The following is a 243,793-nucleotide window of genomic DNA, read 5'->3' on the forward strand; positions in this document are numbered from 1 at the left end:
ATCATCTTCTGGCTAAAGGTGGTTTCTGGATCTAGCTTCTCAGAACCCTCACTTGACAGCCTTAGTGCTCCTGCAGAAGTGTTAAGACCAACAAAGAAAATCTGGCCAACAAGCTCAAGCAAGCAGAACACTCACCCCTCTGTCATAGCTGTCTGCTCGCTCCACCTTCCATGAGAGATTTTCAATTTCAGCTTCCAACTGGGCCTGCTGGTATTCAAACTGCAAAGAGCAAAATAAGAGACATCAACACAAAACTAGTTTAGTGGAGCAGTTTCTTTACACTTGAGGAGCAGACAAATGTGTCCCGATGACAGCAGTGCTGGCAGAGCAGGTTTGTGTCTCCTCCTTATCCACCTTCACCTAGATGGGATCACCCCTTCTGGGCATTTCTTGTGGAAGCTCTCCCCAACCTGCATCACTCAAAATTAACCCAGTCAGCCTAAAAACACTGCATGTGACAAATATCTCCTAACTCAGCTTATTTTGCCATAAGCAGGTCACAAGATGCTCTCATAAGTAGCTCTGCAGGCAGAGTGAAGGGACTGTTAACCACTGCTGGGAGCAGCAATGTGTTCCACAGGCACAGTCAGATCCAGAAGAGAACATCTATCCACAGCCTTAGAGAACACCTGATGCCATGAAGAAAGATTCTGTAACAGGTTTTACAGGACAGCTGAGTCAAAGAAAAAACTCTTCCCTGAATTCAAGGTTATTTTTGTACTTTTTCAGCCCATGAGACGCACCAAGCCAGCAAGGAACTTAGAGCAGGAATAAAAAGCAAAGCTACACCCTGATCCAAGGAAAAGCTCTCCTCCAGCAGCTCTTCACAGGAAATATGGCCCACAGCATTGTGATAAATCTTACCAAGAAATAAATGCACACTTCCAGCCTCAAAACATTCTGGATAAATGGCTTGTTAGTGAAAGTGCAGTGAAGTCCCCTGGGAAAATAATGTAATGTATAAGAGGACAGAGCTGCTGGTCGACTTGAAGTGAAGAAGAAAGGTGCAATCCCACCTATTTATCCTGTCCTTACCTCAAATTCAGGACACAAATTTCAGACACTGCCCAGCTCTGGAATTCAATCCAGCATGCTGCCAGGTACACCCTGAAAAGTTATGAGCAAAAAAAGAGCAGAGCATCTTACCAGCTTCTTTCTGGGACCAGACTCCATGTAGTAGGCATATGGATATGTGTACTGCAGGGTGTAACGACACTGTCCAAGAGTGGGAGGAAGAGAGAGAAAAAGACAGGAGTCTCAGTCTTGGAAGTCAGCACAGTCATATTTATGCAATCACTACAGGCTAAGAAGCTACACCTGACAACTGGAGACTTCCTGGTAGAATTTCTTACACCTTCCTTGGAAGAACTTGTGCAGGACTGTGTATTGTAGAGTGTGACTTCACAGAGGTCACTTCTAGATGATATTTGGTTTGTTCATGTCCTACACCAGAAGTACTGTCCCACAAAACCACAACTCTTAAATTTCCTTCCTTACTTGGTGTTATGAATTTAGCATTCTGGCATGTGTTCTCTTCACTGTGCCAAACAAGAGACAATTACTCACCTTTGCAAGTAGTTTTGCAGCATTCTGTAGATATTGCCAATCTATCCATGTTCCCAAATTGTTCATAACTCTTTCTTGTATTTTTTCCTGGATTCGTTGGTATGTCTGTGCCTCCAGCTGTAGGCTTTTATTGTGATTCTCCCACTGCAAGATGTGGGAAGACAGGGAAAGGAAAAAAACAGCATGAGAACAGAGTACTACTGCTGTAAAAGCACAAGCTCTAGCAAGCAGAAATTGGAGTGGGGCAGGAGTCCAGCAAGGCAAGACATGCTGTGGGAAAGAATGGCAAGGCAGCACCTCCAGTAGCAAGTGGCAGAGGCTGCAGACAACAGACTGACAGCAGCAAGACCAGGGAGCAAACCCAGCTCCTCCGAGTGGGAATGCCCTCTGGTCACACAGTGACCTCATGTCTAACAAGGGGGAAAGTCACGGGGATTCCTCTACTCAAAGGATTTCTATAGGAAGGTCAAGAGATTAAATTAACATTTGACATGGGCTCAGTGAACTCCAGTATCCATGTGCACATTGTAAACATGGCTATTTCCCAAAGCCTGTTGGTCTGGAGAGCCAGGAATGAAGACATTTATTTTATGACAGGACTTGGCTCATGCTCTGGAGAATAAACTCATTTTAATGGGGAAGCTGAAACGCAGCAGTATTTAACCTCTACCACATTCTCTTCTAGAGATACTGCTGTAGAGTTGCTCTGCATGGCCAGGTGCATGGAGCCTGCTGTGTGGACAGACATGCTTTTAAAAATGTGATTACATGAAATTTTAGTAAAAACTTTGCTACAGCCAATGGAGCTTTGAACGTGGTAAATTTATTCAGTTTTTATCTGTATAAAGATGTACTGCAAGGAACAGAAGTTCCCCAGTCCTGAAAGGAAATGATTGGAGCAATATCTATCTACTGCAGCAGCACTCAGCCTACAGGTACATAGTACAGTGGCACACAGGTAATACTGATTTTCTCCAGCACAAGCGAATATAGGAGTGAATACAAATTGCTTTGGATATGACATCACTGGTTTGCATGGGACTTTCAGGGCAGGATTTTGAGTGATAAACAACAGGGCCTGAAAATTCTGCACAGATTCTCTTTGGGCAGTTTCTTGCACGGATATTGCTGGCAATGACCTTTGCACCAGGCAGGGAGCATTAAAAGGCTACAGCAGCTCTGGCCAAGGAGATGTCTCCTACCCTCTCAAAATAGAACAAGTACTTCTTAAGGGCCTCCCTGGCCTGTGCTTGCTGACTCTGGTTTACAATATCAGGATTCTCTTTGTACCGACTGCATTCGTAGTACTCGCTGCCATGAGTCTTCCAGTCTCCCAGACACATCCAGCAGAAGTCTGCAGAAAACAGCAAAAAACCCACTGTGATGCACAGAAAAAAACCTCTAAGAAAGAAAAGCTTCAGGAGACAGAGCCCATCTGTGTTCAGATGTTTCTGCTAAGCCAAGAAACACACACGTTTTGTATCATCTTGCAAAACAGAACTCAACAGTGAGCCAAAAATACCAGCCTGTCTTGAAGATTTTAATTGCACAGCCTCTCATTCAACTATGGAAAGTAAATCTTGAAGTTCTGCATCCTGTACACCAAAACCACTGTGCAGAACTGCACTTGCACCCTGCACATACTGTCATTCTGGGTTAGAGAAGAGGCTGCCTGTCTCTTTTGTGAGTTGCACCCTCCCCACCATGGGCACGCTGCCCCATGCAAACCTCAGTCTGAATAAAACACGAACAATTGGATCCAAAAGTGAACTAAGCAATGCAAAAGAAAGCCTGCCCTCAGTTCTCTCCAGGAGGGAACAACCCAGGTAACATCAGATGTCAGTGGCTTATGACACTTCGAGTTAGAAGCAGCTGAAATAGGAAGAAGGCAGAGTAAAGACAGCAATAGTAAAAACAGCAAAACATGGCAATTTTCTGATTTCAGAGCGAAGCTGTGAGTGTTCTGCTTCAAAGGAAAAAAGATGGAGATTAAGCTGCTACAATTAAGTTGCTTCTGTGTTACTTATGATAATGAGACTGAAAACTGTAATTCCCAAGTTCATCAGCCTTCTCGAGTGCTAAGTCACCATGGTATCTTGGCACTTGCCTGCTCCCCCTTGTCACAGAGCTCCATCAAAGCACATCCAGTGCTGCAAGAACCCCAAAGTGAAGGAAATGAGAGGACAGTCACCTTTAATCACCTTCCCAATCAGGTTCTGATATTACAATAGTTTCCAGTGGTACACTTAACTCAGAGCTATCTCACTCCAAGGCAACAGAAATTAATTCTGCCATGAAAAGGGAAGTGCAAGAACAGGCTGCTGTTTTGTAGGGCCACAAAATGGGCCAAAGACACTCAGGCTGCTAATTGCACAGGAGTGGACTGAGAAGTTCAACATCTGCTGCTCCATATAACAATTAATATAACATATTTTTTAATTAAAACATAAAAACTGCTCCTGCAGTTTCATCTGAGCTGAAGCTCATTATTTCCATCACTAAGCAGAAGGACTTAAGCTGATCTGAGTAAATGGCTACGTTTGACAATATTTTTAGCTGATTACAAATACATTTATATGGAAAGCTCTCCTGTGAGATGAATTCCACTGTTAATATTCTGGAGACTTCTCTATCCAATAGACATGTCAGGGGCAAAAGCCAAACCAGCACTGCAGAACTCAGCTGACATCACAGCCAGTGGGGAAAAAAAAGCTATCACACAGAAATCTGTAATTAATATCCTGTTCAGGTTTTACTAGCGAGAAAATATTTCAGCCTGTGTTCACAATTTGTCTTAATATCATAAAAAAAGGAGAATGGATCATCATCACTGACAAACATTGCAGAGAAAACAGCTTCCAAACCCAACTTACCATGCTTGCATTTGGAACATTGCTGAAAAAGAAGAGACAAGAGGCACTTGGTTAGCACAAAGTGTGGGAAAAAAATTCCACTTAGAACAAGGGAGGTTTGACGTGTTCAGGGAATTACTCACCATGTGATTGCAGCCTCCGTTCTTTTCAATACAGATATTGCACTTGGGACACTGAGGAAACAGACACAATTGTTAGATCCAACTCTAGCAGCCTTCTGAAGAATGACAGCACTTGTGTGATTATTCCTCTCTGCCTTTTTTCCTTAAAAATATGCATTCATGTATGAGAAATATTCTCATATGAGAATATTAGCATTTATACCCTGCTTCCCACCAGTTCCTGACAGCTCCACTTAGAAGATGGCAGAAAGGCAAAGTCAGGAAGTTGCACTGCAGCACTGGACTGTTTGCACAAGCAAACATATTTGCTGTTGTTACTCCATGTAAAACTGAAGGTCTTGCTGAGTTACCACTCTGCAGTTACTCAGGCACAGGGACACAATTAGTTCATGCATGACAGTGTATCACAGCTACTTGGCTACAGATAATTGTCATTATACTCCTCCTTCAGCAGCTATTAACAAATGACATCCCAGCTACCTGCAGAGATTCTGCCTAACCACAGGAGAGCTGCACACAGCCCCACTCCACAGATACCCAGATATATATTTTTGGGCTGCATAGGTAAAAAGGAGAAAGTGAGTTTTGCTACTTTGTATAAATTTTCATGTCAGGCAAAATGTATGCCAGGACAATGCTCAATAAAATAAAATTTCTACAAATAAGCATAGCAGAAACAATACCATCACGTGCTGACACCTTCTCCAGAGAAAGAAGAGAACTTGAAATCTCTGATCCATTTAAGTATCCCCTTTCCTAACATAACTGAAGCTTGCAGCTAATCACCACTGTCACAATTGCCACTGGCCATGGTAGCACAAATGTAGCCAAAAACTGTTTTGAAGTCAGGTCACAAAATGCCCAAAAGACATTAGAAGTTCCAATCTCAGACAGGTAATTTAGAAGTTAAAGATAGTGTATTTATACAACAATTCTATAGTAGGTAGGCTAACATGCACAGTATGTAATACTGTTTCTTTGTCTTGGGTCTAAACCTACTAGAAGTACTCCAATGTCTAATTTACAGACTTCAGCTACCCCATTTTGCAGTCTTTGCCAAAACAAGACTTTTTCCCTCACCCTCCAGTTCACAGTTCTGCACAAAGATTTTCAGGATTAAACACCACTGGTTCCTTATTTGCTACTGCCTTTGCATTTATGACACCCTCTCCTTCCATTTTAAATACATCTCCACTGATCATTTCAAAGTACCCACAGTTCTTTTGCCTGTGGGAGGACAGCACACTTGGCAGTCAAAGACATTCACACCAGGTCTGGAATAAGGACCACCAGGTCCTTACTGCAGGAGGGCAGCTGAGCCTCCCACACAAAGCTTTCCCAAGGCATTCAGTTGAGTTATGTCAGTGCCATAGGGATGTAATTAGCTCACATATGACAGCAGCTTCTGACAGAAGCTTCCTGGCAGTCCCTAGGGAGCTGTGAGGATTTGTAGTCTGCAGAGAAGAAGAACACAATGCTCTGTGTGTATAGAATTCTATCCTGGTTTCCAGGCAGGGCTAGAGGACAAGAAATAACAGGCAGGTGCCCGTCCTTACATCTTTAGTGTGAGCACTGATGTAGTTGGCTGTTTCAGAGTCATCTGCACACTTGGTGAGCCATTTGCGAATGGTCGCGCAGTCTGTGGGTGCGTGGTACATCTGCCGACACTTAAAGCTAAAAAGGGGGAGAAGAGAAGAAAACAACATATCAATTTCTATGGAAATGACTCAAGGACTGAGGTTTTCCTGACCAAAATCTGGGGGCCCAGTAAGGGATGGAAATGCTCTTGTGTATTAGTAGAGTGTGAAGACCAAAACTGAACTCCAGTTCCCCCTTCTTGTGTAAAAGCCAGAGTGAGGATGGAAGTGAACCCAGGCCTGACAAAACACATGTCTGAGGGCTGACTTGGCCCTTCCTAGAGCCCACCTATGGCTCCTCTAACATGACTGCAGAGATCTGCAGTCACTTACCAGTCACTTACAAGTAGCCTGACTCCAGTGGCAGATATCAAGCACCTGTATTAGCATGACTTGACAATTCCAGGTGAGTAAGGGCCATTGGAATGGAGATACCAGAAAGCTGGGTCTCTAAACTGGGAGTCAAATGTTTTAAATAAACTTAAAAACTCAATACCAGCAGGTAGCAAGAGGGACTTCATATTTACTATCAGAATCTATATTAACCACTGTGTCTATAGGAAAAAATTTAACTAGCCAAAATGTGAGAATGGTAGATTTATAACCCCTTGGTTACTCAAGCTGGTTCCCTGGTTGTCAGAACACCCAAGTTCCCAGAGCTTAGGAAGCAAGGGGACATCTGACCACCTGCAGAAGTCAGATCACAAGTGTCCAATTACTCAGGCCAACTCAAGTTACAAACAACTCTAGCAAAGCATTTCAGACACTTCTACACACCAAAACTGTTGGCAAGCAAAAGGATTGCTCTGAGGACAGCACACACTTTCCCTGTGGTCTGTAACCTTCTCTGTTTCTTACCAGAAGACCTCATTGCAACGATTGCACTGCACTCGCCGGGCTTTTGGCTCTTGTACCTGTATGACCATAGGGCAATCTGCACCAGGACACAGCTGCAGCTGGTAATGGCTCTGTGGACACAACAAGGGACTAAGATCAGCAGTGGGTGCAGGAGACCATTACCTGTTCAACTTTAACCATTCCTATCCTCAAAAACATACAAAGCAGTTATTTCGTATTAAAAATGAGTGGAAAGTGTCACCAGGTCTTGGCTATCAGAGCAGATCCTGCATTTCCTAGTATGGAAGAGGTTTGTTAGTTACTCACAGCTTCTCTAGAACAGGGAATTCAAGTGGATTCTTACAAACTAAGTCAGCACAACAAACAAAACCCCACAAAGACACTAAGCAAACTATTTTGCTCCATTTGAGCTCTTTCCCCATCTTCTTCTTATCTATTCAACTGCTCTCCTATAGTGGCCATTTGTTCCCAAAGGGTCTCTTATTGAGAAGAGGTGACATCATGCTTTCATATTGCTTTGCTGCTTTTTTAGTGTTCCCTGTCTGTTCCCAGTTATCAGAATACCCCTGCATATTTAACCTTAACAATTGCTGCTTTAATTTCAAGAAAGCTCACATAAAATGTAATTGAGCAAGCCAATTCAGCTGGACTACCCTAAGTTGAAGGACCTATTTTTCTGAACCTAAAAGTATTTATGTAAGAACAAGAAGGACTAGAATAATCAGATTGAGGTTTTGAAATTCTCAGCTGCAACACTCTGAGAATTCTGAAGCCTCCGCCAAGGAGTGAGTGGATGACCTTACAGCAGAATTTACTTTGGCAACCTCCTAGAGCATTTTGTCAGTGAGGCTGTCCTACAGAAGCAGCCACATCATGTCTATCTATTGAGGACAATTTTGCTGCAGCTACTGCAGTTCTAATCAAAAATGCCAGACACTTCAAACAAAATTTCTGCAAGTCATTGGTGATTTGACCCAGGGTATCTTAAAACTGAAAAAAATCTACTACCTCCACATAGTCCCTGAAGAGGTAGCGCCTGTATTTGTCTTTCAGCTCTTCACTAGGCAGCAATGGAAACACAAAGTCTTCTGGTGTCCGGAGTAGACAGTCCTGAGCCATGCAGGACACCCCTGAGAAGAGAAAGCAACATCTCAGTGCAGCTTATACTAAGGGGTGGATGCACAGAGAGTACTCAGCACAGTTTCCTCAGTGCCATCTGTTGTTGTGGCAAGAGGAATACAACTGTGAAACAAATCAGGGCTGCTGAAAAGCTGAAGCCCAACTGTCTTCACCAAAAGATGACAGGGCACATGTGCATCCAGGACCAGTGAGTGCTTCAACCAGTATTCACAAGGTCAGATACTTAAATTAGAAAATTACATGTTAGTGCCATGCCAACATGAAAGACAGGCTTGGAAAAGCCCAAAGCAACTCTGGCAACTACTGGCTTCTCCCCAGCACAAAGGGAACAGATGTTTGCATCCACAAGCACTCCAGGGGCATTGCAACAGTACATCATCACAGATGCAAATTCTATTCAACAGATTTGCAGTTTTTAACTTGTTACAGTCATGCTCTTGACTCATCAGAAGGGCCAGTGGGGCAAATACAGGCCCAGCACCACTTCCACCCTGAACTCACCCACTCCAACACCATCCTTGACGAGCACTGTGCAGTGCTGCTCCCAGCAGCTGCGGCAGAACTGGTGCTGACAAGCCAGGGAGAGCAAGTTCTCCTTCCGGACAAACTGCATGCACACGGCGCAGTGGTGGGAGGAATGTACCATTGCCTGCGGAGAGACAAATCAGCAGGGCAGTGAAAGCATCAACACCTCCCAGAGCATTTTCAGCTCCTCCACACACACCTGCATCACCCTCACTGTGACAATGGTCTCCATGGAGGTCCGGGCCAGAACAGGTTCATGAGCAGCTGCTGTGCTAAGGTGCTGCACTGCCCCAAACAGTCAGTCCTTCTCAAGAACTTCTCATCTCACAGAGCACAAGCTGACAGTCACTGAAGAGTTTCTGCCTCTCCTCTAGTGCTGCCCAGAACCCCCCTTTACTTTTCTGGTTCTTTCTCTCGCCTTGTTTGAAATATGTCATTGTGTTAGTCCTTCCCTGGATTTACTGATATTCTTTGTTAGCTGGGCCAGACCATCTCCACAGGCTCTGGAGAGCAGCTGTCACTGCAAACAGACTTAGCAATGCCCTTTTACCAGACAGTAATTTAGGGTAATGGAAGATGCAATTGTAGAGTGTTTATATGGAGAGGAGAGGGAATTCACAAACTATCACCTCCCATCTCTTATCTTCTGCCTATGCTACATTTGGCAAAACAGGCATCGTCCCTTCAGCTGAAAAGGATTAAGAGGGTTTATTTCAAATCAGGCACAACTGCTATTGCTTCACCAAATCACTGAAAGTACCCTGGTTTCCTCCTATGTAGTGCAGAGCTGATCCCTAGACAACAGATCCAGCCTTCAACACATCTCCACTCACCCCTGGGACCTGCAGAACTAGGCCTAGCCCTAGCCCAGCATCATCAAAACCAAGGCCCTACAAAGCTGTCAGCTGCAGTTTATATTCCAGTTTTTCCTTTCACAGAGAAGTCATATAATCACTTTTCATCCACTCTGCTGCTCGTGGAGAAGCTGGTGGTGGAGAAGCCTGCCCTCAGCTTCCAGGCCGAGCTCTGCGTGCTGGACATGCACAGCAGCAGCACCATGACACTGACAGAGCTTGATTCATGGCATGGCCACATCAAAGAGAAGTAATGCAAATTTGTTCTAAGTGGCCTCACTTACAGACCAGAACAGGATTCACTGAGTCTGTAATTGCACTGATCAGCTGCTCAGCCTGAAGAGCACACTGACAGAGCTTGATTCGTGGCATGGCCACATCAAAGAGAAGTAATGCAAATTTGTTCTAAGTGGCCTCACTTACAGACCAGAACAGGATTCACTGAGTCTGTAATTGCACTGATTGCCAGGATCAGCTGCTCAGCCTGAAGAGCACGTGTGCTACCCCAAACCCTTGCCTCTCCCAGCTCACCACTATAGCTTCTCCCAACAGGGTCAGTCCCTCTGCAGACACTCACTATGAGCATCTGTCCCCAGAATCATTCTGCATTACAAGCTGAATTGCCTAGCAAATCAAGTTTAAGTTAACCTTTTAACCAGATTATCTTTCTTCCTAAAATAAAATCACTGTAGGAGACTAGAGAAATTATGAATATCTCAAAACAACTAGAGTGTGTGTCTGGGCAGGGGCAGGACAAGTTCTGTGAAGGTGGGGTGGTCACTGCTCCATTTCCCACCTACTGGAACCTGGAGCCTCTGGTCCAGGCCCAAAGTGGACCAAGCCACTGGACACTGAAAGCCCCACCTGTGGGGAGGGACCAGAACAGATAAAAGGCCATAACAACAGGGTGCAGACTCAGTGAGTCCCACTGCCTTGGGCCTTACAGCAGCTAAGATTGACTGGATCCAAGGTGGTGACTATTATCTCTCTCTCTCTCTTTTTTCATTTCTTTCTTCTCCCAACTTCCTTTTCTTGAAATCTGGATGGATTAGAGTTTGCTAACTCAGTGCCTTGCATTACTTTAACTAGATATTGCTTTAATATTTGCCAAGTCATTTATGGTCAAAAGTTTCTAAGTAAAAGTTTGCTATTCAACCTCCTGAGAAATTTGTTGCCTTCTCCTGCACTCTGTCGAGGGGTATCACAGCATCTAAGCCCCTTTCAAACACTCATTGAGAGAGCTCAGGGTGTGACAATTTTTCAGGTGCAGTGAGCAGGGAGTCCTTAAGGGTGGTGAGGAGCTACTTTCTACTGGGACAAACACAGAGTGTTGGACAACGGAGAATTGTTATTCAGTCAAAGCCAAATTTTCCAGCAGAGAGATCATGGTAACCTGGGAAAAGTGCAACCTCAACTGCTACCTTTAGCTAGACTTGCTGAATGATTATAAAGCTTGTCCAGCTTTGAATGGACAGAGCTGGGATAAGGAAAACTGGCATTCTCTGGCTGGTCTTGTGGAAAAAAATATAGTATTTAGCAAAAAAGAAGAAAAAAATTAGTAAGGGCAAATCCATAGTCTGCACACTTTTAGGAGCTGCTTTAATAGCTGCTCAAAGAGATAAGCACAGAGCTGAGCAATGAGATAAGGTGGTGAAGGGTCTTTGACTGAACTGGATAGAATACTGCAGGTGACCTTGGTGGCAGAACATAGTGCCCAGCAGAAAACACATAATGAGTTAAATGCTGAAAAGAGACTATAACAGAAAACTTCCATACTTAACTAATTAATCCCTTGTAAGAGAAAGAGAACTACATTTGCAGATTGCCTGCTTGAAGGGGGAGGATTTAGAGAATGAGGTGAGGCTTTCCAGACTCACTTAAGAGGTGGACCTTACTGACAATGATGTCACTTGCCTTTATCCTTGGGAGGAGCTTGATACAGCTAAGCCAGACCCCCCGCCTCTCCCTAAACTCTGCCAACTTATAAAGACTGATGCTGTTTATGAGATGGAGTGTGAGGAGGCAGCACCCACTGCAACAACTAAACAAATGCCTTATTCTGCAACTGAGCTGGCTCAGCTGCAAGAAAAATACAGCAGGCATGCAAAGGAAACTGAAACAGTATGTGTGGAGGATTTCAGTTATGGGGGGAGACAGCAGAAAGCTGTTGGAGGATGAAACACAAGGACCCTGGGGTCCCAGAGTGTCCTTCACAATGCATAATGGCAGAGAGCCCTGGTCTCTGACCCAAAGGACAGCCCACTGGGCAGGAGGTTTAGACCCCTTGGAGAGGGGAGAACCCATCTCTATTCCCACTCCAGCACTGGGTAATCTGACCAAGAGTGTGCAACAGGCTGCCTGCCTCCAAATGATACACAACAGGGGTCTTGCAGCCTCTCAGTCTTCTCCTTGCTTTTGTTTGCTGAGCCAGAGAATAAACCCCCCTAATTAAAGCACTACCTCACTGAACTTTAGGCAACTCAGTTGCTTAGAGCTTAGAGCTGCTTGTGGGGGTGGGCTGCAGGCAGGACCTGGTCTCACATGGGGGCAGCTGGTAACCTATGGCACACAGGTAGGATTTGTTGCAAATGAAGAGTCAGATGCTGCACAAAGGGCAAAGCTCAGGGATCCCATGGGTAGCCACAGATGCCCATGGCAGAACAAAATTAACACCAGATGGAGAGTTCTTTTTTTTTAAAACCAGTCCAAGCAGGACTGGGTTTTCTTTTCTCTCTCCTCTTACAGATATTTCGTGAGAAGATGAAGTGGCAACAGGACTGAAGAGTTACACTGTTCTTCACTGCATTGATTATTTGCATGCATTTTGTCTCAGTAGTTTTGTCATGTTTATATTTGTAAAGTTTTGTTTCAGTTTAGCAGTATGTATAGAAGTTTGCCTCAAGCATTGTTCTGGGTTGCCACATTGGGCAAAACAGATTCCTCTACCACCACTCCTATACTTTATATTTTCTTACCTCCTCAGAGTAAAATATTAAGCTATTGTAAATTAAAGCTGGGAAAGTGTTTGGTCCAAACCCAGGACCCTGACTGAAATGATGTGCCAGTGGTTCACCTTGCCTGCCAAGGAGGTTGGAATGGCCCATTGCAGGGGGAATACTCAAGTGACAGCTGATACAAGACTTGGATAAATCTTGAACTACACAGACTAATTTGCAGGTATGTCAAATTAGAAAGATTTTTTTTCTGGACTTTAAGCAGATAATTTGAGCCCATGAAGTTTACACTTCTGCCAGCTTAGCTTTTTCACTATACTAGTTATAGGAGAGCTCAGATGCCAAATCAGACTTTTAAGATCTCCTCTCCCCCACAACCCTGAGTGCTTCCCAGATGTAGTATTTTATCACTCATAATCTGACACATGGCAGTGTGTTCCTAGGGTAATTCTGCATTGTCCCAAGACACCCACTGTGAATGAAATCTATAAGCATGCAACAGGAAGTTTCTATTTAAAGGGGGGGCGGGGGGGAAGTATCTGAAGATCTGTGTAGCCCTGGCTACGAACAACAAGTTGTTGGTTCAAATATCAGCACTGACTGACTCAGCAGCAACACAATTCACTGGGAGATTTAGCTTAAGCATCCCTGAGCTGAGCAGTGCAAATAGATAAAAAAGATAAAAATGCTAAAAGAAAAGACAAAAAAATCTAAAAATCTGTTCCAGACACAGACAAGCTCTGCTCACTCTGTGCAGCCAGAACTTCCTTTCAGTGTCTTTTGACACAGAACAGAGTTAGAAGAGGCAGCCAAGCCCATGCACTCTGCTCCTTCCATTGTCTGCCATCACTTGTGCCAAAAAATCATCCTAATTTCCTTGAAGTCATTCTTGAACACCACCTGCAAGCCAACAGCAAAGCTGCTATTTAAATATTAGAGACCTCTTGAATGCATTCTCATTTCAGAAATAAACCCAGCAGTGAATCTGGGTGTCAGACCAGAGTTTGCAAAGGGTTAACACTGGACAGAGGATGCCATTAGTAATGCAATCCCCCAAGAGGGGGGTCAGAGGTGTCTGCCAAGGGAACAGACGGGATAGTTCACATACTTACATGTTTGGATGAGGTGGGCTGGACTCGAGCTTCTACTAGCAACTGGGCAGCATTAGCCTTGTGCCTGAAAAGGCAATTGAAGAATGATCAAATCAGGTTCTGAATACATTTTGCATAAATTGATCCTTCTTGATCTGAACTATCTGAACTGAATAAACAGCTGTCTCTGTGCAAATAGTAGGGGAGGTTTCAACAGGAAAGTGGAAATGTCTCCTGTGTGAGGCTCCTTCATATAGAGAGCTGAGCTCCCCTCAACAAAATCTTATGAGAGTTTATTCAGAACTAGAAATACTACTTCTCCTGGGAATGGATTAACATTTCCCTTACACATCTTGATGAATACGTTTCTATAACTATCTCTCTCCCCTGAAAAATTATTTTTAAGCTAAGATTTTCCACCCACACTCCTAGAGCAGTCCAAATCCCCTGTCCACAATAACACACACCAGTGGGGCTCTGCACTGCCTCCTATTCCTCTGTAAAATTAAGCTGTCCTGGTTAAGTCTCACTTTAACTCCAGACTATTGTCCATTTAAGTAATTACTCTGTGACAGATTATCACTCTTTAGGCATATGAAGCTGTCTATCAGCAGCCATATAATTAAACATATTTTGCTGTTTGTGATTTCATTTGCAGATGAATGTTTGTATCTCACTGAATTCAGAAACAGCAGCATCACTGTTGTGGCCTTGCTGTAAATCCTCCCTCCTCACCAGCACTTCTTAGTTATACTAGTGAGCTTTCTTTTGACAATTTCATTTTTTACCAAGAGAGAAGTTTGAGGACTAGATCAACAGGAGAACAATTTGCAAATTCATCACTTCAGGAGTAAACCCTTCCCCAAATTTCCTCTTGTTTAAGCCTCATCATTTAACCTGCAGGATCACCCAGAGCTGCTATGCAGGAATCTCACTCTCCTTGAATCCCAGGGAAAAGCTTTCACAGGATACAGGGTGATCAAGGAGGCAACAACATCCATAGACAGGATGCATTTTCCATACATTCTCTGGATAAAGTTGCTGGCTACAGGGCCAAAAATGTCTGGGCAGAATGAGTCAAGCTGATATGCTCTCTATTTTCAGCCAATGTTCAGTTCTGAGCCAGTATTCTGTGGGGGGGCTGCCAGCAGCAATGCCTCCCAATGCACTTCCTGCATATGCCAGGGCAGAGTCCAAACCCTCTTTCTGAAATCAGCTGGAGGGGTTTGTTAATAACAGTGACACTGACCCAACAAAGGAGCTGCAGTGCTCACTTCTCTCACACTATCTTTTCCTGCTCTCCAAATGCTGGCCAGCTTGGGAAAAAAACATCACTTAATGTCAAAAGGAACAAAAACTACAGTGTGAATGTACTACTGAAGACTACATCAGAACAGGGTCAGTGGTCCTTTATGATTTATGGCTCCTTTGTTCAAAGCAGAACATATGTTATCTTTACATCTTATTAAATAAATATAGATGCAGCACTCTCAAGATGCTATCTCAAAATTTAGGATAAATCTATCTAGAGGGTTAGGGTTCCTAGCACAACAATAATTCCTAAACTGAAAGACATTTACTACTACTACCTTCTCCCTGCTTAAAAATTTCTTACAGCCAGTGAAACGTCAACAAATCAGTAGCTTTCCTCTGCTCCCTAAAATGGACTGTGTGTCCTGCTTCCAGGTCCAAAGACACTTGCCAAAAATACCTATGGAGCACCTTGAGCATTTCTGCAAAGCCAGGGGAGAAAGCACTAAGCACAGAGAAGATAAGGCTATTTACACTTACCTTTCCAAAATCTCTGAGATTTGCCAGTGGAAACTAACTAATACTAGCTTTGCAACAGCATGTGATACCTAGGTGGAAAATAAAAAAAAGAAAAAAAAAGGTCAAAGTTTGCACATTTTGAAGCCACACCTCTCTGCTTAGGAGTATGATTTTCATATAAAAACTGTATAATCTCAGTACAATATCCCAGTGATAATCAATTCACATTAAATTGCTAGACATGATGCTCACAGCCAGTTCATCTGCAATACAAAAGCTGGAATGAAGAATGGGTGTACCAAAAACTAACTCACTTTGTTACAATATCACAGAGAGGAAGGAATCAAGAATGCACTGGATTAGCTTGACTGCTCATGGAAGCCCCACATCCAGGCCTGACTGCCATCACCACTCCAGAGGGCCACACCAGACTGCAATGAGGGTCCTGACCCAAATGCAGAGTAGGAACCCCAGGGCAGACAGACACCCCTTACTGAGGTGGAGAAGCAGCAACAGGCTGCAAATGCAGGCAAACTGTAACAGCAAAGGGTATGGGCAAAGTACAAAACATTTTGCCAGCCCTTCACTGTAGAGAAGAAAGTTACAGGCTGCAGTGGAGAGGAAGACAGAAAACTACAGTGCCAGGGCCTGTTTCCATGCAGAGCTGCTTGCATTACGTGGACTCTTGGCAAACACAATCCGTGCTAGCCTGAGCACCACCAGAGTACTGCAACATGACATTTAAAGTCATGCTACAAGGGTACAAGCAAACAAGTTCTCCTTCATTTTATGTATTAGTTTATTTCAGAAGAAAACAGACTTCTCTGCTTGCACAAAACGATTCCTACCCACCAAGAGGACAGACGTCTGCTGAGCTGATAGACCTTCACCCTGCTTCTCAACCCCTTCAGGGCCTAGAGTTCAAATAAAGCATGTTCCTCCAAACAGACCTTTTCCAGGGGAATTCAGAGGGCTGACAATGCCTGTCTCCTCACTGCTGTTTGTGCTAGGAAGCACCTGGGCAAGTTTGGTGTCTGCACATTCTGCATTCAAACACCCTCTGACACCAAAGGGCTCTGCTCCCACACTCCAAGATGAGCTATCACCAAGGCATCCTCTACTTTGCTCACAGAAAACAACTCCTTCTGTTCTAGCTGCAGGAAAAGTTGCTTTTTTTTTTTCTCCTAGAGAAGCTGTCAGTCCCAATCACGGGCTGAAATGCCACAGGCCTTCTTGAACCCTGCTACAGGTGAATCACAGCATGTGGTGCAGTACAGACAGCAAACCAACATAATCCTGGAAGGAAAAACAAGCAGTGGTCACTCCTACAAAAACAGTCAGGCTCTGCACACCCAGAAGCAGCATATTTATTACTCTCCTAAGTCAACCCTGCTGGAGAGGTGCAGTTTCACAACACAAATGACCTATTGCTGCCACATGATACTGCCCTGAGCCTGCACTGGCATTTCTCAGTGCTGGACAGTTGGGTGAGTGAATTAAACCTGGGCAACACCAACACACAAAGCAGATGTGGTGTTTAATTGACTCTTATCCATCTCTACAATCTGATGTGCCCACTTTGCTGACCACTAAGAAATCCCACTAACAGAAGAGCAATTTTCAATATACAAATAAGCCCTTTTCTAGGAGAACCAAAGCATTAGCTCATGCTGTGCAAGATCTGGCATGTCACCTTCCTCAACTTTAGCAGCAATGTGATGTGAGCCTCTGAAAACAAAGGCTGCCAGGCAGCACTGCCCTCCCTCCCTCCCAGCACAGAAGCCTGTGATTAGATGGAGCGTGGCACACAGGGCTGCTGCTGCCAACACACACAGCCTGCATGGATGAAGTGACACTGCCAGCCTGGGATGGGTTGTTATCTTAAGCCCCCAGCCTGGCAGACACAGACAGACACCTCTGACTTGTCTGTACAAGGAAAACATCTGCATTTGAGTCTGTAAAACAAACAAGCACCAGGAATGTGGTCTCTACAAGACTGGCTTCCTACAAATGCAAACCACATGCTAATGAATCATTCTTTAGCAGTAATGAAACTATTTCTCAGTAGCAGTAAGGAAGAACTGACAGAAGAAAACAAACTGCTGGACATAAATGGGAAGCTGATGTGTAACAGGAAAATGAGTATTTTTCAGTTGGATTTTCACAGCCTAAGGTATAGCATTTGTTGCAGCATCACAATACCAGGGACTTACTTGTTCCCTGAGGGGAGTCAAGTACATTCAAGACTCAAGATGTACAGAAAGAGAAAGACAAATACCAGCAGACATTTCTGAAATCTAACAAAATATCCTAACACAATCACATGCTTTTGAGCCAAATTATATGTCAGGCAAAATGTGGAATTAATGCTCCAGAAGGATGTTAGACTAACAGATCTAGAAGAGTAACAAAGCTTCTGTGACTATTCCTATTTAATTCGAACTACAAGCACGGTAGTGCTAATTTTAGTACTTTCATCATAAAAGCACACAAGAATACAAAGCAGACAAGAATATTTAAAAAAATTCAATTCATAAAGTCTGATCCATGACATTAGACCACTTTCATAAAAACCCTGAAGCAGAAAAATTTTTGTTACTACCTGATCGGAGCAATTGCAATCTTGCAAAACAGAAGTCCCAGAGTCAGACAGCTGCAGCAACAAATGCACAGTCTCCTTGGCACAGAAGTACCAGTTCTTACAGATTAAAGATAGGTAACATTCAAACTGTGAGGAAGAGGGATGGGAGAGCAGCAAACAACTGATGATGCTGGGGCTGTGCCTGCCGAGGGGAGTCTCACCACAGGCTATGTCCTGCTCACCCACAGCAAGGCTGGGAATTCAGAATTTACAAATGTAAATACAATCAGGGGCAAACACTACTGAGGAGATTCCAGAAAACAAGCATGAGAAGAAAAACAAATGTTTAACAAAAGCCTGCTTCTATTGATTAGCAGCACTCCCCAGCCTCTCTTCAATGACTGTATACTCACAATGACTGAATGATTGTACCAAGTCAGCCAGTTCTTCCACAATAACACCCCAGAACAGCTGAAGTATTTCTTTGTAAGCAGGGGCAAAAACATGCTGAACACAGAAAAACACCATTACAATCAGAAGTTTGGTCCATGTGCACATATTCATTACCTTACAGAAGTAGTGAAGAAGCAATGTACAGAAGCTGATAGTGCTGGCACACTGTCCAGTGAAGCATTTCCTTGACAGTCAGAAGTTTCACCCAATGAAGTACCTCAAACTTACAAAACACTTCAGAAAGAGCACTGATTCAGTCCCCTATCAGTCACTGGGTGTCACAAGATCTCAGGAACAGTAATGTTTTGTTTCAGCCACAAACACATTGAAAAAAATTATGCCTCTGATAAATTGTCTGCTTTGTTTAAACTTTCCTATTCTAATTTCAGAATCCTAAGAACCAAAAAAGGCAATAACACAGCCCACTTGGTGTCTTGCTGGCAGCAGCTTCTTTCAATTAAATACTTCTACAGACCCCAGTGCAAAGGGGAATGAATATTCTATATGTTGCACTATTTCAGTATTTGCCTGCAACCCATCAATTATGGCAGTGCTTCTATATAGCCTGACTTCTCCCAGACTCCTCTATCTGGAATTAAATTTATTCAAGTTTAGGATCTGAAAGCAACAGTAATGCTAATTTTTTTTCTTGTCCTCATTCTCATTTCTCCACTACCAGCTTAAAAGTTTAATATCAAAGATAAGCCCAGACCAAATCTGAACTTGGAAAATTTCTGACTGAAGACCAGACTTCCTTCTCCATGATGTGGCAGCAAAGCTGAGCAGACAGAATCTCATCCAATTTGCCATTTCCAGCTTTATTTTAAAACAGGAACTTTATAATCTCCAAAGCCTCTTCCAAACCTCCACCAGTTAAACTCTGACTTATGGAGAGCTGCTGATTGCCAGGAATGGCACCAAATGTTGATCAGAGCACTGGAGAAGGGAAGCAACACCTATGTGCAAAGAAAGGGTGCCAAGAGGAATCTGCTCTGCATAAGGAAAAGACTCTACAGGAGTTGTAAAAATAGTCTGAAGATTTTACATAGTGCTAAACAAAATCAGATTCTGAAAGTGGAATAAAATCATAATGCCACTGCATCAAACACAAATGTATCCATTTTATGGAAGAGTGCACAATATTTTTTTCGTTATTATTTCCATCTCCATTTATCTTCTAGGTTCTTTAGTCTCTAAGATAAGCAAAATTCTCACACTTCTGAAGTGTGAAAGACAGTCTGGCACTCTTTAGGATACGACAATATCAAAAGAGTTTGCAAAGAATTTCTGCAGGTCCCTTGCTGTGTTCAGAGGGCTCTAAAACAATTGTCTCAACTTGCTTCCTTAGATAAGCCAAGGTGTTTGGAGAGCTGATGTTTCATCTCTTTACAGCAGAAAATCTTTTTAACCATGCCACCTTGACAATTGCTAATTGAGACAGAAATGTTTCCTAAAAGCTAAAAAACCACCATCTTTTGTAGAGCTTGTATTTTACAGGAATTGCTCAAGCATATTTCTATCACATGCATATCCCATGAGTTCATTTCACTTCTATCAAAGGAAAGGTCTATTTTTTGCAGGTGCATTTCAATCCTCATTTTTGCAGAGCTATGCTATCAAACAAGGATTTAAAACAAGGATATTTAAAACAAGGATCATCACACAATTCTTAAAGAGATTCAATTCAGAACGAGTTGGAGATGATAGGGTCTGGCTGGAGCTGACATCCCACAGCTTTGCACCAAGCTGACAACTCCTGTTAGATCAGGATTGCACTGAAATGTCTGCCCAAGAAGAACACAAATCTGGCATAAAGAAATGTAGCTTCCATTTCTTTCATTTTCCTCAATCAAAGGTTTTTATACAAATAGATTTAAACAAATAGGATTAATCTTGAGAAGCATTTGCTTTAATCCACAAGTAGTTTTTGTTAGTTCTACAATGAAAGGATGAACTTGAAAAGATACTAGTTTTGTGTGCTGCATCCAAACCTCTAAAAACACACTAAAATTCTTTACAACAGGAAAGGCACATGGAGCAAAAGCCTCTGAAATAGTTTCTGTTGGTAAGAAACTATGGCAAAATAGAGACTGAGCTGAGCTGGCAATAGAGTAACACCTTATAAAGAAACCATAATTTGTATTGAGTAATTTCACTGAAGCAAAAATCCCTTTAGACATGCTTTACTTCAGTATGCTGAGGTAAGGAAAGTAATCCACAAATGGAAAAAAATTCATTTTATACTTGTTTTTCTTGTGGAAAGTAGATCTGACTCTCTCCATGCCCCATTGGAAAAAGTATGTGACAGCCCTGTTTTTACTGGAGGGTTTCTCAGAAAACTGCAGCAGTATCGAGAAATAAGCAAGGGCAACCCAAAGCTTTTTTTTGGACCACACGTTGTCCTTTGATCTACCTCTTGTAAGCAGACTTCCAACATGTAATCCTAGTAGAAAACACATGAGGTTGCAGGGGCTTGACAGGATTCACATCACCTGCCATAAACACCCCAAGTGTTCAAAGCCTTATAGTAAAATCTTTCGTATCTATTACAGGTTTCTGAGTATAAGAAGATTGTTTTCAAAATTGAACTCAATTTCATTTAACAGGAAAACCAGACAATCTTACAACAAAAACACATATACTGTATTTCTTTTTTTCTTGTGTTCAGTCAAATTTTTTTCAAAATGTGAGAAAAAGCCCTCCACTTTTACATTTCACACAGAGGACAGATTATGATTTGTCTGGTATTTCAGGCCCTCTCCTGATTACAGACTGCAGCAGGTAAGAAATGCCACTTAAGAGACTGTAGCTGCACTCTCTATACTACAGAAAGGTTTTGTCAAACAGCACTTCATAAGCTCTGCTTCATCACAGGGTTTTAATCTGTACCCTGTCACTCACCTTCTGGCATGCAGAGACCTGGTGGTGCCAGTCTGCAAGATTAGAAGCACATTTAGGAGGCAGACTACAGTTTGGGGATGACAAACATTCCCAAATGTTTGCTGGTGTTACACCACTGTTGTGAAGCTGTCAGTGCATAACCTAGTTGGCCACATACTGAAGAAAGGGGATCTGGGGTTAAATTCTAGCTCTTTCCCCACATTTACACATGGCTTTAATCCATCTGCTCTCCTACACAAGGACAGCAACAATTTCAGCTGCAGCTGCCAACAAACAGGATCAGTAGGACTCAGCTAGGAAATCTCAACATACGTATTTCTCAAGCTGTTAGGCTATTCTTCCTGAGGAAATTCAGAAATAAATATTAAAAGAACAGAAACATTTAAGCAAGCTGCTATGCCAGAAGGCATTATTACAAAACAGCTATGAGATCCCTTCTTTGAAAGATTTAGAGCGAAAGAAATGCAGCAAGAGAGCTGTAAGACAGCACACAGATATAAGATTGACACGAGACTCCCCAGCTGTCCTCCCTGCAGTTATTCTTCCCAAAGCAACACAGTGTGAGAACACCAGTGCCCAGCACATGCTGCACTGGGCTCCCTGTGATACCCAGCCTCACACCCCACTGCACTGCCCCTGCCAAGGTGCTCTCCCAGCAAAGCACAGCCAGAGTGGACAATTCCTTCTGCTTGACAGACAGGATGATTCAGAAGGTGCACAGGGAAGAAGCAAAGGTCTGGTAATAACCTGAACCCACATAATTGTGACCCGTGGCTCAGAACACTGTGCAGCCAGCTCCAAACTGGGAGCACTGGTGTGTGCACGCAGCCACAGTGGAGCAGGGCTTAGGTAACTCTGCAGTGAGTAATCCCTGCTCAGCCCCAAATAACACAGTCCTTCACTCAACAGCACCAGCTCTAAGGGCATTTTACTTTTGTCAGACAAAGATGAAGAGGAGGAACATCTGCTTTGCACAACAATGTTTTACAGTGCACAACACAGCTTGTTTCTGCTGCACCATCCTTAATAGGCACAGCACAAATTTGGCAAAGTGCTCAGCTGCTTCATGCTGCTCCTGTAATCATGATGTCCAGCTGTAAGCTTGCAACATGAAACAGTTACTGAAAGCTTGTTTTGGCATTTTTATTGACTTGTGTCTTGCCTCTACCTCCCACCAAGATCACACTCATCAACAGCTGTGAACAGATTATTTTGCTCACTACAGAGTCATACTGGCTGTAAGATACATTTAAGGTGTGAATCACAAAGAAATGTGTGGGCTATAATCACCCTCCACATTTGTGGCTCATTTTTTCACTCAAGTTAGAATTTCTGTAGTCTTGGGCAATAAGTAACAAAATTGTTTTCTCTCCTCAAATGACACCAGGAAAGTGTCACAAGGTTGCAAGGTCTGGGCTCCCCAGCCAGTTGTCTTATTCTGCTGACCAGAAGTTTACAAAAATCTAATACATTTTTAAAAAACGAAAATATTTTTATGAGCCAAAACAAAACACACTGAAGACAGTTACACTGAAGTTAGACATGCTCATGTCCTCTTGGTACTACTGAAGTACTGGCATTGTGAATGTGTAGGCAAAACCACAACTTCTGTATTGCAGAACTTCCAGAATCTTTCTGTCCAGGAACAAAAAACAGGTAAAGGACAAAGGTATGTCTCAAACACGAGTGCTCCTAAGAGTTACAGCTTCAGACTGAATGTTCCACATAATGTTGGCTTGGTGTTAAAATACAGAACACAGTATAGATATAAACCTGACTGATCTGGGGGTTTATTGGTACTTTGAAACAGTGTGTTATCTTTACCAAACAGCACCACAGGGGTTCTGTGAAAAAGTCAAATTTGCCTATCAGGTTCTGCCATTTATGAAAAAAATTATATTTAAATATTTACTGCTTACTAATGCTTACTAATGTTGGTGCTTACAGACTTAAACTTTGAACACAAATTTTTGAAACACTGCTTTTATGTACCTGCATTTTAATACTTCAAGGGGCTTTAATTCCTCTCCTGCACCTGAAGTACCCAGTGAGGCTTCAAAAGTGACATTTTACATTGCAGAAAGTTCCATGAAGCCATGATGGCATTGAAAGGATGGCACTGCAGGTTGGTTCAGATAAGCAGCACCCACAGCACACTCTGGGCCATGGTTTGAGCAGCAGCACAGCAGGGCACACACACACCAGGGTCCTGAGACATGGCTCTTGACAGACCTTTTGTGACTGCAGACCAGGCTCCTTCAGGGAGGGCTGCAGTGCACACACATGACCCTGGCTCTGCTGGAGATGGTATTTCCAAAGGAGCACTGCCAGCTCTCAGCAAGCAGCTCTACAAACTGCTCTGTGTCAGCATGATTGGAGTGTGTGGAGCATTCTCAGAGGGCTGGGTTTTCATAAGTAAAAACGAGTCTGGTTCTATGAAAAGATGCAACATCAGTATGGTGAGCTAGAATATATGAAAAACTGGCTTATGTCTGAAAGATCAGTGGAGATAACATAGATTAACAGCATTATATCATGATATCAAATACTTTTCGCATCTACCAACATTTACTCTTCAAGGGACAGAGCTAAAAAAACCCCTCATCACAACCTGTAATTTCAGGAAGCACAGGAAATAAGCTTTTTGCTCTCTGAGAAATATTAGCAGATTACTCAAATTAGTGAAGTGAAAAGTATAAGTTCTTCAGTCTAACAATTCCTTTGGTTTTAGTGGAAAGACATGAGTTCCAATTGCCTGTAGAACTACCTGACTTCCTTCCCTTGCTAGCTTGCATATGCAGAAAGATCACAGCTTCCTCATGCCTGACAGCCAACAACTAAAGTCAAAGTAAATTTTTTTTCATAAATTCTAATTGCAATTGTTTTATCTAGTGGTTTATTAAAAAAATAACACTAGAAAAATCCACCTCATCACTGAAACAGAGACACCATTGCTAGTTTTTTGAAACATTACAGATAACTCCAGGCACGTATGGAGACCCTCAGCAGAGCCAAGAACCATTATTTACAAACAAAACCAATATGACATCATCATACACTTTACTGCTTGCCAGTGACAGGCTCAGCTTTGTTTGTACAACTGCTCAGTATCACACTGTTTGCATGCACTGATAAGCCACTCCAGGACTCACAATCAGTCAATGACAACTGACAGAGTTATCTCAAAAGCATAGTTACTACTACACCATTTTAATTCATTATTTCTGAAAGATACTGTATCCTATAATTATATTTCTTTCTTAGAAAGAGCTGTTGTGAATTCATCTGCTGGTCTGCAGGCAATACAGGCCGCTCTGCTTTTGAGAGCATTGTCCTTTGCAAGTGTTGACTGTGGGCAAGTGACCTTTTGAGGAATTAAAAGTGACCTGCTTCAATTCACAGGTCTTTTGGTCAGAGAAGCACAGTTTTGGGTATTCATTTGAGATTTTCTTCTGGTGTGTTTCAACAGAGATAGCCTGTCCTAATTTTAGTCAGGGTATTAACAGAACCTTCCTCAGATCTTCATAGTAACAGCACCAACCAAGGAGCAAAGATTTCCTCTTCTTTTCCTTGAAAACCCATGAACTCACAGTTCTTACTAAAACCAAAATTAAGGAGAAACTTTCACAGTAATACTTATTAAATCTCTCCAGCTTCTGTATGATTCTGGAATAACCACTAATGTAGCTGCAGGCCTGTCACACAGCACAGCTCGTTTATTCCCCTGCTGCCTTGTTTGCACCAAGGCTTCTATTCAGATTTCCCCACCTGACAAAAAGCAAGTCTAAAGATTTTGAGGCAAAAGCTTCCTACAACAGTAAGAGATACAAGGACATACATTTACCTACATGCAGGGTGATATGCTTTTATCTGACTCCAGATTTTAACTGAGTGTTGTTTCTAATTGAGGTAAACAAAACACAAGCATTTTGTTTAAGAGAGTTTCTCTTTCAATGTTGCATGAAAACTTTTAAATGTGCAGGGTGTTCACACCTGACCTGACATTAACCAGCCAGTGCAAGGTCTGCTCAGTTCAGTGCCTTCAGCAAGAATGAGAACGAGGTCAGCTATAACTCATGGGGAATTCAAAGAGCCAACAAGGTTTCCAAAGACCACCCTTCACTACAATGCTTTAAAATAAAATAGGAATTTCACAATCACTCTGAAATAGTTGAGCAAAACAGTTTGAAAAATAAATGTTGAGGTTAATGAGCAGAGGAAATTAAATACTATCTATTTAAACTGTTATTAGCCACTAACAGCACAGAGAGCAAATATGAAGATGTAAAGCCCTGAAGTTCTGTTTCTGGTCTTTAAAGTGTGTAGACAATATGGCACAAAGAAAAAAGCCACTCAATACACATGCATGTGTCCTGGAGTTTAACCTTCAGAAAGTGAATCACCTCATGAGAACAGACAGTGGTAGAACATTCCAACCCAGTTTTAAGCCCATTCATTGCATTTATTTTATACTTGCTTTAGGGAATTGTGTTAATCTATTAATCTGTGACAGTAAATCACTCTAACACCAAGTCATCCATTGGCTTCAACACTGTACCTCCTGAAGATAATCTTTAATTTACCTTCAGCCTTCCCTGTTGGGGCAACCACTCCACCTTAAATACAGGCTAATGCTGAAAAAGCACCAGGTAATCAGTACCTATCATAAAGGAGTAAAGGAGATGAAATCAAAATTAACTAGATGCTCCAGAAGAACAATCATCACTACCCAAGGAAACCTGAGACATTGTGAAAGGCAGTTTTAAAAAGAAAAAGCAGTTTTTACAGCTCAAGCAAATTAATAAAGAATAAGTTAATACAATTCTTTAAAAAGTCTACCCCTGTTTACTCATATCCATTAAGTCCACTGAAAATAATTATGACAGAAATGGAATGGAGCATGCTGAACTATTTTTCTCCTCTGAAATCACAAGTTTCCTTGGAGGGGGAGAGAGGGGAAGGAAGACAGAGTTGTTGAAGAATTGTAAGCAAGCATGCCAGGAAGCAAAAAGCAAATCCTGCAGATACACAAGAGATATCCAATAAAAGTGCAACTGTGGGACTATTGTTGTGGAGAAAAGAGAGTTAATGTGGCACTTCAAACCACACTTCACAGCCTGAGTGTGTGGCTTACAAGATCACATAATTCCAAACTGCTACCCAAATTCAATTTCATCTTCTTATGCACAAACCAAAGCATGTAGCACTTAATTTTAGCAGTAAATATGCAGGCATATTTTTGATATATAAAAAAAAAATCTAGATTTTCTCTCCTTGGGTACTATGTGGGATGAGATTTGAGCTAGCAGGTTGGTATAATCTGGGCAACTACAACATATGCTCAATGAGACCTTCAAAACTCCTGAAAATTTTATTTTAACACTGGAAGCCTGATATTAAGGACTAAAAGTATTGCTTTCTGCAATTTAATTCAAGAGAACAATATGGCAGGGGTCACCTTTTAGGAGGGTGTTCCATTTGAAGGCAGAAAATAAGGCACAGAAAAGCTGTTCTATACCTTAATTGCTAAGAACCAAAAGCAACTGGCAGCTGGATCAGAAGTGCTGACCAACTTTTCTCATTTGTACTTTCCTGTTGCCTCCAGTTTCTGACAATCTGTAGAGAACTGCAGGCATTCAGAGTTCAGAATACACATTTTGAAGTAATTACAGAGACAAGTTTAAGAGCAAGAAAAAGTACAATTTCATTTTCTGAGGTGGTAAATGGTTGAAACCAGCACAACAGATGGCAAAATCACCAAATTATGGGTGCCTTTTAAAACCTGTTGTTTATGGTTCACAGTCCTCAGGCTTTATGGTTGTACTTTTTCTACAGGACGTTGACGTGCAAATAAAGATCAAGAGATCCCTCATTTTTAAAATTAGATTTGATTAATTTTTAAAATTAGCTTTGATTCAAAACCTACCCAACACATTTTTTCACATGCTGCAGCCATCACCTGTCCTGTTTTCAGGGGCTGTTCCAGACAAGAGCAAGCACTAGAAGACCTGGTTTGTTACAGAGTGGATGCAGCAGCAATTTCAACCCTGTGTCCACATCTAGAGTTTAGAAAACTCTGCTTTCCTCTGGCCTGCCTCCTCTTTTGACTGACACTACAGTATTGGTTACAAAAAGAGAAAGAAGACATCACAAAAGTCTTATTGAGCATACTGCCATGGAGCTGGCTAAGTGTGATTTTTCTGGGATGAATTAAGTCACACTTGCCCCAAGAGGTGGCAAGTTCACTGTACTTGAATTGCTGTCACTGCAGCAGCAGGGTTAATAACTGGCATGACAGCTGATCTGCCTTTGAAAGTCCGTGATTATTCTCTCAGAACCAACCAAGAAAAGTGTTTTTGTTAGAATTACAGAGTTTTAGCATGTCTTTCTATCTGTCAGTTATCTTTGCAAACACAGGTGTACCAAACTGCACCACTTATGGTTTGATTTGTTTCTTTTCTATATACCCTCTTTGCACTGTGTTAATGCAGAGTTATAACTCGGGCATTTTGGTCATGAAGCTCAGCTCTGTAAAAAAAAAAGAATCAACATTCAGTAAGGAAGATTTTTCAGGCCCCAGTATGTAACAATTGCAAACCTTTGAGTCAGTTTTGAACAAGGGACCTTCAATGATGCTCCTCCAACCCCCCACAACAGCAATGTTGCCACAGCTTGCATCAGAACTGTATTCTCAGCGTTTGCCTGTTGAACCACAGACTTGTGTTGCACCTGTGTGAATGCAGAAACCTTTCCTCACCTTTAACGTGGCAGCCAAGCTGGCCATGTGTTCATTGAGAGTGCTCTCCGACTCCTTGTAAGTCAAGCAGGTGAACTGATATTCCTCTGGATCAAAGGCATCTGCTCCCTGCTGCTCCACGTCGTTAGCTACCCCATCATAATAATCCTCAATATCCCCAGGATCCTCATCCTCTTCCTCCTCCTCGCAATTAGGGTCATAATCCTCTTCATTGCTGTCAGAGCCCTGGCTGTTCATGTCCACGGACATCTTAATGCCCTGCCAAACTGCAGACCAGGAAAGCAAGTGCAGCTTCTTTTTTTTCCTCCAAACTTTATCGTTCTTTTGATTTCATCTGAGCTTTGTCTCCTAAGGGAGGAAAAACAGTTTTTTCTGTGCCTAAGAAATTGTAAGAGGTGCCACGTCAACAACAAAAAGGTGATCAAGCAGCTAGGAACAGACCAACCCAACGGCCCAGGAAAGAGGATTCTGCTGTGCATGTCCCTGCTTTGGATCCACTGTGACTCTTGCACCTCCAAAGCCAAGGCTGCTCCTACAGGACAGGTCCAGATCCTTGGAGATTGGGTTATTACTGCATCCCAGTCCCCAGTGCAGGCCCCCTGACTTCTGACATTTGAAACTGGCTGCATAACCTTCACTACAGATCTTCTCAGAGAAAAAACTGAATTTTATGACAAAGTTCTTTAGCAACAGCCTGAAATGCTGAAACATCCTAACCATTTAATTAACATGAAAAACACAAACCTCTTACCTATGGCCATAGGAGCTAGAGAGTCAACCTGTACAACCTGTGATATTCTGTACAAATCCATATTGCTTCAAAACCACAGACATAAAGTGAGACTTGGGAAAATACGACCAGTAAACAGATCTCTCACATGCACACAATTTAACAGTCTCAAATATCATCTCAAAAGAAACTGTGAAGCTAGCTCATCCCTTTAAATTGGTTCTACTGGATGTGATGTGGCTTGGACCTTATATCTGAAGGGGGAAATAAAATTATTTATACTTCTTACCTTTTGAATGTACAAATTTATGCTCAGGTGTTGAGAGCTGTTATTGAAGAAGAATCAGAGCAGCTAACTTTTTTTTTTTAAGCTTCTCACTTGTTTTGGAAAATTCACACATCTGATACTTATCTGAACTACAAATCTTCTGCTTGTGTAACTGAACCATGGGAATTTGAGCTCTAAAAGATTCAGCAGTAAAGCATGAATCAACCTTGAATTATGGTCATCTCATATTTAGTTGTAAATTTCCATTTAACCAAATTATTTTGTTTAGAGAGAATATATTAAATACAGAAGAATTAAAACAATGCTGTAACCGTATTTTACATATAAAAACATATATTAAAATCAAAGCTCTATTTTCCACAAGCAGCATGTATTTGGTTCCTTAAATACATTCTCATTCTGTATTACTAGAATTAGTACTATGTTGCCAGCTCTGCCACTCAAATATATTCCCTCACTATTGCAATTTGTAGCTGCTGGGGGAACCATAATCAAGCTTTGATAATCCTGACTTTAGAGTACAGAAAACCTCAACCACAAATTTTCATTATTTTTCCTCAACTCTTTTTTTTTTTTTCTGTTTCCAGTCACTTGACCAGGCAGCAGAGAATAACCAGGAAGAGATGTGATGTACAATTAATTTGAGGGGCTTCAGTGATTTCAGGAGATACAAACCTCCAGAGAGGCTGAAGACTAGTACCTAATTAAATTACCTCCTGAATTCTGGTCTTCATTCCTTTAATTTGCCTCTTGATTCCTTGCTATCCACAGCACATTGCAGCACACAGACAATTTATAGCACTGCTTTCCACAGGACTTCAGAGGAACAGGCACATTCTCTCCACACTGGAGGGAGACAGATGTGAAATCTGATTTGGCAGACACAAGGCAAACCCTCGTCCCTCCCTCTACCCTGCTCAGAGTCTGGCCTTAGTCTGCACTGACACTGAGCTCTTGCATAAAAGAGGTAATGGATCTTTACCTGCTAAAACTTATGTTAAATGAATTACTTATTTGAGCCCCTAACCCCAGTGAGAACCATCAGCAGCCCAGATGCAACAACTTTGTTCAGCCACCGCAAAGCCTGAGCAAGTTCACAGGCCAGGGAACTTCTCAAACTCACTCAGATCATTCCACACTCCAGAGAGAGAAAAAACCCCACGAAAACACTGGATCCTCTGCTGTTCCAACACGTGGCAAGTCACATCCAAGCACTGAGATGTTTGCAGGTATCCAGGTAGAACAGGGGGCCTGCCCAGTGCCTCCCAGTCACACTCCAGTCCCTGGGGAGGGGCTCAGAGGAGAGCAGAGACGTCTCTCAGTGCCACTAGCACAGTTCTGTGAGCCAACAGAGCACAGGAAATGGACACATGGATTTAGCAAGCAGAAAGCAGGACTGGGTGACTTCTGTGTCCCAACACTGTAGGAAAGAGCTCACTCCCAGCACAGCTGGACACCACACCGACACAAGGGAAGGGAAAGGAAGCACAAGGCACATGCTCTGTGGACAAAGCAAAGGAGCCACTCCAAACCAGGAACAAAACTCACCTGACCTATGCTCAGCCCAACGCCCAAATCAAACTCTCTGAACACAAAGACAAGACAGAGCTACTACTTGATAGCACTAATTTTTAACACAACAAAGATGTTAAGCTCAAAAGACAGGGTCAAAAAGCCAGGTTTATTTAGATTAAATAATGACCATAACTCCCAAGACCAAATTAAAAATTTTTAAACCATACTTAGATCACTTTCCAATCCAAAGGAGGATGATCTCCTCCTTCACCACCTTAATCCAGGATACTCCTGTATCTCCACTAACACTGATACAATTTAATCACCTCTCTCGCCCCAGTCTCCCACAGGAACTCCTAAACACACCCACCCCTACCCTGTGCTGCCTATCAGTGCCCTTTCCCTGACTCCTGCTTTGCAACACAATTCTTCACAAGGTCTTTTGAAACAAAATGCCTTCCACCGTGCTACCTCATGATGTGATCCCACCTCATTCCTTGTCCAACTACATCACTTTTCTTATCCCTACCCTTGTGGGATTCCTCTAATAACTCTTTTGGTGGAGATTTCTCCAATTGGAGAATGCTCCTCCACTTTTTCATATGATTTTTCTTCTTTCACCTCTTTATTTATCTCAAATGGAGAAAGTGCAACTTAAGTCTGCCTCCTGGACTCCTTATCCATGTAACCTTTAGACAGGCTAGCACTCTCCCTTTTCCCTGAAACCATCCACAGCCTCAGCTCCATGCTGGCTGTCAGTGCTGACTGCATCTTCATCTGTGTCACCCAAACCCATAATTCATGGGTCATCCCCAAGTGCCTCCTCACGTATGCACTGCACACCTCGCTGTTCCTTCTCCAGTTTTTTAGGTGGGAATTTTTTCATCCAAGACTGAGAAAGCAGAAGATGCCCGATCCTTTTCATCACAGATGACTCCACAGGGACCTCCTTGAGCCGTATCTCACTTCCCCAGGAACATCCCCGCTTTCCTTCCTCTTCCCACTCTTGGTTCACGCTATCACGGCTGCCTTGTCTTTGCCAACTTATCCATTCCTCTCCTGCCCTTTCTACCCTACCGCCACTTCTCACAAGTTCTTTTGCGGACACCTTCGTACCCCACGGCACCCCGGGCTCGGGCAGCGCGGTGCCCGGCGCGTTTAAACCGCCCGGGCTCCATTCCTTGGCAATGCCGGCGCGGCCAGCCCCCGGAGCGCCGCAACCCGTGCGAGGGCAGCGCAGGAGCCCGGCGGGAGAGAGCCCGTGCGGGGCGAGGAGGGGCCCCAGAGCTCCGGGCTGCGGCTGCTGCCGGGGCGGAGCGCCGAGCTCAGCACCGGGCAGGGATAAGCGGCCCCGCACCCCTCCCTCCCGCCGGGCCCGCCGCAGCCCGGCGCGGCCGGGCCCCGCACTTACCGGGCAGGCGGCGAGAGCGGCGCCCCGGGCTCCTTNGGGAGCGGCCCCTCGCTCCGCCGCGTCCCGGCCCGCCCCGCGCCCGCTTCCCGGCGTGCCCCGCACTGGGCTAAAGGTCGCGGCGCGGAGGGGGCGGCATTGGCTCGGCAGGGACGCAGCGCCCCGGTCCCGCTCCCGGTCCCGCTCCTCACCCTCCGCCGCCGCCATGGCCAAGCAGCCGCAGCCCATCAGCCCCTTGAAGAACTTCTTCGCTGGCGGTTTCGGGGGCGTCTGCCTGGTGTTCGTGGGGCACCCGCTGGACACCATCAAGGTAAGGTGGTGCGGAGCGCCCGGGAACCAGGGGGCTGCCGGTGCTCGGTGCGGTCGGGGCACCGGAGGGTGGACTACAGCTCCCGGCAGAAACTGCGCGGGAGCGGCGCGGGTCCCGGTGGGCGCTGTGGCAGAACTACAGCTCCCGGCAGGCACTGCGCCGCGGGGAGGCTGCGCTGGCCTCTGTGGTGCCGTACGGCGCCCCCTGGCGGCGCGGCGGTCTCGCAGTCCCGGTTTTAGTGAAAAACCGGGAAAAGAGCGTCGGTGTTCCCGGTGCTGGAAGGAGCTGAGAAGTGGGGTGCACCCGTCAGCCTCGTCCCGCGGCGGGAACCCGCGCCAGGGCGAGGCCAGGAGTGGCCCTGTGGGGTGCAGGGAGCTGGGGTCCTCATCTGGACGTCATCCCAGCAATTAATTAGTTAAATACATTAACTACTTATTACATTAAAATTCAGTCTCTTCTCTTCTGCAAAGGGCTAAAATAATGTCAATGTTTCTATCCTTATCTTCAGGTCCGGTCACAAAACATACTCCATAATAGCCAGAGGTGTTCTGTCAATTAAAGTTTAGATTGTAATATTTAATAAAATAATGTTTTCCTCTCCCTCTTACTAGGTCAGACTGCAAACCCAGCCTAAGCCACAGCCTGGCCAGCCCCCACTCTATTCTGGAACCTTTGACTGCTTCAGAAAGACTCTTGTTGGAGAGGTACTGTGACACCTACCAGATATATCAGTTGTTTCTGTACATTGTAGGAACAGAATCCTACAGAGAAGCCCTACAATTCCTGGGTTGTCAGTTAAATTGATTCTAATTAACATTTTAAAGTAGATTACAAAGTCTGGGGAGTACTTAGCATACACGTGCTCCTGGTACATGTATCTTTGTTTTGCTGAGAAAGGTTTTGGGTTCAAAATAGCATGATTTAATGTCTGAAGTTAAACTGGAGTGAATGTTGGCAGTTGTTTCTTGGCCTTGGGATTTTGCAGGTATTTGGAGTCATCTCTGGAAATCTAAAATGGGTAATGACTTTTCTTCATGCACACAGTACTTTTACTTCCTTCTATAAGGTGTTATGCCACCTATGAGAAGGCAGAGGATCTTTAATTAATAGATTTTTTTTGAGAGCAGAGTGTCAATTATAGTGGTTATTCAACCTTCTCTAGAAGGTGGACAGTGGTTTTTACTCCTGAATCATCATGATCATGTTGTTGAGCCAGTCTGTTTTGTTTTTAGAAAGGCACACAGCTTTGATTTAAAGTCTTTAGTTGACAGAGAGCCCAATTTTCTGCTTTTTGAGTTTTCTCAGCAGCTATTTACCATTTGGAAATAATGGCTGTGAAGCCCAGCTGTTTATCTGCTTGCCTGAATCTCATTTCTAACTGCTGGATCTCGTTAGGTAACTCCCTGTTGAATGAAAGATCTGCCTCAAAATCTGAAATCTCCTTCCATTGTGGTATTAACAGGTTGTTATATAACCAAAGCAAATCTTGTTTCCCTGGTCTCTCCCACAAAGGAGTGGAGTGCTGTGCCAGCTCTGAATCCCTGGCAGTTTTTAACACCCCTGCTGCAGCACGGACGTCAGAGCTGAGCCATAATAACAGCCTTGTGATGGGGAGTTCAAAAGCACTGCTGCTTCTCTACTCCTACTCCGTACTCATCCATTTCTGCGAGGAGAACTACCAAACCTCTCTGCCCAAGGGGAGCTTCAGCAGCAGTGGCTGATCTCTCAGCCAGGTGCAATTTCGTGGCAGAGCCAGTTGTGCCTGTAAGACTTCAGCATGTACTGGATGCACTGGTTTATTGGGACAGGGGGAAAAAGGGGTGCAGAGACCAGCAAATATTTAATTTATGTGTATAGCCCTTTGTCTAGGAAGATAACTCTCCTTTTTATTGGGCAAAGTTCAATTTAAAGGCAAGAGAAGTGAAATAAATACAGCTGCTGGGGTCTGCATTAGAACTTTTTCATGTGTGTAATCTATGAAAGGAAACATCAGGAATGTGTGAGGAAAAAGTTTGGATTTAGGGTAGGAAACAAAAAATAATTTGCTCTTGACTCTGTTCCAAAGTGAATTCATGTGGAGAGTGAAGGAATTCCAGTTGCTCTCCCTGGCTCTTCCTTTAGTTCAAGAGTGAATTCATTTCAGTGTTCTCAGGTTCAGTGTCAGGACTTTACACCACTGCATTTGACAAGTTACCAATAAAACACAGGTGCATTTCTGTGTGCAGCTGAGAGTGTTCTCTCTTGACATAATCTATTGAGGCTCTTATTCAGGGGCTTTTAACTTCCTCATTCTTGAGATGTGTGTGCAGGCGATGAGCACTGCTCTAGAAGGGTGTCAGTGCTGCCAGTGTTTCCCAGGAGGGATAGCTTTCCTCTGCAGCAGTCCCTGAGCCTCAGCTAAACGTGTATAACTGCAAATGAGCAATAAACCCCTGTGTTCTTCTGATCAGTTAGACTGTTAGGTGGATCCTGTCCTGGATTGTTGCCTTTCTCTTCTCAACAAGTCGAAATGTGTGCAAAGTTTATGCCAAACCAAGTAATGCCTGTGATAATGTTTCTTGCAGGGAGTCCAAGGCTTGTATAGAGGAATGGCAGCTCCTATCATCGGGGTGACACCCATGTTTGCTGTGTGCTTCTTTGGATTTGGCTTGGGAAAAAGGCTCCAGCAGAGAAAACCTGATGATGTTTTGACGTGAGTTCCTGGTTAATCAGGCGCTCGGGAAAGGCGTCCTGAGGCTCTTGCTGCATTGTCACACGTTGAGTTGTGGTGTAGATTTGTGTCTTCTCCTAGGTGATAAATATAGTTCTGAAAAATAAACCACTCATGTTTTAATGCTTCTGGAAGCGTGGGACTGATAGCAGAGGCTAAAAACAGGCATTGTGTGGGCAGGTGGGATGCAATTCCCTTTCTACGCAGGAAGGAGCCACTGAGGAACAATTCCGGTGTAGATGAGTACAGTGAGAGTTATATAATGATTGCCTGCCAACAGTCTTGCTATTAGCAGAAACTATGGCAGCAATAAATTTTCATGGTCAAGGGAGAATTGATAGCATTCACAGCCCTGATTCTCTTTTGCCTGTTAGTTATGATTCTTCTTGTGGCCCTTCATTAGGATATGAAAACAGCCATAAAAATGTTTTATTATTATTTCTGAAAAGAGGTGTTTATAAGCAGCCCTCCTCTCAGGCATGTCTGACCTTCAGAAACAGCAATAGGAAGCTCAGAAAACTTGGTGGGGCTTTCTACAAGCCAACCTGTGCATGAAGAAAGCCCCCCAGCCATAAAATCCTCCTGTAGTGGGTTTGCCTAGCTGTGATTTACAGCTCCACAGGGACTGAGCTGTAGCTTAGCAACATTTTATCCCATTGTTTGTGTGCCAGGTAGGAGCTCTGTCAGGAAGCAGGAGCCCATCGTGTGGAGCCACCTGTGGTGGGGTGTTTTGGTTTCTGTTGGAGCCTTGTCTGCACAGGGCTGGTGTGAGCACACCTGGCCCTGCAACACGAGCTGCTGCCAACAGAGCTGCCACTGCTCAGGGGGAAGCAGTGCTGAGGTGCTGGGGAACTGCTCACTCACATCTCTTACACCATGGCAGTGTCCTCATGCAGGCAAGACTGAAGGAAAGGCCAGGGGAACAGTAGGGAATGAACAAGTGCACCATGAACTTATTCCCAGCAGCCCAATCACCTCAGTGCCTTGTGTTTCATACACATGGTGCCAACAGGAAGTTTTAAGGAGCAAGCTGGAGAAGGACAGTGTAGTTTTTTGAGTCTTTACATAGAATTCCTCTCAAGCAGAGCAGTGGAAAAGAACAAATAGCATATGTGCTGTCACTGTGCTCAGCTGTGCTGTTCTGTGGGTGCAGACCTGACACAGTGAAGGTACAGTGAGCTTGGACATGAGACCCAAAAATAAAGGTCAGACTCATGGTGCTGTGGTTATGGGTCTAGAGGCAGGCTGGATGGTTGCATTTCCCATGCTGATTTTGAAGGGAAGTTGTGGAAGGAAGAAGATGGAGAGAAACCTGAGGAGCCTATCCTGCCTTTTCTGGGGCTGAATAATCCCAAGGTGAGCTAAAAACCTCTAAACTTAGTTTGAGTAGGAGGTGCATGTGGAGTGGTAAGGGAGGTCTGAATGGTCTGGAAGATATCATGGGAATTAGAGCAGAGAAAGGTGTAAGAATTGGAATAGAATGCCATCTCTTGGGCAAGTGGAGAGAAGTGGAAGGTGTGGATTTGATTAAATTGAGATGTTACGTCTTACTGGGGGAGGGAGTAGAAAGCTGGTTGTAAAAATAGTTTTGTGATGGAGAAACTCAGCTTAAGGGATTTTTGTCATGGAGACTTTGCCAGGTGAAAGCAGGGGCAGAGTGTTTGGGACAATGACAGGTTGGTAGGACAGACTGGACTTTGGCAGAGACTGAGGGAGTGAGAGGTTCTGGAGAGGAGACTTCTGGCTGCATAAGCAGGAACATCTGTGGAATTTGGGGTCACTGAGAAGAGTATGGGGGACTGGAGGAGGAAGAGACTGAAGTGAAAAGGACTGAAAATGAATGGGAAATGCTGTAGCAAAAAACTGAAGTAGAAGGAGTATTAGCAAATAGAATGGATATGAAGAGCTGAGTTGTGGTTGCTGTAGGAACCAGTGCTTTGAGTCCTAGAGATCTTAAATGTTTAGCTCTGCATTGACAAAGCACTTCTCCACTGATAAAAGCAGTGGATGCATTTCCAGCTCCACTGCCATGTTCATGTGGAACAGCATCACCTGGGGATGGAGGGGTCTTTCTGCCCTTCATTTCCTGTGTGCTGTGTTGTGTTAGGGTCTTTTCTGTTTCCTTGGGGCAGATATCCTCAGCTGTTTGCTGCTGGCATGTTGTCAGGAGTGTTCACAACAGTAATCATGGCTCCAGGAGAGAGAATCAAGTGCCTTTTACAGGTAAGGCATTGGATGGTGGTGATGGGAATTTAATTTTAGGGGTCTTGTCTTTCCATAGCAGGAATTTCTTTGGTTAGTGCATTTACTCTGTTCTGTTTTTTGACAGGACTGAGACAACTGTCATTTAATGCAGCTGTGTCATGAAGAAGCATTAAACAAACTCACCATGACAGTATAAGTACACACAGCATTAATTGCTCTGTTCATTTTGCACAGCTCAAGCCTTATGCTGTGGGACACTATATGAGGTATCCATGGATGCCTCAGTCCACTTCAAAGTATGGAAAAGTCAATTTTTTCTGAATGAAACTTTTCCTTAAAAAAAAAAGCTGTAAACTTGCTATATCATGAGACTCTTTCTGGTGTAAAGAAGTTCTGTTACCTTGACAGTTCCCCATGCAGAGCTAAGGAATGCATTTCCAAACAGTGTTCTGACATTTGGGTGGCTGTTAGCTCTGCACCTCCTGCGGGGGTTTTAAAGTATTGTTGGAAAATGTAAACCTGAACAAATGAAATGCCATTTTTAGCACGTGTGGGAAGCTCTGCTTGTTTCAGACTGTTGAACTCTGTTAATACAGTGATGGGTGGTCACATGTTAGTTCTGACAGACAGGATATTATCATGGGAGATTTCATACACATACAAATGGTTTGAATTTCACTATTTGAAGACTACTTTTTGTCGGTGTGGAATTACCTAAGTGACTTGAGTTATTTGAAGCTTATACTGTGGAAAATAAAGGAGAATCTGTTCTCTGCATGGAACAGTAACCACAGCCTCAGCTTCAATGTGAGATCCACTGGAGGAAGTGAGGCAGGGGCTCCCTGGGCAGGAGTGTGTCCTCCTTCCTCTCTGGAAACACATTTCTAACCCTTGGCTGAATGATTCTGCATGGACCAGAAACCTTCAGTGTCAGAAACTCTCACTTTAACCCTGCAGATCCAGGCAGCTACAGGTGAAACCAAGTACAGTGGCTCCCTGGACTGTGCCAAGCAGCTGTACCGCGAGGCTGGCATCCGCGGCGTGTACAAGGGCACCGTGCTGACCCTCATGAGAGGTGAGGGCAGGGCTGGCCCCTCCCTGCTGGGGACACTGCAGCATGACAAGCCTGACACAGTATGGGAGATCTCACTGTCCCTTTAGGCCACTGGAGGGGCTGTGTCACCCATTTTCTTTTTTTTTTCTTTTTTTTTTTTTCTTTTCAGTCTGCAGAGCTACTCCAGTGCCTCAAAGGGCCTGAGAAATAAACATGAGATTCTCAGTGGGTGAGGAAGAGATTAGATGACAAGGATCAGAGGGATATAGGAAGTAATTAAGATCTGAGAAGCCAAGAGGAATGAGAGACTTCAGGAGAGGAGCAGAGAGAACAAAGAGAAGAGAAAAATACAGAAGTGGGCTTTTTTAAAAAATTATTTCCTTCTTTTTTTCTTTTATTTCTCCTTGAGAGAAGGATTGTGCCTGTCTGTGGCTGTTGCTGTATAATACTGACTGCTTTAAAATCTGTGGTGGCAGCAGTTATACTTTCTACCCTTTTCAGTCTGGGTTATTTTGAACTGGGATGTCATGACCCCTCTCTAAAATACAACAACAACTAAGTAATTGTGCCAGACCCAGAACCCTTTACGTATTTTAGTAATTCCCCTTTGAAAAACTGAAATTTCTGTATTTTGTTACTTCAGTATAGGAGTTAGTTCTATCCTCTGCTTCTCACACAAGTGTAGCAGTCTGCAGTGTAACTCTGGCAGTGTCCCTAGATAGGGGCTGGTTCTCCAGTTTAGGTATGGGATAAGAATAGGCTGTGGCAGTAGCTTAAAAAAAACCAAAACAAGACCCATCAACTGCAGAAAATCATTGCCAAACAGAATCAATAGAACTAATAGTGTGCAAAATTCATGAAGTTCCTACACTGCTGTGATGTGCTGTGCAGAAATGTGGACAGTTTAGAGCTGTCTCATCATTAGTGTAATGCAACCAGTTACAGTCTGGTTTGAAAGGCTGCTGACAGAAAAGTTATTTTCCAGTTCTTGCCGTTAGCACCTGCTCTCCATGGGAAAGTTCAGACTCCTCTGTCTAAGGCAGCAGAAAATTTTTATTTTGTTTGTAGAAGAGGTTGAGAAAAGGAATCTGTATGTACTTAGTGGTGTTGCTGGGCTGGCATGGGGCTGGTGTGCCTCTGGGCTCCCTTTGGTTTCCCACTCCTCACAGCCTTTGTTGTTTACCCACCAGACGTCCCGGCCAGCGGAATGTACTTCATGACGTACGAGTGGCTGAAGAACATTCTGACCCCTGAGGGAAAGAGGTCAGTGAAATCTCACAGGCATCACTCTCTGAGCTTCCCAGACACTGCTGATTAATCTCCCCAGCTATGAAGAGATTTACAGCAGTATCATCAAAACAAATTTTAAAAAGAGAAAAATGGTTGCTCATCTAGTGAGTTGAACTGTTTTGGTCAGGGGTTAACTGACAATTAAAATAATATTCTGAGTTTCTCTCAGATTGCAGTTTGGATCTTATTAGCCAAGTAAGGAACACTTAAAGTAGTTTCAACTCTCTATGGACACTACATGCTGGGGGGCTTTGGTGGATTTTTTGTGGGGGGTTGGTTGGTTGGGTTGGTTTTTGGTTTGTTTTTTTTTTTTCCCCAGAGCATGTGTGTGTGTGCTGCTGAATAAAAAGATTTGAATCTTTAGCGTGGAGTTGGTTCATCTTGGAAGGGTTGCTCAGATACTGCACTCTGTCTGCAGCATTGTGCTGCCTTCTGGCTGCCAGCCAGGCTGTCTTTTTGATTGTCATCTTAGTCAAACAATGACTTTGACATTTTTGTCCTTTTTAAATCTTTTTTTTTTCACTTTTTCCTCCCACCCCACTCTGATCCTGCCGCAGTGTGAGTGACCTCAGTGTGCCTAGGATCCTCTTTGCTGGGGGCCTGGCTGGGATCTTCAACTGGGCAGTTGCCATTCCACCAGACGTGCTGAAATCACGTTTCCAGACTGGTGAGTTGCATTCCAGTGTCACGGCCACACTCGCTGTGGTGCTCCTGGGAGTGGGCTGGGCAGGGATGGAAGATGCCTTCTGGGAGGCAGCAGGTCTTGAGTGCTGCTTGAAACAAGTGTATGAAAAACCCAAGGGTGTTCCTAGCATTCTAGCTGGTTTCCTTACAAATTTTTGGTTGCACTGCTCTATTTCTGAATCCTTGATGATTTAATGACCTTGATTTGGGGTACCTGATTTGAAACCTAAGCATAGAACTCATAATTGAATTGTCATAGCTGTTTTATAACAAATGCAATTTTTTGAGAGTTTTTATTATTTCACTTCAGACATAATTGTATAAATTGTAGCCTGTACTATCTGCAGTTTATAGTAACAGGGTGTGACATGCTGAGAACATTGCTTTTGGACTGGCAGCTCTGCTCTTTAATGTCTGTGGCCTAATTACAGTTAGTATAACCCCAGACCTTGTGCTTCAGCAGAGTTTGACAGATTTTTTGTTGGTTTCTCTGCCAGTCCTGTCAATGAATATTTTTGTTAAGGCTCCCCATGGTCTCTGTGGACTCAGCTCTCCACTGGACAGTGACCATTTCTCTTGAGTCACAGCTCATGATGGTCAGTGCAGGAAACCTCGTTTCTTTTTCTCTGAGCAGTGGCTGCTGTGGTTGTTTGTGCCATAACAAGAGCTGAGAGAAACCCATTGCAGCTTTGATCCTGTTCCACTGAGCCAGTCCCCAGTGCTGCTATGTGGATGACATGGGTCATGGTGGTTCAGTTTGACTGATCTGTGGATTATCTCTTCAGAGGGCTGGCAGAGGCAGCATTTCCCAGGGCAGTGTCAGGAGAAGGAAGAAATTGGTTTTTGAGTAGAGTACCTTTTGAAAAACACCTCAGCATATCCATGTAACATCAGCATTAGAACATCCTGTGCTTTTCATTTGAAGTCTGTTGGTGTTCTTGGCTGGGGCATGTGATAGGATCATTTTCTTATTAACCAGCTTCATCAGTTTTTCTATCTGACATTCCTATCACCCAAGTGCAGCTCTTGGGAGAGCTGTGATCAGCAGTGCAAGTAACAGCTCAGACTTCCAACCCTGACAAAAATAATTTTTCTTTCTTCCCTGCCTGCAATGACTTGATTCTTTGGTTATGGTGAGCACCTAACTTCTGTTCACTGAGCCTTTACTGAGCTCTCTTGTCTGTTTGCAATAGCAGTGTGAACCTGTTGAAAATCCTGGGCTGTTACCTATGGCACATCCTTCAGCCTTTGTCACTGCCACACATCTGGGCTAATGTGCTGTGCATCCCTTTCAGCTCCTGCAGGAAAATACCCAAATGGCTTTAGAGATGTGCTGAGGGAGCTCATCAGAGAGGAAGGAGTTGCATCTCTGTACAAGGGGTTCACAGCTGTGATGATCAGGGCCTTTCCTGCCAACGCGGTGAGTACACTGTAGTTCTGGCTGGGGTTGGGGACATGGTGCTCACAGTGAGTGCTGGCAGTCTGGAGAGGACACAAACACACACTGCCTGTTCACTCTTGTGCCATTCCAGACATGTTCTTGTACACCTGTCACAGGTACTTTTGATTGTTGGTGTTCAGATTCTAAAACTGTGCTTTAATCTAGGAGCAACAAGTAAATCTTTCTTCAAAGCTTTGCATGAAAGCTCTTTGTTGAATTTCTCTGATAGTTTTTAGCTACTGGTTGTACATCCAACTGTAGAAGATGGAATAAGTTTGGACTCACTTCCCCTTCAATAAATAATGAGCCTAACAGAGCCAAAGCTCAGCCTTTGTGTGGAGGGATACAGTAGAATTCTTGCTTCTGGGTCAAGACTTTTTTTGTCCTCTTCCATATAAACACATTAGGTGTTCATAGTGCAACAGTTCAAAAGCCTTATTTGAAAGAGATTTTTAGAATCCTTATTTGTTCTTTGTTCTCTTTTCCAGGCATGTTTTCTTGGTTTTGAAGTCGCTATGAAGTTTCTTAACTGGATTGCACCTGGTCTATGAAGACTAGGAAGTCTGGAGAAGAGAGAGAAGGAAGAGAGTGCAAATCTGCCTCAGAGGAATAAATTAATGATCACTTAATATTTCAGGAATAATTGTTTGCCTAATACCTTTTTGCCTTTCTCACAATCTTTAGGTGGTGCTATGTGCCAGTCAGAAATGCAAGCTGTGACTCTGACAGAGTTGGTGAGGAGCTAGGGGTGACAAATCTTCTGAGCCAGCCACAGCAGTGACACTGCTAACACACAGCTGTCACTGTCACACGTGCTACTTTAAGTACTTCCTCATGGAAGAAGAGGACACATCTTAAAATGTAATTCTTTATTTACTGAAGAAACATGTAGCTATTAATGCTGAAAAACCTCCTTAAAATAATTTTTGTGCAGCATGTACTTAACTCTCAGGGCATAAGTTAGCAGCTGCACATGGTCGTGCCTGCAAGCAATGTCAGACAATGTTCTCATCTCCTGTACTTTTTCAGTTGTGGCTGTTTCTGTGTTAACACTGGCTTTAATCTCCTGTGCATGTACAGCAGCAAACACAGCTCAGCAGGGGAGGCCAGAGCTATGTCCCAGTGGGTTGAGGGTGTTGCAGGTACCATATCAGGTCTTGCACGCTGATCTTTTCTGTGGAACTAGGACACAAAATGCATTATGTTTAACATTTGTACTAAGCTTTACTGAGGGAGCCAGTGGGGAGATGTGTTTGATTAACCTGAACTTTTCTCTCAAATCCTTTCTGTCCCATTGAAGAGAGCCCGAATGTGATTTCAAAAGTGCAGCATAGCTCATAGCAATCTGTGATATATTTGATTCATCAAATACTGTGTCCTGGGATTCAATCCCTGACATTGATGTGAGAAAATGTAACAGCATTTCCAAGAACTGAATTTCTCTGACACGAGGGGGACACATGAAGAGGACACTGGCTCTGCATTTTTGTCTAACTTTATTCTTCCTCCTGTTCCTTGGTTTTCTCTTACTCTTATTAAACATGATCACATTTTCATTTGAGAAGTGACTAATACTGAGAAGCAAAAAGCAAATTTTAATTTATTTTGGTTGTGATGCAGTGTTATTTGAACTCAATAAAACTAGGTGCTGCTTGGCTAGAATGTGTGCTTTGGTTCATTTACTTTTTGCATGGTCATGCATGCTAAGTTTTGCAAAAAATTTCCAATTCTTAATTCTCAGATTGATTGGTAAATAAGCTGTGCTGTGCTGTCTTTGATTGCTAACCCCTTGCCTTTTAGCTTTTCAATTTCTGACATGAACAATGGAAAGGAATATTCTGCACTTGGCATGTTTGTCATACAAGTCCTTTTAGGTGCTGCATTGTGGATGCAAATTTTTAACTGTAAAGCAACACACTAAATAGCACATCTTGGAACAAATTACACATACTTTGTAGAAAGTACCTGGCGTGGTCTGTGGCCTGTACCATGAGGACACAGCCTTCATCTTGGCTTTCCACAGGCAGGGGCAGCCCTAAGAACTTCATGCTGTGGAGAAGCCTTGAATTCTACTTTCCTTCCCAGTTATTTTTGGGAAGACCAGAAGGGAACCTGCCTTCCTCAGAGTCCACCTCTTGTGTTTTACAGGGCAGGAGGGGTAGCCCCTGACGTAGGAAAACCTCAGTCACATGGAGCTGCTTCTGCATTTCACTGCCACTGTACCACCAAGGGCCTTCCCCACTCCTCAGTGCTCAGCAGTGGCTGCTGTTCCTCCTCTGATGAATGCAATACTTGGTGTGAACACTGAGTTAGTACTGGTTTGGGGAAGTGATTACAGGATATAAACCTCTCAAATGGTTTTAAACACAGTTCTGGGTTTACTGAGGCCAAATCCCAGCTAGTTTCAAGCTGACCAGGTCTGCTCTGATGGCTCTGTGCTGCCTCACCACAAAATGCTGCTCTGTGCTGCTTTGGTGGCTGCTCTGGCTTCTTTCTGATTTCCAGGCTGAGGCTGTGGTACCTAGGAGCAACTTCCAGCTTTAAGAAGTGTTATAAAGCTGAAATTTATTTTCAATTCTATTTATGTGCTCAGAAATACTGACACTTCTTGGGGGGGACAGAAGTGTATATTCTTTCATAAAATTTCAGACAGTGATGCTTAAAGCTGCCCATTCCAGCTGCCCTGTCAACTGCATCCTGTTGACCTCCTAAGCTCCCAGAAAGCTGGGAAGAGCTGGAGCAGAGGAAGGCTAGATCCCCAAAGCTCGGTCATGAGCTGTGCACTATGGTTAGTGCTCTCATCCACCCCATTCCTATCAATCCCAAGTGTTGCAGACTGTGAAAAACATAAAATTCTTGGAGACTAAATCAGGGACACATAATGCCTTGGATTGAGCTGCTGGGTTGGAGAGCACAGCTCCTGCATTTCAGCAGCAAGGAGCCCACTCTCAGTCTGTGTCCTGGCCTCTGGCTTGGTGCTCAACAATTTTACCTTGGCTGTGCTGTCACCAGCTGAGCCTCTTCAGCCTGTGGCCTTAAGCAGTACTGGCCCTAGAAGACTGAAATATTCCCTTCACTCTCTACTGCTTCAGTTGTTACCAGTAACTGTAGACTCTTTTCCTTCTGCCAAACTATCCCTTTTAACATTTTTCTTAAACATTTCAGATCCTGACTTATCCTAATTATATTTTATATTCTTCCCACTCTAAGGTTTTTGCAGAGCTTTGTATTTTGTGTGATAACATTCTGTTGTTTACCATGGTTGATTTCATTTGGTGCTTTTAGCTAAGTAAAATATGGCAGAAGACAATCAGGGATGAGGGGCTGCTTTCCAACAGCAATGGCAGGAGAAGAGCTTTGCAAAGGCTCATCAGACACATCTGCTTGCTTATTCAAAAACTGAAACCCAGGCACCCTGGAAATGTTTAAAAAGCTGCTCATATCTCTAAAGACTCTGCCATACAAAATTTGCCAATTCCTTGCCTCTAATGTGTGCAGCCTCAGAAACAGAGAAGGATTTTAACACAAGCATGATTTTCTATACCCTGAGGACTCTTTTGCTTTCAGAGGCCTAGATTTGCATTCAAATGTTATTTTCTAATTGCCCAGGTTCTTGTGGGAATTCAGGCAGTGTATCTGCAGTTTAAGGGCACACAGCAGCAGCTGGTACACTGGTGCCAGCCAGTGATACCAATGATAATTTTCTTTATGCTCCTTGTGCTGATAACATCTGGGTTTGCTGTATCAGTGCCCTGAGGCTCTTGTGCTGTACTTCCTCCTGGCCCCTTCTGCTTTGATACAAGTGATTTTTGCAGTGGTGATTCAAGGTGTCTGGGAGTATTCCAGAAGTAACCCATGATAGATAAATCTCCTGTGCTTGCATTTCTCTGCCCATTGTGGGCGAGTGCCTTTTGTGCACACTCAGCATTGCTATAGTCACAGAAAGGTCCTTGGAACACCCCTGACAAGTCAGTCTTGATCAAATTTGTCTAATTAAATGAAGCTACCTGTGGGAGGCACATTCAGTACAGACTCTCCAGTTTGGAAAAGAACATTGCAAGGTAGATCTTACGAATGGTGTGCCATGTCAAGGGGGTGCATTTACTCATATTTCTCACAGGACAAGATATACAATGAGGAGATTAAGCAATATTTAGAGAGAATGCAAAAAAAAAATCACAGAAGAACAGTTCATCAGCATCTACTGAAAACTGATAGGGCTGCAAAGCCTTGGCACAGGGTGTTCCTGAATTGCTGGTTGATGGGATTTGGAGGGTGTGCTAGGGAAGGCACAACTAGTGTTTTATTTATTGTGTTATTTCTGTAAGCATCTGCTGCTGGACATTGCTGGGCAGAGGAAGAGACAGGCTTAAAATCTTCATCAGTTTGGCTGGTGTTTTTACAATATTATGGGCAAACAATGACTAGTTCTGTGGGGTCTGCACAGAGGAGCTTGGGCTGGCTATGTACCTTCAAATAACAACATACACTAGGACACAGCACCACCTATAGCTTTGCATGTGCCCAATTGGCTCTAATGGTTCAGTTTTCCATTTCTACATTGTGCTTTTTATCTGCTGCCTCTTGGATAAGAGGACTGCTATGTCAATATCCTGTTTGTGCCAGTGAGAGACCAGCCTTGTGCACAGCCTGAACAAAGTGGTTTTCACCACCACACAGTTCACAGGATGACAGAGCAGTTGAGGCTGGAAGGCATCTCTGGACACAGCCCAGTGCAGCCCTCCTGCTCAGAGCAGGGCCCACGAGTGCAGGTTGCCCAGGTTCAGTTGGGTTCTTAAAATCCCCAGGGATGGAAACTTTACAGCTTCTTGGGGAAACCAGTTCCAGCTTCACAAAAAACCAAGTTCTCTTATGTCTAAGAGGAACTTGATGTATTTCAATGTCACTAGATATCACTGAGAATAGTCTGGCTCCACCTTCTAAACTTTCTCTGGTCAGGGACCCATACACATCAGTAGGATCCTCATGAAGCCTCCTCCATGCTGAAAAATTCCATTTCTCCTGGTCTCCTCATATTGCAAATGCTCCAGTTCCTTCACCTTCTCTGCAGTGCTCACTGGACTGTCCAGTGCATCAATGCCTCTCCTGTGCTGGGGAGCCCAGAACTGGGCTGCAGCTGTGGCCTCAGCAGTGCTGAGAGCAGGGAAGGTTCATCTCCCCAGGCCTGGTGGCAATGCTTCCCTACAGCAGCCCAGCAGGCTGCTGGCCTTCTTTGCCGCAAGGGCATACTGGTGTCCTGTGTTCTCCTCCTCATGACATCCTGCTTCCAGCTGTAACGTGTGACTGCACTGCTGGTCCAGGCTTGTCCAGCCACAGGCTAAAATGCCTGCTGAGTCAGTGGCACGAAGCCATGCATGCTGTGGCACTGTGACAGTGGCACTGAGTGTGCTCTGCACCGAAGGCTTTCGGTGGTGCTGGCTGAAAATAGACCCGGCTGCCCTGGCAGCTGCATCCTGGGGATTTTTGCTCCTGACTCAGATGATGGCAGGGAGATGCCTGCCTTGGAGCTGGGGGCTTCCCAGGAGGGTGGGTGGGGAGGGATTGCTGGGATTTCTGCCTCTTCTCTGATCTCCAGGATGCCTTCTGGGTGATGGGATCAAGGGCTGCTGTGCTCATTCATCGTGTTGGGCTCTGGACTTGGCTCTGTCTGACCCCATTTTACCACACTTTGTCTTTCTGCCCAGCAAACCCTGCCCTGAGAAAACTGTCCAGTGAAGGGGCGAAACAGGCTGCCTGGTGCTGGATGCTTGAAACAGAAAACCATTTCTAATTTAGGGAGATTTGTGTATAAAACCAAGGACATTTTCCGTTACCTCAATGTATTAGAATAGTTCTGCAAGTGTATCTCAAACCTGGTAAAAATGTAAACATTAAGGAGACATTGGACTGGATTTTTACTCTGTGTCTGAATTCAGACACCAGATTAAGTTCAGACAGTTCAGTTTAAGCTCAGACAGATCCTTTTCAGCTATTAATGATGCACAGGTTGTCCCTAGGCTTACTAGAAACATGGCTGTAAAGATCAGTATCAAAGTTTTAGCAATAGGCCACAGATAAGCTCCACTTCCCTTTGCAGGTGACAGTTGGAGTGTTGATTTGCTGAAGGACACGGTGCTGTTGCTAACCCTTGGCACGGAGGGTGGAAGCCTGAGATGTTTGTCCGTGCAATGAGCTGACTTCCCTTCTTCACTGGAGACCTGAGCTCAGGCTGCTCCCTCAGCGCTGCTGCTGCTGCTCTGGGCCGGGGAGAAGTTGCACACAGGCTCTGGATACTAAAGTAAATGTTGAGCTGCCTGGATATGGATTCCCCAAGGCTGAAAGCGTATCCCAGCAGACACATTTCTCCTTGGTACTATTTCCTAATACTGTTTCCTAATAGTTATTTATTACTGTCAGCTGCTGGCTCCTTCCTCTCTCCACTCATGGCATCAAAATATTCTAAACTGTGATTTAGCTTTGAATGTTTGTCCCAGAGACCAAAGGCAAGAAAATCAATTCTCTGTCCCTTCCCATCTTTAATCCCTACACAGATTTCAGCAAAATCAGCTGAAATGCTGAAAAGGTGTAAAATTACAGTGAGTCCTCCTTCTCCTGGGGCTAAGCCCATGTGATTCAGAAAAGCTCCTGAATGCCTGCATAGACAAATCCTAAAAAAATACTTCCCTCTGAAACATAATCCTCCCGCTCATCCCCCACCCCTCCCTGCCTGCTCACCCTTGACTCCCTATCACTCACTGCCAAGCAATTATCTGCTTCGTTTGCTGCCTCCTGGCCGGAGCCAAAGTTCAGGATCTGGCAGTGGATGGCAGGAGATCACTCTGCGGAGGGAACTCGCTGTTCTCCCAGCCCCAGCACCCATTTCCCATGGGAGCAGGCGTGCCCAGCTGTGAGGCACGGCCAGCCTCTGGCTCCTGCTGCAGAGCTTCTCCTGGGCAGGAGCCTGGAGTGGAGGGCAGGAGGCCAGAGCAGGGTCTCCTCTTGCTCTGCATCCCGGGGAACGGGCAGGGGCAGCAGGCACGGGGCCTGCAGTGCTCCATGGTGGTCAGAAATGCTGAGTCATGATGACTGCACCTAAGAAACCCCTCTCTTCTGCCCTCAGACCTTTGTTATCTCTCTGTAAGACCACAGGTCACTTTTGCTTCGACCCTTACTACTGGACTGTTTCTAAAACTCCTGTACCCTATATAAACCCCTCAGAAGAAGAGCTGTCACTGGGGCCTTGGCAGAGGCTGCCAATAAAGGACATCTCTGTGGAACCTCACACAGTGCTTCTCTCTCTCTCTGCCTCTGCTGCTGCTGCAGCCTTAGCAAAGCAAAAGAGCTGAAATCACCAAAGAGCTAGAAATCACCTAAGAGCTGAAATCACCAAGAGCTGAACTGCTTGCTAAGGTTGCCTGAGGCTGGGAGCTGCCGGGGAGCCCGGCCAGGCTGTGCTGAGCAGGCCTGCGCTAGCCGGGCCCACACAGCCAGCCGGGACACCCCGAACCCGGCCTAGCCCCGCATGGGGATGGGGAACGTCTGTGGGCACAGCCCTGGTACCCCGGGCATCTCTGTGCTTGCCCACCACCCACCTGCTGCAGGAGGAAAGAGCTGGCCCAGATCCCCCACCCAAATTCCATCAGACAGGGAAGTTCAGCTTCCCCGGGCTGGGGAGGCACCTGCGGTGGAAGATGGATGAGGCATGGTGACATGGCACTGGTGTTAATTGTCTGTCTCTCCCAACATGAGCAATTCCTTGTGCTGTGGATGAATCTCTTAGCTGCTGATGACAAATTGTTGGGGGTTTCCCCGTTTTCTTCCCTATGGGTGCAGCTCAGAGGATGAAGCATCCACACGGTTTGCCCCAAAAGCACAGACTGTTCTTGGCATTTCTCTCATTAATGCTCACAAAATGCAGCTTGCAGCTGTCCTGCTCTCCAGTGTGGGCATGTCCAGAGATGCCAGAGCTGCCTGCTGCTTTGGGAGAGCAGACCTTCCCAGAAAAGCAGCCCTTCCCGAGGACAGCTCTGTGCTGACCTCTCCCCCTGCTTCATTCCATGCTCCTCCGGGCACAGGGGTGGGTGAGAGTGTCTGCAGAGACCTGTCCCAAAGGGAGCTGGGCTGTGAAGCACGGCTCCTCCACCTCCCTCAGCAAACAGAATTTAATTCAGCTCAGGGCAGTCTTTCTGGGAAAGATAAAAGCAGGCTGTGTCATTAACAATGGGTTTGGGTCTCAGACCGAGGGTCTCTCAGCCCAAAGCTCTGCCTGCAGTGAGAAGAGCAGGGGGCACAAAAAGCACCCAGCTGCACCTCCCCAGGGTGCTGCCATCAGCTCTGCCTTCCACAGCCACCAGCTGGGATTTACAGCCTGTATCCACACCCAGGGCTCTGGGCTTGTTTTAAATACAATTACCTTCCAGACACCTTCCTGGGTTTGGCCTCTCCAGTGTCTGATGGCTGTGAGCAGCACTGTTTAATTATGTGCTGCTTTGTTTCAGATTGGCTGAACGGTTTCACTGACGTTACTTAAATCTTGTCTTGTGAGAAATAATGACATATTGTTCCCCTTCATCTTTCCTGCAATAGTTTTTAACTTTCTGGGCCTTTCTCCTTTGGGTTCTTTTCCAAGTTGATGTCTTATTTAGCCTATACTTATATAATGTCTTTCCCCCTATTTTGTATTTCTTCTACATACCATTTTTTAATAAAAAAATATTTTTTACCAGCCATATTGATATTTTTATTCTATTCTCTATTAGTTTCCTCTTGCACTGGCACATCTGGTTAACAAAATGGGTATTGATCTCTAAATATGCTTAAAAGTTTCTTTATTGAGTAGCTGGCTGATAATCTGTCCTCTATAGGTTCCTCTATAATTAAATTTGACTGGAATAACCCCCCAACTTTTACTATATTCACAGAGCATTCTTTGCTGAAGGTGGTGTACACATTGGGAAAGGATGAGGGGTTTAATTTAATCCATATTGCTTAGCAACATTTACACAATCAATAAACAAGCACTGTTCTTCTGAACAAAAGACTGCCCAGCCTTTCTCCATCTGACTTTTGTTGGTGATGGCAAAGCTGACAGTGTCCAGCCTGCTGCATTTAGGGTGTTTCCTTCTTGTTTTGTGTCCCTTTTATTCACACTTCAGGTCACCTGCTAAAGCTTTGCTCAGAATAATGGCAAGATCTTGAAGTGAGGTGTCCATGGAAGAGGCTCATCTTGATTCTCATGTCTTGTTTTACTTGCTGACAGCTGCTGATCACATTAGTCACATGGCTGTTTACCCTCCCTGAAACATGATTGCTAGGAGCCTCGAAAACTGTTAAATGTTTGCCCACAAGTATTTTCCCAAGTAAGATCTTTGGCAATTGGGTGTCACTTCTGAAATTCCCTACAATTTAGCTTCTAAGGGAAAGATCTTTCCAAAGTCACCGGTATCCTGGGATGCATGTGCTCAGGAATGTGAGGGTCAACTGCAGTGCCAGCCCCACCTGGGTGACCTGGTGATGAAAACAGGAATTTCAGCTTTGTTATGAACACAGATGATTTCAATGGGACACGAAAAATAACTCTGAAATTCATAAACCCTTAGATGCACAGAACATTTGGCTGAAGCCTTGTCAGCCAGTGACCCACTTTGTCTGCAACATTTAATGATGGAGAGGATGAGGAGGAAATTCCCTGGAGAGGACTCTGCCCAGGGGCTCTGTCCCAGCCCTTCAGAGCCTTTTCTGTGCCAAATGTCAGAACCATCTCTTGGAGACGTGGCTGCAGGTTCCCTGCCCAGCTCAAACCCAGAGCACAGAGTGCAGCTGCTGCAGGGGACACGTCACCCCCTCGAGGTTCTGCAGCAACATTTGCCTCTGGCAGGACACGGCACTTTCTCACACTCCATAAAGGGCTACAGGTGAATTAGGACGTGGCATATTTTGAGGAGGAAAAGGCTCATTTTCACGTGTAAGCTTGTTGCACACAGGATGTCAACTCAAGTACCCCTTAAAATTTAAAATGCTTGGTAGAATCCAGCTGGGAAGGCATAATCCATAACCTCCTGTGTTCTTACAGCATTCTAATTTTTTTTTTCTTATTTTCCTCTGATATTTTTTATTCTTTGCACATTTAACTAATGTAACAGTTGACAAACTGTTACACCTTTTTTGTTTATGTAAAAATATCTCAAATATAAACTTTTTTTTGAGTAAGAAATCAACACCAGTACATGTTTTGCTACAATACATAACTATCTTACAGAAAATACTGGTGCTCTTCTGAGTTGACAATAATGATCCTTATCACTTGATTTCCATTTTCATAAGAGATCAGATTTTCTTGTCATATGCCATGAAGTTCAAATTAAATGAATTCTAAATATACTTCCAAAAAAATCTGATTTTAAGAGTTTATTTACTATTAAATTTTTTACTTATTCTTGATTACTCTAATTTTTTCCTCTAAAATAAAAAAGGACCTTCTTTACCCTAAATATTGCTTAAGCAATTTGTTTTCATAAAAATGAGTAAATAAGTAGGTTTCCATTTACTGAAAGCATGAAGCAGTCATTCTTAATCCCTCTAACTTCTTCCAGGGACTGCAGTATTCATTTCCAAAAGAGTGTTCGCTGAGACTTCATCTGGCAAACAAATACTGCTTCTAAGGCTTGGACATGATTTTCCTCCTGTTCCAGTAGCTCTTGCCTAATCAGTTTGAATATGAATTTAGAGATGAATGACAAATCTGTTATTCCATATATGTCAGAGGTGAAGTATAATCTCATTTCCCTGAGGGCAGCTCATCTCAGCAGTCTGGGAGCCTGAGCTGCTGATACAGTGAGTGCCTGCTGCCTCCTCTATTTTTCCTTCTTTATTGGGTCTTTTCCTGGAAAAATATGCACTGCTCAGAATTCCAAAAAGAACTTGACCTTTCCCAAAGTACTGGCCTAGTTTAAAGTGTATTTTAAACTATTTGCTTTTGACTGTGAGCAGAATCTGAATCCTGTGATAGGGATAACTGGGAAAGATACTGTGTCCTTTAAGCTGAGATACCATCACTTCCTACTCTTACACACAGCCTCAGTCTGAAGGCCGCCAGGACAGTGCAAGCCTTTCCTTTGCTCAAGCTGCAGAAAACAGCAGCTGGAGCAGACCTTCCATGGCTGATACTTGATCAAATACTTTCCTGAAGCAGGGTAACAGTTTTTCAGTTTTGTCATTTTTGCCTTTGTTGCTTTAATATTCTAATATCCCAGTTTAAAGGTAACTAACAATTATGTTGGGTTTTTTTAAAGCTTCAGATGTGCTGTTTTGGCTAGAGAAAACCCCTGTGAGGAAAGGGGCTGCCCCATGCCCGTGGTGGGGTCCAAGCAGGTTTGATCAGACAAAGAGGACTGTGACAGTGGCAGGATGCTGAGCAGCAGAGCCTAGACCAGCTCCCTGTGCACCCCTGCAGTGCTGGGCAGAGACCCTGCCCCAGGCAGACCCCAGTCATGGCCATGCTCTCTGCCTGAGCTTGGCTGCAGCAGGACACACTGCAGGCACCCAGCACTGGCCCCTACTTCCATTCCAGTTTATCCTTTCCATTTTATTTAACTCATCTTTCCTGGACTCATCGTGTCTGTATTCCTGCACCATGGGAACAGCCTCTTCCCTGTTCAACCAACCTTCTTACAGCTTTCCTTCTAAGCACCAACACTGCCACTGTGCAACCTTCAGACTCTTACTCCCAAGAAATCCTCCCATACAACTATTTGTTTCTTCCCCTCTTGTTTTAGCTGCACTTCTGCTACTGCAAGAACATTTTTCTATTATTTTTTTCTTTTTTTCCCCTTCACTTTACATGCCCATTGAGTCCCTCATTTGCCATGAATGTTTTCAGCAGCTTCTCCCTCTGGACTAGTCTTGTGTTTCTGAGACTTGGATTTTGAACCCAAGCAACTGGAATATACTTTCCCTCTTTTTAAAGCCTCTCTGTAGGTAAAAACAGTTTTGCAAATTGAAGCAAGATTTAAATCAGCATTTTTTCTGTAGCAGATTTCTCCCTTTTGAGCGCTGCTTTGATTTCCACAGTATTTCTTCTAAAGTTCAGCAGCAAAGTCTTGAGAGAATAGCAGCTTATTGTTTCTGTGATAAACTCTTATCTTTTTTATAATTTAATAACCCTGCCACTAAGTGGAAAACTTCTCTGTCAGTCTCTGTGCCTGTTACATAGCCTGGGAAGCAGCAATAACAGTTACCCTGTCAGTTCTTAGGAAAGCTCAGAATAAACATTGCAATTAAAGTGTTTACGTATTAGAGCCTCCTCCCTCCTTCCTCATTTCAGGCAATTTCATCAATCAACAGTCTTCTCACTGGCTGTTTTCCTGTAGCTCTCTGGCAGGGTTCACTCAGGCTTGGGATGTTTCTCCTTGGTCTGGTGGAACACCATCCCTCCCCATCAGGATCCTGGAGACCTCCCCCTGCTGCCTGCCCAACGCCTCAGCCTGGGGTCAGGTCACTCATCCTTCTCTGCCCCTTCCAGTCATTTCTTTGCTGATATGGTTTCATTTCAGCCCAAGGCAAACCAAAATTGCAAGCTTGAAACACTATTTTCAATGAGACATTTTCAATTTTCAGGATTCTTCAGCAGTAAATATTTCGTAGCCCTGTGCTGGGCTCTAAAGCACTTGGTAGATTTAGAGCACAAATGAAGTGAGTTTAACTTGAGATACAAAGCAAAGCAGACAATAAACAGCTAAAATAGCTAAATAGAAAAAAAGTCTATTTCTGAGCCAAGACCCCTTTTGATGCTGTATCCTGAAATCTAGTAACTGCCTGAGGGGGTTTTCAGCTAAAGAGAAATCAGTCAGCTATTGAGGGGGACAGTGAAGCAAGCTGGGCTGTCAAAGGTGCAAAGAAAGCCATGAGCAAACACTGTGCTTCCAGCTTTGATCACATTTTGGTACTTGCAATGCTGTTTCTAATGGCTGTGCTCCTTAGCATAGGAAACTGCTCAGAGGGAAAACGTTGTCGAATGGAAACTGTGAAGTGATGGGGACAGAATCACTCCTGATATGCTCTGGGCTGCACTTTGCTGTCAGAAAAAGCTCCATTTCCTTTATCTCAAAGGGTTGAAATGCTCTGAGGCAGGGAGGAGATTGAGGGAGACAGGCCTTAATTACTTTCTTCTTTCTTGTATGATTAAATATGAACAAAAGAAGTACTGCACTGCATATCCCCTGCACTGAGATCGTACTGCAAATGCAGAGACAGAGCCAAACTTTGCCAGCAATCTTCTCATTTCAGCAGCAAGCCGTGTTCTGCACGTCAAAGTCTGCTCAGGATGACAAGAGAAATAAACTCTACAAAATCCAAAGAAGGCCTGACAGAGCTCAGCCAGACAGGGAGCTTGATTAATAATTAAAAATAATACTTTGAACACTAAATGGTCTTTCATGTCCTCTGAGCCGTAGTATAAATCTAGACTGAATCTTTTCCAACAGGTTTGAATTAGCTGTGACTCAGAAAAACCAGTCTCCTTTAAAGAGGTGTGAAGACAGAGAGGAAACAGGTTTTTTCTGTGCAGGTTGCCTACAGCTTCTTGCTGACTGCAGGTCAGCCTCAAGGACCTGACACTGCTTATGTGTGTTTGAAAGGGAACCCCCACACACAACTGCAGAGAACGTGGAACAGCAGTGTGGGGACCGAGTGGCTCTGAGGTGACATCAGAACCCGAAATGTGTGGGTTTGAGGTGCACCCCTGGCTGCCACTTTTCACTTCCTCAGTGTGCTGAAGCAAAAAAAAAGCCTTTCTCAAGGCAGGTGGATTTTAAACATAAGTGAAACACAGCAGATGAATCCCCTCAGCAGGAGGGAGCATGTGGGACCATGCTGGTCTTTGTGCCCCAAACCCTCTTTGCAGATGTTTTTGGAGAGCTCTGCCTAGCTGTGGTGGGAAGGTGTGGAAAAAACACTGACACATCTGTTTGATGTGGTGTCAACGTGCTGTCAGAATTTTGGGGACAATGATGTCAGAACAAATGCTGACAGACCTGACTGAAGACTGGTTGTAAAGGAAGTCGATGGAAAAGATAAGAAATGTGTTTGTTGCAGGAGAGGAGAAGAAAGACGGAGAATTTCATAGAAAAGTAGAGTGGTGGAAACGATGACCCAGGAAAGTGGCAGAGTTTATTTGGGACAAGGGTGAAACAAGAAGTCAGAAAAAGAGCTGGTGTAGTTGAGCCACAGAAAACAGGAGCGACTGGACATGTGATTCCACTGAGAAAGGGTAAGGAAAGGTTGGATCTTTCCTAGATGTGAAAGGAAACTGTGACTCCCAAGGCTACTGATGTAATTACCAGAGTCATTGAGAAAAAAACTAACAAGAGGTCAGGGGAAGCAGCATCCTTTCAAGGCTAAATGATGCAAAACCGCACATTCTGAGGAATATTTCCCACAGTTCAGGAATCCTTTGTAAACACAATTAACCATAGCTCTGATTGTGAGAAGAAAGAGAGCTAATGTTCTGTGGAAAATGCACACAGAATGGCTCAGAGAGAGTAAGAAATACAGAAATACAAGGATAGAGCAAGTAGTAGGGTGTAGCTGCAAGTGCAGACGATATCTACTTAAAGCCAGGTATGTTAACACCACTGAGCACAGTTCTGCAGCATATGGGAATATTTCCACAGGCAAAAAGTAACACCAGACTCCCTGGAGCAGGCTCTGCTCTTCTGCAATAATTAGTGTAAGGTTTTTAAAAAAAGCAAAACACTGCTAACTCACAAAATCAGGACAAGAGGCTTGTGTTGCAGACATGGTGTTTATTCAAGGGCTAATTACAGTAGGCAAGAGGCTTCTTAATGAAACAGTGTGAAGGGAGAAGAGATTCCTGTAGGGACAGACAAATTACAAGGAATTTACCTGTCTTGTGCAATTTTGTCTGTCCTTTATCATCCTCCTGCTTCTCAAATAGCTCTCCAAGAGCTATGGATGACTGGTGTCCATAACTGGAGTCCATGAGCTTTGAACCCCCTCTTCTTACTGGCAGCTACACAGAGGGCTCCAGTGAAGTCCAGAGAAGGTTTGGTGCTGATATCCAAAACCTCTCTTGTGACAAAGGGTCTGGGGGCTCTTGAGATCCTGTCCCTGCTTTCCTGTGGGCTGGGGCTGGTCGCTGGAGTGCCTGCAGGCACACAGGAGGGAGGCTCACAGCAGTAACACAGGCATTTGCCTATGTAAATTGATCATTAATCCGCTGCTTACGGGGTGCTGGGTACTGGATGTGACACAGTAAAAAGCAGCACTGGGCTACCCTGAAATCAAAGTACAAGTTCACCTCCATTCACAGATGGATTGTGCAACAGTGACTGCTGATGCTGTGTTATGTTTGCAGGTCCTGATCACACGAACCAGACAGTGGCCCCGAGCATTTGCTGCCTTCAGCAGAACCCCTCCCTCTGACACTGGCTTTCCTGCCGCCCATCTTATTTTAACACACCAGGTGATGCTGGGGAGCTCCTTGTGGCTGTAGCCTCGTCTCAGTACCTGACGGACCGCAGAGACGGGTCAGCCTCCCCTGCCCGGAGCCTGCAGTGAGTGCAGGGTCCAGCAGCCCATGAACCTCGGGCTCCCGTGCTCCCGGAGCCCTCCTGCTTTCCAGGGGCAGCTGCTCCGAGCCCATTTGATCCGCGGCATTGCCCGCCCGGTGTCGCCGAGGCAACATCATCCCCAGGGAAGTGGGATGCGTTGCCATAGCAACACGATGCTCTTGGCTCCTGCCTCCTTCCGTTGACGCCACGGAGGGAAAATCTGGGGCTGCTGGAAGCACCGAGTCCTATCGGGGACGAAAAGTTGGGCTGGCCAAACGATCATGGCAAAACCAGACATAAACACCTAATTGAAACCCCAGTTATAAGCAGTTGCAATTAAAGGCTCCAGCTGCTGTTGCAGCAGCTTTGCCAGTGCCTGCATTAATGCACTGCTCTGAATGAAGTAATTTATGTCACATTCCTTTATTACTCATGATCACATGTTTTGCTTTATAGTTAAATTATGAATAATCCAAGCAGGATACATCTTAATGATGCTGTCATTCTTATTCTGGATGCATTGATTCAGCAGGTTCTTTCAACACAGGCTCTCTGACAGTTAATGTAATGAGCATTTTTAAATAACAGAACACTGAAAGGAGAAAGAGGGAAAATATGGAACTGTCCATAGAAACTGATGACTGCTCCTTTTCCAGAAATGGTGGAAAATACTGTTTCACTCTCCTCTGACTTTCACAGGAGAATTTCAAGGCTGCTCCAGCTCTTTTCCAGCAGGTTTCCTGCTGTTCCAAGGCAAAGTTCTATTATTTTCACACTAGTAACTTCCACCAGCTGGCAAGGACAGGACCCTACTATGTCAGGTATCACCAATTCAAGAGAGAGCTCATCTAGGGCTTATGAGACATTGAGGAAAGGCTGGAAAAGGATGAATCACAAAAACATTGCCAAGAAATGATGGAGCCCATGAGCCTCCTGGATACACAGAGTCCATCATGGCCAGAAGCTGTGTCTGGTGTGATCCTTGAACCACTTGTCTTTTCCTGAAGCTGCAACACACATACTAGGACAACATATCTTGTTAAGCTTTCATAATATAATTTATTTGGAATAACTGCCTTTGTGAGCAGATAACAATGGAAATGATCCAAGTATGAATGCACAGGGTGTTTTCCGAGTAGGGAAGGACTTCACATCAGTCTAGGACCAGGCACGGTGTGGCTGTGACTCTGGCACAGCCCCTGTGTGCACAACCCAACAGAAGCACTTCAGGCTGACTGAAGGAGCAGGAGGAAGTACTGCAAAGGAAGAGCTGCTCACAGAGCAAAGTGTACAGTAATGACATGATTAATTGCTCACTGCCGTTGTTCAAGATTTTGCAAAAGGAAAACAAATGGTTTTGAAAAAACTTGGGATTTCTACAGTAGAAAGAAATAAATATGAAAATAACTCTCACCATTTCAAGAATGAAGCCACTCCTTTATTAAGTACCTTTCAGTGATAAAATAGAGTGTATAGAAGAGATTTCTATAATTGAAAAGACTCTTCTTTAATTAAATATAATTAGAATAATGCCTGAATACAAAATAGAATACTTCTTAAGACCTGTATTGAATATTAATTTGTTCACAATCGCTTGTATGCTCTGAGGAAAGAGATACAGATTTAAAATATTTTGCAGGCGTTTACAGAAAAAATAAAAAAGGGATAATATTTTTGCACTGCAAAGCACTGAAAAGGGTTCCTGGAGCCATTCAGAACCCAGACATATATGGATGTCTCTGATGTCACTGTTAGGAGAGATTGCTGCGTTTGCACCATCAGTCTCACCTACTGGCTGACCTGGTATGATCAATAAGAGCTCTTAATAACTACACAAGGAAAAAATCTTTAAAAATTTATAGATAAATATTGCCAGCACGGCTGTGAGGAATCTAAAGATCTTCCTGCACGGACACTAGATGTCAATGGAGAGACACTTCAAAGCAACTGCAACAAAAGGCAGTGCTGCTGCATTCTCTAAAACAAGATTATTCTTTTCCTCTTTTCCTAATGCAACTCTTCTGGGCTGATAGCCTTGGAATTAAAGTTAAAACCCCCCTCAGGAACAGCACTCTACACGGAACACCCATTCAATTAGTTTCCTATGCAGACATGATTTAAATCATAGTTGAAGGCAGCAAGCATTTCTCAGCTCTACAAACCAATCATTTTTTGCTGAGACTGACAAAGAGGGATCTGGACATGGTGAGGTGGCCTTATAATCCTCTGCCTTGGATGATAAGACCACCTGTTTCCTTGAATGGAGACATCCAAGCTCCAGTCAAACATCAAATACTTCTATAAAACTTAAGAACCTAAACTGAATTGGAAAACCAGCCTAGAAGTGAGAAGTTCCATATCTTCATTATCCTCCCCTGAGATACAGAATTCTCTACCAGCATTTTCATAATGTACACCAAAGCACAGGATGTGAAGAATGACAGTGAAATAGAATAGGAACTGCTTACTGATTTTCTCTGAAAACTGGTTAACTCATCTTCATACTGTGCTGTGAGTTTAATTAAAACAAGTGCTAACAGCTGTAATGAAGCCAACAAAAGGGTTTTCAGAGGCAAATACAAAAATTTGGGGATTTGCTGGATGAAGCTAATTTTTGCTGTTGAAATTTACATTTAATACTGCAATTCCAGCACTTGGAATTACTTAACACACCATGCTGACCTGTAAAATGAGCCCTTCATCACAGTATTGCCCAATGTTCATGTACAGCACTTCTGTGTCTGGGATGGATCTGTGTACACCGAAGGGCAGGACACAAACACTGAGAACAGTGAAATGTGTCAGTGGCTTCTGGTGACACCAACAAACATGGCCAGAGAGCAAAGGAGCTGTGGCTTCTGTCTCAGAGAGAGATCAGATGCTGCAAGAGCAGAGAGAGATCTGGAAGGAGGCTCAAGGTGCTCCCCCAGAGGAGATAAACAAGATGGGGTGAGGGACAGATTGTGGATATAGGGTAAACTTTGGAGGTGAAGGGAAGGGCAATTGTTATTTTACAAGCATCTAGTGAAGATACATGACAAATGGGCAAATGCCAAGTGTGATAAATGGTTAATAACATTCAGTCTACAAAGGGGAAAGCAGAAGATGTGAAAACAGGAGTGTAGCAACAGTGACAAAGCTATAAATGTCTGGGTAGCGGCAGGTTGGGACCCAGTACAGAAATGCTCATAACCTGGACTGTGTCAGGTGGAAATGTCAGGAGAAGATGGGGAGGGGACAAGTTTGTACATACAGCAAAAGACAATTCCAGATTTTAAGGCAAAGGCTCAAGGAAGAAATAAATTTCAGAGCTCTTTGTATGACAAACCCCTCAACATCAACAAACTTGTGTTTGAACAGGTTCTGCTGGAAAACACAGACAGCAATTGATAGTTTGGATTCAGATTAGTCTTTGAACAAGTTACAGGGAGATTAATTTTCTTTCTTCTCTTAAAACAAAGCAAAACCTTCTATCTTTATTTAGTAGTGATGTCTGTGTACTCTAAGGCCAACATAGCCCTACCCAGTGAGTGACTGGCTACAATGGGACTCACATAAAAGTCTGTTCCCACCAGTTCTCTCGGCCCAGAATTCATACCAACCTCTGTGGAGAAGGTCTTAATGTAATGTTTTCAGTGCTGGGGCCAGAAATGAAAGTACAACCAAAATGGGTACAGCTACCACTTTGTATGCTAGAGAACCAAGGGTTTAGCTAAGTCCTTATTTGAATATTCCCTGTTTACACAGCAGGGCTGTTGCTCAGGGCTCCTCTGACGTGGCAACCATAAACTCTACATCTGCTATACAGTGTTACTCAGGGTAGCTAAAACAACGTGGTCATCCCACACGTCTTATGTCACAGATACTACTTTTATCTAGATTCAAACACGTGCCATTTTACATCACAAGTATGACATGTCAGAGGTATTTCTTTTTACATCTAGGTAACACCTAGGTCAGATGACTTACAAAATCAGGTATTTTAAGCTTGGTGTTTTCTACTGCCTGAAAACTTGTAATTGTTACAAACAGAATCAGTGCTTTCTGTGTTCATAAACTAAATGACACCAATGAAAATCTGGACATTTATACAGATGTTTCTCCCAACTTCATACTTTGACATTTATCAACAAATGCAGCGAAAATCTTTCTAAGAATTATCCAAAATATTTTTGATGGACTAAAGGTAGTGTCAAGGTAACAAATTTCAAGCTGACACATTTATTTATATGTATTTATTTTAAAAAAGGTTGATTTTTTTTCTCCTGTCTTTGTACTATTGATAGACAGTCCCACATGATTTACTGAAGTATACAGTACTCAAGCTATTCACTCTAAAGGCTAACAAAAATACATACTAAATCTTGCTTACTGTCACAAGCAAACCTAAGTTTGGTTTCTGAGATTTAGCACTTTCCTCAGAAGGAACCACAGAGAGGCAGGAGAAGCAGTTTCATGTAGCACATGGTGTTCAAGGATCTCTACACCCTGGTTTTGAAGCCCAGGACCACTTGTTTGTTACTATTACTCCTGGTAAAATCCAAACTCAGATGGTTTGTGGACATTATGCACAAAGTTATATGATGTTTATGCACATTTGCAGCAATTGGAGCAAGCAGTGGGTAGAAAAACATTTGAATGTTAAACATAGAAAAGTTAAAATGCAAAACTCAGCATGTTTTTTACAATGAGGGTGGTCAGCCATGGGAGAACAGAGCAAGGGAAGTGGGATTTTTTTCATCTCTTTATGTCTTAAAATGAAGACTGGACACATTCAGTTCATAATGATGTGGCAGCCAAAAAATCTAAGGAATAGTGTTGGAGAACAAAACAGACAGAACAATTTTTCTGCTGTGTGAAACCAGGGTGAGCCCACATTTTGGGCTGTGGAGACCAGAACTGCACACAGTGCTCATGAAAGGCACAGAGAAGCTGAGCAGCTACAGAAAGCAGCATTTCATGTCATCCTGGGGAAGCAGCTGCTTTTGGAGGAGAGACCAGTAGGACTGTCAGACCTTAATTTTGAGAGGGCTGAGGTAAGATCAAGGTTTACAAATCACATAATTTGCCAAATCCTGCACAACCAGGAGCAGGAGTAATTTGGTAAATCTGGGAGGAGTGCTCCAGATCTTAGAAAAAGAAGTGCTGCTTTATCTAACAGGTATTTAACTTCTGGAACTTGCTGCTGTGACAAACCTTGGTCACTGGCTTCAGCACCAGGGGGATGTGGAAAACGTGAGGCTGTGTTCACTAATAGCTGTCATCAGAATATTTAGTGTTTTCTTGCATGATCCTTGTATGGAATTTGAAGGCAAGTGTAATTAATCCAAGATGTACATATGTTTATATAGTGTCTGAGCTCTGGCTTGTGCTGACAGGTTTATGAGAAGTGAATTATTATGCGTTATAAAGGGATTTATTTTACTTTTTAAGGAGCCAGTCGGGAAGTTTAATCTGATTATTTTTCCCCAGTGCAAGACTACACAGACTATTTTGCTTTTTCTGCTGGCAACATTGCAGCTCCTGCCTGAGCAGGACAAGCACTGAAGCTCCATAACAGTTTCACTAATGACACATCAAAGTCACACAGGTCTGGGTAGAAGAGGCAGAGTAAAGGGAAGAGACTTCACCATTTGGGAGCACAGACACGTGGTGTATTTGGGAATAGCTTTCAGCCACTAAGAAATGATTAGGAGAACTATATACTGAAATATATATATATATTGATAGGAATGCTGTGGGGACCAGCTTCATCAGCTACACAAGACTTATCTAACTCCATACTGGCTGCTGAACGTGCCATGAAGCCAGAGAAAAGAAATTGCATTGGTCATGGTGCCTGAATTAAAAATGTTATTATAAAGGGGAGCAAATTAAGGCTGCAAGTGCATTTTCTAATTTATTTTCTAACATTCTTTTAATGTGAATGCTTATTATAGTAATAATTTTAAAAATTATGCAAATTTAGGGAGAAAGAAAGTGTATGATGTGCTCTCTGTATGCACAGCAGGCACTGTAACAATTAACTTGATCTCCAACAAGCTTCTCTCATATTTGTGTCTTCAGTTCTGCTGTTTACCCAAAAAAAAGGTATATAAAAAACAGGATAAACCGTGGCGTAAATCAACTTGAAAATGCACTTTGTGTGACCTTGGATGCTTTTGATTTTGTCCGTTGACCTTCAGGAAGAGAATAAACAGAGCTCTGCTCTTTACTTTCCCCTGAAGCTGATTAGTTGTGTGCGGACATATAAATATCAGAAGGCCAATACAATGTAGCCCTTCAGAGAATTAACAATATTTACTGGTAACACATTTTTTTCAAATAAATAACTAGATTAATATTCACAGACACAAATGACACAAAATTATCAACAAACATTAAAAGTTAATACAAGAGCTGACTAATGCCAAAAGCAGGCAACTGTAAGGTGGCTGGCTGTTGTGCAAAAGAGTGGGAAAGAGAAATAAGTGTACTCCCTTGGAATTAGACTTTCCCTTTCTTCCTTTGAACGTTCTTGCTTTTTATTGGTATTTTGTTTCACCATTTCTACAGAATTTTTAAAATTTACTCCCTTGGAATTAGACTTTCCCTTTCTTCCTTTGAACGTTCTTGCCAGTGCTTTTTATTGGTATTTTGTTTCACTATTTTTACAGAATTTTTAAATTTTCATTTTAACCTCTTCATCACCAGCAATATCTTCAGCACCCAATCAGCAAAGTTAAGATCTTGTCAGAAATCTTAATTTTGTGGGGGGATTAACCATAGTTTTCTCATTGATCAGAATCTTTCTCTGTACCAGTACTGTCAACAGCTAAAGTACATATATTGAGCAGTGAAATATGCTCTCATAATGTTTGAGACCATCAGACAGACAATAATGGTAGGAAAGGCAAACGAAAAATCAGTATCAATTATCTTTTGAAAAAGGCAATAGAGCAACTGTTGTCCTTGCTGTAGAAAAGAATAGAAATTAAGAGAAACAGCTTCATGCAAAATCTTTGGATAAACTGCTGAGATGTGGCAAATCTACCTCCTGTGCTTTTAAAAAATTTTTTTCAACTTTGTATGGATGTACAATGTAATCTTACTCCATATGAAAATATGGGAGCTGCATTTCAAAGAACACCTTTATGTGCCATGAGCTTTACAACTGGCCTCCCTCGGTGAGAGGCTTCAGGAAAAGCCCTGGATGTGGTGCTGTGGCAGTGCCCTCGGTGCAGAGCCATGAACAGGCTCCTTTACCTGGGAGTGCAGTGAGAACCATCTGGATCAGCGAGGGGGCTCTCTGGCACACGAGCAAACAAAACCAAAACACACAGTAACGCTGCCTCAGCCAGTTCTGGGCTTCTAAGTGAAATTTCATATTTTGAGAACGAGTTGGTTTTTGCTGTTTTATTATTGAAACAAAAGAAGAATGAAATGAAAATATGTACACTGACTACACGCAGCGGTGTCACTAAGCCAACATCCGTATTCTCCTTGAGTCATGTTTGCACAGGTCTGTTTTGTCCCAGGATGAGCTTCCCAGCAACGTCAAACCTTAAGGGCTCATGGCTCCACTCCACGCAGCCCCTGGGCATCTGCCAAACCTCCCTTGTACACACAGATAACAGGTTTTGTACAGCAAGCACCAGCAGAAATCTGAATAAAGCGCATTTAAGGGCATTTGAACGGGTATCTCCAAGGCTCACACGTATCAGCAGTGATGTGGGTGACGAGGCACTGGCACAGGTCCTGCAGAGTTGTGGATGCCCCATGCCTGGAGGCGTTCAAGGCCAGATTGGATGGGGCTTGGAGCAACCTGGTCTAGTGGGAGGTGTTCCTGGCCATGGCAGAGGGTTTGGAACTAGGTGACCTTTAGGGTTCCTTCCAAACCAAACCATTCTATGATTCTGCGTTTAATTTTTCTGAAATTCTTATCTGTAACACTTTATTATTATCAGATCAATACTACTGCCACCCTTTCAGACGATATCATGGCTCTATTCAGTGTTTACCAAAAGGTGTGAAAACCTTGCACTGACTAAAGAATTGTTCTCTAATAACATAATTCTGACGAGAATCCAAGGGTCATAGGTCCTAAATATAACTCCAACCAAGAACTGGATGGAAGTTCAATTGGATCTGACCAAGGTCAAAACCCCCTCGTTCTCCTGTTCCTGGGGGAGCTTTGAAACACCCTCACGTGCTCCGTGGGGAAGGAGAACCTCTGTCCTTGGCATGGCCGCACCTTGACTGCTGTGTCTGGGTCTGGGCCCCGCAGCTCAGGAAGGACACTGAGGTGCTGGAGGGAGCCCAGAGAAGGGAACGGAGCTGAGGAAGGGTCTGGAGCACAAATCCGATGAGGAGAAGCTGGGGAGCTGCGGGTGTTCAGCGTGGAGAAAAGGAAGCTCGGGGTGATCTTGCTGCTCTCCACACGCACACGGAAGGAGAGTGTACCCAGGTGGGGATGTCTCTTCTCCCATGACACCGACAAAAGGACAAGAGGCAATGGCCTCAAACTGTGCCACGGAGGTTTAGGTTGGACATTAAGTGGAATTCTTCCACAGAAAGGGTGACCAGATATCGGAACAGGCTGCTCAGGGAGGTGGCGGAGTCACCGCCGCCGGACGCGGCCTCAGTGTCACGGTCTAGACAAGACGGTGTTTGGTCAAAGCTGCACTCTCTGATCCCAGAGGTCTTTTCCAACCTAATTGTTCTGTGATTCTGACAAGGAATGAGTGTACGGGGCCACTGATGTGAAAGCACAGTAAAATAAAACCGCAGCAACGACGGCGAGGAGGCGCCCGCCCGACCTCCGCCGCTCCCCACAGCCGCCAGCTGCGGCCCAGAGGTTTCTCAACACCGGCCCAACCCGCCGGGACCGGGGTTTAACGACTCCGGCGGGCGCAGAACGGCGGGCACCTCTCAGTTTTCCAGCGAGCAGAGCCACCCAGGTACGCTCGCAGGGACCCATGCCGTCTCCAGCCCAGCCTTCCCCGCTCCCGGTGCCGTGACCGGAGCGGCGGGAGTCGGTCCGCGCCCGTCTGGGAGGCCCTGAGCCCGCACCGCCACCGCCTCCGGCACCGCCGGCCGCGCACGCGGGGAGGGACGGACGGAGGGAGGGTGGGAGGAAGGGAGGCGAGGCGGCCTCCCGGGTGTCCGGCACCATGAGCATCGAGATCCCGCCGGGCCTGACCGAGCTGCTGCAGGGCTACACGGTGGAGGTGCTGCGGCACCGGCCGTCCGACCTGCTGGGCTTCGCCGCCGAGTACTTCGCCCGCCTGCGGGATGCCCGCGACCAGGAGGCGGGCGGCGGCCGCAGGGTGGTCAGCTTCGACGGGGAGCCCATGCAGACCGAGTCCAACGGCGACGAGGAGCCCGACCGCGGCGACGACGAGTCCGACTCCGACTTCGAGCGTAAGTGCCGGCGGAGAGGGCGCCGGGCGTGCAGCCGGGCGCTGCCCGCCGTGCCCGGTGCGGGATTGAATGGGAGAGGCTCCGCGGCTCCCGCAGCCCCGCGCTGCGCTGCCCGCGGGCCGCCCGCCCCCGTGGCCCCGTGCCGGGGAGCCCGGAGTGCCCCGGGGTCTGACCGGGTATCGCCGGGCAGCGAGCGCGCTGCCAAGCATGTGATAGGGAAGATCATGTGTTATTGTGCAACCTCCCCTGTGCTTATCTTTACGTTTCTGTCTTTAAATCGTTGCGGACGGGAGTGTGGTTGGGATTTTTTTCGCTGAGAGTGGGGTGGTTTAGTGCCGCTGTTGTGTATTTAAAGTGGCTGTTGTAAAGCACTGAAATAACTTTCGCTATTTAGCAACATATTAAAATTCAAAGCCACTTGTATATTGCTGTTTATACTGCCAGTCTCAAAGGTGGAAAAGATACTTAACCTGAGCAGGACAATGAAATGTCACTTGTGATACTGAAATTTTTATTCTGTCAGAATTGTGCTGTGTGTTTTAGGCTGTACAGAGTGTTTGTAATTGAGCCTCAGTGTGAGAAGTTATTTAAAATGCCTGTGGATGGTGGTACTTGGCACACCCAGAATTTTTTGGACTGAACCCTTTCTCATTATTAGAAAGTAGCTTAAAGGGGAGGGAATGGTGAGAAAAGGCGTGCTTTCCCTGAACTCTCAGTGCCCTCGTTTGAAGGTCTTGTGCCCTTGACCTATAACGTAAAGGTTTCTGACTTTTATTGGTAGAGGATCCTCTTCTAGACCAATTACTGGATGTCACCTTGTGGATGCAGTGTGCTCTTAACATCCACTCCCTGGTTAACAGTTTTAGAGAAGCAGGAAGGAATTAAGCTATGGAACAAATAATTGTTTTTATTAAGGAAGCATTGAGACACCAGCTATTTTTGCAGCGCTTTTAGGCTGGGAACACAAAGTGAAACATATCTTAAGCTCTTGGAAATAGACAAACAGGATGTGGAATGTGCGAGGGGACAAGAGTGAAATGTGCAGTCAGAATGAATTGAAAACCATTTTGCAGTCAGTGTCTGGGTTTGGATGTTTTTTCTCATGAGAGAGAAGCTCTGTTTAGGGCTTGAAGAAGAATAGATGAAAGGAGAAGGGCAAAGGTGTGGGCACTGGTGGTGGCTGAATTGAATTTAAGGGAGTGTTCAAATATGAGCACAGATTTATGGAAATTACAAGTGATTTTTTGCCCTGCAACCAAGTCAGCAGTATTTTCAAATATCTTTAAATATGAAAGAAATTAGAGTTTCTTGCAGATTGTATTTTAAAATTAAACTCCGTGTTAGAAAGATTTCAGTAGATAGTTTGATGTAATTTTTAAGAATGTGCAATGTCTTTGTATTTAATATTTTTCTTAAAAAAAAAAAAAAGAAACCAAACCACAAGAGTTTCTTGCAGATTGTATTTTAAAATTAAACTCCGTGTTAGAAAGATTTCAGTAGATAGTTTGATGTAATTTTTAAGAATGTGCAATGTCTTTGTATTTAATATTTTTCTTAAAAAAAAAAAAAAGAACCCAAACCACAAAAAAAATCCCCAAGTGACAAAACCAAACAAAAAACCCATTCCACCAGAAAGTCTGATGTCTTTGGGTGCAATTTTGCTATTTTGTGATCAGTGTATGTATATTTGGGGTTTGAAATACTGTCTTCAGGGAAGTAAGTGTAAGATTTTCTTTCTGAATGTTGCAGCTGCAGCTGGAGGTATCCTCTAAAGTTAAATGTTTTCGGATAAAAATGTAAAAATGTAATGGTGGCATACAGCTTTTCAAATGCAGCTTTACATAGCGAGGCTGTCCAAAGCAGAAGGGTGGTTCCTTTGCTTCATGTTTCTGCTTATCATCTTTCTATCTTAGTCAGAGAGAAAATTAAATTAACCAGGCTGGGCACTGTCACTTCTTGTAGTAGAGCCCTTTGTGCAAGTGCCACTGTCAGTAATGCTGTTTTGCTTCCTGTCTGAAAGGCCAGGCTGTTCCCCCCTTGTGGCTTCCCAGGAGCAGTGCCATGTTCTCTGTGCCAGCAGGTGAGGATCCCTCCGGAGGCTCAGGGAAGGGATTCCTGCTTGCATTGTTCAGCAGTGACAGTCAGCCATGGCTTTGTGTTCATTAGGTCTGTCAATGAAAAATGTCAATTTAGAGGTTCTGGTTCCTGATCACTGTCAGGTAGGACAGTTTTGGGCCTTGTGGAAACAAGATCGTGGGTGTTTATATCTGCTTAGTATTTAAAGAAGATATGGAGATAGGGAAGGCATACGCAATGAGAGTCAGATAATCTCATTGGATGCACCAGAATAGTGTTTGTAAAGACTGCAGTTTTTGATCTTAGGCAATTTAAGAAAGAAAAAATTGGTGACTTTCACTGTGCTTTCCTAGGTTATGCTTTGTTACCTTTGAATTGCTGTGACAGGTCAAATGGATCTTTTAAACATGTTTCCCTGTCTGTTTATAAATAAAAAGATTAAATTGAGCAGTTGTTTTTGTAAATTATTATGTTAAGGAAATTTAAAGCTAGTTTAAATAATTCCCCTTACGGTGTATTTTGGGAGTAGGAAAGATCTTTGGAAATAATGTGCTTGTCTTTGTGTGTGTTTCTGGCCCAGTATTAAATCTGTGTATGTCACTAGGCTGCGTCTGCACACTCAGACTGAGATAACATTTCAGATAAGTTATGTGGGGTTTTTTTGTATGCTGAGTGCATTTGGTAATAGAAACAAGTCAGAAGGAGGTCCTGGCCTTTGGTGTAAGCCTTGTGGCAAATGTCTTCAAGTAGCCATAGTGATGCCATAGTGGAACTCCATCCATGTGGTAAAAGTCACTGAAACTAGCTAGGCTACTAAAAACACCACCCAAACTTTTATTCTCTTAGGATGATCACTCTTAGGTGATGCTTAGGAAATTATTTCCAGGTTTATGTTTCCTGTCTGACCCCCCTGGAGTTTCATCCCTCATGTTAACTGTTTTTGTACATGTGATCAAAGGGCATCAGGATGTGGCTGTTCAGCAGAGTGCGTTGTAAGGCTTGTGTGAAAATAAAGTGATGGTAGTTGTGGGGGAGCCCACAGAAACATTTATCCACTGGGCTGTGGCAGAGAATTGAAGAGACACAATGCTTTCTTCAGAGTGTTTATTTGTTTGGTATAACTGCAGAATTGAGACGTTGGGAGGGTTGGGAAAGGTGCAAAGCAAGACCTTCAAAAATCAGCCTGAGAATGTAACCAAGGACAGATAGGTATTAAAGTGTGTCCTTGACCGTGGCACTTGTACTTTTAACAAGCAGGCTCTGAGTGGATGTGTTAAGACTGAAATTAATGCCGCAGAAGTGGTCTGTTCACTGCTTGAGTTACTGCTTTGGGAAACCTCCTGTTGAGGAGCACACCTGAAGGAAGACAGAGGCTCTGCTTCCCTGTCCCTTGAGGCAGTTGCACAAAGGTTCAAGTGCTTCATGATTAACTTGCTTTCTTGTCTTCTTTTTTATAAGAATAAAACTATATGTGTTCTTGGGGGTATTAAGTATAGTTAATAGTGGGGCTGAAATATTTTTAGGATTATACTAATTTGAGCGACTCAGATGTTTCAACTAATTGCAAATATTTTATTGCAAATAAAATTTTTCCTTGTCAGGATTTTGCCTTGATATTGAAGGAAAGATGATGTGCTTTTTAGCTGCTCCCTGAGCAAAAGAGAGCCCTTCTTAGTATTTTGCTTTTGAAATAATCCTGTTCAGTATGCTCTCTTGTTGTGATGGGAAATGGTGCATGTGAATCTGGATGGACAGGTGAAAAGATGCTTTAGCTCTGCACTGAGCTTCTCAATTAAAATTCGAGGATTTGCTAAATGTCATCTTTAAAGCATCAGTAGAATATCTGAGCAGAAGGGAGTAGAGAACTGCTCGTTTACATCGTTAGATCTTGAATGTGGTACAGAATAAGAGTTCAGTGCATCTTTGAAACACTTAACTTTTTGATTGTTAATGGAAACACTTGGAATTAAATTAACCTGTTTTGGATTGCTTATCTTCTTATTTCTAAATATAATTTGCTTATGCTTTCTTATTCTGAACTGATGTCCTGTGGAATTCCTCAGAAATCACTGTGTTATATCAATCACAAAGCATTTATGCTCTGCCTACATCAATTCACAGGTTAGACATAACTCCTTGCTGTTTCCCTGAAATAATTCAATGAAACTTATTGAATTACAGGAATTGGAGGATGTTAAAACTTTTGCAGTATAGCATAAGAAGAACAGCAGTCCTTTGAAAAATACCTTTCAAGTTTTCAGGTGTAAATCAGATTCATGGGGTATTGTACGTGTTGCTGTTAGATACCATCTTTAAAATTAAAGTACTTTGAACTTTTTACTAGTGCTTTCACCTACCTACTTTGTCCTTAACTGTTAATTAACTGGTAATAAAGCACGGTAGCTCTCTCTTCAAATGTGAAATACGAATTTAGTCCAAAGAGTAGCTACTGTATTTAAAATCTAGGTAGCACAGTGAGCACTCTCATAATCTGCTAATTACTTGTTCTGCATACCTTTTTTTATATAGTGGTTATAACAAAGGTGTTTTGTACTCTCCTTAAGTAGTCTCTAGATTTTTAGGGAGGTAGAGGAAAAAGCTGGGTTAATGGTTGGCTTCAGTGATCATAAAGGTCTTCTCCACCTTAAACAATTCTATGGTCTGACTGCATTAAACCTTTGAATTTGGTATGAAAAGAGAAGAAATGCACATTCTTGCTTTGTGTTCTAAAAGGTATGTTCAAACAAGCCTAGTGACCAGAAGGTATAGAAGAAGCTTTAGAGTTTTATCTATTCATTGATCTCCTTCAATGACATTAAATCAATTATAAACCAAACTGTTAGTGATGCATCTGTGTTTTAAGAGGAATATATCTCTGCTTTTAATTTTCTAATTATATTAATTTTTGGCAGCACAATATCTTGAATGTGTTCAACATAAATATGAAGAGAAGGACTACTGTTGTGCAGCTGCTATACTTGCACATGTCTTTGCTTTTACAGAGGCAGTTCTCCATTACTTAAATCTGAAGGATTAAGTAGAGTAGCTGATGTTAGTAGTAATGGAACTTCACTCCCTCTATTTATCTTGTTCTCATGGGGGAATTTTGAAGATAAACCAAGTATTAAGGAAGACTGATTTTATTTCTTTTTAGTTGTTTGGACAGAGCATGTAAATACTTCTTTTTTTTTCCTGGAGGTCTTTTTGTTTCTGTATTTGTTTATCACAATGAAATTGCTTTTCAGCATTTGTTCTTAAGGTTGCAATTACTGTATTACAAGGTTAGACTAGGAATTTTTTGAACTAAGTAATGTAGTTCTAAGGAAGCTCCACCCATTGTAGCTCAGTGGGGCTTGAAGGAATATTTCATCAGTAGTCCTCTGTACAAAGAAAATTTAATGAGAATGTGTCTGTAATCCTTCTTTGCTTCATACTTCTAGTTCTTTTACTGTCTCAGGTAAAGTGATAAAAGGTGCTGCCTGGCTGAGAAACAGAGAATTATAATGGGTTGACTGAAATTCAGATATCCCTGGATGTTGCTAAATGTATATTGGTTTACATCAGGAAAGATGAGCTTCTATATTAGTTATCAAATCTAAGTTTCTTGCAATTTTGACATAGTACACTTAGAGTTATTGGTAATGTCTTGCCCTCAGCACTGTTAATATTCCTGTGACATCTATTAGATATTCCTTACAATCTCTTGAAAAAGATACCCTCTTAACTTCAGTTTGCAGTTAGTGGCTTGACATAATTGTTCTTCTTGAAGTGATCAGTATGTCCTAAAATGTGAGGAAGCATGCAGTATTTTCATTGTTTAAAATTTCATTTAAATATGTATTTGTAGTCTGTTGCATGTCAGTAACTTTTCACATAACTCTTGAGCTTGTTACTTTCTGAAAGAGCTTTAGATGGTTGCTATAACTGTACAAATAAATTCTTGACTGTTTCTGCTCTCTTGGTATCCTGCAGTTACTCTGTGTACTGGCTTCTAAAAGAGCATAACTAACTATGAAGTGAGTAACTAGCTATTATAAATAATTGCTGAATTCTTAAAAGCCTGTGTTTCCATGTTGAAGAAGTTTATTGAAGAAAAGTTGTATGAAACTTCTGAAATTGTTTTTTTCTAGTTGGTTCTAAAATTAAGCTGAAGGAAGATATGGTATGTCAGTACTAGATAGTGTACTGAACATTAGCTTCTATTTAACTTTGCTATTTTTTGTTCATTTCATAAACTAATATTAGAATTCTGAGACAATTCTGTCAGTGTTCCCCTCATGGTAATACTGAAGTTTTCTTGTACCCTCTTACCTAAAATAGAACAATGGAGATCTCGGGGAAGAGGAGGAGACAGCAGAGAACAAGCTCGCTTCGAGCTATTCACCAGTCAGTCATTAAAAACCTTAATGTCTGACAGAGCAGTTGCTCATTATTCAAATGAAGACTGGAAATGTAGCCAAGATGAGCTATGAATGTTTCCCACTGGCTTCAGTAACGTTTTCAGCTTCATGAATGATCATTCATATTTTCTTGTGAAAGAAGAGGGAGACAGTAACAAATATAACTCAACAACCGTGCTGCTTCCTCTTTTAGAGGGATGTTATTCCTTCCTCTGTAATGGTCCTTTAGATTCCTTTAGTTATGGTTCTCTGTGTTCCATGCCTGTCTTTGCATCAGTACTTCTTTGGTATGTAACAATTGTTTGATGGTTTTTGATTCATCAAGATTCTTTGATTCAGGTAGGTTTAATTTTTTTCTGAGGTAGTGTCAGTTCCACAGCAAATGCTGTGTACTCTTCTCCAGTCTGCAGTTTTCATGTCATTATACCTCACTGTATATGAAACAGACAAGGGAGATAGTAAATCAAACAAACATTGGTTAGAAAAGCACCTGGGGGGAAATTTGGGAAATCTGAGTTTGGACAAAATGCTCTTGCATGAAAGACTTGCATAGTCTTACTATGATAGTAGTACTAATAAAGGTTGTGTGCTTATGAGATCCTTTAATGCAAAAGCTTTTTTCCCTTTTAAAATTGTGGATCTGAAAGAGGGGTCATTGGATAGAAACTCCAGAAATCCACTGTGCAGAACAAGCAGCTGTTTTGTGGTCGTGGTGTTTTGCCTCTGAGATGATGGCAGTGTTCACTGCTGTAGTGGGAAGGATACTTAGAAGAGAGGAGATTTAGAGGAAAGCACCCTGTGTTACAGTTTTCACACTGCTAGGATTTGGGCTCTGTTTCATAAATACACAATAAATCATGGATAATAAAGGCCAGCAGTTTATTAGTAGCAGTTTTGCTGCGAGGTCTTTCCATGCATTTCTTTTCTGTGTAGAAATGGTAAATGATAGAGAGTGGCAGTTCTCTGTGCATAGATGTGGAAATTCCCTTTAGGGGAGAAAACGTCTTTATAGGAACAGCTCTTCAAGGCATGAGGTAGGGACTTGCAGGTATTCCTTCTGTAGCATTGCTTTTATTGTCATTTAAATCCAACAACCACCTTGGGGTGTACTTTGTAAGAAATGTTAAGGCACTCTCTGTTCTCTCCTTGTATTTCCTGGTGGCTTGCAGAACAGCTTTGCTTCTGTTCAGAAATGGTCTCTAGCCTGCAGGGGCTGGCATGATGTCAGCTTTTGGTGTGAGGTCATCTTACAGAAGTCTGGAACCCTGCATTCCTTTTTGGGTATTAGTGAAGTCCAGACCAGGATGGTCGGATCAGGGGCCTGACCAGCAGAACTGAGCAAATTGTCACAAAATCCCCCTCTGAGCTGTTGTGTGAAGAAGGGTTAGGATTGCAGATTGGAGAGAAATTGCATGTTCTCCCACCAGCCACTGTTCTGTCCTTCTGGATCTGAGTGTTGTCATTGCAGAACATTGTAAAAACATGTGGGGAGTTTGTGTGGGGAATGAAATGTGGTTTTTGGATGAAGCTTGAGAAACTGCTTTGTAGTTTTCCTCTGTATTTTTGAATCAACTGTGGTGCCAATTTCCTCATTCTTGGTGATTGCATATTGACAAACTGCTATAAAGCAGGATGTCACAATGGCTCTTCATTTCCATTTTGGTTCTTCCTCCCTTGGGACAGCATATTGTTTTCTGCTTCCTATTGAGAAAACTGTGTTCCATAGAAGAAATTAAAAAAAAAAAACAACAAAACCAAAAAACAAACCCACAAATATTTTTGTGTTATTTTTCCTGGTGAGGCTCCAGTAAACACTTATTTTTGTGGCAACACTTGTGCTAATTATGATCGTTCAGGAAGAATTGCTTCCTCAAGGACATCTGTAGTGAAGGAGCTGGTCACTCTCTGGTTGTCATGGGGGAGTATGGGAGTACCCCTCTTTGAAAGATTTATCTTGTACAGACCTGGAATGAAAGTTCTAAGATTGAGTTACCCCTTCTTAAATTTTTTTCCCCCAGAAAAAAAGTAATTGTTCAGAAACTGTTTTCAAACATTTGATGTTATCAGTGTTTATGATTAAAATTTGTAAGTATTTGTAAGACTCACAGGGTTCTCAGGTTCATAAAATATGAAAAATGGCTTATCAGAAGAGATTAACGTTTAGTCTTCTTTCACATCTTTGGGGAGAGGTGGGGGAAAGATTCCATGTGTGGTTTTGTTATATGCTAAAAATTAATCCTGTTCAGAGTGGGGATATTCAGAGACCAATTTCTGTGGTGTTAAATATCACTGGATACAATGTTTTTAATTCTAATCTTGAGATCATGTAACTTTATGATAGAAAGCCATAAACATGATTAGTATTTTTTATGAGCATCTCTTAAATCCCTGTGAATTAATTTTACTTTCTTACTGCTGGAAACATGTAATAATAATTATTGTTCTAGCAGTTTTTTCATAGCACTATGAAATAGTATAACTTTACATTATGTGTACTGATTTTGCTAGTGGTTTTGGCTTTTCTTAGCTTTTCAAAGCTGGAAGATCTGCAGTGTGTACATTTGTTGTGAAGCACTGTGTGACTCAGGGGAGTTGTATCCTAGAAGTTCTGCTCCTAAAAATCAGTTCATGTGAAAGCAGAACCATGCAGCACTTGTGCCTCAGTTTGGTCAAGGAATTTCTTATCCTTGCATCCAAAATTGTCAGAATGAATATTATTTGTCTAAGCCTCTTTGGACATCCATGAGCAGATCTGGCACCATGCTCAGGGAGCTGGCTCAGTGGTAGATGTAGCCATCAGAGTTGGGTTTGTGGTTGGACTCAATCAATTATCTTAAAGGTCTTTTCCAATCTAAATGCCTCTATAAAGAGGATTTTCCTGGTCAGGGTAGTACACACTGATTTTTTTTACTATTATCCCTGCTTAGGATACAGAACATATGTCTGCCTTCACCCTTCCTCTTTCCCAAAAATCCTCTTCCTGTGAAAGTGCACAGGATGCAATTACTGGAAGTGTGTGTGGGGGGCTGTCTTGTCAAAATACATTTTCACATGGAGATGATTCTTTTTAAGCTATATGTTGTAAGTAACTGTTGAATGTTGATATAACGTTGTTAGAAGTGTAAATCTGAAGGAAGAAAAGCTATGAAACACTTTATTTTGAGATGCAGTACATCTCAAAATTGTTCTTGCTCATTAATTTGGTTGTGTACTGTAACCTAAAGATTGACCAGATTAGGAGATTAAACAGTTTTAAATTTTAAAACATACATATTTATAATCCATTCAAATTTATTTATGCTTGATTTACAAAAGGAGCTGTAACTAAATTATATCTCAATGAAACAAGTTTCACTTGTGAATTATTGATGAATATATTGTACTGGCAGTGAAGTAGTACTTCATGTTCTCTGCTCATAATATCACAAAATTGCCAGAAATGTTAATGATGCTTCTGTAGAATCCCTCATGCTCTTGTGTACGTCCTGCCTGATCAGTTTGTGTCACCCCTCAGTCCTCTGGCTGCCACCCTCCTGCAGAGCTCAGCCTGTGCTGGCTGCTGGAGAGGCGTGGAAGCACTGGGGGCAATTCACATTTTGTCGCTAGAAAAGCACCAGACAAGGAAATGATCATGAATTGTAGAGTCAGTTGTGCTCACATGGAGGATCCTGCACCTCAGAGATGAGGGAAAGCAAGGCAGAGAACCTGGTGTCCAGTGTTGTCACTCTGGTGCTCTCATTACAGCGTAAAATCCTGTAAATCCAGTGTACCTCTTCTATCACTACTGTAGATAAATCTGTCTACAACAAGGACACAAATTTTGAGTTGGTGTGGGGATTTTGGGGTGTTGGTTTTTGTTTTGCTTTTTTCTTTTTTAAACTGGAAAGCAAATGAGTTCCAAGTATATGTAGAACTTCTTACAAGCAACTGACCAATGGTTTCAGGTTTGGGTTATTAAAAATGTGGTGTCATATATTATACAATTTTTTTCTGCAATTTTTTAAACATATCATCATATGGGAACACCAGCTTTTTGAATAAATTTTTTATAATTTCACAGATCAACAACACATCATCAGTCTTTTTTAAGCACTTAATATAAATCCACCAAAACTGTAAAAATCAGATTACCAGGAGAATTGAGCCAGCTTTTTAAACTGCTGCTCTTTTGAGAAAGACTCGTTTGAGAAAGGTAATTTAGAAATTGTTCATGCAAGAATGAGTCTCCAGAGGTGATTACTTGTGCAGGATAGAGTGCTAAATCCTAGAAAGGTCGTAGCTGATCAGCTGATAATAGATGCCTTTTGTGACACTGGCTAAGCTGGCTGATACTCCTGCTGAGGTTTGTCCAGGATGTGGATGTTCCTTGATTTTTATGTGGCATTATTAGAATAAGAAATACTTTGGTATATTGCAGTAGTGTCAATACTGAGCATTTTTTAAAATGTTAAAAGAAGTGCTCAGTTTGCAGTTACGAAGAATGTGCCCATGGTAAGAACCTGTAGAAGCCCAGGCTATTTCTCAGACTTGCTCTTCCTACCTTTCTTCCCTTAAAAAAACTCAGCCAAACAAATTAAACTCCAACAGCCCAAAATCTGTGCAGTGGCTCTGTCAGAATTTGTAGTTACCTACCTGGAAAAAGGATGCCTGAAACTGGATGCATCTACCTGCAGATGAATTTTACTTCTGCTTGCACTGGAAGTTAAACTGGAAGCAAAGAATGAATTTTAATAAGCCGTTGAGGATCTTTGTGGAATTACAGAATGGTTGAGTTTGGAAGGTGCCTCTGGAGGTCATCTTGCCTGGCCCCTTTTGTGAAGCTGGACTGCCTGTGGTGGTTGCCCAGGACCATGTCCAGTGGCTTCTCAGTATCTCAGGATGGAGGCTCCAGAACCTCTCTGGGCAGTTTATGCCAGTGTGTGCTCCCTCTGACAGTAAAAAAGTGCTTCATGATGTTCAGGTAGACCCTTTCTGGGTTTGACTTTGTGGCCACTGGCTCTTGTCCTGTCACTGAGTGCCTGAGTGCCGGTGAAAGAAACTATGTAGACCCTTTGTGGGTTTGACTGTGTGGCCACTGGCTCTTGTCCTGTCACTGAGTGCCAGTGAAAGAAACTGCCTCCATTGTCCTTCAGTGCCCTTCAGGTATTGATAAGAACTCCTCTGAGCCTTATCTTCTCTAGACTCACAGTCCAGCCTTTTCATTCTGTCCTCACACCAGAGATGCTCCACGTCCCCTCATTGTCTTTATGGCCCTTTGCTGGACTCTGTCCAGTGTGTCCACGAGTCTTTTGTTCTGGGGAGCCTGGAGCTGGACCGGGAACTCCAGGTGTGACCTTAGCAGGGCTGGGTAGGAGGGAAGGACCAGCCACCTCCCTGACACAGCAGCATTGCATCAGAAGCTGTCCAGAGTACCCTGGAACCAGCCTGCCTTGCCTGGCACATACAAGTGTGCTTATGCCTTGAGTTAAATGTGGATGTGTGAGATTAAGCTCTGAATCAGCTTGAAGTGACACTTGATTGAAATTCCTTGTGCTCTTTTATTCAGATCAAATCAGATGACAGCACAACCTATTGCAGTTTTGTCTTATGTAAAAACACAGTATGTTTCATCATTCAAATGTCAGCAGGAATTGGTAATGAAATACCAATACTTCATTGCTAATGAAGTGACCCAGGCAAAGAGCTGTGGACTTTTATGTGCCTATTTTACCTGTAGGATGCTATTCTTAAATTTTACCTAGATGCCTATAATTAATCAGTTCTGAACTCTGGTTGACCTGGCAGATACAACATGCCTGCTGAGTGTAGAACACAGCAGGCTCTCTCCATGCTGCTGGTTGTTTCTGCTGAGCTTCAAATCTCCTCTTCCATATTTTTCTTATAAATTGCTCTTTTGTAAAAGTAGTTCAGTTGTATCATACATCACATGAGATACACCTGACTGTGAGAGTGACTCCAGCCTGCTTTGTCTGAGACTAAACAGCTCAGAGGTGAAAGGAAAAGCTCCTTAGGCTGCATCTCATCCGTAACTGCCCATGGTAATTTTTCTTTTCTGTCGTATTCCAAACTTAAGCAGACCAGCTGCACATCACTGATGGAGCCCAACCCTTTTTTTCCTTGGCATTGACACAGATTGGAAGTGCTGTTACAATCAGTGGTCAACGATAGGTTTGTTTGCTCTCAGGCTGGGACTGAAACCCAGCTCTGCCTTCTCAGTTTCTATACCTTTCTACCCTTCCATCAAATGGTGGCAGATCTGCAAGTGCAGGTTTGAGACTGAGTGTGTATGCATGCCCTGAACACAAACAATTGTGTCTTCCCCTCCTGTGTCACTCCCTTGTCTGTGTTGGGAGCTGCTCTGAAGCTGAGAGGATCCAGTAATCCAATTAGTCTGTCAGAGGAGGGCACTGGATCCTGATGACTCTGTTCTGATGTTGCCTCTACTTACGTAATTATTTTTGTGGTGGCATCACTGTGTACCTTAATGGCTTGTGGTCTTGAATTTTGGCTTTGTGTTTGTTACAGTACAGTGGCAAAGGTGATGGAATATAAATTCCCCAAGGAAATGTGCATTTCATTAAAAGTGTTGCCATTTTTAGAGTTCCTTTGTCATTCTTACATACTGATAGACTGAAATTTCTTGCAATGTATCTGAGATCAGTTTGTCAGTGTAAGAACCAGTTGCTTGTATTGGGCAGAGCTCTGGTTTGTGTGTATATACCTGCACACACACACACGCAATTCTCTCTCTGTAGATTACTGCTCGCTGCCCCATTTGTCAGAAACTTGGAGCAGAGTAGAAGCAGAAAATATGCAGGTGACTGGGAAAATGTAATTTTGTGTTACCATGGTTTGGCAAGAATTTGAAGCAAATGATAATGCTGTTGACTCAGGGTTGGGTGGTTTTTTTTTAATTCCAAGAAAAGGTAACTATATTGTTCATTCTCGAATAATTAGTCTGACATTGTAGGAGAGTATTTTAATTCACTGAGTGCACCTGTTATTTGAATTTTTATTCAGGTGCTCTTATGTCCTTAGCAATGCTTGAGTTTTAGATTTTTATAAATGCTTTGAGCTTTCTTACACCATTTTGGTTGCACCAAAGTTCAGTTGTCATTGTCCCCTTTTGTGTACAAATTAAATTTGCTTAAGTTATCTATCATAGTGAAAGATGTGAGTGCTCAGTTGTATCAATTTGTTGTTTCTCTTTGAAAATTATGGCTGAATATGAACCATATTTTGCTTATAAGTAGTTTAGGGTGCTAGTAAATTATATTAGTTATGGATATGATAGTCAATATTTGATTTCTCAAGATAGCTTTTATATCCTGATACTGCAATATTTAAAGACACTATCAGTCTCAGTAGGACTTTATGCTGAGCCTGCCAAGCAGCTGCCAAGTGCAGATAGCCAACATTTACATTCTGTGTTGTGTGATGGTAGCTGTGACATGATTCCAATTAAAAGCTTGGTCTGCACACTGCAGATGTCTTCTGAATATTAATGTGCACTACAGACACAGCAGATGGAATCTCTTTAAAATACAATACTAAGGTTGTGTTTCTGGTGAAAACTAATAGGCAGTCAAAAATTTTATTTTTATTATCTTTTTCTTGCTAATCCACAAGAATATCTGTGCATCATTATCGTATTTCATTACATATAGGAGGAAATCAACTCTTCATTATGCATTCAAATAAAAATGCAGCATTATGCCATATTGAAGTTTTCTCAAATGCCAGATGTACCTAGAAAAATATTGGGTATACATGCAACATTTACTGTGCCTTAAAATATCCTTCTGCCTAGTGGACAGATTATAGTTGAAATATAGGATGTCTGTGAGTTATGTGAGAAGTCGCTCATTGGAAAAGGCTTTGTAAAAGTGTATATACAGGTGTATGTGTATTTAACTGGGATTTGGAGGTGTATCAGGAAAAGTCCATCCTGCACAGGTAGGGTATAACAAAACTGGGGAATGTAAGAATGACAAGAACATCAGTGGTGCACTGTGAGCCCAAAGATCAGTGTCAGGAGAGAGCAGCAATCCAGCTGGGAAAGTGTGTGTTGGTTGCTGAAGTATTTATCATGCTTCTGTGGCAGTGCATGAGACACAAAGTAAAGCCTTGGTTGTAGGAATACGTCAAAGGCCTTAAAAGCAAACAGGGTAAGTTTGATATGGAAACTGAAAGTGGAAGAGTTTCTGTGGGAGTGGGAATTGTAACTCTCCTCTTTGCAGCTGCATTTGTCTCCTCTGGGGCAGAATGGAGGTGTGTGAGGGGAGGGTGCAGGGGGAGCAGGTTGTAGAACAGGCAGTGACTGGAGGTGTGAAATACTTGCAGCCAGTGCACTGCTTCACTTGTGCCATCACCATAGCTGTCACATGCTTGTCTTCCACTCTTTTCAGACTTAATTTTACAGCTGCTTATACCTGAGGCTGTATAAACACTAAAGCCAGTGCCAGTGATAGCATTTTCCACTTCCTATCCCTATTACCTTAGGAAGATTTCCTCCCAGATCTGCATTTGGGTTATATTTGTCTATTATAGTTATATTGCCTGGTTTTTTGCAGCATCCTTCTTTCTCTAAGTTATTGGCCAGACTGCTAAGAAAAACAGATCTGCATTTGGGTTATATTTGTCTATTATAGTTATATTGCCTGGCTAATACTTCTCTCTAAGTTACTGACCAGACTGCTAAGAAAAGGTTCCTGGCTTCATTGATGGTATTTATTTGATACATGCCTACTTTCAGAGAAGTTGGCTCTGTGCTATTCCTGAGGATAATATTATTTTGGTTAGAGTGTTTTTAAAATCTAGACCACATTGGGACTGAGAACAGAGTTTTGCACGAGGTTTGGGAGAGGACAGCTCTGTCAGGGTGAGACAGAGCTGTCTGGTCCTCGCTGGAGCTGGGTGTGATGGTGGTGTCCCATCACTGATGATGTGGGGACCATCTCAAGTAGGGAGGAGATTTGGAATTGCCTGGTGAGTCCAGCCTCCTGTTGTGAGAGGCCTCCAGTGGGTTGTTGCTCTTATTAGTTTTTACAATGATGACTGCATTCAGATATTCAGAGTAATGGTGGGACTTTTAATTAGGCTTCTGAAAATGGAAAACCAGGTCCTCTTGAGTGATTCCAGTGGCAGATCAGGATTGACCGTTATCTTTGGAGCTGACTGTCTATTATCTTTGGACAATGACTTATCCACCTTAGACTTGTACTTAGCAGTGGCTCTATGCTGTGACAGAATGCAAATTTAGTAATAGTAAAATGTATAAAAAATTGACTCATGTTTATTGTGGTGTTTTTGGTTTTTTGGTTTGTTTTTTTTTTTGCTTGTTCACAGAGCTTACTCAGATTGCATTCACCTGTATACAGTTCGTTATTTTCTAGAAAGAGATTTATGCAAGAGGCGCAGTTGGAAATAATAAAAATAGACTGATGTGCTAGATATAGTTAAATGACGTTTTTTTATGACTCATTTAGGAATTATCTCCAGGACTTCCAAGTATGTTAGGTGGAACTCAGCTTTCCAAATAACCCGAGAGAGGTTTAAGTTTTCTTAGTTTGTAACATAGAACAACGATTGCACCTTACAACTAGGCACAGGATAAAAAATGGACCAAAAACCTTTGGGGTTTGATGTTTCAAAAGGTATGAGGATGTGGAGTTAAGCCTTACAAATCAAAACCATAGTAAAAAACCGATTGAAATACAGAAAGTGTTGCTTTAAAAGAACTGTGTTTGTCAGAGTCGAATGTTGCTTTAAACAGCAGTTCTGAAATTTCTAATGAAAAGATTTCAGACAAAATTTGTATTCATGATGCTTCAGAAATCCTAAGTACCCTGAGGTATTAATCCTCCTGCCTCATCCATCTCTGATCTCTGGTGGATCAGGACACTGGTAAATAAAGAGGTGAGGTTTGAAAGCAGAACTGGTAGAATAGGAAGGATTAGTCGTGAGCCTTGGAAAAGGAGGAGGCTTTCTCTTCTCTGCCGCTGCATCTGGTCATGGAGGTGATTTCCAAGTGTTTCTTACTGATTGGGAAATGCCCTGTGGTTCCCTAGATAGGATGCCAATATCTTTTTCTGTATGAAGCATTTATTTCAAGGAAACTTGCAGTTACTTATTCTTGATGTGATGTTTCTGTTTCTCCACAGTCTCATTCTCATCTTTGACCCTTTCTGGCTTTTCCATTGTCTCACAATCCCAGTGAAAGTCACATTCAAATACGTTTAGGATCTTTTCTTTTTATCATCTACTTAAAGTTTGGTTTGTAAGCTTAACTTTTCTGGTATTACTAATGTGGCTCCTTAGCTTCCCTCTCTCTGAAATGCCTTCTTCTCTAAGCCTACTCCTAAAGCCTGAGCAAATTTCCATTTTTCACTTGCTTTGTTGTACCTTCCAGTGTCTTGCCTCTTCTGACAATGCTTTGAAGATTTGTCAGCTGCTTCTTGACTTTCCTGGTTTTTTGCAGCATCCTTCTTTCTCTGTGCAGTGCGTAGATTTGTCTTTCTAATACTTGAAAACATTCCCAAGTCTTTCATTTCAGTCCCTGACAATCTCTGTTGTAGTATCAGCATATGGTTATATCTTTAATCACTGTGAAATGTGTCCTTTTAGCTGAGATTGTACCTCAGCACAGGGAGTTTTTCTAATTTCATGTCTGTAAAGCAAGTGCATGCCTTGTTGCTATCTCTTTGATCTTCATAATACAGATTACACTCATAAAAAAATCAGCACCAAAAAAAAAAGTGCTGTGTTTGGCTTGATCTGAGACTTGTCAGCAAGAAATAGGAGAGGGCTGTGTGGGTCATGCCATTGCAATGTCAGATAATGTGGAGTGCTGCTTGATAGGTGTTTGTTCTCCTGTGCTCAGGCTTCAGTCAGGCTGTACAAGCTCCTGAATTCTGGGAGCAGGCTTATGGTCCTTTTTTTGTGAGAATGAATTTCTGCTGAGAAATGTAATGAACGTAGTAGTACCATGCATGACTGCTCAGGTTCAGTTGTGGAAAGGGAATGTTGAAATAGTGATACATTGGAAAAAAGGATCTTTGATTTAAAAACAAACCACACTCTGAAGGCAAGAAGTGCCATCATAACCAGAGACTTACCCAAATTCCTTTCAGTCAGTCAAGCAATGATTTCTTTATTGAATTGATCAGCCTTTTAAAGTCTGTCCATTCCAGAGTGCATATTCATTTTTCTACTGTACTTGAAAACCAAAAAAAGAGCCAACTCAAAATAGCACAACAGTTTTAACTTGATAAACATCTTTCTTTCACTGACATAAATGCTTTGCTTGTTGACTCAACTTTTCCCTTCAGAAGTTACTACATTCTTTCTATCAGAGGAATTCTAAAAAACTTGGAAAGCAAGGGTCAGAGACTCTTCTAAAATGAGGCTTTCAGACAGTGTTTCTCCATTTTGTCAGTAATTTTCAAATACAAATTAAAAGAAAATCAATTAAATTGGAGACCAGGATGTGTTGTGACTTGATTTTTGTTTTGTTCTCTTGCTGTTGATGACAGCTGTTTTTCAATACTGAGAAATAACAAGGTGTCTGTGTCTCTGTTATTTTACAGCAGCAGACAGGAAAGCAATGATTAATAACAATGTAATTTTAAAAATTGTTTTCCAGCTTAATAGATTAAGTCTCTTACAGAAAAGCAAAGCCTGTGTGTATCCAATTGTGGATCATGTTTTCCGCTTTGTAATTTTTTAACGTTCTGTGTTCTTTTTATTTTTTTATGTTCTAGGCTCCTCACTTCTTCCCTAGTGTTCCCTGACCTTTTGTCTTCCTCCACATGTCTGGCATGCTTCAGCTGACACCATCAGGGTCTCTCCTGCCTGTCTAACCGGGTTCTGAGTTTCCATCCTCCTCTGTGGGGGTGGGTAGGCAGAGGAATAGAAGGAAAAATAAAAGGGTGTCTGCAAAACTCTGATCTGTTTCTGTCTGTTCTGCTATTCTGAGAGAAGCCTTGAGGAGAGCTCCTGGGTTCCAGAGCTGCATCTGAAAATATCTGAGTAGTTTGTAGCCCTACCCGTGGTCCCCACCTTATAAAGCAGGGGTGTGGAAGGGGCAAGTGAGAATTTGCCACTATCCAGCAAGGACATCCTGAAGGAAATCATGGATATGCAACTATTATATTGGTAACAGTCACAGGGAACTCTGTTTTTTTACTTACCTGTTGAAAGAAAAGGTTCAGATTGGTATTTGTTCAAGTACAGTTGCGTATCTGATGATGAAAGTTCTTTCTACTCTAGTATTACTTTTTAATTGCCAGGAATCCTAAAAAAGCTGGTACTTGAACCGATGAGTTTTCTCAGAGTTGTGATGGTTCCTATTTATGTAAGTCCATTAACATCTTGGTGTGTAGAAAAACAGTTTGACAGCTGTAGTCTGGCACTTCCTTATCGTAACTTGATACAACATTCCAGAGAGACAGTCACGCCTCAGATTTATACTCCACTCTGCTTCTGGTATTTCAGCTTTAATGGTTTGTGGTGTCAACTCATGTGTTGTTTGGATAAACTTAATTGACTTGTTAAATTAGAAACGTTTACATTCTGATTCTCTTTTTGTCTCTCTTCACACAGGATAATTTTGTGCCATGTTTCCAGTGGGAAAGTACTTTGTCAGTCACTGATTTGTGCCTCTTGGTTGTAATAAAGGGGCTATTTTGTGCTTATGCTCTTTGAACTCTGAGTACTATATTACGTTTATGCCACCTACTATGAGCTTTGTTCTATCTTTCATCAGGAAACCTTCAAAAATTGTTTATTAGATTACACAGAAGATCTGTATTAAATATTTGTGTGCACAATAGTTTAACTTAGTATGCTGCTATAGATCATATTCAGAATCACAAACAGTGTGATTTTTTTTTGCCCTAGTTGAAATTAGGAAATGTTCACAGATCACAGTGAAAAGCAAAGTGCTTGTGGAGAAAGAGGAGTAAGTTTTCAAGGTACATCCAGTACAGAGCAGTAACACCTTGTACTCTGCTGCCATGCCTGGAATGCCAGTCCTTTGTTTGCCCCTGAATTTTTTTTTTCCTGTGACCCTGAATTGATCTTTTGAATTTTGTCTTTTTCTATAAAAAATTACATAAGGATGTGTAGTAAGTGGGTAGCAGTAGCTGGGAGAATGATGGTTGTGCTTCTGTTCGTTTCAGGCTTGTGAGTAGTGTAGAGAAGCAGCTTTCCCTGTTATGGTAGTAGTGTACATCTGAAAAAGCCTGATGGGTTTTTTTTTACCAGTCACTTTCAAAGTCAAAGACAGAGAAGGGAGCCCACGCACTGCAGGAAAAGTGTGCTTTTAGGTCTGGTTGTAAAGAGTGGTTTTACTGTCACTTGCTTGCCTTAAATACTGTAATTGTTGGTTTGGTTTAAAAACAGTAAAAAGAGTAATATCTGTGTCCATTTTTCACCTGTGGGACTGTTTTATACCTGCTTATAACCATAGTCAGAACTCTTGTAAGTTAAACATTGTGAGCCACAATTGAGCATCAGATATTTCAAAGTAAATCTCAGTGCCAAAGCAAACTGAAGGTTATTGGAGAAATTCCTGTTTTGTTACTTATGGAAGGTATTTTAAAAAAAAATTAAAAATCCCTAATTTTTCAAGTGATAAAACCCAATGAAATGGAGCCAGTAGCATGTGGCAGCATAGTTAGTATTAGCCACTAACTGTGTGGCACTGTTGCTGTTTGATGTAAAGTACATGTTTGAATTTAAGTTCTGGAATGTACAGTATTGATCTATTTATGCAATTTATTAAAATATTTTTATTAAATCAATGTAGTGACATACCTTTACTTTGAAGAAGAAAAGTTTTTCAGTCTGAAGCAGCCTGTTAAGTGTTCCTGTCCAGTGCTTGCCTCAGTCTGTGCCTCATCACAGCAGGGAGAACACGTTCATGTTCAGCAGACATTCCTGATTTTTCTTGAACAGTGGAGTAGGATCATTGTCCTGAGTCAGTTCTGGCAGAACTGTGGAATGCACAGCTTGATCTGCCTTTCCACTGCCAGAATCGCTTGCCTTTGGCTGCCAGGGAGGAAATTGGGCCGTTTTGCTCTCTTCTGGTACAATGGTTTAATTTACCTCAGTTTTTGTTGTGTTTACCCAATTACTGTGTCTTGGTTCCCATGAGCCAAGTAAAAGCAGGAGCTGTGCCAAAGGTATGAGACATTTTGAACTCAAATATTGCTGCACCTGAGGTTTAGCCATAATGGGGAGTTTACAATGCAATCATCTTACAACAAAATCTTTTAATCTCATTATAGTTTTTGCAATTAAAGTATAATAACATTCATATCATTACCAGAGACATGGGCCATTGTTCAAACTGAACATGGCCCATGGCTGTGCAGCAGGGGGGAGTTCTAACTGGAGATTAAAAAAAAATAAATTATTTCTTCTTTCAAAGCAGCGGTTTAATCTTGTTTCTGTAGATCCCAGATCTCTGAGTGGTACCAGCTCTGGTGCTGGATTCACTGGATTCTTGTCACAGTGTAGGCAGGGTTGTGCTCTGAGGGCTCCTATGAGTTTGTTATTGTGTGTGCATCACCATTGTTTTCAATTAGGTGCCCTTTGGTGCTCAGCCTAGGAGGTAGGCTGTGTTAACAGCAAATGTATTATTCCCTTCCAGCCCATCTGATTTTTTGGAATCTGTCCACAGCCCACTGTAGGTGTATGTGGGACCTTCAGCAGCTGTTTCTCTTAGCAGTGCTCAATTCCAGGCTTTTCCTTCGTGTACTTCTGATGGCAAAACACAAGGGTGCCACAGGAGTGGCAGTATGACTGTGCAATACTGAAAATAGTCATGAGCAAAGAGAGCTTTTCATTGGAAAGCCAGAAGGGAAAAAACTCCACTAATCTTCTCTACTAGGAAATGTCAGATTTTTATCTCTTTAGCATAAAAATAGTCATCTGACAACACATAAAAGTGAATTTTATACATGTTAGAACTGTCAGTGGTGTAAGAGATGCAAACTATCATTTTAATCTTAAAAGCTTTGTGGAGGCAGAATAATAGTCTCTTAACTGCCCTTAAAAGGTTATATGTTTTTCTCATTTTTAACACTGGAAAACTTGATGCAGTTTTGATGACACTGAACCCTGCTATGGGATAAAATAATCAAGATTCTAAAAGAAGCCATTGTTATTGGATTTCTTCAGTGTTACCCAAAGTACCCCGGGATGTTCTGAAATATATTAATTCTGTTCAAAGACGTGAAAATGTTTTTCTTAAATATGAGCAAGAAATGGATGTAGAAGTCATAAGGTGGAGAAGAAATTCTGTACCTGCAAGATAGAACCTGAAATAATGTATTTACTCACTAATGGTGTTGATTAAAAGTATCTGAATCTGTACAAGAGACTGGTTAAACATTTACTGAAAACTCTGATGACCTTGGTGAGGTGCTTGTACAGCAAACATATAAAATTACGTTTTGAATTTAGTATTTTCTTTTGTAATAAATGACTTTGTAGTGGGAACTGAACTGATTTGTTTTGGTCCTCTCATTCTTCAAAACGTTAGAGAACTGATTGGTATTTGACTGGGTGTCTGGACAAAAGTAGTGAATTTTCCTGTTTCTTCAGGTCCAAATTGGCCAATTTTGAGTAGTTCCTCAGTTAGATGTGAGTGTACTGTTGCTGAGCAAATTACTGTCCAGAGCAGTTTTGTGTTACCACCAAAAGTTAAGAACGGGGCAAAATGTATGAATGCTTTCAGATCAGGAACTGGCACGAGTTTGTTTCACAAACCTGCATGGATCTGTATTCCCAGTGCCTGTTTCCCCTAAAGTGGGGTTAATTTCTCCCATCCATGGTGTCTTTTGGCAAGTGAGATAAATCCTGCCCTTATTTGCAGGAAGGGTTCCTGCTGTTGTAAATTGCTTAAAGGTTTGATGAGAAAGTTACTTGAATTCTCAGGTTTGTTATTCAGTGTTTTTGAACCTCTTCAAGCTTGATACATTAAACACTGTGTCAGTGTTATTTTTATAAGGATGGTGTCATATTGTAGAAGCTTAGATCTAAATTGTAAAATTCATAATAATCTTGCTTTTAATCCTGAGCTTCTTTTGAGGCTGAGCATTGTCTCCTGTTAATAGATTTAGCTGAAAGCTATGGAATTAGCCTGGTTATTCCTTTCCCTTCCAACCTCTTCTGATTTCCTTTATTTTTTAAAAAATACACAATAATAATTTTGATCTCCTTTTTGTGGTATTATTCGCGATTCTGTGTTTTCATGTAGTGTCAGAGTGGTTGTAAGTGCTCCGAAGAAGCTGAGCTCTTCTGTCTGCTAAGTAATACTTTTTCTCTGTATTCTGGTGGTGCTGAGAATCTCAAAAGTTTCTTCAAAAGTTTCTCTCTCTTCAAAAGTTTCTCTTTCTTCAAAAGAAATGATGGGGTCATTAAGATTTTCATGCTGGGTGTTTAATAAATCTGGGTCTGTGATGCATGTGTTTTGATGGGGTGTAAATGCTCCTCTAATTCTTAAATATTGAAAGAATGGAATAGAAAAGTTACAGGTTGTATCAGGAAAAATAGAATTACCTGTTGAAGGGAGGAAAAGTGGGAAAACATGAAACAGTTGGAATAAAATGTTGTTGGTTGTTAGAGGTGAAGGAGAACAGAGTGCTTTGGTTTTGTTCTGGGTGAAACTTTACAGGCTGATTTTTTTGTTTTGTTTTGTGACTGAAGCAACTCTCAGAGGTGGTGCCTTGGTTACTGTAAAAGGGGGAAAGGTAATGTCAAAATGCATGTGCATAGTGGAACTTGGGCAGTTCATCCCAGCCCAAGTGCCCTGGATAGCTTTGCACGAGCACGGAAGCGATGGATGCTGCAGCTGAGCCTTTTCCAGTTCCAGTGAGGCAGCCTTGGGTGGCTGCAGTGGCCGTGGCACGGGCGCAGCCCAGCCTGTGCTCTGTGGGCACAGAATGGCTTGGCCAGGAGTTCTTTGGCTTTTGATCCACGTTAGGGAGGTACAGCTGACCTAAAGGGCTGCAATGCCTGGCAGTAATACCAAGTAAATGAGGCTGCTAACTGATGGTAGGTTAGGACTGGATAATCCGGGTAGAGATATGTTTTTTCAGAATTAGGTAAAAAAAACCAAACAAATCCCAAAACTACTTACCATTCATCTTAGCCTGTAATGGCCTTCAAGAATATGAAGTTTAATTTTGAATAAAAACTTATTGGCTGGCAAGTAAATGGATGAAAGCTTTATACTGAATGATTTTTAAGAGAGATTTGTATGGGGTTTGTGTACTAAAAGTATATAATTATTCAATTAATTCATTATACTTTGTATTTTTAAGAGAGATTTGTATGGGGTTTGTGTACTAAAAGTATATAATGATTATTCAATTAATTCATTATACTTTGGAATAATAAATGCAAATGTGTAATTTTGATTTATTTTTCTTTTTTTCCAGCTCCAGTTGTTAACCGATACAACAGAAGAGTATCAGGTATGGTTGGTTTCTTCTTAAGAGTTTAAACTATCTGAAATAGTTTTGAAATGTGTATCTGGCTAAAGGAAATATATTAAAAATTAGCTTTCTCTTATTGCCTTATGTCTCATAATTCTTGCATTATTTTTTTTGAAATAATGAGAATTGTTTCTTAACTCACTGTAGATGCCAATTTAGAGTAGCTAGAAAACAGAAATATGGGGGTGCTCCTTTTTTGTATTATGCAACTGATACTTAAAGTTGTTGAATTAGTGGCTGTTCACTTTTTCTAGAGACACAGATTATACTTATTTGTTTGTTTTCTATCTCAACCAATATGAAATGCTTTGATGAGAAAATGTTATTCCCAAAAAATTCCTTTATAAGTTGATTTTGAAGAGTATCACAGGAACAAAATATTACATGTTGATGAGAAGGTATTGCATTGTTTTTTCATTTGAGGTGCAGTGTGAGTTGCTGTGCATGTGGTACTTTTTTTGTCTTCAAATATTATACTAACATTTAGCCAGTCTAGAAAACTGTAATTCTGATTTAACAATTATCTTTATGAAAATGCCAATGTATTCAATGTTTTCTCTCCAGTTTTGAGTTCAAGTCTACTCAATTTGTAATTGATGTGGATAATCTGACATATTCTTGGGTATGTTAGTTATGGTGGGGTATTGTTGATGATACATTTATTTATATACCACGTATAGATAAGATAAATACAGGTTTATGTGCAAAATGCCCTTATACTCATGCAGGTCATTTGCTTTCCTACTGGTTGCTTGGATGTGATTAAAGATGATTGTTTATGCCACTACAAACAAATAACTGGGTATAATGAGAATTTCATAACTCTTAAAAATTGACAGTGCTGTAGTTTTGAGATTTGATTACATGAGAAATCTAGGCAGGGCAAAATTGTATCTTGGATGGTGGAGCTTGATTCTCTGATAGTAAATATTGGGACTCATATATTGTAGAGTATTCGGAGAGGCCCAAGACACTTTCTCTGCTAATTAAACTAATCCATCCTGGAACCTACTGATGGAGAAAAGTCTTAGAAATGAGGAATGAATACATCTCAGATTTAAATTTAAATAAAGGCTGAGTTTTTCCCAAAGTTAAAAAATTAAGCCATAATCAGAAAGCGTTTGTAATCTTTTTGACTTTGCAGTACTGAAATGCAGAGCCAACACTGCTCACACAGTGCTGAGCTGCTCTTAGTTCAAAAACAGGTTCTGTCATTTAGGGGGTCTAAAGGTTAATGTGAACAACTAAAAAGCAAATGTAAAATTGAATTGCTAAGTTGTGCAATTAGATTAAGGAGGAATTTAGTTGCTTAATAGTGCTTCTGCTTCAGGAAGAGCTAGAAATATTCAGAGTTTACAGTTCATATTAGAATTGTCATGGAGACAAACAATAACAGAGTATGTGTACATTACTACTGCATTTAAATACTTTCCACAATAAAAAAAAAATCAGTTTTCTCTCAGTATACACTGTATAGGTCGTGATCAGTGTGGGATTTGTTAAAATGCAAAGGCGATGCAAACACCATCCATGTGCACACACAGAGGTGCAGTTTTCCTTCTCTTGGCAGGAAAAGCAGAGAAACTGCTGGTTTGGGGTGGGGGGTTGTTTGCTGGGGTGGTTTATTCCACTCCATACCTGCTGCTTCTGTCAAGATCTGCACAGGAATGAGGCTGGGTGCTGAGCTCAGCCCCCTGCCATCACAGACAACCACATTTTACAATCCCTTGCAGAAAATCAGTGACTGATTTGCTGGGTTTGGTGCTCTGAATTTGGTTTGAGTTGTGTTTGATGTGTTAGCTTTTAAGCAAATTTTCATTCTGCAATTTTTGTAAGATAGGTTTTGTCTTAAAAACCAAAAAATAACAGCAAACACCAAACCAGTGTTGCCTTACAGATTACTCAGCATAGTAGCTACATGTTTCTGGATTTAACTAATAAAGTAAAACAGAACAAACCATGGAGAAGAAAAGCTGGCACATAATTCTTCTTTGTAATTGCATTTCGTGGTCTTCTCTTCAGAAGAGCTTTCTGCTAGTCCATGTTGAACCTTGTCAATCCAACCAATATTTCTGTGTTTGCAGTGTGTGTTTGTAAGGGGAGTGAGGAGCAGAGCTCAGCTACTTGCTGCTATCAACATTTACATGCACAACTCATAGATTTATAGAGAATTTAAAAGCTAACATGGGATGTATTTAAGAAAAATTCAAGCAAGAATTGTTCTTTTTAAGTATTTGGCTGCCTAGGGAATTACAGCATAGTCCTTGTTCCCTAGGTCAAAAATAAAAGAAAAATAGGATTTTAATTAGAGGAAAAGTCGATAAAGTGATTGTCTACCTTACATACTGTTTATGGCAGGCTAATAATTGCTCTGGTAAACAGTTCAACTACAGATGTGTTCTTGGAGGCTAACAAGTTGTTATTATGCTCTTACACACAGCAGTTAGTGAATCTCTTTTTAGTTGCTTTATTAATTTTTTAATATTAAACTTGGAGTGTTTTCTACTGGTTGGTTCTGATTAGTTGCCTACAGGTGACAGGATGATCATGATTCCCCGTGTGCACTGTTGAAAATTCTAGAGATACATAAACCCATAGAATAAATCTGTTCTAATGATTACTAAATTTTCATTTAGGTGTTTATTTCTGGTTTTGAAGCACCTAAACTGTTTTGGCAAATACTGCCAATGTGGTAAATATTTATCTGTCATTCTTTAAGACTTACTCAAAATGGACTGTGCAGGAGGGTCATCCTGGAAGGGGGGGATTTATCTAATCATGTTCATGTAATTATTTATAGAAGTGCAGAGTGGCAGTGCTCTCATGAAGAGAAACAGCCTTTTCCACAGAATGCTAGGAGGGAGAAAGAGAAATGAGAGCTTGATGTTCCTCTAGAAGTTAATCTAGTGAATAGCTGGCTTGTGTGTGGCATCTTTGGCCATGTAATGTGTTGAGATCCATGGTGTGCACACAAATGGTCAGCTCTAATTTGTATCTGAGCTTGTGGCTGACTTCATTAAAATAATCCTGTTTCTAAAATCTTAAGCTATTTCAGAGGTAGAGACTAAATTAGGAAAAACCAGCTCACTAAAACCTGCTAGCTGTAGGGTGCCATGGGCTGTGATGCAATTTCAGTGCTAATTACCCAGCAGAGCAGGTTTCCTACTGCTGCTCTGAGTCTGTTTCCTACTTGCAGTTTCCTACTGCAAAGTCTGAGCCTTCTGCCATGGATTCCTGACTGGCTCCCTTTGCTCAGGCTTGGGTGGAATGGCCTGAAACCCTTATAAATTCCTTCCTCCCAAGAACGGGACTGGATTGAAATTCATACTTGTTTCATTACATTCCTCCAAGTATTGGGGGTCCTGATAAAATTAATTATGTTGGTGAATTCATTTTCTGTAATGCTGCAAAGCATGCCAGTGTCTGTCCTTGGCTGGGGACTGACTTACACAGTGCAGGGAGGTGGCAGAAATCAGTGATACCTCCTTTCTCAATTATATCAAAGCTGTTTCAAAACTAGAGGAAGAGAGCATTGCTATTTGTCCCACTATAAGAACTGGTACATAATACTCAGGAGAATTTTGCTCCTGGCAGGATATGAATGAAAAGTTAATTGTGTTTATGGAAGGAAGAGTGTGACGCCCACTAGAGTCTCTCTTGTGCATAGTTCCTCCTCTTTTAGTTTTAGCATATTTCAGAAAAGTCAAGTTTTTCGATAGATTTCTCTATTGCCATTTCTAGACACTTTTGATTCATTCCACAGAACACCCACTCTCCAGCAGACTTGCTGATTTCTCCTTGGGATAGGAAAATCTGACGAAATGACACCCGTACCATACACGTGTCACAAAAATTATTATTTCTACAATTATTTCTGTTTATCTCAGTGACCTGGTATAATATCTCTCCTTTGGAAGTGCCTGTACTCTCTCATGAGCTTCCTTTGGCCTCAGTGGATGAAATTATAGTTTTCACATTCAACTGTAAGCAGAATAATTCACCTATATGATGTAGTGAAGCAATATATAATAGTTGTTTCCTTAATAGTAACATGACTGTCAGGATCCATGCCTGTTTTCATATTAATATAAAAAATAATCAAATGAACATGACTTGCCTCAGTTGGTCCCTTTGGTGGGGCAGCTTTCAGCAGAGACTGAGGGATTCTCTGTGCAATCAGAGAATTGATCTTTCTCAGAAGGATCAAATCTCTGGAGCTGGGTGCTAAACCCAGCTAAGATGGGGTTGCTGAATAAAGGTTTTGTGTGTAGAGGTTAATTTTGTTGAAATGTCACTGAATCCTGTTTTCCTGTGTATAACAAGCTTTAGCATTGTGTGGGACCCTGACAGTTGCCAATTGTCATTGTCCCCAGCAGGTGCTGGGCTCAGAATCAGTACTTTGGATGTTTCTCTTGTCTCTGGCAGTCTGATGTGACACTATGGCATGGTGTTGTGGAGTTTTTTTTATTTGTGTTGGGTTTTTTTGGTTTTGATTTTTTGTTGGTTTTTGTTTGTTTGTTTGTTTTGGTTTTTTATTGTTGTTTTTCTTGGTTGGGTTTTTTTTTAATACTGTGTAAATCAATATTCCCTGACAGTTTCTGTCTTTTTCTTTCCTCATTAATAAGCTTCCATAAGAGGCCTTGACTATTGGCTCTTCCAACTCACTGATTCTTTATTTTGGTGGTGGTGGGGACTCTTTACCTTGAACTCTTCATTAGTCTGGCTCCTGCCAAAGATGAGCAGTCATCTCATAATGTGCATATGTTGCTAAAGTCTGATATTCCTCTGTGTTTTCTAGTGCAATACAGCATTTTCTTCACACCCTGACAAGTTGAGATGTCAGGATATGATAATATTACACGTAGTAAATTCCTTTTAGTAGCTCCTAGTGTTTTAAAATTACAGCTTTAACAAAAATAATTTTCTAATGAAGCGTTTCTGTAAATTATTACCACACAGCATGTTAGTATTTGGTAAAAAATACTGTTTTGGGACCCTATTAAATTAGGACATCTAAATGGTAGCACTGAAGCAAGAGGCAGTGCTTCTCTTGGGGGGTTGTTTTGAGTGTTTTCTCTTGCAGAATACTATCTACTACTTCAGTGATAAAAATCTCAGCACTTGAAATCATCGAGGGAGGAAGACTGAGTGATGACTGACTTTCTCTGTGCTGTTCTGTTTGCTGTGTGTTTATCTGATTATCAGAGGTTGACTTGAAAATCATGATCTGTTTTTTTCTCTTGAAGCTATTTAATTAATTTCTATATTGATTATTCACCACCTTACAACACTTGATAGCATAATAACTTCTGCTGAAAGATTTTCAGGCAGGTGATAAATGATAAGAGACTTCCGACTTCAAAAATCCACATTTTTACAAAAGGCACAGTTTTCTGTATCAACAGCCTGAAGCTTCTGTGGATTTTTGCTGGCCCTAATGATTGCAAAACTGGTATCATAACTACAGTGAAAAGAATTGGTTTTAAAAAATGTTGATATGAGCAAAAGCCAAGCATGTGGGATGACAGATGAAAGTGGTGATAAATTGTGTGGGTGCTCTCATGTAAGAAAGTGTCTGAATCATTATTCGTTTAACAAAAAAAGCTTGTTTTCTCTGTTTGCAATATTGGGACTTATTTAAATATTCCTGGCATGTGATTGATGTTCAGTGAATAATAAAAAGCTTATTTTTGGAAATTAATAGTCATGACTTCACAATTACTTGGATTTCACAGTGTTGTGAACAATTCTGCAGGATTTTTTTTAATGACATAAAGAGAAATACATCACTCTGAGCATCTGTACTTAAATTTTAAATCAGTGCAATACCTGGTCAGAAGAAATCTGATCCAGTCTGCTTAATGCACATAGGTGCTACAGTGGAGTAGAATTAATTAATCCTTCATTTTTAAAATTTATTCTTTCTTAATAATAGTTCATGGCTAGAGTGTTAGATAAAAATTAGAAGTTGTTTGTCCAAAGTCAAATGTTTTAATTGAAATTAGCCCTTAGGAGTTGGGAGCATAAGTTTAGCTATGCACATTTTTAAGCAAGTAATGCAGTATGGATCAATTTTCCAAAAGTATTCAAGTAGCAAAAGGTGCGAGTGATTAACTTACATTAATTGTTTTACATTAAAGATCTTTAAAAAGCCTACATAAATGTTGGTCCATATCTTTGTATACATAAATACTTTAGAAAATATCAGCTTTCATGTGATGGTTGAAAAGAAATTTAATTCTGCCTTTGATAGGCTGGAATTTAATTTTTTTGTGTGATGGAGAATTGGTGTGGCTTGAACTCAAGATGCTTTTTAACACAGGAATTAAAGCCCAAATGAAAATATTTCAACCTGTTTGTTGGTCAAACACACAAATCTCAAAATGCCTGTCACAATACAGGCTAAAAAAGGCAGTTTTGTACTTGGTGCAAAACCTGATGCTATGATGTATCTTTGGAGTGTCCTCAGAGTCAGATGTGATTTGCATTTTTCTTGTGAATATATAAGGCTGCACTTCATCCCTGTTTTAATATAAGGTTCACAAATGTTGTTATGCTCCTGTATTGATTAATACACTCAATCAAGTTCAGGTTGCTGTAACTTCAGCTTAAATGTGAAATACATCAAATGGTCCATCCATGGAGAACATAAAAGTTTAAAGAGACTTGATTTAAATTTGAAAGGGTGTACTTTTAGGAACTTTGCTTGGTAATTTTTAACACCAAAACACTTTGCTGAGTCTGTGTGTAGCCCAAAATAACAGAAAACTTTATAGGAATACTAAAAAATTCACTATAAGATATATAATGGCAATATGAAAGCTCACTACAGGAAATATTAAAGCTATCTAAGGAGCTGCTGTGAGCACTCATTTGTAGGGAGATTTGAGTCTGGGCTTGACTTTGGGAGGACACGTGTGTGGCTACTTGGCTGCCTGAAGCACTTGCCTGATTTGGTGTTTTTTTTCCCATGTCTCCAAAATTTGGAAAAGACCTTAATTTTCTTAAGCTCGCTAATCTTCTCTCATAGAAAAACTGAAAAGTGATCAGAAATAAGGCACACAAATTCCAGCTGATTAATTTCTATCCAGTATTAATCTTTTGTTGGACCACTTCAAGTGTGTATTTCCTGCTGAAACAATTCATTTATTCAGGGAGATACTGAAGTCCAGAGTTGGCTGATCCTGGCAGTGAAGGAGTGAAGGAGTCACACCTTTGCCATGGCTGGTGCTCACCAGGGCTTTGGAATTGCTCTGTAACCACACAGGAATGGGGGGAGCTGCCAGGCTTGTCTTCAAGGGGTCCAACAGTGACTTCCCACATTTCCTGCTTTTCCAGTGTGCCAGGAAAGGAAGCAGCAGTTTCCAAGCACAGGGACTTGGGAGCTTCCACGTCATTCCTCTGCACACAATCCTTTTGTGTCAAGCCATGCTAATTTTTTATTGCTCCTGGTTGCTACAGGTACATAGGTGTTAGTTGTTCTATTCAGGGTGATGTGGTTCTTAATGTATTTGGACATTCTGTAGAAATCTGTGAAAATCATATCATATAATTGATTTCAGAAGTGCCTTTTAACACTTTGGCATGCTTTGGTTCTCTGTCATGACAGATGTCAGAAAGATGTCAGTAATCTTCATTGCTAAATGAAATTTTTAGGCAAAAAGTGCTTTACTGCACTTTTCTCAAGATGATTTAAAAATATTATTTGCCTTATTGCAGGTTTAGCAGTTCATATGGCAGAATTACACGTATAAAACAAAAAAAAAAAGCCTTGGTCTGTAAACTGAAAGAAAGAAAATTTCTTATTTCTATACTAGAAAGCCACTTTTCCTGTTTTACTCCTCAGCTAAATTCTCTTCTCTAGCTACAGTTTGCAGCTAAAAGCCTGTAAGCTACATGCCTTCTTTTGGGGGGAAGGTATTTGAGCCATTTCTTGGAACTTGTGGTGTTCTGATGTAAACTGAATGGAAAGTGAACAGTCTCTGTGCTGTTTTTAACTCCAAATATCACTGTTTCAGGCACATAAGCATTATTGGTGCTGAATTTCTGGTTCTGTCTGCCTTGCTTACGTAGCACATTTGGAAATGTGTTAAGATTTATGTGATGGGCTAAACCAGAATCATTAAAGCAGAAGGCTTTCTTCTACAATTGTGAATCTGTGTGCTCTGAAATAGTAGTAGCATCATGTTTTCCAGGAGACCTTTTTTATGGCTGACTATCTCATCAGTAAGGCTCTCTTAGAAGGCTTGAACAAGGTCAGCAGCATGTTTATCCATTTCACTCTTCTGATTTCTTGACTTGCAAGAATAAACCTTGCTCCTTTGAATTTCCCAGGCTTCACCACATGGAATAATGTGCAACTCCAAAATACCCTTCTTCCATTTTACATTTCTATTTAAATGTAGTAAGGGGAATTGGAAACAGAAGTAGCAAATTGTAAATTACTGTTTTCAGATTGAAAGGGCAGTATTTTGCTTTTGGTAGTTACTGTCAGTGTCAGAGCTGTTTACTCCAATGAGCAGCCACATGCAAAACTTTCTTATTTTTGTTAGTCTTCTACATGGTGGAAGTATTTTTGTTGTTTTAATTTTCATGCAGACTTGCCTCTTACTGCAAGTCCCAGAGCACACCAGTGTCTGATGGGATGCTGGGCTCTCTCCTTGTGAGCTGAGACATGGAAGCCCAAAGTGCAGGAGTCCCAGGAGTGGCTTAGTTTGGAGATGGTTCTGTGAAATCAGGCAGTATTGTCCCTTGGCTCCTCCAGCTCTACAGGAGAGACTTGCAGAGTGTTTATTTTATCACCAGAGTGCTTTCATCATAGGTCCTCTGGAAACTGTAAATTTTAAAATTATCAAAAATTATAGTCTAGGAATTATAGCCTCATGAGTTTGTCATTATTCTCCTGCAGCATGTGGCTTCAGTGAGGTGAGAGAGTGTAACTCTCCAGTGTGTGAGCGTGCAGAGTGGAAGATAAAACATTTGGCCTAATAAAACATTTGGCATAACTCATACATAAGGGCATTAAATAAAAGTTGTGCCTTGATATAATTAAATAGGCAACTATATGAAGCAAATACAATGACAAACAGCTGTTGGTTTAGTTGGAAAAAAAAAAGGCAAATGTCATGTTCATTTGGTTATGCCAGAGAGGTAGGAGAAGTGCTTAGGAGAATTCTGTCTCTAGTCCTACATTGGCACAAGTTTTTCATTTTAATTGCTCCTGAGTAGGAGGAGGATTTAAATAAAGATATACCAGTTGAGGATTGTCTTCTGAAGTTTTGTTGCAGTTCAGTAAGACCCCCAGCAAGTTGCCTCCTAGTATGACAGGAAAGTCTTTTCCAGCCAGATGCCTGGAGCAGAGGGTGCTGTGGAGCCTTTGGTCCAGGGTTTGTGTGGTGCTCTGTCCCTGAGTCACTTGAGCTGGGGGTGGTGTCCAGGCCAGATCCTGCAGGCTGCAGAAGGAGTAAAACAAAACAAAAAACCAGCCCTGAACAAAGCCTCCCTAGGAATCATAATTAAGTAGGAACACATTGTATCTTGTTAAAAGTGCTCTATGCTTGTCTTTAAAATCTAGTTGAAGCAGTATTGTCTGCTTGTAATGCTTTCATTATGTGTGTGTAAAGATATGAATCTAAAAGAGACTGTGATTATTTACTTTCCGTTTATTATTCTGTCTCTTTCATCATGAAAGTTCTCGTTTGCCCCTAGGGAAATGTAATTTTAAATACTTTGCCAAATCTTGCTGTAGTAGAAGAAAAAAAATAATTTAATGGCTATTCTGCTGTAAGGCATTGTCTCAGTTGTTTTACTGTACATATGATGATAAAGCCTTTTAAAGAACCACTTAAATCAGATCTTTATTAATCTGTATGAATGTAATAAGAATATGTGAAAACTGCATTATTCAGAATACATAAAGCAAATGCACTTATGGAAATAGTTGTCAGCCAATTGTCATAATTCTAAAGGGCTTATTATGTTGCCTGTACTTATGCATCTTGGGAGAAAAGGTGTCTGTGCATGTAAAGTTGGATTTCCTGCGAAGAAAAAACCCCATTATCATAAAAGGTGGCATTTATAATTGATTGTGCAGTCTGTTCTGAACTTGTTACTGAAAAGCAGCATGAAGTAGGAGTGTGTGACAATGTCACAAGCCATTGTCGCCGGAAGTGTTGCATTTCTCTTTTGATGGAAAGAGAACAAGCTGGAGAAGTCTGATTTAGATAATGCTTTTGGAAAGTACATAATCATGGTGAGGAAATGGTTATCAGAGATTTCTAAAAGCAAGGTTAGCAAGCACTGTAACAAATCATGCGCTTCTCTTGGTAAAAGTGTTTATCCAACTTTGAACTAGAGTGGGGTCTCTCCAAGCTCTACCTTGGACCTCAGTTTTGCTGCTCTGTCAAAGTAATGTCCACATCAGAGCTGGGCATTTTCAGGTGGACTCTGGGCTGTAAGCAAGGCTTTGTGTAGAGCCAGGTGAACAACCTTTTGTGCAAGTGTGGTTTTCTGCAGAGCTAGGTGAAGCAGTGCAGGATTTTAGGGCCTTTCAGGCTCCATCAGTGTCTCATAGGCAGAGTGATCTGTGCAGCTTCTCAGCCTGAGCAGGCTTTGGAACCAAGTGCGGAGTGTGCCTGACCTGTAATCCTGACTGGACAGAGCTGGTTTGGCACAGCTGTGCTGAGCCTGAGTGCCTCTGTAGTTAATCTGTAACACAGAAGAACTCTGCCTGTGAAGAACCTACTTCATTTATTTTCCTTTTTACATTAAGTGACATTTGAAGCTGTTTCAAGAGATGAAAATCCATTCTTTTCCTTTCCCCCTGAAATGAATCATTTCTAAATATTTCTTCACTGAAAAAAATCTGACACTTGATTTGACATATATGGTCATGCAAGTTGTTCCATATTTGAATATTCTGCTTTGGTATTTGACAAAGGTTTGATGGGGTGGTTTTTGCTTGCGTCCTGATTAATTGTAAATCATGTCTCAATTATGCCTCTATGAGAATGAAGAGTGAAGTCAGGAGGTGGTGCTCTTGTGGGCTGTCCTGCATCTGGAGATTGCCATGTGGCACATAAAGTGAAAGACCAGTCTTTTAAGACCCAAGATCTGAGTTTTGGGCTGATGCAACAACGTTGGTTTTAGCAAAAAATTTACCCTTGATTTCAGTCAGTTCTCACTAGTGAATTGAAGTGTCTGATTTTCTTGAACATATTAACTGTTCTTTGGGTTTCAGTGTTGCTTTTCTTTCCAACTGTCATAAATGTGAAAATGGTTCAGGTGGTGCAAATGGTTGCAGGTTCTGTTTCCCACTTGCTGGATCGAGGTACGAATCTGTCGTCTGCTCTGACATGGTGAGATCTTTCACTTGAGAAACAAAGTGCAATTTCTGAACCAAAAAGTTCTGAGCTAACCAGCAACAGAAGTGAGAGGAAACTTGAAGTTGTTTTCCAAGTGTGGAAAATCACATTTAGCTGTGCCAGCAAAGACCTGTGTGTAAGTGCTGTTCAAGCTTCCTAATTCATCTGACTGCATGGGTTTGAAGTGCAGCTCAGCTGTCACAGGGAATGACAAGCCACTGGCAGTGGTCATCTTTCCAGCTGGCATAGTGCTCCCAGAAGAGTCTGTGCATCTGTCCTTGAGAGACAGATTAAAAAATGCTTGAAGCTTTGACAAACTCAAATGCAAAGAACACTGCCTTAAACATAGTTTAAAATTACTCATCTGAATAAATAACTGGAAAAGTGGTTCTACATGTACTCCTCTGAGTGGATTTTTAGTAATGGGTCTGATAGGATCAATTGGAGGGGATGCATCCTCATCAGTAAAGAAGAGTGAATAGGATTTCACTCTGCAGGTGGGATCGAAAATTGAAAAGAGAGTATGACAGGGTATCTACTTGCTACTTGTTTCAGTAGCAACAGAAATATTAATAATGCATTCACCTTCCATAAAACATAGAACTTAAATTTCCTTCTTTTGTATGTGTTTGAAGGTGTTCAGGCATCAGCCTCTTGGCTGTTATTTTGAAAAAAAGCAGTGATCTCTCAGGGGCAGGGATGGTGTGCATTTCTCTTGGAGGCTGTATTAACTTGCCAGAGCTAAAAGCTCAACTCTTATTTGCATACAGATTTCTACAGAGCGCAAGGACTTTGATCTTGACAAAAGACATATTTTGCAGAACAATATTATCTTGAGAGTGATTAAAACTTGCATAAACAAAGGTGGTGTTTGTACTGGCAAACTTGTCTTGCTACTTCTCCCTCTGTCCCCACCCCTTGCTTCCCCCTCACCCATCCACTGCTGATGTCATTGCTGCAGCTACAGAGATCTCGGTTGCTTTCAGATGCTGTCACCTGCATCACAAAGCAGCCATGGAGCTGTATCATTTCTGAGCCTTCAGAAGTGTTAACAGATGTTCTTGAAAGCCAAAGAAGGTGCAGCATGAGAGCTGCAAAAGCTAAGAGAGACTAAATGTAGATGGTAGGATAAAAGCCTGAATTTCTTTTTATCTCAAAGCTTCATAAAATTGAAAACTGTTTTTTATGTTCCAAAGCTATTTGAACTATGTATGGGTGGATTTGGAAGGAAGCTTGGTCTGCATGGTGTGAGCTGATAGAGCTGTAGATGTGTCACACTGCTGTGTAACTTCCACTGATGGATTCTTGCTTAGCACTTGCTCAAGGGCAGAGTTGTGCTGAAAATCTCAGCTAGGCAAGGTGTGATTTCAGAAGTCACTTCAAATTACATGAAGATGCTGGTGAGCTTTAGGTTGCACATTCAGAAAACCTCTTCCCCTGTGGGTGCTGGAGCAGGTTAGCAGAGATGTGCCATCTTTGGCCCGGGAGGTTTCCAGGTCAGCCCCAAAGTAGCCCACAATTCCAAACAGCTCCTCTTGGAGGGGTAGGTGGGACTGGATGATCTTCAGAGAGAGATCCCTTCCAACTGCCTTTTCAACAGCACTTTTCAGGAGAATCTTACGAGAAAAAGCTTGCCTCAGAGTGTCTGTTTTGTTGGGACACTTAAATAGTTAATATGTGAATTCAGTCACGTATCAAACAATGGGTCAAGGGTGTTTGCACTCTGTCATGATGAAAGATCAGATGTTTTTTCATTAGGACTGGCTGTACTGTAATGCACAAATGAATAACCTTCAGGAGTCCTGAAATTCCCTGGATTTCTGACAGGGGCTGGCAGAGTTTAGGGTAGTTATGGGGGTTCTTTACAGCCAGGAGAATAGCAAAGCAGCACAGATAACATGAAATATTTTGAAGGTAAGACTGACACATGGGGCTGATGTTCAACAGTACAGACTTCCCCAAGTGATTTACCAATTAACAGTAGTGGAAAGAAAAATTGGACATACTGCACCATAAAACATGGGATGGGTTTGATGTAATGCTGCTTTTTCTTTTCATTAGTCACTTTTAAAAGTTTTAGGAAAATACTGTTGGTTGTTATGAGTTGGCTGAAAAGCTTTCTGTTGGCTTTCCAGCGTATCACAGTGTTCATTAAGCTTGAGAATTTTGTGTCTCTCCCCTTTTTTAAGCATATCACAACAGACATGTTGCATTAAGTGTTACAGCTTTGCCTGCAAGTAAATAGAGTTCTGTCAGCCAGAGCTGTCCAAGGTTGAAGTCAAAACATCTGGCCTACTCTTCTACATGGAAAAAGAAATCCCAGCAGGGAGTTGAAGAATGGAAAGTACAATGGGAAAGCATTCTATGCAGCATGGGGAGAAGTGGTGTTTTGCCATGTTTTTATTGTATCTCTGTGGTGCCCATTCATGGGCATTTCAGAAGTGATTTCCATATGTAAGGGGAGGGCACTGAGTCCTAGAGTGTGTCCTTGGTGGGCTTTGGGAGCTGTTTTCACCCTTGCTGGGGAAGGTGAAATAGGGGAAGGCTACATTTACAAACCTTGACCAAAGCCATTTCATACTGAAATTACAGACCACCGTGTTGCTTTGATAAGGTTTTAAGATAAGGTTTTGTTCTGATGCTCTGGTTTTAGCTGTGGTAATAAAACTTGTTTTCCCAAAGAAATCCTGAAGAAAATTTCCTGAATTCTGAAGCATTTTTAGCAATAGCTTCCCTGCAGCTGAGGTGGGAACAAAATTAAACTTGCAGCTCAATATTAAAATTTGAATGATAGAATGGTCTAGTGGTACAGAGATCTCTGAATTCATAGATGTGTGACCATTTATTGTGTGTAATATTGTGCTTAATAGAGACTTGGACTCCAGTTTGGAGTCTCAGGATACACTGGTTGTAAAAAATGAAGAAAGTTAATTATCTCCAGTTTCACCATACTGTTTAAACCATGGAGCCTGTCTTCTTAGTAACTGTTCCTTATTTGAAAATCCAAAGCTTTCACAATAGACTTTGATCTTTACTGTAAAATGGAAGGAGGAGGAAAGCTTTCACACCAAAATGCTAATAATGTTCCCTTTGTTAGTGCCTTTGTATTGCATATTAAGTGGATCAGCCTATCAGTCCAGGTTCTGTAGCTTTGCAGGCATCCACCTTCCCATAAACCAGTCATCTTTGGACTCTGCCATGGACTGTACTTTTTTCCAGCTGGGGAAGAATGCTGTTTATCCTTTGTCGAGTGTCTGCCCTGAGTGTGGGTGGTTCTGTTAAACTAAAAGCATGTGTGTGGTAGGTGCACTGTCAATAAACTGTTTCTGTATTGTTAAACGGGTTTATTGTATGAGCAATACTTACTCTCTGAATGCCTGATGCCTAATGATTCTATGATTGCATTTTTACATTGTGGTTTGGTAAGTGGAATGCTTGTTGTTGTATTTGAGTCTCCTCGTTCTCTCCAGGAAAAAAATGAATTAAAATCCAGTTGTTAAACGGGTTTATTGTATGAGCAATACTTACTCTCTGAATGCCTGATGCCTATTCTATGATTGAATTTTTACATTGTGGTTTGGTAAGCGGAATGCTTGTTGTTGTATTTGAGCCTCCTCGTTCTCTCCAGGAAAAAAAATGAATTAAAATCCAATTTCCTAGGAAAGACTTGTATCTTTTAGGTAGGGAGGAAAAAAATACTAAATAAAAAAACCAAGACACCGAAAGACTTGTATCTTTTAGGTAGGGAGGAAAAAAATACTAATTAAAAAATCAAGACACACAAAACCAAACAAATCTTTCCTAGTAAATTGTGCTAGGGTCTTGCATTTTTATTGTCCTGTTGAGTGCACAATGACAGGGTCAATAGATGTGTGCATTTTCAAATTATTTACAAGTTGCTGAATTCTAGACATTCTGGATTTTTATTTATACTTTCTCACTCCATTCAGCAGTTAGATGTCGTTGCAGTGAGCTTCTGGGCATTCTGCCAAGTCTTCACTATTGTCAGGATGCTGGATAAAGTACAAAGGAAAATGCTTGTCTATGTTTCCTTGTAAAATTTTATAAGTAATGTATAACCTCAGAAGTGAGACCACCCTTATGAAAGTAAGAGCACAGCCAGATGAAAACAGGACTGACTCTCACCTTCCCTGACTGTCAGTACAGGTGGTTGGAATGTGCAGATCACTTTGACATGCAAGAACTGTAAATATCCATCAATTAATAAGAAAATCTGAGCTAGAACTGTGGGTTTTTGGTGGCCAGTGTCTGTGTTTAGTATTGTAAGACTGTGTGTAAATGCTAAGATAACTGAAGACAAGCCTTTTCTGAAGAATTAAAACTGCACAAAAAGGGTTTGAAATTTCAGCAGCTCTGCAGTATTGCCTCTTTCAGTTGATCCTGTAGGTATAATGACATGTTTGGCAGAGCCTTGTCCCAGTGCTCTATAGTGTGTAGTTTTCCACAACTGTTCTCATCCTTTTTTAAAAAATCACTGTGTAAATTTTAGAGTTGTTTTTGTATCATCAGTTAACATTAATTTGGTTAAAATGTAGTAAGATAGAGGAACATGTGGGGGATGGGACTAAATACTATTTTTTCCTAGACTGTACTATGGTGAAGCTGATGGTTAATTTCCCAGGTTAATTTCTGTGAAAACATGATTTCTCTGTATCAAAAAACCTCCCAAAATATACATAGTCACTTGCAAATTAGAGTTGAGGTGGAGTGAGTGCCTCATCCTTCTTAGTGCTCCTTTTTTTAGTGTTTTGCTCTGTACATGGCACTGCAAAGAACAAAGCAGTGGAGCACCCCTGCCTTTTAGAGAAGGTGCTTTTAAATGAATCTGAATGGAGATTGTTATGCTTTGATACCAGCTGAAATAAATCTGTGTCCATGCTTGAGTACTTGCTAGGCAAGATTATTTAGTAAGTCAGAGTTTTTACATGGGAGTCTGAGAACAGCCATGCTGTGCCTACCCAAAGAACAGACAGGATTTGAGCCTCTGACACTATAATGACAAAATGAAAAGTGATTTTGTTTTTCCTGTAGGAAAATAGAAGAAACGTATTTAAACTGATTTGTTTGCTGTTCTCCTGTAATTGCATCTTTTTACTTATCTCCTCTCTCTTTTTCTTCCAAGTTTGTGCTGAAGCTTTCAATCCAGATGAAGAGGAAGAAGATACAGAACAAAGGGTAAGAGTGAGGGAATCCCTCCATGCATGGGTCTCTCTAGACTGACAGGCAGATGTCCATTGCCTTTCCTTACCACTTGTGCTTTTCGTGCTGAGCATGCTGTGGTGCCCTGGCAAAGTGACATTGCTTTGAAATTTAGAGCCACTTTATCTCATGGACTTTTTTAGTCACTACAGCTTTAATACAATTTTACTTCAAAGGACTCAAGAGCTGTACTTAAGTCTAAGATCTTTAAAGTTTTTGCTGTTTTCCTTTCTTAATTCTCTTAAAGGCTTGTTGAGGCAATTCCTAGATCATCAATGCTGTTGAGAAGAATTAGTTCAGCTTTACCACAGCTGTTTCTTCATGGGTGCTTAAAATTCCTCACATGCTTTTTACTGTCTTTCTTGTCAGAGCAGTTCTGCCTGGGTAGGAGAAATGCTTGGCTGAAATATTTTAAGTCTGTGGACACCTGTTTTTTCGTTTTTTCTTTTTTTCTTGAAAGTCAGGAATTTCTAGGAATTGCAAATCCAGATACTGTAATTGTATTTCTTCAAATCTTGTAGCCTGGTTGGTGAGAGTCAGTGTTTTCTCCCTGGACTTCTGGTGTTCCTTTCCAGATACCATTGCAAGGATGCTTACACTTCTGCAATGATAATCTAAGTCTAATATAATTTCTCTTAAGAAAGAAGAGATACTTCATAAATATACTTAGTAAATAATTTTTATGTGCTATGAAAAGAAAAAACTACTGTGAGTGTGTCAGGTTATTCAAATATTTGTAAACTTGGACACATTTATTCCATCAAAAGTCTTAGTTTTCTTGGCTGATGATTCAATATTCTGTTTTCTTTTAAAACAAGGATCTGAGACCTGTTTAACTTTGGAAAAGAACTTGATAGAAATGCCTACTGATATAACTGGTTTTTTGAATACTTGTTATTCCAGAAATAAGAAATGTTCATGTGGTGCCTGTCGGGTAATTAATTTTTTAATATGTTTTCATGATTAGCCCCTAACAAGCACATATATAAACATTTTCATGATACAGTGAGTATTGATTCCTTTAACCTGATGTTTATAAATTGAATGAAGTAACAAAACATCTCAAACAACAAAACTTTCATTTAAGTAATTTTGTTAGGAAAAACCATGCTTATTCAATAACTTCTTTTTGGATGGGCTGAGATTCATATGGATCACATGGGATATAAACTGCCTGTGTGCCAGCAGTAATTATACTGGGACTAATAAAGCCAGAGTTCAGGAAGAAAAGTGTTCACTTCTTGCCCTGTTTGATATGTTCAAGCTTTGGCTGTGGCTGTGGCTGTGTTAGAAGGGAAGGGAATGGAATGGAAAAGGCATCCTCTTCTTTCTTGTCTTTCTTCACTGTTATTTTTTATGTGTTAATTGTCAGCATAGTATTTTTCTTATGTGTCTTTCATTCTGTCTTGCATTGTATGTTTATATATAAATACTGTTTATGCAAACAAAAAAGGACTGCATACTTTTGTATTGTATACAATGCAATACAATTGTGCTCTGCTTTTTCATGCTGAAGTGAAGGTTTAGAAATATGAAATCATATTTCTGTGTGGTCATGACTGTTCTGTTCTGCTTTGTTTTAAAGGTAGTTCATCCAAAAACTGATGAACAGCGATGCAGACTGCAGGAAGCATGCAAAGATATCCTGCTCTTCAAAAACCTAGATCAGGTAATAGCATTTTAAGGAAATCTTAAATGGAGTTAATTTTTTGTAATGTACTGTTAATATTATCTAAAAGTCCAGACACAGTTTTTAAAGACAAGAAAATGGGATTCTGTTTTAAAGATAAGGAATATTTTCAGTGTAGTGGTGCCAAGAGATGCTGCAGTGATAATTCCCAACTTCAGGAGTGCAGTAAATATTTCAAGTGTATCAGCAGCATGAAGACTGGCTTGCGTGTTGATGCAGTGTATTTTTAGAAACTCAGCTGTGATCTACATCTTCAACTTTGAACATCTGGTCATTGAAAATGCAGCAAAAATATATTGTTAATGGGCTTGGGGATAGCAAGATGGTGAAGCAGGTCAGCAACAAGGCAAGGCATTTATATGGTGTCATGTTTCTTGGCTTTCACAGTTTCCCTGGCTGTGCTGCTTGCAAAAATAAGGGAATTTTGTCGTGGCTGAACAGGGAAATCCAGCTGGAGCCTGCTGTGCAGACCAGCATTATCCCATTTTCTGTGTGGGCTCCACATCTGTACCTGTCCTGTCTCATCTGGGGCTGGAATTGCAGCTGCTCTAAGACAACAGCCTGTCCAGGGAAATGAGTCTGTGGAGAGTCTTGTTCAGTATAGTCCTGATCATGAGTGGGGCTCTCAGATGATGGCAGTACAGATAATTTACTAATTAATGGATCTAGGTGAATAGAATACATCATGGTGCCAGTTCTGGACATCCATACAATGAAATTCATATACTGTTGGTGTGAATTGATGTGTGTCCATTGCAGTGAAGCTGTGGCAGATTATACCAAAGGTATGTGTGTGCTTTGGCACTGAAATGGTATGGGAAAATTGAGCCATTTGAACATAAATTTGAGATAATGGCTCTTCTGTGCCTGTGTTGGGTTGTCTGCATTATTGAACTTATATTAATAAGCTGGAAAGGAGTGAGCTGCTAGTGGAAATCAACATGCAATATCAGTATTACTTGTGTTTTTGTTCAGTAAAGTGTAGAAAAGTGGTGCATGTTCCAGTTCACTATCCAGACCGAATGAAATGAACTCACCCTTGTCCAGCAGTAACACTTAGGTCTGTTTTCTGATAGTTGATTTTTCCCCCCACTCCTGCTTGTTTTCTAGGAGCAGCTGTCTCAGGTCCTTGATGCCATGTTTGAGAGGAAGGTGAAACCTCAGGAACATGTGATTGACCAAGGTGATGATGGAGATAACTTCTATGTCGTTGAGCGGTAAGCAGCTGTGCCTGTGAAATGTAGAGGATGTTTCTTTTCAGCTTCTTAGAAATAGCAGGGAGTGTTTACTACAGGACAGCTTCTGAAAGAAAATTATTTGTTCAGTTTAGGTTTTGTGCCTATCAGCATAGGCACAGCTTAAACCCAGCCATATTACATGTTGTCTCTAGACCAGGTTATATTATTTCCTGAAGGAAGGAGGGGGAAAAGCAGCAAAAGTAGCTCTGTGGTAAGGGGAAGGGGTAGGACATAATTTTCAGGAAGGAGATTATAGGAAATAAAAATCCATGGTAGTGGCTACCATGAAAAAACCTGGACTTTATTCAATTAATTTTGATGACTGATTTCAGAGAGAGTTGGGGTTGTTCTGCCTCTCTTGGTTGAGATTTGTATTTGCAGAGTTTAAGGTGCCATTTTGGAATTTCTTCCATCAAGCAAATTCACATCGTAATTTTCAGGGGTCACATGTATGTGTAACAGGCATATAATACATACTTGTGTGCATGGACATGTTAAATATCTTTTACTCTTTTGGAAAAAAATCTGGCTAATGTTACTTTGAATAACCATATCCAAAGAGTAATTAAGAAGATGGATTTATTTCCTTTTGCAAAACTGTGATATTAAACAGAATATTACTGAGTGATTTAGAAATGTCTGTTGGAACATGATCTTAGCAAACTGCTTTTTTGGTGCACTGTTATCTTGTTTATCACTGAAATAATGGCACCATTAATATTGTATGAAATGCTTTCAAAGCAGTTCTTCAAGACAGGTTGTTGCCTTTTGAATTGCAAAAGAATTTCTAGGCTAGAAATTGTTGGTTTGAAATGATTCTTGTTCATTTTAGGGACATTCCCCTTTCTGGTTAGTGAAATTACAAAAGATAAGGCTGCATCAAATACATTCCAGCCATATGCCCACTCCCTGTGCTCTGCTATACCAGCCCATTATTTAAACCAGTGCCCCATTTCTGCACTCCGTTGTCTTCCTCTGCTGCTCTCCCTCCATCCAGTCCCATGTCTTGGGCTAGGCAGGCCGAGTTCCTTCTCTTGCCACATTCACCAGAAACATCAGGCTGTCACAGATAAGAGTAAGGTACTGCAGATCAGAGCTTGTGGGAGCCAGAGCCACCAGCTCTGCAGAGATGAGATCTGTGCAGAGCAGTGGTTCCTGATTTTGAGGAACCTTAAACTCTGTTTGGGAGCTTCTCAGAAATGTTAGATACCATCAGCCTATCTTGATTTGTTTCTGTGCAAGGCTCTTACCCTATTGGTTGTTAAAAACTCTCTGCTATGAGTTTGAACCTAAAATGAAGAAGTGAAATGGAACCTTAACTTAGATATTCAGGTAAATGCTTTTATGGGCTCTGTTCTACCGTTGCAGTGTTACTCCACAACAGGTTTTTTCTGTCAATAGACAGTTTTATTAGAAGTTTTCAGGCTTTTAGGTTTTTAGGGTTTTGTTTTGTTTTGTTCCCAAGTTAAAAGTATGTGACAGAAAGGTTGTACAGTGAAGGAAATTAAACTTGATGTTGTCTAGTGACATCATGGCAGCCTTTGCTGTGGGCAGTAACTTGGCTGCAACTCTTTTGTTGGCTATTTGGTTATTAGGAATAACTGCTGCAGTTAGGAATTTTCTGTCCTTTCTCTCTTTCCAGTCTTCCTCCACCTCCTACACACTTAATTTTTCATGCAGAAGAATAGCAGAGTACTGGTCCTTATGGAAAACCACAATGTTTCCACTTGTGTGCAAGTGCAAGTTTGGAGGAGTCCAGCTCTTCCATGAGTAGTCATGTCTTGTTAGTCCCAAGTAATTAATGCCTAAATATTCTTGAAGATTAGTTTTTCTGTCTAAATGAACAGTGGCTTTGTGTTCTGGCACAGGCCTTTTATTCCTAAAGCCTTCTGCTAGCTGTATTTCCTCCCCAGGTGACTCGTGTCCGAGTGCCTTTCACCACGCACAGAGGGGCAGCAGGCAGGGGAGGCACAGCCTGAGGATGCAGCAGGAGTTCAGTGCCCTGTGCATGGAGGAGAGAGCTCAGAGAGATTTATTTATTGCAGGCCTGAATATGAGACACTCATTGCTGCTGAGGAGGCACCTGCAGGGTCTGTGCTGGTTGAGCAGTCATCACTCAGGAGGGGCAGCATTGGCCTCTGCTGCCTCTTGGCACAGGCTGATCCACAATCTTGCTGAGCTGCCCTCTTCTGCTTTCTTGCCTTTTTTTTTTTTTTTTTTTTGCCTGAGGGTTTTATATTTTTTCATGTCAGTACTTTTCACTTGAGTCCTTGGGCTCGCAACGATTACCATCTCAACAATTACACTTCGGTCTGTTTTTATTCTTCTTATCTTGCAGGGCTTTAGTTCATGGACTCTCTCACAGCTCAGCAACAGTTTTCTCAATAAAGCTGAGCCAAGGTCACCCAGTGTTGCATCACCAGATTAGTCCTTGGGCCAAAGACAGCTGAATGCTTGACTGAAGGTTGTTACGTGGCTGTAGTTATTTGGAAATAAGTGGCACTAGTAAGTGACTTTTAGGCTGAAGGATGGGAAGAAGTTGTTGTTGCTTTTGCTTAAGGTGTTCACATCTGGCTCTTCCAGACCAAAAAAACAACTCTGAAAGTTGTTGCCTCTGGTGCCTCTCAGAGAATCATTAAATAGATATCAGACATTACAAGAATTAGTGACACTTTCCATCAACACTAATCCTTTTCTAGTTTACTTTTAGTGTGCTGTTGGTTTCTCACTCTCCTAGGTGCGAGTAAGCAGTAGAGTATAAGGTGTTAGGTAGGATTGTTGTGCAGTCCCATGTGCCTTCCTTCCTCACTTAGTACCATTTCTAGTCATTAATTTTCTTTTTTACTTATGTGCCTAGTGGTGTTGTGGGATATAATAGCATTTGTGGTATTTTATAATACCATTTACCATTTTCTCTTCAGAGATCTGGGTTAGATATCAGTGGGTTTAGAGCATCTTGGGGTTATGATATACACATGAAACTGGAGTTGAGACAACGAACCCATAGTAGCAGGTGAGCAGTTGGATTCAGTGTGTCCCAAAGGTCCTGCAGCAATGCTGGCACTGAGAAAATGGGTAGAGATGGATCTGAGTCAGTCTAGAGGCCTCGCTGGGTAACACACATGCTGTGAAATGTCACTGTTAAAGATGATGAAAATGCATCTCACCCTGGCCAGAACAGCAATGTCAAAACACTGTGTAGAGGAAACCAAGTAGATCCTGCCCATATCTATCAGGAGTGAAATGCTTTTGTAAGAGACAAATATTGTGAAAACAGTATAGCTAGAAATGCTTTAGAAAGGGACAATTATTGTGAAAATAGGATAGCTAGAAGCAGCTGAGAATCGGGCAGCTGGAAAGCTCAAAAAGTTCCATCTCACACAGCAATAAAAGCACTATTTGTTTAACAGCAAAAACCTGTTTTCAGGGTTTGTACTGGGATGCTGTCTAATAAAAAGTGTTTATTCCATTGTTTTCCAGAGGATTGTATGATATTGTTGTAGCAAAAGACAACCAGTCTCGCTGTGTGGGCCGCTACGACAACCACGGCAGTTTTGGGGAGCTGGCATTGATGTACAACACTCCTAGAGCTGCCACCATTGTTGCCACAACAGAAGGAGCCCTTTGGGGACTGGTAAGGAAAGGAAGTTGCTCTCATATGCATAATATTTGAAGCAGTACCTCACCATGTCCAGAGCTTCTCTTGATATGGCTCCTCTGCTCATAGGGATTTTATCAGGATCTGCTATCTCATCTCCTGGCATGGCAGATCCATTGTGCAGATCTTTTTGGCTGACTTTCTGGAACAACTTGTCTGTAAAAACTATATCACTAGTTCTATCTGTCCCTTTATAGTTTTGCTTTTACTGTAATTGTGGCTTTTGTTAGTGGGGAAGAAAAAACTCCTGGTTTTGTTTTCATCCTGCAAAGGACAGTGGAGACATGAAAGCACTTTTTTTTTTTTGGGAGGGGAAACAATATCTAAATTACGTTCTTTATTTTCAACTCACTTTCCTATCATTTTGTCTCTTAAGGGAATGGGAGTGTGTTAAATATCTTCTTGAGGATGTTAGTAATTTAAAGAGGTCAGAAAACTGCCCCAAGCTTTGTTTTCCTTCACAATAAACTGTGGTTCTGTTACCTTGGAAGAGGTTCTCAGGTCGGCATGACCTGTGAGATGCCGAGCTAAATGATGGTGTTGCTTTTGTCTCTAGCCCAGCAGTGCTGAATGTGAAGCTGTAGCCATTAGTTTCCTTTTTTAGTTCTTTTCTCTGCACTATTTGGATGGGGTTATTTTCCCAGTGCTCTCTTACTCATCTGTGAGGGTTGGCATAAGAAGTGGATTGTGGATCAGCGGGGCTTTGAAGCCACAAGTGTTGTGTGCAGTCCCTGTGCCCCGGGCCCCTGGGCAGCTCTGGCTGTGTGTTGTGACCTTGATTGTAGGACTGATAAGCTGCTGCACATGGCTGTTCCTGCAGTCTCAGCGCTTGCTGGGAGATCTCACTTCCCTTTTATTTGTGACGTGAAAGAAAAAGAGTTTGGTAAATCAACCAGGGAGTAATGTCAGAATCTCATTTCTGGAGGAAGACAGAACAAAGCAGCTAGCTACAAACTGAGCTCATTCATAAAAGGAAGAAAATGAGAAGATGATTCTTTGTTCCAGTTTGCCTTTGAGAAGAACTGCACAAATTGGGTTAATTTTGGATTTAGTTTTTCTGTGATTATATTCAATTACTTAGCAAGGTGTAGAGGAACAGGGACTTCTTGCTAATCATCTGTCCTGTAAACATTTTATTAACTAAGGCTGCATTTTCCTCTCAAAACTTCAGTTATTTCTTCCTGTTGCTCTGTTGCTGTATTTTATTGTACTGTTTTGTCCCTGATGTAATTTAAACATATTTTTATTAGTATGCAGTAGTCATTGCTTAAGCTCTTTGTTATCTGCCGTTTGGGAAGTGTGGATTACTCCTGCTGCATTGCAGGCTTAGGCCAACAGAAATCTGGAAGGCTCAGGCACAGAGCAGTTGTCACAGTGGGTCCCTTCTGGAGCAGGGAAATGTCCTCAGCCTGTGCTGCTGAATGTGTCTGGGGGACACCTCACGGTCACACACGCTGCCTTCACAGCTCTGCTTTGTTTTGTTCAAACACTGCTGCTTCTCCTCCCTCACTGATACCCTCAAGCAAGTAAATTCTGAATTTTTATGCTTTTACAACCCCCCCACAGTTTCTGTGTCATTCTGCTTCTCCAAATACAAACATTTGAAGACACTTTTACCACTGAAGAATTCCTTTAGAAACAGAAAAATCCCTTATGCTTTATCATCTCTTTTTCTCCTTTGGATAACAATAATACCATCCTGCTTTTTATCTTCCTCATCCTTCAGCTTTAGTGTTCCATTGATATCACTTCTGTTAGTCCTTTTTATACGTATTTGCAGCCTGCATCCCTTAAAGATGTCCGCTTATTGAAAATACCTCTTCACCTCAAAATGCTGCTGCTTAGGTACCTGCTGATGGTTTTGGGAACCAGAGGAATGGCTCTCAGGATGTTTCTGGGTTTTTTTTTCTTTTTTTTTTCTTTTTTTTTTTGTTTTGTTTTGGTTTTTGGGGTTTTTTTGTTTGGTTTTTTTTTTTGGTTTTTTTTTTTGGTTTTTTTTTCCTTTGGCTTTTGGGGTTTTTTTTGGGTTTTGGGGTTTTTTTTGTTTTGTTTTGGGGTTTTTGTTTTGTTGGTTTTTTTTGGTTGGTTGTTTGGCGTTTTTTTGGTGTGTTGTTGTTTCTGTATCATTTTCCTGACCAAATTTCTGCTCCTGCCCTCTGACTTTTTTTTTGTTTTTACACTTACGGCCCCAGCTGTGCACAGCGATCCGCAGCTGTGTCTCGGTTGCTGGATCCCAGCGGGGCAGACACTGAGAAGAGCGCAGTGCCCGGTGCCGGTGCCCTTTGCTGTGCGGTGCCCGGTGCCCTTTGCCGTGCGGTGCCCGGTGCCCATGCGGTGCAGTGCCGGTGCCCATGCCGTGCGGTGCCGGTGCCCGGTGCCCTTTGCCGTGCGGTGCCGCTCGGTTCCGCTCGGTGCCGGCCCCGCAGCGCCGCCCGGTGTCCGCGGTGCGCAGCGCGGGCGGTCCTGCCCGCTCGGCGTTCGGCTCCCCAGCGCACGCCGCAGTTTCCCTGCGGAACGCGCACAGCCGGGAATTGGTCCTTCCGCAAGCTGGCTCTTGCCTCTGAGAAGGTGGAGCGGACAAGCCTGCTGCTGTTTGGTACTCTGTTCTTGACCTGAGAGCAGTGTAAATCTTCAACGTTTGAAATCTGTGGCTCAAGTAGAGAGGAATCCAATCAGACTTAGTTCTGCAGCTGCCTTAACAAGTGCTGGAACTGCCAATTTTCACTGGCTTCAGCAGGAAGAGCAAACTTCTTCATTTGATGCAGAAGCATGAAACATATATTACCAAACAGGCAAACAAAACCCCAAAACTCAACCCAGAAAAACTGTATAAGATAGAATAAAAATGGAATCCCTAAGTGGTTGTCTGAGAAGGATCAGGTCTTACAGCTCCCTGTTTTTTCATTTGTTCTTGCCATCAGTACTGTTAACAGGAGCTGTTGCAGTCAGCGTTGTGGTGGATGTGGTATCACTTCAGCAGCTGCTTTCTCAGCCCTGGCGTTTGCTGTAAATACTGGTTCATGTTTGTCAGCTCTTTAAACAGGGGTATTTCAGTGGAGAGGAATAATGTATTTCTCTGTGCTGCTTCTTGCAGGATCGAGTGACGTTCAGAAGAATTATACTGAAAAACAACGCAAAGAAGAGGAAGACGTATGAATTATTTATTGAGTCTGTGCCCCTTCTTAAATCCTTGGAGGTAAAACCTCTCAGAGACATCTGCATCAAATTCTTGCTTTAGCAGCAGCTCCAGTCAGTGTTCCTGCTATATCAGAAATCTGTTGTTTTTGCTTAGGACAAAATACTAAGTGCTGCTTTGGTATCACATATACTACACAAATTAATTTCCATTGCTGAAATAGTTATAGGGCTTTTTTTCTCCAGATCCTTTATTCACAGTAGCGATTTGCTGATTTTATCTCAGTGTGATTTTTTAAAAAGTTATTTACACAAAAAAAAACCAAAACCACAAAACAAAAAACTACCTATATATATTCCAGGAAACAGGTATCAAAATGCAGTTTGATAGTCAGGGCTGTGGCTGCCTGTGAGGGTGTGATATTGAAGTAAGGATACAGTCACTGGGAATTTGGCCTTTATCAGCCAGGAATAGTTTTAAATTTAAGACAAAGGTGTGGCCTGTAAAGTCTTGTTTTAAACTTAATATATAGGAGTTAAACTGCTAAAGGGAAGCACTGTGACTTTGGAATGCAGTCACACTGTCCTGTTGGGATGTGTGGTGCCTGAATTTAGGAACAATGTGGAAATTGTCACTTCCATTGATTCACCCTGTATTGTCAGGGCTTTTGGAACTGACCAGCCTCCTTTTGCATTAGTCTGTTTTTGCCTTAAACCATAATTTAACTTTCCTTATCATTAATACTGGAAAGTATTTTTTTTTTAATCTTTCAAACCATAATTTAACTTTCCTTATCATAAAAAAAAAAAATACTTTCCAGTATTAATCTTTAGTATTTGAGCTCTTAATCCCTTTGGGAGAAGATGACAAAATTGCAAATATCATTAGGTGTGAACAAGAGCCTCTACTGTATATTATTTTGGACAGACATTGTAGCTGTGGAGGAGATAAATTACAACACCTTCTCTCAGTGCCTGGCTTAAACTGGTTCCATCAATGTGACTTTTTTGAGCACAGAAATGACTCAAATATTTAAAGATACAGCAAAATAACTCATTAGCACTGGATGGCTTTTTGCATGACACATTGCAGTTGAATCATGCATGGACCAGAATTTGATTTCTCAAAGATAGGCAAGATGAAGGTGCACTTGGGGAATGAATGGATTGATTGCAACTGAATCATCTGCTGAATTTTAACTGTTAGGATTTTCTTCCTTTCTTGGTATGATTTTTTTTGTGCTGCTCTGAGGCAGCAAAATTGTTTTGTGGGTTTCTAGATGGGTGGTGGGGAACACTGGAGATAACTCATTTTTCCCTTCCTGTTTGTGAAGATTCGGGCATGGTTCCTGGCATGCCAGGTGCTGCCTCCTGCCCTTGCTGCTGGCATCTACTGCAGGGCCTGCTCCCAGTGCACAGCCCCTGTCCTTGCCATGTCACCTTCCTCTTCACTCTGGGAATGAGTTCTTGGACACAATTCCCCCCACACACGTGTTTAAGTATATACTGGTTAAAATATGTTTAAAATGTTTTGCTGGTACTTCTCATTAGAGTTTGTTCTTAGGAAATTTGTAACATTTTTTGGAGTGTTTTCTTCAAATTTCAACTGAATCCTAAATAAAGTGATTTTTTTCCCCCCTCCCCTTTGCTCTAAACCAGCCAAATCAGATATTGAGTGGTCAGAGAAGCACAGGGATGGGGCACTAGACAATTTTATTTCCCTGTTGTTGTGGTAGTCTTAAGACCTGTGTTGCAGTACTATGACAATGTAATTTTGGGGCTACATTTATAAATTGTGTGTTTGTGTGTCTAGTGAATGCCTGTTCATTTCAGGAGGGGTCGTAGAGATTCAGAAGAGTTCATAGAGATAAACTATAATTGATTATTAGTTTTAATTTTGCTCTTTGTTCCAGGCATCAGAGCGAATGAAGATAGTGGATGTTATAGGAGAGAAGGTGTATCAAGATGGGGAACGTATAATTTCTCAGGTACTTGAAATCTAAACTTCTCTCTGTCATTCTCCTTTTTGTGCTTCTGTTTTTTCTGTTTGGAATTGACTTGCAGAGTTCTATTACCTGGACCAACTTGGCGTTTATTCTTTTAATATTTCAAATTTATTTAACCACTTCTTGAATGTTTGAGGAATAGACAGTATGTATTTTGCTGCAAATTTATTCTATTACTTTTAGCTTCTTGGTATTTCTTCTCTCATGTATGTTTTATAAGTAGTCTTTGCAAGGATTGAAGATGAGTGTGCCTTCAGAAGCTGAAATTAAATGAAGCAGTTTTCCATGAAATGCCCCATGTAGAGTTTTCCTAGGCCCCTATGACCAGATTAAACAGGGAGTCACTAAGAAACTGCTCTAAGTGTTCTGAGAAACTGTCAGGGTTAATTGAAACCATTGTTTTTTCTTGTGCTTTCCTGAGGTATTTCAGTGGTCTGGTTTCACTTGAGTGCCTTAGTGACTGGGGAATGTTTTGTCTGCTGCAGCAGATCAAGGCCAGGGTGGTAGAACATGAAGCTGGATGAACTCAATCTGTAGCTGTTCGATTTTTTTGGCTGTGACAGAAATAACTTTTTGGAACACTGTTATAGACACTGGAATTTTGCATCAAATTTAGCTGTGGGTTGCTGTGTTGTAAAAGTGCTCTAGTTCAAGTAGAAGTTAAGGCAAGAAGGGCTTACCTGAAACTGCAGGTTTTTGGTTGCAATGTTGTTCTTGTTGTATAGACAGAATACTGCCCCTTGAAAGTGTCTTGAATTATTGATTTTAATTATCTTGAATGTCACATAACTGAATATAGGGAACAAGTTTGGTGATAATTGTCAAATTACTTCACTCCAAAAATACCCTCAATTTTTAAAGTTGAAACTCTTTTTGCTTAAGACCCTGAGAAGACTGAACTCTCAGCAAAATCAAAGTTTATAAATCAGTATCAAAACTGGGAATTCATACCATCAGTGATCCAGTTACACAGTTGATTTTATTCCTTTTTAATAACTGAATTAAGGACAAGGATGTAATTATCCTTAAAAGGAAGATTAATAATTTGGATAGGTCTGGGTGATGGTAATGCAGTGCTAGAGATGATGAATTTCTGTGCTTGGAAAAGATATGATAACTCTTAAATTAAAGCAGTTGCTTCAGTACCAGGAACCTCTTTTCCCTTGTGAGTAATTTAAAATTTTAATTACCTTTGTGAAATTTGACCCTTCAGTTAAGGGCGGTAAGCTTTAAAGCACTTGAAAATTGTTAGTAGTGTTATGAGGGTGTCTCCCACTCAGTTTGTTTCCATTCTTTTAAAAAATAAAATATTCTTTCAGCAGTTACTCTTTCAGAAGTTAGCACAGAGCATTATTTCATGCTGTGATGGTTGGCAGGGTGAATGAAAAGTTTGCAATGGATGGCTTATGACCATCCCCAGGAAGTTTAGCTAAAGGCCTAATTTCTTCTGTAACTCCATGTTTAAACTTACATCATCTTCTCCCAGCCCATGTTTCATACTCAAGTTACAGCTGTTTCTCTCCATCCTTCCCTTCACATTCATCTCCTTGACCACTTGACTTAATTCTCTCTCTCCTCACTTTGTTTCAGGTGTTTCTGGTGAGCTGCTCCCATTCCCTTATCAGTTCCTTTTCCAGCCTTTGTCTCCTGAAGCCTTTAGTGCTTTTGCTTTTGGTTTGTAGCAGGAGGCACGTTGCAGATCTCCCCTCTGACTCCAGCCCTATGCCAGGCCCACAGGGGCAAATACAGACAGGAAAGGTCCTTTCTGTCACAGATAAAACTTTAAAATTACAAAGTGCTGGTGAAGCTCTCCAGAGCAGATGTAAACTGGGATCACTTGAAGATTTTAAACATGATGAGGTTGAGAGAGATATGAAACATGTTCTAGAACCTCTCACAGAATGACAGAATAGTTGAGGTTGGAAGGGACCCCTGGAAGTCCCTTGTCCAACCCCTCTGCAGGGACACGGGGAGTTGAATGGCACCTTCTTCCTGCTGAAAGAAACAGGCACTAAATCCCTGTTTTATTAAAATTTGCTTTTGGAAATTCTAAGTTCTGCTTAGTTTCACTAACTATTGCCTAAATTCCATCAGGATCAGAAGATTTTAATTTAAGGGATTTTGCTATATCTCATCAATCTCCTTTGTGTTTTCCTTTCCTCCTGCCCCCTTACTGAATGATGTGCACTAATACTTTCTTCCCTGTGGGCTCCTCTGGTGTGTTACCCAACCAGTCACCTTTTAATGTTAAGAATCTCAGTGTTTGTCAATTCTAGCAGATTTCTGCAGAAGGCCTAGTTCAAAGTGAGTGCATTAATATACCATTTATACATACTTTCACAGTCAAGTAAAAAATAATTTATTTTAGCTTTTCTTCTTCACAGGGTGACAAAGCAGACTGTTTTTACATTGTAGAATCTGGAGAAGTAAAAATCCTGATTAAAAGCAAGGTGAGTTCAAACTGAGTGATTAGCCTTTGTATTAATCAATCCCTGATTTGACTGATTAATACAAGAGATGTAAAAAAGTCCACCCTGAGTTATTTTAATACATTATTTTATGGTGTTGATCATCCTTATTCATATGATGTAGGTTGTAAACTCCCATACCTGTTCTGAAGCAGCCAGAAGTCATTTTACTAAGGTGCCAAGGTCTTTTGCTTCTGTCTGCTACTCTGCAAACTAACCTGATGTGTGAGGGACTGAGAGAGCCTGCAGCTCAACCATCCCATCCCTTCCCACACTGATACACTTTCCCTGGCCTTAAGGGTGGAGATAAAACTTTTCTTCCATGATTGTAGAAGACTGCACATTACAAAATGTGGGGTCTGTTATCTTTAGTGACACACTAGATGCTGGCATTTGCGTGGGTCTCTGTACAGTCTGGAGCAGCCAGGGGAACAGCATGTGGTGCATGATAAAGCCTGTGTTAGGCTACATAACAGCAGTTCCCAAAGCTGTAGCAGTAGATACCTGCCTGTCTCAAAACTTGTGGGCTGGCACACGTTTTTCTTACCAAACTTCCAGCTGAACATGGTGTTGAGCTGTTCTACCATGACTTGGGGTTGCTAGTGGAAAGGCCTGAAAGCAAGGAGCTGTTGCACAGGTGTAAAATATCTGGGATTATTAACTGTAGGCTTGTACAAGGACAGAGCTGTGTGCAAATAATGAAACTGCACTGTTTGACAGACCATGACAAGTAAAGAAGCTAACCAAGAAGTGGAGATTGCCCGGTGTCACAGAGGGCAGTACTTCGGAGAGCTTGCACTTGTCACCAACAAACCCAGAGCAGCTTCTGCCTATGCTGTTGGGGAGGTCAAATGTTTAGGTAAGCACATGGTCTTTCTTAGCCATCCTTTTCTGTTCTTTGCTTGTCTCATGGGCCATGCTTGAGCAAGCAGCCATTCAAAACCCAGCAACCTTTTGGTAGCTGGCAGTCAGATTCCAGAAGCTGGGAGCATGGGCTGGAGGGGAGCTCCAGGTGGAAGCTGGAGAAGCACTGCTGCTTCCTCATGGCCGATTTTTTATTTTCTGTGTGTATGGCCTGTACTGGTTTGTCACACATAGCCTTCAGGTCATCTTTTAATACCACTGTGGGGGTGTATTTGGCTTCTGTGTTTATCCTTGAGATCAGGTTTATATTTCATTCATCTTGTTTCACCAAATAACACTACAGAGAGAAACTGGAAACATGATTTCTGTTTCTGTGGTTGATTTTGAAGCTTCAGCCCTAACTAGGTTGAACTGAAGGTCTGTGTTCTGAGTTCAGAGACCAGATTGGTATTTGGTGTCCTTTTTGACAAACAGTCTTGTTTTCACCTCTGTTCCATTACAGTCATGGATGTGCAAGCATTTGAGAGGTTGCTTGGACCCTGCATGGACATTATGAAGAGGAATATAACACATTACGAGGAGCAGCTGGTGGCAATGTTTGGCTCTAGCATGGACCTGATGGATCCAGGGAATTAGGCACAGGGTACCTCAATGCCTTCTTAGTTCAAGACACAGAAAAGCCTCCTATCAGCAACACAACTCACAAGGACAACGGACACTACGGAACAGTTACTGCTGCTGTTTTCTTGGGCATTTTAGAAACCATAAACAAGTCTCAGCACAGATGGATTGCTCACTCCTCCCTGCCTCCACTTTGCTGCTGATACTTCATTATTAGACCTAGATTAAAGATGATTCTAACCCTATGTTCACTTACTTGGTTCAGAATGGCGTCTGTCCAACAGTTCAAGTGCCTGATACGAAACCCAAAGTGTGCAAGACATTGAAGCCTCCTTCCTTCTGGGTGTCACTGTTGGGGTAAATTGTCCCATCAGATTCTGTAGTGGGAGGCTGCCTGTTCTGCAGAGGCAGCCTGTGGAATACACGCCTTCTATGGGCTGATTACCTTCATCTGATGCTTTCCTTACACAATGTCCAATTTGCTTTTAATTGTAGCATCTGGGTTTGAAGTTAAAGTATCAATGGAGCCAGTGAATAAGATGGCACTGAAGTTTTGGTCCACCTGCTGAAAGCAGCAGGTAATAAATGTAGAGAACTCTTTAAACCAAGTAAACTGAGCTGGGGACATGGGAGAGTCTGCTTAGCAACCAGATGCAGAAAACGTATTTTAAGTGTTTTCTGAGCAGCAAAGAAAATTGGTTTACTCTATGCTGTCCAACAAAGTGCAGTGGTTCAGATCAAATGGCCTGAAAGTGTCATAATTGTCATCTCCCCAAATTTGCTCCTCGTTCCTGACACTGAGTACATTTTAAGGTGGTGAGATAACAATATATGACCTTCTCTTACTTACAAAGATCCTTTATACTGCTACATTTCCCAGGGTGCAGTTGTTGACTGGGTCAGTTTTAAAGCTTTTTAAGGAGGTGAATGTTTTGTAATTTAAATGAAGACTACTTCTGTACTTGTTTACAGGAGCTTCCCCTAGTCCTAACATTTCACAGTATTTTAACTTCATTAGACACTTGAATGCTTCCAAATACCACGTTGATTTGCTAAACTTTTTCAAAAGTTGGCAACATTTGACTTTGTAAAGCAAATGTCTGCTAACTACGCAGTTGGTGTGTTTGAGGAGTCTTTTGGTTTAGGTGATAACTAAGCTAATGATGTTTATCTAAAATACCTGTTAAATTTGCAGCATTTATTAGGTAGATTCTGTTTCTATAGCTTTAAGGACCTTAATTGGCATATGGCTGAGATTTTATCAGGGTATTATCTAAATAAGAATCAGACCATGAGAAGGACGTTTTTATGGTGTTCAAACTGACTATATATATATATAAGACATTGAATTTGGAGGTAATAAATCTAGTGACCCTTTGAGTTTGCATTCTTCCACAGCTCATGCAAAACATATTGGTGTTTTATGGGGTTATAAAATTTTAATAGTGAATTCTAGTGTAACAGAACTTGCTCTTTTTATTCATGGCCATGTAAGCAAGAATGGAAGGATGCTAATCTTAAATTCCTGCTTTTAGTTATCACAGTGGACATTTCTCTAAGGCATGAGATGCTTAGCAGCAACTCTTAAGTTGATTTCTGGATGGTCTTTTCCCCATAGTGGATGAGCTCCTCCCATTTCCTGCAATATGAGTAAGATGGAAAGTTGATAAATTTGAATGACTGTTGTCCAGTTACTGTAATTGCAGTCATATTTTTATATAATGCAAATGATTTGTAATGGACACCACTGAACTTGGTGTTTCCATATTATTAAAGTTCTGGTCGTGACGTCTAGTGGCTGTTCTAACTGCATGTATTCTAGAACAGTGAATTTCACTTGCTTTCCTGGGCTGTTTCTTTGTCATAAATTACAGCCAAAGAAGCAGCAAGTACTTTTCACTCATGCTTCCAAGGTTTAACACCAAAGAGGAAAATAATTGTTTTCATCACAGAATATAAAAACCAAACAAAACCCAAATCAAACCAACAAAGAAAAAAAGAAGAAAAAAAAAAAGAAAAAAACACACTCATCAGCTCCTTGCAGTGATAGCAGATGTAACTTTAAGATACTTTGGGCTCCATGACAAAGAGAGTTTCTGAAGCCAGCTCATGACTGTCCTGTGAACCAAACAGGAACTGGTCTCTGAACCAGCCTGAATTTCTGTGCTGCCTAAACTGTCATGTGAGCTAAAGAGAAACTTGCTGTGACTAATCACCAGCTGGCCTTTGTTGTCCCAGGCAGAATATCCTCTCCTTTATCCAGAGGAGCCTGGCAGGTTGAGCTGCCTTACAGATGGATTCTGTAATGCCTTTGCTTCTGTGCAGGACAGGACTGTAACCTCAGCACAGGCAAACACAGGCAGTTGTTCCAAAGCTTAACTGAAACCCAGGCAAGGCTGATGTCAGATTCCTGAAATATTTCTGCCTCAAAGGCAGAATTTGATGGCTTCTAAAAGTCAAAGGAAAAGACAAGAATATAAAAATATTACAACCCCATGTGAACAAGAATAAGCTTTTGAAGTTTTACCTTTCTCTGGGCTCCCTGGAGCAATGGCAACTGGGCAATGCCATTCTGCATCCAGGGTCTGTGCAGCAGCAATCTGTGGTGTAGAGGCAGCTGGCTTTGAGCTGAGAGAGAATGAGCTGCTAAGAAGGCTCATCCATTTAGGAATATAATGTGCAATGTGCCTGATTAGTTTGGTCTAGTTTAACCAACCTGTTTGTACAGTTTTGGAGCATGGAGGTAGTGGAAAGTAAGCTTCTTTAGTAAGATACTCAATATTGCCAGGAATCTGCTTAGAGCACCAGCAGTGAGCAAAAGTGGCCAATGTGAAGTGCTGATACTGAGTCCAGGGAGCAAGTACAGCCCCTGATTGTGACCATCTGCCCCATCCCTGTATCTCAGCTCCTTCCTTTGCACTCTGCTCATTGCAGTTGTGTCAATGGAGTAAGCCCAGTGTTCAGTAAATCTGCCACTGAGTCTCTGAAATTGGCACTGAAGAGAGATTTAGTTTTTAATAAAAGCACTCAGCAGCAAAGTGGGCACAGAGGATCATGTTTTTGAGGCTTAGAGGGAGACATCTCCTGTTTGTGATTCCCTGCTTGTGATTGTTGTGAAGTCAGTGAGAGGAGCTTTCAGTGGTTAAATATCCTGGCACTTGGTATTTCTGTCTAATGTCACAGCACAGGTTCGACAATGTAAAAGAACAAAAAAGTGTGGAAGTGCTCCCTTCTTAGAAACAAAAGTGCAAAACTTAAAATAAAACTTTGAAAACAAAGTGCAATTTTGCACAGAGGGCAAAAAAACCCTGAAACCCCTTTGAATGTCACTTCCATTCTTCCTTTCTTTTGCTGAAAGCAGACTCTTGTTCTTGACTTGTATTTGTAAACTAGTCTTGCCAAAATACACGTTGGGTTTTTTCACTTCAGATAAATTTTGTTGTTACAGTCGTTGCTGATAATTTTAACTTTTTTCAAACCATAAATTTTATTTCAAGAGGCCTTCCCTGTGGATTTCCTCCTGGCGCTCTGCAGCACTACACTGCTCTTTCAAGAGGCAAGAGAAAGTCACCTCACAGGAGACACTCAACACAGCTTAGCTGGCTGGAGCTAATAATGTGCTACTAATTTTCCTCTGTGGGGCAGGAGGGGAATTAAATTTGCATAAAGTTGCTACCTCAAGGCTCCAAGTGCTTTTAAAGGTCTTTCACTTGGGAGAATTTAATAAGACAGTTCTTAAAATTGGTCTGTTCTTTTGAGTTAAGTGGGTTTTTTTTTTAATTGATTCATTGAGGGACCCTTATTTTAATTCATTTTACTACTTGATTCTCAAAGGATGAACAGCTGCGAAGTTTGGTTCTTGCACTGTAGTGTTGAACATGAAAGAAAAATATCTGCCATATAAACATATGGTTTTAACGAGTTAAACCACTCTGGGGTTCAGCTTCACTTTTGGTTAATAAAAAACTGACCTGTTGTGTCCAGCCTTCCTGTACAGTCCTGTGTGTGCTCGTTATTGACTCGCTGCAGTGACACAGCCCAGCCTCACAGCAGCTCCTGGATACTCTGGGAATGCCTGAGGGAGCTCCTCCTGCCAGCAGCACCTGCCCTACAGCAGTAACAAAAACAGATTTTATGCAGCACCTGACCGCCGAGTTTTGCTGCTCGGTGATGAAATTTTACTAATATCTTGAAAGTGATACAAACTGCTGGAGGTAGTGTTGGTCCCAGTAAAACTGGCTGCTCTGGTAAGTCTGCCAAATTATTGTGGAACTGATTTGCTGAGCACTGCACGAACTGGTTCTCAGTTCCCAGGAGAAACACAGAATTCCTGAAGTAGGCTTGTTAGCCTACTCTTAGAGCTACTGAACTTTATGTGGCAAACTGCCTTTTCTTTAACCTAACTAACAATCTGAAAATTACTTTGGTACATGAGAAATTATATTTGCTTTTGCTGAAACTGTTTCTGAACATTTGGCAGTGTATGTACCATTTTTAAGTCAGCCCAGGAGCAGAGCTCAGGTGGATTGTGGTGCTGAGCATGAGAAAAAGTGCTGGAATAATGCAGGACCTTTGCACAGACTGAGCTGTGTGAAGGTGCAGGCAAGAGGTGTGAGCTGGGCCTTGCCTGAAGCATGTGGGATGTGCCTTGGGCCGCTCTGCAGCGTTACCTGCTGGGCTCGATGCTAATTCCTGGTAAAAGGTCCTAATTTCTGGTAAAAGAAGGAAAATTCTGTGAAGTTCTTTTGAGGGATAATGTTTAATTATTTCAGCGGAGCAAACGTGCTTCTATCCTTTCTGCTCTTTCTGTGGTAAGGATACATTTCATGCCAATCTCTAGAGCAGGTTCAAGATATTAAAATTGTGTTATTTTGCCATCTCCATCACTGCTGACTGGTGCGTGCACAGACAGGCTGCCGGGCTCGTTCTGTGCACTTCTCCAGCTCCTCCCAGCTGTGTGTGCCTGCAGAGCTGAGGCTGGGGCAGCAGGCTCTCCCCAGTGTTGGTAACCCGCTGCCGGAGTTACCGGGATTGGCACCGGGCCCGGCCCCTTTGCTTGCAGGAGCGTTCAGTGCCCGCCTGCACAGCGCGGTTGTGGCGCGGCGCCCCGTGCTGCTCAAGGCTGGCGTGCCGCGCTGGGTCTCTTCCCGCCGCTTCCCAGAGACCCGTCTCAGCCTCAGACGCTGCTCTGGCTCTCCTCCGTGCGCAGGGCTGGGCAGGGTGTGCCGGCCCGGGGCTCGGCGCTGCGGGCCCGGCCCGGGCCATGGCGGCACGGGAGGCGCCGCGCGGTTTCCATGGCGACGCTGACCCCGCGCGGCCGCCGTAGAACCGGAGCCGGGACCCCGAACCGGGACCCCCCCGAGCCCCCTCAGAGCCCTCCTGACCGCTGTGCTCTCCTCCCCGCAGGGAGCTGCCCGACGGCGGGGCGCGGCCGAACGCGGCGCAGTTCAAGCAGCTGGTGGTGACCGCGCTGAGGGAGCTGCACGGAGAGGTGGGACCGGGAGCTGGGCCTCGGCTGGCGGCTCCGGGCCGGGCCGGGAGCGCCTGGCGGGGCGGGCTGTGGTGCCCTGGAGCAGCCGCTGTGGCTGCGGAGCGGGGTCCGGGCTCGGGTGGGCTGGGCCGGTTCCCGGTTCCCGGTTCCCCGCTCGCCAGCCCCGTCCTGCCTCGCTCCCGGTGAAGCCGTGCGGTTCGGTTCGGTGCCCGGTGGCTCCGGCCGTCCCTAGCAGTGCTGCAGGTCGGGTTGGACCGGGCTTGGAGCCTGCTCTAGTGGAAGGTGCCTCCGGCCGTGGCAGCGGGGCTGGAGCTGATGGACTGTGTAAGATCCCTTCCAGCTCCAAGCGGTCTTTGAGAATTGTTTTTGGAATTTGGGGTATTTGTTGTAGTGCGGCTTTTAAAAGAGAACTGTGGGAAGGGAACAGCTTTTTGAATGGGAAAGTCCACAGCACTGGTTTTGCTCTGTTTACTCTATTGCTGGCTGACTTTAAGCAGGTTGCATCACCTCTTGGTCTGTGTTTCTCCGTCTGAAATGTGTAAATAAAAGTGGTTTCTAAGGAACTCTGAGAGGAAGGGTGCTGTTTAAAATCTAGTGATGTAACTGGAACACTAGTGTGAGATTTGAGCGTAACTATAACACCTTTAATGATGTAACATGCTGGGGCTGAAATCACTTGCTTATAAACCACTATAACAACATAGGGTGATACTTACTAAATAACTTTTTTTTTCATAGGTTGGAGCAGCTTTGCCCGTTGATGTCTTAACATATGAGGAAAAAACTCTGTCTGCCATATTAAGAGTAATTAGCAGGTAAGGTGCAGTCAGTCTGTGCTCCCATGCCATGAAAACAGAACTTAAATTAAAAATGGCCTTTGAAGAATTAAGCCTAACTTGCAGATCTCAGAAAATAATCACTGAGTCTTGGTAACTTTGTGCATCAGTACATTATTCCTGCTTTAAACCAGAATGATTTTAATGGTTTTAAGGCAGGAAGAAAGCATTACTGAGGTAGTGACTTTAAATCTCTTCCTGTAGTAGAGATGAGAATGGTTCCTCTAAATGGTGATGACAACTGCAGGTGATTTAGGTGAAGAAGGAGCTTAAATGCACACTGAGAACAAGAACTGTTCTGGTAGAGTGAGCTTGAGGTTGCAGTACACATCTCTGTGTCAAAGAGAAGAGACTGCAGCCACTGCAATAATCCTTCAAGATGCAGTTTTGCTTCTAGAACTGTTAGTGAAATTACCTTCTGTTAACCTGTAAAGGCTTTGTTACTCTTTGCATAACATATTTTCTATTTGAGATGTCTACACTGCAGGAGAAACAGAAAACCCCACATTTTATTGATATATTTTGTTTTCTTTTTATCTAGTGGCCTTGTCAAGCTGTGGAGTGCTCTAACCGTGCTGGGCTTTTACCAGAACAGGAGGTGTGCCTTCCGGGTGCTGCAGGTAAAGCCCTGTGGGGCTGGTGGCTTCCCCAGGTGTCAGCTCTGGCTCTGAGCTTGGCAGGCTGCCCAAGCCTGCTGCCTTTTCATAGAAAGATGGCCTAGATGCAAAAATGCCTTTCTTTGGGAATGAAGTGCCTTTCAGTGCAGGTCTGTGGGCTTGTGTTTGAGAACTTCTCATCTTAAAATGAGTCTTGTACAATGTGACAGTAGTGGCTGTCTCATAACTTCATGGTTCAGTCCAGTGACAAGTCCTGATGCCATTAATACATCTGCAAGAAAATAATTTCTGGCAGGTGTTGTTCATGACCCACATCTTGGTCCAGGTCTTATTTTCCCTACTCCACTTTCTGCCTGCCTAATGGTTACTGTCAGCTGACCTTGTTTAACAATGCATGTATGAACATGCACTTCCAGAGCTTATTTTTTTCCAGAGGATGCTGCTGAATAAAATGAGTTCTGAGAATTCTTTGTTTCTGAAGCCATGGCTAGACAAAAGTCTGCTCAGGCATAGCTCTTAAGTTTTTAACCTGTCGTGTGAAAGGAAAATTGAAGTATTTCCAACTTTGAGAGCATTTGATGGTGGGTTTTTTTAAGGCTTCAGTTGTTCAGTTCTTGTTTGTTTCTTCTTTTCCCAAACCAGACATCTCCGTTTCTACTTGCGTTATCCGGCAACAGCAGAGAATTAGTCCTGGACTGAATGCAGTTGTTGGTTCAGCTGCATGCAGGAGAAGTTCCTGGAAATGTTGTGGCCCCTCAGGCGTGGAATTTCTGGAGGGATTTTCCAACAAGGAGCCCTGACAAAGCCAACGTTCATCAACTCACTGCTTGGACATCCTGTATTTCAGAACTTACACATAAAAGTTGGAGACAAAGCTGAACTTAGCAAAGCTTTTACACAAAATGATGTAGTTACTTTTTCTTACTTAACAGGTGACACAAATCCTTTACATTTAAATGAAGAGTTTGCAAAGAAATCTAGGTTTGGGAGAACTGTTGTCCATGGAGTTCTGATCAATGGACTTATTTCTGCAGTTCTGGGTACCAAAATGCCTGGTCAAGGATGTATATTTCTGTCCCAGGAGATTCGTTTTCCAGCTCCTTTGTATGTTGGTGAAGAAGTCACAGCTGCAGCAGAAGTGAAACGACTGAAGGGTTCTGTTGCACACATTTCTGTATCATGTCAGGTCAGAGAAAGTGGGAAAACTGTTATGGAAGGGATGGTGAAAGTCATGGTGCCAGAGGGTTAGAGCTGTTCATCATGTGCATCTTCAGCATAAAGGCCAGAACCAATGTACACTTGGTTTTGAGTCTCTTTTGAGTCTCTGATGTAACATCACTAAAACCAGTAAATTTGCAATAAAAGCCTTTCAGAATGTCTGAAAGTGCACAAACTTAACTCTACTAGAACTGCATTAAAAGTAGAGCTTTTCCTTTTTTCACTGTAATGGGTTTCTCTGCCAAGGTGAACCAGGCACTTGCTGTGACAAAGTGGCACATTCAGACAAGCCTTTGTGCTGCCACAGTGGGAAGTTTGGACTGGTGGGGCTCACACTGAGGCTGTTATTTCTGGTGAAATTGCAGTCCACACCAACAAAGTTCAGTTGAAACTTGTTCCTTCTGTACAAAGCAGCTGTATTTGCCAGCAAGCACCAGGGGAGGGGACAGTGCTGTGGTCAAAAGCGGAACAGAAGAGGAGGTGCTGACACACATGTACTGCAAGATGTGTTGTAAGCTGCACGGCAGCTCCAGCTGGTGTTTCTTCTGAAACTTGCCTCCCACAAAGAGAGTGAAGGAGGCTTTAAAAAAAAACTGTACTTGTGCTCCTGAGGGCAAGACAAGCAAGGGCAGATGATTGAGTACTAACTGTATGGCTTCTCTCTTTGAGTGTGTGAACGTGGATTTCCCTTTGTCCACTGAAAGTACCTTGGTAGAGTAGACTTCTGGCAAATTCATTAGTAAGTCATGTGGGTTAAATTATTTTAGTACTGGCATAAGGTTATTATACACTAAGAAACTTCTTTTAGGAAGAATTGAGGCCATCAGGAGTAGGGCCTCCAGTTGGTAGCTCATAGAACTTTCTGGCAGTGTCTGTTATCCTCCCATCTTCTCTGCAGCAGAAATGCATTTGAAACTTCCTTGACTGCAAACCTCAGAAGTTGTCTGCTAAGAAAAGAGAGTTTCTCCTCAACCTGTGATGAAAGCTACTGGTGAAACAGCTGCCCTGCCAGAGTGTGCTGCACTCTAACCCCAGGGGTTAGTCACACTGGAGCAGAGGGAGGGGTGGTGTTTCAGGTGTTTGACTCCATGCCTTCTCTTTCCAAAGCTTGGAGTTTGGCCTGTTTGCAACCTGGAAGTAGTAGTTAGGAAGAGTTTTCCTTCTCTCTTGTCTGTAGGAACTGTTTCACTTCACATTTCCTTTCCTTCTGCCTCAGGTCGCTGCCTGTCACTGGCTTTTGCTGGACAAAGCACTTCATCAAAGCAGGCCCCCTCCTTACCCTGCTCCCTGTTCACCTGCCTCTCCAGGTGGGAAATGGTCTTGTTAAGGCCTGTTAACAAAATGGATCAGATCTGTTCCTGACCTCCTGGGTCACTGCAGGAGGAGTGGTTTGGGGAGCTGGGGTTGCTGTTCCAGCCTGGCTGCTGAGCCACAGCAACACAGCCCATTTTCCTCTCCTCATGGAGCTGCAGTACAGAGAGATTAAGCTGTCCATGACACCTGCTCCAGGCGTAGGACAGACTCCAGCTCTGCAGTCTTACAACATCTGAAGTGAGAGTAATTCCTGTGTATGATGTAAAAAGAGGAAATGCAGACAGGTGCCCAACTTGTTGGTTCTCAAGCTCTAAGTCGTATGCAAATAGAAAGTTTATTATGCTGCTGCAATCAAAGTCGCGTTGAGGAATTCAATTGTTAACAACATTAACTCTGTGCTTTGAAAAACAACCAAACCAGAAACCAAAACCCCCAAGAAGATCAACTCCAACCCTAAACTTTAGAAATTGAGTAAAATATACAAGATATTCTGATTATTTTATTAATACAAAACACCCTGAGAGGTAAAGAGCAGCAAGTGCCCTTATAATTTTCCTGGTCTCTTTGGTTGGACCAGCAGTGTCTCAGGGCTGATTCCCCCGGGGCTGCAGCTGCCGTTACCCGTCGGTGCTCCCGGGGGCACCGGGCACGGAGGGCTTGGGTGGCGGGGCGACTCGCCTGCACTCGTGGGCTCCCGCCAGCCCCTTTCCCCGCTATTGCCCGCGGAGACGAACCTCCTCATGTCCCCCATCCCTGCCGTGTCCCCATCTCTCCGTGTCCCCCATCCCCGCCGTGTCCCCTATTTCTCCGTGTCCCCGTCTCTCCGTGTCCCTCTCTCCGTGTCCCCATCTCTCCGTGTCCCTCATCTCTCCGTGTCCCATCTCTCCATGTCCCCATCTCTCCATGTCCCCATCTCTCCGTGTCCCCATCTCTCCGTGTCCCCCATCTCTCCGTGTCCCTCTCTCCGTGTCCCCTATGTCTTCGTGTCCCCATCTCTCCGTGTCTCTCTCTCCGTGTCCTCATCTCTCCGTGTCCCGTCTCTCCCTGTCCCTCATCTCTCCGTGTCCCCATCTCTCCGTGTCCCTCTCTCCGTGTCCCCATCTCTCCATGTCCCCGTCTCTCCGTGTCCCCATCTCTCCGTGTCCCCATCTCTCCGTGTCCCTCTCTCCGTGTCCCGTCCCTCCCGTCCCGCGCTCCCGGGGCGGGACCCGCGCGGAGCGGCGGCCGGGGGTGGCGGAGGCGCTGCGGGCTGCGCTGGGGGCGAGGGGAAGCGACCCCGCAGCCCCTCGGTGGGGTGCCGCTGCTCCTTCGGCTCCTTCGGCCCCTCTCCGTCCGCGGGGTTCCGGGGGCAGCCGGCAGCAGCCCCGGGGGACCGCCGGGGCTCTGCGGGGGCGGCCGTGAGGGGTTCGCGCTGCTCGCGTCCGCTCCGAGCCGGCCCTGAGGGTCGCTGCAATTCCTGCTGCCCGCGGGCGCTGCAGCCTGTGGAGCGGCGATGGGCTCCGGCTGCCGCGTTTCGGTGGCGGTGATGAAGTTCCACGTGAATGGGCTGCGTTTGCCTCCGGGTGCTGCCGTGTGGCCGAGCGAGCCGCAGCCCCCGCAGCCCCGGCCCGTTCCACGCTGTGGGGAGCCGTGGCACTCAGCAGAACGAGCCCTGCCGTCACTTGCGTGTCAGATTCATTCTTTTGGGATGCCTGGGACACATGCACTGTGTGTCCGTAAGCGCTGTCTTTGAGCATGCAGTAATAATCCAAATTCTGTAATGTCCTGCTTGCTGTTATTTTCCACTTTGAAAACCGGGTTTCATTATAGTATGACCAAGCAGTAGTGGGAATCAGAGAACTGGCTGTCATTTCTGATTCCTGCTTTAGCTGAGAGCAGGGATGCTGGAGAGGACGCCAGAGATCCCTCAGGTACTCTAGTGGGAAGCTTGCTTTAAATGGAGAGAGGGTTTCCTTATGTCCCTTACACAGCTCTGATTCCTGCATTGTGGATTGCTTCCTGGTTCCTTGCATCTGTTGCATTCCCTTAGCCTGAATGGCAATAACTGCAGGTTCACCGTGGGGTATACACTAATTTACAGACTGTCTTATTAAATACTCTCATATAAATAATTCACACTAAGAAGTGGTTTATTTTTTGTCTGAGGAGCTCGCATTTATTGACATTCCAGTCTTTCTCTGAACAGAAGTTACCTATGAGGAATTGTCTGGGAGGCCTTGTGAATCCAAAGGCTGTGGCTCTCAATTGATGCAGCTCCTCTTATAAGTCAGACTAAAGAGGTTTATTTCCTGGCAAGTGGGATGCTTTTTACCTGTTTCAATAGCTGAAGGATGGGTGTGCCAAGTCCTGTGAGAAGTTGTGTAACTCCTAATACTCCCCAGCAGACCAGATTATGTTTCGTTAGTAGCTTGTTTCCTTATTATGCTTTTTTGTTAGTTGCAAATGACAATAGTGTTTTGTGCTCTTTCCTTTGGTTTGCGTGATTCTGATTGGAAAAGAAAAAGTCACAAGATTCTTTTAGAATGATCCCTTGGAAGAACTTTTGCAATCCAGACTCTTCCTGTGTCATCTCGTCTGAGGGAGTGCGATAGCCCTGTCTTTCATCTCTGTATTCTGTTACTAACAGTTGTGCTAATTCTCTGCTGTTTTGTTCTGATCTTTTCTTAATAACAGAATGCTGGAGCACCGTGCCTTTTGATTTCAAATCTGTCTCTAAGATACATCTATTAGTAATTGTTTGTTTTACTGCAGAAGCCCTGTTGATAGCTGAAAGATGGCTTGAAGTGTGTGTAGCACAGATGGTTTATACAGAGCCAGTGTGGGATAACAAAATACAGGAAGCCATTAACAGACATTTGGTTTCTTATTTGATGTAAGTGGACTATTCTGTCATTTCAGATACTTCATCTTATGTCCCTGGTGTCTGAATAGCTTGTTTATTGGTGGGTGATGCTGTCCCTGACTTGAACTTTCCTGGTTCAAAATAAGCCATAGGAATAAATCCTTGTCTCTGAAGAGGTGTGTAAATGACGTCCTTCTAAGAAATAAGGGTTGAAGTGTTTTTGTGGTGCTTGAAAACTGTATTTTACTTTGTTAAATTATAGTTAGAAGAAAGTAGATTGTCATTAAATGAATCCTTTTCAGTTTTGTTCTTCGTTCCACCTCAAAGTGGTGTCTTCAAAAGATGTGGATCTATAACATCCTTTATCCCAAACTAATATTTGGAGAGCTAGGCCTGTTCTAAAGCAAAGGCAGCCATGAAATTTTAAAAATTCTTTTTTCAGCAGTATATATTAAGATTTTATAGTGTTTTTTAGTGTTGCAAGAGTTGTTTTAAACTTGGGTTTGTATTTTTTTTTCCTGCAGATCATAGCTTCTAAAAGCACTCATATGAAGATGGCTTAGGCTGAGTTTAGGTGCAACTTTAACATGGCAACTGAACTAGTAGTTATGTAAACCTTCTGTTGGTGCTGAAAATAGCCAGTCTTCTGAAAAAACAGCTAAGGAAAAGGTGAAGAATTTCAGGAAAAGCTCTGTAGACATGGCGAAATATCACATAGAAGACCAAAGCTTGTGTCTAATGAATAGTTTGCTTGCGTATTGTTCTAAGCAGTTTCTGTTAATTTAAATTTAGTACAACAGACTGGGTAAGTGTAAACTTCATAGCATTGAATCAAGGGCTGTACTTGGCAGAGGCTGAGTTTCTGTTTCCTGAGGCTGAAGGTGAAACTGAAAAAAACAAAACTGAAAACAAAACCTGAAACTACTGTGTTCTTACCTGAATTCTCTAGAAACCTAAGAAGGGATTAAGCTACTATTGAGAATGGACTTTTGAGGATTTGCACTTTTTGCTTAGTAAGAGTATGTCAACCCCCCATAAATGGGTTTTTAGATTGTTAGGGAGCAAACTGCCAAATTATCTGATAGGCACAGAGGCTCAGCATGCTTCCTTCAAGTCAGAAGAGCTCAGAAGTTCTTACTGGACTTAGTACATCCGAGCTGGAACATAATCTCTGTTTTTGCATTGCAACAAAGAAATTGTTCACTGAGGTTTTCCTTCTGTGTATTTATTTCCAGTCATAATTGGAAGAGGAAAACGATGTCTTTCTGTGTTTTCAAAAGTTGTTTCCCTGGTTAAAATGTGTTACAAGCAGTCTGAGTTTTATTGGAATGTGCACTTAAATACAATTAATTCAGTAGCCTGATGTTTATGGAGTCCTTTTCATTTTGAAAGCCAAAAAAATACATATTGCAGGTGCCTTCCAATGGCATCTCACCTAATAGACTTGAAATTACAAGAACAAGCCCAGTCAGCTTCATTTTGTCTCCTTTATGCTTCAGCCACAAGCACTGCGTCAGGGAGAGTAACTGTGTAACTTCCAGGGGTGTGTTGGGCACCTTTCCATGGCCATGAGTCAGGGCCTTTGTAGGTCTGTGTACCAGCCCTTTTGTAGAAAATGAAGTTTTGTTGCTGTTGCATTCCTTGACTTCAATAGCAGCAGGATTACATCCAATATACTAAATGGATACTTGCCATTTGCAAGTGTCTCATCTTGATGCCAAATGTTGTGTTCTGACAACAGAGGCAATTTCAGCACTAAAGCTTTAATAAATTTTGGCTGTTAAACTTGCCTCATATTGCAGTATTTCATCTGCATGTTCACCATGTAATAGTGGTTTCTTTCTAAGCCTTAAAATAGGATGCTATTTTCTTCCATGATAATCTAGACATTTTCCTTATTAAGAACTGTACCTGCAAGTCTGTTCAGCAGTAAAGCTACTGGTGAGTTGTACATGTTCTTAACATTTCTCAATTATTTGCTGAAGTATTTTTCCTTTCTCATGTGTTTCATATTTTGAAATTGAAGTAGTGAAACAGCCAGCTTTGATACAGTACATTGTTGCCTTAAAGGCATTTGGAAATGAACAGCTGAAATAAATCCCTCTCCTAACAATCTTTCAGAGTTTTTAGTTTTCTTTAAGCAATGATGAATGTTGACACTCATGGCTGTTAGATTAAAAAAAAGTTGAAAAAGCATTTATATTTTTTCTTTTATTGTTCCAAATAGAAAAAATGGAGCCACATATTTCTAGGACTGTAGAGTTTAGTTTAAAAGCTTGTAAAAGATTTTGCACATCTGCTCTACAAGGAATTCAGTCTTTTCAAGGCTGCATTCACTTTGGACAAAAACAAACATGAAGTTACTTTTAGACATGGCATTACACAGGGAGCTGTCACAGTTCACTTGTTTGAGGTTTCAGAAATGCAGTTCCTCCCCTGGATTTAGTCAGTAAATAGCCTTCCACCTCTCCTCCAGCCTCACAAAAGATGGCTCTTTCATCACACTTAATTTTAAATATTCCAAACTTATGGTTTCCACTGGTGATCTTACTAAATGAGTGTTGCATTGGTAGGTCCTGTGAAGATTGTAGTCAAAATATTAGTTTCCATATTGTACTTTAGTAACCCTAATTAGAATATTTTTGTTGGCTACTGAGTATTTCCTGAAAAATAGTGGGTAATTTGCCTTTCTAGTGAAGGTCACAGTGGTGTAGAGCACTGAAAATCTGTGATTTCTCATCTCTCTCCAAACCTTTTCGTGCTCACCAAGTTTCATTACATGTAAATGTGTGTCCTATTTTTTCCCTGCAGTTGTCCTACTTCATAGCTTTCACTGATTGAATGGCTGACTCATTACTACAGGAGGATACAGTGTGTGAATGGTGCAGCACAGACACACACACCTGCCTTGTTCAGAAAGTGAGGAAACACCAACCACTGCTGCTCCTACCTCAGATGGGCTTAATGGCAGTTGAGCAACAGCAAATACTGAGAGAGGCCTCTGAGGCTGAGCAGCTGTCCTGATGTTGTTGCTGCTTTTCACATGGGAGATTTTCTAAATAAACATTTAAAAGAGCTTCTTACTAGAAATTGTTCCAATCCAGCCTACTTAAGCAGGGATTGTATTCATGCTTAATTAGGCTTTCCTCTTTTTAATGCTTATAAAATAAAGCCCTTTCAAACTTTTAGTTGATGTGACCTGAAGGTGACCTGGATCTTTATAATGGTTGGCTTTTCAAGCCTGTTGGATTAAACAGATGTAAAGCAGAAATCTGTGGAAAAAGAGGCTGACTATCCTGAGCTGGAGATTTAGAGACTATTTGCTTGGGGAAACAGACTGTATTTCCCAATATTGTTGAGACTCTATGTTTTATTATAAGAATCTCTTAACTCACCACTTTTTTTTTCCTATTTTGTCTCTGCAAAAGCCTTCTTTCCTGTTTGCTTCCTGTTTCAAAAACTAGGAATGGTGATAAAGAGGAATTGTTAAACATTTGGAGTGCTTTGCTGTGCAATTTTCACCCAGGAATGTTAACAAAATTTTGCTGAGCAGCTCTGAGTTGCTGATGATAATGTTTTAATAAGTGCTGGAACACCAGGGACTAATCTTGATGAATTTTGGGAAAAAAAAAAACCAAAAACCAAACCAGCTAAATCTTGGCTCTGACTGAAAATGGGTAAATTCAGGATAACATTAATCCCACGCAGTGAGTGTGAAACTGTTATCAGCAAAAGGTTGGAGAAATGCAGTGTGGTTGTCACTGATCCATGTGGTTATTTGGAAAATATTCCTTTTCAGAAACTCTATCCAGAGCTCTGTAGTACTAGGAAGAAGATTTTAGGAAATGACAGTGCAACTGGGGTCATACATCTTTCCCTTCTCTTGACCTCCTCCTCCCAGCACCCATTTCAGCCTTTTTGGACTAATTGGAGCAGCCAGGAAATGATCCCATAGGTAAAACTGCTTTGCTTGGCATCTTTCAAAATGTATTTTGAGCTGCTGCAGGAATATCAAGGTTGTGTCATGAAGTGGTTTGGCAGTGCTGATAGGAAGAGCAGCAGATGTACAAACCTCACCTGTGTGGAGGGAGCAGGGAAGTTGTTTTAGGAATGGTTTTGTGGCCTGTCCTGTTGGAGGCTCCTGCTGACAGTGACCTTGCTGCCCGCGGGCAAAGCAGAGCAGGAGGTTGTGTCTCTGCTGCAAGCTGAGACCTTCCTTTCCCAACCAGCAGCTGTTAGGGCTCCTTTGAAGTTATTTGGTAAACTGAGTCATAGGAAAAATTCTGAGCTATTCATGTAGGAGTGAAAGATGCCATGGGAATTCTACAGGAGTGTAGCTAACACAGACCTCCCCGAGCCTGGTTGTTGATGCCTAAAACTGTTTGCAGGAGTGAACTCTGGTAATTACTTTTTTCTGAAGGCATTTCCATCCTGTTTTCCTATGTTTGATGATGCTGCTAAACAGAAATGATCCAGAGTGTGCCTCTGTTTTCCTTATGCTTTCATTTATTTCCTATGGGCACAGTCTCAGTCCCACTATCAGCTTGTCTCAAAGAAGATTGTTGTAATTCACGTTTTTTTTTCCCTAACTAAACCAGAATTTGGCAGAGAAATAAAGACTTTTGTGCATTTAGACTTGAAGAGTTGAAAGCTCTTCTCTGGTCCTATGGGAAGCATATATCAGTGGTGCTAATTATAATCCCACGACAAGCTTGCTCCCTCACAGAGGCAGTAGGAAGTATCAACTTCTCACTGGAGCTCAGCATACTGTGCTCTGCTGATGATGTGTAGCCATGGCAGATACTGGGAATGGGATTCTACTTCTTATCCTGGCCTTTCTACTATTGCTGTTCTTTGACTTTCAATCTCATTACCAGCTTTGGGGAAAAAGCCCCTCAACCAACTCAGAAGACCGTTTGGGCTTTTTCATTCGTTGTATTAACAGGGTAGTGCTGAGTTGGACAATAACTAATTATGGTCAGTGCTGATGGAGAGTGTATGGTGGGGACTTGGCTCTTCCTTACAGACAGAACTGATGGCCACACCTGAAGAGTGTTTGCTATTCTCTTTCCAGTTGCAAATCCTGTGACATAAAAAAGGGACTTGAGTAGTGCATTAGGCCACAAAAGCAGATATGGATGGGATGGGAAAATGCTCAAGTAAATGTGGGGAAAAAAGGTTGTGGCCCAAATATGTTTTTTTTTTTAAAAATAATCTTACTGTGAGAATGAGCTCCGTGTCCCAGGTTTTTATCACAAGGGTCTCCAGAAGAGCTGTGTTGACCAGTGTGGTTGTGTGCAATAAAATGCTTTGATGGTTGTTTAATGAATTTGTGTTCTGCCTGTCTTGGAGCATTTTCTTGGGGCTCAATAGAAAATGGCAATCACTGGATAAAGAGCAAGTGCTACAAGGGATTGAGCAATAACTCAGCTTCTTCCAAAATGCTAGAAAAGATGAATGACTGCACATGGTGAATCATCACTGGTGTGGTTTTTCAAAGAAACAGCCAATGTTCCTTTGCGACTTGATGAATAAGCAGTTGCTGCAATTTTTGGTCTGTGTGTGAAGTAGCCTCTTCCCAAAATACAGCAATGGTCACAAAACAAGAAAAAACACATTAGTGGTGAATATGGGTTTCCAGGTGTCCCATTAATTGATTTCTGTCACACAGTTTCCAAAGATAATTACACTGGTTAAATGTTATCAGCTCTGTGGATTTGTGTTACTAATTATGATGATTTGGGCTTCGTGTTTTGCAGGAAGATACCATAATTATGATTTCAAATGGGTAAGAGGAAAAAATATGAAGGGACCATGTCAGGCTGACTTTCTGAAAATAGACACTTTTGCTGTGGGTATTTACTGGCATTTTGCTTTGTTATGCTGGTGGCAATAATTCCTGGGGGTACTTGTTAGATATTGGAGGTGAGAAGAGAGAGGTTTCTTCAGCTGTTGTGGGTAGACACGTGTGCTGAGTATGCTTTTGCTGTCTTTTCTAAATTAAACCTCTCAAGTACTCCACAGGTGTGCAAGCTCCTGGAGCTCCCCTTGTCTCCTGTGCTGGGAAAGCAGAGCAGAGCAATTGTGAGGGATGGTCTGAGCAAACCCAGCTCTGGCCTTGCCCAAGGTGCTGGATCTGAATTTTCTGCATTTGAATGTTAGTTGTCTTACTTCAAGAAGTGCCTAATAACTTTCTTCAGCTCATTAGTGCACATTTCTAATGATTTTTTTCCTTTTATTAGGAATACATAATCCGTGTCCAGAGAGGAGTTTCAACAGAAAACAGTTGGCAGGTAATTTCTTAAGTTGTAGTTCATATAACTAGGATTCTTTTTTAGGAAAAGTTTGAAAATTGCCTATTCTTAGTTTTTAAAAGTTGAGCTGGAAAGAGAAATGTTGATTTGGAATTGAGAACATGAAGTGCTTGAATTCTTTTGGTCAAAACTAAGAGAAAAACAGTATTGCTGCCAGCTACAGAAGGCATGTTGTCTGCTGCTATTCTGAATATTCCAGGAGAAATGCCTGTCATGTGTTTCTACTGTGTGTTGGTACAACCATAATTTTAAAATCTCAAATTCTAGTTTGCCTTTCTCAGTGCTAAAAAGTTTTTACATCTAATATGGCAAAAATGTCTTGTTTGCAGACAACTTTGCTCACAAGTACTGTTTTAAGATAATTTTTAGAAATGCATTTTCTGTCTGATCAGGTTGTGATTAAAAACTCTTTTTTGCTCTCTGGCAATGTGACATAAATCCAGCAGTTAGGCATTTGTACAAACATTGCAAAAGAAGATGATTGTAAATGGGAATTAATTTTCTCTGGTGGGATTTTGAGGAGTAAAATGCCAATGGAAAAAGTAATTTGTTTCCTGAACTGTGTATTGTATTTTACAGATTGTGAGGCGGTATAGCGACTTTGACTTGCTGAATAACAGCCTGCAGGTAATTTTCACTCTTCATATATGAATAAAAAATGTCATTAGAAGAATATGTTCAGAATTGTGGTATTTTTGTATATTGTGGTGAAAAAATAAAAGAATTCGCCCAACTGTGAAGAGGAACTGTGACTTCAAATGTAACATGAATATGTACTTATTCACCCTTAAGTTTTCTCTGGTAAAATTTGAATTTTAGCATCAACAGGATCAATTTATATTGAAATGGAGAAATTTGGCAGCTACTGAATCTTTCCCTTCAGTCCTGTGACTTGTTCCGGTTTTATGTGTTTTTATTTGTTCCTCCTTTGATTTGGAGAAAGCCAAGGGACATACCAACCTTAGAAATTCAGCATTGAAGTGCTATGTGTCTCATTATTTATATTCGTTTAAAAGACTACCAGATGCTGCTTCTCATGTGATGGTTTTCTGTGACACTGAGGAGTGTTCCTTGGTCAGACACTGGACTTACTGTGTGTTTTCTCCTGCTTTTTAGGACAATTATTTCTTTTTAGTTTGTGTGGGAAAAAGCAGAAGTGTGAGTGTGTTTGGGAACAGGGGGGAAGCAGCAGTGATTAACATCTACAGGAGGCAAACTCTTGAGATTTCCATACTGGGCAAACAGAATAAAAAGTGAGCAACACGATTTGAGGATAGATTTTTGTGACTTCAAAATTTTTCCCTTGTTAAGTGTTTCATGAATTCAAGAGCTTAATACTGCTTCCACTTCCTCCCTCCTCCCCAAATCAAATCAACTATCTGCTTGATGAACCTCGAGGAGCAAAACCCTGCAAGGTGTTGATTTGTGTGCTCAGAGAGCCCACTGCAACTGCTTCCTCTGCTGCAGGTGGATGGGGGCAAATCAGTCACAATTCAACAGATGCCTTGTGGAATTACTCTGTTAAATGTGCAGTAGCATTTAAGTAGGAACTTTTATCATGACCTAGAAACCTTCTCTGTGATGTGCTGAATAAATGTAATACAGAGGTGTCTCCTGCCCCAGAGACATCCAAGATCTAAAATTAGACAAACACCCATGGGAACACAAGGAGTTGAGATGGTACTAGTCATCAGAGTACCCTGGGGTCATCGTGGTCTAACCATAGTTTTGATAGAGATCACAGAGAAAAAAATTTGTGAAAGTTTTTAAAAAGAACGAAGAGTTCACTTTGCAGCCACCTATAACAAGCTGCTCTTAACCACGGGGGAACAGAATGTGTTAAGGCATGAAAAGGCTTTGTTGCCTTCTCATTTACCTTTCAAATGAGGCAGCTTTAGCAGAGAAGGCAATGGACCTTTTAAGATTTAAAATCCAGAAATGACAGGTACTGCAAAGTTAGGTCTGTGTGGAAAATCTATTAAATGAAGGTTAATAGGTTATGTATGATGGAGTTTAGAAAGGAAAAGCCTTTTTATTTGAAATAAAAGTGAATGATAAAAATGGAGGGTCCAGGAAATTATCTGACAGCAACTTTGCAGAGTGGAACAAAGGGCAGATTTGAAACAAGAGAAACTAAGATCCAGGACAAAAATGTCAGCTGCTTGCATGACTTGGATGACTGGAAAACATTAGAAAGAATTATCAAAATGTACCTCTAACTTTAATGGGAGGCTATGAGAGGGTGGCTCAATTAGCAGGGCATGTGCTTTAGCAGTTGATCTCTCCAGTGGCTCTTTTCTCTTTTTTCTTTCTCTTTTCTCCTGCTGTCTCAGAGTTTTTTATAAATTACTCTTTGCAATGCTGAAGCTGAACTTTCCTCATCAATTAAGACAACACACTTCTCAGATGTTTTCATCCAAAACTCTAAGCAACAATATTCCATGACAATATTCAGGTCCTGTGACACATTTTAAAACTCTTTAAGCTCTCATCTTGTGTATATTGAAATTAGGGTAAACAAACAAAACTCTAAACAAATAAGAAGATTCCAAGCCCTAATCTTTTTCCTTCAAAGCTAAAGATCTGCTGGAAGAACTGCTGAAGCTTCTTTTGGGTGTAAAGCCCAAGGTCTCCAAGTTCTTGTGGCATATTTGACCTCTCTGTGTTTTTGTGGATGTGTTTGAGCACAGCTGCAGTTGAGTTGGAATGTGAATTTTCTTTTCTTAATCTGGTACTACCTATAGTAAGGATTGATAATTAAAAAATTGTCTAGGCTAGGGAATGCAGTCCTGCCAAATACCTTGGAAAAAATTGAAGTGTTTATATGTGACCCTGATTTGTATCAGAAAGTTTCAAGACAGGTTCCCTGAACTCTCAGTTGTACCAGATTGAAAAGCTTCTTCCAGTCATTTCTGCATTTTTCCTCTTTAAGTATTTGACAGAGATCAGTGGAGATCATTCTTCTGTTTTGTCAAGTGAAGTGCTGGTACTGGAAGTACTGGAATTCACAGCAAGATATCTGGCTTTTGTGAAGCATTTTATTGCAGCTTTTGAACAGACATTCCTGAGCAGGCTGTGGTTTGAAGATAAGAATGTTAATTCCCAGGTTCTTCAGTGGCAAAGCCCATCCTGGCTCCAGTGGTGAGCTGGAGCCACTGAGAAGCAGTGTCTGAAAGCATGTGAGGTCTTTGCAAGGTCAGGCCCTCAGTGAGGTGTTCTTGCTGTGCTGTGCTGTGTGTTTTGGCAGATAGCTGCAAAAACCTGGGCCTGAATGTTGCTTTCTGTTGAAAAATAGTAGAAGTCTGATTTATAAGTTTTAAAACAAATAGTAGTGGTTGGAAACCCTGTGAATTAGAGTCAGTTTCTCTCTGATGGTAACTAGCTGTCAGCTCAATAAGGTAAAGGTGATGATTTGGCATGCTTTTTAAGTGAGTATTCTAGAAAAGGACTCAGCTCCTGTTTAGAAGCTCAGTTTTTAATCAAAAAGAGTGGTCTGCCAAAAGAGAGTTCTGTTTGCCTCTAGTGCTAAAACTAATTTGGTGAATTATTGGCTGTAAGTGATATATGGTTGCTTTTGATTTTTTCCCCTGGTTTTTATTAATAGCTTCTGTAATTCAGACATAGTTATGGTTCTTTTTCAGTCCATAATTTGAAGTCAGAAAACAAGAAGTGCTAAAGTTAGCAGAGGACAACTCCTGTGTTCAAATGGAGGAGGTAGAAAGGAAGGGGGATGCTCCTTCTGCCCCAGTTTGTTGAACTAATCCGTTACTTTTCCCACTAGTTAAAATGAAAATTGTTCAAACACCAAAAGTCCCAGTCTTCTCCCTGGCGACCTGTTTGCTTTAGAAATGAGGTTATTGCATCAGGTGTAATTGATTCCTGCAACATGTAATTCTTACAGATAACTCCCATGGAGATTCAGCTTACCCAAGGCAGGTGCTTTGATCTGCAGGACAACGATGTGTTAATGACAGGAAAAATGTGTTCTGGCAATTCACATGACGTAGTTGGATTTAAACACTAAAGATGATCTCTTTGATCTCATTTACACAAAGCTTTGAATTTTTTTCATTGTTCTATTTTGAAGGATTTCTCGGATTTTTTTTTTCCCCCCATCAAGTTTTGGATCTCTCGTGTCAGTATAATACAATTAGTGTACATCCCTTGGTAGATTGCAGCTATTTCTGGGTTGAAAGATGTATAGATGTTTAAAAAATGTACAGGAACAAATTCAGAAGATAAAATGGAAATATGCACAGTATCTGAAATTACATATTAAAAATACTAACAGGGTTTAACATTACCTACAAATACATAGAGGCAGATGAAAATTACTAATCTGCACATGATGAAATAAGAAAGCATTAATCTTACCCAGAAAAAATGGTCAGGTGTGAATTGTTTTTGTGCTGTGGCAGAAGCACATCATGGAAAGAACCTGGCTGAAAATTATAGGTATTTAGTGTCTGAAAGTTTCGGGTAGTGATCTTAAATGTATGACTCACTAGCAAAAATTTGTCTCCTTGTATTTTCAGTGTTGTTCCACTTACTAATCTCTTCACAGTGGGATGTGAGCTGTCATCTGACTCTGATAATGGTGCTTAGGAAAAAGAGAAAAGCTTGTACATACACAGTACAAGGAGAGTTATCCAGTAGTTAGCTTGCTGCTGGGAAACTTTTGCTTTCTGGGTTGCTAGTTTTATATCCTTGAGGCATTTTGCAAGCAAGGTTAGTAATTTTTCCTCTCTTTTTAAGATCTCAACTCTAAGTCTACCTCTTCCTCCAAAAAAGTTGATTGGAAATATGGAGCGTGAATTCATTGCTGAGAGACAGAAGGGACTCCAGGCCTACCTGGATGTCATTACTACCCATCACATACTGTCCAACTGTGAACTGGTAAAGAAATTCTTGGACCCAAACAGCTATTCTGTAAATTACACTGGTAAGTAGAAAATAAAAAACTGCTTCACTTTGACTTCAGCATGTGCTGTGTATCTTCTGTGAACACTGGCCAGGATCTACACTGAAACATGGGGGGAACAATCTTCAAAATTATCCTCCTGTGCATGTGATTATTTATGATAATGCTTTTCCAGCTCTGTGCATGGATCCTGCTGGGATTGCCAAATATAAATATTTGAATTATTTCACAGAGGAGTGAAGAGGGTCAAGATCTGTGTAAGCAGAACTTGGAGGAGGGGGGGTTGGTCAGAGTGACATCTACTTTCATAATTCGTAATAAACGAAAATAATTGCTCTCGGGAAATAATTTTCCTGTCAGAATCTAAGGTGGAGTTAAGTTTGTTAGCTTAGTGTTCTGTTAAAACAGCCCACTTTCTGAACACAGAACCTTTCAAGAATTGTGGTTATCTTGTCTAGCTCCTGTCCTTGCTTTGGGGTGTGAGCTAATTTAGAACTAATTGTTTGAGCTAGGTTGAGTACTTTTTCAAGGCTAAACTAAGCCAGATTCCCTCTTCCCACAGATACTGGAAAGTCACTGCATTCCTTAAAATGATATCCAGTGATCAGTTTCTTCATTACTAACTGTTTATGCTTTGAATTTGTCTTACTTCAGCTTCAGGCATTAGATATCAATAAATATTTGTCTTGCAGACTGAAAAAGCTTCCTCTTAGTGATGAAACCCACTCCACAAATTTAGTTCATAGGCAAACCAACTCTTTGCAAAATGCAAAGCTTGTTTTCTTAGAAGCAGAGCCTACTGAAGCAGGAACTCACTGCTTCCTTTTCACTTGTCTTTTTTTCCTCCCTTTATGTAACATTCTTGTGTCTTCAGCTTCAAAGTGCAAAGAACATTTCCCAATATGATAAGCTGTGCAGGAGTTGTAAATTATTAGTGACTCTTTAAGGATGCAGTTTGTCTGTCTAATGCTGAGCAAGCAGTTTAAATTCTCAAAGAGGCGTAGTGATTTCTGTGTTAATTTTGAGCACTTTCATCAAGATTGTTTTTCCTGCAAGTTGCTGGGAAGCTGGTGACACATGTCATTGCCTATGGTCTTTAGAGACACCATCAGTTTGTGGTTTCCTAAATACTGGAGCAGAGAGATGATGCTTGTTACACTTTTTTTCTAGCATATTTCTAAAGAAAGAAGATACAATGCAGAGAGATCAGTGCATCCTTACCTTTTTGCTGTATTTCTATGCCATGATTCCCTTGGCATGATTCCCTTTCCCCCCCCCCCCCCACTTCTCATTGAGATTTCCCCTCAAGTCACTTCATGAATAAACCAGTTGTGTTCCCAGCTGTGGGAGAATTCACTAACCAGATGGGTGTCCTCCCCCTTGCCCCCAAAATGTATAAAGATTCATGATAGCTGGCCAAATACCTCTGCCTGCACAGAAAAGGGCACAATAACCTATAGTGAAACAGAACTAATTAGTTTACATAAACTACACTTAGTAATAGCAACATAGATGGATGTCAAAGAGATAAAAGCCCTTTTACAGATGTAGCAGAAACATTTGATGTTGTAATGTTGTGTGCACCTAGTGTGGGAAATCTGAGCTGTGATTTAGACTTGGAAATGTAGATCCAGTACAGATAGAATGGAGATTGGTAAGCTAAGTTTTCCAAGAAGTGCTTTCTCTGTTTTCTCTCTGGATTTGAGTTAGCAGGTTAAAAATGCAAATGCCCTTTAACTGTGTTTTTATCTGATTTCCTTTTGAATTGATTTTGCTGACTTTTAGTCTGAATTCCTGAAGGCTTCCTTCTGGCATTGGACCTTACCTCGTATGTGGATAATGACATTATGTAGTGTCTTAAAACCATTTACATTTTTTTTTCTTCTTTTTCTTCCTCTTTGTCTCCTTTTTTTTCTTTCCAGAAATTGCCTTACAGCATGTTTCAATGTTCTTCCGATCAGAGCCAAAGTGGGAAGTAGTTGAACCATTAAAAGATATAGGTAAGAAGGGCATGTGTGCATGAAAACGTCTCAATTTTTTCCTCAACTATGAGAATTGTCATAAGATTCCAGTACTGTTCTTTGCTTACATACCTTGTCCTGCCTGTAAGCTGTGTGATTTAGCAGTGTTTAATTAAAGCCCCTGCTGACTTTTTTCTTTACTTATTTTTGTAGGTTGGCGAATACGTAAGAAATATTTCTTAATGAAAATTAAGAATCAACCAAAGGAACGTCTAGTGTTGAGCTGGGTATCTATGCTTTAATTTCATACTGAAGTCTTTCTCAATTGCACTCAAAGTTTTATTTTGACTACCATGTGTGAGTGATGGGGAGAGAGTTTGAAGAGCTCAGGCTTTGAGAGAGCTTTGGAAGCCCTTAGGTAGATGCTGTGTGGTGTGGAATTTCTTGTATTTCTTTCCTCTGGTGGCAAATCCAGTTTGGAAGTTTCTGTGACTGGTCATTTGTTCCCAAACCTGCACCTCAGGATTCTTTTCTTGTGATGGTGCAGTTGTTGCCCATAATATAAATGTGCTTACTGAAAATAATGAGATGAACCTTTTTAAAGTCATGGGTTTTCCTACTCAGATCTTTAGTTGTGCTGACAGACTAATAGGTGAGGGGGGCATGAATTGCTCCCCTAATGAGAGCTGCTTTTGCTCCTGTGCTGAAATGTGTTGCCCTGAGCTGTATGAGCACAGCTGTTTGTGAGACTTCACTGGAGAGCAGAGGTCGCTGAAGCCTGTGGGAGGAGGGAAGTTTTTCTGGCTGCAGAGGAAGAAGGTGCCTTATCAGTTCCTAATGTACACAGTCCCCCAATTTAGGGTTGGCAAAGTTCATGCAGTGGTAGTAATGCATGTCAGGTCTGTGGGAGGAAGAAGGCAGTAATACTTATTTATGGTCAGGATGTTTGTATGGCCTTATTCAGCCTCCTCAGATTTCATTTTCTGTGTGTAATTTTCTTGCTTGCTCTTCAAAATATGCCTTCAAACATGTGTCTTAATTTGCTAGGGTAGAACATTGATCACATTTTCTGTATGGAATGCAGCATGTATTCTGATGCCATTGTTTTCCTGTTTACTTCCAGGCTGATCTTGGCCCTGATAAATACTTGTCTGACAGAGACTTACAGTATGCTGTGAAACTTCTTTCTTCCTGTTGTGTGAGTACTGAAGATTTTTAAATTGTGCTAGCACGAAAGTGTGTGTCAAGGACTGATCTTGGAAAAGCACATGTAGCCTAGTTGGCATAGTTTGTAATTTTAGAGCTGCTTTCATTAAAGGTTTGCAAACCTTTTAATTACATTTCCCATGTACTATGAGGTAACATGTTCTCAGCACAAGTAATAATCCTGCAGGATTATTAAAGGAGATTCAGTGTTGTGGTTGATTGGATTTTTTTCTTCTTGTGCAGTGCTGTGAGATCATGAGCTTTTATTTAATCTCCTCAACACCTTCAGGCTGTTAGGACAGTGCTGTTTAGGTGTAATTGCAAATCCATGGGCTGGGATATTCTCAGGCAGCAGTGGATGAGGCAGTGGAATGAGTATCATTATTTTTTCAGTTCTTTGGACTCAAGACAGGAGCACCTTAGTAGAGCTGCAGTGGAGGGTGTGCAATTTAAGCTCTTGTGAAATGCCACATTATAAATCCAGTAGACGTCTCTGCCTGAAAAAACTGGCATTTGACTACAAAAGGAGTCTCTGGAGTCTCTTTTTAAGGATGTTAAGCATGTGAAAGACTGCCTGAAATATTTTGGTTTTAATTTATATGTTAATGGAGTAATGTCTTTGCAAAGCTTCTTTGCATTTACTCCAGTTAAGACTGAATAACTTGAGTTATTCCATGCCACTGACAGAATCCAATTTACCACTTTAAATATACAATTCAGACTGATCTTTTCTTACTTGTGAATTGAACACAGATTATTAAAAAAATCCATCATATAAAATTTACCTTCAGTTTCTTCTTTTGGTAGCATCCCTATATTTACAAAATCACTTTTGCCACTGCCAACGAGTCTTCAGCGCTGGTTATTAGACCATTCAGTGAAAAAGGGACACTAAAGGACCTTATTTATAAGGTAACATCTTCCCCCTACCCCCAAGTCAAATGGCACAGCATATGCTGGAATGACCATACATGTTTTTTATAAAAGTGTTTGCCATCAATTGCTAAGCAAACTAAGACAAATAATGACTTTTCTGGGCATGATACTTGATTTGTGTTTTTCTTTTAAAGGCAAAGCCAAAAGACCCATTCCTGAAGAAGTATTGCAATCCTAAAAAAATTCAAGGTCTTGAACTTCAGCAAATAAAAACATATGGAAGGCAAATATTAGAGGTAATTTTTTTTTTCTTTATCAGCTTTTTTGATTTATTATTTTGGAATCCAACTGGTCTAACTACAGAAAGTGGACAAACTTTTGAGTACACAAGCTTTATATCAGCAGCAGTCTTCAAAGCTAAATGTAAATAGATATCTGCTGCTGAGTTGAATTTAGATATATTTGTGTGAGACCATTTATGACCCCCCAAAAAAATGCAGTTAGTATGTGTGGAGTTTAAATGGAAGAGAGGTGATAATATAGTCTGTTCCTTGTGTAAAAAGGGAAAGTAACTCATAGCCTGCAGAACATGTGCCATAAATTCATGGTTGTTAGTGTGTTTTTAATTTTTTTTAACTTAAACTATCATATTCAGTAGAATTTTAAATTTTAGTTTCCAGATCTCTTTGGGAGGTGTCCATAAGCCTGCTTTGAGGATCAGCATCAAATATTTGTTTTGTGAAAAGTGCTACCAGTGAAATGGGAATGAATAGTCAGCCAAAGAGGATGTAGATAGAAGATCAAGTTGAGTGAGCATTCCAAATGGGGGCCTCATTAATTATGTGTCTGCTTTAGTATTGGAGCATTTAAATTGATGATCTTACAATCTTGAGATCATCAGACCATCTTGTGATAGTGCTTCTCTATTCAATTTTTTTCAGGTATTAAAATTCCTCCATGAGAAAGGATTTCCTTATGGCCATCTTCACTCTGCCAATGTGATGCTGGATGGGGATACCTGCAAGTTACTGGATTTAGAAAATTCCTTGTTGGGACTCCCATCATTTTATCGATCATACTTTTCCCAGTTTCGGAAAATTAATGTAAGGTTCAGACAAGGAATTCACCTGACTCTTATGCAAATCTTTATTCTCAACCTTTGTTTGCAGAGAACTGCCTAGAATGAACAAACCTCTCTCAAGCCCCTTTTGTTTAATCTGAGCTTTGCTCCATCAAATTGCTTTTCTGCTTCCTCCAAATCACTGTCTGGCTGCACAGCAGCTCTGTTGCAGCACACTGGAGTGAGGCTGGGGCCAAAGGTAAGCAGGTAGAGGGGGAGTGCAGGTGACTGTTTTTATGACAACAGTCCCAGCATAAATAGAGGTAAAATGCAATTGTTTTAAGATCTCTTTTCACCCTGGTCTGTATTTCATAGGAATTTGCATATTGTCTACTGCAGTTTCACTTGTATGTTTGTACAATGAGTGTAGTATTGTGCTTAGCTGGGAGTAGTAATCAGCCTTGTCTTTGGTGAGGACTGAAAATTGATCAGATGTTTGCAGATTCCAGCTATTCAGAGGTTATTTTTATTTTTTTGAGGGGTGTCTGTTTGACTGCAGGCTTGCAAAGTAAAGTATTTATCTTACTGCAAAAATATGAAAACAAATTTGCCCTGTTGCAGCAACATCATTCTCTGCCTTTAGGCTCTCATTGTAATAAATTCTGTGCAGCATCACGAGAGAGCTGCTTGCTGACCTTGCTAAACTAGTTCTACTGTGTTGTCAAGGAAATGATCACAGGTTCATGGTTAGTCCAAATCTGTTAGTGCCATCAAAGCACTAACTGTAAGAGGAGCCTCTTCTGCTTAAACATGGTTCAGAAATCTTGGAAATATGCTGTCTGGGAGCTGAGCATGTATGTACAGCTTGCACAAACCTAAGGAGGAGCAAAAGAGACTCTCCTAGGTTTGTTTGGTGTGCATTTTCCCCCATCTTTTTATCTACTTCCCTGTAAAGTGACAGCTGGTCATTTTATGAATCTCATTCTTTGCTGTTTGACTTAGCTGGGAAAGTGTGCTTGGTTGGGACTTCTGTTGGTGTGTAGATCTCTAAACTGCTTTGTGAAGAGTTTACTGCTTCACACATTTTTGCAGAACATGACTACACTGCTCTCCCATTTGTACCATCTTGTACAGAAAGACAACAGAGGCAGCTGTAGCTTGCAGCATGAAGATTTCATCTGAGCTACAGTTATGCAGGGAAATGGTTGTGGTTAGGAACTGCCTTAATGGTTCCTCTTGTTCCTCTTTTCTATCTTCACTGGCAAGATCACTGGGTTAACTAGTTGTGAAAAACTAACAAGTTGTGGTTTTATTTTTTGTTCCCCCACAGACTTTAGAGGGTGTTGATGTTCATTGCTTTGGACACTTACTGTATGAAATGACCTATGGGAGACCTCCAGACACCATTCCAGTGGAGAGCTTCCCCCCTGCTCCATCAGTGTTTGTTGGTTAGTATGCAGTGCAGAGCATCTCAGTCACAGCTGCCTGGGTGCACTCTTAGAGTCTACCTAAGCTGAAGTGCTGTGAAATAGCAGCCTGAGATCTTTGCACCATATGACCAGAAAGAATTAGCAGTTTGGTCAAATAGAAAATGTGTTCTTCATCAAATATATGTAGTGCATGAGTAAAACTTTTTTAGCTGAGTGATGAAGCAGTGTTTAGCAAGTAATGATATGCCTGGATTCCCTTGCCTCATGTTTAACATTCTTGAAAAGTTTCTGTGTGTAATAGTAATGCTATAATAAAAACCACATGCCACAGAGCTTCATCACTGCTTGGTTGATGCAATACTTAGGGGAGCATCACACTGCAATGCCAAACATTCATTCTAATTAATTGGCTATCCTGCTGTGCAAAAATGTGTTCATTCTTGTTCTTTCTTTGGTAGTGTCAGTGTTGGAGTCCATTCTGACTTGTGAAGCTCTGAAGAATGGGATGCCAACTGTCTCCCGGCTCTTACAGATGCCGTAAGTCCTGTTTGACTTGTTTTACACTCATAGCAATGTTTTTAATTATTTTAGGAGGAAGAAACTTTCTGCTCTTGTTCCTCTTTAGAAAGGTTTGCTTCTTGTTCTGAGGATGTGTCCAGGTGAAGCTTGGTAGGCTTTGTAGAACCCATCCCTTGTTAATATGTGTGTTTAACGTTTCTTTGTCTCTCAGTGTGTTGGAGCTGTTACATATGCACTTTATTTAGCATGGTTTGAATTAATCCAGCCACTAAAGTAATGCAAGCATGATTGAGATCATGTACAGATTGATCTAAAGGGTTTAGAATAAGGAGTCTTTTTGCATGTTCCCTTCAGATCTGCTTCAGAAGGTTCTGCTATCAGTTCACTTAGGACTGGCAAAATACATCCCTTGCTTTGCTCAGCAGTGACATTTAGACCTGCTCTGGGTCTGAAATGTAGAATGGAAGTTCTGTCTGGTTTCTTGCAGGGCTAGCTTAGGGATTCTCTGAAGCGTAGACGAATGAATTTCCTTAGAGGAAAAGTGTAGTATGCAGTGAAGGGGTGAGGGCAGGCAGGGGGCAAGGCCAGGATGCACAAAGGGAGCACTGCCAGTGTGCCACTGAGTGGGGACCACACCTGTCTGCAGTGCCACCCTGCCCCAGTTAGGGCACAGCATTCCAGGGACATTGCTGTCCCCATGCTGGGACATGTCACCAGCATGCTGAGCATGGAACCACAGTTCTGGTGGGAGGTTATTATATTATTTCTTCATGTGAGGTGCTGTAGCTGGGGCCTTCTCAATGGCAGATTGTCCATACCTAAATCTGGGTCTGCTCTCACAGCACAGATTGCAGAGCATCTAGAGCCTGCTCTGAGGTTCAGATTTCCTGGCTGGGAGGAGTCATTGCAGCTTTCAATTCCATCTTCTCCTCCCCTCCTCTGCTTTTTAAGGTGTGAGGGAGAGAGAACAATTTAAGCAAGGTAGAAATACTGTAGGAAAACTCTGAATACAGAAATATACAAGTGTTTAAAGATGTTGAATAAACAATCTATGCCCAGCTGCATTTGATATGTAAGATATTAACCTACATTCCCTTCATACCAATACTCTTTACAAAAGTCTTCTACATAGATATGCAATGCAATTAATGTAATTTAAAGCAATTAATATAATTTAAATATATATTTATTATAACCATAAGAACATGTAATCTGAAAGGATCAGAAAGTCCTGTAAACAAGGATGAACTTTCATGGATTTCTGAAGTATTTTAAAATCTGCTTTATTTCTGAATTTTTCATTCTCCTGAATTAACTTGATTCTAGATGTGAATTCATTTACTGTACTATGAGCCCGTGATAATTTTCCATAGTGAACAGCAACTCAGAAATATTTATCTTGGAGCCAGCATTGAGGTCTCTCTGTGACAGATTTCTAGTATGTTCTCCAGGACAAAGTATCTTGAAATGGACTAACCAGTTTATTTTCAGACTACTATTGCCCTCTAGTGTTTTTGTTTTGGATGGAAAAGGATTAATCGTTTATTGTATTCCTGCTGATACCATAGAGGGGAGAGCAAAAATATTACAATATTTGCTTTAGTTGCCTTTTGTAGAGGACAGGCAAGATATTTTTAAATGTTAAGTTCACTTGATCTTTCACATGTTCCTTGTTAATTCTAAGAGAAGAGTTGTACTAAGAGACGTTTTTAAAAAGAGCAATTATTTTGTTTAGGTAAAATTTAAAATAAAGTTCCTGGATTTTTTTTTAATAAAGAATCCATATATTTTTAAGGAAAAGGTATTCTCTTTTGGGAGGAACCTTTCTCTGCCTTGGATAACTGTACCTGTTCTATCCACTTTCAAAATCTCTCTCACAAACCATTTTTCTCAGCCGTAAGTAGTGGCTACATTCTGAGGGTTGAGTGCTGCTAATCTTACAGCAGTGCTTAGAAAATAAGAAGCAGTACATAAAAATCTGTAGCCAAGGGTTGAGGACAGAGAAGCAAATGGAGAAAGAGGGGTTTAAGTGAGCAGTACCAATAGTATTCTTGTTCTGGTTTTGCCTGTCTCTTGGGAATAATATTCCTCTTTTTAACTTTTTTTTTATCAACTCACAGATTATTCAGTGACGTCCTGCTAACAAACTCTGAGAAACCACAGTTTAAGGTAGAGTTGAACACTGATTTGCTGATGTTTGTGGGAGTGCCAGGATGTGGATAGCTACATATTAATTGACAGAGGGGGTTGAGGAGAGCTGGCTTGATTTGCCTCTATGGCTGTTGCCATCAGTGTTTGGCTTCCTTTGCCACACTGTCCCCACACTGTCCCCGTTGTGCCACCCCTTGGAGGGGAGCAGGATATGACCAGGGGTGTTCAAGGGCAGCTGCTGGACTGGAGCCCATTTGTGTGACTGATGGTGATGCTCTGAGCAGAGCTCTGAGCCCTGCAGTCCCTTGCAGAGAGGAAACACCTTGCAAGCACCTGTGCAAGCACCTGTGCAAGGCAGTTTTGCTGCCTGAGCCCACCTTGCTGCCAGCTCCAGCACTGGGGCATTTCAGGGGCCACATCTGGTCCCACTGGGGAGCTGCCCCAGGGTGCTTCTCCTGGAGGATTTGTGCCCTCTGTCTTGTGTTGGCAGCCTCATAGAAGTTTGGGGATGTGACTGGAGTCTCAGAGTAGTTATCTGTCCTTGCCTTTAGAGTATCCCTTTCAGGGTTTGGTGTTTCTTTGTCCCTGCTGATCTGTAGCTGGATTTGGAGTAGAAAAACGTGCATCTAGAGTCTTCTGCTTCACTAAAGGAATAGTGTCACATCTTGGGGCTTTAGATGAGAAATGTCATCAGATGAACGTTGAGTTTTGTTCAGTGAAGTTGTGCTTTATCACATTTTGTGCTATAATTTTATTCCCCATTCTGTATTAGATTCCTACTAAGCTAAAAGAGGCATTGAAAATCTCCAAGGAATGCATAGAAAAGCGATTAACAGAAGAACAGAAATTGGTAATGTCTACATTTCTTTATTTCCTACAGACATTTCATTTCCTCTTATCACTTTTACATGCAGAAAGTGAGTTTTTACTCAAAAGTGATTTTGAGTAATAAAGGTTTTCACCAGCAGATTTGCTTTCCCAAAAATGCAATATGAGGAGTTGTTGCATAACAGCTGTTGACTGGTCATTTCACTGTTTTAAGAGGTGCAGTTTCACAGGTAGTGGCTCCCAAATTAGAGGATCATTTTAACTTCAGTACAAGTCTCCATCCTCTACCAGAAACAATAAAGGAAAAACTAGAAATGAAAAAGGAAATCCAAACATACAAAGTGACTACAGTGTGTTTTCTTGTACCACAAACATTGTTTTCAAACATTTGAGATCTTACTATGGTCTTATTGTATTTTTTCCTTAATTTTGCAGATTCACCAGCACAGAAGGCTGACAAGAGCTCAATCTCATCATGGTTCTGAAGAAGAAAAAAAGAAAAGGAAAATCTTGGCACGAAAAGTAAGCACTCTTTAAATAGGTTTCTCCCACAGAAAAAGATGTGTTTCTTTTTATAATGTTTACTATGCACAGGTTTAGCCATATGTACATGACTCTACTCCTTCCTGTGTTTTTCTGCACTACTTCCTGGTTGTTTTCATTTCTTTAGCTAAGGAATAGATTTGTTAAAAAGTTTAAATTACAGTGGTAGCTGACTTGCATATTGGTGCAGGCTGTTTGAGGTTGCTGAACAAACCAGTCTGGGTTAACAGCTCATGCCCAGATGAGCTGCTCTGCTCTGTCCCCCTCCCTGGGGAGGTGTGGAGGCTGCAGCACTGTCTGTGTTCCTCTTCTTTTCTGGGGAGGGGTGTGTGTGTCAGTTTCCTTCCTTTCCCTTGTGCTCAGAGGGCACTGGAGTTCCCTGGGGCCTGGCTAGAGATATTTGAGCACAGAACAGCCTTGCTGCTCTTGTAACCACACCAGTGTGTGCTGGGCATGGGGAGGGGGATGCTGAGCATTGAAAAGCACTGTGTGATACAGTGATGGCTGTTACAAATCTGTGTGTCAGTTCAGTCCTTACCACAGAAAGTGATTATTCATTCCTATCTTCCATTCCTCTGCTCCCTTTTAAAGAAGTCAAAACGCTCTGCCAATGAAAGTGGGGAAGAACACTCAGCCAAATACAGCAACTCAAATAACTCAGGTAACTACAGAGAGAGAAATTTGCTTCTATACAGCTCTGTCAGTTTTTTTGTTGTTACTTTCATCTTCTGACTGAAAAGATTTGGGATTGCCAACACTTTACATATTAGACTACCAAAGTCTGCTACCAGTGTTTTGGGTATTTAATAATAAGTAAATGGAGGGCTTAAAAATATTGTCAATGTTATATTCTCAGCTGCCAAACTGTAAGTAATGTCTCCTCTCTTCTGTGCCCCATTCATAAAAAAAATGATCAGTCTCTTCATTCTCTTTGATATTTGAGTTGAATAACAGCAACATCCATTCCTTGGGCTGTTAAATAATGCAGTCTTCAGGGAGACTCTCTGGTGATCTGTATTACATACTAAGGTGTTAAGATGGATGAGAAAATTATGTGTTAAATTGCTGCTTCAGTGCCAAGTTTTAAAACAACAGAGCCCTTGACAAATTTTCATTTAGTTAAAAGGTGTGGTTGGTACTATGGAATGAACAGATTACCAGAGTTGATTTTCTTGGCTGAAATGTGTCTAAAAGCAGCTTGTTGTGGAGTAGAGCAACTGGCTGAAAATCATCTCTTAGGAGAGGTGGGGTGCTACCAATGCATTGGCACAACTCTTAAGGTGAACAGAATTTGTATGCTGTACTCCAGCAGCCCAAGCAGCAGAAATGTTTCCCACTGACAAATATTGAGTGCATTTCCTCTGTCTTTGGGGCTTCTCTCATACTCTGTACTGTAAAGCCACTGTTGCTGTGAATGGGTGTATTTCCCAAGATGTGGAAGCAGGATTGGAATTTCAGTCAATAAAGTTGGCCTGCTCCCAGCAATCTGTCTGGTCTGTGTTGAGCTGCCATGTCACAGCTGTGGTTCCTTGACTGTTGTTTTATTCAGCAGGCTCTGGGGCGAGTTCCCCTTTAACATCTCCATCATCCCCCACTCCGCCCTCCACAGCAGGTATGTTCAAGAATCATTACAGTTTTTATCTTTTTTATGTTGTTTTTATTCCCCTCTGCCCCTCAGTGGTGGTGTTGTCCCAAGGATGATCAAGAGATGATGGTTTTCAAGGATGGAACACCGAGATGTCAGTTACCTTGTGGCAGCCTGAGTGGGCATGTGCTCTCTTTTGAGGGTCATAGAGAACCTTTTTGTAACTATAACCTTTCTGAGATACACATGATATGATTTACCCAGGATGGACATGCTTGCTTTGGAGTCTGTATTACCCCAGCCTACCCACATTGCAACTTTCCAGACATTTTTTGGGCCTCATGTGGTAGTATGCGTTTGTTCTGGTGTTAATGGTCTGCTGACTCTGAAATACTGCTTGTTCATCCCTTGTTTATTTGTTCTTATTATTCCTGTACTGCTGTGATTTATTTTCAGGAATTTTAGGTGAGACAAATTCGGTGGGTTAAGCTTCATAAATCTCCCCAGTTCTGCTACACTCCATTGATAACTCACTAGAGTTTGTAGAAACAAATCTGGAAACAAGATTGATTTGGGTTAAAAATAGTATCTGTATTATTTTTGGCCAGTTCTGTTTTTCAGTTTGCTGGGTGGCTGTGCAGAGAGTTTTGCTAATGTTTAAGACAGGTGTGGGAAGTGGTGAAGAATCTGCTTGAGTGGGCAATGGAAATGCTCTGAAATTTTAATTACAAATCTGAATAATGAGCAGTAGTGGATATGCTTCAGTCTGAAAGACTGGGAGAGGAGCACTGGCCAATATTAATAATACAAGATGTTAACAGAATACATTTCTAGAGAGGAAGCAGCCCATGGCATTGCCATTTTTTATGGTGACTTTTGCCATAGGATTTCTGGTCCCAGGAACTTTCTCCACAGCACAACTCATTAACAAAGCAATGCAATCAAATTTGTCTTTGCTGTGTGTAGTCTTTCAAAGGACACTGCAGTCTGTGTGATGTAATTCAAATCAGTCATGCTGAAATTCAAATTAGTAATTTCTCCTTCAAGTTGAGGGCATGGGAAGTGTGTATTGTAGGAACTAACTCTCCCAGTTAGCCCAAGAAGATAATGCCTGTTACTGTGTTGCACAGTAACAGTGCTGTTCTCTGGCTGCACTGTCATCTGGAGAATTTGTTGGTTTCCAGTTCTGCCAGAGCTTCCATAAGGAAGTAGCTGAAACGTGGCTCCAAAATGGACAGGTGTTTAGAAAGCATTTTTTCCCCTATAAAACTACTGTTTAGTTATGTTCTGACTTGGACTTGTTGGAACTTGGTTGAAAGCTTTTCCAAGTTTTAAGCATGGGATGCAGGTTTATGTGCAGATGTGGATCAAAATAGCTCAGGTTTGTGCTCAACGCTTGTCTCAGTTCAAAGCATATTGTCACAGCGTGTTTGTTGGTCACCTTGTGCCAGTGTGCTCCTGATGACTCCTGGGGATCAGCCCTGTAGTGACCTGATGGCTTGGGTGCTGTTTATGAGGTGTAAAGTCAAGTGTCACATTTTCAGGAATGCTTTTGTGAGTAGAATTCATAGAAGTTTGAGATATTAATTCTGAGAGAAAACTAGATTTTTTTTTTTCCACCAGCAGTGTTGTGGTTTTAGCTGTTCTAAGCAAGTCTGCTTTTATTGCCTTGAGGAAAGACACACCGGTCCCATGGTAGGACTTTGTGACAAGTGATGCATCTGTAGCTTGCATTTCTCTCTTCTGATTTCCTTGTAGTTTCTAAGGATATTTACCAAAACTGCTCATGGGTGTCAGTGTGGTGAGATGATCTCAGAAAGGCATTGAGGCTTTCAGTCTGTCTGTCTGGTTTGGTGTGGCAGTGTTAGAGCTGGGGCCTCCTAAAGCATCCTGCTGATACAATACCACAGCAGAACTGAGGCTGCTGAGGAAAAGTGCCCTCAGGAGAAGCTTTTGCTCTCATGCTGGCCTGTAACTACTCATACATGGTGTGGTGTGTGAAGAGAGAGACACTGACCACAGGGGAACAGGCTCCAGGCTGGCATGGCCTGGGGAGGGAGCCCCTGGGGAAGGAACCTCCTGCAGGGAGTTTCTCACGTGTTGAGAGGTTCTTTGTCCCTGAGCAAAGGCCTTGAGAGGCTTGGCTGGCAGCAGAGTGCTTGGGAGAGTCGGTGGAAAACAGAGTGAGGAATAAAACCATGGTTGGCTTCTGCTGTCTGATGGCAGCTGTGGGGCTGAGAGCATGGCCTGCTCTGAGGGGAAGGTGCCTCTGGAGATGTTGGCTCTCATGGGCTGTTCTCACTGTGACAAGGTTTTGGGCTGGTGGTGTTGCAGGTTCTTGGCTAAATAATGTATTTGAAAGGCATTGTTAGATCATGCAAGTGACTCTAATGTAACATCCTGTGTTTCTGACATTCTCCTGGTGTGGTTCTTGTTTTTTCCCCCCACAATTCTTTGCTTCTGCTGTGAAAATCTGTTCATTTTTTCTGTGGCTGTGAGCAGTGGCTAAGATCAGAAGGGGTGCAGAACAGTGGGGTATGGGTCATTTAAAATTTCACTGAATATTTTCAAAATCAAATAAGCCTGTAAGATACAGCAAGGTCTCTTTCAACAGAGAAAAATTTGGAAGGTGTCACTTGCTTCTCTGGACTTCCCTGCAGGAATAGTGAAAGAATTGTACTTAACAATCTTTTTCTGTGCCAGTTGTTCTGAATCCTTCAGTATGACATATGTTTCATTGGCACCCTTATGGTGCATCTTTCCTGCCCCTCACCTTCCTGTAAAACAGGTGGAATGCTTTAGGAAGTGCTTTTCCTGAGTGTCTCTGACCCCAAGTGTGAATACAGGTGTTAAATACAGCAGAAAGTGTTTCTTGAACTGAATGGATTTTGTCCTCTGTGGCTAATCTTCCTGCAGATTTCTTTCTAAACCTCTCTAAATGCACTTTAATCCTGTAGAGCTTGAATTATGGCATGTGCAACTGAAAGCATGGATGTTGTATTTGTTGACCAAATATAATAATGCTTAGAGCATGGAAAATTGTGGTTCATTTTTCAGAATTGAATGAAGTATTGTAAATGTAATATGAAATAGTCAATCTGCTGTCCTCATATTTGTCAGTGAGTAAGAATGTATTGACCTCTGTACTAACTTTTCAGCTAACAGTGTCTGTTTTTCTTACTTTGACACGAGAACTGGATGATTAACTTGTGTCCTCTCTCTTTCTCTGCTGTCTTCAATAGAGCATGCATCATTTTGAACGTGAATTTTCGGAAAAGTAAGCTAATGCTGATTTATCTCTTTAAAGATGCTCTGTTTCTGAATGGGACAGTTGGATGCAAATCTTGAAGTTGCTTAGTACTGGGAGGGAATAGAAGAAAAAAATCTGAATGTTCTTACAAATTATTTTAATGAAATACAGCATCTTTAAAAACTATCACTAAAATTATTTTCTTTGTTCACATCCCATTCTCAGCCAAGTTTTTAATGCTGTTTGCACAATTGCTGTCACTTTAAATTCATAATTAAGTTTTTGTTTCAATTCAGGCATCAAGTTTACAGCATCTGATTTACTTCCTATTCCTTTTAACACACTCTTTTAACAAAAATGTCCCTGTAAAAACCCTTGGTAAGTTCTTGTTTGAGTGTTCTATTCTTACAACTGCATGAATGAATACAATGTGTGTTTGCTGGCAACGTCCTTCAATGTATGTATTGGAAGGGCCTAGTGATAGCTAAGTACTTGTTTCAAATGTTTTTTCTAGTAAATACAGGAAAATATTTCACTGTAGGGCAGAAGAATTTAATCTGTAGATGTCAATGTATATGATTGCATGTGTGTGAACTCAGATTTCTTTTGCACCACTCGTGTCAGGAAGGGAAGGAGAGCTTGGTGTTGATTATGTAACTGAAGTGAATGGATTTGAAGATATTTGAAGATTTCTTAATTAACAGGTTCAATATGTAATGCCCACAGCTAGTCAGATGCCATTCTGAACCCTGCATGTATTTGTGTCTTACAGCAGAGCTCAAGTGTAATTCTCTGTTACCAGTTTCCCAAGGGTTTCACTACATGATGCTGTCAGCAGCTCAGTTTCAGTAATAGTGAGTCCTGAGGAATTTAACAATTTTCCAGGAAGAGAGGTGATCTCTGCCCCTACTTCCCTGTCTTTTCTACTCTTGTAAAATAACCAGACCCAAATTTGAAGATGCCTACTAATACTTAGTGATCCAAGCATTTTGTGTCTTTTTTGCCCTCTGTATCAAACCTGTGTCTTCTTTCACCATGTTACCACTGTAACATGAATTTGTATTCCCTGGCCACTGCTTTCGTGGTCATTCCCTACTGCATCTTGTACAACTTCTTGCATGGTCTCTTTCAGCCTCACCTTGCAATTCCAGACAAAAATCTTGTCTTTGTTCTCTGCAGTTCTTGCATCTCTTTGATGCAGTTTCTTTTGTGATTAGCTGCTCTTGGTGCTTTCACAGCAGTTCCCCTGATCTGTTTGAGGCAGGTTGGTGCACCAGTCCTGCAGGGTCCTGCTCTGACCACTTCAACCACTAAATGGGCACTTGGACTGCTCTTGGTCTTGTTCTTCCTTTGGCCAAGTGCCAAGTTTTTCTTTCCTGGCATCCAACCACAAGAGAAACAGGATTCTAAGGCTGGGAATGTTTTGTCAGTATTTCTAACAGTAAATTGATGTACATCTTTGGCAAGTGTAAAAAGCAGATTTGTATAAGTTAGAAGGCCCCAGTATGCAATTTATTTCAGATTGTGCTGCCATTGTGTGAAGTTTTGGCTACTTCAGAAACCAGTTGATTCACATGCAACAGGCAGGTTAAATTGTTTCAGTTGATCTCTGGTGTTTCTATTAGGACTTGAGTATTTCCTCTGGAAGGGAAGAGAGTGAAGATGAGCTCAATGTGTACTTCAATGCTTTTGTTTTCACAGAAGGCTTTTGTGCCAATGAGAATTTCTCCTGAAGAGCTGGAAGTGCTACAATCACAGCTCATATTAATGTACACTGGCAAAATTGGATGCTTTATGTGAATACTCTACATTTTGAGCTTGCTCTCATATGGGAAAAGTCTTTCTTCAAAGACTGGTGCAGATAGAAAATGAGGGAGTTTTGAATCATGTCTTTCATCTAGTATAACTGTTTTAGTAAAAGCAGTTCTGTTTTTACTGTTACTTGTTAGCCTAAAAACAATTGTTGATGAGGAATTGAGAGACAAATAGAGCACAGAGAACTTTTGTCTGCTTTTTTTCTGTAGTTGAGCCTTATCCTCCATCAAATCCCTTTTGAGTCTGAGTGGCACAATGTTACATAATTACTTGCTATTTGCTCACCTATACCAAGCAGTTCTACTTCAGGAACAACAGTCTCTTGGTTGCCTTAATGTTGTTTTACTTGCCCAGTATCACAGTTCTTGCCACTTGCCAGTATATTCCTCTTTGTAGGTCAGAGCTACTGGAAGCAAGTGTTAGTAGATGCCATTTGTCTCTTCAGTCTTCCTATGGCATAATTCATGATCTAGATGATAGAGTTCAAATTCACTGCTGAGCAGTACCAGGATATTAATCATTATGCCCCTACTCCTTCCAGAATATGAGACAGGATGGCTCATTATTATCTGACTTGCACAGCAGTGATGGTGCAGTGTGCAGCAGCAGAGCTGCACAAGATCAGGATGCTTGGGAGAGTAAATGCCTGTGGTAAATGAGGGAGGCCACTTGCCTGGATCTGAACTGCCAGGAGACAGCTCCATGCAGGCCTCACTGCTGGACCAGCTGCATGTTCCACTCTGGGCTCTGGCTCCCAGGGAGTCAGGACCTGGAGGCTGAGGTTGGATGAGAAGCAGAAAGTGAACGTGGCTGGCGTGGAGAGCAAGGGACAGAGTACAAAGGTGGGAACAGGAGAGGCAGGCTGGAGGTGTGTGTGACAGTGTTGTGATTCATTCAGTCTGTCAAAACAACCATGTGTTACAACATATTTGGAGAAAGTCAAACAGAACTTTGGAAGTGTAAAACACTTCCAGAAAACTCTATCTGCAGTTAGTACTCTAAAAATGAAATATAATCTGGCCACGTAAAATGGTCATCAGATACTACAGTGATGTGGTTTTTCATTCATTGGAGTGTAAAGTGAGTTATGTAAGTAAGAACAGGTACTAAAATTTGTTTTCAGTCTTTGTTACTGTTCATGTCCCACAGAACAAACTGCCTCACTAGGGACAAATAGGAGAAGCTGAACCTGGAAGTCCTGTTCAGCAATCTCTATTTTCCTTGGTGCAAGATCACATATGAGTCATGTTTTGCATCTGAGTCCTGAGACCCTTCAGGCCTCATGTCAGAGGTATCTCAGATGACATGACTCACCTGCAGATAGAGGGATTTGATCACTTTGGCATTTTCCATCTGTTCTGTTCTTCACACTCCACTGGCATTCAAGGGATGACGGGACTAGTGCAGGACTGACCAAGCCCAGCCACGCAGCTGCAGGCCTCGGGGGCAGGACATCCCTGGCATAATCACCCTCCGCGTTCTCTCCCCCTTCCCAGGAGCATCGTCCATTCCCCCCGCGCCGCCCCCGCCGCCCCCGCCGCCGGCAGCTCCACCCCCGAGCACAGAGCGGCCCGACCTCAGCGCCAGCCGAGGAGCCCTGCTCAGCTCCATCCAGAACTTTCAGAAAGGAACTCTGAAGAAAACACAGACGTGCGACTACAGCGCTCCCAGGATCAGCTGAGGTCCCTCCAGGATTCAATTCCCTCTCCCCCTCCTGTGCCGCCCTCCTGACCAGCAACTGCCCCACCAGCACACAGCAGCTGCAGCTCCGTGACCTGGTTTCAGCTTTCCTGAGCAGCAGCACTGCCCTGCCCGAGCTGCTCTGCCATGCTGGGATGAGTACTCTGGTCTTTACTTGGCTGCAGGAACTGTGTTCTCTAGCTACAGCTTCAGGAGTACAGCAGCTCCTATATAGCTGAATAAAAAAATCTGAAAATAGGAATGACCGTGATGATGGTAAATTAATGCATTTTTTCTAGCTCCATTCCACACCGTTTTTCAAATTACAGGAATGTAGTTTTAGTCTGCTCGGTTTTTCAACTCTTTTCATGCACTTGTAACTCATCTTAATTCTTGCTGCATGGAGTCAACAATTTGTTTTACATAATCCAACCCTTTAAACACACTGCACAGGTGAGGGAACTGGAGAATTAAATCTTATTCCCACCATGTTTGCTGGTGGAGTTAAAATGCTGTCTCATGCAGCTTGTTTAAATGGACATCTACCTGCAACTCTAGGGGAAAGTGTTTTTAAATGAGGAAGCAGTTAAAGTGGGAGGTTATAGGGCACTGGGATGTTATTGTTGATTTAATTAAATGAAAAGTTACTTCAAGTTAATTCTATCATTTAAACTTTATTGAAAGATCCTTTTTGATTTAAAACCTTAAACAAATTGCACTTTAAAGGATTATAGATAATCCATTTTTTTAAATTCAAGTACATCAGTGTTTGTTACTATGCAGAGAATGTCTGTACAAAGTTTCATGTAACCTGTGATATTCAGTCATTTTTATTAAAATGTTAATGGAATTCCTTCAGCAGCATGTGGTGGGTATGTTCTGGTGGGATTCAACCTCCAAGCCAGACCTCCCAAGAACTGAACAGCACCTCTGCTACAGGAAATACCCTGGGGAGTACTCCTGGCTCTCAGAAACAGGACCCCAGCTCTTCTGTCTGCTTACAGAAGAGCCTCTCCCCCATTTACCTGAGGGCAGAGCAGACCCTGCTGCACAGGCTCCTCCAGGCAGCTTTCCCTCTGTACCACCAGCTCTGAGGGGAGCCTGGCAGAGCTCCCTGGGATGCAGTGATCTCCAAGGCTGCTCTCAGTGTGTCCCAGCTCTTCATACACAGTCCACACACCTACTTAGGCTCAGTGCAGCTGAATAAACCAACTCATTTTGCACTGCAAGAACCATAGTATGAGTGTGCTGTTGTCAGCCAGGTAGGGAGTTTAAAAAAAAAAAGAAACCACAAAAAACTTGACTAGTAAAAGCAAAGCATCTGGGCATTTTTTAAAAATCACTGTTACATAGCAGCTAGTAAAGAAAAATTAGGTATTGTTTCCCATCACACAGTGGAAAGGTTCAGGATCTTTATTTCAGCTCTTGTACAGAAGCCTTTCTGCACGTGCAGAATGCTCTTCAAACCAGACACAGCCAGCATCTCTTAACCCAGCCCTGGGCTGCCACAGCCTCTGCTCAGAGCTGCAGTGACAGGCTGGGCTGCAGTGATCAGCCTGATCATTCCTCTTTAATGAGCCTGGCAACCACAGGCTCCTGCAGCTGTACAGCATTCAAGGCCTGCTCTTGCTCTCTGCAGCTCTGTACTCAATCACTGCTGCAGCAGCTTCAATACAGCTCCTCTGGAACTTACAAGCCAAGCCAAAACAGAGGATTTTTCCCTCTCTCTGAATTTAGAAAAGGGTTTTTCCACAAACAGTAGCAGTAATCTGGCTGTACTGTTGAACAAACAAGCATTACCACATTGTTGCATACAGGACGTGTGGCTTGGGGGGTAACCCCATATAAATATTTTGGGAGGTCACTATACTTTCCCCACTGTACAAAAGATCATGGAGCTTATATAACAGAAATTATGCATACAACGTGCCCAACACCAAAAGAATGCCTTGTAGAGCAGGATTTTAAAACATCTATTTACAATTTATATATTCAAAGCTTTTTTCACTGCAAATACTATATCCTTCACTTGAGGTAAGCTGTTATCCTCTAAGATTTTTGCATAAGGCATGGGGACATCAGCACCGGTGACACGCACAGCTGGAGCATCCAGGTAGTTAAAGGCAGGTCCTGGAACAGAAGACAGTGTCAGGTTGCCAAGCACGATGCTTTTATCTTACAAAAGTAACCCAATTTCTGAATCTGACTCTATTAAACAATTTTTTGTTCCTGTGGCTCTAATATTCCACAAAGCAGTGCTCTGGCTTGTTTGTGTTCATGCACTCTGGGGTTTGGTCATCACCCTGTGAAAATCTCTACGGTAAGACTGCCCCAGCTCATCTGATTTAACCTCTAACTCTGCTGTTGCCTGGCTTCATCAAGAAAAATCAGGATTTAGAGTAGGGAATGAGATCAATGTGCTGTGACACTGAGTACCTTCCATGATCCTGGCACAGATTTCAGCTCCCACTCCAAACTGGGGCCAGCCTCCTTCCACAGTTACCAGGTGGTTTGTCTTGACCACGCTGGCTTCCACCGTCTCGATGTCCATCGGCCGAATGGTTCGCAGGTTTATCACCTGGGGCAAGGGACAGCGTGAGCCCGGCTGTGCCCTCAGCTGCCAGGCACCCCTGCCTGGGGACACGGCCCCGCAGCACTTGCAGCTGCTCTGACTCCAAAGACAAGACTTGATAAAATGTCTGACTCAGGAACGTGAAAGGCGCATGCTGTTAGGGCACTTGCAAATGTTAAGACCCTTGTAGGTCTGAAGTTTTGCACAGCTTGAACAAGAAGATGCTGGTTTTTCCCCCCACTTCAGGGAAAGATAAAAGTAACCCAAACCCCACTCACCTCACACTCCACACCTTCTTTAGAAAGTACAGCAGCTGCCTCCAAACAATGGCCAACAGGTCTTGAGTGTGCCACTAATGTAACATGAGTTCCTAGAACAGAAACAAGTGTTAGAAAAAACCTCTTGGGATTTAAAGCTTTTTTCTAGACCTCAGGCTCCTTTCAAGGTAGCATTAGGATTCACTTGCAAATTTAAGGTTCTTAGGTTTGTTTGAAATAATGAGCCCAAAATTTATCTGAATTTGTCACAGTATGAAGAGAGGAAGGACCATGTTTAGACACAAATTTTGCCCTTGAACTCAGGGAACTGAAGAGGTATTTAATGTAGTTTTCAGATTATCCTACTCAAATGTTCATATAATTCAGAGGTAAGTTATGAACAAGTGGGCTGAAACACTACAATGATCTCTTTTTGCATTTTTGACCAAAATCACATACTTAGGTGAGGACAAAACTGTTTCAGCCATCACCTACCCAAGCTGTACTACAGAACATATCCTTTATGGAGGCCTTTAGAAGGATAGTTTAAACTGAGGTATGGACAATCAGGTAATGTATCCTTGTAAGGGCAGCAGAACATGAAACCACACCACTGGATAAAAGAACATCTGAACACTTAACATTTGAAATACTTTTGTGTGCCCTGTGATAGCAGTACCCTGAATAGATGAGAGATTAAGAAAAGTCTCCAAGCACGTCAATTAATAAGGACAGAAATGCATTCTCAGCTTACCTGGCTTTTCTATTTTAGCTTTCCCAATGGGAATAACAAATTCCTTTGACTGTGCCTGTTCAGACATTTCAAAGGGAACACTATAGAGCAGCTCACTTTCCAGCATCACAACTAGAAGGAAACATGACTGGATTAGTGTGTACACCTGCAGGCACAGGCCTGCACTGAGCACTAACAGTCCTGCAGCTCAGGACAGTAAACCCACCCAGGCAACAAGGGAGTGAGGACTATGTTTGCAGAAGGAATTAAAAAAAAAAAGTAAATCAAAATCTTTATTCAGTAATAAATTATTTTAAAAACTTCTACAACTTCTCTGAAATGAGGTGAGCTATTTTACTTTAATGTAAAATAAATATATGTCATGTAAAATAAAAATTTTATTTTACATGACAGTACAATCACTAGTTTTAGAAAGGTCTCATACTTTTAATTACTGTTTGTGAAAAAATAAAGTCAAAGGTTGCCCTGCTCTTGAATAAGGACATTCTAAATTTATCATTTGAATTCATGATCTGTAAAACTGAGTTACATAGGCACTATATATGCAGGAATATAATAGTTCTTCTAACTCATCTTCACCCTTTTTAACCCTTTTATGATGCATTTATAAATGCTTCCAGGTTTCCTGGTTGATACCAAGCTAGCACTAAAACTGCACGTGGCAGCAGCACAGAATCAGTGCAGGGGACTGTTAGAGAAACCATGAATCCCTCTGTGTCTTTTTACACAACTGCAGTAAGTCAACCTGGAGTGCTTTAGGGTTCAACCAACGCTTGTTTTTGCGGGGAAAACCAGACATTCCTTAGGACTGAGTGCCGCAGCTATGATCCGCTCGTGCTCACCTGGGTTGTCATCCCGGATGGATGCTTTCAGCAGCCCCTTGGCATCCTCCGAGCTCCAGGGGCTGACGACCTTGAGGCCGGGGCAGTGCCCGTACCAGGCGGCGAAGCACTGCGAGTGCTGCGCGGCCACGCCCGCCGCGGCGCCGTTGGGGCCGCGGAACACGATGGGCACGGCGATGGAGCCGGCGGACATGTAGCACGTCTTGGCCGCCGAGTTGATCACCTGATCGATCGCTTGCATGGAGAAGTTGAACGTCATGAACTCGCACACCGGCCTCAGCCCTGCCTGTGAAATGACGTAAAAACGCGACGTGCGGGGTTTTTTTTGACGTAAAAACAGCTTCATTTTTAAAGTAGAGGAATGCAAATGTACAAACCATAGCAGCACCGACAGCGATTCCTGCAAAGCCCATCTGAAAGAGAGGAAACCAAGGGATAAGGAGCAGGGAGCAGCTGATGGGGGATCACCGGGGGAGGAGAGAGGGCAGCCTCACCTCGGATATCGGGGTGTCGATCACCCTCTTGTCCCCGTACTTCTTCCAGAGGCCCCTGGAGATCTGCAGGGCGGCAGAAAGGCGTCAGGGCCCGCCCCGGGCGCTCTCCCGGGCCGCCAGCGTCTCCCACGTACCTTGTAGGCGCCGTCGTACTGCGCCACCTCCTCGCCCAGCAGGAACACGCGCTCGTCCCGCTCCAGCTCCTCATCCAGCGCCTGGTTCAGCGCGTCCCGCACCGTCACCTGCGGGACAGCGGCAGCCGGGCTGAGCGGGGAGCGGAGCGGGGAGCGGCTCCTCAGCCCGGGGCCGCGGCCACCTCAGCCCGCCCCGGGCCAGACCCTTGCGAGGGGCGCGAGGCGCTCTCGGGGGCAGCCCTCCCGGTACCTGTATGGCGGCGGGCGCGGAGAGGCGCAGGCCCCGGCGCGGCTGGGGCGGCTGTTGCGGAGGCGCGGTGCCCGGCGGGGATCCCGGGCACGGAGCGGCCGGGAGCCGCAGCGGCTCCGCCTCCCCGGAGAGCGGCACGGCCGGGACCTGCCGGGGCTCGGGCCGCGCTCCCGGGTCACCTCCGGGAGGGGCAGAGCGGGCTAATTCGCGGCGTCTTTGCTGAATCACCGTGATCCGGGGGACAGTTCTTTACCACGATCTCCTCGGCTCCCCTGGGATGGAAGCTCCTGCCGAAGCCCTGGATCCTCCCTGGGCTTGCGGGGGGTTTCTGTCCCGCGTTGCTGCCGCCCCTTGGTCCGTATGTGCTGAGCCCCATCAGTGTGCAGGGAGGCTCTGCGTTTCTGACACCTGCCTGCCGCCAAAACTGCTCAGAGACGTTTCCTCAATGGAAAAACACTGGTTAATATCACAGAAGCACAGTACATGGATAAACCCCAACTATTATCACAGGTCCTGGAAGCCTGAGTGCCCTGGCTTCAGCAGGACCAGGCTGGATATTGGAGTCCTCCTTTGGGTCTCTTATAGAAGGGCCAAAGTCGTACTGGGATGTGGGCTCTTCCCACAAGAAGAAATTGGAATAAAGGTCTGGAATCAGGACTTAAAACAGGATGCCATAGAGCTCCTTGGGGAAGGGATGGAAACTTCAGGAGCTTGGAATTTGTAGTGAAGCAATTAAACATAAAAGAGTGAAAATGTTGAGTGGCTAGCGTGAGTGTTTTTCCGTCCTGCCTGAGGTAAAGACTGAGTATTTGTAAAAACCAGCTCAAGAAAATCAAGGGCTGAGTTAACTTCTAATAAGCTGCATTAGTCATGACAAACTTGACATGTGTAGAAGGTGGTAGGTGCTCTCCTTAGTGAAGCTGATCTGCTGAATTGCCCGAAGATCTGGTAACTGGTTGTTCTGAGAACGCTCCTCCTCCTCCTCACTCCCCTGGTTAGGGTGGCACAGAGCTGGAGCTCAGGGCTTGCTCTGCAGACCATCAGCTCACTGGAGTTTGGTGGAGAACAGTCAGCACTGGTGCTGCTCAGTGTTTGTCAGTTCAGGTGAGTCACCAATAATTTACAGTGAGAACTTGCCTTTCAAATATTCTGGCTGGCTGGGAAAGAGAGGTTGTCCCTGTACAGCATAACTGTGCTGCTGGATGGAGTTTCTTCTCATCTTGTGAGATCTAAGTGGGAGAGGCAGGGAGCTCACAAAGGGGGTGAGTAGCTGAAATGCCAAGTGTATTTCAGAGTCCTACCTTGCTCTTTTTCATTTTTAAGTTGCTGCTGCTAGAGATCCTTCCATCTCTATTGATGTAGGAATCAAAGGACACTCTTGAGGTTAAACAGCCTGTGGATACCAAACTGCCCATGAAAGACTATTGCCACGAGTAAATCCCTTAATTCTTTTCTTTGAAAAACTAGGTGAAGAACATTCAGAGCCAATCAGGTGGTCTGTGCCTCTTAACTTACAATGCACTTCTGCTCCTCCTTTGGGTAACTGCACGTTGCCCCATCTCTCCAGGAGTGGTGGTAGCCTGTAGTGCCAGCAGTGGGAATGCCTGGCAGGGCTGCTGGCATCCCTGCTGAGTGTGTGTGTGTGTTTTCACAGGTGCAGACGTTCATCTGACTCTTAAATGCTTTCTTTGAATTTCAGCTTGCAAACTGGTTTGCAGCTCTGCTCTGGGAGAAGCCCTGCTGGAGTTAGTGGCAGTACCTGTTGCAGCAGTGTTGCTGATAAACAGCCTTGTAATCCTCTGAGTCATAACATATGAAATGAGAGTGAGCGTTTATAAATGCAGGTATCCAGTTTGGTGTGTCGAGTGTAAAGTGATGACCTGAGTGCTTTTCTTGCTTCTCACTGTGCCATTCCAGTTCTAGCTGGGCTGTGGCAGGAGCCCCAGTGGCCGTGTCACTGCTGTGTGTCCTGTCCCTGCATGCAGAGCAGTGTCACCTCAGCAGGACTGTGCTTTGACACCCTCTGCTCCCACCACAGAGGGCCATCCTGTTTGGCTGAGCTGTGTCAGCAATTTGTCTGACTGAATTTCACTTCAAATATTTTTTGTGGTTATCAAATGTAGGCTGCCTTGGGATATGGCTGTGTGTCATCTGTAATTTGCTGTCTGGACAGGAGTAGCTGTGTTGGCAGGCTTGTCCCTGCGTGCAGTCCATTGGTGTGTGACACAAGGACAGAGCTGGCTGGAGGCTGCCTGTGCTGGGGGATGTATGGAGTGTGTGCCCACCCCCCTGCTGATCACTGTATCCCATCCAGGAGGATTAAAGCATCAGTGGAAGGGCACATGCCATGAAGGGTGTCCATCCTCAGCCTTGCTGTGAGGTGGGTGGTGAGTCCTTAGCTCAGGTTGTACCCAAACTAAGCTACTTTCACCTGTGAAGTTGTCTAGAAATTCAGAGCTCCCAGGCTGACGAGGGAAGTAGTGAAGAGTTAGGATCACACTCGGGCATTTTGGGATGGGCTCCTGGCACATTGCTCGTTATTCAAGAAAACTGGGATGTTCAGGCAAGTGGTGGAGTGGTCAGGTGTGCTCCAGAGACAGTCCTGTGGGTGATGTGGTGGGAGAAGGAGGGAGAAGAGGGTGCTTTTGTGTGGCACATCTCGCTCCAGCACTGGTCTGCCAGGGAGGTCTGTGTGTGCCTTGTGGTTCTGGGTCCTTACACAGAGGTCACAGAGATTTCTCCATGCCCCTTCTGTGTTGAGGGCTAGGTTTGTTCCAGATGATTGCTCTTGTAAATTTTTCACTCCGGTGTTACACAGCAGTGCTGTGATCAAAGATGAAATCATGCCTTTGCACCGGCTTGCAGTGTCATCTCTTTCTTTCCCTGATGAAGTCTTGATTCATCTGCACTGGACTTACATGCTGACCAAAATAACCTCATATTCACTAGTTAAATTAACACTGATGGACATCTCTGCCTTTGAAATATTCTGGATGTGTAATTTGAGTTAATTTTATTAAGACTGCAGATCTCTTCTGTCATGATTACTGGTGAGGTTTCTGGCTGGCTGCATCATTTCACTCTCAAGTGAGTATCAGAAACCTGTACCAGTCTCATATGGTTTTAATGCATCTTCATGTTATCCTCGTCTTGTACTTGACCAGAGTAACACCTTCAAGTGCTGGAATTTAAAAGGTCTGGTCTATTGCTAAAAGTTTACAAACTGTACTTGAGTGACAATTCCAAAAAACCCACAAAAACCATAACCCAAACTGTACTTGAGTGACAATTCCAAAAAACCCACAAAAACCATACCCAAACAAAAAAACTCAAAAAAAACCCCAAACAAACAAACCCACAAAAAACCCAAACCCAAAAAATCCCTAAAAACCAAAACAAAATGAAACAGCAAAACCCTGAAAGAATTGACTTCTTGATTTGTGAGCAGTTAAAAAAATAATGACAGAGGCTGGCAGAAGAGCTGGCATTCCAGGTTTATCTGCTGTTGGGGGATGTGCTTTAATGTACTCTCTTGAGGCATGCTCTGTCTCTAATTTGTAAAAATAGGATCCTGGTATGACTTGTTCTGTATCTTGGTATTCCTTAGTCTTCTGTTGTCTGACCTCACTATTTTCATATTTTGTTTTTTTTTTACTCTTTAATCCACCTGAGATGCAGCTGGGGCAGTGCTTGTGCTGCTGGGTCCCACAGACCTGACCTGCTGGATGCTGTTTTGCCCAGGCTGTGGATTTGGGCAGGGCACAGGGAGGTGGGATGTGCTGCCTTGTTCCGTGGTGAATGAAACCAACCACATTCCTTAGGAATGAGAAGGGCAAGTTATCTTTTTTGGTTGGGAATTAACTGTGAATATTCAGTCATTTTGCAGTGTGGGGCTCTGGCTTGGCTAAATCTTTGTGCTGCCTTTAGCTGGGTGTCTGTATGTTGAAGTTTGTTAGTAAAGAGGATGGGACCAGAAGTCTTGGGAACTGTGTGGTCTTTTAAGATGTAAAAATAAACAAAGCTGAGAAGCTCTACCCTACTTAAAACAGGCTGACCTAAATTTTCAGCAATTCTAGCAGAGAGGCAGGCTCTGGGTAGGGATAAAGGCTTACTGACAAATGGCTTCCCTGTCCTTCCATTGCTTGACAAGGTTGACAGGCCACCTTTGGCACATCAGCACTGGGCTCTGAGGTCATTCACTTCCCCCTTCTTGAGCTGCACAGCCTGGCTGTGGATTTGCCTTGTGCTTGTGTGGACAGTCCCCTTGTTATGCAAGTCAACAGTTCAGCATCTCCTGGGAAGTCACAGCAGGAATCTCTTCTCAAATTGCTTTTGTTGGAGTGTGTTGACAGCATGTTAGATGTCCTCTGGCTTGTCCCTACAGAGATGGCTTTTGAGAGTAGGTGTCTGGGAAGTCCTTTCCTACTCTTTGTCTGTAGATTAATGTTCTTACTATCAGTTGCAGTTCTCTACTACTGAATTATTTATTCTGCAATGAGAGTTTTTTTCTTCTTAGTGTTCATTGACTTTCATGCTTGATTTATTTTTCTGAGCAGTTTGAAACTGGAGCATGGGAATGTTGACTAATATTAACAGATCACGTGTGTGACCTCAGAGGTGGCTAAATAAACTTTTTTAATTGGGAAAATGACATCTGTGTTTCAAAGTAGTCACAGTTTCCCAGGTGAAAGGTTGCTTGTGAACATGTATTGCCCTCAGAGGCACATTGCTTGTTATTCCAGAAAACTGAGATGTTCAGGCAACTGGTGGAGTGGTTAGGTGTGCTCCAGAGACAGTCCTGTGGGTAATGTGATGGGAGAAGGAGGGAGAAGAGGGTTTGCAGATTCTCCTGCTAATGTGACTTTGTAGCTGAATGCTTTCCTGGCAGAGAGCCTGCCTTTGATTGGAAAGCATTCCCCTTGGTGTTCTTGTAGGTACTGATGGTCTGCCATGTTTTGTTCTGTGTTTGTGTGTGCTTTTTCCTGCAGGGAGATAAGAGGAGAGGAATTGTGTATCCTTTCAGCAGCCTTCTGTTAAACTTGGAATACCACAGCTCAAGCACGTGAACAGATGGATAATGGAGACTGGGGATATATGGTGAGTGCAAGTGTGCACTGGACACAACTGGGCTTCTGAGGTCTTGCAGCAAGAATCCTTCCAGATCTGCCCTCTGTAGATCCAGAGCTTCAGTCGTGAGAGAAGGGAAACTGTGCCTGTTAAAACAGCTTTACAACAGCTTACACACCTTCCCTGGAGTGCTGCACCTCCTGTGCAGTTTGTGGGGAGTGCCCAGGTTTACATTGCTAGGGACAGTCAGCCAGGACTGAGCTGATGCCTTGAGCTCAGTTACCATTTTCCTAACGCAAAAGCCAAAAATAGTTCATGCTTTTCCTTATTATGTTAAGGACTTCTGTCACTTTATTTATCGAGAGAAGTATTTTTCCTTGTAAACCTTGTCTCAAGCTAGACAAGCACATCTTATTTTCCTCCCCTTCTCATTCTGCTGCCATGCATATGTCTCTTTTCTCTGGCTGGCTGCAGTCCTGGTTTTTAGAGTTGGTGGCCAGATGGGATTTATGTTCCTTTCTCTTTTGCTTCCTCATGTGCTATCTGGAATCTGCTGCAGACTGGTTTGTGCTCTGCTCCCCACTTCTATGCAACACGCTAATTTGTTAATAAATATTTCTTTTTAGAGTTAAAAGCTGAAAGTTCTTTTTCTCCCTTGCCTGTTTTAATGAAGCCTCTGAGCCAAAGTGTGGATTATTTTGATTGTGAGCTCTTGGTCCTGTGTTTAAACCTGCATTGTCTTCCTCTTTTGAGGGATAAAAAGAGGCTTAACGTTTGTTTGGCTGGTTTTTTTCCTTTCCTTTTTTTTTTTTTTTGGTTTTGGTTTTGTTCTAGAATGAGAGACAGATTGTGAAAGTAAGGAACATTACTGGGCCTCATTCTGACTAACTTGTTCTTCAGGAAATTTCTCTGTTCTCATTTCCCCATCTGTAGAATAGGAAAAAACTTGCTGCCCGAATGCTAAACTCGATCCTGCGACAGTAGCTCAGTTGTTAAGATTTCTAAAGCATTCTGGAAATGTGCATTCTGCATGCTAAGTATCATCCTGTCTAGTTGCCAGTTGTGCCTTGTTGCTAGGTGGCTTGGATTTGTTCGGGTTTGAAGAGCCTTTAGAGGCATTAAACAGGAGAAGTGTGATTCCCCCAGTGTTCCAGCAGTATTTGCCGTGTGTGTCAGCAAGGTGATCGAATCTTCTTGTTGGGGCTTGATAAACTCTGCAATTTCTCTCTTTCTAGATGACTGATCCAGTCACGCTAAATGTGGGTGGACACATGTATACGACCTCCCTCACAACTCTAACGAGATATCCTGACTCAATGCTCGGGGCCATGTTCAGGGGAGACTTCCCCACTGCCAGGGACTCTCAGGGCAATTACTTTATTGACAGAGATGGACCACTTTTCCGTTATGTTCTTAACTTTTTAAGGACCTCAGAGCTCACTTTGCCACTGGACTTCAAGGAGTTTGACCTGCTCCGGAAGGAAGCAGACTTCTATCAGATTGAACCCTTAATTCAGTGTCTTAATGACCCCAAGCCGCTGTATCCTGTGGATACCTTTGAGGAGGTGGTGGAGCTGTCCAGCACCCGGAAGCTTTCCAAGTACTCCAACCCGGTGGCTGTGATCATCACGCAGCTCACCATCACGACGAAAGTCCACGCGCTGCTGGAAGGCATTTCAAACCACTTCACCAAGTGGAATAAGCACATGATGGACACCAGGGACTGCCAGGTGTCCTTCACCTTCGGGCCATGTGATTACCACCAGGAAGTGTCGCTGCGAGTGCATCTCATGGAGTACATCACAAAGCAGGGCTTCACGATCCGCAACACCAGAGTGCATCACATGAGCGAGCGTGCCAACGAAAACACAGTGGAACACAACTGGACTTTCTGCAGACTGGCACGGAAAACAGATGACTGATTCTGACTCCACAGGAGCCACTTCAGTGATTAGCAACTTAATTGGACAGTGAACCCAAGAGAGTCTGGATTTTGACTAAAGCAACAATATGGGCTTTTTTTATACGACTATTTATTGTTTATCAGTGAGGACTGGAGGAGTTTCATTCTCTAGCAGCTCTGTTCTTTTGTCCAGTTCAGAAAAAAAACCGTGCATGTGCCTGTTCAGTCAAGACACCTTTTTGTTTGAAAGAGGGAGTCCGAAGAATCAGTACAATAGGGTATTTTGTGTCATTAACACAATCCTCTGACTTGACTCAAAGTGCTAAAATTACCTCTTGTTTAAATGGTTTCTAATCCGTTTAATGCTATGACACTGGGAGCAAGAAACAAAAAAAAGATTTTAAAATGCAGTTGGGGAGAAGCTGCTATTGTGTAGACTAATATAGTTTCTAAATCAATAAACAGTATTGTAATATTCTAGGAAAACAGATCCCACCCTTTAAAAGTACTTGATAAGTACAGTTTCTTACAGTTATGACAACTGTTTCTTTCTATGCATATAAATCAAGCAACCAAATATTATCTGTAGCCATGGAAATATGATTACAAATATTTATATTGGATTCTAAATGCAAAATGTCCCTGTGGTAGAATTCATATTTTTAATGCCTGGTGCAATATTATTCCCAAGTGTAATGCCTGCCAGAAGAAGCTAATAAAAATGTGAAATACAGAATACGGTTTTGTATTTTCTTTTTGTCTTTTAGAATTCTTATACTTCAAAAAACCAAACCCAACCAAACAAAAAACCTCCCACTCAAATCCTGGTTTTTTTTGTGCTGCTGAGTAGTTTGGGTGTTCTGGTAGGGCCCTGGTTTCTTCCGTTAATGATGTAAGTTGTTCCTTTTTATGTTAATCAGTTGATTAAAATGTCTTCATTACAGACAAAGCTTGTGTTCTGGAAACTGCTTTAGATTGATAGAAAGATGGCAAATATTTGTACTAGCTAAAGGGGTAGGGATGGAGGGAACACAGAGCCTAAATACTTGTAGCTGCTAATAGAGTTGCCTGGTTTGTCAGCACTTTATGTAGTGACTTTATATATATAATTCTAACTGCAGAATGCTTTTTCTATGTTCGAGTTCAATTTTCGAGTCAAATTCTGTGGCTTTACTCAATTTCATACAGACATTTCTACTTGTCCTGGTTTTTTTGTCATAGTTATTAACAGAATTGGTGGTTATGATCTAACTTGGTTGCAGCAGGAGTAAGGGAGTTGGCATCTGTTTCATGGAGTGGATCCTGTTCTCCCATGAAGTTCTCGTCCCAAGCAGGTGGGAGCTTTCCATCCCATATCTGGCTCTAAACGCTGCCTTGGGGGTATTTCTCTGTCATATTTTGTCTCTTCCTGTTCATACATTGCAGGTTTTTGACTTATGTAATAAGAGGCAGCAATGAGAGCTTTAGTCTTGCTATCAAGGAGGGAAGAGAAGCAGAACTGAAGAAGCTCAGGAAAAGTTGTTTCTTTCTTGCAACACGTGGTAAGAAATATTTGTGTTAACTGGCATTGAATTATAATCACAAGATGTTCTTTGCAACACTTAATTTATGAGCAAATTAATGACTGGCCTGGATCAGCTTGCCCTTTCCATAATTATGAAGTATAATAATTAGAGAAGCAGTATTCCAAATAATGCATTTTATTGGAGCTCAAGATTTATAGAAATGAGCAGCTCTATTAATGGGAAGGTAAATTCTGCAGACTGGAGTTGGCATCAGCTTTGTCTGCATCTTCATTAGGCAGGAATATTCCAGTACTGAGCAAATCAAGAGCTATTTTAATTGTCAAAACAGATGCACATTCTAATATAGTTTCTGATTGAAGAGAACAACTTGTTCCTAAAAACAAAGGATCATGATTTCACCATGGATTTTTCAGGAAAGTTGGTTGGTTTGGGTTTTTTGAAGGCACTATATAGTTACAACATACTGAGAGAGGGTTCACAGTGTGGTGGTGTTTGTTTTTTTCCTCAATCATCATATAGCGGATTTAGAAAGAGAATAAGAAGGTAAAATGAGAGAGTTTTGATGCTGTCAAGACGCTTCAGGATAGAAGACAGTGAACCCTGGACCATTCCTGACTAGATTGTCTCACAGCAGCAGGTACCACTCAGCGCTGTTGGCATCTGTCTAATTGCAGATGGCTGGCTGAGAATCTTTCATACTTGTTGTAACTGCAAGTAAGCAACTGATTATTAATTCTGATTAGTCATTACTGATGCTTCATAAATGTACTGTGCACAAAGAACAGGAGGAAATGTGTGCCCTTCAGTTTGAACATGTTCTTCATAATTTTGATAGTGTGTTGTGCAGAAGTGGCTTCAAATACCTCTCGTAGGCTGGGCTCATCTGTTCAGAAAGAGAATGTGGAAGGGAATTAATGGCAATTAAGAAGGGAAAGGCTATTTTTTTTCCTTAAGAACAATCTCTGAAATACATAAAGCTGCACTACTTAAAAATAAAAAAAAAGCAACCAACAAACCAGCAGCTATCTCAACTATGTGCAAGAACTTTTTTTCCCTATCATATGTGCTGTCCTTCATAACCAGCACACCACACTCATCCCAAAGGGGACAGCATACTATTTAACCTCAGAAAATATGCTTGGAATTGAATGTTTGCTGAAGGCAAATTTTGTGTTCAACTGTGGAATTTCAAAGGGATACCGATTACCACAGTAAAAATCTCACTCAAGGCCACATGAGTTTTCAAACACAGCAATACATATTTACATCACAAAAAATTTTTACATTGCTCCACAGTATGGATGAATTGAGAAAGCAAAGCTCTAAAGATCGTGAAGGATCAAATTGCCTTGTTTAACACTTACACTCTTTCTGGTTAAACATATTTAAAAGTCCAAGTTTTGCACTAGTAGAAGCATTAGTGTATAGAAAATACCCTGCATTTAGTGCTGTTCCATAATATGTAAACAGCCTTTTATTTAACTTATTCTGTACAATGTGATACAAAGAGGAATTAAAAGCTCTTGTCTCTTGTTTGTATTGCTTTTGTTAGAAGAGAAGCAGTTTCTGCCCTGGCTGCTTGGAGGCTGCCCAGCTGTAGTTCATCCCTACCTGGTTGGTGGGTGACTTCTGAGCCCACTCGTAGAGCCGCTGGTAAACCTGCCCGTCGTAGCTGCCCAGAGCAGAGTTCAGGCTCTGGTCTGTGAAGTCAAAAGCATCCACCAGTGGCACAGCATCCTTCCTACAGAGCACAGCAGTGACATTCCTGTTACTGAGAGGGTACTGCTTTGCAAGATGGGAAAATAAACATGGCAGTTTCCAGGTTTCTCCTGGAAAACTCATGCCAGTTTTCTTCCTTATCTTTACTGGGGGCAGGAAATCCTGCTTGTTCTGATTCCTCAGAGACATGTCTAGGTGACCCTGCCTTGGCAGGGAGATTGGACTAGATGATCTCCAGAGGTCCCTTTCAACCCTGATAATTTTGTGATTCTGTGATGTTCTACTAATGCCCTGAGTTGTCTGTGCTGCTGAGGGGGTGTTTGCAGGGTCTTCACCCTGGCTCCATCCCAAATTCAGGATTCATGTCAGATTTTTTCTCAGTAGTGTCTGCCAAGTTTGTTCTTTTGATTTTTGTCTTTCTTTTATTTTTCTAAAATGGAATAAGGTTCCTACTAGATTGATGTGAAGTTGCTTTGCTGATCTTCAACCTTCATCTGCCTTTCAGTACTTCCATTATCTCATCATGAGGTGTTGAGCTCTTCTATTCTGTTCATATCTGTAGGAGCAAAACAATCCTGACCCATCCAAGGGCCCATCTAGCCCAGGGGCCAATGTGACAGCATGGAGAGCCACAGCACAGGCAGCATCTCCTAAGCAGGAGGTGGTTTCTTTTTCCTCATCCTTCCATCATGTTGGGGGTAGGAAGTTGTGCTGGCTGTACCTCACACCTGAGGTACCAGGATGAAAAGTGGTTTGCTCAAATGTGGGCATTTCTATCTTCCAGTTCCTTTTGGAGAAGAGCTGTCTGAGGGTTTGGGAGAGGCTGTGTTTTTGCTACAGACCAGGAAGTGGTTATATCCTTTCTACTAACTGTAAATATGTAAATACTGCATTCTTGAATCCTGTTAACAAGGCATGGACTAACACAGAAACTGCAATGAATTCCAAAGACAACATGCTAGGCTTTTGAAAATGTTATGTTAGGCTTATCACTTAATTCAGATTCTGTTATCAGTTCTGAAAACCCATGCTGTTTGGCTCAGCCCTGTTCAGCCCTTGCTTATAGTGTGTTCTTGTTTCTCTCCAGGTGGCTTAGGTGGAATTTTAGCTACAGTAGCAACTCCTCTGCACCATAAGTTACTATGTTCTAAACAAACAGCACAGAGTAGTGAAAGCTGAACCCTTTGTCAAAAAGCCTCAGTGAGTGTTGTGGTAAGTGAAAACCTTAACTCAGAACTCAGAGCTGGTAATAAATGGTGTAGAGCAGATGCATCTGAAGTAGCTGTAGGCAGGATTGTTTGGGTACCAGTTGCAGCTCAGCCATGGCAACAGAGTAGGCTGTATTAGCTGTGGCTTAAGCAGACTTTGCAATGTGTGATGGGTTGCTGTGGCTGCCTCCTGCCAGTGTGCTCTGACTACATATTTCCCTGCTTTCACTCTACTGCAGATGGTAGAAAGTGTTCATGACTTCTTCATTTATAATTTAAGACTTCATGTTACAAAACTTTAAGAGATTGCAGAGGAGCTGGACACTTGAGTTTGTTTTGCCATGAAAACAAGCTATGAGTAGACATTTCAATCAATTTCTAGTACTGCCAGGCACTGGAAATAAAAACTGAATGAGGTGAATTGACTGTGGAGATGTTGCCATAGGTACAGCAGCACCCTTTTCTATCTAGCACAGGGATAAACTGGATAGCTGTGTGTGTCCTGCCAAAGCAGCTCACCGAATGACAGCCAGGAGGTCCAGGTAGGATGCTGTGACCATGTCCATCTGAGCTGCAGATGTGTAGCCATCATGCAGGAAGGCTCCTGTATTGGAGAAGATCCCGTGTAGTGCAAAGAGGTCACAGAGCTGTTTCATAATCTTCTGGATGCCAGCCTTGGTCTCGAGTTTTTCCACAGTTTCTACAAAGTTTTTCACTGCAATGTAGTGGCAGTGAGCCTGGAAAACAAATGCAATCAACAGTGAATGCACCTCAAACACTTTAGTAGGCCAAATGACTCAAATGTTCTTGCAAAGAATATAAAACCTTTTCATTTCCCTGGCACTTCTCCAGTCTGTATCCTTTGTTTGCTGGGTGACCAGGCCTTTTGCATTCATGGCTTACAGCTACAGCAGAAGACAGAATGTGCAAACAGTCAACACCATGGTATTTGTAAACCCCAGAAAACTGCTTCAGAAATCATGCTGGTACTTATTCTAAATAGTTCTGATCAATATCCCAAAGAGTTTCTGTGAAGGAAAACATTGGAATGTGCTTGTGATGTATGTTGGTTGTACATCAACAGGAGAAAACTTCTGTTGAAGGCCTTGGCCCATGGTGCTTTGGGATCAGTGTCCACAAGGCTTCAGCTCTGGAAACACCATTGTCAGAGATAAACAACCAAATTTACCTCCCACTTTTGTGGTTTTAAGTGAACTGGTAATTTTGGGGCCACACACCAGTAGAATGTCTGACCCAGAAATGACAGAAATATTAGCAGAGGTGCAGAGGAGCTGAATTAAGCTGACTCTTGCTATGTTGACACTGCTGGGGGTGGTTGGTGGTGCTGGGATCTGTGTGGGTTCACTCCCCCACTGCACAGTTCCCTTCCAGCTGCAGGTGTAAGCATGGCACACCTGCACTGCAGCTCTTCCTGCTGCCACGGTGAAGCAGCAGAGGTGGAGGCCACTGAGGACTGCAGAACCTGCCTGAGAAGCTGAGTGGCCCTGAGTGGCCACTCAAGCAATTCACCTGTGTGGAGTCTGCCCAGTGTCTGAGCCACTCAGCTGAGAGCTGGCAGGTGTCAGTCCATGGAGCTGCCATGCCAGACGTGTGGGTGAATCTCCAGGGAAGGTATGGAATAAGAAGTAAATACAGAATTGCTCCAAGAAGGCAGCAACATATCAAAATTTTAATAGTATGGGGAAAATTCAAGGGGTTTGGATGACTTTTCCTCTCCCTGAAACACTTAAGAGATTTTGGGGGCATGGATCTTATTTTCTGAAGAGTCTAGTAGCAGCACTGATGATACCACAGCCAGCCCTCTGCTTATGTTAGGCTCTTCAGAAATAGTTAATGATGTTAAAATAAATTGTGGATCTGACAGGAAAGGGAAGGAAAGGAAAAAGAAAATGAAAAAGGAAAGGAAAGGAAAGGAAAGGAAAGGAAAGGAAAGGAAAGGAAAGGAAAGGAAGCCTTCACCATAACTGTAGTGGAATTGCACTTAATTGCATATTAAAAGAATTTTGGTTTTTGGAGATACAGCACTATCAACAGATTTAGTTTTCATTAATATTTAGGGCTTTTCTCCCCCCTTTTCTGCTTAATTCTGTACTAATTCACCCTTGTTTTAGGGAACAAATGCTGCTGTCCCAATGCTACTTCAGCTGAAAGCATCTCTCATAAATTTGATTTATCTTTCAGCAGTAGTTAACATTGCACTTATCACTGGTTTTCACTCTTTTCCCTGCAGTTATCTTTCCAGCAGATGGAAGAAGTACCAGGCATGTTTCATCCTTTGCTGTGACTCCACCAGCTTTCAGTGGAGTGGTTTTAGGAAGAATCCTCTGGGCACCAGAAACGCTGGATTCTTATAAAAAGATGAGTGTTGGCTGGAGATGGTGGAGTTTTGTTGCAGGATATGGGAGGTCTTCCAGCGCCAGTAGTGGCAGCACAACTGTGAATGTATTTTTTCTCCCTTTCATTTCTCCTGGTCTTTTTCTACCTGGCCTATACAGACAGCACATTTTTCAGATAAGGGATTGCTTCTTAATACAACTTTTCCACCATGCAGCCCACAGTGATGGTTTGTGGTGTCTCTTAGATGCCAACAGGAAACAATAAACAGCACTGAGGCTTTAAGCTAATCATGCCATTTCTGTTGCATATTGTTTCATAAGACAAACATCAGATAAGCAGATAAATTTTGCTAACCTTTGCAGCCTGCACCAGCTGCACTGTGCACTGGTTCCACGCATCATGCTTTTTGACTCCAGACTGGATCAAGTCCTGTAGTTTTGCTGCTGTGCTGCTTGTGAGCCTGGAGAATTGAAAAGCACAAAGCATCTTGTATGTGCATCCCACATGCATGAATTTGCACTCAGGAGTTATGTGTGACTGAAGTGCAAACTGGAATTTCTGACATCTGGAGTTATCTACACTCAGTATGAGTGAACTTAGATTATGCAAAATCTAAGTATAAATTGTGAGAAGAACCCAGACCACACTGGTCCTGAAGGATTTCTGCCTTCTCAGCTTCCAAGGTAGTTTACCAGGGGTTTGGCTGAGCTTTTCCTGGGCTGTGTGTGTGTAAGGAGAGTTTGCAAAACAAACAGTAATACTGGACTGCTGTCACATTATGTTTCTCCTTTTCTACACAGGGATTCAAATCCTGTTCCCACTGAGGAAGCTTTTTGAAGAGTGACTGTTTTTACACTGGTTTCAATGACAGCAGAGTTGTCTTTTCACCTGATTTTCAGAGGTGGCACCTATACAGCCCATAACTGTGTACACAATTCTGATACTACTCATTATATAATTTTTATTTATGTTGAGTTGCTGAATGTGTGTAGTTGAAAGGCTACAGACAGAATGAGAGGCTCTGTTCTTGCTGTGGTGTAAACTGAAAACAAACATCACTTTCTCAGGTATGTGAAATTTTAAGATTCTAATAGAATTGCTCAGGGTCTAATAAAGATTTTACTGGATGGCAACTCAGTGATGTGGTCTGGGATTTATTTTAATTGTGCCACCAATGCTGTGAAATGTAGTTGTTTGGTAGCAAATGGCTTAAAAACTTCTGAGTGTGAACGCTTCATACTGAACATCTGACATGGCTGTTAATCCTGTGTAGCCTTCCTTTTCTTTTTCAGGAACAGATGGTACCAAGCCTAGTTTAACTTATTTTATTTTACCTCCCTTTAAAGCAAGGAAGAAGCTGAGCTCTTAACACATTTCTGATGTCAAAGAGAGAAATTCTGTCTCCCATCCTCTGTACTGACCTGAATGCCACGTGTTGATAGGCCTCAGTGTAAATATCTGGCCTGAGAAAATCCAACTTGTTCTTGGCTGGACACTTCCCATGTTTCACTGCAGCCAGATAAGTGACAGATGGTGGCACAGGCTGGCCAACACTGGCTGCCATGAAGCACTTAATCAGGAACCTGGGAAGAGGGTAACAGTCAGAGCAGGGTATGGTGGTGATCTCCTTGCAGCAAACAGACATGCAGAAAGTAAAGTGGGCTCAGGTGAGGAGCAGCAAGGTGTGACCCATCCCATCAGTGGCCCAGAATGGACTTGAACAAGTAATGACCTTTTGTTTTGTATGTTATCACAATAACTTGATCTGGTGGGTCTCATGGGGGGCCTGTCTGCCTTAATTAATACTACAACAATCCATAATGATAATTTTTTCAGCAGAAACTTGCTGTGGCTATTAGCAGTCTCAGCAGTGTAGTGATTAGATACATTATCAACTTTGCAACCTGAGTCTCAGTGCTCTGGAGCTTTAACAGTGATTTGGTCTTACCCTCTGGGATCCCCAACACAGTCACATTATGTCAACACATGAGACCCTTGGAGAGAGTTCACAAGGAGCACTTCCCACTCCCTTAGTTTTTTGGTACTTCTGCTATGAGCTACACTGACCAGGTCTGGAATTAAAAGGGTACAGCATTTCTCTTGACTTTGCTGTAGATCTTGCAAAAAGCAGTAATGAGTGCAGAAATGTCTGCATGCTAGCATGGAGCTATGTGGTGCTCTGACCCTTGGAAGTGCCCTGGTGTTCTCCTTCTAGTAAAAACAAACATTATTAAAAGTTCAAGCAGCTGTAGTTTCTTTATCCTGTATTTCATCTACTCTTGATAATCACGAGTCTGCATTTGGAGGAAAGCGATGTTCTTGGAGCATGACTCATCCACTTTCAGTATCCAACAACTTTGCTTCCTCTGAATCAACCCCACTTTACCAATATTGCATTACATGGCACCATTGTCACATTGGTTGCTTAAAAAATTAACCACAAAACTTTCACAGCAACACCTTTGCTGTGTGCTACCAGGCAAAGAGGAAAATGAGGTTATGCAGAACAGCACCTGCATAAGTCCCCAAACCAAAAATAGAAGAGATAATCCAGTTCCCACACACTTCCATGCTTAGACTGAAGGCATGAATAGTTTATATCCTGAGCTGTATTTTTAGATGTTGCTGTGAGAAAGGAGTAGCTGGTTTTACTGGTTTTGGAGAAGTGGTAAAGATTGAATAAATGAGGGGGGCAGGCTTTTAGATGAACACATTTGAATTGTTACCTGGCAGTTTGCAGGAGCAAAATGGTGTTTTCCCCTTCATAAATACAAGAGGCAAGTATTTTGGTATACAAGGAAGGCAGTCCACTCAGCAGGGAGTAGCCATGGCCCCCACAGGCCCGGAGACAGATCTCCACTCCTGCCGTGCAGTGCTGAGTGATCACGGCTTTAAAACCTGAAGATAATGCATGGAGCTGTTAAAAAAGAGAGAAAAAAAGCAGAGTATTACCAGTGGAATCCTCAGAATAAGTTCATTTTTTAAAATTTTGTGCAATATCTGGGCATGAAATCCCTGTCAAGTTCCCCTTGGAATGCTGGTAGCACCTAGTTCCCTGAGCCTGACCTTTGGTGTCTCTCTAGGATGCTGCACATGCTCCTGCTGGGCACACTGTAGTCAGTTTATGCATTTCTGGGTTTCTTCCAGCCAGTTCTGGCTTTGGCCACCTTTGTTCAGAGTGTGTTTTCATTTCAAGCACCTAATTGCAAAATATTCTGTTCTGTTTAAAAAGTCACATCTTTGGTTTTGGCTCAGATGTACGCGCATGCGCATTGTAGATGAAGTTGTGTAATAATGCTTTGTGCCACCAGCTACTTGGAACGAGGTTTTGGACATGCTTTTCAAGGACTTTTCACTCTGCAATGGTTCCCAAAACAAAAAGTTTGGGGTGGTACAGCGAATGCTGTTGCTGACTGGTTGCAGATCTGGACACGTCATTTGAGCTCTTAGTGCTTCCTCTTTCTCCACTTCTCTAGTGCTGAGAGGAATGCTTGTCCAGTTTGCTAAAATACTTTAACATTTAGGGAACAGAAGTGCTGTATGAGTTAATCCTGCTGCAGCTCACCTCTGGCAGCATGTCAAAGTTCTTCCTCTGGATCTCTCTGTACCCCCTGTTGAATAGCTCCTGCAGGTAGTCGTTGGTGAAGTGAAAGGCATAGGCTGCTGCCAGCTGGGGCAGCAGTTTCTCTTGCTGAGTCTGGTAGTCAAGGATTTTTGCTTCTTGTTCCCTGTTGGAAGGCAGCTGATGAAGCAGGGAGAGTGTGGACATGGGCATAGCTACTGTTACTTTACCTGCTGCAGAATGAAAATGGCATTTTTCATTACCAAGAAGTAGTGTGTGAACAAGACTGAGCTGACAGTGTGGCAGAAAATCTGTCCAGCTTGCTGAGCTATTGGAGAAACAAAACCAAAAAAAGACTAACAGTGTAGAAAAGGCTCTGTGTGGTCAGTCAGTACAGAGGGCAACAGGGACTGCAGGAGAGGATGAGAATGAGGCCTTCAAGGACAGCAACTTGTTAGGTGCTTCAGAAAAGGCAGTGGCATTGCATCCTGAAAAACTTTGGATTTTTAAATGGAATCTTTATGGCCCCGTGTGTAGAAATGTTTCCCTGAAAATATTTGAGTCTGAATTATTTTAAGTTTTCTGAGCTGTTTTTGGATGTTCTTTATCACTTCTGTGGTTGGTACATTTAGGACCTCAGTCAATGGAATTGGTTATTACAATAGTTCAGCTGCTGTGCTCTTCTGTTTGGTTTCTGTTTGAACAAAACCATGTTTTCACTAGGATCTTTCTGCTTTTGAAAGGATATTTAAATGGAAATCTTTGTGATCCATTCAAATTAACATATTTCTTTAAAAATAATGGGGATTCAACACGGAATACAATTCAGTGCTTAAAGTTTGAATATTAGATTTCTGGATGTTGGAAGGTATTTTAATGTCGCATCGACTAGTAGGACACTATGGAATAAGAATTCAGCAACTTGTCCACTTTGTCTGGATTCTGCCCAATTATGGGATTACAGGGAAGGCCAGTTATAAAAGAATAAGGGGCCTGTGTGAGCCACTGACCTATTCAAAGTATGAAACTTATCTTGGAAAGAACTGTAAACATTCTCTTGTACTTTGACTGAAGCTCGTTAATGTAAATAATGGCGAAGCATGTTTATCATGCCCTGTCTGGGCCAGGAAATCAGCCAGTGATGGGCTGAAAGATAAGATGAAGAGAAGAAATACAAACTGGCGTGGGGGAACACAGTGTGCAGTCCCCTCCCCACGGGATGCACGGCATTACCCAGGCTTTAGCTTGGACTGCCGGCGAACCACGGAGTAGCGGATGGCGATGGTGCAAGCCTTCATGAGGGGGGTCAGAACCTCGTCTGAAATGAGCGAGATGCGCACTGTCGTCATGGTGAAATAATTAATCTTCTGTGACCCCTGTCTGACATAGGTGCCATCTGGTCGAACCTAGAGTAGAGAGAGGCTGTCAGATGCTGCCTTAGTCAGTACTACTGTGGATGTGAAATCGCTATGCACAGGATAAAATGGACATAAAAATCCTTCACTGAATGCAAACAATGCTTTTATGTTTGATGGATGAAAGACATCCATTTGAAGAGACAAACTCTTGCTGTTTGTGGCAGAGGTAGGTTCTGCCTGCCCCATAATCCCCAGCTTCTGAATGTGGAATTCTTGATGCTGACTTTCATTTAGGATTCAGGTATTTTCTGCCCTTGGTAAAACCTCAGAGACTTGCTGACACTCAAAGGAAGATTTTTGTCCCAAATTTAGACAGGTCCCTGTTGTCTCTCTGGCTGTGCAATGAGAGTCTGACAGCAAGTTTGTGATGTGAGTCCACACATACCTCACAAAACTTGCTCAGCATGTTCTCCCTGGGGATGCGCACGTTCTTCAGCAGGAGGTAGCCATTGTCAATGTGCTCAAAATTCATTTTGGGACCAATGTCTCCTGCAGTTATGCCTGCAGCAGGAGAAAACACAGCCTGCTTACTTCCACTTGAAGCCTGCTTACTTCCCATTTTGTGCCAGGATAGGGACCTCAAAAGAAGGGCATGATCAGCTCTGCTTCTTCCCCAGCATGGGTGTTCTTGCCCAAGGGGTAAAACGGGCATTCGAATGCCTTGTAATAGTTTCCATGATCCATTGACAGATGGATCTGTGCTGGCTGGGGTCAGAACTGAGGTGTTAATGCACAGGTTCTCAGAGCAGCCCAGGCTTCTGCTTATGTCAATGGCTTGGTCTGGATATAGCTGAAGATAAACTATATTTCCCTTCAGATCAAAAGGTTGGGGTTAATAACTACACCTTGGCTATCTCTCTTGGCTTGGTTTTGGCAGTTACAACTCGCCCTGGGCCCAATGTTTTAGAAAACATTTAAGGACAAAATAGGCAAAGCACCTGCACAGGTGCTGCAGTGTCTGGGGTTATTTACCTGGGCAGAGGGAATGGTCCTGAAGGCTGCGTATCTGCACGATGAAGGGATGGATGCCATAGCACTTCCCATGGATGTACAGCTGAGCAAAGACCACTGTGTGGGTTGCTGATCTTCCCACTGTGAGAAGAAAAACAGCCCCATTCCTTTAGGACAAGGTACAGCACAAACACAGTTAAGAGAGGTCAGTACTAATAATGTGTTGGGTCTTTGGTATGGGTCAGCATAAGTGTGTGCTGGAAACTACAAATCAGCCTGCTCTTAGCTCTCAGAAGTTGCACCATCATTCTGCCTCTGTTGCTGCCTATGAGGCTTGGATTAACAGTTTTGTAACAGAATATGAGAAAAAAATAAACAGTTTGAGCTAATGTAATGGTGAGTGGGAAGTGCTGTGGCTGTTTCAGTGACTTCAGTTATTTTCTGTGAAATACCTTCCTGAAGGGAGCAAAGAATTTCACACTTGAATCATTTATGCTGAGACTGTCTGATGACTCGAATCCTTTATGCTGATGACCTCCCTGCAGTTTTTGGTTGTCTGAGTATTTAAAAAGAAGAGAAGATTTATTCTTGCAGAGGCAAGAACTTTCCTGAGTGAAGTTCTTCAGCCTGCAACCCAAGGGGTTTTTGTAGATGATGGTGGCTCCTTTGTGGCCTTTGAACTTGGAAACCCCCTTTCTCTTACTTGCTTGTCCATGTGAGTATCTTTTATTGAAGTTTTCTGCTAGCACCTGGGCCCCCAAACACAGATCTTAACCAGGGTAGATGGAGTAATGGAAGGAGGCAAAAACCAAGATATTTTGTGTGGTACTTACTGTCTCCAGGCCACCACTTCATGGCAGAGATCTTTGGTGTGTTCAGTATAAACTCCTGAGTAGCAGTATCAAAGACTGCTGTTGTTTCCAAACCCTGAAGATAAGTGCCTTTAAAAAAGGAAATTAAACAAATATCTATCTATGTATCTATTTCCTGGCATATCACAGGGATGGGGAGAACAAAGGATCTGTGGAAGCTGGCTGTGGGTATTATCAGGGTTTTGTGGTTACCCTTCTGATGAGAACCATGAACAAGAACTCAACCACCCCCGTCCCACTAAAGGATGGACACTCTGGAGTCAAATTCCCATGGGAATCTGGGCTGCAGGCTTGTGTCACAGAGAAAAGCTGTTTTCCCTGCAGCCTTACCGTGTCCCAGTTCAGTCTGGGCATAGCTTCCAATCAGCTTGTGCTGGGTGGCAAGAGGAATCCACTTGGCAATCTGTTTGTCCGAGCCCAGCACTGAAATACTTCTCATGAAGACGCGGTGAAGGAGGAACGCGACATCTCCTGACAGTGCCCTGCAGAGAAGGCACAGGGGGTGTTTTTGAGGGGATGAAGTTCCAGGCATGTGATGAATGAGGCAGTGGCACTGCAGTGGTCACCAGACAGTACCACCTGCTGCCTTTTGATTTCTGCCTTGTCATACCTTGCCCAGCACCCAGCATCAGCACAGCGTTGCAGGAAAAGTGCCCTTCCAAGCTGCTTTTGTCTCTTCTTTCCTAACAGAGTTTGCATATGTGTTGCTTGCTCATTTTGGTCTTGGAGGAATTATCTGTTCTGAGTAGCAGACGCTGAGCTAAAAGCACAACCCAGCTCCAAAGCTCCTGACACTCTGTGAGCATTTTATATTTTTATTTGACTTCATAGGATTTTGTTTCTTGATTATTTTAGTCAGATTTTGAGGCTGAACTAAAAAGAAAGAATAAAACAGCACCCTACTTGAAAAACCCCAAACCCTAGCAATTCGCTGTGAGGCATATTAGACTGCATTACACATGTAGGTATCTGGGACCTGGATCTCCTGAACTTTCCCATTCCCATTCTGGAGAAATACCATGGTATGTTGTGTACTTTTTGCTGTTTGTTTGCTGCCTTTTGCTGTCAGTGAACAATACTAGGGTTCATGGAGATTTGTCCTGAATTGAGATGTTATTTTCTTGTGGAAAAATTCAAATACATCCAAGTAACCCCTGGTTTATTATCTGGTCAGGTCCATTGCCATCATGATCTGCATACAGCCTAAAAAGCCCTGTTCCAGAAACTGTGTATGGGAATTTGGGTACAGTGATTTCCATGGCGCAAATGAGAAATTTATTTAAGCTTTTTTTGTGTGTGTGAGAAACAACAAGAAAACGTGAGGAATATAACTACATCCCTCTTCTTGGGATTCCTCAGAACAAGGCAGAATCCCCTCACAGATACAGGCACATGCACAAGTGTCTGTGCTGTTCTCAGTAGCTGAGTGGCTGTTAGCACATTGCTTTACTGCAGTGCTCTAGAGAGCATCTCCTTTCACATAGACACATTCTGTTGTTAACAAATGACTCTGACCTTTCTTTTATACTGGCCCTGAGAGAGAATTAATCATGCTGAAACAGTGTGGGGGGGAAATATGAACAAAGAAGTTGAAGGAAAATTGCTTTGATTAACAGAAAATGACTTAATGAATCCTTGGCAGCCTGGCCAGAAATAACATTCCTTTAGCTGATTTGAAAAGCTGGATTTTAAATTGTGTGAGTGATTCACTGTGCCTGGCACTGGGAGCCAGGGTTCTGTCATAAGAGCTTGGTGCTCACCTGGAGTTCCATAAAGCAAGAGCTGCCCTGCCAGACAGCTCTGCTCCTAATCCAGCAAATGGGACAACACAGGGCTGGTCCTGCTGCAGCTTTTGGCATCAGGGGGCCTGGTAAAAGCTCACCTGGGTGGGATTTTTTTTTGTTCTGAGAGAGCAGTGGAGAGCTGCTTTTTAATGGGAATATAATGATCAGGTCCAAGAGCTCTTGATGGCACATTTCCCCCTTCATTAGTTCCGCTCACTGTAAGTGGTGAAAAGCTCAGCATAAAAAATTATCTTTCATATGATGGGGACAACTTTTTAGCAGGGCCTGTTACTATAGGGCAAGGGGTAATGGCTTTAAACTAAAAGAAGGTAGATGTAGCAGGGCCTGTTACTATAGGGCAAGGGGTAATGGTTTTAAACTAAAAGAAGGTAGATGCAGACTAGACATAATGAAGAACTCATTTTCAATGAGCATGGTGAAACAGTGGCACAGGTTGCCCAGGGAGCTGGTGGATGCCCCCTCCCTGTAAACATTCCAGGTCAGGCTGAACGGGCTCTGAGCAACCTGATCTAGGTGAAGATGCCATTGCTCATTGCAGAAGGCTAGACTAGAAGACCTTTAAATGTCCTTTCCAACCCTAACTGTGCTATGAGTCTATGAAAAGCCAAAAAGTGGCTCTGAGTGTCAGCAGTGCTGTGTAAGGGACAGGCACTGCCCTTCAGGGTGACACCTCTGAACTTGCACCTTCCTACTGGGTATGTGACCCCACCAAGCAGACAGTGTGCCCTGGGCCAGGAACTGACTGAGCAAAGGGGGAAAGGAGGGGCAAGCAAGTGAAATGTGGAGCTCAACCCCACACAAAGTGTTAAGAAAACTTTTAAAGGAAAGGACTGTGAAAATACTTTATTCTCATTTGCCTACAAACTAAGGTGAGTTTTCTCCTTTTTTTTCCCCCCTTTAATAAAATATGTGTTTTCTAGATACACAAAATGTAATCTTTAATTTATTTAGAAGTCAGTAATGTAATTGAAACAGCACCACTTCCCCTTCTGGTTATACATTTAAAAATGTCTAATGGGTGGTAGGAGAGCTGCACCAAAGTAAGGAGGTTGTTGAAGTGGAAATCTCATGTTGTGGTTGTGAACTGCTGTGATCTATCACACTGTACCCATGTGCTGCTCTCTGAGAAGTTCCCAGTAATGTAGCAGCATTTTCCCTTTTCCCAAGTGTGCTGCTGAAGTAAAAACCTGCAGCACATTTTTTATCCAAACCTAGTCTGTCAGCTGTTGGCCTTTCCTGGCCTTTGCTAAAGCTGATTCTTGTTAGCATACAAAAGTTTTAACAAAAAATTAGTTGTACATTAAAAAAAAAAAAAATCACCTGTAAATGTACTTATATTCAGGTCCATCCTCAGTCCATCCCATTTCATGCATCTTTTTCTGGAGATGAACAGCCTTCCTCACTGCTGCTTCGTACCTCTCATTCTGGGTCTGGAAATACTGATTTTCTCTGCTAAATACAGGGTCAGATTCGATAGCTTCCACTGCAAAGCAACACAGAATAGTTGGTTCTCCTGGGACTGGGGAAGTGCAGGCAGTGCCTCCAGCTATGTTCAGGAAGAGCAGGCAGGACTGGACTCATGGATATACTGATGCTGTGATTTTTAGGGCAAAGTTAGATGTGACAACAGAACAGTTGGTTCCCCTGGGGCTGGTGAAGTGCAGGCAGTGCCCCCAGCCATGTTCAGGAAGAGCAGGCAGGACTGGACTCATGGATATACTGATGCTGTGATTTTTAGGGCGCTTGCAGGCAGGTTTTGTTTTGCCAGTTCTGGCTCCCATGGCTGTCACATCTAACTTTGAAAAGCAGTCTGGGGTTTGGGGAAGCAGAATTGGAACTGAGTGGGTCTGAGAGAGGGGTCTGTTCAGTGGAAATGGTGACCCTGCAGGGTAAGGAACCCTCCCTGGTCAGGGTGGGAGAGGTGACTTCTGGCAGAAATGCCAAGGATCCCTCTGCCTCCAACAGCTGTGAGGGCAGTAAGGGCTGTGGTGAGCTGCATTTTGCCCAGGCTGTGGTGAGTTGCATTAGCCAGAGGGTGGATTATGGCTGGAGCCTGCTGGGTGTCCTGCTCGGGATGTTACCAGCCCATTGCACTGTTACACAGCAACTCAGAGTCACTGTTTCTGTGTCAGTTTGAACACTCTCCTTGTCCATTTTGCCTTAAAACCTTGAGTCTATTCATGTGGAAGGTTACACTGAACTCCAGTGGCACTGTGAAGAGGGCAATCCCAGTGGCTGTGGTGTTTTCCTTTGGTAGGTGTATAATATGGATGCAGTTACAGAGACAACAGTGAGAGCTTTTTCCTCTATTTCTTCTGAGCAACAGTCATTTCTTGGCACACCCATCACGAGTGAGAGCAGCTCAGCCTGGCTGAGCCAACCCACGCAAGAAATTCCCACCTGGATGAGCCCGACGTGGCAAGGAGGAAAGCTGGCTGTGGTTCACACGTGATGTGCATTTCTGCACAGCAGCACCAGCCCCTGCACGCATTTCCCTCACACATGGATGCTCGACCCTCAGTTCTTGTATTCCAGTTTAACCAGTCTTGCCAGAGACAGGGGATGGGAGCAGGGAGGAGGAAAAGCTTCAGACAGCAGGAGTGGCTGCGGAGGAGTCGTACTGATTTACATGAAGAGAAGACTCCAGCTTCACACTCCCACTTTTTAAAGAGATGGGGGATAAGCAAATGCCCAGCAGCACAAACCCCACTGTGCTGCAAAGGAGCAGCAGAGCAGCAGGACACAGGCATGGCCCCCAGCCCCCAGCAGGGCCTTGTCTAAGGGTCACTCACCCACTGCCCTCCGTATCCGTGTCTGCTCTGCGCCACCATCCAGCAGGGCTGTGAGCTTCTCCACGCAGAAGGAGGCTGTCTGCCGCTCGCCGGCCAGGTCGGGGTTCACGCTGCCGAGCACTGAGCCCTGACAGTGCTTGCTGGTCTCCAGCAGAGCCATCCTGGAGCCTGCTCTGCAGAGGGACGGGGCTCCTCTGGCACTGGCACCCGTCAGTGGATGCCTGATGGAGGCGTTGGCACAGCGAGGGTGGCTTTGGTAGGTTGGCCAAGATGTACCTGCACAAGGGTTGCGTGAATATTTAGGCACTACCCTGTCCTCGTTGCAATGGGCAGTGCAGATTTATGGCACTTCAAGGAAATCAAACTGCAGGTTTTATGACATATTTTAAAATAAAATTTTTTTCTTTTCCCAGTCAGTTCCCAGTATTCTATGAGAAGTTAATGCTGCAATATCCCACGGCTATGTGTTAATGTTTATGGGAGTTTCTGGCCCAGGACTCACAGGCACTGGTGGCTCTGCCTGTGCTTCCTCATTCCTTGGGGCTCAGCTTTACATTAACCCCTAACCCCATGTTAGTGAGAATGGTTGCAGGACACTAGTAAAAACAAAGCTGTGGTGAGTAGAAAATAAATCAGATTTTTCCCTTGAAGAGGCTGCTGCCTTTACAAGCATCGTATTACTTTAAGAAATACAAACTCTGGAAACCACTGCTAATGTGTTATTAATTCCTGCTTTTTCTGCTATTCAGGCCTTTAGCCCAAGGTGTCTGGCGGCAGAGAGAAAAGCCTCGGGGCAGCGCTGGGCACACACGGCCGGGGTAACGCGGCGCTGCCCTTGAGCCCTCACGGGAGCGCGGGGCTGGGGGCCGGGCACGCCTCGGCCTCCGCTTCCTGTTCCGTGAGGCTGCGGCAGGAAAACGCGATTCCTTTCTCTCCGTGCAAACGCAGTCCCCCACGTACCTCGTCCCAGGCGTCCTCCGCGGGGCCGTCCGGCTGCTGCCTCCTGCCTGGGCCGCGGCTGCCGGGCCCTGTGCGGGGACCTTGTCCCCGGAGCCGGCGCCGCGGCTGTTCCGGGGAGCGCTGACCTCTGCAGGCAGGACAATCCCACAGCCCCCGGCGCTCTGGGCTCTGCGCTTCCTAACGGGGCTGTTCTGATCCCGCTAAGGGCACTGGCGCCTTGGAGACTGCACTTCCAGCTCCGCCACCCTGCCCTTCTCCCGGTGTTTTTAATTTTGGTTTATTGTTTTGGTAGCCTGCTCCGGGTGGAGAGCAGCACGCTTGGGGCTGGCGCTGCTCCTCGCTGGGGGTTTGCCGTGCTGTCAGCGTTTGCCCAGCTGTGTCACGGCACTGCCCTCAGCCCTTCCCGCAGTCGGGGTGCAGGGCCGGGCTGCTGGGCTGTGTGCCCGAGGGAGCCCGACACGGGGATGTGCTCCCTCACCTCCGGCCGTCCTGAGCCTGTCCCTGCCGGGACTGCCGGGCAGGCGATGGGAGCTCACATCCCTCACACCCGCTGACCCTGGCTGCAGCTGGGTGAGCCTGACGGGAGAGGAATCCAGCAGAGGATCAATCCCCGTGCCCAGGCTCATCGATGGGCCCTGCTGCCGGTGTGGACCCACGCTGGAAACTGCTTCGTCAGGGAACGAGGTGGAATGCTTGTGGTTCACATTGCAGAAAGCTTGCTTTAACACGGGAAGTTAAGCAAATGTTGGGGCATGGGATGTAGTTTTGGGTAACGATAATTTTAAGCCTGGAGCTGAGTTTGTTGAACCGAGCCCAGCAGCAGTCAATGGGAGCAGCCAGCTGCAATGCAGTGAGTGGCTCACGGGCAGAGGACGGTGTGTTCGGGATCACTGTGGTGGATTAAAGATGCCACATGGCTCCATCCCACTCCCAGAGTGACAGGGTGTCCTGTGGATGTGCCATTTTCTGGTCTGTACTGCACAGTATCACATCCCACAGTGACTCAGGGTCATGAGTGGTTGGGAGGCAGTACATCCTTCTGAAGTGCTCTGTGGGATTTTTCCATTTGTTCTTACATTTCCTTCTGCTGGAGTCAGAAGTGCTTGGCCTTGTGCTTCTTGGCTGCTGTTTGTAATTCAGCGAGTGGGTCTGGATCTCCTGAAGGGAGGGTGAGGGATGGCAGATTGGAAGAAGCCTGTCCCTGAATCTCTTTGCAACCTGATGTTCATGCAGGTTTACATTTGGGCAGGCTGAGGTGCTGCCTGAGCAGGTCAATGCCAGTCTGTGTTAGTGAGGTCTGAGCTGGAGAGCCACCAGAGCTGCACACCCAGCTCGGCACCAAGTGCCAGTGGATGCCCAGAAATCTCATGGGCTGTGATGAGAACCAACAAAACCCACAAGAGCACCTGGTCATGGTGTGTTGGAACACTCTGTCATTGTTATGTTGATGATAATTTTGCATTTTTTCCCATATTCATTAGGCTGGATCTCAGCAGTATCATGACCAATTCAAGATTTCATATAATGCTTTCATCAACACAAAGTTGATGAAGTGGGAGTTTTAGATAATTTTGGAAAATGATCTAAGTATGGAGAAATACCTAGGATAGGCAGAGGAGAATTCCTGGGAAGGGGTATTCAGCCAGGGCCAGTCTGAGGGTACCACTAGCTTGAGGAATAAAACCAGAACCTGCCATTTCTGAGGCAGTCATGAGGAGTAAATCAGGCAGTAAAATGTAAGTGTTCCTTGACAGGAAATTTCAATGCAGCAAATTATCTAGGAGCACTTCAGGAGTGAGTGCATAGGAGAAGAGATCTCAGCATGACCTGGATAAAGAGCAAAGCTGGTATTGAAAACTCTGGCAGTAAGAGAAATCCCAGGCAATGGAGCAGTTTGAGCATAGCTAAAAGGTTTTTATCTTTAAAGAGCAGAAGTGATTGGTTCTTACTCTCTTCCACAGAAGAGGAACTGTCACAATAAACAACTTCCATTGGCATCCATGCATGGAGGGAGGTGTGTGATCACTGTCAGGAGTTTTGGGGCACAGCCCATTGAAACCTCACTGCTTGGTGCTGGGAAAGGTTGATAAAGCATTTTACAAGGTCCTGCATGAGTGCCCTGGTCTCACATCTCACCAAAGGCCTAGAGAAGATTTGTTGCTTTGAAAGGTTTATGCCAGGAAATGAAGTACACAACCTGCCATGGTAGGGTAGCAAGGGAGCTGTTATTGTCAGCATCAAAGAGGTGGGAAGATGGTTTGTAAACCTGACCTGAAGAACAGGTTTAGAGAACGGGATCTCACCCCCAGTGAGGAGCTGGCTGGCCACACCAGTGCCACAGGGAACACCTCCCAGTGTGGCATCCCCAGCAGATACCTGGTGTCTGAGAAATGCATCCAAGCACCACCTCTGCCTTGTTCTGAGTGGGATGCTGGCATCTGTGCTGATAAGGATGTTGCTAATGAGACAGAGAAGTCCTTTTCATTTACTTTGCTGTGTTTTAGTCCTGACTCTCAGGAACCATGGTGTGTGTGACCTGCATGTGTGAAGCATCATGTATTTTTCTTATTTCCTAAATCTGTGGCCTTTGGTTGCTGCTAAAGCAACTTTAAAAATGTTCTAAAATAATTAAATAGGCTCACTAGTGTGAGGATTACTTGTCAGTTAAAAAGTGTGTTTTAAAATTAAATCCAAGAATGTATTTCCTTGACTTTGTGTGGATTTTACCCTGCCAGGCAGGTGGGCATCCCCAGTCAGTTAGGACTCAGATTGGAATTTCAGTGCACAAAGCCTGAGTCACAATTTGTGTGCCTTTATACTTTCATCAAATTGAGATGATATCTGGGGATAAACAGTGGATGCAGTTGGGTGCAGATGATGCAAAGAGCTCATTGATGAGCGAGTTAACACAACATTAACAAAGGAATTGGTGTCAGACTTCACTGTTCTTTGTGTTCATTCAGTTTATTTGGCTGTTGTCTGTTTGTATCCTTGGAACTTTTTCAGTTCTTTGTGGAAAAGAGCAAAATATACAATCATCATTTAGTTTATTTCTTCAGAAGAGTCCACATTAAACAGTGAGTTAATTCAGTAGAGGTGCCTGATATATAGTTTTATATAAATTTATAAACACCAACACAGAATACAGACTATATACCACACAAGCAACATACACAGTGCAAAAAACTGTCTTCCATCAATATTATCTGATAATCTGTACCTTCTGGATACACCAGTTTAATTCAGGAATGTGCTTCAGAAGCATAGGAAAAAAATAATGCAAAAGAAAGAGACACAAAGATACCCCAAAATCTTCCTGGAGATACCTACCCTGATTTTTTAGGGTGCCACCTCCTCACTGCTGTTGCATGAAGCCCAAGAGCATAGGTGAAAGCTGTACAGGCTCTGTGTCTGAGCCCAGCTGGGGGTTATCAGTTCAGAGGGGTGAGAAGAGCTGTGCTGGAAAATGCTGTGATGTTTAAGCCAGTACTTCAGCAGTGAAAGGATCATTTCCCATGTGCCATCTCCGAGGGCTGGAGCCTGGAGCTCTGCTCAGGGCTGAAGCTCTCTCTGCCCTGCTGGGTGCCCCAGGGTGCTGCCTGTGCTGCCTGTCCCTGCTGGAAGGATTCCTTGTGACTCTGCTAGCCCAGCCTGGGTTGGGACAGTGTCACCCAGCCCTTCCTTGCCCTTTGGGACCTCTGCTGGAAATGACCCAGACACCCTCAGCCACAATGGACTGCGTTGTGTGCAGCCCCTCTCTGTGCTTGGTAGACAAAAGGAGATACTTTGATTTATTTTTCCCCTCCAGGTAATATTTGAATACTTAAGAAGAGCAGCAAAATTCTTTCTGCCTCTTCACTGCTGACCTTACTGGATGGCTCCCACCCAAGGACTTGCATAAATGCTCCTGTCCCAGCCTGGGTGAGCTGATAACATGGATTTCACTGGTGCATATGGAGTGACAGATTGCCTCTCCTGGAGTGCGTTTCCATCTGTGGCAAAATTACAAATTAATTTGCTGAATTTTTTTGAGCTCTTTGATCAAGGTTACTTAATCTGTGCCATAACTCCTCACAAAAACTCAGCACAGTAATTCTGGCTTGTTACTATGAGTATCATAGTTACTGATGTTACCTATGGAGCATCATGCAGTGTTCTTTACAGCTATATGCAAGCATCCTTAACAACACTTCTTTATCCTTGGAGAAATTTGGCTTTTTTTTTCCCCTGTGAAAAAATACTGGATGCTTCTTCTTCCTTATGGTTTTAGTCATAACCTGTATAAAAAGCTTCACAGTTGGAAAGGCTGTGAATAGATCCTTTAAAATTTTTACCCATAGTGACAATATGCACTGGATTTCTGAAATAAAATAATGTTTAAAATAAGCATATGAGCAAGGGCCTTAAAAACTACAGCAGAGACAGTGCCATGAGATGGGATGCTCAAGTTAAGGGCTTTTATAGGCCAGTCTGTCACAGAAGCTCCATACCTGTATCACTGCTCTTGACACATGAGGTGGCTCAGATTTTTTACTCAAGCTGCCAGGTCAAGCAACAGCCCTCTGAAATGAAACATCCCACTGGACCAGGAGACTAGAGAATGGATTAGTAACTTTTTAATAAATATGTATAAATGCCCAGTTTCCCTTAAGTTACATATAGATCCACTGAAGATGTGGATAATAAATGTGGATTAACCAGGTATTACCTGCCCAGCTGACGAGGTCTGCTGAGGCCATTCAAGAGCCAGTGTCCAAAGGCAGTTGGTGAGTTATGCTGTTCAGGCTTTGTATCAGGGTTGGTGTGAGAAGCAAGAAGCTGAGATATTCCTGAAAACACACTCCTAGCTCTAGATAGATATCCCAGGGCACAGGTGCCCTGTGAGTGTGACAGGCTCTGCCCAAACATGGTGCAAATGCACCATCCACCTCAGCTTGGCTATACCAGCAGCAAAGAAGAAGATTTGTGAAGTGGCAACTGCAATGAGGCAGCTCTGACCTCTGGAAAAGGGGATGAGGAGCACTGACAAGTAGTTTTGCACCAGGACCTACGTGCCCTGTACCCCCTGGTGCCCACAGGTACCAGCTGCATGCAGGGTGGTTAACGGGACAGCCTGGCACCAGTGGGACATGACCACATCACCCCCTCTCCATCCCAGGGCATTTCTGGTGGCCCTATGGTAGCACATGTCCAGCTGCTGGGAGAGGGGATGAAGGTCAGTAGTGCAGGGGCAAGACGCTGTTTGTCTGTCTGTCTGTCTGCTGCATCCACAGGGATCTGCTGCCTGGTCACTGCACACTTCCATGGACACCCATGCTGGGAACACCCAGCCTTTGCCTTCTGCACAGAGCATTTGCCTTCCACCTGGGGAGTTGATGGAGCAGCCCAATGTATTTTCTGCCTAAAAAGCCACTTTGAAATGGCTGAAATGCTGTTTAAAGCTGCTTGTGAAGTATAGCTGCACCTGCCTGTGCTGCTCTGGTAAGGGCACACAGAGGTTGGTATTTCTGATAGAGCAGGTGAGACACACAGCCTCAGCCACACTTGACTGGCACACTGATGCAAAGCCAGTGACTCTTGGGAAAGCCATTATGGTCACTTGGGCTGTTCTCAGTAATACACAGATTGTCCCTTTTAGTTACCAGGTTTCTAGGAGGCTCTCCAGAGCTGCAGCTGCCCTCTTGTCCCCTTGTGCCTGGCAAACCTGCTTCCACAGAGAAGCAGGAGTCCCCCTGGCTGTTCCTACACAGACCTCCCTGTTTGAAATATTCACTGTGTTTCTAGAGTTAAGCAAGAGTTAGCTGGTGGTTAGTGTGCACCCACAGTCTGGGGGGAAAATAACACCATTCTCTCTGCATCCACTTGTGTGAGTACTTTGGTAAATACTGCACTTTTCCCACAGTGATTCCCTCCTGGTCTGGGAAAACCTTTTCTGTGCCTTCTACTGGAGCAAGTGTTAATAACTGCAAGTAGCCCCAATGGTGTGGCTGGGAATGTTCACCCTGTACAGAGATTTCAGTGGGGGTGTTGGCCTTGGCAGGATCTTGTTGGGTTTTGGCAGAAGCTATGCTGCTTTCTCGTCCCCTGTCACCGTTGATGTTCTTCTCAGGTTTTCCTTGACTTTTATGAATTCTGGTGCATGGTCTTCCTGCTTCTCCTGCTCCTTCTCCAGCTGTAAGAAAGAATTCTTTGTGCACATGAGAGGACAAAAGGGCATCAGCTACATTAAAATACACGGCTTCACTATTGCTGGGTCCAGTTATTATTGCTCAAAGCAGTTTATTATTGCCCCCCAATGGAGTTTAGGGTGCTTTAAACTTGAAAAAACCCCAAGGACACTGTGTGGGACCCAGAGGAGACCCATGGCAAGTGGTGTGTAATGGGTGAAGTGGTATAAAAGTGGTGGATCCCAGTGTGAGGATGAGAGAGCTGCAGCTCTGTGGGGCAGCAGTGGAAGATGTACTTTGGCTCCTGTTCTATAGAGGGGTAGCAGTGCTACACCTTGGGTTGAGCCTCTGCCCAGCCATCTCCCCTGTGCCTTGTGTCAGGTGATTGGGTTAACCCAAGGATGGCTGAAAGCTCAGTTCTACCTGATCCAGCCTCTGGTGCCTCTTTAATAGCTCTTTTTCAAAAGGAGACTGCAATTTCTTTGCTTCTTCCTCTTCCTTCTTCTGTTTGATGAGCAGGTCTCGCCGTCGGTGCTCGAGCACTCGCTGCAGCTCTGGCTTGCTGTCCACGCCCAAACCTCTGTGGATAAAAAGCAGATAAATGAGGGCCAGAGCACCTACACCTGGGGTGTAACCACTGCCAGCCTGGCAACCCCAAAACTTGTCTTGGTCCTAAATGGAAGCACGGGAGACCTGTGTTCCATGAGATCCGTGAAAGATCCATGAACCAGCCCTGACCCACAAATCCATCCACAAGGTCTGAGGGTGTTTGATGGTGCCTTGGCCTGCTTGCTTGGGATGAACAAATGTTGCAGTTCGTGTATGGCACATTTGGTGCTGGAAGTTCTACTGATCCCATTGCACCGGGGTACCACAGCTCTCTGTGTCGGGTGTGGAAAAGGGACCTTCCGTAGGCTCCTGCTGCTCCTGGTTTAGCGTGTCATGTGTAGATTCAGCGGCGTTGAGAACATGTGCAATAATGACGATTTTTTTCCCACCAGCAGGGGTAGTCATTGGGCTGCAGTAATTGTCCTGGCAGCTCCTTCCTCCCCGCGCATCCCATCTGAAGCTTTGCTTCATCTGAAGCTTTGCTCCGGAGCTGAGGGCCGGCGATCCCCCTGCTGACATGGATAGTTGTGGATCAAGGGGCCAAAATGAACTGTCCTTTTCTCCTGGAAGCCGGAGGATTTGCTGATGGCACAGGTGCCCGAGTCCCCTTTGGCTACTTGATGCATCCCTGTTCTGTGAGGGGTGGGATCACAGAAAAGGAGACACAGCAGGGCCATGCAGGCAAGGCATAAATGTGTAGCAAAGAGATAGAAGGTGTTCCCTGAACAAATTTCAGAAACCTCATACTTTGGATATTGCCATACCTGAAGTAGTTATGGGTGGTGTTTGGTTTTCCTGTGGGTGCAGGTCTGTGTTGAGAGAGGAGGGGATCTCCCCATGCCTGTGCCAAAGGCTGGTTGGTTTTGGCCAAGGCTGTTTGAAAGTAGAGGCACCAAACCCTGTGGGCTGTGGATTTCTTGGCAGGGCAGCAGGTGCTGAGGTGGTACCTGACATCATGAGAAGCTGAACTGGCAGGCAGGAGAGAGGAATCACCCTCTCCAGGTGCAGCAAACCTCTCACTGTCACAGCACGGCTGGGGCTCAGTGCTTGCATCCTCCCAGTACCACTTTTAATTATACTTCCTATTGTAATTTATTTTGTTTTGCTTAATGACAGGACAAAGTTCACAGCAACATCAGTGAAGGCAGCCTTAGCCTTGGCCCCAGAGCTTTCATTGTGGTTTTTGAAGCAGGAACAACTTGGATGCTGCAAAATTGCTTTTCCCAAGGCTTGAGAGCAGGAAGACCTGCTTTGGCTTGCTGGAGACACAGCTTGCAATGTTGCCTGTAGATTTGTTACTATTCTTTGATTTAATCAGCCTGTGTTAGTGCCCAGAGGTGTTGAGTAAGATAAGGATTTTGTTACACAAGCTGCTGATTTCAGTTGCTTCTCCCTGCTGCTTGAGGGGGAAAAACCAACCAAAGCAGAAACAGGAGCAAGTCATAATTCCTTCTCTCTCCCCTTCTCCCCTCTCTCCCTCAATGATAATATTTAACAGGAAGCAAAACTGGTAGATTTGAGAGTGACAAGAAACCAGCGACAACAGATTACTTTTTGCAGTAGGGTTTGTTTCACATATTTGCTGAAAAATACTTGGGAGGTCAGAGCCAAAACAGCTTTAAACTGATGCTTGAGAGGGGCAACACGAGTAGGTGGTGCAGGGTGCCTGTGCTGGAGCTGCCTCCTGCCAGCACCTGGTGGCACACGTGGATGTGACACGGTGGCAGGCACAGAACTGGAACACAAAGAGGTGATGTACTTTGTGTTTGCCAGTGTGATCTGGTGCTGCAGGGTCTGCACCTCCTTCTCTGCCATTCCTCTCTGCTGTTTCCATTGTAGGGGTTCCTTGTTCCTTTGCTCCATCATGGTTAGATTGGAATAATGTTCTGTGAGATCAAAGGCAGTGCTGGTAGGTGACCCTTTGAACTGGACAGTATCACTAGAGAGGAGATGGTCACTCTCACGCCAGAGACTTTAAAAAATATCTGGCTAGTATAGTGACAGCTGCCTTGATGCCAGAGAAATGTCCCTGTAATACTTCTGATTCTGGGAAAATCAAATCAAACCCAAGCCCAGCCAGTGCCAGTATTGATTAATACACCCTGCTGGCAGGCTTGATTGTTCACTGAATTAATATACGTGTCTGGTTCTTGTGATGACTGCAGTCCTTTAGAACAGAGGCTGTGTTCCTTTTCATTAGGCAGCCAAAGAGCTTTTGTGTCAGGGTATTTCAGGGTGTTCAGAAAATGTCAATAAAAAGCCAGCAGATTTTTTGCTGTGCTTAAAAGCCTCTGAGCCGAATATGATTTTATTGCACTGATGTTCAGACAGTTGCCACAATGGAATGATGCAGTTGTAGGTTCTTGATCATTGGTATGGTTTTCCTGATGTTGTATCTGTACCCCCAGAGAGTTAAATTGGGGTGATGGGGTAGGAAGTCAGGAATAGGAATTCTAGCCTGTCTTTACCATTTGATATTTAGGGAGTTGGTGAGTAGCCTTGTGCAGATGATCTCACCCCACTGCTAGCTCAGCTTTCACTGGCTGCATCCAGCCGGCACCTCTTCCTGCCTTTGGATTGACCTTCAAGTGCACAGACATGCTGTGCATTGCTGGGGACTTGGCAGATCAGTGATGGAGACAGAAAAACCAGAAAACCTCCAAGGGACACCAAAAAGGGGCTGTAGGGATGCCTTGTATCTTCCAGTGCTTGTGAGTCTAAAAAGTGCCAGCCAGTGCTTCAGGATGGCAGAGCTTTTTGCTCTATTTTTGTAAAAGAAACGGTCACCTCAGAGAAAAGAGGAAAGGACACAGCCAAAGAGGACAGGATACTGTGTTTGCAAGTGAGGGAATTTATCCTGCTGTTCCAGCTTGCAGTCTGTCACTGGCACCTGTGCCTCAGCTCCTGAGCTCTGACAGCTCAGCACCTCTTGGGCTGCTCCAGTGGCAGGCTGCAACCTCCCCTTACCTTTTGTGGTTCATCAGCAGCTCTCTATGCAGCTCTTGATGGCTCTTTGAGGCTTTTACAGGATTTAGGAGCTTTTTAGGTTTGATGAGGTCTGGGTTTCCATCTATGTAGTCTGGGTGAGTCAGGATATTCCCACCATCTGGTCGCTCCCGCTGTATTTCCGTGTACATCGATGCTGGAAGAAAAAATGAGGTGTTTGCCTGAGAAGTCTCACCCTGCTTGGTGTGAGAACCCCAGGAAAGGCTGAGGAGAGAAGCTGGTGCTTGTCCTGGCTGCTGGACACCATGTCAGTGTCAGAGTGCACGTGCCTTCATGTGCTAGTGTGGGATTTTTAGAGGTTTTAAAATACACTCCCTTTGAGTTGTTGATGAGACACATATTAATTAGATCACTTAAATTACTTGCCAGCCACTCACTTCAGTGGCTGCAGAATTTAGTGCCAAGGATTAATTAAATCAAGATAGATCTAACTAAAACTGGAAGCAGCCATGGGTGTAGACTGTGTTGAGCTGCTGCTTTGGGCGTTCTGGATGAGGCTGTTGGTCCCATAGCACAAGTGGATGCTGTGGGATTTAAGGGGCTTCTGAAACACTGGCCTGAGGAAGTCCTGCTGTATCTGAAACCTCTTGTCAAGGAAAGATTTTACTGATACCCTGCTGACCTATTCATCAGGATTGAGTCCAGGGCCAAGAAAAGCATCCTTCGCCCATGCAGTCTGTGATCATGCTGCAATAATTTGTATGTTCTGGATGTAAGAACAAGAGCCCACTGTTTTGGAAGGAATGGCAGCTTGGATTTCAGGCAAATCACAGGGCATGCTCGCTGCTGGTGTTTTTCAATTCCTTTACATTTTCTCTTTACAAAAAACTCCTACAAAAAGTGAGTGCAAAGCACAAGTTATAAGACAAACTGCATGTGGTGGGCTGTGTCTTTAAATGAGGAGCACAGTAGGTCTGCCTCCAATTACTCAGTGTATGGTCTAATCAGGTGCTCAGAAAGAGCAATTTATTCCTGACTATTCACTTGAACAATTTGGAAGTTTACCAGTAAGAACCAAAAAAGTCCCAGGAAAAGGGTGTAGGCAGCTTCATGTCTTTAAGTGTCTCATTATTACAGTATTTTTTGAGGCCTACTGTGAAGTTATATGGGTTGATGGAGCTGGAAGAAAAACAGTTGTTCAGTAATGTTGCCTCTTTCTCTTATTTCAATCTCATGTATAAAAGGAATACAACCTTTTTAAAAGAGAAATCAATAAAAAAAAGCCAAGAGAAAGCAGGCTAGGTCATTCTTTCACAGTCAGTAAGCACTTAAAAATGTGAAGTGGATTGCAATCAAACAAAATTGTGTAAGGAATAATACTGCTGAAGAAAAGATTCAATATCAAACAACTTCTCATTGAATGTTAATGTGGCCAGTGCCCTACTGCTTTGGAACAAAGGAAAACAAATCAGAGCCCATTACAGGAGTGTAATTGGGGTGAATAGTTCGGTACATATTTAGAGGGTGCTTGGAAGCTGCAACCAGTGATTTTTTGTATCACATTATTTTCCCCTAGGATCACACATCACTGCTGGCAGAAGGGAAGGTGGTGTGGTTTGATGTTTGCTGGCAAGTGCCAGGCTGACTCAAACCCTTGCAGGGCTGGACTCCCCAGGCTGAAACTGGGAGCTCAGCCTTGCCTTCCAGGGAGATGCAGGGACTGAAGAACAGCCAAGGGTTAAGGCAGTGCAATTTCATGGCTAATTTTTGTTAGATGAAAGCCAGGTTTGCAACAATGAGAAAACATATCAGATTTTCAGTGGGGTAAAATGGCTTCATTTTTTTCCTTGTATTTATCTCTTTTTTTTTTTTTCTTTCTTCACAGAAGAGGCAGAGAAAAGACAAGGAAGGAAGGTACAAAACCAAAGGTTTGTTTTGGCATGAATGAAGTAGTTAAACTCCTATTTCAAATGGCAAAGCTCTGTCTTCATTTTTCAAACAAAAAGGTCTCTCCACGGAGTAACTTCAATAAAATGTCAGGTGTTTTTAATGGAAACAGAGTTTTTGAAAGCTGTGCTAATAGACTAGGCTCAATGTCACCGTGTCATCCCACTGCCCTTTCCTGCTGTTCCTGTGTAGTCCAGGGCTGCCTGCAATGACACAGGTGCCCACAGTTGCTTGTGTGTTGGTTCCAAATCCTGATGCATGTCAGGAGAAGGGCTGGGACATGTCCATCTTGGATTTGTCTATCTTAAATCCACCTGACGTGCTCTGCTACGGGATAATGCCATGAGAAGAGAGTGTGGAAGGATTATGCAGCCAACCAAGCCTGAAGGACCAACCTGAGTGTGTAAATGGCTGAAACTCAAGTGACTTTGGTATTTTTCTCTGGACCAATTAGCTCTTGGGTTCTGTTGCTAAGCTCTTGGGGCACTGGTGCAGCACTGCTCTTTATTAAATACTCTTTTCCCCTGCCTCCATGATGTATGGTTTTCCTTTTGCAGCTCAGGACTGGGAGTCCCTTCTTCCCTACCCCAAGACCCAGATCCTGGGAGATTTGCTTGGGCAGGTTTGCTTTCCCCACATCCACAGTCTGTGTGGTATTTTGAGGGAGCACCATGGTGAGCCTGGAGTTTTTGGATGGGCTAATGTAATTATTTCCAGATTGCAGCAATCTAACATTGCATGACTGAGGCTTACAAAGAAACAGCCATTTATCAACCTATTCCTGAAGGCAGATAGGGAACTTTTCCTTTAAACTAGTACAAATTACGAAAAAAACTGGGAAAGAAGGAGTGGGAGGAACTGAAATGGACTGGAAGCTTTTCTGGGCTGGTTCTGTTAAACCAGCATGTGAAAGTCCTCATGAGGAGTGCAATTTGCCCCAATAAACTGCGGGGGCCAGGACACAGCAGGTACCTCTGTGCTTGGTTTTCATGGCACTAGATGTGCCTAGGGGTGTGCAGAAACCCACCTCGAGGGTTTGGCTTCCCGTGGGTGTCTGTACTGCTGCCCCGGGGACAAAGTCAAAGCCCTGACTGGGACTGGAAGGAGCCTTGAACCTCTCTACAAGAATAGCACTTCAAACCTTCAGAAGCCCTCAGCCTGGAACAATTCAAGGAATGTCTTCATTTACACTGAGCAGAAAAAGAAAATGAGAATATAAAAATACTGGCGTGTCTGGAGCACAGCTTGGGGTTAGGTAAGGATGGGGCATCCTTTCTCCTGCAGGTTGGCAAATAGGACCCAGTGCAAAATGTTTGTCAGGGAGTAGATCTATCATCTCCGAGACCTGAGGTAATGCATGTCCATGTAACAGAGACAGAGTGCTATCAGGCTGCTTTTTGTCATTATTTATGGTGCTGGAGGTGTAAATCAAGCCAGGTCTCTGCAGTGGATTTACAGCAGGATGTCTGTTTTTGCATGATTCAGCCGCAGATCAATGAACAAGGCTCTGCCCTGGCACCTCCCTGGCCACCATCATAAATCAGCAAAAGGTGTTGGACATTTTTATTTTGTTCTTTGCAAGACACAAACAAAAAAAATACATGTGGATGTTAAGACCCCCTGCTGCACTGAGGAAGACAATGTGATCTTTTAAATAGGTCTGCTTTGGAGTGTTGCTTATAAAAAAGTAACTCTGTTTGCTTCCACAACTCAGGCTTTTGCTTGCTTTTAGGTATTTTCCCTTTCTTCATTTCTAGAAGCTCAAAGCTTTCTAGGGAATGTGTGTTTCCAGCTGCTTTTCTGTTAGTAAAAAGCAAGACTGCCAGGATGAGGATGCCAGGGCTCCTGCAGGTACTTGGACATCACACATGGAGTTATCTCCTCTCTCAGCCATACTGTGAAATGAGCCTCCAGTCTGTTAGTTTTCTAGGAGACCACACAGGGAATTTTCAGCATCTTTGAGGTTGCCCAGAGACCAGACACCCTCCTGCCCCAGGGTGTGGGACTGGAGAAGCAAAGTGATTATTTAATATCTTGTTCTGTTCTGACCTAAAGCAAAGCCCAAATTCCTGCTCAGACCACCTGGAAATACTTATAAATCCCCCAGTTCCTGGGAGAGTTGCAATAAAATCATCACTCTGCAATCCTGGGACAAATTGTTTCCACTTCTGATTATGCTCATCTGCAATCTTTATGGGAAACAGAATATCAGGCAGCTTTGGTGCAGCACTAAATACTTTTGAAAGCATGAATGCTGCAAATTTATATTAAATATGCTCTACTAAGAGTGTAAAACAGGGTGTGCTGCTTGAGGTGCTGAGTGGCTTTTGTGCAGCCCCCAGAACAAGGAGAGATGTTTTAACCTGCTCCTGGAGAAGAGGAAGAAGATGAGGAGGGAGAGGACTGGCTCATGCTCAAGGACAGGCATTGGACACGAAGGTTTGTCTCAGCTGGAGCTGGGCTATGCTTCCTTTGGCTGCTGCTGCTTTTTGGTTTTCCCTCACAAGGAGGAGATGCCCTTCACAGAACATTTATTTAGGATTAAGCAATTTGTCTCCTGGTGGTGGATTGCCGTGTGAGCCCCTCCATGTCAGGACTGTGCACTGCTGCTGGCAGCCTGTGCTACCCTTCCTGTGGGATGGAAATAATCCCCAGGAATGTTAAAGGGATTAACAGTCCTGGAAAGGGCAGGTAACCTGAGGGATGCAGCTCTGCTTAGGCTGCCTACATGGCTACAGCTGCTCTTTACAAGGGAAAAACTAAACAGGCTGGAAATGGAGTTAATCCATAGCTGTTGGATTTAGAAAGCTGTAGAGTGCAGGACTGGGGTCCTGCCCACACCTGTCAACCTGCACCTGTACAGGACAGCAGCTGCTTTTTGCAGGTTTCTATGTGAAATGCCTGACTTGTGTTTTGCCAAGGTCTCCTGACATCCTGCCCCCTGTGACATCTTGTTTTTCCCCTGCACATCCCTCAGCCCTTTCCCATGCCACCTGCATCCTTAAACTGCAAAGCTGTCAGTGCTGCCTTCTGCACCACAGGCCAGTGTTCAACTTTAGCTGAAATCTAGAAAGCAAATGTAGTTCACAGTGTTTTATTTCTGCTGTCTGTGTCATTTGAGAACTGAACTAAAGCATCTCAGATGAGTTTTGTCAATAGGGCCAGATGATGAACAAACTACTTTTGTTAAAAATATTGTACTGGCATCCATTTCTGGGCAGATAATGGGCCTTTGTGTAATGCCACTCATGTAAAAACAGTCAGAAGGTATTATTTTGGGAATGGGATCTGTACTCAGAGGATATTACTGTCTGTAGCTTTGTGAGACCCTATTACTTGGTAGAAGGGATAAGGCTGGGCAAAAATCTCAGGATGTCCAGGGTCACAGCCCTGGATCTGGGTTTGTAAAACCACTGATCCAAGAGACCACTTCCTGAGCAGAAATGATCACTTACAACTCTGGTTACAGGGAAGAACCTCTGGTTTTCTGGATGCCCACGATTTATTAATGAATGAGTCTTTTTTAAAGAACCAAGAGATTAATGAAGGGCTGCTGACAGCAGCTGGTCATACACGTCCTGCAAGTCAGGCAGCTGCAAAACCAACACACAGTGTGGGCCAGCAGAGAGAGTTTAAAGCTATTTACACAAGTAACCTGGGCCTGGGGGGTAATGCGGGTTTCTAACACTTTTAACTACAATTATGGGGGGAAACAATCCCTTTTCTGGGTCTCAGACCCCAACAACATCCAGTGCCTGAGGAACCCTCCTTTCCTCACAGTGAGAGTACCATATCACATCCCTCTTGGGAATGCTGAGAGGAGCAGGGCCTGTCCTCACTCCCCACAAGAGTCTGCATGTGCAGGTGGAGATGTGTGGGATCTTTAAACCAGCCTCTGTTACTTTTAAGCTCTTGCATGCTTCTCTGTTAACCAGAACTTAAGGTTTTTTCCTTCATTTTAAAGTATGAACTTTCTGTCAACGCATTTCCAGTGTCTGAAGTACAGCTGCAGGTGGAGATGTGGGATCTTTAAACCAGCCTCTGTTACTTTTAAGCTCTTGAATGCTTCTCTGTTAACCAGGACTTAAGTTGTTTTTTTAAAAAATTTTTAGAGTATGAACTTTCTGTCAATGCATTTCCAGTGTCTGAAGTACAGCTAGAGTTTGGCTCTACAGCTTTCTTGTGAGAGAGTAATGGCAGAAAAGGTCATGCTATATGTTAAGTCCTACAAAGGATAAAGCTTAAAGTTTGTCATTGGTTTTGGATTCTTCAATTGATGGCACTTGCTAATTTGCATGGTTTTTCTAGTGTTAATTAACTGTATTTTAGAAATATGGGATAGCTGGGGTTGGCAAAATGGGAAAGAATTCCATGTCAGTGTCTGAAAGCCCCAAAGCTTTGTCTGATGACAGCAGCTCTTCAGAGGATCATCTGCCAGGAGGACAGGACATTTGACCTCCAAGTTGGGCACTTGCTTTAGGAAGCCCCCTTTGCATGGTTGGTGGGTTCAGGGCAGGGGGAGGGACCTGGATGTGGGGGCTGCTTGATGGGGTGGCTCGCAGTGCCTGGACACCCTGTGGTGGGTGAGTCCCCACAGCTGAGCTCACAAAATGTGCCTCATCACCCCAGTAATCCGTGTGCTGCTGTTACAACAACCTGGAACAAAATACCTGTAATTCACATTAGCCTAATGACTGCTGTGGCTTACTGCCCTGGAGATGGATGATGGTGACGTTAATAATGATAATAATAGTAATAATGTGAGCCCAAAGATTGGCAGATGTTAAACATTACCCTCCCTGGGTGAGATGGCACCAGCTCCCACCCTCACTGTGATTTTCCCCTCCTCTGGCTCCAGCTGTGCCAGCAGCTCGGGAGCACCTCATACCGACAGAGCTGGCACGCTCCCCTGTGCTTGTCACCAGGCGACCGTACCTCTGAAAAATGATAGGTGTGCTCTGGGAAGGAGTCAAAGAGCCTTTGTCTGCTTTTAATCTATAGTTTTAAATAATTAAGCAAGGCTAATTCTGGTATTTATAATGCAATAGGGTGAGCATAACTCGATGTGGCTGCTGTGGGAAGCAGTTCCCAGCTATCAAGTGGCTGCCTGAGGGCAGCAGGCACTCACACTCCAGGTCCCCTCGCCTTCACTCAGCCCTGACGGTCAGAAATAAACCCCACGGGGTCACAAGGTCACAGACGCAGAGAAAACCCTAATGGAAATGTAAAACAGGAGGACACATCTCTGCAGCTCCCAGCACTGCTGCCACGTGTCTCCACTGTTCCTACCTCTGTCTCTGCTGAGCACACGCTGGGGATGGGGCTGCTCACCCGTAAGCCAGTGCTCCCCTCCAGTACAGCCAGTGCGCTCCCACTGGTGTAGCCAGTGTCCCCAGTTCGTCCCCAGTCCTGCTCGCCCTTGCTGAGCCCCAGGGCTGGGTGTCCCATGGCACCAGCACTGCACCTGCCTAAGGGAGCACAGAGCAGTGCTGGGCTCAGCCCCGGCTGCTCACGCCTTGTCACCTGCCGTCACCCCGAAGGCAAAGGACTCTGGATGTCACCATGGGCATCTGCTGAGCATTCATGCACATGGATTTAGAAGAGAGAAATGCCACCAGGTCTGAGGCTTGCTGAGCTGTCTGGCATGTAGAAGTTACCAGTAGGAAATGCTTGCATCATCAGGCAGCAGCAAGTGCCTCCCTGCTGGCAGACAGGACTGGGTGTGCTGGTTAATAATTTCATTTAATTACCTTGGACTGTGATAAGCAAAGATAGCAAGGCTGAGATCCTAGTCTGTTAGCAATCACCAAGACGTCCCATGCCTTTTACAAGCAGCATGTGGAGCACTGGTTTAGTTTTGTTTGACAGTGGCAGATGCTTAGCAGTCCCTCTTGACAATCATAAACTTAGTTTTAATATCTCACCAAATATTTGCTCTGCACATTTGCCTGCCAATGACAGAGATGCACATCAATCAGTAATGAATGCTTAAAGTTAGTTCAAAGGTATTTTGTTAAATACAGAAAATGTCCTCCCATGTTGATCGGTAGGGATTGCGTTAGTCCCCATCCAGCCCAGTGCCTCTCCAAGAAGTTTGCATTGCAGGATGGGCATTCTAAGGGAACTTCTTGTGAGATATGGAAAGGCAGAAGCAGAAGGACAGCTCCTCAACCAGCTACAGAAGTATTAAAGTAGCATGACAGCTCAAAAAAAAATTAAACCCGGGTCCCAAGTCACCTGTGTACAGAGCGCAGCGCAATCCCAGGGGATGAGGCAGCCCGCCCGCAGCAGGGAGCACCGGAGAAGCGGGGCCCGGGGGCAGCGGGGCCCTGCGCTTACCTGATTTCCGCAGCGAGGCCCGGGGGAGCCCGGCGGGCAGCTGCTGCCCTGCGCCCCACGACATGGGGCCGCTGCCCGCCCCGGCGCCCGGCAGACTTTTGGCCGCTCGGAGGAAGGCGCCCGGCTCCTGCCCGCTCCGTGCGGTGCCACAGGGACGGCAGGTCACGTGCAGGTGGCGGCCGTCCCTCCCTGCCGCTCCTGCCACCCCAGCGGGCCCTCACGGAGCGCCGCGGCTCGGCCCGCCAGCCGCCGCTGGCCTTCGGTGCTGCTCCCTCCGCCGCCCTGAAAACTTCTTGCCTCGGCTCTTTGCTGGTGGTGTTTTCCCAGGACAGATGAAGGCGCCGATCGCTTTTCTGCCCCTCAGCGAACAGCTCTGTGCGTGCCCGGGCACCCGAGCTGCCTGCTCGGCACAGCCGCCGCTGCTGCAGGAGAGGTCGCGTCCCTGCTCCACGGAGGACGATTCCTCCTCAGCGTGCCTTAACCACGCTCCTGGAGAAATCAGATCGCCCCAGAGGAAGCCGCACGCCCACTCTCTTTAGCAACCACTGCAACAGCCAAGCCGGCACCAGGGCAACCGCTCGAAGCTATCGTGATTATTCCCTGGCATGTTGCAACACCCTGCCATCCCCGAGTGCCGCACGGCCCAGGGGTGAGGGCTGCGAGAGGGAGAGGCAGCCCCTGCTCGGGGTCCTGGTGGCATCAGAGCTTGTGTGGTGCCACAGCATCGCTGCCCCAGGTCTGCTGCTGCTGCTGGGTGCAGCCCCTGCCTGAGCTGGGCTTCTTGTCCCCAGCGGCACCGTGGCTGGAAGGTGTCATGTTGGCTGTCCCTGAACTGCCACAGCCTGGAAAACCAAAGGCTGCAAAATTGGGGGAGAAGAAGGGGTTAAACCACTCCAGCAACTCCTTTTGGCTCTTCAGTGGGTTCTGTGGTCCAGTTCTGCCCAGTGCCAGCCTGCAGGTGCTCAGTGTCCCAGGCCCAGGAGGGTCAGGGATGAAGCAAAACCATTTCCACACAGAGAAGGGGATGGGAAAAGCTGGGGGCCACCACTGGGGTTTACAGTCACCTTCACACTCTGCGGCACCCAAGGGTGCATTGTCCAGGCCATGTCCTGGTCTGACACTCCTGGCCATGTCCTGCCCTGACACTCCTGGCCTCGTGAAGGACTGGAGAAAGAAGCCAAGTTCTCACCGACACAGGGGTGCTCTTTCACTTAGTTGCACCTTTCCACAGTTTGCACCTCTCCACATCCCAACATTTTCCCCATCCCAGCCAAGGGCTCAGCAGCACCAGGTGTGAGCCGAAGCCCCAGCTCCTCCCAGTTTGCCTCCAAAGCTGTTTAAGGGCCAGCACGGGCTGCTGGCACTCACCTGAACTGCCACTCCCTGGCTTCTTGCTTCCACTCAGGCCCTTGGACTGAAGGGAATATTCTTTCTGGAAGAAAAGACAAGAGAGAAATGAGAAAAGACTGCACAGGTATTGCTGTATCACAGGAAATGGAACATAGGAGAAGTTGCCGGTCCTTTGCTACCAGAGACTAAAAAACATCATTATTATTTTTAACCTCCTGACCAGGAGCTGCTCAGTTTTATTGACATGGGGCCTCAGATGTAGGAGAGGAGAGGCAGGCTGGTCCTCACTCCAAGTGTGTGGTGTGTCTGTGTGCCTGTGAGTGCAGTCAGTTTGACCTGTCCAGCTATGGATTACTCACAGGCAGGGTTTGGAAGACCCCACACAGCTTTTGCACCTAAACCAAGGCTGTGGCAAAGGACAGGCCTTTAAATAGGGAGGTTGTGCAGTTTTTATGCTCAAGCTGTGACCTCACACCCCATGTGTGCCCCACAAGATTTTCGTGGCCCAGCAGACTCCCCTCACATCATGCATTGTCCCATGGCCTGGCTGCTCATTGCACACTTCAAAAACATCATTTGGCTCAATTTGAATGGAAAAGGAAATGGATACACATCTGTGCTCTTCCCCTTGGGTCACCTCTGAACAAGTTTCAGGTCTGTGAGTTCACTGGAGATGTGTCAAAGGGGGAAAAGAGCATTGATCTAAACCTGTTGTGAGCTCCCAAGGAAGTGTGGTTATGGCTGGTGGAAGTGGGAGTGGAAAAGGGCCATGATCCATCAACATCTGCTTTTAACTGAGTAAAATCAGAAAAAGGCCAGCTAAATTTCCTGGATATATTTCTGATGCGCCCTGGTGCCTGACCAGCTGCACAGCTGGGCTCCTCTCCTGCAGAGAGGAAGGGAGTTTGTGGGGTGCTGTCCTGAGCCAAGGGACTTTTCACGGCAAAGCTCTTTATCTGGGAGCTCCTTGCAGAACAGTTCTCTTTGCTATCTAAATTAGTAAGCAATCTCCCCCTGTGCTCCTGTGTCTTTGAGATTAACAAAAAGCCTTTGTGCTGCCCCTGTAGCTCCCTGAAGGTTACTTTGTGAGGGTGGTTGATTGCTGAGTGAGATTTATCTGGAGTGGCTCCTGCAGACAAGGAGTTGCATCATTCACCAGCTGCCCTGTGTGTCTTAGGCAGTGGCTTCATGTCCTAGGAGAAGGTGACACAGGGAGCTCATTCCAGCATCCTTTACCCATTCCATCTCCTGTACAGCTAGGAGAAGGTGACACAGGGAGCTCATTCCAGCATCACCCATTCCATCTCCTGTACACGGGATGGCCCCGTGTGGCTGGGAATGCTGCAGGGCTTTGCAGGGGGATCTCCTTTGGAGGTATCACCCCAGGGTGTCCCTGAGTCAGCAGCTGGCACACCCAGGCAGTTCTGGCATGGCTCTGGGATAGCTCTGGAGCAGCTCTGGTACAACTCTCTGACATGTGTGGTACAGAGTGCTCATCCCTTGAGACGTTGGGGGAATGACATGGTTTTCTCATTCAATGTGCACGTAAAGAGAAAATAATGCTGCACCTGGAGTGTCACTGGTGGGTGGCTGTACAGTTATTAATGAGTACTGGGAACAGGAAAATGGTTCTGGAGGATCCCACAGCCAGGTTCTTGTTACCAGGGCTGTTCATTAGATGGGCTTTTAGCTGCTGAGTTACTGTGTTAGTGATGTTGGCTGCTGGCTGTCATCTCTTTAGCCAATTACTAAAGAGAGTGGCACCAGGAGCTTTCCTGTGTGGACATGTCTCCTGTGTATTAAAAAGCCCCAGATGTGTCAAGCCAGTTCCCATCAGCAACCCTGGCCCTCCCTGGATGTGCAGTGCTGCCCACTGATACGAGTGCAGTGACAGTGACAGTGTGTGCCTGCTGAGGAGCCTGCTGCTGTGAGAGACAGGGCAAACAGCTCTGCCTGCATCTTTAGTAAATCTGCACTCTCAGCAGGGGTTGGGATGGCAGCATCACTGCCAGAGAGGTCAGGCTCCCAGTCTGCAGGCACAACTTTGCTCTGCTCAAGTCACCTAGGGGAAGGCAGGCATTTCACCTCCTGCTGCAGGGAGGCCCTGGAGGCTGGTTAAACATTTGCTCTGCTGAGTTAATGCTTGTTGTGGGCTGAGGTGCTAGGGACCGGCTGTGCAGCCCAGCCTTCCCTCCCACCCTGTGGCACCAGTTCCCAGCACAAACTCCTTCAATCCCAGTACAACCTCAGAAGTCATGCTGGTTGCACTGTGGTGGTGACCTTGGTGGTGGCAAAGCCAGAGGCAGGGGATGTGTAGGCTGGTCAGACCACGCTGGGTCCCTGGTACCCTGTCACCTCTTGGCACAGGTTGGTTGGTAACACACTCCTGCTAATCTCCACTTGAGCCATTAGTGTATTTGCAGAGCAGGACAGCTTCTCCCTGCACCTCCCCAGCTCAGCAGGGCAGTTAATGATTGCCAGGTGATGGAGACTTTTGCCTGCTCCCTATGGGACAAAGCAGGTTATGGCACTCAGTCCCCAGCCAGCTGAGGGAAAGTTGTTACAGTCAGACGGTTTAATTTGTCATAGAGGGCTCAGATGGGGAGTTTGTGTTGCAGTAAATGGGCAGAAAATGCCTGCTATTTCCCAAACCCTTCTATTTCCATGGGAAAACCACTTCTGTGTGCAGTGTGACTGCATCTTGCCAGGAGTAAGAAGTAGTAATAAATCTAGTATCAGTAGTAACACTGTGCCCCTCTGCAGCTGAGCAGGACAGTCCTGGAGACATTGCTGATGGGAGCATTGCTGCTTCCAGCCTGCAGGCAGCTCCTCCTGCCTGGCATCCCTGTCCTGCTTTGACCATGCCAGTGAGGACACCCACTGTTTCAGCTGGAATTAGCCTGGTGATTAAGTGGGTTAAATCCCACAAAGCAACACAAGGTAGAAATAGTAAGTAGTTCCATGCTTTACATGAACTGTTCTGTGTTACTCCCAAACATCCTGGGCAGCTCTGTGCCTCAGCAGGATTGTTCCTGGCCTTGACTCGGATGCCCAGCAGAGAGCTCCTGCAGCAAATGTCTGGAGGCAGTATCACAGGCACGGGCTGCTCTAAACCACCACCTCTAACCACTGTCCTCCTCCCTGGCTCCCCACTAGGGGACTGCAATGCTCCTACTGGAGCTTAAAGCCAGCCAATTTGAATAAACCATTAATCAGTGTTATTTGTCCACGTGTGGGTGCTGTGATGTTTACTTGTAGCACAGCTGACAGTAATTCTGGACTCTGTGCTCTGAGGAAAGCAGGGAAAAGAGCCATCAGCACGGTCAGAGTGCCAGCCATGGAGAGGGTGATGAGAATGGCTTCAGGCAGGTTCAGATCAATACAGGTGCCATTAAGAAGCAGTATCAGAGCATTTGTATTGCACTGTAGCCAAAGTCTGAACTAATGAATTAGGTAAGAAATTGTTGCAATCTGATCAGGGTGATAAAGAGGTATACAAGTGGACAAAATGTCACTTGGGCTGATGGGACTGTCCCACAGGTCTGATTTAGAAGGGAGACACCATTAGCAGGGTTAGACATTGCTCAACCTGTTTAGGAGTAGATGGACTCAGAGAAGGGTACTTTGTCCCCAAGGTGCTGTGACAGCTCCTGACATCAGTGTGCAATGAATGACCACATCATTGATTAAAACAGTCTTAGTGCTAAACACAGAGACTTTGAAAGGAGTTGTCATTACCTGGAACAAGGTTCATTGACGGCTGGGAGATCCAAGCCAGCATTTCTCTGTGTGTTGAAGCCACAAAACATTTGACTTAGAGGTCAACTAAACTGTTCTCTACCATTGCTTTTGAAAAGCCCCAAATACCTTTTGCTGTTTTCAGTGCTCGTATATGCCCCTGGACTCTGAGATGCCATCTGAGCTGTTGCCCAAATCCCCTGTGTTATTGCTGAATTTTGGTCTTTCTCTGCTCATTTGCAGCAGCTGGGACTGATCCAGAGACATCAATGAAGTCATCCACTGGAAGGAACTTCGGAGGATTAGTAAGACTTTTTCCCATCTGTGATGTCAATGCACAAAAATCTATCAGCTCGATTGTTTTGCTGCAAGGTCCTGCCATGTGAGGTGTTGGGGCTGATTTGATTCAGCAAGCCAGGGCTCATGTCTGCTGGGATGACACCATGTTTTTGGTAAGGAGAAACACACAAAATCAGCAGCACAACCCAATGCCTCGCAGTGCTGCTAATGCTCTGAAGGCATTGGCCAAAGGAAGCACTACAGTTTGGATGAATTTCCAAAATTTCTTGAGGGCTAGGAAAGGCAGTGTAACACCCTGCTCCCTCTGGAGCTTGCAGACTGGGCTCTGCCTTCCTGGTGTCGGTCAGGATGGAGCTGCTCTCAGGATTGTGAGAAACTGCATGTTCCTGTCTCTTGCAGAGGCAGTGCCGGGTTTGGGAGGGTTACTCCTTGGCAGGGAGCTTGACTGTGCACATTCCTGTGCTCCCAGCTCATTATGGGACACTGCTGCATTGGCAGGTTTTGCAGTCGGGACGGGCAGGTTCCCAGGAGCCGGTGTCCAGGCACATCCCAGCATTCCTGGGCCAGCAGCTATAAAATCTGCTGCCCTTGTCATGGGAAGGGATCTTGGAGCCACCACAGCACCCAGTGTGTGCCTCAGCCCTGCCCCATCCCTGTCCTGTGCCCGTGCCCAGCCCTCCATGCACACCTGCCCAGAGGGAGCTGGCTTTTCAAACCAAGCTGAGCTTGTGTTACTCCTGGTCCCTGGCCACAACCATAGCTGATTTCACTATCACATTGCAAAGGGCTCTAAGAAATATCAAGTTATTGGTGTGAGATTTCATTACTGGTCTTTTGACCTCTACAAGTCTGCAGCCTTTCTTAGGTTGAAGTGAACTGAGGGCAGATGCATGTGGCCACTCTCACGAGAGCAGCCAGCAGCCTCAAGGATATTTCGACCACAGGAATTTGTAAATTTTGGCTTACAGAAGGGGATCAGGCTCTTGGTCTGCCTGTGGGGTCAGGCTGACACTCCTCAGCTCATGTGCCAGTGTCTGGAGCACCAGCCAGGTGGCCACTTTGCTGCCTGGTCGAGTAGAAAATTGTAAATGCTTCAAATAGTGCTTGGTGTTATTTTATTCATAAAGAACACACAATTTGACACAGATGAGTGCTGTGCTGACCCCTGCCTGTCTTTTTCACCAATGTCATTCTCTCTCCCAAATCCCTGTGGCCCCAGAAGGCAAGCACAGCCCTCCTGTGGTGTGAAAGCTGGAAAATCGAGTCTCGTGTCACTGACTATCAACAAAAAAGGGAAAAAAACCCCAACTAAAGCAGGGAGGCAGCAGCATGGGGATGGAGGCTTGCTGGAGCTGCCAGCCCTGGGGCAGGGAGCTCAGTGGAACTTCCCACCATGGCTGAGCTGAGCTGCTCCCTGGCTGCTCCCAGCACACGGCTGGGGAGGTGGAATGTGACACACCAGACCTCAGCAGAAAATTTCCTGCAGATTAATGAGAGCAATCAGTGGCAGGACTCAGCCCCACAGCAGCCACTGCACAAAGCTCATTTGTCAGCAGTGGAGCTGACTGTGAAGCTGACATCCCACTGAGAAGGGCACGAAGAGGCTCTTGGCACAAAGCAGGGCAGTGCACATGCTGATGGACCAGCTGTTCTGCCTTGGTCCCTGAGGAAATCCTCACCTGCAGTTCAGTGCTTTTTAATCTGGTCCCTTGCAAAGTGCAGAGCACACACCACCTCTGCATGCCAGGGCAAAGCCAAATTGCAGCCCTGTTCACTGCTGGAAATACCCATATCGCCCACCTCAATGTTGTCAGCAGCAGTTAAAAGTTGTTGCTGCAATGGATAAACCATTTTTTACGTGTCTCAGGAGCTTATTCTTGTCCTGTGCTGGAGATGTGATACCACTGCTGATATGAAAGGCTGCTCCACTATTTCTGGGGATGCTGCTGATTGCACAGGAAGAACATCAGTCACTGGCACAAAAGGGCTCCAGCAGCTTTGGAGAGAATTTTTGTCATGCTGCAGAGAGACCATTAAGACACTCTAAAGTGCCTTGAAGAATGTTGTTTTGTGAAAAGTGAGGCTTATGCCACATGATTAATAGTGAGAGTGTTTATTTCTGGCACAGTGTCATGCTGTCCTAGAGCTGCCAGGCATCATCACTGCATTTCACAACTAGGGACCATATGTTAGGGGCCAAGGATAGGGCTGCTATCAGAAATTTGCTCTTATGACACCCCCTTGTTGGGCTCTTTACCTGCCCAGGGTCACTTGAATTGGTCCTTTCCTTGGAAAAATGGAATTTGTGAAAAGCAAGGGCAGGCACTGCTGGTAGCAAATGGTCAAAGCAGAGTGGGGTCTGATCCCTGCAGGCAGCCTGTGCCAGCTGGGTCCTGTGTGGAGGAGACCCCAGAGGAAGGGGCCAAAAAGGAGGAAGTTTGGCTGTTGTCTGGGATGAGGTGCCACCTGCCAGGCTGCAAATACCACCATGGGCTGCAAATGGAGGAGGCAGAGGAGGAAGACATGAAACATCCCTGTTAATGCAGGGTTCAGGAGGAGGCAGCAGATGCCACTTAAGCCCCCCCAGGAGCAGCATGAACCAGTGAAGCCTTTAATTACTTTAATCCATTTTTATTTGAGGACTGCTGAGCCATCCCAGAGGCAGCAGCTGCAGCATTTCCTATGCATTGCTGTTATTGGTCTCTCCATGAGCACATCAAGCACCTCCCTTCAGTCTGAGCCCTCTCCATGACTCCCTTGCAACCCCAGTGCTGCAGGCAGCATTAGCCAGTGCTGGATAACCTCTGTTCTAGCCTTGGAGGGCTGGCAGAACACTTCTCTGTGTCCTGCCCAGCACCCTCACCCATGGATCAAACCCTTGTGCTGCTTGTCATGCATGAAGGCAGAGTTTCAGCCTGGGCTAGCTGTGTCCCAGTGAGTTCCCTGTCTCACTGAGCCCCTTGGAGCTCTCTCAGGAGCAGAATGCCAGCCTGTTTGGAGGCAGGGAGTGGGTTATGTTAGGTGTTGGAGCTGGTTTACTGGTGCTGTCTAGATGCTTGGGATGGAGAAATAAGAAATCAAGCTGTGATCTCATTCTAGGAGCTAGAGCAGCCCCACTGTAATGAGTTTGGCTTCTGAGAGCTGGGATGCTGCAGCATGTTATTCACTTTAAAAGGTACAAAAGCCCAGAGCAGGGTCTCTACTTAGAGTCCCCATGTTTTACTACCTGTGGGACCTTAGAGGGTTGAAGAAGAGGAAAGCAAGAGGCAGGATAAAGTCACTTTAGAGGGCTTCTGTGGAGGTTTTGGGAATAGCCCTGGCCCAGCTCTCCCATTTTGCACTGTGCTGTGTCAGACAGATGAGAGGACTTAGAGATGTTTGCTGTCTCATGGTGCAGAGCCATTATTTTCTGGGTGTGTGTTATTTTTGCCCAGAAATAGGCTTTTTATCACTCATGTCCCCCCTCCTGAGGCACTTTGTGACTTTGCTGCTGTGCCTCTGTAGCTCTCATCCCTGCCCCTCTAAGCAAGCTTGTTGCAGGCAGCACATGCAAACCCTTCTCTCCAAGAAGCACAATGCTCAAGGACACTGAAACATTGTGGTTCCTATTGCCATCTGGTTTTTGGATTGCTCCTGGGGCCAGTGCCACCAAACAGCCTTTGGCATTCTGTGACTGTCAGTGGGGTTTGCTCTGCTCAGGGGCCTTGGCAGCTGCAGCCCCTCTCGCTGACAGGGGAGCAGCCCTGGAGCCCTGGCTGATGAGGGGGGACAGCCAGGGCTGCAGTGTCAGAGCAGGCAGGGTCCCTCGGAGGGATCTTGTGCTGCCCAGGCACAGGGACACTTTCAAAGAGCTGGCAGGGACACTGGCTACCAGCTTTCTGAAATACTTGTCAGGGAGAGCCAGGAAAATCCCACTGTGCCTGCTGCGTGATGGAGCAGAGGTGTCCCAGCTCACTGCCTTGGAGAAATGATTCCTCCCTGCTGAGAGGGGCTGCTGAACCATGGGACTTCTTGGGGTGTCACAAGGTGCCGGCTGTTTCAGACCTCTTTGTCCTTCTGTGGCACAGGCTAAAACACTTCTCTGGCCAGTCTGTCGGGGTCCCTCACTAGCAGTGCAAGTTGTGATTGTGGGGAAGTCCCAACAGCAGCTCCCAGAAGTGCTTGTCCTGTCCTGCTCAGGTGGAGGAGTTTTAAAGGATGTTCTCAAAGCCCTGTTTTCAGCATGGGCAGCCAGGTACTGTGGTTTGCCTGAACAAGCAGAGCCTCTCTCCCTGGCACTGGCGTGCTGCCTCTTGTTGTTCTAAACCAGCCACAGAGCAAAGCTCCCTGCTCAGCAGCAGGGCTAATCCGGGCTCATCTGACATTAGTGTAAACTGACACTCTTGGGAATTTGGGGACAGAGAACTTTCCCTGGGGAAACAGCCACTATGCAAACTCTGCCTTGAGAAAACTCTCTGGAGAAAAGAAGTGGAAAGGTTCAGGTGCCTGGGAACAACCTCCTCCACTGCCAGAGGGTCTGGAGCATCTACCCTGGCACCCTGGGGGATCTGTTGCTGGTGAGGCTGTGCTAGCAGATTATTTGAAGGATGTTTGCTGAGGTTAGAGGGATGTCAGCCACACCAGTGGGGCTGAAGCCCTGCAGAGCAGAGGAATCAGCAGGGAATCATCACCAGCTCATCAGACAATCAGCACCAGCTCTGCAGCATGCACAAACCAGCCTGTGGCAAAGTCCTTGCCTTCCCTTCAAGAGAAGGGCAGCCCAGCAAAAATCTGTGTCTTGCTGGAGCCCTGCTGTTGGCTTGGGCCCACAGAACACTGGTGATACGAGAACAGATTTTTTGGGACTAGATGCAGCCTTTTAAAGTAAAAATGTCCTTGGAGCCATGCTGGCAGCCCTTCCGGTCCCTTTTATTGAGGAGCTGGGGATTGCCTTGCACTCCACAATCCACTACTGTAATCCCCTTGGAGTGCTGCTCTGCACTAAGCCTGAAAGGGGTGCAGCTGAGACTGCTAATGCAGGCTGTGCTGGCCAGGGGTGCTGAGCCCTGCTCTGTGCTCCCTGTGAGTCCTGTCTGGGCTGTTGCTGATAGATGGGTTCAGCCTTGGCAGGTCCTGTGCCCTGAGCTGTGCCTCCTGAGCCCTGGTTCTGCAAGGGCTGGGGGAAGGGGAGCTTTGCTGTCACCTGGACTCATCCTGCTCTTCAGGAGAGCTGGATCCTGCTGTTCACACCTACCCTGGAAAGGCAGCAGAAAGAGTTGTCTTGTTTTCATCTCCCATCAGCATCAGCCTAAGGGTAAAGGACCAGGAGCTGCCAGTCAGACATCCCTGCTTGGTGCCAGCTGGGCAGTGGCACAGGCTTTTGTCAAGCCAGGCAACATTTGGGAGGCTGAAATGGGAGTGACATCTCTGACCTTTTGGTACCCATGAAAGTAAAACTGTCTCAGCTTTTAGGAGCTGCCAGGAAGCTGGAGAGCCCGAGCTCCAGCGTTTCAAAGCCAGGCCATTCAGTGCCGGGCTGTGGTGGGATCGTGGTGTTTCAGAGAGAGGGAACAGTGGGGGAAGCTGTCCAAAAGCAGTCTGGTCTGGTGGTCAGGAGGCTGCCATGGGCTGCTTTGTATGCAGCGGGGTTTAACTGGGTGGCACTGAGCCAAGCCTGACCTAACCAGCTTATTTCCCTGCTTCCAGTAATGCCTCTACAAATGCGCCGGGGCCTGAAGGTCAGGGCCACGTGAGCAGGGCCTGGGGATTAGCTGTGGGCAGAGCATGGCTCCTCCTGGGTGTGTTGTAGTCCTGAGCCATGGAACAGCCACAGCTCCCGTGTGTGCTGGAGCCAGCATGGCCTTGGTAAAGGGATGGGAGCTGGAGCAGCACCTCCTGCACCTGGCACTTGTCAGAAGCCCAGAAAAATAGAGAAATGTTTACTAGTCCCACTTCAGCTTTGATTTTCCTTCTGGGCATTGATCACACTGGCCAGTGGGTTGCTTTTTCACATGTTTGCTCTGCAAGGGTGCCTAGCTTTGGTTTTGGAAGAAAGTCCAGCAAGTTGGCAAAATTCTGAAAGCACTTAGTGCCCGTACCTCTGAAGGCCACAGTCATGCTCGGCTGAGCGTGAAGAGTCCCTGTTGGGGCACAGAGTCACTGCTGTCCCCATCCTAGTGGAAGTTATTACCTAGTGTGGTGCACAAGTATGTTTCTCTTAGAGCTGGGAGATGAGCTATGTAAATCTTATTCCAGACAAGGCATTGCAACTGAGTGGGGATGATGCATCCCTAGGCACTGATGTCATCAGCCATGGAAGCAAAATGACATGCAACATCCTCAGCCCAACCATCTCCAGCCACCTCTGCAAGGCTCTGACTCCATAAAACTGTTTCCATTTGGAGCTGTTTGACCTCTCTCCCCAGGGGATTTGGAGGACAGGGATACATGTTGGTGCTGTGGGACCCAGCCCAGCCCCTCCCTGTCCTGGGAGGGAGCTGGCACCAATTCCCAGTCCAAGAAACTCAGGGCTTGGTCTGCCCAGCATCTGCAGGAGACACCGCAGAGGCTGCTGCAGGCATTCAGAACCAATCTGACATTTCTCCCCAGAGAACCAAACTTTGTCTGTCCTAAAGCCACTCTTGCAATGCTCTGATCCCTTCCTCGCTGTCCTGAGAGCCCCGGCAGGCCCCGAGGCTGAGCCCATCAGATGGAATCACCTAATCCGGCCCTGACGAGCGGCTCCCGCGCCCCGGAGCGGCTCCGTCCCTCTAATCCGCGGCTGCCCGCGGCACGCGGGGGGAACCGAGCCCCGCGTGAGCAGAGGCGCCTTCTCCATCCCCTCTCACCGCCGCAGCCCCTGGCAGAACCCACCCGGAGCCTTGTTACCTTTTTGCCGTGGGACGCGCCCATGGTGGGGATGTGCCGGCCGCGCTGCCCTCGGCGGGACCCGGCGGCTCTCGGCGGTCACTGCCGGGGACACCCGCGCTGCTCCCGGCCCCTCCGCGCCTGCTGCGGGGCGGCGAGCGTGAAATCCAGCCCGGCTGTGGCGGGGTCGGGTGGGAAAGCTTGCTTTTCCTCCCTTCTTCCAGCACGTGGAGAACTCATTTTCTTCATGCACCTAACGGCTGGCTCGCACCCAGGCTCTGCCCGGGCACAAAGGCAGCTTTCATGCTGTGGATGCCCGGTTTCTAAGCCGGGATCCGTATTTTGAGAGGCTGTGGAAGATTACGGTAATTGCACTTGACAGGGCAAGATGTCACAGGATGCGGATTCGCCCAGCTGCGGCCCGGCACCGCAGGTCCTTGCCTGTGGCATCTTTCCTAGATACTCCTTTGGTGCTTTGCCCAAACGGACCCCAAAAAACGAAGGAAGATTATCCCTCTGCTGCCTGTCTGCATCCTGGCTCTTGGCTCCTGTTGCAGCACTGGACTTTGCAAACTTTGCTACCACAAACACCCCAGGCTGTGTGTTTGCTGCTGCAGCCTCGGTGCCTCCTGTGACCCCAGGTGAGCCCAGGTTACCTGAAGCTGCATCCTGGGAGTCTGGGCAGCTCAGGCTTGTGTTTGGTGAAGACACAGTGCAGAGCAGCCAGGTAGCTGCCTGTCCCTGCAGTAATACAGCTTTCAAAATGCCACGGCACTGCAAAACCTCATTTGGAGATTAATGTCCCTGCATCCACTGTCCTTTTCAGATCCTTTTAAAGAAATTAGCAAGTTCAATTTGACTCATGAATCCACATTTATTCCCTGCCTCTCAGTGTCTGGATATTTTAAAAACTGATTTATTTATCAGGACACAGGTACTTTGGCAGGAATGGCTCTTCAAAACACTGGCTGCTACTGAAGGTCCCTGCACAGGAATTGCACTTTTAGCTCTCCCTATTTCTTGAAAATAGTGATGTACCTTCGTAACTGTTCTGTGATGGATTCAGAGCTAGTTTTAACTGCCTGTAGCATGCTGAAACATAAATTTCCTTTATTTTGGCTTTAAACCAGATTTCTACTGTGCATTGCGAAGGGGTAGGAAGAGTTTCCTGCAGCTGAATGGGGCTGGTTGTTTTGGGGCTGGAGTTGATGCTGTGCTCTGGTTTACCCTGTGGAGCCACCTTTACAGCTCTTGGGCTGTTTTCAGTTTGGTTTATAAGTGAATCTAGATCCTTTGAGGGGCTTAAAATAGTTGGCATATTTATGCTGGCAGCTCGGCAGGGCTGTTGTGTCTGCTGGTTGTGTTATTTCTTGCTCTGCCACGGGTAGGGATGATTCAGCACTTGGGATTAACCGCTGTTGTTGCAGCAGATTTAGGGATCGATTTATGGCAGAGGTTTCCCTCGGTGCCATCAGGTGTGTGCTAAGAGCATGGGAGGATAAGCTGGGATAAAATACTACACCTCTTCGGGGATTCCTCTGTGGTGGCTGTTTTGGGGTTTTATTTCAGTTCTGCCTTTGGAAATTCTTACAGGTGTTGCACAGTTTATGTGGGGATTTTTCCTTGTTTAGGGAAAACCAGTTGATTGGTGGTGTTGAGTTTTGGATCCAGGGTTTCATTCTACAGGTGGCCAGCACAGGACAGGCTGTGTCCTTTCCTGGCTTTGTCCTGCCTGTGCTCCTCACTTCTGCTCCCCTGGGGTGACCTGAGGGCTCCCATAACCCTGTGAATTGCCTGCTAGGAGCTGTGCAGGGGCTGCTGGAAGCAGAGAAGGCTGTGCAGGACAGTCTGTTATCCTTCAAATGCAGCTCCAAATGCTCCAGGAGAGATGCTCCATCCTCATGTTTTGCAAAACTGCTGGTCTGCTTCAGAGAATGGGGAAAAACCAGATACAATCGTCGGAAATTAAAGTCTGTACATGATGCAAATTCATCCCTGTCTCTGATGACAGATAAGCCCAGCCATCACCCGTGCCGCTGATCTGATCCCAGCAGTGCCGGGGCTCGGGGAGGGGTTGGGAGCACACCGTGCTTGGCTGATGCATCTGGGCAGGAGCAGGGGGCAGATGCTCCCCAGGACTGGCTCGGTGTTAGGCAGCAGCGTGGGGACTGCTCTAGGAGCACTGTGGGGCTTTCCTGCTCGCCTTAGGGCAGGGACCTTTCCTCTCCAGGTGTGCCACATGGCCCCAGGCTGGGCTGCAGCTCCCGGTGCGTGGCTGACCCGGGCGCGTTGTAATGCTCCAGAGCTCTGCCGGTAAAAGGCTCCCACCTATTGGCTGTGCTGCACAACTTCAGCTGCCCAAGGAACCTGCACATCCATCATCCATCCATCCATCTATCCATCATCCATCATCCATCATCCATCCGTCCGTCCGTCCCTGAGGGCAAAGCAAGGTTGGCACAACCCTGGCATTATCCTGACCTTTGATGGGGATGTGCCACAGAGGATTTAGCTTGGATTTAACCCATGTAAGAACCCGACAATAAGAGAATGGCTTCAAAAAGTGCTCTGTCATTATGTCTGGTTATCATAATCACTCTTGAACACCTGAAAACCATGTGTGGGATAGACTGTGAGTAGCCTGCCTTGAGGCCCATAAAAAGGGAGGCAAAACTGGTGCAGAACGTGGAGGGGAAGGTGAGGGGCAGAATCCCTGACCTTTGCCTTTCCCCCACTCCACCATCATTGCCTGCTGTGGGACACCCTGAGGCCTCTGGGAGCTGACACTGCTTGGGGAGAACCCCCTGATCCTGCAGCCCTGGACCGAAGCCAGGAGTGACTTGTGGAACCCCTGCCCTGCTCCTGTGTCCCATGGCAGGGAGGGAGCACCACGAGCAAACCAAGGTTTGGCTGCAGAGACCGGGCACAGCTCCTGCATCCCGAGGACAGGCAGCCACTTCCAAGCCAGACTGCTCCCGGGATCAGGAAAGGCAGATAAGATGCTTCAAATAGCAAAAAAAACCCCCAAAACAAACCAGGCCAAAACCTGCTCCACTCTCCCAACCCTGTCTGAGCAACAACCAAGGCAGCACAGTGAGGTGGTGACCTAGCCTCTGCTTTTAAAAGTAATCTAAGTATTTTCTGACTTTTCCCTACTTTTCACTTTCTTTCTCTTTTCCTCTCTTACTATTAAATCAAAATATATCAATTTTTTGGCAACAACATTTAATCTTATTTGGTTTTATCTCATGTTTGGGAATATTTTAAAGCTTCAAAGTTCTTTCAGTTTTATACACTGAGACTTAGTTTTCTTTGTTCTTCTGGGTTTAAACCAGTTCACAACACCCAGGAATGATACTTTGGTCTGCAGATATTAAGCTACATTGCTGCATGCCATCCCTGTGGACTTCTGGCTGTAGGAGACTGTAGGACATTGGAAGAGCTCCAAGGGGAAACCACCAAAATCTGAGCATCCCCAGGGATGACTTTTCCCTGCGCCACGTGGGGAGGGGGAGCTCCTGTGTGCAGGGCTGTGGGATGGGTGATGGTGACACTCAACTGGTGGCAGAGGACCTGGCGTGCTGTGCCTATAGGGGAAAGTGTTGATTATGCTTGGAAATGGAAGGAGAAGGTAGTGTTTTATAATTAGAAATGTAATTTAAGAAATTTACAAAACCTTCTACAAAGTTTCTAGTTAAAAGATAGAAAAATAAAATACCCAAAATTGACCCGCAGATGAGGATGTCTTGGCTGCAGCCTGGCCACGTGTCTGCTCACTCTGCAGGCACTTGTACAGCTCTTCTCCAAGCCCTGCACAGTTCCTGCTGTGAAACACCCAGTTCCTGTGAGCAGGCAGCAGCTGCTGGACTTGGTGACCTGGCAGTGGAGAGGCTGCAGTCCCCACGATGGGGCTGGTGTCCCTGTGGGACTGGTGAGGCTGCCCTCCATGGCAGGCTGGAGTTTGATGCTAGTCCATCTTCCTGGGGGCACAGCCCTCCATCTCCAACAGCTCAGGCCAGCCCTCGTATTTATTTGTCTCTTTATCATTTTTAATGTGCTGCAGGAAAAAGAGAGAAGATGAATGAGGAGGTTGGAACAGCGCAAGTTTGCAAGGTGGCAAAAGCTGCAGCTTGGTTTGGCGTGGGGGATAATGCCTCTGGACCTTGTCCTCTGCAGACAGGGGGTGAGGTGTAGCTGGGGAGGTGCCACGAAGAGGATGGAGCCTGCAGAGCTCATGGCAGGGGAGGGCCCTGTACCTTTTCAAAGGGGCTCTTGTTCATCAGCCCTTTTGCTCCCAGGAAGACCCAGTTGTCCCGGAAGCCCAGCTTGTCCACGTGGCTGCTGCCCAGCTCCCTGAAATACGCCCGTACTTTGTCGTTCATCCTGAAAGAGGGTAAGAAGGTGTCACTGTGGTGCCAGCCGGGTGTCCCCTCTTTCACCCTCTCTGCTGGAGGCAGCAGCATGTCCAGCTGCCCCAGCTGTGTGTTTTTGGGGAGCCTGGTGTTGCCTCCGTGGGCAGACTCACTTTGTGGCAGCATCGTCGTAGCTTGCTATCAGCACGAGGGTGCCACGCTTGATCCCTTGGAGGAAGGTCTGCAGCTTGGCAACATCTGGGAGAGAGGAGCATTGGGGAGAGAAAAAAGGGATTTAGTCGGTACTTCTGCATGGTAGCTTGGGGAGCCTCCTCTGGGTTGGTGGGAAATGACCTGACTGTGCCGGTGCTAGCCAGGGTTTGGGGGAATGGTGGGCTCCCAAACGATGCATTCCCCATCCTGTGTTCCCACCTGGGCTCTCCTGCAGTGCACAGGACTGACGTCCTCCTTTTGGAACAGCTGCAGGGTGGAAATTCCTCCTAAACTTTGCTTGCTAACTCTGAAATCCAGACGCATGAATTTACCTCCCAACACAAGAAATGAACCTGCCTGGCCACAGAGCCGCCTTCCCTGCCGTCGTGCCTCTGGCTGTATTGGGGAAATCACTCGTCATCCCGCTTCTGTGGGATGCTTGGATCCAATGCCCCATCTAGCGGCACATGAGCTGACTGCTGCCTTTTTCCCAGTGCCTCTCCCACCGAGCGTCTCACTCACAAACTTGGCTGGAAATCTCATTATATTGTGATTCTGCTTAAAACCAGAGTCATCAAGAGTAGGTTGCAAACCCAAGGAGTGACTGAGGGGGCCCTGTCACCCTGAGCTGTGAAAGGCAGGGGAATGAGCAGCTGCTCAGCCACCACCAGTGTGCAAAAACTTAGTTGCAGGTTGCAAAGTGTCAGGATTAGTTTATCTGCCTGATCTCAGAAAGTATCTTTCTCAAGTCTCAAGTGCCTTGGTTTATTCAGGTGAGTGAAAGCATGTTTTCCAGGCTATTACATGCTTGTAAAAGGAGTAAGAAGCCAATCTTGGATGTGGAAGCATTGTGAGGACTCCTGGCTTGATGGTCTCAGGGAAAGCTGGGCTTTCACCATCCAGACTGGCAAGTCTGGTCAAAGCCCACTTGACTTTATCATTACATACATGGCAGAGAAGCAGTTAAGTAGCCAGCAGTGCTGGTGTGAGCCCTGGCTGGGAGCCACCAAGGAGCAGGGTGATGTGCTTACCTCCAGAGTACATGTCGAAGGCATCAGTTTTTAGGAGCTTCCCAGTTGTTCCTGCAAGGTTAAAATTGAAAACAGAGCACAGTGAGTTTGCACTGGGGTGGTTCTGAGCTTTGCCTGGCCACGAGCCTAGGGTTTCCTGCAAAATGCTTTGCTCTTCCCTCAGTGTGTTGTGACTGCTGCGATGGTGACTGTGTTGCTTGGAGGAGTTTGTGGAGCTGGGTGTGCACAACCCAGGTGGGTTTGCTCCCTCCTCACTGGCAACCATAATTCAGTGCATTGTGGCTGTGCTCCCCATGCAACCCCAGCTGGATGTGCTTTTGGCTCAGCCACAGTGCATGGGAAGGGGTTTTCAGTGGCCTGTGCTTTTCTGGGGAAGGAAGGACCCCTGGCAGTGGGGAGAAGGGGGTCAGTGCCTTCTGACTCACCATTCACCAGTGCAATGTTCAGGCCTCTGCCAATGTTGTTTTTTACGCTGCTCATGAGGCTGGAAAGGAAAGCAGAGAGCACCAGTGAGTGCAGGGATGCCCTGGAGATGCTGACACCAGTGAAACGGGGTGAAGTGGCTGTGGCTATAGATGGCAAAAAAACCAGAAGTGGTAGCAAAGAAATCTATTTAAAATTGTTTTAACTGCAACTACACTGTGATGGCCATTGATGTGCTTGGCAGAGGCCAAACTTGCCCTCTTGGAGGCCAGGCCAGCCACGGCTGCCTTGTCCCTGCCATGTGCTGCTTACACCAAGTCTTCAAAGCAGATCGAGGGTCCCACCACATTTGCAGCACCACTGATGATCTTGAAGGCAAAATAATTCTGGGGGCAGCTCTTCTGGTTCCCACACTTGTACCGGGGCAGCTTCTGACCTGCGAGGGAGGAGTGGGGCTGAAGGGCACGGCTCTGTCCCCATGGGGAGACACTGGCCGTGTCCCTGAGGGGCTGAGCAGGGCTGGGCTGGGACACAGTGGCCCACCAAGGGGGCAACACCTGGACCAATTTATCCCATGGAGGAGGCTTGTCCTGGGGCTGGGACCAGCTTCTTGTTTGAGGTTCATGGTGCCAAGGCCAGGTGCTGCTCCAGGTGTGGCACACGCTGTGTGCCCGGGGCATTCAGAGCTGGTGTCCAGGGCAAGACCCTTGGGGCTTTTCTACCCAGTTTCCCCATCCTTGGCCAAGGCAGGGCCCTGCCAAAGACCCCTCTGCTGTGTGCAGTAGCAAAATCCCCCCTGTTTGGGAGAGGGGGATTTTTGCCTCAGGGAAGGGGCTCTTGAAGGAGATCCCACACTTGCACCATCCCCCTGAACCCTGGAGGGGAGCTGTGTGATGAAGTCGAGAGCGATACTCACTGCTGGGCTTCTTCGTGGCACCTGTGGGTATCAAACAGGAGGATTAGACACCCTGGGGAGCTGCTGGCTCTTCCCCAAGCCAGGAGCAGCTGCTCAGGCACCAGCTCTCTAAAACTGCTTCCCGTGGTTGCAGGCATCCCTGGACCCACCCATCCCAGTGCAGCTTCCCACCACATCACATCACATCACAGCACACTGTCCCCCCCTGCCCCAGTGCTCAGAGCTGGTGGCTAAAGCCTCGGCCAGAGACTGCAAATACCAGTGGTCAGGCAGCTGTACCCAGCTCTGGGGGCTGGCTCGCCCTGGCACCTCTCCCACCCTCCCTCCGGAGCCCTTGGTGCTCACCGAGCCAGCTCCGCAGGCTGATGGCTTTCCAGCTGTGCTGGAAGTACGTCTGCATGATGAACCAAGTGCCCAGCAGGGTGAGGAGCAGCAGCACGGAGCGGATCACACCTGCGGGAGCGGCGGGGTGAGAGCAGCCCCTGCAGCACGGGGCAGGCACCGCATCATCCCTCTGCTTTACCGGGATCTGCGTCCCCAGGCCACCAGGCACGGGGTGACAGCCAGTGCTTGCATGGGGTGGCAAGGCAGCCAACAATCCCTCACCCTCCAAATGGATTCTGATCTCTTAATTACCATCTCCAGAGTATGTGGTGATGCTCAGATTAGTGCTCTGCTGGGAGGCACTATTCATATTTCTTTCTGTGTTAAAGTAAATCTGATAATTACTCAGAAAGCTATGTAAATCCAAATATTTCTTATGTTCCCAGTGCTGGGAAGGCTGCTATCCCCCAATTAGTCACTAGCTACAGCCGAGCAGCTGCTGATACAACTGTGATTGGCATTTGGCTTTAAAGCAGCGCTCATCAGAGCAAAACGTTCCAGTCCTGCATGGAACTGAGCAGAAAAATGTACTTTTATTGCAGCTGAATGGCTCTTATGGAACCAGGAACGTCTCAATAGCCATCTCTTCCCAGTCACAGAAGGTTTCCCTGGGAAAAATACAACAGGCTGAAATCGACACAAATCTTGTAAAAACCTGATGCTTATACAGAGCCCTTTCCCATGTCCCTGGCAGGGGAAGGGCAGGGTTGCTGGGCTTGGAAGGCATTGTGTAAGTGAGAAGGAGGCGTGAAGAACCATAGAAAAACAGAGAAAAGCAAATATGTGTCTCTCCTTACTTGTCACCCGCATGGTGGTGGGCAGAGAGCACAGCTGGGAGGACTGACAGTCCAGGTCACCCTGAGGAAAGAAGGCAATGCCTTGAAGAGTGCCTGTAACCCACCAAAGGCAGGCAGATCCTAGAGGAGAAGACAATTGCTGTGTTCAGTCACATTTGCAATGGTGAGGACGTCATCAAAGATATACAAATTCTTACCAGGCAGAAGGTCCCACCCTGATTAAGTCCTGCAGCAGGCTGACTGCCCGAGCTCGCTCCCTTCTGGAGCCTCTGAACCCTGCTCCTGTCTGCTGCCCCTGGTGCTCCTCGTTCATGCCCTGCTCCCAGCAATGGACCAGCCTTTTCTCTTCTGCTGGTAGCAGTGAGGACACTTCCAATCACAGCTGTGCTGCATGTTCTTCTGGGATGGTGCAAGGTAGATTTCAAATATTAGGCACTGCAAAATGCAGTCTGAGGACAAACTGAGATCTGGCCTTGCCCAGTCAGGGGAGTCTCTGGGAACAAGCCTGTCTTCCTTAAAATCCAAAGGAGAAGGGAGGAAGGGCAGCACCACCACACTGAGGAGAGCAGCCAGCTTTGTGGACACCTGACTTCAACCCAGGAATATTTCCACCTGGCCAAATCCTGGAGTGTCTTCACCCCGTGGAGAGGGAGTGGTTGTAATTTGGAGCATGAACTATTTCCTACGTGGGAGATTCCACCTGCTGCCCTCTGTCCCACTGCCACCCTGACCGATGGGACAGGCACTGCCACCCCCCACTGCTGGGCTCCCCCAGGGGCTGGGACCACTCCTACCTTTGAGATCCGGGGCTGCAGTCTGCTGAACCTCTGTCCTGGCAACCACGCTGGAGCCCTGTGGTGAATTGTCACTTGTGAGATGGGTGCTGAGACTTCATGAGCCTAATGTCAACTAAAGCAGCCCTTCAGTAATGTTTGACAGAAAATTTGTCAATGAGCTGTGCTGAGAGTTGCTTTTCCTGTTTGAAGGGTAAATAAGGAGCAGCGGGCTGTAGCAGGGCTGGGCTGAATGTTGATTTCAGGCTGCTGCGTCATGAGGAAGGAGAGGAGAGCTTTTCCTGCTGCCCAGCCCTGCTGTGGGTCCCCTCCCAGGGCTGGCTGTGTTATTGACCCTGAGCCCTGGGCTGGATGGAGCTGTGTCCCCCCTCAGTGCCCCGAGGAGAGGCTCCCTGTGCCTTCCCCTACACCCAGGGCTGGGTTGCAGCATCACTGTCCGGGGTTTTTAGGCAGCCCCATCAGTTTCAGCTGAGCTTTCTGGAGCCTGGCACTTCTCCCCGTGAGACCCCTCTGCTGTCCCCACACCTGCTGTGACACTGCAGCAAGGACAGTCTGCCAAAGCTGCTCCAGCACGGAGCTGCCAGCTTCCCATGGGAGACTGGCCCATCTGTATTTTAGGGGAAGACCTGGGAGGGATTTGTGTACCCCATGTTCCGAGACAAAATGTTTTTGTTTGTCTATCAGCTGAGCACACTGGCTTCCCAGCAGCATCTCCCTCTCTCTGCGGCTATTCCCCTCAGAGAAAGGCTGGCTGTGAGCAGGAATCTGTCCCCAAGGGGGCTGGCAGGGGGGTCTGTGATGCCACAAGCCCTTCCTCACACCCCAGCCCTCAGCACAGTTACTCTGAAATGGATTTTAAAGCTTGTGTCAGAGCTGGTATGGGCAAGCCCATTTCACTGAGCTGGTATAAGATTCACAGACCTGAAAAAGGACAGTTTAAAGGGTTTAGAGGACAAACATTGCCTGTGGCTGGATCTGGAGGGGCAGCACAAGGCTCTTCCCTTTTGCTCCTTTCAGCATGAAGTTTATAAAGACAGGGACCCTCTTCTCATTTCTGGCTCCCCATCCCAGTGCCTGATCCGATGATGGGGTGGGAAAATGGGTCCAGTTCTCACAATCCCCTTGGCAAGTTGTGAAGGCTTCAAAATTGTTATTGGTTTGCCTTGGGAGCTTGTTGTCTTCCCCACAAGTGCCCTGGATCTGGTGAGGATTCAGAGCCGGGGTGTGATTTGAACACAGTGACTGCAGCAAAACTCCACTGGGTTTGCAAAACCTTCCCTGTTTGGTCCCCAGTCCTGCAGTGAGCACTGGCCTCACTGGGGCCCATTGCACAGTCCTCCCCTTCACCAAAGTTGTGCTTTTATTCTTTGCACATATTGATTTCATCGCAGAGGAAGAGAAATGGAAAAATAAACCAATAAATGCCAGTGCTTTGATATATGGGAAGTCATATATTTCTTTGGGCCATTTATCTTCACCTTAATCCTAGATAAAATTTATTGGGTGGAGTCCCTGGGTGCTGAAATTCCTAGAACCTGATTGCATCACAAGAGAATGGCCCTGTCCTGGGATTTCTATTATATTATTTTTTAATTGTTTGCATTGATAATTTTTTTTCCTTTCTACAGTTGTGCCAGAATAAAAGGCACCTGTGCTCTGGCATTTGCCAGAGAGCTGCTGGCAGGAGAGGGAGAAAAGACGGAATTGTGATAGGTGTTAAACTGACTTATTTGTCTAATAAACCTCGAACTTGTTTGCTTAAAAAAAACATTTCAGGAACAAGAAACATTCCAGGAACAAGAAAGTCCTTGTACAAATATTGCTAAAGCTGCTCACGGCGCTGTAAAGCAAAAGCTCCACCCAAGCCTGCTCTGGCCGCTTGGAGGAGCTGAGTCACTGCTGCTGGAGGAACAGATCCCTGCCCGCCCAGGGGCTCCTTCAGGATGCGCCGTCAGTGCTCCTGTTCTCTCTCAGTGCTGCAGGAAAACTTTACTTCTCTTCCCCACAAACTTCTGCCTTTTCCCCCCCTTTTTTTTATTTTTCCCCTTTTTTTCCTGCTTTTGAGCCCCACATGTCCCTCTCTCCCCCAACAGGTCCCTGGCTGTGAACAAAACCATTTTGGTGCAGACTGGGGATGAGACTCCAAAAAGGGTGACTGCCAGATGCCCACAGCCACTGAGTCACCCATCCAAAAGCCAGGGTTTTCCTGCTCAACTCAATGCAGGGGTGCAGAGCAGGGACTGGCAGGGTGGGTGCACATCCACCCTGTGTTCAGGGTTTATCCCCACAGGGGAATGGAGGATGCTACAGTGCCATTTTCAGCCTCAAAAGGAATCAGTCTGACTAAACTTTGCTGAGTTGCTCAGGGAGGGTGCTGTTTGCTAGAGAGCTTATAAATTTTCTTGCTTATAAAAGTGCTTGGCCAGCTTCTGCATCCACCAAATGGCTGGAGAGGGCATCTTATGGCAAAACTGATCCTGGCACAAGCCCACAGTTATCTGGGGTGTTTTGCTGCTTTCTACCATAAAGCACTTGGTACCTTGTGCTCTCCTACCATTCCATCTACCCTGGTTTCTCAAAATTCCAGATAATGCCATCAGTTTTTTGAAGGAAACCCTGCTGGTGCTGTGTGGGCAGCAAGACCTGGTCCCTACACCAACCCTTCCAGCAGTGCAGGAGAAAACAGAGGATACCCTGAGCAGCAGCTGGACCTTGGACAAGCCCGACACTTTGCAGAGTGAACAAACACCCTGCAAATTCATCCGTGGCCATGATGATCTGGCCCCAGAGCACAGAGCTGATTCCAGCCCATCCCAGCTCCCCTGACACAGGGAGATCCTTGGCTCAGCCCATGGCACCAGCCCAGCTGTGCCCCACGGAAAGGATGCCAGCGCCTGGCGCTTCCCCTTCACCTCCTCTCCCCTTCTCTCACGAGAAGGAAGAACAACTAAAACCTTCCCCAGGCAGCCCCCTAACCTGCCGGTAAGTCCAAAGAAAAGCGCTGCAGGAGCACATTATTGCACTCGTGCTCTGGCAGACATTTCCCCCCGGGACGGGACAAGCCCACGTACCGCTCAGGGTCCCGGCCGCGCCGTCCCTCTCCGCGGGCGCTGGGACATCCCGGGAAGCTGGGGCTCCATGTGCCGGGACAGCTGCCCAGCCTGCCCAGCCTGCCCAGCCCTCTGGGGCACCTCCCCGAGCCTTATCTGCCTGTGCAGGGCTGGGCACAGCCCGCGGGAGCGAGAACACATCCATTGCTGCGGCCAGGAGCGCTTCCTTTGGAGGTTTTCTTCATTTTGGCCACTGCTTTTTTGGGAAGCCTCTCCCAGGGTGGGCAGCAGCCTGACTTTCTGCTCTGTCACCGGAGCAGCACGTCGGGCTGACAGGGGTGCTGCAATGGGAACAGCCAGGAGTGGTGTTCCCCAAACTGGGGTGAAACCAGAATAACCTGATCTGTTGGGATTTCCCCCATCTGTGCCGCATGTGGTGGGCTGGCCCTGAGTCTTGCTTCTCTGCCTGTCATTTACAGGAAGCTGGAGGTTCCTTTTCCAAATAAGCATTTATTTATCCATCAACAGTCCTGAACTCAAAAGGAGTCCTGAGTTAACTCAACGTATAGATTTAGGCTGTTTGTTTTTTAATCATTTATCATTGTTATTATTATGCTTCTGAAGGAAGAAATGACTCCTGAAGTTAGCACTAGGGCTCTCCATTTTTTCTGAAGTCGCACTTCATTTACCTGGCAGCCAAGAACAAAAGCATTCCCATTCCTTCTTTCCTTTTTCCTTTCCATTCTTACCACTTAGAAGAACCAAATGGCTTCTCTTGGAGCTTTTAAAGCAATTTTCATCCAAGAACCAGTGGAGGAGTCATGGGGCTGGCAGCAACAGTGCTGCCTTTGGGACTGCAGCTTGCACAGGGCTGGAGCAGAGCCCCTGTGGGACCAGCGTTTCTTCCTGAGAATTAGTTTAATACCTGAAGGTGATCTCACTGTATAAAGCTGTGCCCTGAGCTTTTCTTTGCCTCCCCCCAGCCCAGTTCTGATTCTCAATGCTGGGCAAGAGGTGCAGGAGGTGCTGAACACCAGGGGAAATCACAGCCTCTAAACCAAACCCTTTCAGACAAGGAGCAGAAAAGCAAACACAGGCCCGGGCTCTGCATTGGGATAATTATTGCCCTCGGAAGGAAATTTTAGCTGTGGTGAGAGTCTGAGCTTAAACAGCACAGTCTAAATCAAAAACCTTCTCGCTCTCTGGGGAAATATCCTTCCTATTAGTTTGTTTAGCTGCTGGCAATAACTGGCTCAGCTCAATAACAAAGTGCCCCAAGCCCTGGAGCGCCCAGCGCTCGTCCCTGCTGTGTCCCCTTGCTTGCTGCCCAGGGCACGGGGATTGTAACACCCTGGGGGAGGCCTGTTCCATGGTGAGTTTCCCTCCTGTTTCAAGGAACCTGAGGTGAAATCCTCCCCGGAGATGGAGCCATTTCTGCTGCTTGCAGAAGAAGTTAGCAAAAACCATCAGCAGGGCCACGAGCTCCAACAACGAAATTGTGTGTGAAATGCTTCTGCTCTCTGGAACTGAACAGTTCATCCAAGATGTTTCCCTAACACCACAGGAAAGGATGGGGAGCTGTGGGCTTTCCTTGTGGCACACAGGGGTGTGAGGAGCCATCTCTGTATCCTGTGGTAGCCCACGTTTTGCCCATCCATTGTGGCACACAGCAAAAATGGGCTTTTAGATCCCACCTAACATTAGGGAATGTGTCAAGTGCTGGGAGTGGGGCATCAGCTTAGTTTTGACTCAGCAAATCATTTACTGGTGCAGTGCAATTAAATTGCATCAAGCCTCATTTGCAGGCTCCCCAAGGGGGTTCTGCATGATATAAAAAAAGAGGAATTAAGATAAAAATAGTAGATGTGGTATCGGCTGCCAGACTGGGGAATGAATAATCAGAACTCACTGCACTGTGATCAGCTCTCTGGCAGACCAGCAGGGGTGAGCTGGTGAGTGAGGAGCTGCTCTCCTCCTCCTCCTCCTCCCTCCATGAGTGAACACTGGGTGCACTGACCCTCAGTGAGTGGTGGGAACCATTGGGACGCTGCTGCCAAGAAAGTGGCTGCAGGACTGTCCCTGCCAGGATATGAAGTTCAGCACTGGGAGGAGGTTTCCCGCAAAGATCCCTTGTCGGGCTCCGCAGCGCTCAGGAAATGATGCTTTTCAGGAATGAGCTCACTGGGACAAACTGATGACAAATTATTTTAGGAGAGGTTTGGACGCTGATAAGCACAGTGGGTGTATTGTTTCAGATTGCTCCTGCCCAACTGCTGCAGATGTTAAGTGTGGCTCCTCGGAAAGGAAACGCTCTGTACCTTGTGTGTTTGTTTTGTGTTAACACCCCCGCCCTTCCCGCATGCCACACGCCAGGCTGGAGGGCGAGGGCTGTCCCTGCAGCCCGCACCTCCACCTGTGCCGCTGGATTACCCACCCTGCACGGAACAATCCGCTCCTGGACTCCCCTCTCGCACCTCCGCAGAGGTCAGCAGCCAGCGCTGTTCCGCCGGCCAAAGGGTGAATCATGCAGCAAAGCCGGGACACATCCCGCAGGTTTCACGGGTGGCTGAGCATCCGCCACAGTTACCTTGCGGAGGTGTTGCGTGAGGACAAAGTTTTACAGGAGGGCTGACATAGCAGTGCCGGGCAGGAAGGCGAGGCAGCAGCTCCCGGGAGCAGGCGGGGCCGGCAGGGATGGGCTCGGTGTGCCGGCTGCCGGCCGTGCTGCCGGGCAGCGCATCCCGCCCAGCCCCGCTGGAAAGGAAACCACGAGAGTCACAGCCGCTGGTATATTAAAAAAAAATAAATATATATAGTTCGTGCCGTGCTAAGCCTCTGGTCTGTGTGCCCAGCACAGCCAATCTGCTTTTATTGTTCTGCAGGACTCCTCTGCAACAGAACGATGACAAATACCGGGAATTAGCGCAGTGTAATTACTCCATATTAGCTGAATTCACAGTGTAGACACAGATCATAAACAGCCATTGATTATTCCTAATTTCACATTTTTACCATTCTGAATTGAAGCAATTACGCCTGTCTGAGGGAATTAGCTTCTCTTTCAACCCTGCAGGTTCCCAGTCACTGCCCTTCCTTTCAGAGGCTTTTTTACTGCTGAAAAAAAGAACATTCAACACAAATCCCTCCTTACTTCTAAAATAAAATGTCCTTCCCTTCCCCCCTCTCCTCAGTCCCTAAACCCCTCTGACTTCACAGCCCAAAGGTTGCTCCTTTTGCTGCCAGCTACGTCAGGATTCAGGTGGATGCTTGGTGTGCTCTGTGGCAGCTGGGCCACAGCTCATTGCACCCTGGGCTGCTGCAGGACATCAGCAGCCCTGGCTCTTGGGGCAGGTGTTGCAAAGATGCCTGTGGGAAGGGACCTGGGCACACCAAGGCTCAGCATCCATCTCCTGTTGCTGGTTGGTCCATGTAAGCAGCGCTCCTCTTTAAGCATTGTCTCCTTTTTGAAACAGGCCAGGACATGATTTCCAAGAGCTGATTTGAACCCCTGGTGAAATCGTGTTGGGGGTCTCTGTCTCCAGCTGGGTAACACCAGCACCTTTCCCAGGCAAGAGCTGTGAGAGAGGCTGGTAGACCTCAGCACTTCTCTACTACAGACTGCAAGCAGTATTAAAAAAAAAAAGCATGTAGATATAAATTATTAATATTTGCATGGGAAATTTCTAATCCTGTTAGTATCATATCGTTGAATTTGTTTCTTGCGCCCAGGCAGTGATTTCATTACAAAGGGTAGCAGAGCGTAATGCCAGCTCTGCTGTGCTGGCTTGGCCAATTAATGATGAGAGGGGAAGGATCTCTTGTTTGTCCATGGCACAAGGCCTTTGGGACTTTTCCTTTTGCTTTGCCCCAGTACATACTGAGGGGTGGTGGGTGACTGCCACCAGGCACATGCTGCACTCACAGAGGTGCTGGGGTGCTAAGCTGGAACTGGGGGGCTCAGCCCAGAGGAAAGGAGACTCAGGGAGGAGCTTACTGCTCCCTGCAGCTCCCTGAAAGGAGGTTGTTGCCACCTGGGAGTTGGTCTCTTCTCTCAAGTAATGAGTGGCAGGACAAGAGGAAGTGAGCTCAAGCTGTATGGGGGAGTTCTAGATTGGATATTAGGAGCAATTTCTTCACCAAAAGGGCTGTCAAGCATTGGAAGAGGCTGCCCAGGGAGGAGGATGAGTCACTGGAAGGATTTAAGAGATGTGGCTCATGGGTCATGGTTTAATGGTGAACTGGGCAGTGCTGGTGGAACAGTTGGACTCTATGATCTTAAGAGGTTTTTTCTGACCTAAACAAACCCATGATTATAAAATTCTATAAAGGGATGAGGGTCTGAAAAACCTCTGGTCCAAAGCCCTTCCCACTGCTGGCTTTGGACAGGGAGTTATTTATTCCAGGCAGTGGCTGTGACCATCGAGCAGCAGCAGCAGTTTTTTATTGCATCCATTCTAGGACACTGAAGAAAGATTATGCATGCTTGCACCATGCCAGCTTTTTATTAGATTGCAGGCAGGGGTTAAACTGATCCTTGTCAGCACAAATATAATGCCCAGGGTGATGGGAGCAGCATAAATTGAGGACAAGAGGTGGCCGCTTTTACCAGGGCTCTCAAGAATGCTCTGCTGTTTTACTGCATCGTTTGCTCTTTAATTGGGACATTTCCCTCTGGCCAGGGGATGTATTTCCGTTTTTTGCCAATGAGGTGCAATAAATAAATGGGCTGAGACTCTGAGGGGAGGTGAAGTGCAG

At 44.0% G+C, this 243,793-nt stretch overlaps 11 protein-coding genes across 36 annotated transcripts in view; 6 read left to right on the plus strand and 5 right to left on the minus strand.

Annotated features, from left to right (window-relative positions):
• ARIH2 (ariadne RBR E3 ubiquitin protein ligase 2) overlaps positions 1–32,062 on the minus strand; it is a 36,202-nt gene extending 4,140 nt beyond the window's left edge. The window contains exons 1-14 of one of the 2 annotated variants that reach the window (XM_039695565.1): positions 32,028–32,062; positions 28,083–28,430; positions 15,412–15,479; positions 13,642–13,705; positions 8,698–8,845; positions 8,065–8,186; positions 7,057–7,166; positions 6,118–6,235; positions 4,562–4,612; positions 4,440–4,461; positions 2,769–2,920; positions 1,567–1,710; positions 1,147–1,215; positions 136–219 (exon numbers count right to left, since the gene is read on the minus strand). In XM_039695565.1, coding sequence (XP_039551499.1) covers positions 136–219; positions 1,147–1,215; positions 1,567–1,710; positions 2,769–2,920; positions 4,440–4,461; positions 4,562–4,612; positions 6,118–6,235; positions 7,057–7,166; positions 8,065–8,186; positions 8,698–8,845; positions 13,642–13,705; positions 15,412–15,479; positions 28,083–28,331 — 1,401 coding nt within the window. In that variant the 5' untranslated portion in view covers positions 28,332–28,430; positions 32,028–32,062. Of the gene's footprint in view, positions 1–135; positions 220–1,146; positions 1,216–1,566; positions 1,711–2,768; positions 2,921–4,439; positions 4,462–4,561; positions 4,613–6,117; positions 6,236–7,056; positions 7,167–8,064; positions 8,187–8,697; positions 8,846–13,641; positions 13,706–15,411; positions 15,480–28,082; positions 28,431–30,224; positions 30,450–32,027 lie in introns of those variants that run through there. The other variant, XM_039695564.1, reaches the window with a different exon arrangement.
• Positions 32,051–43,375, plus strand: SLC25A20 (solute carrier family 25 member 20). Its single transcript, XM_039695567.1, has 9 exons — positions 32,051–32,334; positions 32,946–33,038; positions 34,899–35,026; positions 37,177–37,267; positions 38,207–38,324; positions 39,494–39,566; positions 40,151–40,260; positions 41,573–41,697; positions 42,207–43,375. The coding sequence occupies exons 1-9, from the start codon at positions 32,230–32,232 to the stop codon at positions 42,267–42,269; spliced, it is 906 nt and encodes a 301-aa protein (XP_039551501.1). The 5' UTR covers positions 32,051–32,229; the 3' UTR covers positions 42,270–43,375.
• A 22,897-nt stretch (positions 43,376–66,272) lies between these two features.
• PRKAR2A (protein kinase cAMP-dependent type II regulatory subunit alpha) lies at positions 66,273–126,929 on the plus strand. Its single transcript, XM_039733911.1, has 11 exons — positions 66,273–66,689; positions 90,616–90,651; positions 107,179–107,231; positions 108,841–108,924; positions 110,056–110,162; positions 113,664–113,817; positions 116,936–117,037; positions 118,890–118,964; positions 121,367–121,432; positions 122,171–122,309; positions 122,817–126,929. Exons 1-11 carry the CDS (start codon positions 66,440–66,442, stop codon positions 122,948–122,950), a joined length of 1,200 nt encoding a protein of 399 aa, XP_039589845.1. The 5' UTR covers positions 66,273–66,439; the 3' UTR covers positions 122,951–126,929.
• A 1,269-nt stretch (positions 126,930–128,198) lies between these two features.
• On the plus strand, positions 128,199–131,277 carry RPP14 (ribonuclease P/MRP subunit p14). The gene is made up of 5 exons (XM_039734226.1): positions 128,199–128,257; positions 128,342–128,426; positions 129,165–129,241; positions 129,804–129,882; positions 130,522–131,277. The coding sequence occupies exons 1-5, from the start codon at positions 128,199–128,201 to the stop codon at positions 130,576–130,578; spliced, it is 357 nt and encodes a 118-aa protein (XP_039590160.1). The 3' UTR covers positions 130,579–131,277.
• On the plus strand, positions 130,565–131,277 carry HTD2 (hydroxyacyl-thioester dehydratase type 2). Its single transcript, XM_039733912.1, has one exon. It carries the CDS (start codon positions 130,601–130,603, stop codon positions 131,126–131,128), a length of 528 nt encoding a protein of 175 aa, XP_039589846.1. The 5' UTR covers positions 130,565–130,600; the 3' UTR covers positions 131,129–131,277.
• Positions 131,278–141,495: 10,218 nt separating this feature from the next.
• Positions 141,496–166,676, plus strand: PXK (PX domain containing serine/threonine kinase like). Of its 7 annotated transcripts, none has more exons than XM_039695268.1 (18): positions 141,496–141,546; positions 142,147–142,194; positions 146,323–146,509; positions 148,411–148,488; positions 148,663–148,736; positions 149,573–149,647; positions 150,463–150,567; positions 150,726–150,827; positions 151,473–151,634; positions 152,922–153,039; positions 153,480–153,558; positions 155,661–155,709; positions 156,464–156,541; positions 156,955–157,041; positions 157,654–157,723; positions 158,612–158,674; positions 162,194–162,275; positions 165,209–165,341. In XM_039695268.1, the coding sequence occupies exons 3-17, from the start codon at positions 146,371–146,373 to the stop codon at positions 162,247–162,249; spliced, it is 1,335 nt and encodes a 444-aa protein (XP_039551202.1). In that variant the 5' UTR covers positions 141,496–141,546; positions 142,147–142,194; positions 146,323–146,370; the 3' UTR covers positions 162,250–162,275; positions 165,209–165,341. The 7 variants fall into 7 exon arrangements, with proteins under 7 accessions (XP_039551202.1, XP_039551203.1, XP_039551204.1 ...); XM_039695269.1 differs by having other exon boundaries at positions 158,615–158,674; XM_039695270.1 differs by lacking the exon at positions 165,209–165,341 and adding an exon at positions 161,890–161,924 and having other exon boundaries at positions 162,194–162,243.
• PDHB (pyruvate dehydrogenase E1 subunit beta) lies at positions 166,047–173,666 on the minus strand. The gene is made up of 10 exons (XM_039734227.1): positions 173,614–173,666; positions 170,696–170,942; positions 170,446–170,553; positions 170,312–170,374; positions 170,195–170,230; positions 169,818–170,103; positions 168,976–169,086; positions 168,243–168,334; positions 167,829–167,970; positions 166,047–167,522 (listed from the first exon to the last, which is right to left on the minus strand). The coding sequence occupies exons 1-10, from the start codon at positions 173,664–173,666 to the stop codon at positions 167,377–167,379; spliced, it is 1,284 nt and encodes a 427-aa protein (XP_039590161.1). The 3' UTR covers positions 166,047–167,376.
• On the plus strand, positions 170,939–178,401 carry KCTD6 (potassium channel tetramerization domain containing 6). 15 transcript variants are annotated; one of them, XM_039695281.1, is made up of 5 exons: positions 170,939–172,539; positions 173,010–173,075; positions 173,717–173,782; positions 174,374–175,792; positions 176,998–178,401. In XM_039695281.1, exons 4-5 carry the CDS (start codon positions 175,766–175,768, stop codon positions 177,682–177,684), a joined length of 714 nt encoding a protein of 237 aa, XP_039551215.1. In that variant the 5' UTR covers positions 170,939–172,539; positions 173,010–173,075; positions 173,717–173,782; positions 174,374–175,765; the 3' UTR covers positions 177,685–178,401. The 15 variants fall into 15 exon arrangements, with proteins under 15 accessions (XP_039551215.1, XP_039551208.1, XP_039551220.1 ...); XM_039695274.1 differs by having other exon boundaries at positions 170,939–173,782; positions 174,374–174,527; positions 175,684–175,792; XM_039695286.1 differs by having other exon boundaries at positions 170,939–173,782; positions 174,374–174,527; positions 175,684–175,792; positions 177,189–178,401.
• Positions 178,402–179,107: 706 nt separating this feature from the next.
• ACOX2 (acyl-CoA oxidase 2) lies at positions 179,108–197,059 on the minus strand. Its single transcript, XM_039734399.1, has 15 exons — positions 196,837–197,059; positions 195,877–196,152; positions 194,405–194,567; positions 191,610–191,761; positions 191,241–191,348; positions 190,429–190,548; positions 189,842–189,957; positions 189,272–189,444; positions 188,042–188,204; positions 187,203–187,393; positions 185,898–186,059; positions 184,831–184,936; positions 182,638–182,855; positions 180,803–180,932; positions 179,108–180,074 (listed from the first exon to the last, which is right to left on the minus strand). The coding sequence occupies exons 2-15, from the start codon at positions 196,034–196,036 to the stop codon at positions 180,012–180,014; spliced, it is 2,025 nt and encodes a 674-aa protein (XP_039590333.1). The 5' UTR covers positions 196,037–196,152; positions 196,837–197,059; the 3' UTR covers positions 179,108–180,011.
• Positions 197,060–199,794: 2,735 nt separating this feature from the next.
• Positions 199,795–227,384, minus strand: FAM107A (family with sequence similarity 107 member A). Of its 3 annotated transcripts, XM_039695426.1 has the most exons (5): positions 227,100–227,384; positions 216,213–216,276; positions 206,580–206,754; positions 203,427–203,583; positions 199,795–203,008 (listed from the first exon to the last, which is right to left on the minus strand). In XM_039695426.1, the coding sequence occupies exons 1-5, from the start codon at positions 227,121–227,123 to the stop codon at positions 202,901–202,903; spliced, it is 528 nt and encodes a 175-aa protein (XP_039551360.1). In that variant the 5' UTR covers positions 227,124–227,384; the 3' UTR covers positions 199,795–202,900. The 3 variants fall into 3 exon arrangements, with proteins under 3 accessions (XP_039551360.1, XP_039551359.1, XP_039551361.1); XM_039695425.1 differs by lacking the exons at positions 216,213–216,276; positions 227,100–227,384 and adding an exon at positions 214,743–215,457; XM_039695427.1 differs by lacking the exons at positions 216,213–216,276; positions 227,100–227,384 and adding an exon at positions 214,845–215,449.
• Positions 227,385–230,773: 3,389 nt separating this feature from the next.
• Positions 230,774–239,170, minus strand: FAM3D (FAM3 metabolism regulating signaling molecule D). 3 transcript variants are annotated; one of them, XM_039734361.1, is made up of 11 exons: positions 239,060–239,170; positions 235,989–236,046; positions 235,195–235,255; positions 234,359–234,466; positions 234,014–234,034; positions 233,410–233,533; positions 233,100–233,158; positions 232,675–232,725; positions 231,604–231,688; positions 231,335–231,461; positions 230,774–231,135 (listed from the first exon to the last, which is right to left on the minus strand). In XM_039734361.1, exons 3-11 carry the CDS (start codon positions 235,205–235,207, stop codon positions 231,046–231,048), a joined length of 678 nt encoding a protein of 225 aa, XP_039590295.1. In that variant the 5' UTR covers positions 235,208–235,255; positions 235,989–236,046; positions 239,060–239,170; the 3' UTR covers positions 230,774–231,045. The 3 variants fall into 3 exon arrangements, with proteins under 3 accessions (XP_039590295.1, XP_039590294.1, XP_039590293.1); XM_039734360.1 differs by having other exon boundaries at positions 235,195–235,314; positions 239,060–239,116; XM_039734359.1 differs by lacking the exon at positions 239,060–239,170 and having other exon boundaries at positions 235,195–235,314; positions 235,989–236,145.
• Between the last annotated feature and the right edge of the window lie 4,623 nt (positions 239,171–243,793).

This window comes from Passer montanus, unplaced genomic scaffold, assembly GCF_014805655.1.
Source record: "Passer montanus isolate IOZ18808 unplaced genomic scaffold, ASM1480565v1 scaffold9, whole genome shotgun sequence".
Classification (NCBI taxonomy): Eukaryota; Metazoa; Chordata; class Aves; order Passeriformes; family Passeridae; genus Passer; species Passer montanus.

Excerpts from the sequence above, each read along its gene's own strand:
- SLC25A20 (XM_039695567.1), top strand. The coding sequence starts at position 32,230 with ATGGCCAAGCAGCCGCAGCCCATCAGCCCCTTGAAGAACTTCTTCGCT. Across the intron at positions 39,567-40,150 it reads CTGACCCCTGAGGGAAAGAG|TGTGAGTGACCTCAGTGTGC; the intron begins GTCAGTGAAATC and ends ATCCTGCCGCAG. Across the intron at positions 41,698-42,206 it reads GGGCCTTTCCTGCCAACGCG|GCATGTTTTCTTGGTTTTGA; the intron begins GTGAGTACACTG and ends TCTCTTTTCCAG.
- PRKAR2A (XM_039733911.1), top strand. The coding sequence starts at position 66,440 with ATGAGCATCGAGATCCCGCCGGGCCTGACCGAGCTGCTGCAGGGCTAC. Across the intron at positions 113,818-116,935 it reads AAGGAGCCCTTTGGGGACTG|GATCGAGTGACGTTCAGAAG; the intron begins GTAAGGAAAGGA and ends TGCTTCTTGCAG. Across the intron at positions 118,965-121,366 it reads GGGAACGTATAATTTCTCAG|GGTGACAAAGCAGACTGTTT; the intron begins GTACTTGAAATC and ends TCTTCTTCACAG.
- RPP14 (XM_039734226.1), top strand. The coding sequence starts at position 128,199 with ATGGCGGCACGGGAGGCGCCGCGCGGTTTCCATGGCGACGCTGACCCC. Across the intron at positions 128,258-128,341 it reads GCTGACCCCGCGCGGCCGCC|GGAGCTGCCCGACGGCGGGG; the intron begins GTAGAACCGGAG and ends TCCTCCCCGCAG. Across the intron at positions 129,242-129,803 it reads ATATTAAGAGTAATTAGCAG|TGGCCTTGTCAAGCTGTGGA; the intron begins GTAAGGTGCAGT and ends CTTTTTATCTAG.
- HTD2 (XM_039733912.1), top strand. The coding sequence starts at position 130,601 with ATGCAGGAGAAGTTCCTGGAAATGTTGTGGCCCCTCAGGCGTGGAATT.
- PXK (XM_039734400.1), top strand. The coding sequence starts at position 146,371 with ATGGAGCGTGAATTCATTGCTGAGAGACAGAAGGGACTCCAGGCCTAC. Across the intron at positions 151,635-152,921 it reads CCCAGTTTCGGAAAATTAAT|ACTTTAGAGGGTGTTGATGT; the intron begins GTAAGGTTCAGA and ends GTTCCCCCACAG. Across the intron at positions 158,675-165,208 it reads CACTCCGCCCTCCACAGCAG|GAGCATCGTCCATTCCCCCC; the intron begins GTATGTTCAAGA and ends CCCCCTTCCCAG.
- PDHB (XM_039734227.1), bottom strand. The coding sequence starts at position 173,666 with ATGTCCATCAGTGTTAATTTAACTAGTGAATATGAGGTTATTTTGGTC. Across the intron at positions 170,104-170,194 it reads TCGCTGTCGGTGCTGCTATG|GCAGGGCTGAGGCCGGTGTG; the intron begins GTTTGTACATTT and ends GTCATTTCACAG. Across the intron at positions 168,335-168,975 it reads AGCTAAAATAGAAAAGCCAG|GAACTCATGTTACATTAGTG; the intron begins GTAAGCTGAGAA and ends TTTCTGTTCTAG.
- KCTD6 (XM_039695273.1), top strand. The coding sequence starts at position 175,766 with ATGGATAATGGAGACTGGGGATATATG. Across the intron at positions 175,793-176,997 it reads ATGGAGACTGGGGATATATG|ATGACTGATCCAGTCACGCT; the intron begins GTGAGTGCAAGT and ends CTCTCTTTCTAG.
- ACOX2 (XM_039734399.1), bottom strand. The coding sequence starts at position 196,036 with ATGGCTCTGCTGGAGACCAGCAAGCACTGTCAGGGCTCAGTGCTCGGC. Across the intron at positions 191,349-191,609 it reads CCAGACTGAACTGGGACACG|GCACTTATCTTCAGGGTTTG; the intron begins GTAAGGCTGCAG and ends CCTTTTTTAAAG. Across the intron at positions 190,549-191,240 it reads GAAGTGGTGGCCTGGAGACA|TGGGAAGATCAGCAACCCAC; the intron begins GTAAGTACCACA and ends TTCTTCTCACAG.
- FAM107A (XM_039695425.1), bottom strand. The coding sequence starts at position 214,908 with ATGTCGTGGGGCGCAGGGCAGCAGCTGCCCGCCGGGCTCCCCCGGGCC. Across the intron at positions 206,755-214,742 it reads GCGCTGCGCTCTGTACACAG|CATCGATGTACACGGAAATA; the intron begins GTGACTTGGGAC and ends TTTTTCTTCCAG. Across the intron at positions 203,584-206,579 it reads CTGCTGATGAACCACAAAAG|AGGTTTGGGCGTGGACAGCA; the intron begins GTAAGGGGAGGT and ends TTTTATCCACAG.
- FAM3D (XM_039734361.1), bottom strand. Across the intron at positions 233,534-234,013 it reads TGCCACGAAGAAGCCCAGCA|GTCAGAAGCTGCCCCGGTAC; the intron begins GTGAGTATCGCT and ends CCTCCCTCGCAG. Across the intron at positions 231,136-231,334 it reads ACAAGAGCCCCTTTGAAAAG|CACATTAAAAATGATAAAGA; the intron begins GTACAGGGCCCT and ends TTTTTCCTGCAG.